This window comes from Oncorhynchus clarkii, chromosome 20 (assembly GCF_045791955.1).
Source record: "Oncorhynchus clarkii lewisi isolate Uvic-CL-2024 chromosome 20, UVic_Ocla_1.0, whole genome shotgun sequence".
NCBI lineage: Eukaryota > Metazoa > Chordata > Actinopteri > Salmoniformes > Salmonidae > Oncorhynchus > Oncorhynchus clarkii.
Genome location: NC_092166.1, coordinates 10,366,832 through 10,655,189, shown reverse-complemented (window position 1 = coordinate 10,655,189; position 288,358 = coordinate 10,366,832). Strand labels below are relative to the sequence as shown.

The window sequence follows — 288,358 nt, the reverse complement described above, 5'->3', positions numbered from 1 at the left end:
ATTTACTGTGGAAAAAAAGTGAATGAATTAACATTTAATTATTGTCATTGTTCATATAATGAACTAAGGATTGTTTAAATCTGAAATGATGTGTTTAATTATTTTGGGCCAACCACTAGTTCCAAATATTTCTTATGTTCTGTAAATGTCTCACCAAAGTTATTAGTACTTTATCATTTTGAGACTGTTTCAGATGCATCCATGTTGAGAAATGTAAATGACTGATATCATTCAAGGAGACATATTGATCTTTTGTTAACAATTTATTTGAGGAAATGTCCATGATTAAGGTCCTGTGAAAAACTATGCATCCACACACAAATAATGTGGTGTTAAGATATGAACTAATCAATGGTTGACACCTGTGTAGTGCTGATGGAGAAATTTGATTTAAAGAGATATATACAGGCTATATACAGTAGAGAGGCTTTATACAGTAGAGAGGCTATATACAGTAGTGAGGCTATATACAGTAGAGAGGCTATATACAGTAGAGAAGCTATATACAGTAGAGAGGCTATATACAGTAGTGAGGCTATATACAGTAGAGAGGCTATATACAGTAGTGAGGCTATATACAGTAGAGAAGCTATATAGAGTAGAGAGGCTATATAGAAGCAATGGTTATTGGGGCTAATTGAGGTATTATGTACATGTAGGTGTGGTTAACGTGACTGTGTATACATGGTATACAGAGAGTAGCAGCAGGGTAAACCTTCTTATATGGATTCCATATTGTCAGACTGTCTTCATTATACTATTCAAACTATTAAAACATGTTTAATAGGCATTTCTGTCTTCTGTTCTACTGAATATGCTTCTGGATAGTTAGTTGTTGGTTAGTGTCAACTGTTGATGTGTGTTGTGTTTGACACATTTGTTAGTGAATTGATTTGGTGTAAAACCAATAAAGGCATATAAAAGCACACACACACACACGTCTAATTATATCTCTTTTATAGATCCAAGCCATGACATTATCTACATGAATCCATGTCCATTGTATACTGTACATTCTATTGATTTGACTCCCATTGACTACCAGTAGTTTGCTGCTTTAAATGAATAGAGGATCAATATCAAATGTTTTGCTGATCAACTGTTTCATCAACCTTCCCATTATTATGTTCAACATGTATTTTTCATTTCTTTTGAATCATTCAGAATGACTGTCTGAATCTTGTCAGACAGCCTCCTATCCTAAGATGGTGGGCCTCCTTTCCTCTCTGCTCCCCTACTAACCCCCTGTGTTATGAAACAGATTCCATATCATGAACCAAATGTAAAAGCAAATTTATCAAACACATCATGATCTTGATTGGTGGCCAACGTGGGAAGTCCTCTCTTCCAGGGGATTTTCTGAAGCTTTGGGTTTGTTGCATTGATTCACCAGGCCTGTGAAGAAAATACACAACCTTGTTGAAGTTACATAAGAGGAGAGAGACTCACCACAACTAATGTCAGTATTTATGGGACTGGCCTCACCATTTCTTGATTCTATTCATGTATATCTGACACTGACAAAACCTCCATTGAAGTTTGCTTGAGTTTAATACCTGTGCAGAGATCCATAAACACTTACCAAATATTAGTTTAGCTGGTAACCTAAATGGGATGACATTGTAGTTAATATTTAGTCTCTTATGAGGCTTACAGTAGCATTTTCAGTAACTGGCATGTACAACTATTGTAACTTAAAGACAATATGATTTCACACTTGACAAAAAACCTGTGTAGAATGTGTTTCAGTTGATTATATTCTCTATCCTACTGTTGCATTAGACTTACAACTGCGTACGGTTAAATATCCTCCCTGACATTCAACATCTGCAACAAGACGACGACCCCTGTAATCCGTTTGTTTACAGTTCCATGTCTGACGTCCTTCCTTTACAAACATATCCTGTGTAAGATCCAGCCAATGATGATTCCATGTGTCCAGTTTGCAGCCCACTTTGTAAAAAGAGAATGAATATATAGGTGTTAATGAAGGTTTATACATTGAGTTTGTGATAATATATTTTATAGGGACTCATTTACAGTCGACTTTAAACATAATAAACTAAACTAAATTATAAACAATTGATAAACAAAGAAAACATTGTGTTAATTAAGTACTGTATATTCTGTTTCTTTGTGTTGTGTGTAGTTCATCATACATACATGTACATCTGCCAATTGCCCCTCGTCCATTCTGACATCGAACATCAGCAACAAAAGGTCGTTTCCAAGAATCAGTTACTTTACAGAGAAATGTCTGACTCTCTCCTTCCTTCACAAACATATCTTTTGTAAGATCCAGTATGTCAAAAGTCCTTTTGTCAATGGTACAGGGAGCTGGTATATAAAGAGTTGATATAAGAGTGTTAACGAAGGTTGATATATTATGAGACAAGACAATTAGGTGTGTGATGGTATCTTGCTAATTTTAGCAAGTGATTAATTGACTTACCTTTACAAATGGGGAGCTCTGACCACGTTTGATCATTATGACACATCACTTGCTCTGGGCCCACAAGTTTATAATAGTTAATGCATGTGAAGGTCAGTGCCATTCGATTTCTGTCAGAGTCACTGATAAAATCCCCATTATCAACTGTTGGCTTCTCTCCACACCTATCAACTGAACAACACATACAGCTCTTCAGGATTACAAAAATAATGCTCATATTGTTCTGAGACATTTCAGGTCATAATCCAGGCCACTTCCAGGTGAAAGGAATTGTGGTAAAAATGTACTTTAAGCATCCATGTATAATGCATTATGATGCAGCTATAATGCATTATAAGATGTGTCATTAGCATATTCGACCCCTGGATGTCCCCTGGATTTTGTGTTCTACTTGTAACCCTGGTTGTTCTAAAAATAAAATGGTAAAACACTTCACTGTGAGGTGAAATATAAGGGCTGGACATGCAGATAAATGAAAGTCAGATAAATAAAAAGCCCATTTTTGCTGGGGTCTCAGCACTGATGGGGTTAAAGTCTCGTTATAACACAATATAAAGGCTTGTTACAAATTATAAAGCATCACACTTGGAAGATTTAAGTAGGTGTTCCTGGACTAGCTTCTGTTTGGTTCACTAAATAAGATTAGAATATTAAGTCTAATGCTGAAAAGTGGAAAACAGAAAGCTTGAATTACCAGGTAAAAATGGACCACCAGGTTGTGGTCTGGCAGAGGGTCTGACATTGGGTGAGGCCTCATCACCTGTTGGAGACAGTTACAGCAGATATCTGTAAAAATGAAGCTGCTATGAGACATTAGACATTGGAAACCACAAGACATAATAAATATATTGATTCTACAGCTGTTTTTTCTGTCCTTTACTTTTCCTGCATTAGTTTTTGGATTGAGGCCATGAAACTTAGGAGTCTGATCAATCTGTATCGTGGAAATGCAGCATTACAGCCTGATGAAATTTAAAGGCAATGTTCCTGCTTTAGCGAAGACTACATTCACGGTAAACTCTGCATATGTCGACTCAATCGGAAATTACCTTTAAATTTGTAACGTGCAGCTGGCCACGAACCGATCGGCACGTTTTGCTCTTCATTGTAATCAGAGGACTGATATCAATATTATACATGCCAGTCTCTATTGGCTGAGAGTTGAGGAAAGACTGACTGCATCACTTCTTCTTTTATTAAGAAACATTAAGGTGTTGAAAATCCCTAATTGTTTCCATAGTCAACGTACACACAGCTCTAACACACACACTTATGCCACCAGGGGTATTTCACAGTCCCAAATCCAGAACAAATTCAAGAAAATTTACAGTATTATATAGAGCCCTTATTGCATGGAACCTCCTTCCTTCTCATATTGCTCAAATAAACAGCAAACCTGGTTTCAAAAAACAGATAAAGCAACACCTCGAGGCACAACTCCTATTTGACCCAGATAGTTTGTGTGTATGTATTGATATGTAGGCTACGTCTGCCTTTTTAAAACATTCATGTAGTTCTGTCCTTGAGCCGTTTTTGTCTATTGATGTTCTGTATCATGTTGTTCTGTATTATGTATCATGTTTTGTGTTGGACCCACAGGAAGAGTAGCTGCTGCTTTTGCAACAACTAATGGGGATCCTAATAAAATACCAACAAAATAATTACCAAAAACCTGTAACGTTTCAGCGATCCAGGTCTCTTACAAATAACATTGTAAATTCACACTATGTATTTAATTAATTAACCTGCTAAGACTTAGTTACAGCAGAATATTAGGCATTACGGCAAAAGGTCTAATCAATGCCAGGTTTGTTACAATATTTATGACTGGCTGAACTAAACTGAGGAAGGAATTAGGATATTTTTTTATGGAATTTCTCATTTGGATAAGATTACCGCTAGATGTGCTGTGGCCCCCTCCGCTAGATGTGCTGTGGTCCCCTCTGCTAGATGTGCTGTGGCCCCCTCCGCTAGATGTGCTGTGGCCCCCTCCGCTAGATGTGCGGTGGTCCCCTCCGCTAGATGTGCCACCATTTCCTCTGTCACTCGAAGTACTGCTGCCTCCATCACCTGTTCCACACATGACATGATTAATAACAATAATATTACATGATTAATAACAATAATATTACATGATTAATAACATTAGCTTGAAGGCTGTTCCTACAAACTATACAGTTTTGGCCTCAACTGATGTCAATGACCCAATGTTCATAGATTCATCAGTCTGGGATGTTTAAGGAATATCAGGGGGCACAATTTGTGCAATGTAAAACATCTTATAGAAATGTCACTCACAAAACAAGAAACCCGCAGGTTTGTTTAGCTCGTTTGGCCAGTTACATTGTTCAATATTGCTATTGCCAGTTTATTGCCATTTGGGTAAACAAAGCTGTTCTTGCCTAAGATACAAAATGACTGGTCACTTTTACCTGTGCTGGCCCTCTCTGTGGGGGATGGAGTTCGAACTATTGAGAGGGAGGCAGGAAACAAATATCAATGATTTATTCAGAAGAGTTCAGAAGATAAAACAACCAAGGAAACAGGAGTCACACTATAAAATGATGTCTCTAATGTCAGGACTTCACTTACTGCATTTGGGACTTATGGTCCAATCTCCAGATTGGCAAACGCTAGAGTCAGTTCCTTCATAAGTATATGAATCCCGACATTTATAATTTATCTTAGAGCCTTCTTGAAACTTCTCCTGATATTCACGAGTGATAACTGCATTGGTCACAAGAGGAGGTTGTCCACACGAGACCTCTTTTTCTGTAAAGAACCAAGACAGTGGAAACACAGACACTAATACATGTTGCTATGTACAGCGTCTTTCCCATGCGGAACACTGACACGTGCTGCTTTGACTGACAGTCACTGAATGTTTAACAACATGAAGGAGAATACAGTGACTAAATGCCACCCTCTGTGGTGAAAGATGTGGAAAAATACAGAATGTAATGTTTAATTAAATGTCATCAAAAAGTCCTCGTTATGCCATCGTTATCCTATCACATGGTAGAGTAAAACAAGGGTTTTATACAGAGACAACTCTGAGAACACACTCACCTTCACAAAGTGGTAATTTTGTCCAAGTCCCATTCTCACACTTAGCTGTGATAGGGCCCTTAATTTCATATGTTCCATCACATTCAAACCAAACTACTTTTCCATTGGGATACCATCCTTTCACCCCAGGGGTTTTCACTTTAGCATTAGGGTTATCTGGAGCAATGCAGTCGTTCTCATCTGAATAACAAAAACAAAAAACTATAAACATCTTATTGAATGAGGGAGAAAAGCTAGAGTGAGTTTTGAACCAAACAGCATGTCTGTATTTATCTTAAGGTAGACAAAGTAGATGGACTAGTCTATTATCTGTGCCATAAAGATGTATAGACCTTTTCCACTGCCAGGTTTTACCCCGGTGCTTGACCCAAAGTCTCAGGATTTAGTGTTTACAAAGCTGAAGCCTAAGGGCGGCCCAGAAGGCCATATACACTAAATCAGGGCTGCCAAAGGACAACTGGGGACTTGGGGCAGGGTTTGGATACGTATTGTGATAGCATGTGATGTAGTTGGGAGAGTCCCTTTCAGGAGAGTTCTTGATAGTACTAGTGACCTAGTGCAATTAGGCTGTTGTACAAGAAGTTCCCTACACATTATGAAAAGAAAGCTTAAACAAAGTCATCAACAGTGTTTCCATCTTCACCTGAACAGAAAACGTGTTAATAAGCAATACAAGATTGTTGGTGACTTCCCAGTACAACATGCAGGTATTAACAGTGAGCAGTACACACTGTACTCTATGAGGACAGCAGGAACTCTAAAAGTCTACCTAAATCTCTAACACCAAATGTTCTCATAATTCATTCATGATACATTTTTTTTTTTTTTTAAGAATGCTCAAATCACTTACCTATGCACTGAGGTGTGTGGGACCATTTTCTGTTCTCACACTTAACCATCGCCCACCACCCCTCAACCGCAGGTTTCCAACCTTTATCGCAGGCATAGTAAAGTTCCGTGCCGTGCCGGGACGTCTCTTCATCCGAGCCAAAATAACCTTGTTTCAGTTTTAGTTTCTGGCAGCTTTGTTTGGAATCTTGCGCTGAAATGGAGTAACCTTGGCCTAATTATCACAGGAACAGTAAAGCGGATAACAACCATTTCAGATGACTTTATTGCCGTTTGAATTGTGGTGTTGTGATGCATAAATACATCACAATCCAAAAGTGTACGACTTTTCAAAAACCTAATGCAGACGAGTTCATCAGAAAGGGACACTTTTGTATTGTGAATTGTATTTCAGTGTTTGTAAGGTGTTTTAGACATCATTTCAGAACTGTGAACTGTGAACTGTGAACTGTGCCCTATGGTGATAGTGACCAAACACAACATGACAATCGAATACCCAAGTAAGCAAAACACATATCCAAAATCTGTCTTGGGGATTCGACCACAACCAAGGTGGGAGAAAACGTTATGTTCAGTTGCATGTTGAATGAAACATCCCTTTAACAATTCCAATGCTTGTGAATGACCCTGAACATCCATCATCACCAATGAAAGGCCTTTACCCTGTAATGATCACATGTAATGGAATGGCAGTAAAGATGCCATCCACTTAGAAATGTATGAAATGTGAGGCTCACATCTGTAATAGCCCATAGACAACATGGGAGCATAAGGTCCACTTGGTTATTTTAATCAAAATTGCCAACAAAATGAAATAAACTTTTTGTAAAAGGAGAAGTGAACAATGCCATGTAACAGAAGCTCTTACCGTGTACTGTGCCGAGACACCAAATCAATAGAACAAAAACCAAACATTTTGGTTCACCCATTTCCCTACAAAATAGATAACCCCATGCGACTCTGACAAATGCTTACTGCCGAATAAAGTCAACTGGATTTCACAAATAGCTTAGGTCAGCTGTGTGCAAGTTAATCATTGCCTAGGGCAGTTCCAAACTCTAGAGTTTCCAAATAGGCTATGTACTTTTTGGTGCATCTGACTGTGTTTGTTTTGAACAGTAAGGGGTGTAACTGACTTCAATTGAACTGTCTTATAAATAATGCTTCATTATGTGTGAATAAAGATGACTGTTTAGAACTCAGAGATGTCAATAAAGCTGACTGTTTTGAACTCAGAGATGTGAAGAAAGCTGACTGTTTTGAACACAGAGATGTCAATAAAGCTGACAGTTTTGAACTCAGAGATGTGAAGAAAGCTGACTGTTTTGAATACAGAGATGTCAATAAAGCTGACTGTTTTGAACTCAGAGATGTGAAGAGAGCTGACTGTTTTGAACACAGAGATGTCAATAAAGCTGACTGTTTTGAACTCAGAGATGTGAAGAAAGCTGACTGTTTTGAACACAGAGATGTGTGTCAAACAGATGTATTCGAGCCTGTCTTATGTAAAGTGTTGGAGAAAGTCCTAGCAGAACAGATAATGTCATATCTGGATAAGCATCAGTACTTGCACCAGGAACAATTTGGATTCAGACCAAAATACTCCACTGAAACAGCAAGCTGTGTCCTACTGCAGAATATCAAGAAATCACTGGATGAGGGAAATGTGGTCGGGGCAGTCTTCCTTGACCTGAAAAAGGACTTTGACATAATGAATCACAGGGTACTGCTCTCCAAACTCCATACGTTCAATTTATCAGACAAAGCGATTAGCTGGTTTGGTTTACATCTTGGAAAACCGTGGACAATGTGTGGTCATCAATAACACTAAATCCACATTTCATGGGACACCAGAGAAAACTGCAGGGTCCCTCTATGAAAAACCTCTATAGGAGCTCCTTCTCATACAGAGGAGCACATTCATGGAACACTTTATCAGAAGAACATTAACTGCTGAAACTGGTTAATACATTCAGAAGAAACACCAAAAACCGGTTGCTATAGCAATCACAATCATGAACTGCTGCGTGTAACTCTATGTTGTAAATATTAGGGATACATACAGTATGAGATTTGATTTTGTGCATATAATTGTGATAATGTACCGATCTGTGATTTTATGTGATTTGTCATTGATTATGTATTTATTTATTTCCTTTTGTGTCAATTAGAACCCAAGGGGACAGGTGTTGAAAATGACCATGTGCTAGAAACGACTGTTTGTTCCATGTGTTAGTGTGTTTGTTTGTATTTATCCAAGTGGAGGCTGCTGGGGGGGAGGACGGCTCTTAATAATGGCTGGAATGGAGTGAATGGAATGGCATCAAACACATGTTTTCGATACCATTCTATTCAGTCTATTCCTGGACATTATTATGAACCGTCCTCCCCCCCAGCAGCCTCCACTGATCCAAATCAACCAAATAATAATGTAGGTAGATACAGTGCCTTCAGAAAGTATTCACACCCCTTGACTTTTTCCACATTTTGATTCAAATGGATTTAATTGTCTTTTTTTGTGTGTGTCAACGATCTACGCAAAATACTTTGTAATGTCAAAGTGGAAGTAAAATTTGAACAATTGTAAAACATTTCTGAAAAATAGAACACTAATATACTGTATCGTGATTAGATAAGTATTCACCCCCCTGAGTCAATACACGTTAGAAACCCCTTTGGCAGCGATTACAGCTGCGAGTCTTTCTGGGTAAGCCTCTAAAGGCATTATAGACCTGGATTGTGTAACATTTGCCCATTATTAATTTCAAAATTCTTCCATGTGTTGTATTGGATTTGCCCCAAACATAACACTTTGTATTCAGGACAAAAAGTTATTTGCTTTGTCACATTTTTTGCAATATTACTTTAGTGCCTTGTTGCAAACAGGGTGCACGTTTTGGAATATTTGTATTCTCTACAGGCTTCCTTCTTTTCACTCTGTCAATTAGGTTATTATTGTGGAGTAACTATAATGTTGTTAATCCATCCTCAACTTTCTACATTCACAGCCATTAAACTCTGTAACTGTTTTAACTGGTATCCTTCCTCTCCGGCAACTAAGTTAGGTAGGACGCCTGTATCTTTGTAGAGACTGGGTGTATTGATACACCATCCAAAGTGTAATTAATAACTTCATCACGCTCAAAGGCATATTCAATGTCTGCTTTTTTTTTACCCATCTACCAATAGGTTCCCTTCCTTGTGAGGCACTGGAAAACCTTCCTGGTCTTTGTGGTTGAATCTGTGTTTGAAATTCACTGCTCAACTGAGGGACCTTACAGATAATTGTATGTGTGGAGTACAGAGATGAGGTAGTCATTCAAAATCTTGTAAAACACAATTATTGCAGACAGAGTCAGTCCATGCAATTTATTATGTGACTTTTTTAAGCAAATTATTACTCCTGAACTTATTTAGGCTTGCCATAACAGAGGTTGAATACTTGTTGACTCAAGACATTTCAGCTTTTCCTTTTTTATTAATTTGTCAAAAGAAATGTATCCAATTAAATCCATTTTAAATGCAGGCTTAAACACACAAAAATGTGGGAAAAGTCAAGGGGTGTGAATACTTTCTGAAGGCACTGTATATATTGAAATCATCATTAATCATCATCACCAATGAACCAACGACTCCAGTGACTGCAATGTGCGCTTCAGATGTTGCGGACACTGATACCCACGCAAAGCGTCTCAAGACGTTATAGAATGATGCAATTGGACTTTGGGTGTAGTCGCACATGCACGGCCAAGGATGCTCAAAAATGGGACGATTTTGAATAATTAGCCTATAGCTGCTTCCTTGTTTTCCAAATAATGTAACATCATTTGTGTGATGTATGCAGTCTTTTCGAGCGCTTGGAGTGAGAAGACACACCTTTTGTGCACTCGGAGTACAACAATTGTTCTAAAATACAGTCATAAAAGTGTACATTTCAGATTTGGAGAACTATGGTTGATTTGGAGAGCGAAGTACCCCCTCTTCCCCCGAAGTATTCAGAGACTTACTCCTCGGGGACCAGAACTTACAAAATGATGAGAGGTAGGTTCAGTTTGTTTGACATCATGTTAACTACAATTATTTTTAAAAATGACGTGGTTAAACATTGTTGTAGCTAGTAGAAAATGTAAGGTTCGTGGAATAAAAAATTAAAAAACATTTTTACTTTTTCAATACAATAGTAGATTTTGTGTTTTTCAAAGTGCAGTTGGAGAGGGGAAGAGAATGACTATGCTAGTGGTGCACCCCTTAGAACAAATGTATCTGTGGGGGTTACATTTGTATAAAGACCTAGAGTATCATGGTGCTGGCTTAAGAAGGGAATGAGACTATGATCGGCATACAGCAGTAGTTGATAGTCCAGGGTCAAAGTTTATTTAGAGTTTGTACCTGTGGAATCTTTGCACTTGTGTAGCCCTTTCTTTTCATGTGTGGAATGTTATTCATAATTGAATCATTAATAAACATTATTTGTTTTAAACCGCTGAAAATCTGGTGTTTCTATATCAAACAGTTTTGTTATATTTCAGTCTTTTGTGATCTATATAAAGTGTAATATTGGGATGCAAACTCAAAACTGAATACATTTAAACTCTATATCTGACATGGTACATGTGTCTTATTTTTTGTAAGCCCATAACCATGTGTGTGAGGTGTATACTTTTGTTTCCAAGGTAGATTTGTTTAAGACTACCAAGAATCACTCTGTGTGACCCTGATTTAATTTAATGTTAATACTGCAGTAAAATGTTAATACTGCAGTAAAATGTTAACACTGCAGTAAAATGTTAAAACTGCAGTAAAATGTTAACACTGCAGTAAAATGTTAACACTGCAGTAAAATGTTAACACTGCAGTAAAATGTTAATACTGCAGTAAAATGTTAATACTGCAGTAAAATGTTAACACTGCAGTAAAATGTTAATACTGCAGTAAAATGTTAACACTGCAGTAAAATGTTAACACTGCAGTAAAATGTTAACACTGCAGTAAAATGTTAATACTGCAGTAAAATGTTAACACTGCAGTAAAATGTTAATACTGCAGTAAAATGTTAACACTGCAGTAAAATGTTAACACTGCAGTAAAATGTTAACACTGCAGTAAAATGTTAACACTGCAGTAAAATGTTAATACTGCAGTAAAATGTTAATACTGCAGTAAAATGTTAATACTGCAGTAAAATGTTAACACTGCAGTAAAATGTTAACACTGCAGTAAAATGTTAATACTCAGCCATGCTCCAAAACTTTGTAAATATGACATTATTCATTTTATTTACAGAAACAATTTATATCTATTGTTTCCCCAAGGGTGCAAGTAGAATTTTACGCCAAATGAAAGTACTTTCAAAGAGAGACTTAAACTGTTCTTCATCAAAAACCAAAGATCAAGTAAGTCATCTTTTTTTAAACGTGTAACGTTAGTCACAGTCGAACTACGCTATAATCTGTGCCTAAATCTTATTTGTACTTTTTTTTAAGAGGGAAAAATACACCTTTTGCATCAGTAACAAATAGCATTGGTTATAACTGTTGAACCTGTTATAACTAAGGGACCCAGATGTTCTCCTGGTCAAGTCACATGGTGAGGAAGTGCTCCTGACCCTAAGTACGACATTATAACCTCTCTGTCTCTCTGTCTCCCAGGCCTGAGAAGACGAGTGTTCGACTTCTCCATGAAGGTCCTGAGCTGTATCCTATACATGTGTCGTGTGTTGACAGACGACCCATCCATAGGACATGGCTGGTAAGGACATTCATTCCATGTGTCGTAGGTGCATTTACATACCACGTGGAGTTCAATGAATTGTCACAGAAATGTAGCTTTTTATAACTCCAATAGAAGAAAAAAGGGATAACTCGAAGAGAATGTAGAAGTATCAGTCATTAGCAGTACTAAACCATGCCACGTCAATTCTCAAAGACAATGATTCTAACACTTATATTGCCTTATATTATAACACTCTATGCCTGGAAACAGAGGTAGTGAATGCACTGAACATGTTGAAAATGTTAGAATCCACTGTCAGTCAAGGACATCATAACCATGTCTGTGTGGTGATGTGGGAAAGAAAACACTGTTGCATCTAGTGGCTGACTATGGGTGTGCTCTTGACTTTTAGTCAGTGTAGCTTTAGTTGGGTTACTTATTTAAGCTTTGTAAAAACTCTTGTGCAATAAAGTCATCTCATCTGGAAACATAAACGAATAAGAGTCGGGTCGTTGTGTACTTTAGTAAGTTGTGATAAAAGGATCATATTTGTATATACTGTCAGTTTACTCGCAGTCGTCCACCAGTCTTATTTCTATTTCTCGTGTGTTACTGTTCTACTTGACTTTTTTACATGTATTTTTTTATAGTACTACTGATATTGATTACTGCATTGTTTGGAAAGAGTGAGCAACAAAGGCATTTCACTGTACTTGTGCATGTGACAATAAAAACATGACTGTAGAATGTATTTTTATTCAAAAGTATTCTGCACAGTTAGACATTGTTGTTCATTAATTGTTTTCCTTACAGCTGGGGATGCCCCAATCAAACGTACATATTTTTAAAGATTGACTGGTTAGTGTTTAATCTACCCTCATCTAATCGATTGTTAAATAAAGCTAAAGAGAAGGTCCTCTGTAAACTCAGTTGGTAGTGCAAGGTGCTTGCAATGCCACAAAAGTGGGTTTGATTCCCGGGACCACCCATATGTAAGATTGGAGATGGGATTACAAATACAAATATAGGTCAAAACACACATCATGACCAGAGAGACACCACACTACTACATAAAGAGAGACACCACACTACTACATAAAGAGAGACACCACACTACTACATAAAGAGAGACACCACACTACTACATAAAGAGAGACACCACAACACTACATAAAGAGAGACACCACAACACTACATAAAGAGAGACACCACAACACTACATAAAGAGAGACACCACAACACTACATAAAGAGAGACACCACACTACTACATAAAGAGAGACACCACAACACTACATAAAGAGAGACACCACAACACTACATAAAGAGAGACACCACAACACTACATAAAGAGAGACACCACACTACTACATAAAGAGAGACACCACAACACTACATAAAGAGAGACACCACAACACTACATAAAGAGAGACACCACACTACTACATAAAGAGAGACACCACAACACTACATAAAGAGAGACACCACACTACTACATAAAGAGAGACACCACAATACTACATAAAGAGAGACCTAAGACAATTACATAGCATGGCAGCAACACAACATGGTAGCAACACAAAACAGGGTACATACATTATTGGACACAGACAACAGCACAAAGGGCAATAAGGCAAAGACAACAATACATCACACAAAGCAGCCACAACTGTCAGTAAGAGTGTCCATGAATGAGTCTTTGAATGAAGAGACTTTTCTAAGGTATAATGCTAGAACAATGTTGCTGTTGCTTTTCAGTGTGGTAATAGTGTCTTGTTACTCTTTGAGGTCTACTGTGGTGCCTGACACCTGTGGAAGTCTGTCTGTCTGTCCTTCTGTCAGTCTATCTATCTGTCTGTCCTTCTGTCTGTCTGTCCTTCCTGTCTGCCTTCATTCCTGTCTGCCTGTCATCCTTCCTGTAGACAGTCAGTCAATAGGCCAGATGGTAGTGAAATGAAAGGGTGGCAATTAGTCATGTTATCTAAGACACTGTTTTCTATGAATCCTATAAAGTCATACTAGTATTTGTACAGTATAAGAGATGCTGGTTCGCAGTGGCTGATAGTGAAAGCAATGCTAAAAGCTCTTCTGAGTGTGCTGTGGTCTGACTATCTCATCTGAGCTGATTGCCCTGGGGATAATGACCGCTAAGTGATCTCAGTGGAGCCATTTGCTGCCCTGCACACAATGTGTGTGTGTGTGTGTGTGTGTGTGTGAGTGTAATGTTTGTCTCTGTCCCTGTATGGTAATAAAGCAATGCTTATGGTGACACACACACACACACACACACGCACATGCACACACACACACACACACACACACACACACACACACACACACACACACACACACACACACACACACACACACACACACACACACACACACACACACACCTGGTAATCCATCAGTTTCTCAACACAATGTATCTGCTATAGATATATTAAGATGTGCTGTATATGATGCAAACAAAACCAAAACAGATTAAATTAAGTAGCAAAATTGAAGTGTGTCAGGTTGAGACACTTCTGTCTGTGTGGACAGAATATTCCTGTAAAGGTTGCTTGTTCTGGCTGGTAAACACAGGTTTACAGGAATGACAACATTGCTTCATTCCCTCCCCCCAAAAATCCATCATGTCCACAGTAGAGAGGCCAAGTCTTGCTAATACATTTCCCGGACCAGTGGGATCAAAGGTCAGGCTATATCAATACATGACTGACATTCAAACTGAAAAACACAGCAGAGGATTTTTGTCAATAAGTACGTCCTCAGATATATCCCATGCAGCATACCGTTATTAACCATGATGTATGCTTTTGATAAGATACCAGTGACTATTTACTGTATAGGGTGTTCAGTTGCAAGGCTTGTAGGTTCATGTTTCTTCTCGATTAAAAAACCTTATGGGCCGGTTTCCCGGGTCACAGATTAAGCCTAGTCCTGGTGTAAATATCTCAATGGAGAATTTCCATTGGAAGGGCTTTTTAGTCCACTTAATCTCTCTCCAGGAAACCGACCCTGTGTGTAGCGACGGAAGTTTTTCTTGACCCACTTCACACAGTATGTTTCAATGTAGACACCAGTAGACAATTTCCCGGACACAGAGTAAGTCTAGTCTCGGGGAATCTCCAACGAAAAATTAAGTCCAAGACTTAGCTTATTCTGTATCTGGGAAACAGGCTCCAAATTTTCCAGTGACACCACTCCCTTCCTAGCCCCTGTGTTAATGCTTCCTGTATCCTGGTAGCATCTGTGGCATCCAGCACCTGGAGCGGGCGGGCAAGAAGCTGACGGTGTTCGACTCCTGGTACTTCTGCGTCGTCACCTTCTCCACAGTGGGCTACGGCGACGTCATGCCCAACGTGTGGCCCTCCAAGCTGCTGGTGATCGTCATGATCTCTGTAGCCCTGGTGGTGCTGCCCATACAGGTGAGAGTGATGGCCACAAACACACACACCCACACACACAGAGCACACACACACACACACTCACACACAAACACAAGTGCAAGCACACACGCATGCACGCAAGCACAAACACACACACACACACACACACACTATTACCACACTCCCATATGTTTTCTAAAGGGAAATCAACTGGACTAATGTTAGGACATCTACTATAGGAAATGCCAAATTGATAGAATGCATAACCCATCATATTTTTGTGAGTAGGGAATCAGCTGAACTAGACAAGTATAATATTGTTAGAGGCGTTGTAGACCCATGGTCTTGGTAGACCAACAGTATCCATTCTACTGACCCATGGTCTTGGTAGACCAACAGTATCCATTCTGCTGACCCATGGTCTTGGTAGACCAACAGTATCCATTCTACTGACCCATGGTCTTGGTAGACCAACAGTATCCATTCTACTGACCCATGGTCTTGGTAGACCAACAGTATCCATTCTGCTGACCCATGGTCTTGGTAGACCAACAGTATCCATTCTACTGACCCATGGTCTTGGTAGACCAACAGTATCCATTCTGCTGACCCATGGTCTTGGTAGACCAACAGTATCCATTCTACTGACCCATGGTCTTGGTAGACCAACAGTATCCATTCTACTGACCCATGGTCTTGGTAGACCAACAATATCCATTCTACTGACCCATGGTCTTGGTAGACCAACAGCATCCATTCTGCTGACCCATGGTCTTGGTAGACCAACAGTATCCATTCTACTGACCCATGGTCTTGGTAGACCAACAGTATCCATTCTGCTGCTGTTTTACTATTATCCTTGTAAACAGATTGCCTTACTGAAGACAATAGCTGACATTTACCGTGGCCTTTTGTATGGACACATTTTCAATGTTCTGTTGAAGCTGCGTTTTTGCTAGTATAGTCCTGGAGACCCACAGCTCTGTCCCAGCTAGCAGTACTAACACACCTGACTCAACTAATCAGGGCTTGATGATTAGTTGATTATCTGAATCAGGTGTGTCTGTACTGGGATGGGGAAAATGTAGCTCTATAGTACCAGGATGTGAGAACGCAGTGATAAAAGATCAATAGTCATAAATGTGTTGGATTGGGTGAACTGTACGCATTTGGTCATATATTAAAGCCTCAGATTGTTTTGAGAATGGTTTTGCGCAGTATTAGCAGTATTGGTAATGTGTTCCTCTGCTGGGCGTTATTGGTCAGTTTGAGCAGCTGGCCTACCTGTGGATGGAGAGACAGAAGTCGGGTGGGAACTACAGCCGTCACCGCGCCCAGACGCAGAAACATGTGGTGCTGTGTGTCAGCTCCCTCAAGATAGACCTTCTGATGGACTTCCTCAACGAGGTCTACGCCCACCCCGGGCTGCAGGTCCGGGTTGGTGTGTGTGTGTGTGTGTGTGTGTGTATGTGTGTGTGTGTGTGTGTGTGTGTGTGTGTGTGTGTGTGTGTGTGTGTGTTTGCTTGGGTCTTGATAATTTGGGGAACGCAAGAAAGGTTTTAAAACACTTTGCAACATCATTTTGCATTTGCTATTGGACAAGCCCAGGTAGTCCCTTGCTGTTTCTGTCCGTTTTGCTCCATTTGGTGCCGAATGAACACGACCCAGGCTGTTCCTCTGTCTTCCTGTCTATCCAGGACTACTATGTCATCATCCTGTATCCAACAGAGATGGACCCCCAGGTGCGCCGGGTGCTCCAGATCCCCCTGTGGTCCCAGCGGGTCATCTACCTCCAGGGATCGTCCCTCAAGGACCAGGACCTCATACGAGCCAAGTGAGTCACCAACACCAAGGGCTGCGTCTCAATCCGCGAAAACAGTTTCCTCTCTTTTGGTCTTTAGTCACCTTTCCTTCAACTGCACTTATGTGGAAGAGCTGAACTGGTGAAAGCCAATACTGGATCGGAAATAGGCATCAACCTCTTCTGTTTTCAGATCAATGTGAGTAGTTATACAGTTGAAGAGGAGATAAGGAGAGGAAGCCACTGTAGAGTATTGAGATGTACCCACTCAGTATTGAATGGTTGTCCTTCTTTTCCAGAATGGACAATGCAGAGGCTTGTTTCATCCTAAGCAGTCGCTGTGAGGTGGACCGCACCGCCGCAGTACGTACATTTGTTACTATTACCACTACAGTTCTGTTAGTTAAATCAGGGGCAGACTGGGACCAAGAAACCAGCCCACTGGCCTAAAGAGGGTCCAGCCTACCAGGCATTTGGCTGAACTGACCTATGGCCTGTCCGTTTCTTTGTTAGATTGAGACTAAATGAATATTCATTAACTTGCTAATAGAAAAGGCATTTTAGCCAGTCATATTATTAAAGGTACAGCTTTTTCCTCTTCCATTCAGCCCACAGGACGTTAGTGGAACCTTATTTGGGGAGAACGGGCTCGTGGTAATGACTTTAGTGGAATCAGTAGAATGGTATCAAATATATCAAACACATGGTGTCAAGGTGTCTGGTGCCATTCCATTTGCTCCGTTCTGGCCATTATTATGAGCCGTCCTCCCCTCAGCAGCCTCCACTGAATCACCCACACCAGTAGACCTCCATCTGCCTGTCTGTTTGTCTGTTGTTCTCTCTGGCAGAGTTCTATTAGAGTTGTATTAGTTCTATTGGAGTTGTATTAGTTCTATTAGAGTTGTATTAGTTCTATTAGAGTTGTATTAGTTATATTAGAGTTGTATTAGTTCTATTAGAGTTTTACTAGTTCTATTAGAGTTTTATTAGTTATATTTAACCAGTGTTATTAGTTCTATTAGAGTTGTATTAGTTCTATTAGAGTTGTATTAGTTCTATTAGAGTTTTATTAGTTCTATTTAACCAGTGTTATTAGTTATATTAGAGTTTTATTAGCTCTATTTAACCAGTGTTATTAGTTATATTAGAGTTTTATTAGCTCTATTTAACCAGTGTTATTAGTTATATTAGAGTTTTATTAGCTCTATTTAACCAGTGCATAAAGCATTCACTCCTAAAACAGTTCAAACAAATACAAATGAACCTCTAATGTATTATTTTTGTCTTGTTTACCTTTAAGGACCATCAAACCATTTTGCGAGCTTGGGCTGTGAAGGATTTCGCTCCAAAGTGCCCCATTTACGTCCAGATTCTGAAGCCAGAGAATATATTCCATGTGAAATTTGCAGGTAAAAACAGACTAATGTCTTGTTAAGAGACATTTGTTTAGATGTTTCGGGACCTTGGCATACATCTTTCTGAATTGTGGCTTCAATAGCTGGGTAACCCCTCCTCTATGCATTTAGGTTAGTCTCAATAGCTGGGTAACCCCTCCTCTATGCATTTAGGTTAGTCTCAATAGCTGGGTAACCCCTCCTCTATGCATTTAGGTTAGTCTCAATACCTAGGTAACCCCTCCTCTATGCATTTATGTTAGTCTCAAAAGCTGGGTAACCCCTCCTCTATGCATTTAGGTTAGGATGAAAGCCTTAGAGGATGAAAGAGAAGATGTAAGCCTTAGAGGATGTAAACCTTAGAGGATGTAAACCTTAGAGGATGTAAGCCTTAGAGGATGTAAGCCTTAGAGGATGTAAGCCTTAGAGGATGTAAGCCTTAGAGGATGTAAGAGAGGATGTAAGCCTTAGAGGATGAAAGCCTTAGAGGATGTAAGAGAGGATGTAAGCCTTAGAGGATGTAAACCTTAGAGGATGTAAACCTTAGAGGATGTAAGCCTTAGAGGATGTAAACCTTAGAGGATGTAAACCTTAGAGGATGTAAACCTTAGAGGATGTAAACCTTAGAGGATGTAAGCCTTAGAGGATGTAAACCTTAGAGGATGTAAGCCTTAGAGGATGTAAGCCTTAGAGGATGTAAGCCTTAGAGGATGAAAGCCTTAGAGGATGTAAGAGAGGATGTAAACCTTAGAGGATGTAAGAGAGGATGTAAGCCTTAGAGGATGTAAGCCTTAGAGGATGTAAGCCTTAGAGGATGTAAACCTTAGAGGATGTAAGCCTTAGAGGATGTAAGCCTTAGAGGATGTAAACCTTAGAGGATGTAAGCCTTAGAGGATGTAAGAGAGGATGTAAGCCTTAGAGGATGTAAGCCTTAGAGGATGTAAACCTTAGAGGATGTAAGCCTTAGAGGATGTAAGAGAGGATGTAAGCCTTAGAGGATGTAAGCCTTAGAGGATGTAAGCCTTAGAGGATGTAAGAGAGGATGTAAACCTTAGAGGATGTAAGCCTTAGAGGATGTAAGAGAGGATGTAAGCCTTAGAGGATGTAAGCCTTAGAGGATGTAAGCCTTAGAGGATGTAAACCTTAGAGGATGTAAGCCTTAGAGGATGTAAGCCTTAGAGGATGTAAGCCTTAGAGGATGTAAACCTTAGAGGAAGTAAGCCTTAGAGGATGAAAGCCTTAGAGGATGTAAGAGAGGATGTAAGCCTTAGAGGATGTACGCCTTAGAGGATGAGAAAGCCTTAGAGGATGTAAGAGAGGATGTAAGAGAGGATGTAAGCCTTAGAGGATGTAAACCTTAGAGGATGTAAGCCTTAGAGGAAGTAAGCCTTAGAGGATGAAAGCCTTAGAGGATGTAAGTCTTAGAGGATGAAAGAGAGGATGTAAGCCTTAGAGGATGTAAACCTTAGAGGATGTAAACCTTAGAGGATGAAAGCCTTAGAGGATGTAAGTCTTAGAGGATGAAAGCCTTAGAGGATGAAAGCCTTAGAGGATGTAAGTCTTAGAGGATGAAAGAGAGGATGTAATCCTTAGAGGATGTAAGCCTTAGAGGATGTAAGCCTTAGAGGATGTAAACCTTAGAGGATGTAAGCCTTAGAGGATGAAAGAGAGGATGTAAGCCTTAGAGGATGTAAACCTTAGAGGATGTAAGCCTTAGAGGATGTAGGCCTTAGAGGATGTACCCTTAGAGGATGTAAGCCTTAGAGGATGTAAGCCTTAGAGGATGTAAACCTTAGAGGATGTAAGAGAGGATGTAAGCCTTAGAGCACATATGTCAGAGTCAAGGCCCGCGGGCCACATCCGGCCCGCAAGAAGGTTTTTTACGGCCCCTGGGATGATCTTGATTTATTATTAGAACCGGCCCGCAGCAAGCCGGCAGCCCGCAGATCTTTTACACGCACCAATACTACATTTCCCACAATGCAAAGGTGACGCACCGAGCAGTAGGCTGCTTCATTTCAATATTTATTGGCACAGCAGTCGTCAGCATCACAGTAAAATTAACTTTCAGATACCCATCAAAAATGGCAAAACGGAAGGTGGATACTGAGAACCGGGGGTTTCAAACAAGGTGGGAGTCGGAGTATATGTTCACGAAGGTAGCTGGAAAACCTGTGTGTCTTCTGTGTGGAGAAAGTGTGGCGGTACTGAAAGAGTATAATCTGAGACGACATTATGAAACGAAACACGCGGACAAAAACAAGAATATGGACATGGAACAAAGGCTACAAAAGGCAGAGGAATTAAAACGAGGCCTCAAATCTCGACAGGCTCTGTTCAAAAAAGCCAAATCACAAGGCCAGGCTGCTGTCAAGGCCAGTTTTATTTTGGCAGAAGAGATCGCTAAATCAGCCCGGCCATTTACGGAGGGGGATTTCATCAAAAACTGCATGATTAAAGTTTGTGACGAAGTTTGCCCAGAAAAAAGGCAACTCTTTTTAAATGTGAGTCTGAGCAGAAACACCATTGCCGAGAGAGTAGACCAGTTGTCCATCAATCTAAAAGAGCAGCTTGTGAAAAAGGGAAAAGATTTTATTGCATATTCCTTGGCTGTGGATGAGAGCACCGACATTTCTGACATTGCCCAGTTGTCAATTTTCATCCGCGGAGTGGACTCCAGCCTAAGCGTGACAGAGGAGTTTTTGGCTTTACGTCCTATGCATGGCACAACTACGGGGCATGATTTGTATGAAGAGGTGTCAAGATGTGTAAATGAGATGGAGCTGCCTTGGGAAAAACTTGTGGGTTTGACAACCGACGGAGCACCTGCGATGTGTGGACACAGGAGCGGACTGGTGGCGAAGATACGGGAAAAGATGCAAGAGGAAAACGCGACAGGTGAGCTGACAGCTTATCATTGTATCATACACCAGGAAGCGTTGTGCGGTAAAGCCTTGAAAATGGAGCATGTAATGAGCATCATCACGCGCACAGTTAACTTTATCAGAGCCAAAGGTTTGAATCACCGCCAGTTCAAGGCATTTCTGACGGAGTTAGAAACGGAGCATGGTGATTTGCCTTATCACACAGAGGTGCGATGGCTAAGCCAGGGAAAGGTGCTTCAAAGATGTTTCGAGCTTCGTGAGGAGATTTGTCTATTCTTGGACAGCAAAGGGAAAGACACAACACAACTCCGAGACGAAATGTTTCTGTGTGAAATGGCTTTTCTGTGTGACATTACGAGTCATCTGAATGCAATAAACTTGCAGCTGCAGGGTCGGGATCGTGTCATCTCTGATATGTACAGTACAGTGAAGGCATTTAAAACCAAACTGACTCTGTGGGAGACGCAGATGCGGAAAGAAAATTTGAGCCACTTTCCCAGCTGCCAGACCATGAAAGAGAAGCTCTCTACCAGTGCGTTCCCGAGCACACAGTTGGCTGATAAAATAGGTATGCTTACCACTGACTTTCGACGCCGATTTGCTGACTTTGAAGCACAAAAAAGCAGGTTGGAACTGCTCGGTAACCCATTTGCTGTTGACGTGGAAAGCTCACCACCAAACCTCCAAATGGAGTTGATTGACCTCCAATGCAATGATGCACTGAGGGAAAAATATGCGGCAGTGGGTGCTGCGGAGTTTGCCCGTTTCCTCCCCGGCACAATGCCCCAGCTGCGCATCCAGGCTGCTCAAACGTTGTCTATGTTTGGCAGCACATACCTGTGTGAACAACTGTTTTCTTTGATGAACCTGAACAAAACATCACACAGAAGTCGACTTACTGCTGAACACCTCCACTCAATTCTGAGGATTTCTTCAGCTCAGAGCCTTACCCCGAACATTGATGAACTTGTGGAAAAGATGGGACACCACCAAGTATCACCCTCAACCTCAAACAAGTGAACATTACTGTGCAATCACATATTTAGAGTTTTTACTCAGTTCAAGTTTAAAAGTTAAAATTTAATATTTGTTTTCACTGCATGTTACTTCTCCTTAAACAAAGTGTTGTTTTTGATTAATAGATTTTTGCACTTTATTTTTTTGTATTTCAATCCAATTATATTTTAAAAATATTTCAGTTGAGTGGATGATAGAAAATTGCTATTATTGTTTTTTCTTTGAAGTAAATTTAGCCCACTTTTGCTAAAATAGAAAATATAGTCTACTGATGGTGCCTTGAATACCGGTTTCTTTCATTTAATGTTCATGTTATGGGGATATTTATATAAAGGAAATTTGTCTTTTGTGTCTGTTGAAAATTAAAGATTACTGACAGAGCCATAAGAAAATATTGCTTTATTTATCTATATATCTATATCTATATATTTGTTAGGTTTTCAGTAGGTTCAATTAGGTTCACTAGACTATATGCGTCATTTAAAAATTTTTCAATGAACATTCGAACAGTCCGGCCCTCGTCTTGTAGCTGATTTTTTTATTTGGCCCTCCGTCCATTTGACTTTGACACCCCTGCCTTAGAGGATGTAAGAGAGGATGTAAACCTTAGAGGATGTAAACCTTAGAGGATGTAAACCTTAGAGGATGTAAACCTTAGAGGATGTAAACCTTAGAGGATGTAAGCCTTAGAGGATGTAAACCTTAGAGGATGTAAACCTTAGCGGATGAAAGCCTTAGAGGATGTAAGCCTTAGAGGATGAAAGAGAGGATGTAAGCCTTAGAGGAACAAAACCCTGGACACTGCAGCACTCCAGGACCACATTTGGAAACACCTAACTCTATCGAAATGACCATAAGGTCAGCACACTTGATTAAATTAGCCATGGTCCAGAACACAGGAGGTTGGTGGCACCTTAATTGGGGAGGATTCACTCGTGGTAATGACTGGACGGAACAGGCGAGATGGTGTCAAATACATGGAACACATGGTTCTTAATGTGTTTGATGCCATTCTATTTGCTCTGTTCCAGATATTATTACTATGAGCCGTTCTCCTCTCAGCAGCCTCCTGTGGTCCAGAATGAAGACCATGCATAGATTGAATCATGTAGGTTAGTGTTGGGCTGGAACAAAAGCTTGCCGTTTCAAAACATCCTGTTATCCCTTTTTATTCAGCTGCCCTCTTGGCTAGGTCTCCCTTTTAAAAGAAGTAGGGTTGTAAGATGCCCTTTCCCAAAAATAACAATATCTGTGCATATGGACAATAAATATCAATTACATTTAATTATACTAAATTCTATTCTGTTCTATTCTATGTTGTTGTGGTGTGTTCGTTCTGGTGTCTCTGTTTTGAATAAAATAAAAATGTTCCTTACACACTGAAGAAGGCTGTAAAGCAAAAACGTCTGTAAATGCCTGATGCAGGAAACATTTAAAACATTGAATAATGAAGTAAGCTTTATGAGACATGATGTTTTGTGCAAACCCATTTACACCTCTTTGTTTGTCTGAATTGTGGGGTTTTACACACCAGCCAAGCCTCTGGGAGAGAGCCATGGTTCTCTTCTGATTGGTGTTCTGTTGTCTCACCAGGCCTGACACACAGTTCCTGGAGGCTGTCTGTGGGTTCCCCATGGTTTACTACATGGTGGACTCCATCGATAAGTATGTGACAAACAGCATCATCACACACCTTATAACCTTATACATCATCTTCTTTAGTGCCTGTTCTGCAAGTGTATGTGGCACTCTTCCACTTCTAGTCTCCCTATCAAGAGTACATCTCAAGGAAACAGACTGAGTGAACCAAAAAAACAATTTCTCATAAGTCCTGTGTAGAAAGTCACCTTCTTGACAGCCTCCAAGATGCTATCAGTTACGATTCTCTCTCCACAGTGAATCCGTCACAGATAATCCGTCATAGCTAGCTCATATGCAGGGTGCAGAGATTTTCCTGGTCAGGGAAATGTCTAGTCCTTTATGTCAAGTGTGTGTGTGTGTGTGTGTGTTTTCCTAGCCTGGATGACCTCCTGCGTTGCGGTGTGTCCTTTGCAGCCAACATGGTGGTGGTGGACAAGGAGAGCACCATGAGTGCAGAAGAGGACTACTACATGGCTGATGCCAAGACCATCGTCAATCTGCAGACACTGTTCAGGTACCTCAACCCCTATCAATATACAGACACTGTTCAGGTACCTCAACCTCTATCAATATACAGACACTGTTCAGGTACCTCAACGTCTATCAATATACAGACACTGTTCAGGTACCTCAACCTCTATCAATGTGCAGACACTGTTCAGGTACCTCAACCTCTATCAATGTGCAGACACTGTTCAGGTACCTCAACCTCTATCAATGTACAGACACTGTTCAGGTACCTCAACCCCTATCAATATACAGACACTGTTCAGGTACCTCAACCCCTATCAATGTGCAGACACTGTTCAGGTAACTCAACCCCTATCAATGTGCAGACACTGTTCAGGTACCTCAACCCCTATCAATATACAGACACTGTTCAGGTACCTCAACCCCTATCAATGTGCAGACACTGTTCAGGTACCTCAACCCCTATCAATGTGCAGACACTGTTCAGGTACCTCAACCCCTATCAATGTGCAGACACTGTTCAGGTACCTCAACCTCTATCAATGTGCAGACACTGTTCAGGTACCTCAACCCCTATCAATGTGCAGGCACTGTTCAGGTACCTCAACCCCTATCAATGTGCAGGCACTGTTCACGGTACCTCAACCCCTGTCAATATACAGACACTGTTCAGGTACCTCAACCTCTATCAATATACAGACACTGTTCAGGTACCTCAACCTCTATCAATGTGCAGACACTGTTCAGGTACCTCAACCTCTATCAATGTACAGACACTGTTCAGGTACCTCAAACCCTATCAATATACAGACACTGTTCAGGTACCTCAACCCCTATCAATATACAGACACTGTTCAGGTACCTCAACCCCTATCAATGTGCAGACACTGTTCAAGTACCTCAACCCCTATCAATGTGCAGACACTGTTCAGGTACCTCAACCCCTATCAATGTGCAGACACTGTTCAGGTACCTCAACCCCTATCAATGTGCAGACACTGTTCAGGTACCTCAACCCCTATCAATATACAGACACTGTTCAGGTACCTCAACCCCTATCAATGTGCAGACACTGTTCAGGTACCTCAACCCCTATCAATGTGCAGACACTGTTCAGGTACCTCAACCCCTATCAATGTGCAGACACTGTTCAGGTACCTCAACCTCTATCAATGTGCAGACACTGTTCAGGTACCTCAACCCCTATCAATGTGCAGACACTGTTCAGGTACCTCAACCCCTATCAATGTGCAGACACTGTTCAGGTACCTCAACCCCTATCAATATACAGACACTGTTCAGGTACCTCAACCCCTATCAATATACAGACACTGTTCAGGTACCTCAACCCCTATCAATGTGCAGACACTGTTCAGGTACCTCAACCCCTATCAATGTGCAGACACTGTTCAGGTACCTCAACCCCTATCAATGTGCAGACACTGTTCAGGTACCTCAACCTCTATCAATGTGCAGACACTGTTCAGGTACCTCAACCCCTATCAATGTGCAGACACTGTTCAGGTACCTCAACCCCTATCAATGTGCAGACACTGTTCAGGTACCTCAACCCCTATCAATATACAGACACTGTTCAGGTACCTCAACCCCTATCAATGTGCAGACACTGTTCAGGTACCTCAACCCCTATCAATGTACAGACACTGTTCAGGTACCTCAACCCCTATCAATGTACAGACACTGTTCAGGTACCTCAACCCCTATCAATGTGCAGACACTGTTCAGGTACCTCAACCCCTCTCAATATACAGACTCTGTTCATGTACCTCAACCCCTATCAATGTGCAGACACTGTTCAGGTACCTCAACCCCTATCAATGTGCAGACACTGTTCAGGTACCTCAACCCCTATCAATGTACAGACACTGTTCAGGTACCTCAACCCCCATCAATGTACAGACACTGTTCAGGTACCTCAACCCCTATCAATGTACAGACACTGTTCAGGTACCTCAACCCCTATCAATGTACAGACACTGTTCAGGTACCTCAACACCTATCAATGTACAGACACTGTTCAGGTACCTCAACCCCTATCAATGTGCAGACACTGTTCAGGTACCTCAACCCCTATCAATATACAGACACTGTTCAGGTACCTCAACCCCTATCAATGTGCAGACACTGTTCAGGTACCTCAACCCCTATCAATGTGCAGACACTGTTCAGGTACCTCAACCCCTATCAATGTGCAGACACTGTTCAGGTACCTCAACCCCTATCAATGTACAGACACTGTTCAGGTACCTCAACCCCTATCAATGTACAGACACTGTTCAGGTACCTCAACCCCTATCAATGTGCAGACACTGTTCAGGTACCTCAACCCCTATCAATGTACAGACACTGTTCATGTACCTCAACCCCTATCAATGTTCAGACACTGTTCAGGTACCTCAACCCCTATCAATGTGCAGACACTGTTCAGGTACCTCAACCCCTATCAATGTACAGACACTGTTCAGGTACCTCAACCCCCATCAATGTACAGACACTGTTCAGGTACCTCAACCCCTATCAATGTACAGACACTGTTCAGGTACCTCAACCCCTATCAATGTACAGACACTGTTCAGGTACCTCAACCCCTATCAATGTACAGACACTGTTCAGGTACCTCAACCCCTATCAATGTGCAGACACTGTTCAGGTACCTCAACCCCTATCAGTATACAGACACTGTTCAGGTACCTCAACCCCTATCAATGTGCAGACACTGTTCAGGTACCTCAACCCCTATCAATGTGCAGACACTGTTCAGGTACCTCAACCCCTATCAATGTGCAGACACTGTTCAGGTACCTCAACCTCTATCAATGTGCAGACACTGTTCAGGTACCTCAACCCCTATCAATGTGCAGACACTGTTCAGGTACCTCAACCCCTATCAATGTGCAGACACTGTTCAGGTACCTCAACCCCTATCAATATGCAGACACTGTTCAGGTACCTCAACCCCTATCAATGTGCAGACACTGTTCAGGTACCTCAACCCCTATCAATGTACAGACACTGTTCAGGTACCTCAACCCCTATCAATGTACAGACACTGTTCAGGTACCTCAACCCCTATCAATGTACAGACACTGTTCAGGTACCTCAACCCCTATCAATGTGCAGACACTGTTCAGGTACCTCAACCCCTCTCAATATACAGACACTGTTCAGGTACCTCAACCCCTATCAATGTGCAGACACTGTTCAGGTACCTCAACCCCTATCAATGTGCAGACACTGTTCAGGTACCTCAACCCCCATCAATGTACAGACACTGTTCAGGTACCTCAACCCCCATCAATGTACAGACACTGTTCAGGTACCTCAACCCCTATCAATGTACAGACACTGTTCAGGTACCTCAACCCCTATCAATGTACAGACACTGTTCAGGTACCTCAACCCCTATCAATGTACAGACACTGTTCAGGTACCTCAACCCCTATCAATGTACAGACACTGTTCAGGTACCTCAACCCCTATCAATGTACAGACACTGTTCAGGTACCTCAACCCCTATCAATGTACAGACACTGTTCAGGTACCTCAACCCCTATCAATATAGAGACACTGTTCAGGTACCTCAACCCCTATCAATATACAGACACTGTTCAGGTACCTCAACCCCTATCAATGTGCAGACACTGTTCAGGTACCTCAACCCCTATCAATGTGCAGACACTGTTCAGGTACCTCAACCCCTATCAATGTGCAGACACTGTTCAGGTACCTCAACCCCTATCAATGTACAGACACTGTTCAGGTACCTCAACCCCTATCAATGTGCAGACACTGTTCAGGTACCTCAACCCCTCTCAAAATACAGACACTGTTCAGGTACCTCAACCCCTATCAATGTGCAGACACTGTTCAGGTACCTCAACCCCTATCAATGTGCAGACACTGTTCAGGTACCTCAACCCCTATCAATGTACAGACACTGTTCAGGTACCTCAACCCCCATCAATGTACAGACACTGTTCAGGTACCTCAACCCCTATCAATGTACAGACACTGTTCAGGTACCTCAACCCCTATCAATGTACAGACACTGTTCAGGTACCTCAACCCCTATCAATGTACAGACACTGTTCAGGTACCTCAACCCCTATCAATGTACAGACACTGTTCAGGTACCTCAACCCCTATCAATGTACAGACACTGTTCAGGTACCTCAACCCCTATCAATGTACAGACACTGTTCAGGTACCTCAACCCCTAACAAATGTACAGACACTGTTCAGGTACCTCAACCCCCATCAATGTACAGACACTGTTCAGGTACCTCAACCCCTATCAATGTACAGACACTGTTCAGGTACCTCAACCCCTATCAATGTGCAGACACTGTTCAGGTACCTCAACCTCTATCAATATACAGACACTGTTCATGTACCTCAACCTCTATCAATATACAGACACTGTTCAGGTACCTCAACCTCTATCAATATACAGACACTGTTCAGGTACCTCAACCTCTATCAATGTGCAGACACTGTTCAGGTACCTCAACCTCTATCAATGTGCAGACACTGTTCAGGTACCTCAATCTCTATCAATGTGCAGACACTGTTCAGGTACCTCAACCCCTATCAATATACAGACACTGTTCAGGTACCTCAACCCCTATCAATGTGCAGACACTGTTCAGGTACCTCAACCCCTATCAATGTGCAGACACTGTTCAGGTACCTCAACCCCTATCAATGTGCAGACACTGTTCAGGTACCTCAACCCCCATCAATGTACAGACACTGTTCAGGTACCTCAACCCCCATCAATGTACAGACACTGTTCAGGTACCTCAACCCCTATCAATGTACAGACACTGTTCAGGTACCTCAACCCCTATCAATGTACAGACACTGTTCAGGTACCTCAACCCCTATCAATGTACAGACACTGTTCAGGTACCTCAACCCCTATCAATGTACAGACACTGTTCAGGTACCTCAACCCCTATCAATGTACAGACACTGTTCAGGTACCTCAACCCCTAACAAATGTACAGACACTGTTCAGGTACCTCAACCCCCATCAATGTACAGACACTTTTCATGTACCTCAACCTCTATCAATATACAGACACTGTTCAGGTACCTCAACCTCTATCAATATACAGACACTGTTCAGGTACCTCAACCTCTATCAATGTGCAGACACTGTTCAGGTACCTCAATCTCTATCAATGTACCGACACTGTTCAGGTACCTCAACCCCTATCAATATACAGACACTGTTCAGGTACCTCAACCTCTATCAATATACAGACACTGTTCAGGTACATCAACCCCTATCAATGTGCAGACACTGTTCAGGTACCTCAACCCCTATCAATGTGCAGACACTGTTCAGGTACCTCAACCCCTATCAATGTGCAGACACTGTTCAGGTACCTCAACCCCTATCAATATACAGACACTGTTCAGGTACCTCAACCCCTATCAATGTGCAGACACTGTTCAGGTACCTCAACCCCTATCAATGTGCAGACACTGTTCAGGTACCTCAACCCCTATCAATGTACAGACACTGTTCAGGTACCTCAACCCCTATCAATGTACAGACACTGTTCAGGTACCTCAACCCCTATCAATATACAGACACGGGTACCAAAGTCACTGTCATGGTTTTAACCTTTGGTCAAACTATTGTATAATCCAGTATACTGGACCACATTTTCACACATTTTATGTTGGCATTTCTATGATATCAAAAGTGTCATACAGGCTAATATTTTACTAAATCTTTAAACACAGATTAACATTTTATAGGTGGGTTTCAAAGATGAATTATATGACAGTGATTTTTTTTCAACCGTGTAGATTAAAGTACACACTTCAGAGCTAGTTTCCTTGGCAACCTTGCCACACTGCATCAGGGAATCCATTTGTTTTCTAATTGCTTTCTTGTTGTCAGACAATTAATAAAAAATGTCAACTCACTTTCTAATTTTCACCAGACAACGTAGAAGCTTGCACAAACATTGAAACACTTTGATATGGGGTTAATGTTTCATGAATTGCTCCCACTGTTATTATATAAGCTATATTTTAAACTGGGTGGTTCGAGTCCTGAATGCTGATTGGCAGACAGTCGTGGTATATCAGACCGCATACCACGGGTATGACAAAACACTTATTTGTACTGCTCTAATTACGTTGGTATCCAGTTTATGATAGCAATAAGGCACCTCTGGGGTTTGTGGTATAATGGCCAATATACCACGGCTAAGGACTGTATCCAGCCCAAACGCAACCTTAGCTGTGGTAAATTGGCCATATACCACACCACCTCGTGCCTTATTGCTTCATTAGGTAGCTAGCATATACGGTAGTATCGGTATCAGTTGTTCACTAAATAGTGCTAATCCTGGACTGGTGTTAGTACAGTACACATTTATTAGCTAGGCTATTAATTAATAGTTATTTATCTCATCCAGTCATTAATTTAAGTGAGTATACAAAACATTAAGGACACCTGCACCTTCCATGACATAGACCAGGTGAATCCAGGTGAAAGCTATGATCCCTTATTGATGTCACTTGTTAAATTCACTTCAATCAGTGTAGATGAAGGGGAGGAGACAGGTAAAAAAAAATAATTATCATTGAGACAATTGAGCCATGGATTGTGTGCAATTCAGAGGGTGAATGGGCAAGACAACATATTGAAGTTCCTTTGAACGGGTATGGTAGTACTGTGCATTCTGAAAGTATTCAGGCCTGTTGACTTTTTCAACATTTTGTTACGTTACAGACTTATTCTACATTTGATTAAATCGTTTTCCCCCCCCTCATCAATCTACACACAATACCCCATAATGACAAAGCAAAACAGGTTTTTAGAAATAAAAAGTTTTAAAAACTCAGTACTTTGTTGAAGCACCTTTGGCAGCAATTATAGCCTCAAGTCTTCTTGGGTATGACGCTACAAGCTTGGCACACATGTATTTGGAGAGTTTCTCCCATTCTTCTCTGCAGATCCTCTCAAGCTCTGTCAGGTTGGATGGGGAGTGTTGCTGCACAGCTATTTTCAGGTCTCTCCAAAGATGTTCGATTGGGTTCATGTACAGGCTCTGGCTGGGCCACTCAAGGACATTCAGAGACTTGTCCCAAAGCAACTCTGCATTGTGCTGGCTATGTGCTTAGGGTTGTTGTCCTGTTTAAGTGCACTTTCGCCCCAGTCAGATGTCTTGAGAACTCTGGAACAGGTTTTCATCAAGGATCTCTCTCTACTTTGCTCTGTTAATCTTTCCCTCAATCCTGACTAGTCTCCCAGTCCCTTCCGTGCTGCAGATGATTGTCCTTCTGGAAAGTTCTCCCATCTCCACAGAGGAACTCTGGAGCTCTGTCAGAGTGACCATCGGGTTCTTGGTCACCTCCCTGACTAATGCCTTTCTCCCCCGATTGCTTAGTTTGGCCAGGCGGCCAGCTCTAAGAAGAGTCTTGATGGTTCCAAACATCTTCCATTTAAGAATGATGGAGGCCACTGTGTTCTTGGGGACCTTCAATGCTGGATAAATTGTTTGGTACCCTTCCCCATATCTGTGCCTCAACACAATCCTGTCTCGGAGCTTTACGGACAATTCCTTCGACTATGGGACCTTATATAGGTGTGTGCCATTCCAAATCATGTCCAATCAATTGAATTTGCCACAGGTGGACTCCAATCAAGTTGTAGAAACATCTCAAGGATGATCAATGAAAACAGGATGCACCTGAGCTCAATTTCGAGTCTCATAGCAAAGGGTCTGAATACACATACAAATAAGGTATTTCTGTTTATTATTTTTAATAAATTAGAAAAAATATTCTAAAAACCTGTTTTCTCTTTGTCATTATGGGGTATTGTGATGTCATTATGTGGTATCGTGATGTCATTATGGGGTATCGTGATGTCATTATGGGGTATCGTGATGTCATTATGGGGTATCGTGATGTCATTATGGGGTATCGTGATGTCATTATGGGGTATCGTGATGTCATTATGGGGTATCGTGATGTCATTATGGGGTATCGTGATGTCATTATGGGGTATCGTGATGTCATTATGTGGTATCGTGATGTCATTATGGGGTATCGTGATGTCTTTATGGGGTATCGTGATGTCATTATGGGGTATTGTGATGTCAGTATGGGGTATTGCTTTGTCATTATGTTGTATGTAATCCATTTAAGAATAAAGCTGTAATGTAACAAAATGTAGAAAAAGCGAAGGGGTCTGAATACTTTCCGAATGCACGTTTTTTTTTACCCTCAACAGTTTCCCATGTGTATCAAGAATGGTCCACCATCCAAAAGACATCCAGCCAACTTGATACATCTGTGGGAAACATTGGCGTCAACATGGGCCAGAATCCCTGTGGAACGCTTTCGACACCTTGTTAGATATTAGGAAGGTGTTTCTAACGTTTGGTCTACTCAGTGTATTTTGGATGTCACATTTGATTACAAAGTTGACATTTTGTTCTGCCGGTGTGATGTTCTGTTTTATTTTGTTCAGTTAACCTCAGCTATATTGTGTTTCTTCTCATCCAGGTTGTTCTCCAGTCTCAGTATCATCACCGAGCTAACCCACCCCGCCAACATGAGGTTTATGCAGTTCAGAGCTAAGGACTGGTACTCTCTGGCTCTCTCTAAACTGGAGAAGGTAAGCCGTCACTGAATGCACACCATCTGTACTTCAAGGCCGAGTTTCAGTCCAAGGCGCGTTATAGAGAAAGACACTTGACAGCTGACAATTAGCATTTTAAAAGCAATGTCCCCGGAAGATGTCAACTCAAGCGTAAGTTAAAAGGCGCCCCGGAAGATGTCAACTCAAGCGTAAGTTAAAAGGCGTGTTGTCGACTGTTCAGTACGCCGCTCTTAAATACGCCTTCCCAGCCCAGTAGATGTCTCTAGCTCTATAAATGCAAAGTTAACAACTAGTTATCCTTGTCTGCAGTAGCAAAGGCTATGGACCAGGGTTGGAGTCAATTCCAGTCAATTGAGGAAGTAGACTGAAACTCAAATGATCTTTAATGCTTTTCAATCAGAAAAATGTATAATTGGAATTTGGGTTACTTTCTGAATTGACTGGAATTGAAATGGAATTGACCCCAACCCTGGTACGAAATATACATTGAGTCGTCTCCAAAGGCTACTAACTATACATTGAGTCATCTTCAAAGCAAAGGAAGAGAAGGTTAAACAATCATTATGTGAAGACTGGACAGTACATACAGTACAAGCATAGTATTTTTCCACAGCCTCTCAAACAACACCAGACGTTGGATATTTTTTTCTAAGAGAAATGATTATTCCCATTCATAGACACATGTGACATGTAACATTTTCAGGGGTAATATGACGGGTATTATGTTATGCGTAGGCATCCTTTCCTTAATAAGATATCAATATCGTTCCCGTTGCGGTGCATCTTCCACCTCGTATCAGTATCGACCACCAGGTGGCGGTCTCTCTCTTTCAAATATCCGGTTGCGGTGCATCTTCCATCTCGTATCAGTATCGACCACCAGGTGGCGGTCTCTCTCTTTCAAATATCCTAACCTCTTCTTGAGCACCCCCATTTGATCCGTTCCAGTTGTAACACCCGAAGGACTTGACGATTAGGTGACCAGTTGAATCCGGTTATACTGTAATGCAATAGACTGGTTTATTCAAGGAAAGGTTTGCAGAACGCTGCCCTAACATCCCACTGGGCAAAAACTGGTTGAATAAAATGTATTCCACTTTATCTCGTCCAAATAATTCAATGTGATGACATTGAATCAACGTGGAGTACTGATTGGACTTTACCCAACTTTGAACCTAAATTCAATGACGGTGATTTTTGTTGTTGTTGAATTCACGTTAGATGACAACTCAACCAAAAGTAAATCACAACTAGATGTTGAACTGACGTGTGTGCCCAGTGGGATTAGTGTATTTGTGTTTCTGTCCCCCTGTTACATGTCTATGGGAGCTAAAAGAGTTTTGTGATTATTGCATGTGTTGAAAAGAGCTCTACAAATAAAATGTGTTATTATTTATTAGAAAGAGCTGGAGAAAGGCTCCAACCTGGCCTTCATGTTTAGCCTGCCGTTTGCTGCAGGGAGGGTCTTCAGTATGATCCACCTGTTTTGTACAGTATGATCCACCTGTTCTGTACAGTATGATCCACCTGTTCTGTACAGCTGGACCCACCTGTTCTGTACAGCAGGACCCACCTGTTCTGTACAGCAGGACCCACCTGTTCTGTACAGCAGGACCCACCTGTTCTATACAGCAGGACCCACCTGTTCTGTACAGCAGGACCCACCTGTTCTGTACAGCAGGACCCACCTGTTCTGTACAGCAGGACCCACCTGTTCTGTACAGCAGGACCCACCTGTTCTGTACAGCAGGACCCACCTGTTCTGTAGCAGCAGTACAGCAGGACCCACCTGTTCTGTACAGCAGGACCCACCTGTTCTGTACAGCAGGACCCACCTGTTCTGTACAGCAGGACCCACTTGTTCTGTACAGCAGGATCCACTTGTTCTGTACAGCAGGACCCACCTGTTCTGTACAGCAGGACCCACCTGTTCTGTACAGCACGACCCACCTGTTCTGTACAGCAGGATCCACCTGTTTTGTACAGCTGGACCCACCTGTTCTGTACAGCAGGACCCACCTGTTCTGTACAGTACGACCCACCTGTTCTATACAGTATGATCCACCTGTTCTGTACAGCAGGACCCACCTGTTCTGTACAGCAGGATCCACCTGTTTTGTACAGCTGGACCCACCTGTTCTGTACAGCAGGACCCACCTGTTCTATACAGCAGGACCCACCTGTTCTGTACAGCTGGACCCACCTGTTTTGTACAGCTGGACCCACCTGTTTTGTACAGCTGGACCCACCTGTTCTATACAGCAGGACCCACCTGTTCTATACAGCAGGACCCACCTGTTCTATACAGCAGCAGAGAAGATAAGAATGTTACTTACTGCTTAACTAGATACATTTTTAAGTAGAGGTTGTTCTGTACTGTATACAGAAGGTAATCTCTTTAATTAGCCTACCGAGGCTAATCTCTTTAATTATCCTTTAAAAAAAAACTTTATTTAACTAGGCAAGTCAGTTAAGAACAAATTCTTATTTTCAGTGACATCCTAGGAACAGTGGGTTAACTGCCTGTTCAGGGGCAGAACGACAGATTTGTACCTTGTCAGCTCGGAGATTCGATCTTGCAACTTTTCGGTTACTAGTCCAACGCTCTAACCACTAGGATACCTCTTTAATAATATTGTTATTTAATTGGCCTACAGAGGCTAATCTCTTTAATTAGCCTACCGAGGCTTATTTAAACAAGGTTATCTCTGTGGCACAGACTGACTTTGCTTAAGGGCATGTACTGTAGTAATTATAGTTATTTATTACACAATTTTGTACCTCCCAGATATTTTATGTTAAAACATGTAACATTATTTTTTCTGTCACAATGTGTTCATATGCATCCCAATGTCCACATAATATAATGCTAGTCGAATTGGAATGTGTTGATTTCTGGATGACCAGGAATGACCCTTCTATGTCCTGTCCTGTCCTGTCCTGTCCTGTCTGCCAGCCCAGTCGTTTGTCAAAGACTATATTATCTCCATCACCAGGCTGCTGCTGGGCCTGGACACCACCCCGGGCTCTGGATTCCTCTGCTCTGTGAGTTACTCTCTGGGTGCATCTCAATGGTCAAAAGTGGTTTCCTCTCCACGTCTCAGGCAGAAGGAGAGAGAAGACAAAGAGAGGAGGCGTCTTTAGACTACTGAGATTCACCCGTTGTACTGTACAGTAGTCCTATGTGTGACAGCACAGCAGCCTTTATTTGCCTGTCCTAATCCTTACACTGACAGGTAAAAGTGACTCCACGGTCATTTAAAATCACTGTACAGTTGTTCCTCCTGTAGAGAAATGGACTTTAAAATGACCTTTTAGATGCAGATCTCTGAGGATGACCTGTGGATCCAGACATATGGAAGGCTCTATCAGAAACTGTGTTCCACCGTCGGTGACATTCCCTATCGGCATCTACAGGACCGAGTCCCAGACAGCAGATTCCTCTGAGGAGGTGCCCTCTAGACCGCAAGGCTGTTTTAACATTGTTGACATTCATTTGTTTGGCTGTGAAATCCCAGTTTCGTTTTCTTTTATTTGTGTGTTAATTACATATTACAGCGGCATTGATTATGCTGTCATTCTGTCGTGTGTGTGTTTTTTAAATTTTCTCATTTGTTACGTATAAATGTTTAGTCTGTATGCTTTCATGGTTATTTAAGCATGTTACAACACAGTAAGCAACATTAATGTCATCTCTTTTCTTTTCATTCTCCATCATAAGCAATGCGAGCCATCCTCCCAAGTAAGTTCAGCCTTATTTGTGTGATTCCATGATTCGCGAAAAACAGTAATTTATTTTGTCAGACTGAATCAACTTTTTGTGCAGATGAGGTAGGTTTTCTTCCTCTGTAATGTGTCTTGGTTAAATTGTCAAATCAAATCAAATTTTATTTGTCACATACACATGGTTAGCAGATGTTAATGCGAGTGTAGCGAAATGCTTGTGCTTCTAGTTCCGACAATGCAGTAATAACAAGTAATCTAACTAACAATTCCAAAACTACTGTCTTGTACACAGTGTAAGGGGATAAAGAATATGTACATAAGGATATATGAATGAGTGATGGTACAGAGCAGCATAGGCAAGATACAGTAGATGGTATCGAGTACAGTATGTACAAATGAGATGAGTATGTAAACAAAGTGGCATAGTTTAAAGTGGCTAGTGATACATGTATTACATAAGGATACAGTCGATGATATAGAGTACAGTATATACGTATGCATATGAGATGAATAATGTAGGGTAAGTAACATTATATAAGGTATCATTGTTTAAAGTGGCTAGTGATATATTTACATAATTTCCCATCAATTCCCATTATTAAAGTGGCTGGAGTTGAGTCAGTGTCAATGTGTTGGCAGCAGCCACTCAGTGTTTAGTGGTGGCTGTTTAACAGTCTGATGGCCTTGAGATAGAAGCTGTTTTTCAGTCTCTCGGTCCCAGCTTTGATGCACCTGTACTGACCTCGCCTTCTGGATGATAGCGGGGTGAACAGGCAGTGGCTCGGGTGGTTGATGTCCTTGATGATCTTTATGGCCTTCCTGTGACATCGGGTGGTGTAGGTGTCCTGGAGGGCAGGTAGTTTGCCCCCGGTGATGCGTTGTGCAGACCTCACTACCCTCTGGAGAGCCTTACGGTTGAGGGCGGTGCAGTTGCCATACCAGGTGGTGATACAGCCCGCCAGGATGCTCTCGATTGTGCATCTGTAGAAGTTTGTGAGTGCTTTTGGTGACAAGCCGAATTTCTTCAGCCTCCTGAGGTTGAAGAGGCGCTGCTGCGCCTTCTTCGCGATGCTGTCTGTGTGAGTGGACCAATTCAGTTTGTCTGTGATGTGTATGCCGAGGAACTTAAAACTTTCTACCCTCTCCACTACTGTTCCATCGATGTGGATAGGGGGGTGTTCCCTCTGCTGTTTCCTGAAGTCCACAATCATCTCCTTAGTTTTGTTGACGTTGAGTGTGAGGTTATTTCCCTGACACCACACTCCGAGGGCCCTCACCTCCTCCCTGTAGGCCGTCTCGTCGTTGTTGGTAATCAAGCCTACCACTGTTGTGTCGTCCGCAAACTTGATGATTGAGTTGGAGGCGTGCGTGGCCACGCATTCGTGGGTGAAAAGGGAGTACAGGAGAGGGCTCAGAACGCACCCTTGTGGGGCCCCAGTGTTGAGGATCAGCGGGGAGGAGATGTTGTTGCCTACCCTCACCACCTGGGGGCGGCCCGTCAGGAAGTCCAGTACCCAGTTGCACAGGGCGGGGTCGAGACCCAGGGTCTCGAGCTTGATGACGAGCTTGGAGGGTACTATGGTGTTGAATGCCGAGCTGTAGTCGATGAACAGCATTCTCACATAGGTATTCCTCTTGTCCAGATGGGTTAGGGCAGTGTGCAGTGTGGTTGAGTTTGCATCGTCTGTGGACCTATTTGGGCGGTAAGCAAATTGGAGTGGGTCTAGGGTGTCAGGTAGGGTGGAGGTGATATGGTCCTTGACTAGTCTCTCAAAGCACTTCATGATGACGGATGTGAGTGCTACGGGGCGGTAGTCGTTTAGCTCAGTTACCTTAGCTTTCTTGGGAACAGGAACAATGGTGGCCCTCTTGAAGCATGTGGGAACAGCAGACTGGTATAGGGATTGATTGAATATGTCCGTAAACACACCGGCCAGCTGGTCTGCGCATGCTCTGAGGGCGCGGCTGGGGATGCCGTCTGGGCCTGCAGCCTTGCGAGGGTTAACACGTTTAAATGTCTTACTCACCTCGGCTGCAGTGAAGGAGAGACCGCATGTTTTCGTTGCAGGCCGTGTCAGTGGCACTGTATTGTCCTCAAAGCGGGCAAAAAAGTGATTTAGTCTGCCTGGGAGCAAGACATCCTGGTCCGTGACTGGGCTGGATTTCTTCCTGTAGTCCGTGATTGACTGTAGACCCTGCCACATGCCTCGTGTCTGAGCCGTTGAATTGAGATTCTACTTTGTCTCTGTACTGGCGCTTAGCTTGTTTGATAGCCTTGCGGAGGGAATAGCTGCACTGTTTGTATTCGGTCATGTTACCAGACACCTTGCCCTGATTAAAAGCAGTGGTTCGCGCTTTCAGTTTCACACGAATGCTGCCATCAATCCACGGTTTCTGGTTAGGGAATGTTTTAATCGTTGCTATGGGAACGACATCTTCAACGCACGTTCTAATGAACTCGCACACCAAATCAGCGTATTCGTCAATGTTGTTATCTGACGCAATACGAAACATCTCCCAGTCCACGTGATGGAAGCAGTCTTGGAGTGTGGAGTCAGCTTGGTCGGACCAGCGTTGGACAGACCTCAGCGTGGGAGCCTCTTGTTTTAGTTTCTGTCTGTAGGCAGGGATCAGCAAAATGGAGTCGTGGTCAGCTTTTCCGAAAGGGGGGCTGGGCAGGGCCTTATATGCGTCGCGGAAGTTAGAGTAACAATGATCCAAGGTCTTTCCACCCCTGGTTGCGCAATCGATATGCTGATAAAATTTGGGGAGTCTTGTTTTCAGATTAGCCTTGTTAAAATCCCCAGCTACAATGAATGCAGCCTCCGGATAAATCGTTTCCAGTTTGCAGAGAGTTAAATAAAGTTCGTTCAGAGCCATCAATGTGTCTGCTTGGGGGGGATATATACGGCTGTGATTATAATCGAAGAGAATTCTCTTGGTAGATAATGCGGTCTACATTTGATTGTGAGGAATTCTAAATCAGGTGAACAGAAGGATTTGAGTTCCTGTATGTTTCTTTCATCACACCATGTCACATTGGCCATGGGGCATACGCCCCCGCCCCTCTTCTTACCAGAAAGATGTTTGTTTCTGTCAGCGCAATGCGTGGAGAAACCCGTTGGCTGCACCGCTTCGGATAGAGTCTCTCCAGTGAGCCATGTTTCAGTGAAGCAAAGGACTTTACAGTCTCTGATGTCCCTCTCGAATGCTACCCTTGCTCGGATTTCATCAACCTTGTTGTCAAGAGACTGGACATTGGCAAGAAGAATGCTAGGGAGTGGTGCGCGGTGTGCCCGTCTCCGGAGTCTGACCAGAAGACCGCCTCGTTTCCCTCTCTTTCGGAGTCGTTTTTTTGGGTCGCTGCATAGGATCCACTCCGTTGTCCTGTTTGTAAGGCAGAACACAGGGTCCGCGTCGCGAAAAACATATTCTTGGTCGTACTGATGGTGAGTTGACGCTGATCTTATATTCAGTAGTTCTTCTCGACTGTATGTAATGAAACCTAAGATGACCTGGGGTACTAATGTAAGAAATAACACGTAAAAAAACAAAAAACTGCATAGTTTCCTAGGAACGCGAAGCGAGGCGGCCATCTCTTCCAGCGCCGGAAGTGTCATACACTTCCGGCGCCGTGCTTACACATGTGCTTGATAAACCACGTGGAGACTTGCCACTGGAGGTTATATCAGGAAGAAATCATTGTCAAACCAACCTATACATTCTCTGGCCTCACTGTTGATCATTCACTTTGTTCTGGGTCGTTTCATTTGACCCTATTTGACTATAGACATACCATAGACTTTATTCATGTATATGGCATTGTGTTTTGACCGTACTCAGTCACAGCTCTCGGTGTGCGTGGAGGACTTAAACGACCCCAAGGAGCAGAGAGACCGAGAACTCCCCCCTGTGGCCGGAGGGCTCCACCACACCTCCACCTCCAGCGACCAATCGGACGGGAAGGCTCCCCTGCTGAGGAGGAAGAGTGTGCAGTGGGCGCGGAAGCTGAGCCGGAGGGGGACTCGAGGGAACCAGCGGGGGGCTCAGAGGGGGGGCCAGCAGGGTCTGAGGGCCAGACGCTCGGAGAGACAGGAGCTGGACGAGCTGGTCAGCAACAGGATGAAAAGCCTTGGACTCTAGGCCACGGCTTGCGGTGAGAGACCCCACACATGGGGAGAGATGTTTTTGGGGGGATTCCGAGTTGTATTTCCAAGGCCTGGAACAAAATACGTTATGTGTTTGAAACATGACACTTAGTCTTTATGGATGGATGGACAGACAGACTAACAACGGAGATGATTGTCATGTAATATACTATGTCAGCCTTTTGACAGACCAAAACGGACAATGGTGAATGCATACAATTTTATCCGTATTCATGTGGCCAAAGCCTGAAGCTACGCATTCATCAGTGTCCATTTATGTCCGTAAAAAAGTTCATCTCTTGTCAACTATTTTCCGATCAGTTGCATACACAAATAGGCAGTACGTCTTTTGTCGGACAATCATCTCTAATGTCCATCATCTGTCAACAGACAACTTCCATTGAAAAACCATTTGCTCAATCAGACATTTTCTGACACAATCTTTTATATTGCCGTAGGCTAAATCATTGGACGTTTCAATATGATTGTATTGTTCCAATTCCAGATGACATGAGTGAGAACCAGACTACTCACTCAGACTACTCAGCCTGACACCAGGCTGGAGCTCAATGACATAGTGTAAGTATGGCAGCACATAGAAAAGTAGGGGCCTGAAGAAACGGTTGATGGGATGCAATAAAGTAGAAGCAATCAAGAAAGTTGCAAACTCCATATTACCACTCAATATTACATATTCCTACTCCATATTACTAGACTATATTACTCCATGTTATTACTCCATATAACTCCGTTACTACTCCATAGTACTCCGTATTACTACTCCGTAGTACTCCATATTACTAATTCACATTACTACTCCATATTACTCCACATTTCTATTCCACAGTACTACTCCATATTACTCCACAGTACTACTCCACAATACTACTCCATACTTACATTCACATATGATTTTGTGACTTTATACCCTATGTTTGTGCACACAGTATCTTTGTTAGGAATTGAAAAGATCAAACCATTTAGAGTCGCAGAGGCGAGTTCATCATTTCACATCAACAATAGATTGATTAAGAAGTTCTCCATCCTATCTTACAGGTATATCATCCGTTCAGATCCCCTGGGGTACGTCCCTAAAGCTGGTGGCAGCAGGGAGAGTCTGGGAAGCAGCACATGTCTTGGGGAGCACACCAAGACAGACGCCTTTCTGATCCATACTTACACACAACCTGCCTATACTGTTTCTGCTGGGGTTGGTTAAAGGGATAGTTCACTTTTTGCACTGCTAACTGATACAATCGGTTTCCACTAGCATTGCTACAATACCAAAAACACGAACTATTCCTTTAATGCCATAATTAGGTTTTACGTCCTACAGTTCACATTGCATTGTGAAAAGCATGGGGGGTGGGGGGGTAGCGATCAGTATTATTTCAGAACGCATCACCCCATACTGTACCTGCTGTTCAACTGATACGGATGTCTTAAACTCTATCTCTCTCTTTCACAATGTGGCCTTTCCAGAGGATATGCTCAATGTAGGAACTTAGGGGTTTTAAAGACACTCCATTGGGGTCTTTGTTTTCACGTTTGGGGTGTGGGGGAAATTAAACTGTTTATAGGCACGCTCTGCAAAGTCCACCTCTGTTCTTAGTATGCAGTATACTCCATATTACCATATGTACTGTCTATTTATTACTTTGTAGAATAATATGTCAATCCAATCAATCATGAATTGTTACTATACCCTTCTGTTGAATGTTTGTTGTCTTTAATATTGACTGTCGTAAATTCTGTAATGTTTACTCTCATTATCTATGCACACTTTGAAAACAAATAGGGTTGCTTTTTGAACTTGATATGGGCAAATCTTTTCTTCCTTGGCTTTATGAAGGGGAATTGCTCTCAACTTTCTTGTGGTATTTTGTTTAATTAGTCCACTGTTGATACAGTCCCAAAATGTTTTGCATGTCAGTAGTCAAGATATTTGAATTTTTAAGGAGAAAATTGTCTCCAGACATTTTGGGAATGTATCAACATTGGACTAATAAAAACAATACCAAAAGATGCTGTAGTTTTTGAGTGCAATTCCCCTTTAAGTCTATTTAGGCCAGGATGTAATGCAAGCCACGTTTAGCCCAGCACACTGTAATTTGCCATTATAACGGCATGCCCAGTGTTTACTATGATGGCGATGGTACGTCAGGGAAAATGTGAACACCGGGGAAAATGCATTTAAAACGTGCATTGTCGGCTGTATAGGGCACCGCGCAAAACTCGCTTGGCATTGAATCCCGGTCTTAGTTTATGTATATATTTGACAGTGTCGGTGCACATTAATCAACATATTATTAATGAATTATTTTTTAAATCATTTTAGGCAGTATTAATGAATTGACACGCGTCTTTTTACATTCAAAACACGCCATTCAAATTAACAATAGCAAAAAAACGACACATGGAAATAAGCTTTAAGTGTACAGGCACCATCATTTTAACTATGTCGTTATTTATGACCGTGCATGTATTGATCCGTTTGTTTCGGTTTGCAGAGCCTCTTTGATTTGATTTAATGATGTCACAACTACATTCTCATGAGGTATTGAGGTGTCATGTTTATACTAACCCATGAACCAAATATGAGCTTATTGTACTTAACCCACTTATTTCCCACTTAAACAGTAATCTGAGTACTATATCCAAGCAATATAGAATAATACGATATAGCGCTGCACAACCAAAGTGACCCTTTAGTTTAGCAGATAAAAGACTACCAACAAACAATGTAAGCATTAGACAGATTGAAACAAATTAAGAGCACTGAGTTCATGTTTCTTGAAGCTCCCTGGGACTATGATGGATTGGAATGCTTATGGTGTGAGTAGCGTTGTCAAATAGTCATGTTAAATATGATAAACTACCTCCAGGCTCTCAAGTAGTTCTGCCCCCTGTTGTGCTTGATATCCCATAATATCCAGAATATACTGAACAAAAATATAAACGCAACATGCAACAATTTCTAAGATTTTACTGAGTTACAGTTCATGTAAGAAAAATAAGTTAATTTAAATAAATTCCTAAGGCCCTAATCTATGGATTCACATGACTCAGCAGGGGCGCAGCCATGGGTGGGCCTGGGAGGGCATAGGCCCACCCACTGGGAAGCCAGCCAATCAGCCAAAGAAATACTCCTCAGTTTCATCAGCTATCTGGGTGGCTGGTCTCAGGACTGGCGTAGTTGCATGTGGTCTGCGGTTGTGAGACTGGTAGACGTACTGCCAAATTTTCTAAAACAACGCTTATGGTAGATAAATTAACATTCAATTATCTGGCAACAGCTCAACATTCCTGCAGTCATCATGCCCATTGCACCCTCCCTCAAAACTTGATACATCTGTGGCATTGTGTGGTGACAAAATTGCACATTTTAGAGTGGCCTTCTAAAACAACGCTTATGGTAGATAAATTCACATTCAATTCTCTGGCAACAGCTCTGGTGGACATTCCTGCAGTCAGCATGCCAATTGCACCCTCCCTCAAAACTTGATACATCTGTGGCATTGTGTGGTAACAAAATTGCACATTTTAGAGTGGCTTTTTATTGTCTTTAGCACAAGGTGCACCTGTGTAATGATCATGCTGTTTAATCCGGTTCTTGATATGCCACACCTGTCAAATGGATGGATTATTTTGGCAAAGGAAAATTGCTCACAGAGAGAGAGAGAGAGAGAGAATACATACAGTATATATATATATATATATATATATACACCCGTGCGGTTGTGTTTGTCTGTGCGAGCCCTTACGCTTGTCAGTGTGTGTGTGTGTGTGGTGTTAGATAAATGCTTAAGAGCTCAGAGGAAGACAGCAGAAAGTCCCTGAGGAAGGGTTCAGGTTAAGAGGAAGGGAGATGGCAGAGTGACGGCTTTACACTGCCCCTTGAGAGAGCTATCTTAAGTAGTAGACTCTCACATTTATTAGACAGAAGGTACAGCTTGATAAAATGACACCTATCCCAAACACTCTGACTGTATATGAAATAGATATTTTACCTTTTTACATTGATAGAAGGAATAGCTATTTCAATAGTTATCATTGCTTTCTAACCTCTATAAGACCAACCAGATAATGGTATGAGATAATGCTTATGAAAATCAACCTGCAGATCAAGAAACTAGGAGACAGAAGCACTCCTTGGCTTGTCTCATAGCCAAATCAAATCTTTGTATTTAATTTTTGCATCCTCCCTAGGCCTAATAGCATCCCGTGCAATTCATTATCTAGAACACAACGTAATTGTCTTGTGTTATGCTGTCTCATGATGTTCGCATGCATTACAAACCTGCCCATAGGGATTCACACAGCAACACACACCCAAACATCTTTGTGTTTTTTTTTTCTTCCCGAGGGAGATTTAGAATTGTATCGAGAACTAGACACATAGTTGTTCTTTGATCTGAAGCACTACTTCCAGCACCTACCAACTCTCTCTCCATGGTGTATCCAATCGCTGCTAGACCGTCTTAGTCTGAATTTAATCGAAGGTACGAGATCAGTGAAAATCGTCATAAATAAATATTGGGGAAAGTACTCCGATGGTCTTGGATTTGGATCCGTTCTGCTTCGCTTCGCTTCCTTCACAGCCTTTTATATGTTCTTTTAGTTAATGAATCATTTTAATCAAAACACGTCTCACCACCACTCATCTCATTCTATCACATCTTCAAAAATAAACAGCCTTGTTTAAAAAATAAATAAAGGTACAGGTCCTTATTGAAGAGCTGCTAAAATGCCTAGATGTCAGGAAACAGCAAGGGACACAAGGTAGCGGCCTAGCAGGGAGCTGACAGTCACATAAGAAAAAGCTGCTAATGTATTCTGCTGGTATCGTTCACCGCTGAGGTGTCAACGCCTCTTCAAGTGTTAGTGTCCAGAGCCACAGCAAACGATCCCTTTTAACTTCGTCTCAGTCGTTGTGGTATCATAAAGAAAAAACATAAACATTTGAATATGCAAATGAACCACTTAATTGACCTTACGTTAAGGTCCAGAATTTTGGGCAACCAATTGCAGCCCTCCAATGGATTGCAAATGTCGTCGAGTCAGACACCTCAGACAAGCTCACGTTTAAATCACATGAAAGCGATGGCAAAAAAACTGAACGTTTTCTTCAAAGAATGTATGTTTAAATGGCTAAATCATTTAACAGTGCACCAGGAGCACTTGCTACTGTGATTTGTGAAATGCAGAGCCTGTTCATGGAGTATTTTTCTAATCCTAAATTATACTTTTTGATGAATTGTTTTCAAACTGTCTCATTCACCACCAAACGTTGCTAAGACTAGCTAGCAAATTAATAATTTTTTTCTTCACAAAATGTATGTTAACTAGCTAAGTTTGCAATTTTATGAGTACAACTCCCATCGGCTGTTGACATCAGGATACGATTTGAGAGCACTAGTTTGCCCAAAAAGTGGTATAGCTTTGACTGCATGCTGACAGTAAATTCAGAGCCATTCAGTGACTAGCTAACTTACACTACAAATATAATTTTACCAGGTTCACGTGAAGCAGCAATGACCCCAAGAGTTTCATGATTAGCAGGGGGTAGTCTCTGTGTTTTATTTTCTTGTGTATTAGAAACACAGTTTGAGATCATTGTGAAGGGATTTCGCCAGTGGTTGAATAGGGAATTGGGCTTCCTGGGAAAAAGTTGTCTGAGGTTGCAACAGTAAACCAAGGGTCAGTTGTAGCTATGGGAACCTTGTTAGAGGGGAGAGAAGAAGAGGAGTTGGGTAAACAAAATATGAAATAAAGGTTCAATTAAATATTAAATAGAGGTTAAATAAAAAATGTATAAGCAAACATCAATACCTTTGTGGTGATGGTCGTTTAGATCTGAGACTTTACCTGCCATGTTGATGGAGAGAGGGAGAGAGAGAGGGAGAGAGAGAGGGGGAGAGAGAGGGAGGGGGAGAGAGAGAGAGGGGGAGAGAGAGAGAGGGGGAGAGAGAGGGGGAGAGGGAGAGAGAGAGAGAGAGAGAGAGGGAGAGAGGGAGAGAGAGAGAGAGAGAGAGAGATAGAGAACATTTAGATCTGAGAGAGAGAGAGAGAGAGAGGGAGAGAGAGAGAGAGAGCCGGAGAGAGAGGGGGAGAGCGGGAGAAAGAGAGATAGAGAACATTTAGATCTGAGACTCAAGGGCATTTATTTACCTGCAAGGGTGAGAGAGAGAGAGAGAGAGGGAGAGAGAGAGAGGGGGAGAGAGAGTGATAGGGAAGGAGAGAAGGAGAGAGAGAAAGACCATTTAGAGCTGAGACTCAAGTGCAGTTCTTTACCTGCAAATCAAATCAAAGTTTATTGGTTGCGTAAAAATCTAATGTAAATGATATAGGATGAGCCATGACTAGAATACAGTATATACACTGAGTGTACAAAACATTAAGAACACGTAGTGATACAATCTTCGGCAAAATCATTCGCAAGGAGATTCCTGCAAAAATATTATTTGAAAATGAACAGCAAAATGAAGGGGGAGAAAAAAAACAATACAAAGAAATGGCATAAGACCCGACATCAGAACAGTAACATGATATCTTACTAGCATTTGTTGCAGAGTATATGAATTATAAAAAAATAAAATAGAGAATCAAATCCCTACAATGTCGAGTACCTTATTTCCAACGCAGTCATGGGTGAACATGGAGTAAGGGCTAAGTACGCACCAGCGTGGGACCCCCCATGTTGAAGGTCAGCAAGTGAGAGAAGGAGGGGGAAAGAGGGAGGGGAGAGAATTTAACTTGGTTAAGCTTCTCTAGATGACGTACAATGGTTCCAGACACTACCCCACACATCCTGTCTCAGACCTTATCTCCCCCATGGCAGAAGGAGGGAGAGACTGGACACAGACATTGTGGATACAAGTAATTGGTTAATCACGCCATCCCTTCACATGGTTTACAGTAGGAGAAGACACATATTTACACATGAAGACAAAATTCTCTCTCCTGACCTCTTCCCTTTCTGATATTCTGCATAGCAACAGGGAAATGTGATGGACAAGCCTGACTTCTCCCCTCTCTGGGCCCCAGTGGGGCCCATATGAGGGAGGAAGTGCAACTGCAAACACCAGAGTCCGAAGGGATACATTCTAATAACAAGAGTTCAACAGTTCAATCATGTAAGCATGTTATGCAGATAAGACATCTTAAGACATCTTAATTATCTATGTCACCAAGCTAATTCTGATTCTTCCACCACATTCCCCGGAGACATCAGAACAGTAACATGATATCTTACTAGCATTTGTTGCAGAGTATATGAATTATAAAAAAATAAAATAGAGAATCAAATCCCTTCAATCGAGTCGAGTACCTTATTTCCATGTAAGATTCCTCCGTTGGGAAACTGAGTTCACAACCTTTATTCCTCAAGACATACTTACACATGTTTAATCATACAGAATAATACATTGTTGAGGAAAATACAGAAATAAGAAATGCTCCCTAAGTTACAGGAGAATCAGTGTCTAAACACAGGCCTCATCACCACAGATAGGACAGTCTCTCTGAACATGCCCACAAACATAACAGATTGTAGAATTATCTGTGCAGTCTGATTCAACATCTGGAAGAACAAGTTCCTTCCCTAGTCATGGATATAGTAGATGGGCCGCATCGCCCTCTTCTCTCTAGTCTTCACCCAAGGTGGGAGGGACTCCTGTCTCTATCATGTGACAACGTGTTAGCACTGGTAACCCAGAAGGGCCCAGCCAGAGTTTCTACACCTGATCGTATGTACGAAGTCGTTTCCACTTCCTTGATTCAGCTGGACCTACAGAGGATTGTAAGTCAGATATATAAGTAGTTGAAAAAGTTAACAGGAAGTGAAACCATCTGTAACACATCTGCTGCTTTTCTGCCAAATCAGCCACTGTGTTGCCCTTGGAGACAGGTGCAAGACAGTTAGTACGAGCCAAACATTTACATACAGCGATTTTTAGAAGGGAGAAGAATGGCTTTCAAAAGGTTATCAACAAGTTTAAATTGAGAAATTGTTTCCCCAGAGGACGTGAGGAACCCACGCTGTTTCCACGGGGTGAAATCTGACCTTGGTTTTGATACATGTCGATCAGAGGTGTGCAGTCGTGGGGTTCTTCATCCATGTTCAGCAACAGTGTCGCTGGATTGAGCCTGAGTCAACACAGGAGACATAAAAGCTTTCTTCTCACACAAACAGATGGAAAGGGTTTAGAATGTGCACAGGGCGACCGAGACGTGGAGAAGCAGTCATGAGTTGTTTCAGTTTCGTCAGGGCAGTCAGTCAGTCATTTTATTTTATGATTCATATCCATCTTGTGACCGTAAATGAGATCTGAGAGAGGCTGGACAACCTTGGCCTAGTCAGGCAACCACGCCCTACTATCATACCAGTCAGTGACATCATGTGTGGTTTGGTAACCGGCTTTGGGACAGAGATAATAGCCTGTACTCTCTCTGGACCCCAGCTGTCTGCCATTGGTGTGGTTTCATGTCCTAAAATACTCTACAGTTTTTACTTTAGTTTTTATTCATACTTTGTGGTCTCTACCAGAAAGATCAAAAGGTGCTTGAGTGTCAGTTTCACATGCCTGAAGAGTACAGTAACAAGTCATCAACGTGCAATATCAATGTGTTCCCCTGCGGGGGGAACGAAACCCTCCAAATGTTGTGCCAATGCAGCTGAAAAGATTGCAGGGGTCTCAGTGTACTTCTTTCCGAGGAACGTGAACGCAAACCAGAACTGTGACTCTGGTGCAACGGGAATGCTAAAATCAATAACAGAAAACCAATTAGCTGTGGCTGAGACTGCAGATAACGTAGTTGGATTGGGAACCACAGTGGCAAAGACAGCATTCTTAAACTGGCCTTAATCTTGAACTAAATGGCAATCCCCTGAGGCTTTCCTTACTGACAAGGCAGGGGTATCAAGGTGACTCTGGACACAGGACTAATGCTCCGTACTCTAGCAATGAAGCATGTACCGGAGTAATACCAGCAATAGCTTCTTTACTGACTGGATACTGTGCTCTGGAGGGGCGCCTGGTGTCTGTAGCAGTAACCACAAGCATTCACCAGTCCCTTCATCCAAACCCCAGTATCCGCCCACTCATCTGTCTGATTTTGCCAGTCACAAAACTCAGACATCAACATCAATTGCTCCCTCTCCACCTCATGTATAACAGTGAGCCGTGAGGGGACACACAATACATTAATGCCTAATTTGCACAAGTGGTCCCTGCCCATTAGATTGACCAGGCAGTGATTGGAGTAGAGAAATTGGCGTTGACATTTTTCCTCACAAAAGTAGACAGGCAGAGGCATAGCATGTTCTCGGAATGGGAGGCCTGAAGCCCCAACAGTTTTGACTGTTTCACTAGACATGGGAGGCTTTTTCATAGCCTTTCAATTAATGGCAGACATAGCAGCCCCAGTGTCAACAAGAAATATTATTGACTCACCATTGACACAAGACTCCACAGTTGGCTCAATTTGAGGAAGGGTATGGCTCTGGTTGTTCTACTGGTTCTGATGATTCTCCCTGTTCTTTCCCTGTCCCCTCATCATGTAAATTCTCCTCCTGCTGTTCCTGTCCTGGATTGTATAGGGTCATCTGTGCAGGCGGCCCCGACTGCCAGGCCACAGGTTGGCCTCTGCCTCGAGGGCCCCCTTGTCGACCCCACTGTTGCTGAGGGGCCCCCTGTTTGGGTGGCACTGGCCATTGGTTGGTTGGCTGCAAACATGGCTGTTGTTGAGCAGAGGGTGTCCACGCAGGCCCTCCTCTCCCCCTTCCTATAGGTTGTGACTCTTTCTTTTCCGCTTGTCTGGCTCCTCCAGCCGCACCCTTCCTCTGTGGTCTGAGAGTTGATGTCATCCCCAACACCAGCATGGCCAGTCCAGAGAGGAGTTTGTCCACTTGTGAGGTGTCTGTTTCTCAAACTAGACACTCTAATGTACTTGTCCTCTTGCTCAGTTGTGCACCGGGGCCTCCCACTATTTCTATTCTGTTTAGAGCCAGTTTGCGTGGTTCTGTGAAGGGAGTAGTACACAGCGTTGTACGGGATCTTCCGTTTCTTGCGAATTTCTCGCATATGGTAGCCTTCATTTGTCAGAACAAGAATAGACTGATTAGTTTCAGAAGAAAGTTCTTTGTTTCTGGCCATTTTGAGCCTGTAATCGAACCCACAAATGCTGATGCCCCAGATACTCAACTAGTTTAAAGGCCAGTTTTATTGCTTCTTTAATCAGACAACAGTTTTCAGCTGCACTAATTGCAAAAGGGTTTTCTAATGATCAATTAGCCTTTTAAAATTATACATTTGGATTAGCTAACACAACGTGCCATTGGAACACAAGAGTGATGGTTGCTGATAATGGGCCTCTGTAGGCCTATGTAGATATTCCATAAAACAATCTGCTGTTTCCAGCTACAATAGTCATTTACAGCATTAATAATGTTTACACTGGCTTGCGAAAGTATTCACCAGTTTTTGGAAAGCATTTTTCCAATTTTGTTGCCTTACAACTTGGAATTAAAACAGATTTTTTTGTGGGGGGGGGGGGGGGGTTGTATCATTTGATTTACACAACATGCCTACCACTTTGAAGATGCAAAATATTTTTTTTTTGTGAAACAAATATGAAATAATACCAAAAAAATGAAAACTTGAGGGTGCATAACTATTCAACCCCCTCCCAAAGTCAAAACTTTGAGTCACAATTTGCAGCAATTACAGCTACAAGTCCCTTGAGGTAATGCTCTATAAGCTTGGCACATCTATCCCCAGGGATTTTTGCCCATTCGTTAAGGCAAAACTGTTCCAGCTCCTTCAAGTTGGATGGGTTCCGCTGGTGTACAGCAATCTTTAAGTCATACCACAGATTCTCAATTGGATTGAGGTCTCGGCTTTGACTAGGCCATTCCAAAACATTAAAAGTTTCCCTTTAAACCACTCGAGTGTTGCTTTAGCAGTATACTTAGGATCATTGTCCTGCTGGAAGGTGAACCTCCTTCCCAGTCTCAAATCTCTAGAAGACTGAAACAGGTTTCCCTCAATAATTTCCCTGTATTTAGCACCATCCATCATTCCTTAAATTCTGACCAGTTTTCCAGTCCCTGCCAATGAAAAACATCCCCACAGCATGATGCTGCCACCACCATCCTTCACTGTGGGGATGGTGTTCAAGGTAACGAGAGGTGTTGGGTTTGCGCCAGACATAGCGTTTGGCCAAAATGGCCAAAAATGTCACGCGAGACTAGGTGGGTGAAGGAATCAGACGCAGAGAGTTCCACTGGGGAAAAGTGCTCTTTACTTCGGCACACAAAATGATAAGCCCAACGATACAGGGTGCGGACATACATCGTGACAACCCAAAAAACACAGGGTGCCAAGTTAAGAAAATAAATCCACCTCTACCTAAAATGCACACACGTAACATAAAGACAATCCCGCACAAAACAAGGGCAGGTCTACCTACTAAATATTGGGAAGCTCATTAAACCAAACAACAGAAACACAGGTGAAACTAATAAGACAAAACAGACAAACAAAAAAGGGATCGGTGGTGGCTAGTAGGACGGTGACGACGACCATCGAGCACCGCCCGAACAGGCAGGGGAGCCAACTTTGGCGGAAGTTGTGACAAAAAAAGCTACATTTTAGTCTCATCTGACCATATGTTTGGGGAGTCTCCCACATGCCTTTTGGGGAACACCAAATGTGTTTGCTTATTTTGTTCTGGCCAGTCTTCCATAAAGCCCAGCTCTGTGGAGTGTACGGCTTAAAGTGATCCAATGGACAGATACTCCAATCTCCGCTGTGGAGCTTTGCAGCTCCTTCAGATTTATCTTTGGTCTCTTTGTTTCCTCTCTGATTAATGCCCTCCTTGCCTGGTCCGTGAGTTTTTGTGGGCGGCCATATTCTTTCCATGTTTAAATAATGGATATATTAGGATATGTTTTTATTTAACTAGGCAAGTCAGTTAAGAACACATTTTCAATGACGGCCTAGGAACAAAGGGTTCCTTGTTCAGGGGCAGAACAACAGATTTGTACCTTGTCAGCTCGGGGGTTTGAACTTGCAACCTTCCGGTTACTAGTCCAACGCTCTAACCACTAGGCTAACCCAACTCTGATCATTACTTCTCCACAACTTTGTCCCTGACCTGTTTGTAGAGCTCCTTGGTCTTCATGGTGCCGCTTGCTTGGTGGTGTTGCAGACTCTGGGGCCTTTCAGAACAGGTGTATATATACTGAGATCATGTGACAGATCATGTGACACTTAGTTAAATAAAGCCACCTGTGTGCAATCTAATTATGTGACTTCTGAAGGTAATTGGTTGCACCAGATCTTATTCAGGAGTTTCACAGCAAAGGGGGTGAATACATATGTACGCACCACATTTCCATTTTTTATGTGTTATAAGTTTTTTAAACAAGTCATTTTTTTCCATTTCACTTCACCAATTTGGACTATTTTGTGTATGTGCATTACACGCTGTCCAAATAAAATCCATTTAAATTACAGGTTGAAATCCAACAAAATATGAAAAACACCAAGGGGAATGAATACTTTTGCAAGGCACTGTATTTCTGATCAATTTGATGTTATTTTAATGGACAAAAAAAATGTGCTTTTCTTTCAAAAACAAGGACATTTCTAAGTGACCTCAAACTTTTGAACGGTAGTGTATATCAAATCAAATCAAATTTTATTTGTCACATACACATGGTTAGCAGATGTTAATGCGAGTGTAGCGAAATGCTTGTGCTTCAGTTCCGACAATGCAGTAATCAAGTAATCTAACTAACAATTCCAAACTACTGTCTTGTACACAGTGTAAGGGGACCAAAGTGGCATAGTATAGTATAAAGTGGCTAGTGATACATGTATTACATAAGGATACCGTCGATGATATAGAGTACAGTATATACGTATGCGTATGAGATGAATAATGTAGGGTAAGTAACATTTATATAAGGTAGCAGTCTGATGGCCTTGAGATAGAAGCTGTTTTTCAGTCTCTCGGTCCCAGCTTTGATGCAACTTTGAAGTCCACAATCATCTCCTTAGTTTTGTTGACGTTGAGTGTGAGGTTGTTTTCCTGACACCACACTCCGAGGGCCCTCACCTCCTCCCTGTAGGCCGTCTCATCGTTGTTGGTAATCAAGCCTACCACTGTTGTGTCGTCCGCAAACTTGATGATTGAGTTGGAGGCGTGCGTGGCCACGCAGTCGTGGGTGAACAGGGAGTACAGGAGAGGGCTCAGAACGCAACCTTGTGGGGCCCCAGTGTTGAGGATCAGCGGGGAGGAGATGTTGTTGCCTACCCTCACCACCTGGGGGCGGCCCGTCAGGAAGTCCAGTACCCAGTTGCACAGGGCGGGGTCGAGACCCAGGGTCTCGAGCTTGATGACGAGCTTGGAGGGTACTATGGTGTTGAATGCCGAGCTGTAGTCGATGAACAGCATTCTCACATAGGTATTCCTCTTGTCCAGATGGGTTAGGGCAGTGTGCAGTGTGGTTGAGATTGCATCGTCTGTGGACCTATTTGGGCGGTAAGCAAATTGGAGTGGGTCTAGGGTGTCAGGTAGGGTGGAGGTGATATGGTCCTTGACTAGTCTCTCAAAGCACTTCATGATGACGGATGTGAGTGCTACGGGGCGGTAGTCATTTAGCTCAGTTACCTTAGCTTTCTTGGGAACAGGAACAATGGTGGCCCTCTTGAAGCATGTGGGAACAGCAGACTGGTATAGGGATTGATTGAATATGTCCGTAAACACACCGGCCAGCTGGTCTGCGCATGCTCTGAGGGCGCGGCTGGGGATGCCATCTGGGCCTGCAGCCTTGCGAGGGTTAACACGTTTAAATGTCTTACTCACCTCGGCTGCAGTGAAGGAGAGACCGCATGTTTTCGTTGCAGGCCGTGTCAGTGGCACTGTATTGTCCTCAAAGCGGGCAAAAAAGTTATTTAGTCTGCCTGGGAGCAAGACATCCTGGTCCGTGACTGGGCTGGGTTTCTTCCTGTAGTCCGTGATTGACTGTAGACCCTGCCACATGCCTCTTGTGTCTGAGCCGTTGAATTGAGAACGGTAGTGTATATATTTTGAACAATGTGCGGGATGTGGTATCCACTCGGCTCACTTCCTCTCAGATGGGTCCAATCTGCTTCGTTCATGGAGTGTGGTCTCCCTGAGATCCCAAGTTTGAGGGATCCCTCATGTACTACTTACCCAGGTCATCAGGAGCGGTCACCAAGTGAAGATTCATATCCCATCCTCGTCGCCAAATATGGTGGTTATTTCTTTATTATCAAATGACGAGAGACAGACTTATCACACAAGTCAGAGTTATACTTAAACTAAATCTTTATTCACTTATTAATAAAGAAAGCAGGTCACAATACACACACAAGTGAATGATGTGTGTGCTCTGCAATAACAAGGCTGGTCAACTCAACACTCTTACTGTTGGGTTGAGAGCCTCAACACAAAGAATACAAATATATTTTATAGCAAAGATACACCCCCTTAGTCTACATGACAAACAACAGATGTATGGAATGGGTCACAAAGTGAGACTTGATATATAAGAAAGGAGTATCCCCCAGCCAGATAGCATTTGCTATGAAGACTGCTCTTATTGTACAGAATTTGGCCCCTAAGACAAGGCTCTCATCTCATCCCTGGTATCTCACAGTACAGAAACACTAACTCATTCTATTGCATAAATCAATTGTCAGCTCCAGATAACCATATCTTAAGCAAAATCCATGTGCTTGACCACACACCTAGACTAGCTGCAGGGAGCTGGAGTAGAACCCATCCCTTTGCAAAAACACAGCCTTAGTAATGTTTTACTGTTTGTTATGTATATATAATTGTTAACTATTATTATTAAACAAATCAGGTAAATACATGATTTGCCTCTCACAGAGCTCAATGAGGGGAGTGAGCCTCTGGGCCATGCACTATCCCAGGATAGGTGCAACATCAGAGATGATGTACAATGGTTCCAGACACTACCCCACACATCCTGTCTCAGACCTTATCTCCCCCAAGGTCGAAGGAGGGAGTGACTGGAGCACAGACATTGTGGAGACAAGTAATTGGTTCCCCATTAATCACACCATCCCTTCACATGGTTTAGAATAGGTAAAGACACATTCACATATGAAGACAATTGTTCCCTCCTGTCCTCTTCTCTTTCTGATATTCTGCATAGCAAAAGGGACATGTGATGGACAAGCCTGACAGTGGGGCCCATATGAGGGAGGAAGTGCAACTGCAAACACCAGAGTCTGAAGGGATACATTCTAATAACAAGAGTTCAACAGTTCAATCACACAAGTATGTTATGCAGATAAGACATCTTAATGTTTTAATATCTATGTTACCGAGCTAATTCTGATTCTTCCGCCACACACTTGCTGACAGAGTGAGGGGTTGGAGGTAATTAGTGCTCCTCCGTATATAAGCCCTGGAGTCCAAGTCCCGAATTTCCATTGATTTCACCCCTATCTATTTTACACACAGAAATTTGTTACAATCTCATTCCTGGTCCTTTTTGATTGACGGGGAAGCTCAATTGCCTCTCCATCAATTCCTGCTTTAGCTCCTCTTCCATCGTTGTTTTCCCTCAGCTGATGATGATGCAGTACCCTCCCAAACTGGCTTGGTAATACACAAGCTGATGAAGGCTATGATTCAAACAATGGTACTGTTCCAATACTCCAGAAACACATCCGTCCTTCCTACCCAAGTAATAGGGTGGTTACCATGCTTACAGCTATCAAATCCATGTTAGACCTGTGGAAAATGTACCATCCTTAGAAATCGACAGATAAATATTATTTATTTGGTTGTCTTATATAATTTATCCTCCCATCTGATTGTTTACTGCAATCTGTTCATTTGAAATTAAAGATGTCTGTTAGATTCCCCTCCAAATGTGATCTTCCTTGCCTCCCCATATGATGTTCTCTTGAAAAGCCAGACAAAAATGAAGTGGGTTTTAGAAATGAGAGTGTATGAGCTCAGCAGACAAACAAGCATTACCTCGTAAGTAAATATGCAACGGGATGTGATTCTACGATTCAATGTTATGTTGTTCGTGATTTTGAAAAAAGGAAGAGCACAAAAGTGAATTGAAGAGAGTGACACCAGTTTTCATAATATATATTAATAAATAAAAGGCCAGGGTGTCGTACCCTGACCTTAGAGAGCCCTTTTATTTCTCTATTGGTTAGGTCGGGGTGTGATTTGGGTGGGCATTCTAGTTTTTCTATTTCTTTGTTGGCCGGGTATGGTTCCCAATCAGAGGCAGCTGTCTATCGTGGTCTCTGATTAGGGATCATACTTAGGTAGCCCTTTTTCCCACTTCAGATTGTGGGATCTTGCCCTGCTGAACTTTACGTTCGGTTTTGCATCTACACATAATAACAACAACAGATGGACTACAACTAATAACAACAACAGATGGACTACAACTAATAACAACAACAGATGGGCTACAACTAATAACAGAAGACTACAACTAATAACAACAGATGGACTACAACTAATAACAGATAAGACTACAACTAATAACAACAGATGGACTACAACTAATAACAACAGATGGGCTACAACTAATAACAACAGATGGACTACAACTAATAACAACAGATGGGCTACAACTAATAACAACAACAGATGGGCTACAACTAATAACAGGACTACAACTAATAACAACAGATAAGACAACAACTAATAACAACAGATGGACTACAACTAATAACAACAGATGGACTACAACTAATAACAACAGATAAGACAACAACTAATAACAACAGATGGACTACAACTAATAACAACAGATGGACTACAACTAATAACAACAACAGATGGGCTACAACTAATTTTTTTATTTTTATTTATTTCACCTTTATTTAACCAGGTAGGCAAGTTGAGAACAAGTTCTCATTTACAATTGCGACCTGGCCAAGATAAAGCAAAGCAGTTCGACACATACAACGACACAGAGTTACACATGGAGTAAAACAAACATACAGTCAATAATACAGTATAAAAAAGTCTATATAGGATGTGAGCAAATGACGTGAGATACGGGAGGTAAAGGCAAAAAGGCCATGGTGGCAAAGTAGATACAATATAGCAAGTAAAACACTGGAATGGTAGATTTGCAATGGGAGAATGTGCAAAGTAGAAATAAAAATAATGGGGGTGCAAAGGAGCAAAATAAATAAATAAATAAAATACAGTAGGGAAAGAGGTAGTTGTTTGGGCTAAATTATAGGTGGGCTATGTACAGGTGCAGTAATCTGTGAGCTGCTCTGACAGTTGGTGCTTAAAGCTAGTGAGGGAGATAAGTGTTTCCAGTTTCAGAGATTTTTGTAGTTCGTTCCAGTCATTGGCAGCAGAGAACTGGAAGGAGAGGCGGCCAAAGAAAGAATTGGTTTTGGGGGTGACTAGAGAGATATACCTGCTGGAGCGTGTGCTACAGGTGGGAGATGCAATGGTGACCAGCGAGCTGAGATAAGGGGGGACTTTACCTAGCAGGGTCTTGTAATAACAGATAAGACTACAACTAATAACAACAACAGATGGACTACAACTAATAACAACAACAGATGGACCACAACTAATAATGATTGCTCAGTTTTGCCAGGCGGCCAACTCTAAGAAGAGTCTTGATGGTTCCAAACTTCTTCCATTTAAGAATGATGGAGGCCACTGTGTTTTTGGGGACCGTCAATGCTGCAGAGATTTTTTGGTACCCTTCCCCAGATCTGTGCCTCGAGACAATCCTGTAAACAGGTGTGTGCCTTTCCAAATCATGTCCAATCAATTGAATTTACCACAGCTGTACTCCAATCAAATTGTAGAAACATCTCAAGGATGATCAATGGAAACAGGATGCACCTGAGCTCAATTTCGAGTCTCATAGCAAAGGGTCTGAATACTTATATAAATAAGCTATTTCTGTTTTTTTTTATTTTTTGCAAAAATTCTATAAGCTTGTTTTTACTTTGTAATTTTGAGGAATTGTGTGTAAATTGATGAGGATTTTAAAAAATGTAATCCTTCAGAGTAAGGCTGTAACGTAACAAAATGTGGAAAAAGGGAAGGGGTCTGAATACTTTCTGAATGCTCTGTATCTCACCACGGATCCAAAAGACTTCCCCACACTTTAGTCTAATGTGTTGTGTTGATTCTGACTGATGGTTGTGACGAGTGCTGTGTCTGTGACCTCCAGTGAGCCAAGCTGTGGCGTGAACGAGTTCACGGTGTATCCCCCTGGCCCTGTCTGGAGCCCCGGAGCCTGGGAACCAGAGGAGGGGCCATGGGAACATCCTATCTGCCTGAATATCTGCATTCCTACCTGGGGAAAGGACATGAACACAGCAGCACCTCCGGGACAAATACTTCCTCTGACTGAAACACTAAAGCCACGGATTTGGAGAAAGCGCATCCAATTAACCCTGAGACGGACCTGAGGATGATCCACGGAGATCGACTCGTACATGCCTATCAAAGCTGAAAGCCCATTGTGCCGTCCTCAATGGCACCCTATCTCTACATAGTGCACTACTGTGGGCCATGGTGAAAAGTAGTGCACTATATAGGGAATGGGGCTCTGCTCTAAAGTAGTGCACTACAGTGCCTTGCGAAAGTATTCGGCCCCCTTGAACTTTGCGACCTTTTGCCACATTTCAGGCTTCAAACAAAGATATAAAACTGTATTTTTTTGTGAAGAATCAACAACAAGTGGGACACAATCATGAAGTGGAACGACATTTATTGGATATTTCAAACTTTTTTAACAAATCAAAAACTGAAAAATTGGGCGTGCAAAATTATTCAGCCCCCTTAAGTTAATACTTTGTAGCGCCACCTTTTGCTGTGATTACAGCTGTAAGTCACTTGGGGTATGTCTCTATCAGTTTTGCACATCGAGAGACTGACATTTTTTCCCATTCCTCCTTGCAAAACAGCTCGAGCTCAGTGAGGTTGGATGGAGAGCATTTGTGAACAGCAGTTTTCAGTTCTTTCCACAGATTCTCGATTGGATTCAGGTCTGGACTTTGACTTGGCCATTCTAAAACCTGGATATGTTTATTTTTGAACCATTCCATTGTAGATTTTCCTTTATGTTTTGGATCATTGTCTTGTTGGAAGACAAATCTCCGTCCCAGTCTCAGGTCTTTTGCAGACTCCATCAGGTTTTCTTCCAGAATGGTCCTGTATTTGGCTCCATCCATCTTCCCATCAATTTTAACCATCTTCCCTGTCCCTGCTGAAGAAAAGCAGGCCCAAACCATGATGCTGCCACCACCATGTTTGACAGTGGGGATGGTGTGTTCAGCTGTGTTGCTTTTACGCCAAACATAACGTTTTGCATTGTTGCCAAAAAGTTCAATTTTGGTTTCATCTGACCAGAGCACCTTCTTCCACATGTTTGGTGTGTCTCCCAGGCGGCTTGTGGCAAACTTTAAACAACACTTTTTATGGATATCTTTAAGAAATGGCTTTCTTCTTGCCACTCTTCCATAAAGGCCAGATTTGTGCAATATACGACTGATTGTTGTCCTATGGACAGAGTCTCCCACCTCAGCTGTAGATCTCTGCAGTTCATCCAGAGTGATCATGGGCCTCTTGGCTGCATCTCTGATCAGTCTTCTCCTTGTATGAGCTGAAAGTTTTGAGGGACGGCCAGGTCTTGGTAGATTTGCAGTGGTCTGATACTCCTTCCATTTCAATATTATCGCTTGCACAGTGCTCCTTGGGATGTTTAAAGCTTGGGAAATCTTTTTGTATCCAAATCCGGCTTTAAACTTCTTCACAACAGTATCTCGGACCTGCCTGGTGTGTTCCTTGTTCTTCATGATGCTCTCTGCGCTTTTAACGGACCTCTGAGACTATCACAGTGCAGGTGCATTTATACGGAGACTTGATTACACACAGGTGGATTGTATTTATCATCATTAGTCATTTAGGTCAACATTGGATCATTCAGAGATCCTCACTGAACTTCTGGAGAGAGTTTGCTGCACTGAAAGTAAAGGGGCTGAATAATTTTGCACGCCCAATTTGTCAGTTTTTGATTTGTTAAAAAAGTTTGAAATATCCAATAAATGTCGTTCCACTTCATGATTGTGTCCCACTTGTTGTTGATTCTTCACAAAAAAATACAGTTTTATATCTTTATGTTTGAAGCCTGAAATGTGGCAAAAGGTCACAAAGTTCAAGGGGGCCGAATACTTTCGCAAGGCACTGTATATAGGGAATAGGGCTCTGGTCTAAAGTAGTGCACTATATAGGGAATAGGGTGCCATTTGGGATGCATGCCATTTTGAAGAATGGGGAAGGGGAGATAAAGCTTTTCACCACTCTCAAAGCCTTATTGTACAAAACTCTTCTTTCCACAGATATTTCAAAATGTAAGATACACCACAACAATTACTCTTGGAGGATTAGATTTCTGTTAGATTTCTCTGTAGACTCTGTAGAGGTGGGTGATGGGAGAGGGAATACAGAGAGATACAGAGCATTCAGACAGGGTCCCATCACCCACAGGGTCCCATCACCCACGTCTACAGTGTCCCATCACCCTCCTCTACAGAGTCCCATTCCCTCTCCCATCACCCACCTGCCTCTACGATCGTTCATGGCTCAAAGGTCAAAGCTATCTAATCAATTGTGGAGGGAGAACGGTCCTGAAACTGTCAGTCTGGTTATGTGTTTGATATTCATCATAGGTTTGATGTACCCTACAAACACAAGCGAGGAGGATTTTTCACACCAGAAGCGCACATGATCCCACTATTGAAACAAGGTGACAGTTGGAGAGGAATAGGTGAGCCATTCTTTTTTTTCCCGTAACAAAATGAATATGCAGACTATGCAGTCGAGCAAGGAACAGGAAGGATGTCCTCCTGTTGAGGAGGGAATTTGTAATACCAGCAACTGTACGATTGTGTGCGTAACCATAACTACCAACCATGTGGAATAGATGGAGCGGAGATATACTGGAGATAACGGATGGTGTGACTATAGTCAGTTAACTGTGCATAGCAAATGGGTGCCTGTTGCCATTGACAGGCATTCTCCTCTACAGTGTACCTTAATGATTCTCCCGCATTCTCAAACAAAGTTACATCAGATGTCAAATGACACGCTCAAACGTGATAAAAACCACGGCAGATTAATTTTAATACGTTCATCTGGAGAAAAAACCCAGTAAACAAGTGACATTTCCCGTGTGTCACGCATCAGGCTGAGCAGTAGGGTCTCTACCCATGAGAATAGCTGCCAATAACATGCCTACTTGAATCTTAATTCAACATGATAAGACACAGCATCAACATACAGAGTAGCATTACATGCACAATCCTTAGTTTGTTTCATGACAGAAACGACAGACCCATCACTTGGTTCGGTATAAAGCTGAGAAATTGTGCTGGGGAATTGAAACTACTCTCAAAATGTATAGATGGAGCTAATCAATGGAGTACCTTGTATTTTGGGGTATGATAGGGGAAGAAACATTTCTAAGCCCATGAGGCATTAACCTATATTCTTCAAGAAGCAATGGGTATAAATCATTAATATCCCAGATTGTGCCTTTAAAACTGTCACTCCATCCTAACTAGAAAAAAGCAATTCTCCATGGGCCAATTACAATGTGCTGCAGGAACCTTTCTGGGTCACAGCTCATAGATATCCTGTTCCTTTTCTTTAAAGGGACACCAGGCTTTAGCTTTTGTGTTTGCCCCGATCCCAGCAGCTTCATTAATTTGAGTCGTAAATCCGACTTGGAGCCCATTAAAACAGTGTCTGTGAACTAGAGGGAGAGCATACATATGTTAAACGTTAGATAAACACACCAGGGACCTCTTTAAAGGAAGCAGGCACCAGCTGGCTCCTTCTCTTGTTTTTCTGTTTTACGTTGTTGGCTTCTAACTAGAAATATACTTATTCCTGTCACTATATAAAATAACTTGTTGATGACTTATTTCACCTTTATTTAAACTAGGCAAGTCAGTTACGTTACACATATGATAACGGTTTATGTTCTGTGTCAATGAAGGTTCAATAAGGAATGCGTACGGAGAGTTACTAAGGAAGGCGAAGGGCAACAGTTAGTCTCTGGTAAGGCAGGCCAGCAGCGGAACTACGGAGGAGCGAGGAATTCAACAGTCTAGATAGTCTCTGATAAGGCAGGCCAGCTGAGGAACTAGGGAGGAGTGAGGAATTCAACAGTCTAGTTAGTCTCTGATAAGGCAGGCCAGCTGAGGAACTAGGGAGGAGTGAGGAATTCAACAGTCTAGTTAGTCTCTGATAAGACAGGCCAGCTGAGGAACTAGGGAGGAGTCTAGTTAGTCTCTGATAAGGCAGGCCAGCTGAGGAACTACGGAGGAGCGAGGAATTTGGCTTGAGGTCAAGTCAACAGTTGAAGTGAGAAGAAACCTCTGGGAGGGGGGCCAGAGGGGCCCACCCCAAAGACCCTACTACTACAGTCCTCTCACACAGAGGGACCCACCCCAAAGACCCTCCTACTACAGTCCTATCTCACACAGATTTATTATGGAATATCTACATAGGCGTATAGAGGCCCATTATCAGCAACCATCTCTCCTGTGTTCCAATTGTGTTGTGTTAGCTAATCCAAGTTTATCATTTTAAAAGGATAATTAATCATTAGAAAACCCTTTTGCAATTATGTTAGCACAGCTGAAAACTGATTTAAAGAAGCAAGAAAACTGGCCTTCTTTTGACTAGTTGAGAATCTGGAGCATCAGCGTTTGATCACAGGCTCAAAATGGCCAGAAACAAAGACCTTTGACACCATTAAAGACATGACACCATTAAAACACCCCTTTGACAGTCATGTACCTGCAGTTTTAAGGCTTACCACATGCTGGTCAAATTAACCGCCTTGAAAGCTAATCAAGTCTTGCTAATCAGTCCAGAGGGGTATTGGTATTCCTGGCCCTTCACTGTTGACATTGACAACATTAGGAAATCAGAAACTCCTGTGATGGGTCTGTTTCAGTAGACAAATAAACATACAATAAAATCATGACTAATATCCTTAAAAAGGTCAGCTCAGCTAAATTACAAGTTGATGGCTTTGGGGGCCATAAAGAAAATGGAGTTGATCATGAGGGGGCACAGTGGTCCTGGGTCTGTACCCACATCCATACCCCCCCCCGCCCCACACACACACATTTTGCCATGGGGTATATTTAGCAGTTTTATAACTAATTTCCTGCAATTCAACACATTTTGCCGTAGGGTGGAAGCAAATGTTTTTACTAGGATAACTGATGACCATGTTGGGAATTTGAGTCCCCCAACCCAACTATTTTTTTAAATATATTCATTTTGTATTATATATATATTTTTAATCAGGCCTAGAAGTTCCGGCTTCAGTTGGGACAGAGAGGAGGAGTCAGATATGAGACACCACTCAACAGTGTCATCATTGCTGTATCCGCCTCTTCCCCAGCTAAATATCAGCACAATTCCAGATCATATTTCATGCCCCGCCTACCCAAACACGTGATTTGTTGGGGAGTTTTCTGTCTGTTTTTCCTTTTTGAAATGTCCAAGAGAATCTGACATCCATTCCTCTGTCCAAGAGAATCTGACATCCATTCCTCTGTCCAAGAGAATCTGACATCCATTCCTCTGTCCAAGAGAATCTGACATCCATTCCTCTGTCCAAGAGAATCTGACATCCATTCCTCTGTCCAAGAGAATCTGACATCCATTCCTCTGTCCAAGAGAATCTGACATCCATTCCTCAGTCCAAGAGAATCTGACATCCATTCCTCTGTCCAAGAGAATCTGACATCCATTCCTCTGTCCAAGAGAATCTGACATCCATTCCTCTGTCCAAGAGAATCTGACATCCATTCCTATGTCCAAGAGAATCTGACATTCATTGCCGTAGCTCCATCATTGCTCCAAGGTGTGTTACATTTTACATGTAACATCTTGAACAATGTAATGTGGGCATTTTGCATGCCAAGTAGGGTCATCATCATCATATTGGAGGGACATATGGTGCCCAGTTAACATAAATGTCACACGCACACAAAGACACACACTAAATCAAATCGTATTGGTCACACACATATTTAGCAGATGTTATTGCGGGTGTAGAGAAACGCTTGTGTTCCTAGCTCCAACAGTGCAGTAGTATAGAACAATTCACAACAATACACACCAATCAAAAGTAAAGGAATGGAATTAAGAATATATACAGTGCCTTGCGAAAGTATTCGGCCCCCTTGAACTTTGCGACCTTTTGCCACATTTCAGGCTTCAAACATAAAGACATAAAACTGTATTTTTTTGTGAAGAATCAACAACAAGTGGGACACAATCATGAAGTGGAACGACATTTATTGGATATTTCAAACTTTTTTAACAAATCAAAAACTGAAAAATTGGGCGTGCAAAATTATTCAGCCCCTTTACTTTCAGTGCAGCAAACTCTCTCCAGACGTTCAGTGAGGATCTCTGAATGATCCAATGTTGACCTAAATGACTAATGATGATAAATACAATCCACCTGTGTGTAATCAAGTCTCCGTATAAATGCACCTGCACTGTGATAGTCTCAGAGGTCCGTTAAAATCGCAGAGAGCATCATGAAGAACAAGAAACACACCAGGCAGGTCCGAGATACTGTTGTGAAGAAGTTTAAAGCCGGATTTGGATACAAAAGATTTCCCAAGCTTTAAACATCCCAAGGGGCACTGTGCAAGCGATAATATTGAAATGGAAGGAGTATCAGACCACTGCAAATCTACCAAGACCTGGCCGTCCCTCTAAACTTTCAGCTCATACAAGGAGAAGACTGATCAGAGATGCAGCCAAGAGGCCCATGATCACTCTGGATGAACTGCAGAGATCTACAGCTGAGGTGGGAGACTCTGTCCATAGGACAACAATCAGTCGTATATTGCACAAATCTGGCCTTTATGGAAGAGTGGCAAGAAGAAAGCCATTTCTTAAAGATATCCATAAAAAGTGTTGTTTAAAGTTTGCCACCTGGGAGACACACCAAACATGTGGAAGAAGGTGCTCTGGTCAGATGAAACCAAAATTGAACTTTTTGGCAACAATGCAAGATGTTATGTTTGGCGTAAAAGCAACACAGCTCATCACCCTGAACACACCATCCCCACTGTCAAACATGGTGGTGGCAGCATCATGGTTTGGGCCTGCTTTTCTTCAGCAGGGAAAGGGAAGATGGTTAAAATTGATGGGAAGATGGATGGAGCCAAATACAGGACCATTCTGGAAGAAAACCTGATGGAGTCTGCAAAAGACCTGAGACTGGGATGGAGATTTGTCCTCCAACAAGACAATGATCCAAAACATAAAGCAAAATCTACAATGGAATGGTTCAAAAATAAACATACCCAGGTGTTAGAATGGCCAAGTCAAAGTCCAGACCTGAATCCAATCGAGAATCTGTGGAAAGAACTGAAAACTGCTGTTCACAAATGCTCTCCATCCAACCTCACTGAGCTCGAGCTGTTTTGCAAGGAGGAATGGGAAAAAATGTCAGTCTCTTGATGTGCAAAACTGATAGAGACATACCCCAAGCGACTTACAGCTGTAATCGCAGCAAAAGGTGGCGCTACAAAGTATTAACTTAAGGGGGCTGAATAATTTTGCACGTCCAATTTTTCAGTTTTTTATTTGTTAAAAAAGTTTGAAATATCCAATAAATGTCGTTCCACTTCATGATTGTGTCCCACTTGTTGTTGATTCTTCACAAAAAAATGCAGTTTTATATCTTTATGTTTGAAGCCTGAAATGTGGCAAAAGGTCGCAAAGTTCAAGGGGGCCGAATACTTTCGCAAGGCACTGTAAATATTAGGACTAGCAATGTCGGAGTGGCATTGACTAAAATACAGTAGAATAGAAAACAGTGATATATATATATATATATATGGGATGAGTAAAGCAGTATTTAAACGTTATTAAAGTGACTAGTGTTCCATTATTAAAGTGGCCAGTGATTCCATGTGTATATACAGTATATAGGGCAGCAGCCTCTAAGCTAGTGATGGCTAATTAACAGTCTGATGGCCTTGAGATAGAAGCTGTTTTTCAGTCTCTCGGGTCCCAGCTTTGATGCACCTGTACTGACCTCGCCTTCTGGACGATAATAGGGTGAACAGGCAGTGGCTCGGGCGGTTGATGTCCTTAATGATCTTTTTGGCCTTCCTGTGACATCGGGTGCTGTAAGTGTCCTGAAGGGCAGTGTGCCCAGGTGATGCGTTGGGCAGACCGCACCACCCTCTGGAGAGCCCTGTGATTGCGGGCGGTGATAGGGATGCCGTCTGGGCAATAAGGAGGAGGTATAAAAACAAGAAGGGAGAGAGAAGAGGATTTACATATGACTATGGCCACACTCAGACGCATGAACACGGATTAAATCGTGTTTGACATAAGTAAAAAGACGGACGATTGTTTGTGCGTGCTCTGTCGAACAATCATCATCCATCACCATCCATTGTCATTCATCTGGCAACGGATGACTCCCATTGAAAGGGAAGACATCCAGGGGAGTATTCACTTAGGAGTCAAATCGAAGGAAATTGCAGAAACGAGGCGGGATTAACCTCAACTTGTCCAATAAGAAATGCTTATTTTTATGGCAAAACTGTTTCCTGATAAACGGTTTGCTACGGTATGCACTAATGAATACACCCCTGCTTTAGTGGGTAGCACAGCCAACACCTTCACCTGCTCAACTCCTACAATCCAAGCACAAAGCCACAACAACAAATCCAAGCTTGATGGATGGATAGAAAAGAGCTATCCATCCAGGACCAAGACACCTACTACTACACACCTGGTACCACTGTTAGTTCTATCTAAGCCTACATCAGTTGGGTATGCACGGGTATACCCTAGCTCAAGACCAACAATGTGAAGTAGGCCACAACAAGAGAAGTAGACTCAAAGCATTCCAATCCCTTTTAGGCAGCAGTGTGCCGATTGCTTTGAATTTGATGACTGCATTTGAACTTGGTCTTGTAAACCTTGTTGTAGTCTGATAGGGGTTAATTCCTTGGGAATTGGGAGGTAGCGAGCCCTCCTTTTTGGTGACCATTCAAAGCCAAAAGCTGTTTTATTGCCATTACAAATATATGTTGTAATAGCTGTAAGCTTAATTGTTATTTTCATGTATTCATCCCAGTAGGCTAGTGTAATGTTGGTTTCATGTAGGCCTATTGGTATGAAAATAAACAACTTGCCATTTAGAGCATTTCCCACAAGTACATGTCCTGTTTTTGGCTTCAAAGACAATAACAATTGTAGGCTATAACAAATGTGCATTGTCATGCAGTGACCAAATGATAATTGAGATAATGCAAATCATTAATGATTACTTAGTTGGGCTAACCTTTTTACTTCTTGCTGTTAAAACTGTTTTGTTAATTTAAAAAAAATGTAACCTTTATTAAACTAAGCAAGTCAGTTCAAATTCTAATTTACAATGACGGCCTAGGAACAGTGGGTTAACTGCCTTGTTCAGGGGTAGAACGACAGATTTTTACCTTGCCAGCTCAGGGATTCGATCTTGCAACCTTTCAGTTACTAGTACAATGCTCTAACCACTAGGCTACCTACCAGATCTAGTGTGTTATATTCACTTTTGTCGGTCCCAAGCCCGGATAAAGGAGGAGGGTTGGAATTGTGACATAAAAAAAAAAAGAATCGACAGAAGAAAGTTCATTTGTCATTCTAAACATATTTAGGGTGTTTTTTTACTCACTTTTTGTCTCTCCTACGAAGTTATTCCTCTCTTCTTCAGCGTCCATCATGTACATTGCCAATTATGCAAATGTATAGACGTCACTTAGCGACTTTTCGGACAGGCAAAAGCTACTTTCCTTACTGAGGAGTTGGCAACACTGATCTGAATGCAGAGCAACAATTTTGGTGGGAATCACACGAGAGGACACTGTCATAGTACACTGTATGCGCCGTTCCACGAGGGTGGCTTCATACAGCCAATAGCAGGCGGTGGGCAACCTTTTCCATGTGAGTGCCAATTTACAATTTAATTTTTACATTTTTTATTTCACCTTTATTTAACCAGGTAGGTAAGTTGAGAACAAGTATTCATTTACAACTGCGACCTGGCCAAGATAAAGCAAAGCAGTTCGACACATACGACACAGAGTTACACATGGAGTAAAACATACAGTCAATAATACAGTATAAACAAGTCTATATACGATGTGAGCAAAGTTTACCATGGTGGCAAAGTAAATACAATATAGCAAGTAAAACACTGGAATGGTAGATTTGCAATGGAAGAATGTGCAAAGTAGAAATACAAATAATTGATCCTAACATCTCTAAAGATCTGCGTGCCGGTTATGACTTGCATATAAGCATTGTAGGCTACTTACTCAACCGTGCCCCAAAAATGTCTAACTGGCCACAAACTGAATAATTGTAGCTACTAGACATAGACGCTGTCCATTCAGCCACACGCCACGGAGCTCCTCTAATGTCTACCTGTACGGAGGCCGCACGCGAGGCCTTAATGTGTAGATTTTCCTTTTGTATTTTACGATTTTCTTAATTCTTTGCTCGTTTGTGTCTTCATACGTCCTTGTCAATTGTAGGCCTAAGTAACACGACATTCCACAGACATTTAAACCTAATATTGCGGTGATAATTCACGTGTGGGGTCATTTGTTTATTGCTGTTCTCCAAAATAGCGTTTTAGAGTTTGTAAAATGATGTAGGCTAGAGCTACATTAAAGCTCTGGGTGTGGTAAAGTGGGGGTGTATTTCTACACCCCCACTTTACCACACCCAGAGTTTAGCTGACTGACGTCACTGATCTGCTGCATCCGCACCACCCTTCAGGTGAGCAAGACATCTTGTCTGGCCAACTCCACTCCTGGACTTTACCTGGCCAATATTATGCGTTAATGTTGTAACTTACCTCTGTGCTGCTGGGGGTTGTTTTCGAAACTTGTTTCTAAATTATGACTCAACATTCCTACCTATTTATAAAAATGTATCATCTGACCAAAGATGGTCACAGACTGTGGCACTGCCAGTGATGAGATCAGATATTCAATTTCAACAACTCCACCCCCCCCCTCCCAGTCAATCAATCTTGATTTGGTCAGTTCACCTTCACGTCCCATAATAACATAACCACAGTGTGTGGCTGGTCATTTATTACACCAGTGTCATCTACATTCTTGCACATGGAAGCTCTTAGAATGGTGCTGCAATGTATAGCAGCCATTTTACGGGCTCCAGACCAATTCGGCAATTGTTTTTAGTTTTTTTTCTCTCAATGTTCTCTGTATTGTTGGGAAGGCCCTGTAAGTAAACATTTCACTGTTCGTCTACCTACGCCTGTTGTTTTTACCAAGCACGTGACTAACAGAATTCGAGTTGACGGAAGACTAGCGTTTCATTTTGGACAACTGCATGACGCCCCTTAAAGAGACATGGTTCTGAATTTACAGGAAGTCTGATCTGCTCGGTTCTCCTTCGTCGACACTACTACCTGGATGTGTTCCAGTATAAGTGGGCAAGGTTCCCTTTCAGGGTGCTGTACATTTTGGGGCGGCAGGTAGTCTAGTGGTTAGATCATTGGGCCAGTAACCGAAATGTTGCTAGATCGAATCCCTGAACTGACAAGGTAAAAATCTGTCATTCTGCCCCTGAACAAGGCAGTTAACCCACTGTTCCTAGGCCGTCATTGTAAATGAGAATGTCCTTAACTGACTTGCCTAGTTACAAAAAAAAAGTAGTCTGACTCATTGGGCAACAATTGGTTGACTCACCATGTCTTTTTCACACCACATTTTAGACACTGGCACAGGAGTTTTTGTTGTTCTAAAGTAGCTGATATGCCGAGGTATTTTATTTTACAAAGCTAGCTGATTACACACCCATTTTTAATAAACTTAAGACTATTCTTCAAATCCACTGTTCCATTTACCAACAGTAAATGTCAGTAAGACAGGTAATATTATAACGTTACTACTGTATTGTGTTAAGTTCAGTTTTCATAACTATATGTAGCCAGGACAAAAATGGGCCGTAGTGGGGTTCAGATCATGTGGGCAGGAAAAACCCATCTCTGCATGGTAAAGGTAGAAGTAAACAGCAACACAATCAAGACGTTCCTCTACCAGCTTTATGATCTATTTGCACTGTGAACACATAACATAACACAATGTTCGCCATCATTCCTTTCATTTGCACAGCACAAAAAAAAAAACACTTTTGAGCCAAGGCTGGAATTGACACATCAATCCCACTGAATCATAAAGATCTTTGATATGCATCAATAAGAGAATAGCTTTTTTGATTTTCTTCAAAGTCTGTTTTCGGAAAGTTTGGCTCTTATATCATATATACATTTGGATCGCATGGGACATCAGTCAGATGCTATAGGGCTGCATCATAGTGCCCCAAAAGAAGAGCCATTGAGGACCTCCACCATTTTCAAGTAGTCAACTTGGTGGAACTTCCTATGTCTTAAAGATTGCAAAATCCATCCATGTCACCAGAAGGGATCAGCAAATTAATTTAGCTGGTGAGCAAACATTCCATAACTGCAGGTGGCAGTAAATCAACCTTCGCCTTGTTCAAACATCAGACTCCAGGTGACACTGCGTACCCTTTGTTTCCCAACTCAGAAGTAGTAGATGAAGAAAATTCACGACTTCAAAAATGGAGATGTCATCAATGGCGCTGCCTGTGCACTTTGACACCATAACAACAGAAACAAAGAGAGCCCTCTATAATTCTCTATGGGCTGCCTACCTACACTTTGTCAAACTGGGTTTCTGTCACAAATGGCACCATATTCCATTCATAGTGCACTACCTTTGACTGGGGCCCTGTGTTTAGACACTGGGTAGACAAAGTAGTGTGCTGTATATGGAGTAGGGTGCCATTTGAGAGGCAGCTTGGGGCGTTCCTTTAAGAAAATAAAAACACAGGAAAATGAATCTGACAGAGGTCTCATATCCTTTATGGTTAGCAATGATTTTAATTTGCACCACCCAGATTTTCCGAAGGGCTTCTTAGCCAGCTCATGTTTCACATGGAATGTACAGGATTCATTTCACAAAGGAAATAGTAGGAGAAGAGGTTTCTTCTCTCACCTCCATCTATCCATCCCCTCTCGTCCACTCTCTCTCTCCATCTCGCTCTCTCATCAACCTCGGTCTCCACAGTAAGATGCTCTGATGTTAGAAAATAGTTTTGATATAGTTGTTTTTCATTTTTTTTACATTAGAACTTGAAAAAACATTGGAAGCTCCAACTTCCCCTCCCCATGTCCAGAGTGACATACTGCATCTGCTGCTTGTAACTATGGAGACCAGGTAGAAGGTATTTTCCTGAAGGACTATCTGAACACGGGGGCTTTATCTTGGAGCCCAAAGTGCTAGTAGGGTACCCAGTCTCTTCTAGAGGTAGTCCTGGCAGGGAGGAGGAAGGGGGGGGCTAGGTTTGCGGCAGGGGGTTTATAAATGCCTTGACGGGACCTGTGGAGGAAGGAGGCCACGGTCCAGGCTCAGAACCTCAGGTGGGACTTGTGTTTCACCATGTATCTGTAGGTGGTAACAGGACGAGAACACCTGGTCAGTAGGAGCTCATGCATTCTACAATGTCATCTTATTCAAATATACTGTACATCCCAACTGTGTCTAACACCAGAGAACATTTATAGAGATTATTTAGCTCCATGTACACGAGTGCTAACATGTACAATAACCCATCTACACAGAAACCTTCCACTTTTTCCCCTCTTAAATAATTTTCCACAGACATTTTATTGAAAATACATCCCAGATTAAAGGGAGCGGAGGGTACATGACAGAGGTGGGTTTAATATCAACCCCATTGTGTCACGAGCATACATGTGCACAAATGTGCTTTCAAGAACACACCTGTCGAGGGTCTCCCAGAACTTCAGAAACATGGGCCGGTCGAGATGGCGCTTGTGGTGGCTCAGCTCCAACACGGTGACATCCCACTTCTGAACGTTGGGATCCATCTTCTGCTCGTCATACTTCAGATGAAAGGCTCTTACTGCAGGCGACCACAACCACACACAGTCGATTAGGTAGGACCAATACTAGTTGAGACTTGGGTTGTACAGGTTAGCTTGCAAATATGCATTAACCTAAGTCCAATTCATTCAACAGGTATAACAGGTTAGGAGCCAAAGACCCGTATGAGTGGCAATTTAACTGGGTAACCATACTAATTACCAGTAGTTACCTGCAACAAGAAATTCAATTACCTTGTCAAAAATGCTACCCATGTGTATAACAGCAAGAGAAATGGGAGGAATCTCACTTTTAGCAAAAATGTCCACAGGAGATCCGTCAGGCAACAGCCAAGGCCAACCTTTGAACTGCCAGGCAGGGCCCTGCACGAACACAGCCACCACACGATCCCTGCACAACAAAGTTAATATCAACTTTCTAGCCCTGGCAGACATTCTGATTGCAGATTGCGGGTGAATTTTTCATGGGCGGTGGACAGCCAGTGACCGCAAGGTTGCAGGTTCGCAGCCCCGAGCTGACTAGGTGAAAAATCTGTCGATGGGCTCGAGCAAGGCACTTAAACCATAATTGATCCAGGGTCGTAGTTGGTAATGGCAGACCCTGGCCATGACCCAACTCTCCAAAAAGGCGACTCAGAGGGAGTTGAAATATGCAAAACAAACTAAAAACATATCCAATTCACACATGCGAAGTAACACACATTTTAAACTAAAATTAAACTGTGTGGTTTGAGTCCTGAATACTGATCGGCTGACAGCCATGGTATATCAGACCGTATACCATGGGCATGAAAAAAACATTTATTTTTACTGCTCTAATTACATTGGTATCCAGTTAATTATAGCAATAAGGCACCTCTGGGTTATATTTAATCAATAAGGCCTGGCGAGGTGTAATATATGGCCAATATACCACGGCTAAGGGCCATGTTCAGGCACTCTGCGTTGCATCGTGCATAAGAATAGCCCTTTAGCTGTGGTATATTGGCCATATACCACACCTCTTCGGGCCTTATTGCTTAATTATAAACACAAACCCAATAGACAAATAATACAACATGTCACTGTACTGAATGTGTATAGTCCAGTAAAATGGCAGTACGCATTGTAAGCCAGATTTAGATAGTCATTTGTAAACTTTTGAGGGGCTGGTTGCTAAAGTGGTGTAGCAGTATGTGGATGTAGGGTACTTTCATGTACAGCCAAGAATTACAACAATATTGTCAGGTACTGTCGATCATATAAACTCCCTTTTCAGGACCCTGTCTTTCAAAGATAATTCATAAAAATCTAATTAACTTCACAGATCTTCATTGTAAAGGGTTTAAACACTGTTTCCCATGCTTGTTCACTGAACCATAAACAATTAATGAACATGCACATGTGGAACGGTCATTAATAAGACTAACAGTTTAGACGGTAGGCAATTAAGGTCACAGTTATGAAAAAGTAGGACACTAAAGAGACCTTTCTACAGACTCTGAAAAACACCAAAAGAAAGATGCCCAAGGTCCCTGCTCATCTGTGTGAACGTGCCTTAGGCATGCTGCAAGGAGGCATGAGGACTGCAGATGTGGCCAGGGCAATAAATTGCAATGTCCGTACTATGAGACAGCTAAGACAGCAACTACAGTGAGACAGGACAGACAGCTGAACGTCCTCGCAGTGGCCGACCACACGTAACACCTGCACAGGATCGGTACATCCGAACATCACACCTGCGGGACAGGTACAGGATGGCAACCACTGCCCGAGTCACACCAGGAACGTACAATCCCTCCATCAGTGCTCAAACTGTCCGCAATAGGCTGAGAGATGTTGGACTGAGGGCTTGTTGGCCTGTTGTAAGGCAGGTCCTCACCAGACATCACCGGCTATGGGCAGAAATCCACCGTTGCTGGACCAGACAGGACTGGCAAAAAGTGCTCTTCAATGACGAGTCGCGGTTGTGTCTCACCAGGGGTGATGGTCGGATTCGCGTTTATCATCGAAGGAATGAGCGTAACACCGAGGCCTGTACTCTGGAGCGGGATCGATTTGGAAGTGGAGGGTCCGTCACGGTCTGTGGCGGTGTGTCACAGCATCATCGGACTGAGCTTGTCATTGCAGGCAATCTAAACACTGTGCATTAAAGGGAAGACATCCTCCTCCCTCATGTGGTAGCCTTCCTGCAGGCTCATCCTGACATGACCCTCCAGCATGACAATGACACCAGCCATACTGCTCGTTCTGTGCGTGATTTCCTGCAAGACAGGAATGTCAGTGTTCTGCCATGGCCAGCAAAGAGCCCAGATCAATGCCATTGAGCACGTCTGGGACCTGCTGGATCGGAGGGTGAGGGCTAGGGCCATTCCCCCCAGAAATGTCCGGGAACTTGCAGGCGCCTTGGTGGAAGAGTGGGGTAACATCTCACAGCAAGAACTGGGAAACCTGGTGCAGTCCACGAGGAGGAGATGCACTGCAGTACTTTTGATGTTTGGGGGACTAAGACAACCATGGGTCGCATTAAAATTGGCACAGGCCACATTTGGTCCAGGGGCCTTAGGCTTGAGACTCCCGGTGCACGGCTACTCAAACAAGACAGGCTGCCTTCCGCGGCTGCTTGCTTCCAGTTCCCGGACCACAAGACACCAAGCCCCTCAAGCAGCACAGCACACAGCTCGTCCATGCTGTTTATTTTCTCAGCATGCTGTCGAATTCATGCACTCAACATATTCTTCCAAAAACAAAAACGATGCTGCTTTCCACGATGCTTCTAAATATAAGTCCACATGTTCTCTATTATAGTATTAGTTTGTGCATCTTGCTCTATGCAAAACCCAGGTTAGTTAAAGGAAGCTGGTATGTGCCTAAAATAATGTTAAAATCGCTAACTAAATGCCATTTAGCTAGTGCAAAGCAAACGTTAGCTCTAATACAGGTTGGTACCAGTGGTGTAGATGAGCATGTTTATGCAACGGCAGCTCTGAATCTTTTATTCAAATGTGATTAGGGTCCCCTGGGAAACACTGACCAACACTTTGGTTCCTACCCTGACTTAACTCCTACCTGGCTTTTTCCATTTCTTGTCAACCATAGAAATATAATGATTATTCTATGACTCAAACAGTTCACAAGTCAAAAAGCAATATTTGGTAGAAAAATTGCAATTCGATTTTTTGCTCAAATCGTGCAACCCTACTAACAACCTGGTATCATTACCAGTATATGCAAACATTTGGTGGGTATGGCACAGAAAGTAAAAGTAAAATGGATACCTTCTTCAAAATATGTACTTTAAAACTAAGTATGATTCATATAGGCCCAAAGTAGGCAATATCTCAATCAACTAAAAACATGTATTTTTCTGGTGCTCCTACATTTGTGTGGTGCTCACAGATTTTATTTTTAGCCCAGTCTGAATGGTTTCCACTTGGCCGTCATGTCCTGGTGACGATACAGAGTGGAACATATATATATATATATGGAAGATGACAAATGATCATGTCTGGTGGTGGTGACTCACCAGTCCTGCGGTGCTAGTTTGAGGGGCTGGTCAATAACCCTGTAGGGCACGGTGACGCTGAGCGTTGCCCCCCCGGGCTGAATCTGGTCCTTACGTCTCTGGAGCAGCACCTCGTTGTCCCGCTGGATGCCCTGCTTCTTCTTCTCCTCTGACGTCACAAACCTGACAGACGGTGGGAGAGCAAGGAAAAAAATAAACACGTTGGTTAATATCAATTCAGTATGAGAGGACGCCAGAAAGCAGGAATCACGGATTCCTGAGAATTCTTATCACTGACGCATTACGATTATCAACGGTTCTTCAGAAAGGGGGGCAAAGCTAAAAATACGTTTTTTTGGGACGATGAAGGTGACTTATAGCTTTATGGATATATGCAAATCTCAAAGGCATTATACATCTAATAATGAGGTTGGTTTTTGGAATTTATTTTATACATATGAATAATTGGTAGTAGTGGTCCCAAGAGGACAAATGTTGACAACTTGGGTGTGATAAGATCAAGTTACTAAGTAATGAAGTCTTATTATTCATTTCCAGCACAGATTTTATTTTTTGCCCAGTCTGAATGGTTTCCACTTGGCCGTCATTTGTTCCAGCCTCTGCCTTCAAAGCCCTCCATTGTCTCCCTAGTACGCTAACTACAAAAAAACAAGTCCCATCTTCTCCCAGTCACACTAAAAAGACATCCCCCCATAGGGTTTAGTTTTTTGTCTGTTTTAAAACTTAGCAACTGCTAGCCTCTCCATACACAAAACAAGGTGTATCGTGAGGTCCCTGGCAATTTGCAGCCCTAGTAGTTAATGTATAAAAAATGTCAGTAAGTAATTTGACCAAATGGGCAGCTCCCGCTCTTTCGTTTTGTAGGACAGTATTGGAGAACCAGTTTCTTGACCTAATTATGTTTATTCTCTTTGACGATAAAGGCCAATAATAAGCACTCATTTTCTTTTACCAAAAGTAATTCCCGACCCCTATTAAAAACACCCTGTTTTTAAATGTAACCGGACACTATGACCTCAGGCAACAGGCTGGCTTAGGAGCCAACAGCTATGTGCAGCTATGGTAGCAATATTTAGAAGGAGCTGTCATGTATTCGCAGAGCAGGGGGCGTTAATAAAGAGCTGTCATGTATTCGCAGAGCAGGGGGCGTTAATAAAGAGCTGTCATGTATTCACAGAGCAGGGGGTGGGTAGTTAGACCCTGTGTTCTGCCATCAGGGCTCTCCCTGGTTATAGCTCTACCTCCATGCTGCTCATCCACACAGCCGGAGCCACCGCCATCTTATGACGTCCAGTGATTTATGACGCCAATTAAACTGCAAAATAGCAATTACTCCACTCATATGCGTCTGTGTGTGTGTGTGTGTGTGTACGCACCTTCAATGAACACGCCGGTGTATTTCACCTTCGTGAGGTGTGGAGGTGGCGAACAATGGCATTGCAGAGGGTTTTCATTGTTTAAGCCTCAGTCGTGAAGTACTGTTATTAATCAAATAAGAATGTGTATTTTTCTTGGATAAAACTAGACTTAAATGTCATGTACCTTACACTTTTACCACTTAAGACAAATGCTTGTGCACATTTCAACGGATAGGGATTTGGCTCAGTCAAACACCGGCTTCCTATTTAGCACTTTCTACTCAATGTATTTGTACAAAGCAGAAGACAATTAAAATGGTTGATAATTACCAACACCCAGCACCACAAATACAGTGGCATAAATACTGTGCGTGTATTGATGACGATGACTTACCAGGGTTGAACACCAAAAGGATTTATCAACGTTTTTTCCCCCTGTAGACACACACACACACACACACAATACTTACTTGAGGTCCTGCAGGAGGTCCTTGGCATTGAGCATGGTGATGAGGGACGTGGTGGCCGCTGGGATGATGACGATGGGAGTCCTAGAGCCTGCAATGAAACAGGACCACAATATGCATTAGTTCATATATTCCCATCAAACACACACACACACACACACACAGCAGTACTTACCCTTCTTTTGATTTGGTGGGGGTCTGGCTTGGGAAACTGCAGGGAGAAGGAGACAACATATGAAACGTGTTAAGAGGCCACAGCTCTGGCTTCTATTCAGCTTTCAACAGAAAGCCATAGACCAGGTAAAGCCAATGCACTGTTTTAGTGATCCAATTTCTAAAAGAAAATGTAAAAAAACGTAATGAGTTGGCTTACTGAAGACGCGTATTATCAAACCAACGTACTGCTGTTCCGTTTACCGATTTCAGTTTCACTTGTTCGTTCCGAGACACGACCTATAGATATTTTGTCTCCATGTGTCTAGAGGCTTGGATACAATGAGTAGCGGGCAGCTTTAGTATGCTTCCTGTATTTCACTATAGTAAAGCAGCTCTTACTATGGTTTATTTTATAGTTAAAGGGCCCGTATTCACAAAGAGTCTCAGATTATGAGTGCTGATCTAGGATCAGGTCACCACTGTTCATATAATTAAATTCATTATTCTCCGAAAAGGCAAAACTGATCCTATATAAGTGCTCCAACTCAGACTCTGAATATAGGCCCAGATCTCATCCAACAGAGCCATGTGTGTCATCGGAGGCTTCCAAAAATAGATTTTTCACTTAGGTTTTAAAAGCTTGCATCTCTTTTCCACCAAGAACAGACAAAACAGCATTGATTCTGCCCGAGATACATTTATGCTGGTTATTGCCTTGATTATTAATATATTTTGTGACAGGAGAGATGACACTGTTGCATTAATGCAAAAAAAAAAGCAAAAAAAGGGCATTGAAATGTGGGGTTCAGAAGTCAAATTAAAAGTCAAGTTGTCATTAAAAGGGACATAACACTCAAGTCAACATGTTTCCGATTGTTAGACTGTACAGTCACATTGAATACCGTCCTGTTTTCAGACCAGAAAAAGTAACGACCCTTTTAAACTAATGTGTTGTGTACTGTGTGTGGCGAGTTCCTTAAAAGCTGAATTTCAGCATTCCTTCCTCCTGGCCAGTGTTTGTGACATCTGCTACTTTATCAAACTGAGCTCATCTATTAATCTACATCAGCGGTGCAGTTGAAAATGTGTCACATTCTGGTTGTCAGGCTATCGCTCACAACGTGGACGGATGTCACACATCGAACGTGACTTTTCCTCTACACAGCCACGCTGTGTCAGAACTGGATAACAAACTTGCGATTCAAGGGCCTGAGCGGTGACGAGTCCAGCATGACATGCTGTGCAGGGTTTCATTCCAGCCCAGCACCAAAACTAACTTTCTGTACCAGGGTTGGTGGTGACCACTGATATAGGAGTTTTAAAATAACTTGTAAAGCCGTCTCTACGAAGGCCTACTTTAAACACGTCGTTTCCATTTGATCTACTTTGGTGCTGCTAGATACAGACCTGGTCTGGGGATGGGCTGCAGGGCTGGTGTCTGGGCCTTCCTGGCAGACGCTCCCTCCTGAAACACAAACACACTGGTCAAGCTGCAGCTAGGGCTGGCACAGTATAACCAACGATTACGGATGAAGACCGTCATGAAAATAAAATAAACATGAAATCTGTCCCGGTACCCCCTGTATATATCCTCGTTATGGTTATTTAATTGTGTAACAAAAACTAGAGTAAGTTTTTTTTTTGCAACATACCCAAATCTAACTACCTGTAGCTCAGGACCTGAAGCAAGGATATGCATATTATTGATACTATTTGAAAATGAAACACTGAAGTTTGTGGAAATCTGAAATTAATGTAGGAAAATATAACACAGATGTGGTAAAAGATAAAACAAAAAAACATGCATTCTTTATTTTTTATTCCATTATCTTTGAATTGCAAGAAAAAGGCCATCCTTTCAGATAGGAGTCTAGGTGTCCTATAGATTTTGGCCAACAGATGGCAGCAGTGTGTGTGCAAAGTTTCAGACTGATCCAGTGAAGAATTACATTACTGCACAATATTTTGTATCACGTCTGCCAGGAGTTTTTCCAAATGTGCCTACTTGTTCAATTGATACAATTAAGTACATAACTATGGAGAAAATACTAAAATGATATGGTAATAAAAAATGTAAGTAGACACACTCCCAGGAATGTCATACATGATGGATCATTAGTTTATACACTAATTTTCACACATCTAGAAAACTATGCTACATTTTATCTCTGGGACCCTCAGGATGACAAATCAGAGCAAAATTACTAAATGTAAGTACATTATTTACCTTCAGAGGTGAATGTATCAAATCAAATTTTATTAGTCACATGCGCCAAATACAACTGGTGTAGACCTTAGTGAAAGCCTTACTTATGAGCCCCTAACCAAAAATACAGTAAAAAATAAAATAATAATATGGACAGGAATAAGAAATAAAAGTAACAAGTAATTAAAGAGCAGCAGTAAAATAACAAAAGCGAGACTATATACATGGGGGGGGGGGGGGGGGTACCGGTACAGAGTCAGTGTGGGGCACCGGTTAGTTGAGGTAATATGCAGGTAGAGTTATTAAAGTGACTATGCATAGATAACAGAGCAGCAGTGGTGTAAAAGAGGGAGGGGGAAAGGCAAATAGTCTGGATAGCCATTTGATTAGGTGTTCAGGATTCTTATGGCTTGGGGGTAGAAGCTGTTTAGAAACCTCTTGGACATAGACTTGGTGCTCAGGTACCACTTGCCGTGCGGTAGAGAGATCAGTCTATGACTAGGGTGGCTGGAGTCTGGCAATTCTTAAGGCCTTCCTCTGACACCGCCTGGTATCGAGGTCCTGGATGGCAGGAAGCTTGGCCCCAGTGATGTACTGGGCCGTTCGCACTACCTTCTGTAGTGCCGTGCGGTCGGAAGCCGAGCAGTTGCCATACCAGGCAGTGATGCAACCAATCAAGATGCTCTCGATGGTGTAGCTGTAGAACCTTTTGAGGATCTGAGGACCCATGCCAAATCTTCAGTCTTCTGGGGAAAAGGCTTTGTCGTGCCCTCTTCAAGACTGTCTTGGTGTGCTTGGACCATGTTTGCTTGTTGGTGATGTGGACACCAAGGAATTTGAAGCTCTCAACCTGCTCCACTACAGCCCCATCAATAAGAATGGGGGCATTCTTGGTCCTTCTCCTGTAGTCCACAATCATCTCCTTTGTCTTGATCACGTTGAGGGAGAGGTTGTTGTCCTGGCACAACACGTTAAGGTTTCTGACCTCCCTATAGGCTGTCTCATCGTTGTCGGTGATCAGGCCTACCACCATTGTGTCATCTGCAAACTTAAATGGGGTTGGAGTCGTGCAGTCATGTGTGAACAGGGAGTACAAGAGGGGACTGAACACGCACCCCTGAGAGGCCTCTGTGTTGAGGATCAGCGTGGTGGATGTGTTGTTACCTACCCTTAACACCTGGGGGCAGCCCGTCAGGAAGTCCAAGATCCAGTTGCAGAGGGAGGTGTTTAGACCCAGGATCCTCAGCTTATTGATGAGCTTGGAGGGCACTATGGTGTTGAATGCTGAGCTGTACTCAATAAAATAGCATTCTCACATAGGTGTTCCTTTTGTCCAGGTGGAAAAGGGCAGTGTGGAGTACAATATAGATTGCATCTGTGGATCTGTTGGGGCGGTATGCAAATTTGAGTGGGTCTAGGATTATGGTGTTGATGTGAGCCATGCCCAGCCTTGGTAGTCATTTAGGCAGGTTACCTTAGTGCATGTGACCAAGGACACTATGTTGGTCTGCTTAAAACATGTTGGTATTATAGACTCGGACGGGTTGAAAATGTCAGACACTTGCCAACTGGTCGGCACATGCTCGCATTACACATCCTGATAATCCATCTGGCCCTGCGGCCTAGTGAATGTTGACCTGTTTAAAGGTCTTACTCACATCGGCTGCAGAGAGAGTGATCACAGTCTTCCGAAACAGCTGGTGCTCTCATGCATGTTTCAGTGTTCTTTGCCTCGAAGCGAGAATAGAAGAAGTTTAGCTTGTCTGGTAGGCTCATGTCACTGGGCAGCTCTTGGCTGTACTTCCCTTTGCAGTCTAATGGTTTGCAAGCCCTGCCACATCCGACGAGCGTCAGAGCCGGTGTAGTACAATTCGATCTTAGTGCTGTATTGACGCTTTTCCTGTTTGATGGTTCGTCGGAGGAGGGCATAGCGGGATTCCTTATAAGCTTCTGGGTTAGAGTCCCGCTCCTTGAAAGCGGCAGCTCTAGCCTTTAGCTCAGTGAGGATGTTGCCTGTAATCCATGGCTTCTGGTTGGGGTATGTACGTACAGTCACTGTGGGGACAACGTCATCAATGCACTTATTGATGAAGCCAAAAACTGATGTGGTGTACTCCTCAATGCGGTCTGAGAAATCCTGGAACATATTCAAATCTGTGCTGGCAAAACAGTCCTGCAGCTTAGCGTCTGCTTCATCTGACCACTTTCTTATTGACCCGAGTCACTGGTGCTTCCTGCTTTAATTTTTGCTTGTAAGCAGGAATCAGAAGGATAGAATTATGGTCAGATTTGCCAAATGGAGGGCGAGCTTTGTTTGCGTGGAGTAAAGGTGTTCCAGAGCCCCCCCCCCCCCCCCCTCTGGTTGCACAGGTGACATGCTGATAGAAATTTGGTAAAACAGATTTAAGTTCCCATGCATTAACCTCTGATGATCTTCAGATGGCACTCATAGGACTTCATGTTACACAATACATGTATGTTTTGTTCGAGAAAGTTCATATTTATATCCAAAAATTTCCGTTTACATTGGCGCGTTATGGTCAGTAATGCATTGTCTCAAACAAACATCCGGTGAAAGTGCAGAGAGCCACATCAAATAACAGAAATACTCATGAACGATACAAGTGTTAGCAAAAAAAAAAACAGGGAAAATGATATAAAAATCTAACTTATTAAATCACACGTAAGATACTCAATTAAAGCTACACTCGTTGTGAATCCAGCCAACATGTCAGATTTTAAAAAGGCTTTTCCGCGAAAGCATAAGAAGCTATTATCTGAAGATAACAAGTGTCAAAGAGGGTAGCATATTTCAACCCTGCAGGCGCTACACAAAAACGCAGAAATAAAATACAAAACATGCATTACCTTTGACGAGCTTCTTTTGTTGGCACTCCAATATGTCCCATAAACATCACAATTGGTCCTTTTGTTCGATTAATTCCGTCCATATATATCCAAATGTAAATGTATAAAGCGCGTTTGATCCAGAAAAAAAACAGCTTCCAAAATGCCCAACGTGACTACAAAATATTTCAAACTACTTTTGTAATACAACTTTAGGTATTTTTAAACGTTAATAATCGATCAAATTGTAGACGGGTCTATCTGTGTTCAATACAGGAAGACAACAAACCAAGCTACTTTTCACATCTTGCGCACTCTCAACAGTGTTACCCAGTTCCAAGATGGCCGTACTTCTTCATTGCACAAATTAATAACCTCAACCAAATTCCAAAGACTGTTGAAATCCAGTGGAAGTGGTAAGAACTGAAACCAGTTCCTAAGAAATATCATTTGCCAACGAGAACTCACTGAACAGACAGAGACCTAAAAAAAAACCAGACATGATTCAAACAGTTTTAGAAACTTCAGTGTTTTCTATCCAAATCTACTAATAATATGCATATCTTATATATTCTTGGCATGAGTAGCAGGAAGTTGAAATTGGGCACGCTATTTATCCAAAAGTGAAAATGCTGCCCCCTATCCCAAAGAGGTTTTAACCTCTACGGGATGGGTGTCCCTAAACCAGGATGGTTGTTGCTAACGTGCGCTAATGTCACTAGAACGGTGTTATATACAACAGCCAACTTTCCGGGACCAAGACATGTCTTATATGGGCAGAAAGCGTAAATTCTTGTTAATCTATCTGCAGTTTCCAATTAACAGTAGCTATTACAGTGGAAAAAATACCATGCAATTGTTTGATTGCACAAACTTATCACGGCAACTGGTTTGATAACAGCTCACCCAGAGGCGGCGCTCATAGTAGCCGGGGACTAACTTCACTAGGGTAGGGGGCAGTTTTCTGAATTTTGGATGAAAAGCGGGCCCAAATTAAACTGCTTGCTACTCAGGCCCAGAAGATAGGATATGCGTATAATTAGTAGATTTGGATTGAAAACACTAAAGTTTTCCAAAACTGTTAAAATAATGTCTGTGAGTATAACAGAACTGATATGGCAGGCGAAAACCTGAGGAAAATCCAACCCGGAAGAACTATTATTTTTGAAAGGCTGTTTTTCCATTGAAAGCCTATCCACCATACAAGACTTAGGACCCAGTTCACAAGCTCTGTGGCTTCCTCAACATGTGACCAGTCTTTAGGCATTGTTTCAGGCGTTTACTCTGAAAAATTAGGGAGATGCAGCACTTTCAATCAGTGGCTAGTGGAAATTTCAATTCATCAGCCATGCGCCCTGATCGTGAACGCGCCTCGTTTCTCCTTTCCTATTGACAAAGCTTTTGTCCGGTTGAAATATTGATTATTACATCAACCAGAGGATTGATTTTAAACATTGTTTGGCATGTTCCTACTGACTTATTGTACTTTTAAAAAACTTTGTCTGGAATTAGTGAAAGTGTGCTTTCGCTGTAAAACATTTTTGAAATCTGACTCAGCGGTTGCATTAAGGAGAAGTTTATCTATAATTGCATGCTTAAGGGCTTGTAAGTAAGCATTTCACATGAAGGTCTCCACCGGTTGTATTCGGGGCATGTGGCACAGGGTATGGGCGAGTCGAAAGGCATGGGTGTATGGAAAGCCAATTAGCTAATTGTGCAGATTTGCTGCCACTCAAGACCTTTGTGTGGCTGATTGGGCTGCACGACGAGTCGATAAGTCGGCGACCAGTGCACCGTTGTATCTACGTGCCTGCTGTTGGGGCATTTTCTATTAAACCTTACTAATGCTTTTGTACTAAAATATCCATCTTTAAGCCTAGTCATTGGGCTTGAGTGTGTTAAATAAACTAACTCATAAGATAGAAAAGTGTGTGTGTGCATTAATAGAGGCCTGTTCTAACTGTTGTGTGTGTAGAAAGACAACATGATGTCTTGGAGCTCAGCCAAGACTCGACAGAAACGGACCGGTCCTTCTTAAGATAACTGGAGACAGAGTAAAGGTTATATCCTGCACAACAGTGATAAAGCTGCTGTTCTGTTCGGAGCCTGTTTCTGGGAAAAAGGTTCATCCTGTGTGTGTGGGTGGGGCCAGTAGAACCATACAGCATCTGAGCCGACAATCAAAAGCACTTGTTTGACCAACTTCGGGGAACCGTTGAGCTACTGATAGAGGAAGTATGAAGTTTGCGACAGACTGAGGCAACCTTTTCTCCCCTCACACAAACATACTTAGGGTCACGTGTTTTGCAGATGCTTGCATGGGGTAGCCTGACTATATAAATTATCCTGTACTTTTTGTACAGCAGGCTCTTGCTCCACCTGCGTGCTCTCGCTCCACCTGCATAAAATATGACCAGCCTCATTGTAATAATTTTTTACAATTAAGGTAATACATTGATTGAATATTTCTCTTCATTATTAGTTAAGGTAGAATTTCCACCACACTTCCGTCCTGCTTCCTATTGGGTATCAAGGTCGTGTTGCTGGCGGTAGCTAACGTGGCAATTTTTTCCACTCCTCATATGATTTTATTTAAATTAGGACAGCAGCCTAAACAAATAAATAATATTGATAACCATCTAGATGTCACATTGATACATACAGTCTACTAGTCAATGGGAAGGGCATGAACGGCAACACCAGGACACAGTGCCCTTCGCTCCCGCTTGACAAGCACTTACTGTCCAGCAACTGCGTGGGAAGTAGCTACCTAGTAGCCAATAGTCAGTTAGTAGACGCATACGATGCATGAAGCAACAGTACACCCAATTATGTGTAAAACTAAGGCCGGACAAAGTCGAATTACGGTTTAACGGATGCCCCGCCTTAACTCCACACCCCGCAAAATAAATATAGATTTTTTAAAATATTTATGCGGTGGCAATATATGCAGAGCTTTGTTTATAATGCACTGTCCGCTCACCCTTGAGGCTTTCCCCAAGTTGATGCGCAAGAGACCAAAACAGCCTCAGTTCATGTTCCAGCCTCAGATTGGACAGTGAAACACACACGTTCACACCTGCAGGAGACGTGCAGATGTTTACATTTTTCTCCTGTGTTGTCATGGCCGAAGCCAGTGCAAATTCCTACTGTGTGTGTCCAAGTTAAACGTGGGACGTCACAAATGATAAAACACAGTCGGTTAAACTAATGTTTAATGCATAATTTTCAGATCTATTAGAAGCGATTAATAGACGAGACATCATTGAACCAATTGACTGGCCAGAGAGCAGGTCATTCATCAGCAAAGACACCGTGCAATGTGATAGTATTTTGGACAACCAAATTGAAGTCAAAATGATTGATGAAATTGAAGTGTGTCAACTGTATGGTGATTTGTGATTCATAACTTTTTTCCCAGTAATAGTAGGCCAACCGATAACACCAGGACGGAATGCATTCGAGGTGATAAGCCGCCAAGAACAGCTAGCATGTCGAGGAAAATATGTCGCCAGTGGCATGCACACACCTCCTGCAGATCAGCAGCTCCACAATGTGATCGCATGTCTCCAAGGTGGCAGCCAGGCGAGACAATCAGAGGCCGCGGTGAGCAAAATTACTGGGCTCGAAATTTAGTCAAGCTTGCGCCATAGAGTGATGCTTCTAGTTGTGCATGTTATAAACAATATTTTTTATTTTGATAGGCTACTCTACAGCTGAATTTATGTATTTTTTCCAATGCTCCATTAATTTGGCAGACCTAACGTGATTGACCCTCTTTCTACAAGGCCTAGTCTATGAGGGGCCTAATCATATTTGCATGAATATTTTGTTAACGGCTATAGAGATTTATTCCAGCTCATTAATATGCATCAACATTTTTAACTGATTACAATTATTTGTCAATCATTATTGAATTAGATTTTTCTTAGTGTTCAATTACACATCAAAATCACGAGATTTGTATTGCACTTAAAATATATATTTAAAAAAAATCAGGAATAACGAACCGGTCACAGGTTATACTTCCCACTGTGTTTCCTTTCTCATGGTTATAACACTGACATCTGCATTTTTAAGAAAACTTACAATTTCTTGAAACTCACATTAGGCCCTAGAGCATGCACAAGCACATTGTGGTAAAGTACGGTTGGTTATTCCTTATCCACTTTATGTTCATACACACACATGTGTGTTGAAGTTTACATACACCTTAACCAAATATACTTAATCTCAGTTTCAAATTCCTGACATTTAATCCTAGTAAAAATTCCCTGTTTTAGGCCAGTTAGGATCACCACTTTATTTTAAGAATGCGAAATGTCAGAATAATAGTAGACAATGATTTCAGCTTTTATTTCTTTAATCACATTCCCAGTGGGTAAGAAGTTTACTCCCACTCAATTAGTATTTGGTAGAATTGCCTTTAAATTGTTTAACTTGGGTCAAACGTTGCAGGTAGCCTTCCACAAGCTTCCCACAATAAACTGAGTGAATTTTGGCCCATTCCTCCTGACAGAGCTGGTGTAACTGAGTCAGGTTTGTAGGCCTCCTCGCTCGCACACACTTTTTCAGTTCTGCCCACAAATGTTCTATGGGATTGAGGTCAGGGCTTTGTGATGGTCACTCCAATACCTTTGACTGTGTGGTCCTTAAGCCATTTGCCACAACTTTGTAAGTATGCGTTGGGTCATTGTCCAGTTGGAAGACCCATTTGCGACCAAACTTTAACTTCCTGACTGATGTCTTGAGATGTTGCTTCAATATATCCACATTATTTTCCTTCCTTGTGATGCCATCCATTTTGTGAAGTGCACCAGTCCCTCCTGCAGCAAAGCTCACCCACAACATGATGCTGCCACTCCCGTGCTTCACAGTTGGAATGGTGTTCTTCAGCATGCTAGCCTCACCCTTTTTCCTCCAAACAGATGGTCATTATGGCCAAACAGTTCCATTTGTTTCATTAGACCAGAGGACATTTCTCCAAAAAGTACGATCTTTGTACCAATGTGCAGTTGCAAACCGTAGTCTGGCTTTATGGTGGTTTTGGAGCAGTGGCTTCTTCCTTGCCGAGTTGTGTCGATATAGGACTCGTTTTACTGTGGATATAGATACTTTTGTACCCGTTTTCTCCAGCATCTTCACAAGGTCCTTTGCTGTTGTTCTGCGATTGAGTGGCACTTTTCGCACCAAAGTGTGTTCATCTCTAGGGGAAAGAACGCGTCTCCTTCCTGAGCGGTATGACAGCTGCATGGTCCCATGGTGTTTATATTTGCATACTATTGTTTATATAGATGAATGTGGTACCTTCGGTGGTTTGGAAATTGCTCCCAAAAATGAACAAGACTTGTGGTCTATAATTAGTTTTCTGGAGGTCTTGGCTGATTTCTTTGGATTTCCCCATGATGTCAAGCAAAGAGGCACTGAGTTTGAAGGTAGGCCTTGAAATACATCCACAGGTACACCTCCAATTGACTCAAATGATGTCAATTAGCCTATCAAAAGCTTCTAAAGCCATGACATCATTTTCTGGAATTTTCCAAGCTGTTTAAAAGGCACAGTCAACATAGTGTATGTAAACTTCTGACCGACTGGAATTGTGAAACAGTGAATTATAAGTGAAATAATCTGTCTCTCAACAATTATTGGGAAAATTACTTGTCATGCACAAAGTAGATGTCCTAACTGACTTGCCAAAACTATAGTTTGTTAACCTCTTGAAACTAGGGGGCACCTTTTTAATTTTTGGAAAAATAACGTTCCCAAAGTAAACGGGCTATTTTTCAGGACCAGACAATAGAATATGCATATAATTGACAGCTTAGGATAGAAAACACTAAAGTTTCCAAAACTGTAAAAATATTGTCTGTGAGTATAACAGAACTGATATTGCAGGCGAAAGCCTGAGAAAAATTAAATCAGGAAGTGACTCTTATGTAGAAACCTCTGCGTTCCTATGCATCCCTATTGAGCAGTGAAAGGGATATCAACCAGATTCCTTTTTCTATGGCTTCCCTAATGTGTCACAAGACAGTTTCAGGCTTTTATTTTGAAAAATGAGCGTGAGCGACAACATTGCGTAAATGGTCACCTGGTGGCTCCCAGAGTGATTTGTGCGTAATAGACAAATGCGGCCATTGTTTCTCTCGCTCCTTACTAAGAAGCCAACTGACCCGGTTGATATATTATCGAATAGATATTTGAAAAACACCTTGAGGATTGATTATAAAAAACGTTTGCCATGTTTGTCGATATTATGGATCTAATTTGGAATATTTTTCGGCGTTGTCGTGACCACAATTTCTGGTCGATTTCTCAGCCAAAAATAATCTTTATGGAAAAAAGTTACATTTGCTATCTAACTGGGAGTCTCGTGAGTGAAAAGATCCGAAGCTCAAAGGTAAACAATTTAATTTGATTGCTTTTCGTGACCAAGCTGCCTGCTGCTAGCTAGGCATACTGCTATGCTATCGATAAACTTACACAAATGCTTGTCTTGCTCTGGCTGTAAAGCATAATTTCAAAATCTGAGATGACAGGGTGATTAACAAAAGGCTAAGCTGTTTCAATACATTTCACTTGTGATTTCATGAATATTTTTTAGTAATATTTTTTGTCCGTTGCGTTATGCTAATTCGTGTCAGTTGATGACAATTCTCCCGGATCCCGGAGCGGTAGTTCCAAGATTAACAAACTTGTGGAGGGGTTGAAAAACAAGTTCTAATGACTCCAACCTAAGTGTATGTATGTAAAATTACGACTTCAACTGTACATATACATAATTTTGCTCGCTTGCTTCACTTTTCTGGGGGGGAAATCCATCAAACAGTGAATCAATTTTGTCTGGCCTAACACGGTTGTGCTAGGTAGTTGAGTCAGTCTGACTGCAAAGTAATAAACGAAAGGGAAACAGCACTTGAAAACCCATCCTGTTTGCCATATTGGGCTGCAGCTATACACTTCTCCAAACAATGGCTGTCTGGTATTGTGATGCAGTAATTTCCATGGTAATATGGTTCATTCAAATGATAACAAATAAGGCTCATGCAATGAAATGTAATTTTTTGTAATGTTAGTCGAGTTGAAAATCAACTAAAAACATTGGACAGACTTCCTGCTTTGCTCCTATGGGTACAAGATCCAACTCGACATACTGGCAGAAAGTTAAGTTCCATCCAACTCATGGTCTCTAACATATTCATTAGGGATGTGCAGCTTTCCCATTCAAGAAGATTGAATTACCCATCTAGATACATGGGCTCCAATACCTTTAAATTTGAAACGATTCAGTTTGAGGAAAGAATCAATGCACTAACATTTGTTGCATAAAACCATTAATTTTCCATTCTAAATTCAAATCTGCTGCTGGGCTTCTACGAGCTGGATCTGTTTGAGCTGACGTGTGTGCTATTTTAATAGTGCTATTTTAGCCTCTCAACACCACAACCGGACCTTCCATATTCCACCCCACTAGAAGCTTCTCACATCCTTCTCGCACACAAAAAGCTGAAGGGGAAAGAATTGAGAGATAAAGCCAGGATGGCAGGGTGACATAGCATTTTGTTGTGCTCCAGCGAGAACACGCTACAGTTACACTCTGGTAAAGGGAAAAAAAGGCATTTAGCTTAAGGTTTGGAGTCCCTGCAAATGCTCTGGAGAAGATCAGCTATTGAGAGATTGACTACATTTTATGTAACTAGGCAAGTCAGTTAAGAATATATTTACGACGAGAGACACCACAACACTATAGAAAACATGCCTTGGGAGTGGAGCACTGTAACCCTCCCCTCAAATTCTTTCGTCCTCCATCGGGGTGTGAGAATTAATAGTTCAGAAACCCTCCCCCTCTTAGAGCCATGGGTAGTGTGTGAGATGTGGAGCATATTAATCACCAAGCCTGCAGCTGTCTATCAGACCGTACAGAGAAAATAGCCCTGCCCCCTCAGTACCACCCACCAGAGAGAGAGGGAAAGAGGAAGCGTGAGGGCAGGAAAGATAAGAGCAGATGCAGAGTGCCTGAGAGAACCAGAGACGTACAGAGGAAAGAACACGCAAGGGAGCGACTGGAGTGGAGTGCACGGGACAACTTTGCCCCGCTCAACAGCAGTACCGGTGATCTGCTGGATCTGTTAGCCTCAAGTTATCAGCAGCACTGAGCAGCACAAGACTGCATTGCTGGTGCGCCAACAGTGTTCCCCATGTGAGTAATATTGAACTGAAACCAAGGGAGGGACGGTTCTGCGTGTGGTGAAAACATAGCAGAGGAACGACGGCGTTCCAAACCTGAAGACCGGATCCATAGAAGCAGTGGCCGCGTGATTCAGCCAACCACCCAGTGGGAGAAGAGCAGCGATAGAAGTGTAACTGTGCGACGGAGATGAGAGCCAAGGTGTGTTGTGGGAAGGGAGAAGAGGATATACCTTTCAATCTAGGGGCAGCACTAGGCAGAGGCATGGGGAGGTTGTTTTACTCAGAGATGTGCAGAGCAATCCCTCCGTCCTCCTCCGAAACGACTTGCACTGGGAATAGGTATGTCTTCCTTTCCAGCGTGCTCAATTCCAGCACCAACACAGCTGACATATATTTTTTTACCTTTATTTAACTAGGCAAGTCAGAACAAATTCTTATTTTCAATGACGGCCTAGGAACAGTGGGGTTAACTGCCTGTTCAGGGGCAGAACGACAGACCTTGTCTATCGGGGGTTTGAACTTGCGACCTTGCGACCTTCCAGTTACTAGTCCAACGCTTTAACCACTAGGCTACCCTGCTGCCGATATACTCTCACACGTCACTCTTCAACAACATAGTTGTAGTAAAAACTGCCAAGTACACAGTTTCTGGCTTGTTTTTGTTTAGAACATATTGGTGTGTAAGTGTTTCTTTGTGTTCCTGAGGATGTGTCCATGAGGGCTTAACATTGGGCTTTTCAGCGCCTCTTGTGCACGCACAAAACAACCCTTTGTCTGGGGGGGGGGGCGCGTCTGAAGAGGGCGGCATGTAATCCAGTCGAATCGGAGAGAACCCACACCACTCCTGGGGGCTACTGGCACAAAAAGGGCAAATGGAGCATTGCTTTTACAGCAATCTAAACCAAACCTACTTAATGCCGGAGCAAAGTTTTCCTAAAAATGTCAGTCAGCTTGAGTTGTTGTGCCAAATGTGACCACTTCCCATCTCAGTATGAATTCCTCCAATTGTAGAAGAGAGAGAGAAGCTCACCATCTAGTCCACCCACACATAGGTGTTCACCTTTAAAAAAAAGTTTTTTTTAAATAAGATGTTTCACAAGGAGATACGCAAATAACCCTAAATGACACGTAAATGTATACAAAGCAATATCAAAAATGAGTCCTTTTCTCCTCATCTCCAAACAAACAAATACTTTCCCCAAGCAGCTTTATCAATGCCTCCAGTGTACATGGTATACAGCAGATCAGAATAGTCTCTAAGGAAATAGTCGTGACTCAATTGACAGATGAGTTCTTTACACGAAAGTCGTTAGTCATCTCTGACCTGACCAGAGCTCTGCTCAGAATGATAAACACGTAGCTATCTCCCCACTGCTCTTTTCTTCATCACTAAAAATTATTGATGCCAACTCGTCAGTAAGTGTCAAAAATCAGTCGTAGAGTTTCATACAATATACAATTCAACCACAGCAGGAGGTGGAAAAAAAACTGTAATGGATCTCCAACTCGGTCAAAGACCCGACAGTGTTAGCGCCACACCCAGCCCGTTTGACACTTGGCCAGTTTTACATAGTGTGAACAACATTTCCCTGCTTTCTGAGAGAGCTGTTGGTGAGACTCATTAGCCAGTCTAATCTCTAAAATGACATGCTGAAGAGCCGATTACACTTCTCACAATTAATAATTCAGTATTAGATTAATAGTGTTATGGTCGAGACGCACCAATACAAATCGCTCAGGTCACCCCACACCAAGCGTTTGATGGTTTCAGCTTGGGTGTTAACAATCAGTTACAATTATACAGCAAATAGAAATCAGAAGTAGAGGATGGCCAGGTCTAAAAACAAAATATAAACTGAAGTCAAATACATTGTGTATGTAAAATGTATATAGTATGTAAAATGTATATAGTATGTATAAGCTGGAAGTAGAAGCCTAAGTGTTATTAGTTTACTCCAATTAGGGGAGAGGTGGTAGTGTTTGCGGGAAATTATAAAAGGAAAATATATTTTTAATTAAATTAACGTACACTACCGTTCAAAAGTTTGGGGTCACTTAGAAATGTCCTTGTTTACCATGAAAAACGCATGAAATTAGTTGCAAAATGAATAGGAAATAGTCAAGATGTTGACAGGGTTACAAATAATTATTTTTTATTCAAATAAATGGGTCCTTCAAACTTGGCTTTCGGCGAAGAACCCTCCATTTGCAGCAATTATAGCTTTGTAGACCTTTAGCATTCTAGTTGTCAATTTGTTGAGGTAATCTGAAGAGATTTCACCCCATGCTTCCTGAAGCACCTCCCATAAATTGGATTGGCTTGATGGGCACTTCTTACGTACCATACGGTCAAGCTGCTCCCACAACAGCTCAATGGGGTTGAGATCCGGTGACTAATGGAGTGACCAGCACATAGACCGTATGGTAAATAGTTCTTGCATAGCTTGGAGCTGTGCTTTGGGTCATTGTACTGTTGTAGGAGGAAATTGTCTCCAATTAAGCGCCGTCCGCAGGGTACTGGATGGAGTTGCAAAATTAAGTGATAGCCTTCCTTCACCAAGATCCCTTTTACCCTGTACAAATCCCCCACTTTACCACCACCAAAGCACCCCCAGACCATCACATTGCCTCCACCATGCTTGACAGATGGCGTCAAGCACTCCTCCAGCATATTCAGTTTTTCTGCATCTCACGAATGTTCTTCTTTGTGATCCGAAGACAAACTTAGATTTATCTGTCCATAACTTTTTTTATTTTATACAATCTTCCTCTGTCCAGTGTCTGTTCTTTTGCACATCTTAATATTTTCTTTATATTGGCCGGTCAATTTGCAACTCTGCCTAGAAGGCCAGCATCCTGGAGTCGCCTCTTCACTGTTGACGTTGAGACAGGTATTTTGCAGGTACTACATAATGAAGCTGCCAGTTGAGGACTGGTTTGAGAAACAGATGCCTCACAAGACACTAAATGTACGTGTCCTCTTGCTCAGTTGTGCTGGTTAGAGCCAGTTAGCGCTGTTCTGTGAAGGGGATAGTACACAGCGTTGTACGAGATGTTCAGTTTCTCGCATGGAATAGCCTTAATTTCGCAGAACATGAATCTTCTGAAACTCGTCAGTCTAAAGTACTTTATTTCTGTCTATTTAGAGCCTGTAATCGAACCCCCAAATGCTGATGGTCCAGATACTCAACTAGTCTAAAAAGGTACGTTTTAACAGTTTTCAGCTGTTCTAACAATTGCGAAATGGGTTTCTAATGATTAATTAGCCTTTTAAAATGTATAAACTTGGATTAGCTAACAACGTACCATTGGAACACAGGAGTGATGGTTGCTCATAATGGGCCTCTTGATTTCAACTGTACAGTTTACATACACCTTAGTCAAATACATTTAAACTCAGTATCACAATTCCTGACGTTTAATCCTAGTAAAAATTCCCTGTCTTAGGTCAGTTAAGATCACCACTTTATTTTAAGAACTTAAAATGTCAGAATAGTAGAGAGAATGATTTATTTAATATTTATTTATTTCCCAGTGGGTCAGAAGTTTACATACACTCAATTAATATTTGGTAGCATTGCCTTTAAAATTGTTTAACTTGGGTCAAACGTTTTGGGTAGCTTCCCACAATAAACATGGTCCCGCAATGTTTATACTTGCTTACTATTGTTTGTACAGATGAATGTGGTACCTTCAGGTGTTTGGAAATTGCTCCCAAGGATGAACCAGACTTGTGGAGGTGTACAATTATTTTTCTGAGGTTTTGGCTGATTTCTTTTGATTTTCCCATGTCGTCAAGCAAAGAGGCACTGAGTTTGAAGGTAGGCCTTGAAATACATTCACAGGTACACCTCCAATTGTCAATGAGCCTATCAGAAGCTTCTAAAACCATGACAACGTTTTCTGGAAATTGCCAAGCTGTTTAAAGGCACAGTCAACTTAGTGTATGTAAACTTCTGACCCACTGGAATTGTGATACAGTGAATTATAAGTGAAATTATTTGTCTAAACAATTGTTGGAAAAATGACTTGTGTTATTCACAAATTAGATGTCCTAACCAACTTGCCAAAACTATAGTTTGTTAACTAGAAATATGTGGAGTGGTTGAAAAATGAGTTAATGACTCCAATCGAAGTGTATGCAAACTTCCGACTTCAACTGTAGATATACCATAAAAATAAAAAAAAGCTTTTTCCAGCTACAATAGTCATTTACAGCATTAACAACTTCTACACTATTTCTGATCAATTTGATATTTTAAAATGGACAAAAAGTGCATTTCTTTCAAAAACAAGGACATTTCTAACTGAATCCAAACTTTTGAACGGTAGTGTATGTATAAAAATATATTTATTTACCAGAAAAATATACGGGGGATTGGAAATGCAGACAATTACATTGATGAAGCTACAATCTGCAATATTAAAGCTGATCTACCTCATATACATATATATATATATAAAACTTGTTTTTCTCCTAGATAAAGCCTCAGTTGAAGACGGCACTTCGTCTCAGAGCATGAAGCTGGTTGTAACATACAGGCAGGACTGACATCTGACCAGCAATTTAAAGTGACTTGAATGGAAGTACAGCATGCACCAGCCCAGGTGTAGTTCCCTCAGGAACTCCCGACACGTCACCACTGTCATCGGCAATAAAGGTTTGTTCGCACACGACAAGCACCTGACCAGGTGTCACCGCTGCCCAAGTGAGGTGGTGCACACAGCTACCATGCAGTGGAGAAGGCGCTACTGCTGCACGCACGTCGCCAGGCTCCTGTCTCTCCTCTCCTTGCTGGTGGTCCTGGTCATCTTGCGTCATCAGGACTGGCTGCCGGGCATCAAGGGCCCAACATTGCGGAGGGAGAACTCAGTGGCTTACACCGAGGGAGGACTACACTCCATAGACAAAGGAAATCACAGCTCCTCACAGATTCAATTGAGGGATGCACCGGTTCCCCCTGCACCTCCGAAAATGAATGCCAACCTCAGTTCCCCTCAGGCGGACACCTCTCCACAGCGGGTTACGGGACTGGAGAGCTCGCTGGCGACTAATGCTAGCTTGAGCGGAGAGGTCGGGCTAGGGGGCCTGCTGACATTGGAACCCTACACTTACATCATCAACGAGCCCAACAAGTGCTGGGAGGGCGACCCAGAACCCTTACTGGTGCTGCTGATAGCCACGGAGGCCCAGCAGGTGGAGGCCAGGGAGGCCATCCGGCAAACATGGGGAAACGAGAGCGTGGTCCCAGGCCTTGTCCGGCTTTTCTTGCTGGGTGTGAAGGAGGGCGGGGTGGGCCACCTGCAGCAGAGCAGCCTGGAGGCAGAGAGCAGGAGGCACCATGACATCATCCAACAGGACTTCATGGACACGTACAACAACCTGACCATCAAAACCCTGATGGGCATGCACTGGGTGGCCGCGCACTGCCCAGGCGCCAATTACGTCATGAAGACAGACAGTGACATGTTTGTCAACACCGAGTATCTCGTCCACAAGCTGCTCCAGCCCAAAAATCAGCCAAAACGTGACTATTTCACAGGCTACCTGATGAAGGGCTATGCGCCCAACAGGAATAAGAACAGCAAGTGGTATATGTCCCATGAGCTGTATCCCAGCGAGAGGTACCCCACCTTCTGCTCAGGAACTGGTTACGTGTTCTCGGGGGACCTGGCGGGGAAGATCTACAGGGCCTCTCTAGGCATTCGCAGGCTGCATCTGGAGGACGTCTACACGGGCATCTGCCTGGCAAAGCTGCGGATCGAACCCACACCGCCACCCAATGAGTTCCTGTTCAACCACTGGCGGGTGTCCTACTCCAGCTGCAAGTACAGCCACCTTATCACCTCCCACCAGTTTCACCCCAACGAACTGCTCAAGTACTGGCACCACCTGCAGCGCAACAAGCACAACGCCTGCATCAACACATTCAACGACTAGATGGGCAGGTTTCACCAGAGGAGACTGCATGGGTACAGCCTATTTGGTGACAGAGGATCAAGGGTGATGTTAGAACATGGCCTGTGCAGAGTCACTGGCTAGATGTAACTGAGTAAAGCACGTTTTTGGACAAACTAATGGTTGAGGACAGCCATTTTTTTTACTGGCTCTCCAGTTCATATTGTTTTTGTTTAATATATTAATTGGGGGAAAAATGTATGCATCGGTAGAGAGGAAGACCTGAATTAAAGCCGCTACACAAACAGCGCAATGGAACGTCACATACAGGCCGTTCCAACATTTAAGCCACACAAAAGTACAATGAACAACGTGTGAAAATAATGCTCCATCGCTGTGTTTGCGTGAAGGGCCCAATATATTTCAACAATGGATACTGATAAATGTTAGACTGTATTGGTGGACTGTCAAGGTCTGGTATCCATTTTGCTCAACTTGGATTTAAATCATGTCCCGTTTTTTATATATTTATATATATTTTTTAAAAATGTTGGGGCAGCAGGGTAGCCTAGTGGTTAGAGCGTTGGGACTCGTAACCGGAAGGTTGCAAGTTCAAATCTGTCATTCTGCCCCTGAACAGGCAGTTAACCCCACTGTTCCTAGGCCGTCATTGAAAATAAGAATTTGTTCTTAACTGACTTGCCTAGTTAAATAAAGGTGTATAAGAAAAAGAGCCTTCAAGGTTACTTCAATTATTCACCAAAAAGATCTTTGGGCATACTTGAGCATATAAACCACTTCAAGTGCCATATAAAAAATGTGAAGAATCAAAAACCAAAAGGAACATTGAATGACAAGTAGCAGTTGACATGGAGGAAGAATGAAAGACCGGATATATGCAAGAGTAGAGAATGTGGTTGAGAGAGGAAACAGATCTGGGTGGAACACAGAGCATAAAATTAACACCTGTCAAATGAGAGTAGATTGAGGTATTGGCAGGTAAGAATGTATTTCACCAGCCACATTAGTAGGTGGTCAATTTTCTGGGCTCTACAGTGCGAGCATTACATATGCGAACAACAAGTATAAGCACATGTGCAGTATCTGTTTACAAAGTATTTCTGGTGTTTTGTTCGATAGCTACTAATAGATAATGCTACACCCCACCTCACACAGCAACATCGTCTGGCAGGGGAGCTGAGCTCACAGTGAAATACTGAAATTCATTTTTGGAGGTGCTGCGAACAGGCATTTACTTAAAATTCTACGAAGTGAGACTTTGTCCTTGTGTTTCTTCACTATTTACATTGTTTTGTTTACAAGCTTGGTTGTTTTTCCAACATTAGTTCGAGTCTCCTGCGTCAACAAATCGAAGAGCCGTTGGTCAGATCCCAAATCTAACAGAAACACGCGGCAGGAGTCGAGTGTCCCCGTTACCACGATAACCTCTGGTCTCTGATAATTTGAATTAAATTGAGCAATATACCACATTACTTCTTACTAATTCATGTATTGTTTTAGAAACATTACAGAGCATGGTCATCCATATTTTTTAAATTGTATTTATGTAATTACAGCCCCCAAATATTTACATTTTAAAAAGAGACATTATTTTATGTGGTGCTGACTAACAGAGAATAAACTATAAAAATAGAGTCACACACTCTATATAAACTCCCAGTAATGTATTGGGTAAATCACCAATGTTTCGACATCACTGTGCCTCCTTCAGGGTCACCCTTCAACGATGGGGTTGTTCGATTCATGCATGGACTAAACATCCTGAATATATGTTCAACTACAAGCCGACTAGGGTAGCAGAAGACGAAAGGATGATCTTACCGTCACAGACTTCAGGGTCATGCCGTGGTATGTTCCCATGGTGTCAATCTTGAAACCCTCCGTTTCTAAGGACACAATTAGTTAATCAATAATGCATCTTACTTTTCATTAAAAAAAAAAAAGTTTGTTTTTTGTGCATCTTCATTTGTTCATTACTGTGTAAGGAACTGAAATGGATAACACTAAAATATATATTTACTTTACAAAGTAAAGCACCATCTATGAACATACAGTGGGGCAAAAAAGTATTTAGTCAGCCACCAATTGTGCAAGTTCTCCCACTTAAAAAGATGAGGCCTGTAATTTCGATCATAGGTACACTTCAACTATGACAGACAAAATTTGAAAAAAAAAATCCAGAAAATCACATTGTAGGATTTTTTATGAATTACATTACATGCGTACGTGACTAGAGACAAACTTTCATTCAGGTCGGCTGAAACTAATGCGCACACACACACACACCAAATGTTACTATTCATGGCCATATTTACAAAGCAGCACACGTCACATGACAATATGTGCCCTGGTCCCACTCACTAGAGCTGGGAGGATATGGGCAAAAATCCATATCACGATAAATGGCCTGCATTGATGCAACAACAATAAATAGAAATTTCAATTTTATAACATTCACGTGCACCAAACTTCTCTTGAAGCGACTAACTAGTTTGATTGTAGCCATCAATTGTCCCATTAACAATCACCTATAGTAGCAAACTTATTTAATTTAAAAACATCACATTTCTCTAGTATAGGCTACTTATCATAATGAACGATAATCAGCAAAATGCCTGCGATAAGTGATAATTTTCGTTTTATCACCCCAGCTCTACCACTCACCCTCTTTTCCTTTGAATCTCTCCTGATCGTATCGGTTATAAGCAGCTGGGACAGGCTGTTTGTTCCTTATGGACTGGTCCTTGAGGGGAGATGAGGTTACACTTAAAACACAGGTCATTTCCAATTAATGATCTAAAGAGAGACGACTATAAACAGAGAGTTCAGTGGTAATACTACGCTCAACCCTGCTTCGACGGGTTAAATACTCATTGATCTTTTTCTGGAGAAACTCCCAGTTCATTTCAAGCTCCATTTCTTAAGAGAAATTAGAACAGGGAGGTATTTATTTTTATGGAACTCCTGAGCAAGAGCCTTTACTGATTATGGAAGTCATTCTCAATTATGCATGTATTACATCACAATGGCAAAAATGAAATCACACGGCTGGATTCCTAGGATGCAAAAGTGCGTATCCAAAATAAAAAAAATAAAAAAGGTACATTACATTGGTTTATATCCAAAATCAAACATAGGCTGTTCCTTACCACCTGAGTGGTGTTCTGTGCTGGTCTCTGCTCAGGGGCGCGTCCCTCCTCCCTGGCCTTCACCGACTGCAGGATGGCAAAGATGTTTTTGGAGAAGTTCTGCAAGAGCATAAGATTTATCAGCACAGTGTAAAAAAAAAAGAAAAAAGGTAGACGAGACGTCAGTGTAAAAAAGGTAGACGAGATATCTACTGTTCTGTTGAATAAGAGAACAGCAGATATCACCACCAAACCAATACATTTCCCCTTGAGGTGATGCTGCCACCTGCAGGCATTAAAAGAACACCGAAGTGTGAAAACAGAAAAGCCAAAGATTGTTGATCTGCTACGGATATGGACCATCGCCGCCACCCTTCAAGGCTAGGACTGGGGAAGCTGATCCGAACACGGTAATATCTACATGGAGTGAATACATGCGTGTTCTTCCCATGTGGCCAGGTTCCTCCTAATAATAATGTTCAGATGTCCATCTCATTACCTTAGTCCATCTCATTACCATAACCCATCAGTCTAAGCCGGGAGGAGGAGCTATATGGAATTGTTTTAAGGTCATACCAAGGATCATTTACCTATTTGATTGAAAATTTTACGGCCCCTTGAAGTATATATAAAAAATTATATGAAAAGGTATTTTTGGCCTTACTGCTATTAGCCCATACAAATGCATTGAATAACAGAGCCACTACATAGAACAGATAGTCCCCCAAAAATATCAAAAGGAAGTTTGTTCTGAAGTCTCTTCTATATAGTATATATCTAAACATGCATTTAACCCCATATTTTTTTGCATTAAAAACAGTGTATAAAAATACATGTTTTCAACCGGTACCGGGAGACCTTCAGACAAGTCTTGTGAGGCCCGTGGGTGTCCCAGAGCAAAACAGACATGTACAGTTACCAGTCAAAAGTTGACACCAACTCATTCAAGGGTTTTTCCTATATAATTTTTTTTACATTGTAGAATAATAGTGAACAGGGACGCAAACTGGTGAGGGACCAAAAAGGTGACACTAGGGGGAAATGCAGGTTAACTAATTAAACAAAGAATATGATCTACATGATCAGTCTCTGTGTGTAAAATACATTTTAAGTGGTTCATGTGAGCCTAACTCACAGCAACAACAAAAAACAAAGAAAGCAATCTAATGTTATTTGTTGCCTAGACTTTACTGCAAATGACACTCAAGTCTTGAGGAAAAAAACAATACAGTAATATTGCAGTTACCATGACAGCCTTTATAATATAATGCTTATAATAGAATGCTTGTGACAACACACATCTAACTATTGCACTCTGGGAAAACTAAATCTTAAAGTAGAAATAATGAAAAACAGGCATTCTATTTTTGCTCTATTATATAGTGGCAACTATGTTAGACATCGATCAAGTGCACAAGGCTACATGTGTGCAAAAATAACATTCACCGAGTAAAACATTAAATAATCCCCCCCCCCCCCCCCCCCACGCAAGTGTTACTGTCAAATTCAAACACAACAAAAGCAATCTCTTCGGCCTACACAGCACATTGTACACTTTCTGCCTGTTCTACAATATGCCAGCAGAGTATGATATCAATTATGCCAACCAAAGGTCTATTTCAGGCAGAGAGTACACCTGGAATATCCATTTTAATCTACTGTATTGAAAACATGAGAAAGTGTGTGGTGTTCCTTTCACCTCAATAGTGGAATCCATCTTAAACCAGGCCCAGCTCCAGCTACACTTCATTCCTGAATCCACTTGTTTAACAAGCAATGCCTCATTTTCACCTAATTCTCTCATTCTGAATATTAACCACATACTGTACATGCTGCATTCTGTTATGTGAACGACTGGCTGAGCCTTGGACACAGCCAGTATTGCTCCAAATGCCATCACTCGTTTGCATACAGCCAGTAGTCATCCAAAGCCCCACCCAAACTTTTCTCATCGGATCAACACTTAATCTATTTTGTATTAAAAACAGCGATTTTCACCGAAAGGTGACTAGTTTGAGTCGGAGTGAAAACATCAAAACTATGAAATAACACATATGGGATCATGTAGTAACCAAAAAAGTGTTAAACAAATCAAAATGCATTAGAGATTCTTCAAAGTAGCCACCATTTGCCTTGATGACAGCTTTGCAATCTTGGCATTCTCTCAACCAACTTCATGGGGTAGTCACCTGGAACGCATTTCAATTAACAGGTGTGCTTTTTGTGGAATTTATTTCCTTCTTAATGCATTTGAGCCAATTAGTTGTGACACGGTAGGGGTGGTATACAGAAGATAGCCCTATTTGGTAAAAGACCAAGTCCATATTATGGCAAGAACAGCTCAAATAAGCAAAGAGAAACAACAGTCCATCATTACTTTAAAACACTTTGAAAAAGTTTCTTCAAGTGCAGTCGCAAAATCCATCAAGCGCTATGATGAATCTGGCTCTCATGAGGACCACCACCGGAAAGGAAGGCCCAGAATTAACTATGCTGCAGAGGATAAGTTCATTAGAGTTACCAGCCTCAGAAATGGGCAATTAACTGCACCTCAGATTGCAGCCCAAATAAATGATTTAGAGTTCAAGTAACAGACATCTCAACATCAACTATTCAGAGGAGACTGTGAAGCAGACCTTCATGGTCTAATTGCTGCAAAGAAAACACTACTAAAAGGATACCAATAAGAAGAGACTTGCTTGATCCAAGAAACACAAGCAATGAACATTAGACTGGTGACAATCTGTCCTTTGGTCTGATAAGTCCACAAATCCCCTGTGTCTTTATGAGACGCAGAGTAGGTGAACGGATGATCGCCACATGTGTGGTTCCCATCGTGACTACCTCGAAGCTGGTTGAGAGAATGCCAAGAGTGTGCAAAGCCGTCATCAAGGCAAAGGGTGGCTACTTTGAAGAATCTCAAATATATTTGGATTTGTAACACTTTATTGGTTACTACACGATTTCACGTGTTATTTCATAGTTTTTGATGACTTCACTATTATTCTACAATGTAGAAAATAGTTCAAATAAAGAAAAACCCTTGAATGAGTAGGTGTCCAAACTTTGACTGGTATTGTACATGTTCGTGAGACAGTCACCATTGCACAGGGGGGTTATAGTAGAGTGTAGCTCAAACGGGGCCGACGCTATAGACAGAAGTTGGCAGATCAGTTGTACCAACTTCAGGCGAGTCTCCTGACACTTGAGATCATAGAGCCTCAGAGGGCTCAATAGTTTGTAGGCCAAACCGTTTGAACGCTACATACGATTTTGTGAAAACACCCATTTTTGGGATGTCTCATTGTCTGACAAACACTGCTCTAGTAGCGCTGTCACCTTTCAAGTTCAACATAGGCGGATGAGGTGGATTGTGACGCATCCACAGGAGCATGGAAATTAACCTTAGGGGGTTAATGACAGCATGACCCTCGCACCCCCCAGTCATAGACACTCTAGTCTAGGGGATGACCTCTGACCTTTCCAGTGCTCTGTAGGATGGTGGTCCTGGTCCTCCACACCCGCTCCCTGCTGACTATGTCCCTGGTCACGTCCACCTCGGCGTCCACAAAGCTCCTCTGCTTCAGTGTGATATCCTCATCCAGGTCTGTCTTGATGGTGGAGCGCTTCTTGGCCATAATCTTGGCTTTGATGGCGGCGATCTTCTCCACGGACATGGCCTCGGACAGTGACCTGGGGGCAGAGGTGATCTCCATTATCCCTTATTCCACCAGCTACGCTGACAGAACACATGAATAATTAGATGGGTGCCTACATTTGTCCTATTTTACACATGTACAAGTGTATATTATATGCATGTGTGAATCGGAAATGTGTTCGTTTTTTTGTTTGTTGCATTTCCCACTCCCCTGAGATGATAATTTAGTGGGGAGGGAAACAATATACAAAAAAACCTAATAAAAACTACGCTGCCTCGAGTAGAAATTAATGTTCGGGGTTGATTGAGAAGCGAATATAAATAATGCAGTGTTTAGTGAATACGGCAAGGTTCCTGGTTTGTATTTATGTCAGCCTGCTCTCATTGGGATACCTTAGCTTCTTAAAACCTGTGTAGCAACGGTGAATGGCTTCATGATAATGGCCCACATTTTGTAACATAGGACATTCAATGACAGTACCTTCATACCCATCCCAACGCTAGTCATAAGACTGCTCTGCTCAAGGCGACAGCAGATTATAAACATTACTAGGTACTTTCATCCATTGCTTAGGACCTATATTTTTGGTTTATTGTGTTTTGGTATTTTTTAACAAATCTATACTCTCAATTCAGCTTGATGCTGCCAGTTGCATTATGTGGTTGAACCGTAAAAATAAATAATAAAAGCGACTGGATGATGGAAGGGTGTAGGCACCTCATACCTGATCTGGTCAGTTTGCACTATGCCCTCTTTGTGGCCCTCCAGTCTAGCAGCCAGACGCTCCTTGTCCAGTCGCACTCGTTCCTCATCCTAGATAACAGAATGTGTTAGAATGGTAAAATGCTCCATATGATGAAAGATAATCATGTATTCAATTTCTGCAGGGATCATATTCTTAAAATGTATGAATTCACTGTACTGTAAATTGCTTTGGATAAAATTGTCTTTAACAGGCAAGTTATCTGGCATCTTGTTAAACAGCATACCTATAGAGAATTCCTTTAGAGCTGAGGAGAACGTTCTATAAAGAACTGAGGAGAACGTTCGATAAAGAACTGAGCTGAGGAGAACGTTCTAAAAAGAACGGAGCTGAGGAGTCTGAATGGCGCCGGTCAAAGATATTACGTACCTCAATCCTGGGTTTTTTGGCTTCAGATGACACCTCATCTGCTGCTCGTTTGACTGATGCAATAAAAGGATTAATTAGCCAACTTTATGCAATACCTTTCCAATTCCAATCTGCACAATATCTAAAATGACTCTCACCAAGCTGATTGCATGACAGGCCAAGGGTGAACAAATTAGTATATTAGGCCTTACAGCATGGACTGTTGATATATCCGTTTCAAGTGAACACATTTTCTAATATACATGGATTAAATCATTCAAATCAATGGAAGAGTTGTCATATTCAAAATGCTGAAACTACCTTGCGTTGGCCTTTGCAAACCAATCTCTATGGGGGCACTTCTGTCGATACTTGTTGAAGTAGCTGTGAAGAGAAATCAAAATGGAAATTGCTTTAGTACAATAATTTCAATGGAATCAACGCGTGTGCATTAATTTCACGGTGTTAAATCTGATTTGGTTTCAATTAATACTTACAACTTTCCCCATTGAGATAGGACAGCAAGCCCTTTCTATCAGGTCTTCTGACAACCGGAATGTTCTCTGTCTTAGGGGGTGATCAGAATACTTATGTAAATCACAATGAAATACAACACAATTTACCAAGGTCACAACAACGCTTCTGGCAATGACAATCAATAGACCACTGGCAACACTAAGACAGAACATCCATGACACATGGCAGCAGTATTCAACTAACTCTATTACAACTCTCACTTGCAGTGAGGACATTAAGTCTACTTACTGCAGCCCTTCGCACGTAGGATGGATGAGGGAGATGCACATTGTTGAGCAGGAACAAAATGGAGTCCAGGGTGTAGTACTCCTTGGGCTGACCCTCCTTTCCAGTTCTGAAAATCATTACATTCAGCTTTAGCGTTGCAAAATTCAACTAACTTTTCCAAGGTTTTCCAGAAATGTTTGTTAGAAGATTCACGGAATAAACATGAATTCGGAATCCTTCAACCAGGATTTCTGGAAAAGCAGGGAATGTTGGGAAAGTTAAAAGAATTTTGCAACACTAGTCAGCGTTGACCAGTAGTTTTGCCCATTGTCTACAGTTCTTTCAGTAAAATCCAGATGCCCTCTTGTGGAACTAATCTGGAATTTAGTCACACTGCATGCATTAATAGTGAAGGCTTAGATAAATAGTTTAAATCCTGTATTTTGTTAATTACGTTACACACAAATAGTGACCAGCTGTGACGACTATGTCACAGCTTTTCAATGACACGTCCAACTGGTCCAACTTGTCGGGTTAAAATGAGGTTGTCCAACTATTTCATGTCATACGGCCTGAACGACTGCTTGTTCTGCAAAAAACAGGAAATACTTAACTAGCTAGCTGACACAGAACATCAAAGTAATGTCTAGCTGTCAAGCTAAAAATGTAAAAACATGGTGACAGGTACGGTCACCTGAGGAAATCAATAATAGCTAACGTTAGTTGCAATACTGTAACTTAACTACCGCGGGTTTGCAAGCATGACAGCTGGCTTATGACAACGTTACCTGGGTAGTGGCTTTTACACAAAGCAATTAACGTTAGATAGTTAGCTAGCGTACTAGTTAAACCCCCCCAAACTAACAATAAAATGAAACTGTATTTGCTATCATTCGGTGCAAATAGTAGCTAGCACCTTTTAAACGCGGCAAGAAAAGTTTGGGCATCAACAACCTTATCTCGCTAACATTAACGTTAGCTATTAACGTTACTAGCTAGCCTAGCTACAACAGGCCGATTGAAGCGAGTAATTTACCAATTTATAAGCAAATTTAACATACCCCCAAATGACATAGTTAGTCTTGACATTTTTGGGCCAAGAGAACTCTCCAAAGATAACTTCGTCTCCTTTGGCGACGATTTCTTTTTTCTGGATGTTGTATTGGCGAAGAACACTCAACACGTCCGCCATCTTCACTTGTCTTCATGTAACTAGCGAGCGTGAGTGCAAGGCCCCCAGTCACCTATCAACAGAATGCAATGTGGTCTCACAGAATGCCTGATCCCAATTTCTAGTTGTATTTGTGTTCAGTGTGTCAATGGATAGGTCTATTCTGAACACAAATTGCAGTATATTTAAGTTTTTATTTGATTATAATCTCTGTTCTCCATATATAAAATGCATACATGTATCATGATTCATTCATGGCCATTATGACTCAAAACAATTTGAATTCCCTTCTATAGCCATAAAATACTTGCTTGCCTTCTCTGTAAAAGGTACATTTTGTAAAGTAAATACACACATAAAGAAATGTCCATGAAACACTTTATTAAGGTTTGTATTGACACTATGGCTAATGTAAATGGCATGCAACATGAACTGAAATCACCTTTCAGTTGAAAGAGAAAATGGATTAGTCATGGGACAGTAAGGCCTACATTTATAATTTATTCAGTTCAACTTTCTCTATCAATATGGACTGTGGCCATTCTATTTCCACAATGTGCCCCACTGTATTCTCAACTATTGCAACTGACTCCAAAGTATTATTACCTCAGAATGTATGCATTATTAGAGTCTAGAGCATTTTCAAATGTAGCATGTTTTGTTAACTACGTTCGAACCGATGTCCTCAAAGATGGGCTTCTATCTCAACTCATGGGGTTGGGACCAACTCGAGAACTGGTTCGGGCCTTTTAATAGACTGACATATTTTGTGCCATACTTTTATATTGGATCAGATGAAATCAACACAAAGTAAAAAGGTTTTTAGAAATCAGTTACCAGGTCTGAATTTGTTTTGTCTAAATTAGGGTTGATCTGAAATGACAGAAGACAGAAAATAACAATTCAATAAACCACAGTTAATACTTTCCACTTCCTCTATTTCAGCGTCAGCCATCATTCTCCCATTGAATTGACTGCTAAAAGGTAAAGCATCTTCAGTATTATCCCATTTTATTTATTCAATATTTGAAGAATAACGCATTTTAAATATCTACAGTGTTACACAAGTATGACAAAAAGGTACATTCAGTGGGATCTATTACAAAGGAAAAGTATCTAGTGAGTTTCTATGGAACATTAGTGAGTATTGTATAACTGACGTTCTATCATTAGTGCTTGTTTATCACAAACCTCCGACACTGGAATACTTTAAATGTGCGTCTAGCAGCTTCAGTCTTCACACTACTAAATGGCCTTGTTTTGACCTTCAACAACATGATACAGCAATAGAAAAAAGCCATTGGTAATGCATAAAATCAATAGATTCCAGGGTCGTGATCATTAGGTAACAAATAGAAAAGCAATTGAAACGTTAATTTTTAATTTTCCATTGTACAAGATTTTAAAACCTTAAAACCCAGGGAATAAACCAATTTTGCAGGTTTGCCAAAAACTGCCAGTGACAATGGCGTCAAATACTTCCTTGTTTTGACTTGTGACAAAGCAAAATAAACTAAATGGATTCGCATGTTACATGTTTAAGTGCACCAAGTCTATTCTATTATGAGTTTGACCTAATAAAAAAAACTAAAATATATATACTGCAATCAAACAAAATAAGTTGGTTAGTCTTCTATGTAGTGATTAGACCAATTGAAGAAGACAAAAGGGACAAGGGGAGGCAGGTTGCCTAGCGGTTAAGCACATTGGGCTAGTAACCAAAAAGTCACTGGTTTGAATCCCTGAACAGACTAAGAGAAATATCTGTTGATTTGCTCCTGTAAGTCACACAGGATAAGTGAGTTTGCTAAATGATGAAAAATGGACATATTATAAAAAGGGCTCCATGTTCACATCAAACTTGCTATAACATAGCAAAGGAGATTGGTGGCACCTTCATTGGGGTGGACAGGCGTGTAGTAATAACTGGAGTGTAAACAGTGAAATGGTATCAAACGGTGTTCCAGCCATTATTTTTGAGCCATCCTCCAGTGGTAGATGTGTACAGGGATTCCTTCTTACATAAACCCCCCTATTTATTTGGACGGTGAAGCTAAAACTTTGAATTTTGGCTCTATACTCCAGTATTTTGGATTTGAGCTCAAATGTTAGATATGAGGTGTGAGTATTTATTTTATTTATTTAACTAGGTAAGTAGTCAGTTAAGAACTAATTCTTATTTGCAAGGAGGGCCTACACCGGCCAAACTCTAACCCAGACGACGCTGGGACAATTGTGCACCGCCCTATGTGACTCCCAATCACAGCCGGTTGTGATGCAGCCTGGAATCTAACCAGGGTCTGTAGTGACAGCTCTAGCACGGAGAGGCTGTGCCACTCGGGAGCCTAAAAAGTACAGATGTCACTTTTTATTTGAGAGTATTTTCCTCTGTTTTACTGGTTAGAAATGAAAGCACATTATGCATCAGACCCCCAAGACATGCTAACCTCTCAACATGACCAATAGGGAGACCGTATAATTTTTTTGTGGTCATGATATTTATGATAAATTGAAGAAATCGTTATTGTAAATATCAACTTTAAAAAATAAAATAAAAATCCGCTCTCTGCGTCGTTTCAAGCCACATCCATTTCAAGGTATTTCCACCAATTCTCTCCATATTTTTCTTTCTCGTCTTTGCACTGTCCAGAATCTGTTCTCAGATCAGGTCCAGGGCTAGGTTACGGATGACCTCTATGGCTCCCAGGTCAAAGCCGCAGAGGTCCAGCATGCCCCTGTCCTCGGCGGGGTCAGCGATGGATAGGCCGTTGGAGGTCAACCCACACACCATAAGTTTGGAGAAGATACCCATTTTCTAGCAAAAACAAAACAAAACACAACCGAGACTCTTTTATATTCATATACTGTGCATACTGTCTATTCACACCATTATATATACACACAGTGCCTTTGGAAAGTATTCAGACCCCTTGACTTTTTCCACATTTTGATACGTTACAGCCTTATACTAAAATTGATTAAATTAAATATTTTCCTCAATCTACACGGCACTCCATAATGACAAAGCAAAAACAGATTTAGAAATGTATTACAAAAAAACAAACACTGTGTTTACATAAGTATTCAGACACTTTGTTATGAGACTCAAAATTGAGCTCAGGTGCATCCAGTTTCCATTGATCATCCTTGAGATGGACTCCAATCAAGTTGAAGAAACACATGTGGTAAATTCACACCTGCATATACAGTGCCTTGCAAAAGTATTCACCCCCTTGGCATTTTTCCTATTTTGTAATTTAAATGGATTTTTATTTGGATTTCATGTAATGGACATACACAAAATACCGGTGGATGAATTTCAAGGCATAGCATCAAAATAGCTGTGAAGACTTAATGCTGTAATCAGTGCCAGAGGTGCGTCAACAAAGTACTGAGTAAAGGGTCTGAATACTTACGTAAATATGATATTTAGAATAAATTAGCAAACATTCCTACAAACATGTTTTGCTTTGTCATTATGGGGTATTGTGTGTAGATTGAGGGCAAAAAAACAATTTTATCAATTTTAGATTACCGTAATTGCTGGACTATTAAGCGCACCTGAATATAAGCCGCACCCACTGAATTATTAAAAAATATGTATTTTGTACATAAATACGCCGCACATGTCTATAAGCCGCAGGTGCCTACCGGTACATTGAAACAAATGAACTTTACACAGCCTTTAAACGAAACACGGCTTGTAACAAAAATAAATAGGCTTTAACGAAACACGGCTTGTAACAAAAATTAAAACAGTAGCCTACCAAGAAAATCATTGGTCACTATCTTCCTCCTCCTGTGCACTGAAACCACTGAAGTCATCTCCTTCGGTGTCAGAGTTGAATAGCCTCAGAATTGCTTCATCCGATGTTGGATCGCTGCCCTCTTCAACACGCAGCAGTCCAGCCTTTCGAAACCCGTTGATGATAGTGGATTTTTTGACAATGCTCCACGCTGTCAGCAGCTCTATTTCCTTTTCCAACAGCCAGATCGATTGCCTTCAACTTGAAAGCTGCATCATATGCATTTCTCCGTGTCTTTGCCATGATGAGGGTGACAAAATGACTACCGTAATCAGAATGATGGGAAGTTTGAGCGATTTACGTCACAGTATGTGACGGTGCTCAGTTTTTTGGCGGCATGAATCTTGTGAAAGCAGGAAAAATCCATAAATTAGCCGCGTCATTGTATAAACCGCGAGGTTCAACGCGTGGGAAAAAAGTAGCGGCTTATAGTCCGGAAATTACGGTAAGGCTGTGACTTAACAAAATGTGGAAAAAGTCAAGGCGTCTGAATACTTCCGAATGCACTGAACCAATCAAACATTTGGACACACCTACTCATTCAAGGGTTTTTCTATATTTTTACTATTTTCGACACTGTCTAATAATATTGAACATCAAAACTATGAAATAACAAACATGGAATCGTGTAGTAACAAAAAAAAAAAAGTGTTAAACAAATCTAAACATATTGTAGATTCTTCAAAGTAGCCACTTTGACTTGATGACTTGCACACTCTTAACTAGCTTCATGAGGTCGCCACCTGGAATGCATTTAACAGGTGTGCAAGGTTAAAAGTTCATTTGTGGAATTTCTATCCTTCTTAACGCATTTGAGCCAATCAGCTGTGTTGTGACAAGGTAGGGTTGGTATACAGAAGATAGAACCTACTTGGCAAAAGAACAAGTCCTTATTATGGCAAGAACAGCTCAAATAAACTAAGATAAATGAAGGTCCATCATTACTTTAAGACATGAAGGTCAGTCAAAATGGAACATTTCAAGAACTTTGAAAGTTTCTTCAAGTGCAGTCGCAAAAACAATCAAGCGCTATGATGAAACTGGCTCTCATGAGGACCACCACAGGAAAGGAAGACCCAGAGTTACATCTGCTGCAAAGGATAAGTTCATTAGAATTTGCAGCCCAAATAAATGCTTCAGCGTTCAAGTAACAGACACATCTCAACTTCAACTGTTCAGAGGAAACTGCGTGAATCAGGCCTTCATGGTCAAATTGCAGCAAAGAAACCACTACTAAAGGACACCAATAAAAAGAAGAGACTTGCCTGGGCCAAGAAACACGAGCAATGGACATTAGATCGGTGAAAATCTGTCCTTTCGTCTGACAAGTCCAAAATTGCGATTTTTGGTTCCAACTGCAGTGTCTTTCTGAGATGCAGAGCAGGTGAACGCATGATCTCCGCATGTGTGGTTCCCACCGTGAAGCATGGAAGTGGTGGTATGATGGTGCTTTGCTGGTGACACGGTCTGATTTATTTAGAATTCAAGGCACACTTAACCAGCATGGCTACCACAGCATTCTGCAGCGATATGCCATCCCATCTGGTTTGCACTTAGTGGGACTATAATTTGTTTTTCAACAGGACAATGACGCAAAACACAACTCCAGGCTGTGTAAGAGCTATCGCACCAGAAGGAGAGTGATGGAGCGCGGCATCAGATGACCTGGCCTCCACAATCACCCGACCTCAACCCAATTGAGATGATTTGGGATGAGTTGGACTGCAGAGTGAAGGAAAAGTAGCCAACAAGTGCTCAGCATACGTGGGAACTCCTTCAAGACTGCTAGATTAGCATTCCAGGTGAAGCTGGTTGAGCGAATGCCAAGAGTGTGAAAAAGCTGTTAACAAGGCAAAGGGTGGCTACTTTGAAGAATCTAAAATATACTTAGATTTGTTTAACACTTTTTTGTTTATTTCATAGTTTGTCTTCACTATTTTTCTACAATGTAGAAAATAGTAAAAATAAAAACCCTTGAATGAGTAGGTGTCCAAACTTTTGATATATAGGTGTCCAAACTTATTTATATTCCAGACTCTGACTAGGCTTGGGCAATATACCATTCATTTTATTTTTTATTTCACCTTTTTTTAACCAGGTAGCCTAGTTGAGAACAAGTTCTCATTTACAAATGCAACCTGGCCAAGATAAAAACAAAGCAGTTCAACACACAACAACACAGAGTTACACATGGAATAAACAAACATAGTCAATAATACAATAGGAAAAGTCTATATACAGTGTGTGCAAATGAGGTATGATAAGGGAGGTAAGGCAATAAATAGGCCATGGTGGCGAAGTAATTACAATATAGCAATTAAACACTGGAATGGTAGATGTGCAGAAGATGAATGTGCAAGTAGAGTTACTGGGGTGCAAAGGAGCAAGATAAATAAATAAATATAGTATGGGGATGAGGTAGTTGGATGGGCTATGTACAGGTGCAGTGATCTGTGAGCTGCTCTGGCAGCTGGTGCTTAAAGCTAGTGAGAGAGATATGAGTCTCCAGCTTAAGTGATTTTTGCAGTTCGTTCCAGTCATTGGCAGCAGAGAACTGGAAGGAAAGGCGGCCAAAGGAAGAATTAGCTTTGGGGCTGACCAGTGAGATATACCTGCTGCTACGGGTGGGTGCTGCTATGGTGACCAGTGAGCTGAGATAAGGCGGGGCTTTACCTAGCAGAGACTTGTAGATGACTTGGAGCCAGTGGGTTTGGCGGCGAGTGTGAAGCATGGGCCAGCCAACGAGAGCGTACAGGTTGCAGTGGTGGGTAGTATATGGGGCTTTGGTGACAAAACAAATAACACTGTGATAGACTGCTTCCAATTTGCTGAGTAGTGTTGGAGGCTATGACATCGCCGAAGCCGATTCTAGATTTCATTTTGGATTGGAGATGCTTAATGTGAGTCTGGAAGGAGAGTTTACAGTCTAACCAGACACCTAGGTATTTGTAGTTGTCCACACATTCTAAGTCAGAACCGTCCAGAATAGTGATGCTGGACGGGCGGGCAGGTGCGGGCAGCGATCGGTTGAAGAGCATGCATTTAGTTTTACTTGCATTTAAGAGCAGTTGGAGGTCACGGAAGGAGAGTTGTATGGCATTGAAGCTTGTCTGGAGGTTAGTTAACACAGTGTCCAAAGAAGGGCCAGAGGTATACAGAATAGTGTTGTCTACGTAGAGGTGGATCAGAGAAGCACCAGCAGCAAGAGCAACATCATTTATGTATACAGAAAAGAGAGTCGGCCCGAGAATTGAACCCTGTGGCACCCCCATAGAGACTGCCAGAGGTCCGGACAACAGGCCCTCCAATTTGACACACTGAACTCTGTCTGAGAAGTACTTGGTGAACCAGGCGAGGCAGTCATTTGAGAAACCAAGGCTGTTGAGTCTGCCGATAAGAATGTGGTGATTGACAGAGTCGAAGCCCTTGGCCAGGTCGATGAATACGGCTGCACAGTAATGTCTCATATCGATGGCGGTTATGATATCGTTTAGGACCTTGAGAGTGGCTGAGGTGCACCCATGACCAGCTCGGAAACCAGAATGCATAGCGGAGAAGGTACGGTGGGATTCGAAATGGTCTGTAATCTGTTTGTTAAATTTGCTTTCGAAGGCCTTAGAAAGGCAGGGTAGGATAGATATAGGTCTGTAGCAGTTTGGGTCTAGAGTCTCTCCCCCTTTGAAGAGGGGGATGACCGCGGCAGCTTTTCAATCTTTGGGAATCTCAGACGATACAAAAGATAGGTTGAACAGGCTACTTAATTTGACATGATTAAGAACGATCAGAGCATACAATATTTGCGGATGTGTCATGCCATGTTCGCCACTACAGTGTTGTAGTTCCACGTAACGACATACAATATAATGATGTAATAATGAGTCTGTATATCTATGCAACCAAACAAATAAGGAGTTAAGAGGGGAGGGACAGTGGTACACTACAGAAGTGTCTTACATGTCTGTACATCCTCAGACACTCCGTTGGATTGGCCTCGCCATGCCAGCAGGCACTGTTGGTGAATATGATGAACATGTCCACAGTGATCCTCTTCTCCGAGGCCCACAGGATGGGGAGAGCGCAGTCTGTATAACCACTGGGGATCTGTGAACAGGTGGTTGACACAGGGGGTCAGCTATGAACACGACACACAGTCATTAAAATTTTACAACCTCATATTTTATCTGAGAAATTGATCATGTTCAGTAGGGCCCAGCGTAACAAAACGGAAATTAGCTTTTCATATTGCCTTTCAGTGAACTTTTAGAACTTTGGCAAGAGAATTAATTATTTTCCAAGTAAGCTTTCTGTTAAAAAAAAGTTTATCATTCAGAGGTGCTTCTTGTTTCCATACCTTGACCAGCTCGGTTGCTACTTGTCGAAGAGACATGCCTTCAGTGATGGTGCAAGGAACTATAGCTCCTTCAGAGTAGGCCATAACCTGTGTCTCTGCCTCCGTCCGCGCAAAAACCTGTAACGTAGATACAACCAACTTAGAACACAATGCTGAAATAGTCCCTCTCTAAGATGCCAGGAATTATTATCATTCAAATGTAAAAATGACAAGTCCTCATTACAAAGCACGCATGCAATGCCTGTGCTCTCTTGAGATGGGGGGGGGGAATGTGGCCGGAATCCATAGAACGTGTCAACAGACCCTTTTCCTTGACTACACCTTTCCTCCAGAGACCCGTCTTCCAATTGTTAGAGACACCGCTTTGAAACACAGCTGCAAACTACTACCATTTAGCCTTGTGTAGGAGTACCCGCTCATAGTGTGTTGACTCACCATGGTCATGGCTGCAGCCGCTACAGCTGTGCTGACGGAGGTCCCCTTAACGATGCTGCTCAGTGATGTGCTAATGTCCACCGCCACCACAAAGCGCTTCCCCGCCGGCTCCACGTTCTCAGGAAAGGAACACAAGTGAAGCAAAGTGGCAGGTTGATTAACGCTTAACAGTAACCCGGTCCAGTAACCCGAAAAAAGGTTGCTGGTTCAATCCAGAGCCGGCTAGGTGAAAAATCTGTCAATGTGCCCTTGAGCAAGGCACTTAACCCTAATTACTTCTGTAAGTCGCTCTGGATAAGAGCATCTGCTAAATGACTCAAATGTAATGAAAAAAACAAAACATGCAACAGTAAACATGTCGTCCCTCAAGAATGATGCATCCCAATTAAGATATTGTGTGTCACTAACACGTTTCAGTTAATTACTATAGCTCCCACCTTGGGCCAATCAGTGTCATTTTGAAAAACACGGATCTCTATGGCACTACGCATCGTTCACCCAAGTTTCGTAAAAATTGGGCCAGTGCCGTCAGATATCGTGAGCGACAAACATATCCATTTCATTGTGGGGGACAATTAACGTTTCGCATTTGTGAACACGACTCAGAACAGTGGGATGCTCTGTGAGTAGTGCTGTTACGGTGACCGCTTTACAGCCACACCGGCAGTGATGAGTAACGACCGCAGTCAAATTCCATGTGACCATTTAGTCACGGTAACTAAGGTTCTCCAAGCTCTGATGCTGTTAATGGTCATTAGTAGCCGACTCAGCACTCTATTGTCCCTCTAATCACTGTGACATCAATGCAAAAGTGATCGAAAATCAAACACTTCATGAGACCCCATAGCCCCATAGGCAATTGCGTGAGAAAACAGTTGATGGCCTCTATTAAAAAGAGGAGGATCCCATCAGCTTTCTATAGGCTAGGCCTACTATATTTATTTCTCAACTTTCCTAACACTAAACACATCGCTTCGCTTTACAACAAGAGTATAGCATACCTGGCTGGCATTGAAAATTAACCACGGGAAAAGCGTCCACCGTTTGCAAATTAAGTACATAGATGACACATTTTCCCCCCCCCCAGCATCTGTTACCGAGACAGGTGCATGATAACGGTCACTTCTAAAACGAAACAATTTTCACACAGAGTGCATTCGAAAGTAGTCAGACCCCTTGACTTTTTCATATTTTGTTACGTTACGGCCTTATTCTAATATTGATTAAATTGTTTACCCTCCTTAAAACTACACACAATACCCCATAATGACAAAGCAAATGTTTATTTTTTTTTCTGCAAATATATAAATGTACATACAGTTGAAGTCGAACGTTTACATACACCTTAGCCAAAGACATTTAAACTCAGTTTTTCACAATTCCTGACATTTAATCAGAGTAAAAAGTCCCTGTCTTAGGTCAGTTAGGATCACCACTTTATTTTAAGAATGTGAAATGTCAGAATAATAGTAGGGAGAATGATTTATTTCAGCTTTCATTTCTTTCATCACATTCCCAGTGGGTCAGAGTTTTACATATACTCAATTAGTATTTGGTAGAATTGCCTTTAAATTGTTTAACTTGGGTCAAACATTTTGGGTAGCCTTCCACAAGCTTCCCACAATAAGTTGGGTGAATTTTGGCCCATTCCTCCTGACAGAGCTGGTGTAACTGAGTCATGTTTGTGGGCCTCCTTGCTCTCACACGCTTTTTCAGTTCTGCCCACAAATATTCTATGGGATTGAGGTCAGGGCTTTGTGATGGCCACTCCAATACCTTGACTTTGTTGTGCTTAAGCCATTTTGCCACAACTTTGGAAGTATGCTTGGGGTCATTATCCATTTGGAAGACCCATTTGCGACCAAGCTTTAACTTCCTGACTGATGTGTTGAGATGTTGCTTCAATATATCCACATAATTCTCCTCCCTCATGATGCCATCTATTTTGTGAAGTGCATGATGCTGCCACCCCCGTGCTTCACGGTTAGGATGGTGTTCTTCGGCTTGCAAGCCTCCCCCTTTTTCCTCCAAACATAAAGATGGTCATTATGGCCAAACAGTTCCATTTCTGTTTCATCAGAACAGAGGACATTTCTCCAAAAAGTACTATCTTTGTCCCCATGTGCAGTTGCATGCCATAGTTTGGCTTTTTTAATGGCGGTTTTGGAGCAGTGGCTTCTTCCTTGCTGAGCAGCCTTTCAGGTCATGTCGAAATAGGATTCGTTTTACTGTGGATTTTAGATGCTTTTGTACCCGTTTCCTCCAGCATCTTCACACGGTCCTTTGCTGTTGTTCTGAGCTCAAATTCGAGTCTCATAGCAAAGGGTCTGAATGCTTATGTAAATAAGGTATTGTTTTTTTATTTGTAATACATTTGCAAAAATTTCTAAAAACCTGTTCTCGCTTTGTCATTATAGGGTATTGTGTGTAGATTGAGGAATTGTTTTGAAATAAATATTTGAATAAGGCTGTAATGAAACAAAATGTGGAAAAAGTCAAGGTGTCACGCAGCTGGGAATTATTATTATATTCCCACACAAGGGGGATGCCGCTGGGAATTATTATTATATTCCCACACAAGGGGGATGCAGCTGGGAATTATTATTATATTCCCACACAAGGGGGATGCAGCTGGGAATTATTATTATATTCCCACACAAGGGGGATGCAGCTGGGAATTATTATTATATTCCCACACAAGGGGGATGCCGCTGGGAATTATTATTATATTCCCACACAAGGGGGATGCAGCTGGGAATTATTATTATATTCCCACACAAGGGGGATGCAGCTGGGAATTATTATTATATTCCCACACAAGGGGGATGCAGCTGGGAATTATTATTATATTCCCACACAAGGGGGATGCCGCTGGGAATTATTATTATATTCCCACACAAGGGGGATGCAGCTGGGAATTATTATTATATTCCCACACAAGGGGGATGCAGCTGGGAATTATTATTATATTCCCACACAAGGGGGATGCCACTGGGAATTATTATTATATTCCCACACAAGGGGGATGCAGCTGGGAATTATTATTATATTCCCACACAAGGGGGATGCAGCTGGGAATTATTATTATATTCCCACACAAGGGGTATGCAGCTGGGAATTATTATTATATTCCCACACAAGGGGGATGCAGCTGGGAATTATTATTATATTCCCACACAAGGGGGATGCAGCTGGGAATTATTATTATATTCCCACACAAGGGGGATGCCGCTGGGAATTATTATTATATTCCCACACAAGGGGGATGCCGCTGGGAAATTCCAGGCACTATAAAGTCCTTGTCAAATTGTGAAAGAGAGACTGATGAAGTGTTATGCTACATATGTTTATGTTAATTAACAATTGCTTGACAATGACTGGCTGACAACATTTCATGACCGCCCATAGCCCTCCCTATCTGTGAGTATCTGTATATGCGACGCTCGACTTACTGTGAAACATTTGTAGAAAGCAGAGTCCAGCGCTTTTATGATGTCAACGTTTGGTTCCCATTTCACTTTCCCCCGGTTGCCTTGGCCCCTTTTGTAGTTTTCCGAGGCTGTCAAGACGCTGAAAGGGTGGAGTTTTGCCTAAGACAACAATAAAACAGTTAGATATATCCCTGGGAAAGCAGTATGTGAATGAATTCCAGTTGTCAGAAGGTGAGAGGTAGGTAGGTACACCTCACCTTCTTTAAAGCCGCCTCACTCTGGATCCTCTCGCACACCTCTGCCACGTCTGAGCTTCCTGGTTCCAGGACTTGGTCTGCGGTCATCTTACCCAGGGTCCTTAGCATTGACTCCATGGGCATCTCCTTTAACAATGCCTTCCATACCTGCAGTGGAGAAAAGGCATCATACATGACCAAAAAACAACCTACTAAAGTAATAAGGTTGTCTTAAGACCCTACACATGAAAAAGTGATAATTCCATTATGATAATTATATGGTGCTAATATTTCCCATTAATATGGCATTGAGACATAGAGCTGGATGTAAAAAAAAAACGCTAGGAGTGTGGCTTAGAGTAGGCTAGTGGTCTAAGAGTAGGCTAGTGGTCTAAGAGTAGGCTAGTGGTCTAAGAGTAGGCTAGTGGGCTTAGAGTAGGCCTGTGGGCTTAGAGTAGGCTAGTGGTCTAAGAGTAGGCTAGTGGTCTAAGAGTAGGCTAGTGGTCTAAGAGTAGGCTAGTGGGCTTAGAGTAGGCTAGTGGTCTAAGAGTAGGCTAGTGGGCTTAGAGTAGGCTAGTGGTCTAAGAGTAGGCTAGTGGGCTTAGAGTAGGCTAGTGGTCTTAGAGTAGGCTAGTGGGCTTAGAGTAGGCTAGTGGTCTAAGAGTAGGCTAGTGGTCTAAGAGTAGGCTAGTGTTCTAAGCCGCAGGTCCCAGCCTACATATACTCCCGCGCAATGGATTTGAATCTGTCACACTGCTATATTTCAGCACACTCTCTCCTCTATCTATCCTATCTATCACAGTTAATAAACCAAAAATGTGAGGAGTGGGACTACACTCTTTAAAATAAAAAGCTAGCAGTGGCGAGGACATCTCAACATCTGACCAACTTTAATTTGAGCGAAGCACACCTTTAAAAGAGTTGGTTAAAAACACAAGTTGGTCGCTGCTCACCACTTTGGACCTCAGGTGGTCTGTCAGAAGTTGTTCCCGCTCCAGACTATGCTCCTCTATTAGATGGCTGACCTCCATCTCATCTGCACTGTGTTTGACCTTCTCAACCGCTTCCAGGTATGAGAGGACTTTGATCACCTCCTCCGAGTTCTCCTTGTCGGCGTACGCCCCCTGGACCTCCTTCCATCCTTTCATAACGTATTTACTGATCAACACGATCGCTGCAAGCACAGCAGAGTTGTCAGAGCATAATTCAGACAGAAGAAAAAAAGCATTCAACCACGTCTCCTGATACCACCAATCACTTCTTACTTTAAAGGCTTTACTGAGATACTATTTTATTACTGATTTCATCCATGAGGATAACCCTTTTATTAAAAAAATGTCATCAACACACAAAAAAAAAACATTCTCCGTAGTCTAAATCTTGCACCATGTCCCTTGTATATTCATAATAGCGTTTGAGAGTGTGTACATTGTAAACCTCTTGCAGCTCACCTTCATTAGCAGGCTTGGCATGGGAGAGTCTGAGTAGATCCTGATGCGACCAGCCCTCTCTTGTTTTATACTTGGTCACCGCCAGAGCCAGACCCATGGCGTCCTGTTTGTTGTACCAATCCGACACCGCTTTCCTCAGGGCCCGTCCCCATATCCCGCACCGCATCCTCTCTTTCACCTCCTTCTTGTATTGGATGAAGGTGAAGAGGTGCTCGGGGGCCCGGCACACGTCACTCAGGGCTCGGAACGCCCCCTGTCTGGTATTCAGGTCCAAATGTTGGGAGCACACAGCTAAGGCGAACAGGGAAGGGTTGGCCCTGACTGGCCTGCCCTCCAGAGCTAGCCTTTTGACCTCCTCCACCACCTCGCAACCCCTGCCCTCCTGTAGCAGGGAGAGCAGAGCCAGGGCACTCTCCATGCCCAGCCGGTGCTCCTTGGTGTCATAGATGGCCATTTCTGAGCCGTAGCAGATGAAGCGGCGGAGCCTGGTCATGTCTGTTACCTCCCATGGGTGCTCACCGTCGCCAACTGAGTTTTGGCCGTGGTCGTTGGCATCCTGTCCCGATGGCTCCATGTGATAGCTCCTCTAAACTGTCAGATGAATGGACAGGTAGAGACACAGATGTTTCAGCTGAAAGTAACACACTTTTTTTGATTGAACAATTGCACTGGTTTGCTAGGGTGATCAGCAAACCAAGGTGAAGTTGATTTTATATTCACACAGACATTCGCCAAAGCCATTTAAAAATCAATAACTAATTCACCATTTGTCACAGAATCATCAACCTAGATATGATTTATTCTATAAATGTCTAGCATACTTTTACAACCTATTGTTTTGCGGACAAATTCCAGTTTTGATTTGATAGAAATAATTAAATGTGAAATATTGCATTTAAAGATGATTAAATCAGTGATTGTCACAGAACAAAAGTTAAAATATGCATTTATTTGCAAGAAATGTTCATTTCAAGTGCAATTTGTTCTATATGAAGTTACACAATGTTTACATAAAGTTGTACATTTACAATCTTCAATTGTATGCCAAATCAATGTTGCATTTTTAGTGCAACAGTTCCACATTTTAAAGTAGTTACAAGGCACAACAGTCATTTATTTACATGTCTCTAATTTAACAGCAAATAGGCCCCTTCCAATCATTTCCTATTTTGGCTTTGTTAAAGTCCTCCTTTGTCATCCCCAGACAAGCTGAATGGTACCATCTCCTGGGGTAATAGATTCAACTGTTCAACACTTACAGCCAAATGTTTAATAAACTCCAAATGGACTTATAAACTTGGAACAGTCTTATCTCCTTCCCCAGTTTCATCAACAGTTTTAAATTCACTGTGTTCCAGATGCATAGGGGGTTGTACCTAGTATTCTCAGAACACATTCTGGAAATTCTATAGATACAGTGGTCATTTTATTAGGTACAACCCCCTATGCATCTGGAACACAGCGAATTTAAAACTGTTGATGAAACTGGGGAAGGAGATAAGACTGTTCCAAGTTTATAAGTCCATTTGGAGTTTATTACAGTCAGTACAAGAAAACCAGTTTTGAAACTTTTGAGTTACAAAAGACCATCAGACTGTGCTGTCATTTTGCACATTCTAAAGTTCAACCAAACAGTAACAGAATACCTGAATACTTATCTGCAAGCTTGTGTCTAGTGTCTAGCAAGCCAAGACCACGGGACTTTATTTATTATTTATTTTCGTGAATCTGGTGGTGAACCTAATAAAGTGGCAACTAATCGTCGATATCACAAACAACTCCTTTTGAGCAGTGTCTGTCTGTTATACGTTTCATCAATGGGTATAATGGTCAATCTGATCCCCGAGGACCTCATAGGCTCACTTGGATGTATAGAGTTGGAGGTAAAGAAAAAAAATATGAAACTAGGACATTTAAAAACACTGGCAGAATTCTTTCATCCACATCCATGCACATGCAATATGTATTTTAAAGTATAAATACCACTGTCTTTCTGGACGTATTAAAAGGTTTGCAAACAGTTCTTTCTGCAAGGAATGTGAGTTGAAAGGGATATGGTAATACTTATGTAGGTGACGTAGTTTCTCCACTGGTATAATGGGTATAATGTGGGGTAGTTGCATACCTCCCTGCTGAATTATGTAGAGCTGATTTGAGTCAGTTGATATTTTTTTGTTAAAAACCACATATTCACGTAAGCTTTGTGATAGCAGTTTGAGAGAGAAAGAGACCAAATAGCCTGTTGAAGTACTAGGTTTTAATGGTTCGTGCCAGTAGATTGCAGAGGGGTTCACATACAGTTCTGAGGCAAATCATAACGTAAACATTTAGCCTAAAAACAAAACATGTACCGTCCACTTCTTACACTAGCGTTTTATATTGTTATCCACCCTCTGGTATATACATACACTACAGTTCAAAAGTTTGGGGTCACTTAGAAATGTCCATGTTTTTTTAAGAAAAGCACATCGTTGTCCATTAAAATAACATCAATGATCATTCATCAATGACTATTGTAGCTGGAAACGACTGATTTTTAATGGAATATCTACATAGGCGTACAGAGGCCCATTATCAACAACCATCCCTTGTGTTCCAATGGCACGTTGTGTTAGCTAATCCAAGTGGATCATTTTAAAAGGCTAATTGATCATTAAGAAAACTATTTTGCAATTATGTTAGCACAGCTGAAAACTGTTGTCCTGATTAAAGAAGCAATAAAACTGGCCTTCTTTAAACTTGTTGAGTATCTGGAGCATCAGCATTGGTGGGTTCGATTACAGGCTCAAAATAGCCAGAAACAAAGACCTTTCTTCTGAAACTCGTCAGTCTATTCTTGTTCTGAGAAATGAAGGCTATTGCATGCGAGAAATTGCCAAAAAACGGAAGATCTCGTACAACGCTGTGTACTACTCCCTTCACAGAACAGTGCAAACTGGCTCTAACCAGAATAGAAAGAGGAATGGGAGGCCCCGGAGCACAACTGAGCAAGAGGACAAGTACATTAGATTGTCTTCAACTGGCAGCTTCAATAAATAGTGCCCGCAAAACACCAGTCTCAACATCAACAGTGAATGGACGACTCCGGGATGCTGGCCTTCTAGGCAGAGTTGCAAAGAATAAGCCATATCTCTGTCCAGTGTCTGTTCTTTGCCCATCTTAATATTTTATTTTTTATTGGCCAGTCTGAGAAATGGCTTTTTCTTTGCAACTCTGCGTAGAAGGCCAGCATCCCGGAATCACTTCTTCACTGTTGAAAACAAGGACATTTCTAAGTGACCCCAAACTTTTGAACAGTAGTGGTGTTTGTTATGGTTCACTCTTAGTTTTCCTTATCTCCACTGTGGAATGCCCATGTTGATCCTCTTGGTTGTCTTGGTCCTCTTGATCCATCCACCTGTCTTCTTTGTTAGTCAGGCCTGACTCCTTCATCCCGTCCTTTTTCCTGTAATCTAATTTAATATGACTGAAGATGCAGAATGTTATACCAGGCCCCTTCTAATAGGGTAGAAGACTCGTTAGAACTTTGACCACAAATCAAAAACTGATTTTTTTTTACTCAAAACAAAAGGTTGTAAAAGTATGCTAGACATTTATAGAATAAATCATATCTAGGTTGATGATTCGGTGACAAATGGTGAATTAGTTATTGATAAAAAAAAATAAAAATGGCTTTTGGCGAATGTCTGTTGCACGCCATTGTTTGTTGTTACTACGCAAAAGCCTATTAGCTGACTTAGTGTAGACCTTGTATGGCTAGCCAGCTAATAACAGTCATACCGCTGTGAAACTAGCTACTGTAGACAACAACCAAATGCTATGCACGGCAGCTGCTTAATTTGGTTATGTCAGCTTATGTTGGCTAACACGTTAGTCAGTTACTACACTGTAGCCAGCCAGCTAACAATTATCACACAAACTAGCTGGCTGGCCACATTCCTAATAGATAACTACAAGCATCCAAGGGGCATGACAACGATTTAAATTATCATTACAAAACAAAAAAACATAAAAGCACTGCCGATCCAACTCGAGTCCCAGTCAGAGCGGTTCTGGATTAGTTTTGCTACTCTTCTTGTAACGCTGGTCCAGACGCTGGCCAGCAGATCCGACAACACTTTCATGTTTATATTATTAAATCACGGCAGACACCGCGCAAATTATGGCTTCGGGAAACGTACCTCAAACCAGGGGTGAGAAATGAGTTGTACTCCCCAGTTGTACCATTACTGTTAAACCAATAGGTTTAAAATAAATTCCCGTATTTTTTTTAACTTCTAGTTTTAACAGTGGAGATAACGGGACAATTCGGAGTACAACACATTTCTCATCCCTGGATGGAGGTAGTTTCCGAGCCGAGACACCGGCTCCGCGGGTCTTAACGAGCAACAGTCTGGAGGAAAACAAAATGCTCAATAACGTTTACCGGTATTTCTGGGGAAACGACAAAAAAAAGTTGTCAGCACTCCAGTAACATAGCTAGTGACTTTGGTGAGTAACGAAAAGAAAAATGTATGCCAGTCACTAAACAAAATTGGGGAAAATAGAAAGAGCAAACCGCACGTAACAACATTGACCAGAGTTAGTGATGTGGCTGCGATGATAGCTAGCTGTAGTTAGCCACACTGTTTGCACAGTATTATCTGGCCTAGCGATACGGACACATTTAGAATATTTTTTTTTCCGGTTTCTATTTTGAAGACAAAAACATCACATAGATTAGTTATTCCACTTACCACACACCCTGTGACTAGTTAATAACGTAGCTAATAGTTGATTTTCAGGTCGTATGGGCGTCACTGGGGGAACCCTACAGACCGATGAATAGTACCGTTCTCCTAGCATCAGGATGTTATGCAGGCAGCAAGGATCCCTTTTTGGGTGCGTTCGTAAATTCACTCTGGATATCTAATCCGAATTTAGAGTGCTGTCGTCTGAGTGTGACAGGGTGCCGAATAACTGATGAATTTCTGAACGCGCAACACCCGTTGAATATGATCGGTGTCAGTAAACGTCGGCAAAAAAAAAAACTATTCAATTGTTGCCAGCTGCACAGTTATAGTCACCAACACTCTATATAACAAGAACACAGCCTAAACAGGGCTGCTAGTGCGAGAACAATGGTCAGAGTGAGGTGTTCTCTCATTTATGTCTGGAAGTAGCTGGCAAGGTAGCCAACTTTAACCAGTTAACTTGGGTGCTTGACTGCCGTTGTGAGGTCAGAACGCTCGGACAAACCCTCCTCCTCGGCCAGAGCGTCCAGTGTGTGCTCTGAATTTATGAACGGACAATGAATGTACACACTCTGGCACGCCAGTGTGAATTTACGAACACACGCTTTATTTTCTCCTTCAAAATAAGAGTCCTTCTGCAAAGACACGCTAAAGTTTTGGAAAATCGATTTTTTTTCCCCACAGCATTGTAATACATGGATAATTTGACATATATTTATATAAATACTTTTAATAAAATACAAATATATGCTGTTGGAATTACTCAATTTGACAAACTTAAATGCGAGCAGCATCCCACTCTGCATCCCACTGCTGGCTTGCTTCTGAAATCTAAGCAGCGTTGGCCCTGGATGGAAGACCAGATGCTGCTTGAAGTAGTGTTGGAGGGCCAGTAGGAGGCACCCTTTGCTCTAGTCTAAAAAAATATCACAATGCCCCAGGGCATTAATTGGGAACATTGCCCTGTATAGGGTGCCGTCTTTCGGATGAGAAGTTAAATGGGTGTCCTGACTCTCTGTGGTCACTAAAAAAACCCATGGCATTTATCGTAAAAGTAGGGTTGTCAACCCTGGTGTCCTTGCTAAATTCCTAATCTGGCCTTCGTACCATCATGGCCACCTAATCATCCCCAGTTTACAATTGGCTCATTCATCCCCCTCCTCTCCCCTGTAACTATTCCCCAGATCGTTGCTGTAAATGAGAAGGTGTTCTCAGTCAACTTACCTGGTAAAATAAGGGTAAAATAAATAAATGGGTCTCGTGCTGAGCAACGGGTTGAATACAGAATACTGATGACTCCTTACTCCACACACACTATTCACTGCAATGCAAGACACTGCACATTAATGACATATTGGCTTATAGAGAAACTAACTATATTTGGTTAGTAGAGACCCTACTGAGTATTTCCCAGCCCACTTTAGCTGCGACAGGTAGAAAGGTTTTCGCTCTACAAGCCAATATGTTTCCTTCTTACAATCTATTGTATTGCATTGGGGGCTATGGAGGGGGTGAAGAACAAAGTACTGCTGGGTATGTACGACACAGTCCCCCTCCACAACTACACATATAAGGTTAGTAGAGACCCTACTGAGTATTTCCCACCCCACTTTAGCTGAGACAGGTAGAAATGTTCTCTTTACAGGCCAATATTCTTAACATATCAGTGTCAAACATTATATTTTTTCATTACTGATCTAAAAAAAAATGTTTTTAGAACCATATATTTGTTTTCATAAATTACTGTTCTGTATTTTGTTGTTGGCACCATAAAAGTGGCAATTGATTACACATGAATATTATATGAATGAGTTAGGCAATGTTTTGAAATGCAGGCTTTTATTTTTGAAGGTTTTATCATTACCATACTAATTGACGTCGTTGTCTGTGCTGCTGGCAGAATACGATTTATTCAAGGCTAGTCTCGGACTACTATTCTGCTAGCGGCACTAACGATGACGTCACCCTTTTTATGTAATGAGAAACCTTCAAAATAAAAGTCCAGATTTCAAGACATTGCAGAGTGAAGACCTTGTTCAAAAGAAATTAAATGGTAATCAATGTCGATTTTAATAGGCTCATAAGCAAATGTAATAATTAATTTATAAAAAATAAAATAAGATGAACATTATTTTGCTTGCTTCAAGGCAAGCAACACTGAGGCATGCACGAGAGCATCAGCTGTTCCGGATGACTGTGTGATCACGCTCTCCGTAGCCGACGTGAGTAAGACCTTTAAACAGGTCAACATACACAAGGCTATGGGGCCAGACGGATTACCAGGACGTGTGCTCCGGGCATGTGCTTACCAACTGGCAGGTGTCTTCACTGACATTTTCAACATGTCCCTGATTGAGTCTGTAATACCAACATGTTTCAAGCAGACCAACATAGTTCCTGTGCCCAAGAACACAAAGGCAACCTGCCTAAATGACTACAGACCCATAGCACTCATGTCCGTAGCCATTAAGTGCTTTGAAAGGTTGGTAATGGCTCACATCAACACCATTGTCCCAGAAACCCTAGACCCCGCCCAAACAGATCCACAGATGATGCAATCTCTATTGCACTCCACACTTTAACACCTGGACAAAAGGAACACTTATGTGAGAATGCTATTCATTGACTACAGCTCAGCGTTCAACACCATAATACCCTCAAAGCTCATCACTAAGCTAAGGGTCCTGGGACTAAACACCTCCCTCTGCAACTGGATCCTGGACTTCCTGATGGGCCGCCCCCAGGTGGTGAGGGTAGGTAGCAACACATCTGCCACGCTGATCCTCAACACTGGAGCTCCCTAGGGGTGCGTGCTCAGTCCCCTCCTGTACTCCCTGTTCACCCGCTACTGCATGGCCAGGCACGACTCCAACACCATCATTAAGTTTGCCGATGACACAACAGTGGTAGGCCTGAACACCGACAACAATGAGACAGCCTATAGGGAGGAGGTCAGAGACCTGACCGTGTGATGCATGGACAACAACCTCTCCCTCAACGTGATCAAAGACAAAGGAGATTATTGTGGACTACAGGAAAAGGAGGACCGAGCACGCCATGAGGTCGAAGGAATTGTCCGTAGAGCTCTGAGACAGGATAGTGTCGAGGCCAGATCTGGGGAAGGGTACTCAAAAATGTCTGCAACGTTGAAGGTCCCCAAGAACACAGTGGCCTCCATCATCCTTAAATGGAAGAAGTTTGGAACCACCAAGACTATTCCTAGAGCTGGCCGCCCGGCCAAACTGAACAATCGAGGGAGAAGATCCTCGGTCAGGGAGGTGATCAAGAACCTGATTGTCACTCTGACAGAGCTCCAGAGTTCCTCTGTGGAGATGGGAGAACCTTCCAGAAGGACAACCATCTCTGCAGCCCTCCACCAATCAATTCTTTATGGTACAATGGACTGTCGGAAGCCACTCCTCAGTAAAAGGCACATGACAGTCCGCTCCTAAAGGACTCTCAGACCATGAGAAAGAAGAATCTCTAGCCTGAAGAAACCAAGAATGAACTCTTTGGCCTGAATGCCAAGGAGGCAACCTGGCACAATCCCTACAATGAAGAATGGTGGTGGCAGCATCATAACCTTTGCGCAGTCAGTCTATGGTTTTAGCCGTTTGTTCCTGCTTAGATCCTGTTTATTGTTGTGCCTGTTTTCCTCTCCGCTACAGTTCTGTCCACTCTGACTCTATCTCCAGTCCCACGTCTCATCAGTCCTGCTACCCTGTCCTGGACCGCCCACTCTACTGCTTCCTTGGATTCCTCTCCGGACCTGCATACCCAGCCCCAACTCCCCTCGCCCCAGCCTCAGCACCTGGCTCCCTGCAACCTGCCCAAGCTTTCCCTGCCCTGCACCCCATCTTCCCCCTGTTTTTCAATAAATACCTTGGTTACCTTATCCCAGTCTCCTCGTCTGAGTCTGCTCTTGGGTTCACCCGCTCTGCGTAACAGGGTTAAATGCATGTATAATAATAAAAAATCCTGATATTTCTTACTGTATATCTCTCAGCTATAGGACAGACATTTCAGAAGAATTTCTTTTGAAAAAATTTAGGGGGACTATCTGTTCCATGTAATGAATCTGTTATTCAATGTGATTGTATCGGCTAATAGCAGTAAGCCCCCCCCCCCCCCCCCCACAAAAACCGTGTTCTTTTTTTTATACTTCAAGGGGTCTTAATATTCTAAATCAAATAGCAAAAGGATCCTTGGTTTGACCTTCTTAAAACAATTCCATATAGCTTAGTAGAACCCCTCTTATGGGTCAATTTCTCATACCACCAGAGGACAATGTTGACTAAAATATGGAAGGCAAACTGATTACCTTAACAATGTGTTGTTATCTTCAAGCTGCCATCAGGCTTATTATTCTTATAAATTGTATGTTTTAAGGAGAGTGGATTTTCCTCTCTCCTTACACAATGGGTTTTAAAGACAGAAACAGGAAGAGGACACACAGAGAGGACAGTTTTAGGACCGAAGGGGGACTATTTAGCACAGTGATCCGATTATTATCTGCTGCTTGATTTAAAATGTGTGCAATTAAAATGAATTGATACTGTAATGACTACTTAGTCAGCAAGCATGAATTGGTATTCGGTACTGCTAATACATACAAGAATAATACCATGGCATTTGCTTCATAATCAATAATCATTGTTTAAGGACCAAGAGGTTTTGTACAGTACATTTGTATGTAGCCTATGCATGAAATATACAACAATTTGCAGTCCGGTTGCAGTCTGAAATCAAATATAATTTTATTTGTCACATGCGGTGAATACATAGGGGTAGACTTTACCGTGAAATGCTTACTTACTAGCCCTTTCCCAACAATGCAGAGTTAAAAAGTAAGAACATTTGCACACAAAAAAAATAGTAACACAATAAAATAAATGTGGTATGTCCTCTTGTGATATTCCTCTATAAATTATCTTTGATCCAAAAGCATTTACATATGCCGACTGGGAAGGTTGCAATTTAGTTATCAGTAATGGTCTTATGTCACTTTTGGGTGTGATAAATCTCTGAATAAGCCATGCGTTTGTCACTTCAAGATTAGACAACTGCAACTCTCTACTCTCCAGCTACCCGGATAAAGCACTAAATAAACTTGAGCTAGTGCTAAATCCGTCTGCTAGCATCTTGACTAGAACCCAAACATTTGATCCTACTACTCCAGTGTTAGCCTTTCCATCTAGCTTCCTGTTAAGGCAAGGGCTGATTTCAAGCTTTTACTGTTAACCTACAAAGCATTACATAAACTTGCTCCTACCTATCTTTACGATTTGGTCCTGCCTTACACACCTACACGTACGCTACAGTCACAAGACGCAGGCCTTCTCATTGTCCCTATAATTTCTAAGCAAACAGCTGAAGGCAGGGCTTTCTCCTATAGAGCTCCATTTTTATGGAATGGTCTGCCGATCCATGTGAGAGACACAGACTCGCTCTCAACCTTTAAGTCTTTACTGAATACTCATCTCTTCAGTAGGTCTTATGGTTGAGTGTAGTCTGGAACAAGGGGTGTGAAGATGAACGGCAAGGCATTGGAGTGACCCCCCCCCCCCCCCCCCACACTGGGATTCTCTGCCTCTGACCCTATTACGGGGGCTGAGTCACTGGCTTGTTAGTGCTCTCTCATGTTGTCCCTAGGAGGTGTGCATCACATCTTGCAAGGCTTTTTCTCTCGCTATACTCGTCTTGAGTGGGTTGAGACACTGACGTGATCTTCCTGTCTGGTTTGGTGCCCCCTTGGGCTCGTGCAGTGGGGGAGATCTTTGTGGGCTAGGCTCCGCCTTGTCTCAGGCTAGTAAGTTGGTGAGCTGTTCAAATCAAATCAAATTGTATTGGTCACATACAAATATTTAGCAGATATTATTGCGGGTGTAGCAAAATGCTTGTGTTTCTAGCTCAAACAGTGCAGTAGTATTTAACAACTCACACCAATACACACAAATCTAAAAGTAAAATAATGGAATTAAGGAATATATACATTTTAGGATGAGCATTGTCGGAAAGTCATTGACTAAAATACAGTAGAATACAGTATATACAGTGCCTTGCGAAAGTATTTGGCCCCCTTGAACTTTGCGACCTTTTGCCACATTTCAGGCTTCAAACATAAAGATATAAAACTGTATTTTTTTGTGAAGAATCAACAACAAGTGGGACACAATCATGAAGTGGAACGACATTTATTGGATATTTCAAACTTTTTTAACAAATCAAAAACTGAAAAATTGGGCGTGCAAAATTATTCAGCCCCTTTACTTTCAGTGCAGCAAACTCTCTCCAGAAGTTCAGTGAGGATCTCTGAATGATCCAATGTTGACCTAAATGACTAATGATGATAAATACAATCCACCTGTGTGTAATCAAGTCTCCGTATAAATGCACCTGCACTGTGATAGTCTCAGAGGTCCGTTAAAAGCGCAGAGAGCATCATGAAGAACAAGAAACACACCAGGCAGGTCCGAGATACTGTTGTGAAGAAGTTTAAAGCCGGATTTGGATACAAAAAGATTTCCCAAGCTTTAAACATCCCAAGGAGCACTGTGCAAGCGATAATATTGAAATGGAAGGAGTATCAGACCACTACAAATCTACCAAGACCTGGCCGTCCCTCTAAACTTTCAGCTCATACAAGGAGAAGACTGATCAGAGATGCAGCCAAGAGGCCCATGATCACTCTGGATGAACTGCAGAGATCTACAGCTGAGGTGGGAGACTCTGTCCATAGGACAACAATCAGTCGTATATTGCACAAATCTGGCCTTTATGGAAGAGTGGCAAGAAGAAAGCCATTTCTTAAAGATATCCATAAAAAGTGTTGTTTAAAGTTTGCCACAAGCCACCTGAGGGACACACCAAACATGTGGAAGAAGGTGCTCTGGTCAGATGAAACCAAAATTGAACTTTTTGGCAACAATGCAAAACGTTATGTTTGGCGTAAAAGCAACACAGCTCATCACCCTGAACACACCATCTCCGCTGTCAAACATGGTGGCGGCAGCATTATGGTTTGGGCCTGCTTTTCTTCAGCAGGGACAGGGAAGATGGTTAAAGTTGATGGGAAGATGGATGGAGCCAAATACAGGACCATTCTGGAAGAAAACCTGATGGAGTCTGCAAAAGACCTGAGACTGGGACGGAGATTTGTCTTCCAACAAGACAATGATCCAAAACATAAAGCAAAATCTACAATGGAATGGTTCAAAAATAAACATATCCAGGTGTTAGAATGGCCAAGTCAAAGTCCAGACCTGAATCCAATCGAGAATCTGTGGAAAGAACTGAAAACTGCTGTTCACAAATGCTCTCCATCCAACCTCACTGAGCTCGAGCTGTTTTGCAAGGAGGAATGGGAAAAAATGTCAGTCTCTCGATGTGCAAAACTGATAGAGACATACCCCAAGCGACTTACAGCTGTAATCGCAGCAAAAGGTGGCGCTACAAAGTATTAACTTAAGGGGGCTGAATAATTTTGCACGCCCAATTTTTCAGTTTTTGATTTGTTAAAAAAGTTTGAAATATCCAATAAATGTCGCTCCACTTCATGATTGTGTCCCACTTGTTGTTGATTCTTCACAAAAAAATACAGTTTTATATCTTTATGTTTGAAGCCTGAAATGTGGCAAAAGGTCGCAAAGTTCAAGGGGGCCGAATACTTTCGCAAGGCACTGTATATACTGTATTCTACTGTATTTTAGTCAATGACTTTCCGACAATGCTCATCCTAAAATGTATATATTCCTTAATTCCATTATTTTACTTTTAGATTTGTGTGTATTGGTGTGAGTTGTTAAATACTACTGCACTGTTTGAGCTAGAAACACAAGCATTTTGACCAGTGATTCCATGTCTATGTACATAAGGCAACAGCCTCTAAAGTGCAGGGTTGAGTAACCGGGTGGTAGCCGGCTAGTGATGGCTAATTAACAGTCTGATGGCCCTGAGATAGAAGCTGTTTTTCAGTCTCTCCGTCCCAGCTTTGATGCACCTGTACTGACCTCGCCTTCTGGATGATAGCATGGTGAACAGGCCGTGGCTCAGGTGGTTGATGTCATTGATGATATTTTTGGCCTTCTTGTGACATTGGGTATTGTAAGTGTCCTGAAGGGCAGATAGTGTGCACCCGGTGATGTGTTGGGCAGACTGCACCACCCTTTGGAGAGCCCTGGGGTTGTGGGCAGTGTACTTGCCGTACCAGGCCCAATAGGATGCTTTTAATTGTGCATCTGTAAAAGTTTGGGGGCCAAGCCTAATTTCTTCAGCTTCCTGAGGTTGAAGAGGCTCTGTTGCGCCTTCTTCATCACACTGTGTGGGTGGACCATTTCAGATTGTCAGTGGTGTCCAAGGAAGCTTTTCACATTCTCCACTGCAGTCCCGTCGATGTGGATAGGGGCGTGCTCCCTCTGCTGTCTCCTGAAGTCCACGATCAGCAGTCTGTCCTGTTTGGTGTCATTCACCTGTCTTATCTGGCTTCCTGTGTGATCTTAAATATGCGCCCTCTAATTTTCCCATTTCTCTCTCTCTCTCTCTAGGACCATGCCTCGGGACTACCTGGCCTTACTACTCCTCGCTTTCCCCATCTCCAGTTCACCTGGTTGTGCTGCTGATCCAGTTTCTACTGTTCTGCCTGCGGCTACGGAACCCTAACCTGTTCACCGGACATGCTACCTTGTCCCGGATCTGCTGTTTCGACCTTCTCTATCCCTCTCCCTCTCTCGCTCTCTGGACTGCACCTGCTGTCTCGGCCTGTGAATGATCGGCTATGAAAAGCCAACTGACATTTACTCCTGAGGTGCTGACCTGTTTCACCCTCTATAACCACTTTGATTATTATTTGACCGTGCTGGTCATCTATGAAGGTTTGAACATCTTGAAAAACAATCTGGCCTTAATGGCCGCGTACTCTTATAATCTCCACCCAGCACAGGTTTCTTCCTAGGTTTCTGCCTTTCAAGGTAGTTTTTCCAAGCCACTTTGCTTCTGCATCGCTTGCTCTTTGGTGTTTTAGGCTGGGTTTCTGTATAAGCACTTTGACATCTGCTGATGTTAAAAGGGCTCTATAAATACATTTGATGGATTGATTGAATGAATCTCGGCTGCAATATCTGGCTATGATTGTGTTATCAGATGAGACCATGCTGCAATGTTCAGTGTAGGTGGTCGATGCCCTAACGCGTCACAGGGGGATGAAGAGGACTAAGGCCGCACCCCGATTCTCTCCTCTCCTCCAGAAGGGTACTTGTACTTACACATGGGATTGATGTAATCATTGGCTGGAGGAATTTTCACGTCGCTAAATCCATGAATATGTTTATTTTTTAATGTACAATAAATCGTTATAGCAACAAGCTGAATTACAAGTACAACTTACAATGGAATTATTAAATATGAAATATTACAAGTTTACAAATATACATCACCATCAATATATACAAATAACACAGACACTTGAAGTCAGTAGCGTTCGTCGGTTTTTTATCAGGTGAACCATTCCATGTGAGGGAGTGTTCAAGTCAAGTGCACACTTCAAGAGAAGAGCAGAGAATTGGATTGCCAGAGTACATTTTTGTGGAGTCTTGAGTCAGTCAGTCTCAAGTTATTTTATGTTTTCCTAAGCCCCTGCCACCAGCACACAGGTCCTTGTAGTAGTCAGACTGAATGAACCGAGGATACGCATCGTTCTCCATAAGGCTACAGACCTTCCTCTGGGCAACGTCAAAACAAGATGGGGTTGGCTTGTGGAGACTCTGAGCAATCGTGTCTCTTGTGTGGTAATCGACGTTGACCTGATTTGAGAAAAAAATGCAATAATCACACTCGACACAACCTTAAATAACCCTATTTATACACTAATATCATACATGTCAGTCGTTCATCTAATTTGGTTTTAGAAGTAGGTTACTTTTAAATCTATTATAGTTTTCCTTCATGTCATCCTGGAAAGTTTAAAGATTATATTCTCCCACTTTGCAGCAGGTACAGAGTTACTCATGGGGAATTTCTAAATATATATATTTTATAAAATCTGTATAACTTGCAAAGAAAGTCACTCATTTATTATCACTATAAGGAACATAAAGTGATATACATGATGGTACTGTGATAATGATAATATAATGTGTTTCTACCTCCATAGGGGAGTCACTTTGGATGAATTCTTCATAAATGCTAGTAGCTTTCCAGGCAAGCTTCTCTGGACTGGTGATGGACTTGAACTCTTCACAGGCAAGCCAAAACTCCAGGTTCTCCTCACAGAACTCAGATTTCAGGAAGACCCGAAATGCCACTTGGCCACCTAGAAGCAAAATGGAGGGAAAATATTTGGGTTGATTTAGGCGTAATCTGCAGTCTGGTAGTGTGTTTTATATATTTACAAAAATATGCTGTATATATATTTACTGTATATATATATAAAACAAAAATTACATTTATGATTGAGTAGTTTCTCTAAGGATTGTCCCCACTGTTTCGCCTCATTAACAGATTGTCTGGAAATAAAACAAAAACAAAAAGAGGTTGAAATATGGGAATAGTGTAATTGAATTGGTGTTGCAAGGTATACTGGTAGACCAGTAACATAATCAAAACGTCACGATACCAACATTTTAGAATAACATACAGTTTCATATAATACTACAAACATTTTCGGCCCTACCGATCTAAAGAACCCGCTATCGCCTGTTATGAAATGTTTACAATGTCAGTTGTTTACAAGTTCAGTAAATGTTTTAAGCAACAGCAATTATTAGTCTCTTGTATGCACCGGTCCAATAATGTCCACTTCACTTTCATGCGTTTATCATGTGTGGCAGCTGTGATCAGCAAGCCGTAATCACTGCCAGCCCGCACTCACCTGCTTCTCACTGCATATCTATTCCTCCATCAGTTTTTAAAATATAATTGAGCCTTGATGGCGAGCAGGGATGGAGACCCTGATCAATCTTCTGTTATTACATTTGTATGTTTGATACACTGGAGCAGTGCACAGAACGAGCAGAATTGATACATTGTATATAATTTAATCCCTGATATAATCAAGAGCACAGGCCAATCTGGGTATCGTCTTTGCACATTCGCTGTCACACAGCAGTGCCAGAGAGGAAAAACCGCTTCGCGACAGACATGCTTGCAGCTTTAGAGCAAAGAAAACGGATTGTAGCTCAAACGGTTTAAGAAAATATTACTCCTATAAACGGAGCTACCCTTTTATCTTCCTAATTATTGGTTTGATAACAAACAACGTTATTCAGTCATGTTACCTATCTAGCTAACAACCTGCTAACTTGACAGTAGGTCTAGGCCAGACCTACTATCTAGCTAACAACCTGCTAACTTGACAGTAGGTCTCGCCTAGACCTATCTAGCTAACAACCTGCTAACTTGACAGTAGGTCTCGCCTAGACCTATCTAGCTAACAACCTGCTAACTTGACAGTAGGTCTCGCCTAGACCTACTATCTAGCTAATAACCTGCTAACTTGACAGTAGGTCTAGGCCAGACCTACTATCTAGCTAACAACCTGCTAACTTGACAGTAGGTCTAGGCCAGACCTACTATCTAGCTAACAACCTGCTAACTTGACAGTAGGTCAAGGCCAGACCTACTGTCTAGCTAACAACCTGCTAACTTGACAGTAGGTCTAGGCCAGACCTACTATCTAGCTAACAACCTGCTAACTTGACAGTAGGTCAAGGCCAGACCTATCTAGCTAACAACCTGCTAACTTGACAGTAGGTCTCGCCTAGACCTACTATCTAGCTAACAACCTGCTAGTAGGTCTAGGCCAATTTGATTGCCACAGGGAGAAATTAGAAGGGTCTGCAACTCATGAGATGTGCTTCAAAGATAGGTTTGATTCATATATAGCGTTTTCTCCTTACTGCTACAATGACATGTATATTCCTTCCTCCCATTCCTCCAGCCAAATCATAGGTGGGCATTTGCACATTTTGGAGCGGCAGGTAGGTAGCCTCGTGGTTAGAGCGTTGGATCAAGTCCCGGAGCTGACAAGGTAAAAACCGGTCGTTCTGCCCCTGAACAAGGCAGTTAACCCACTGTTCCCCGGTTGGCCGTCATTGTAAATAAGAATTTGTTCTTAAACTGACCTGCCTAGTTAAATAAAGGTAAAATAAAATAGCCATTCTATGCAGTATTGTATTATACAGTGAACAGTGTGAAGTTAATGTGTTGTATTGAGTAAAAGTATGAATGTCTGTGACGGGTTTGTTTTGTAGCACATGCACATAACGTTTAGAAAACGGGAACAAGCGTCAGGAGGACGGGGTGAACAGGACGCTCGGCCACAGAGCCCCCCCTCACCATACTACTCGGTATCGTGATACTTGGCCTGGTATCATATATTTCGTAAAATCATGGTATAGTGACAACATATTTAAAATACATACCAGAAAAATTATATAGATATTTTTTTCAGTTTCACATACCTGTGCAGTTTTTTCCTTGAATGAGGTGAGGGACTATTGAGGAAGTTGTGGAGTCTCGATTTCCAGGGTTTATGCCTGCAGAATAAATTATAAGAACACAGAAATAATGTTCAGTGGTCTTTTTAGAAATGTATTATAGTACACTTATTTATAGGCCAGTCACATTACGATGTTTCATATGTGATGAAATTATGCAAATGTAATACAATACAAATATGGCTCATAACGCCTATAACAACTTTTATTTAAAATAATAATAATAATAATTACAAAACCAAATTACATCAACAACTTACAAAAGCCTTTTGGTCTTGTCAAGGTCTTCTGAGGCCGTCTCACAGCAAATATCCATTTTTTTGTAATTATTATTTGTGTTCAATGGCTAAATACTGTGTACATTATCACCCTCTCAACCCTGTTCTCAAGGAAGCTCGGTGGATTCTTTATGCTCTCTGACAAAGCCAAGAATACCCACGCTCCACCGGCATCTCAATCCTGATTGGCTCTTCTCCATAATCACGGGGAAATCTACACACAACAACCAGCGATGTCGAGTCACTGAGCATTGTCCCAAGCAAACAATAGCTCAACGGAGTCCCAGCCAGCACATTTGGTTCCTTTGAAATTCTGCAAATGTATAATACCAGTTAAAAGTTTGGACACACCTACTCATTCGAGGGTTTTTCTTTATTAAAAAAAACAACTATTTTCTACATTGTAGAATAATAGTGAAGACATTAAAACTATGAAAAACACATATGGAACCATGTAGTAACCAACTCTGGTTCCTTGATTGTTCTAGGAGGTTTAATTAACACTCTGAGAATGGACATTATAGGTTTATTTGGGGGTTTTCGAATAACTTCCTTAAAACTTTGACAGAATAATTGTTCAATAAGACTTCTAATAACACTGCTAGCTTATTTTGGGTAATCATTTTTGAACTCCCAAGCACCTATTGGACACATGGAAATTATTTTCCATACGCATTAATCATACAAACACATTTATTTGTTATTGTTACACAGCATCAGTTAGATTAAAACCTATAATCATATGCTCTCTAACCATGAATTTAGTCCACTGCGCCACCAGGATGGAGCTAGCATGTTATGTTTTTTTAGGCATACAAAGCTGTTAATTTTAGCCTATTTCAAAGGAAACAATCACTCATTAAGATCAGGTGTGGCCAATTAGCGGGCACGGCCAACACAATTAACAAGATAGAGGATAGAGAGAGTTTTGTTAATGCTGAAAACAGAATGTATGTTTTAAAATAACATTCTTGTAACATTCTCTGAACGTTGCTAATGTTTTCGTGTGGTTTTTATGGAAAGTTTTAATCTTGTTCCCCGAATAATTTGAGAATATTACTTTACATAGAGCCATGAGGAAACCTGTAGAAAACTTTATGCTGAATTACTGAAATTCCCACAGAAGAACGTTGTTAATTAATGTCCTTGGAACAATTTGAGAACATTTTGAGAACAAACTTTTACAGATACACAATTGAGAGCATCCTGTCAGGCTGTATCACAGCCTGGTACGGCAACTGCACCACCCTCAACCGTATGGCTCTCCAGAGGGTGGTGCAGTCTGCACAACGCATCACTGGGGGCAAACTTCCTGCCCTCCAGGACACCTACAGCACCCGATATCATCAAAATATCATCAAGGACATCAACCGCCCGAGCCACTGCATGTTCACACCACTACCATCCAGAAGGCGAGGTCAGTACAGGTGCATCAAAGCTGAGACCGAGAGACTGAAAAACAGCTTCTATCTCAAGGCCATCAAACTGCTAAACAGCCACCACTAACTCAGAGGCTGCTGCCTACATTGAGACCCAATCACTGGCCACTTTAATAAATGGATCACTAGTCAATTTATACAATACACTCTAAATAATGCCACTTTAATAATGTTTACATATCTTACATTACTCATAGCACATGTATATACTGTATTTTATACCATCTATTGCACCTTGCCTATGCCGCTCGGCCATCACTCATCCATATACTTATATGTACATATTCTCATTCACCCCTTTAGATTTGTGTGTATTAGGTAGTTGTTGGGAGTATTGTTAGATTACTTGTTAAATATTACTGCACTGTCGGAACTAGAAGCACAAGCATTTCGCTACACTCGCATTAACATCTGCTAACCATGTGTATGTGATAAATAAAATTGGGTTGGATTTTGATTTGAATTAGAACCATGAGGAAAACTGTAGGAAACGTTATGCTGAAGTACTGAAATTCCCAGAGAAGAATGTTTTTTTTTTTTTTTACATCTTTTAGAACATTCTCAATGTCAAACTTTACCAGTCCGAGAACGTTCCTAGAACATTACCAACATTGAAATTAAATGTAACTATGTTTGAACTTTTAGTAAAAGTGTTGTTAAATTAAGGAAATACTGAGAAACTATCCTGCACCATTCCCAGAAAGTTGTGGGACGGTTGTATGCAAAAATAACCATAGGACAACCATGGTCTCACCATGCTCTAAGAGACATATGGGTCTCTGTTATGTTATGGGTCAGCTGGGCGTGCTTTTATCTGACAAGCGTCACTCCAATTCCTCACATTTCCTTTCCAGGCCTTTTGTGGAATAATAGATGAGGACACATGAGAGCAACGAGATTCAGACCTCATGCTCCCCTTTATTATTGGCTAATTACAGATGTAGGATCTTAATTTGCAGAGAATTTTCCTGCACTACAGGAAATGCAAACGTGTAGTGTATTTGAGTTTTCAAAATGCTCCTAAAGTCTGTAATTACCATTTAGAAATTTCAGACTTGATTTATCCTAATACAAAATGTATCAACCCCTACATAAATGTCCATTCATTATAATCCACAAAATAATTCACATTTCCTGTTGCTGCAGGATTATTTTCCTGTTGTAGCAATCTGGCTCAAATTAAGATCCTACATCTGTACATAACAATGCATTACAAGGTATGTCTAGTTCTTGAATGGAATCACATTCTTGTCTTTAGAAGGTGTAATCATTGGATATCAGCTTACGTGCTCATCATTGATCAAACTGATCTCGAAGCGACAACACAACGCTTCATTAAAATAAAAACTGAGGTAACAGGAGGGAATGACAGGAGTTGTTGTGTTTATGTCACCATTTTATTTGTGACTTAGATCAATCCAAATGTTTTTTTTGTGTGTGTGTGACTTCATAAGAAAGATACATTGGAGAAAGATAGAATATAAGTGGATGGACATGCTTTAAAGTTGCAGATGGGGGAATTAAAATCTCCATAGCAGAGGGCAATGCATGGTCCGGTGTCGGTTTTAGACCACCATGCCAAACTCCAGCACATCCAAGGATCGTTAAAAGCACTTTAAAATACATTCTCTGTAAGAAATGTGCTACATAAAATTGATTAATTGATTGTTTAGAGAATAAGTGTGTATCTGCATGTTCCCTTTAGGATTGCAAGTGCTTTGAGTTGTCTAATTTTGTAAGCGAAATGTAGAGTTCAGGGGTCCTAATTTACAAAGCATTTGCACCTGTTTTTTTTTGTTTTTGTGAGACATAAAAAGTGTGGATAAGGGCAGAAACATTGATAGAAGTTAGGAAATATTAAAACTGTAAAATTAAGTAACAAGTAGACTAGACTGCTGCTGGTAGACTACTGCTATGTTATTAGCTGTTCAATAGGAAGAATGAAATCTATGAGTTACTTGGGTTTGTGGCCTTTACCCAAGATGTTATCTCAGGCTATTCCATCATCAGGTTGAGGATCCTGTTCAATCAGGTCAAGAATGTTCTTTAAATAGACTGAGGAGTTAAAAATACACCTCAGTGGATGAAGGTGTGGTGAGGAATGACTGGAATGTTCTCTGACAGGTGGTAGTCTATTTATAGGTTGTAGCCAACCAACAGGAAGTGTATTCAGCCCAGGAATAGTCTAACACCAGGACCCATATTCACAAAGAGTCTCAGAGTAGGAGAGCTGATTTATTTTATTTTAAAGTTTAACCTTTATTTAACTAGGCAAGTCAGTTAATTAAGAACAAATTCTTGTTTACAATGACGGCCTAGGAACAGTGGGTTAACTGCCTTGATCAGAGGCAGAACGACAGATTTTTACCTTGCCGGTTCATGGATTCAATCCAGCAACCTTTTCGATTACTGCCCCAACACTCTAACCACTAGGTTACCTGCCACCCCGTGATCTAGGATCAGGTCTTCTCTTTAATTCATTATGATTTAAAAGGCAAAACCGATCCTACTTCAACACTACTCTGAGACGCTTTGTGAATACAGGCCCAAACATAGACATACTTAATTTGTGGTCATGTTCTGAAGGGCCTAACCTTTCTTTGTTACCACAAACGTGGAACATGAAGTAGGTTACTATGCACATAGGTAGATAGGTATGTAGACAATGTTATTTTAAGAAAAAATATTTTTCATGTGACGACCCAATTGACTCCGACGCAGAGGAAGTGAGAACCTGCTGATCGAAACAATCAGTGGAAATTCTTGCAGACACCGCAGGGGTTCAAACTGTAGAACCCAGTTCCTACATTTGAATATAAAAATGTATTTTATCAAACAAAACTATGCTTCAGTTTATCTCTGGGACCCATAGGATGACAAATCAGAGCAAGTAATGTAAGTACATTATTTACCTTCAGAGGTAAATGTATCAAACCAATTGCCGTGATAAATGTTTTGCTGTTGTTGTGCACTCTCTTCAAACAATAGCATGGTATTTATTCACTGTAATAGCTACTGTAAATTGGACACTGCAGTTAGATTAAAAATTATTTAAGCTTTCTGCCCATATGAGACATGTCTATGTCCTGGAAAGTTTGCTGTTACTTACAAACGTCATGCTAATCACATTAACACACTATTACGTCCAGACCTTAGTTCCTTTGGGTTTGGGTTGGGCATTCTATGTTTTTGTTCTATGTTTTTGTATTTCTGTGTTTGGCCTGGTATGGTTCCCAATCAGAGGCAGCTTTCTATCGTTGTCTCTGATTGAGAACCATACTTAGGTAGCCTGTTCCCACCTGGTGTTTGTGGGTAGTTGTTTTCTGTCTCTGTGTCTGCACCAGACAGAACTGTTTCGGTTATTATTTTTGTCATTTTCGTGTTCAGTTACTAATAAGTATTAACATGGACACGTACCACGCTGCATTTTGGTCCGATCTTGACTACTCTTCCTCAGATGACAAGGAGAACCGTTACAGAACTACCCACCACCAAAGGACCAAGCAGCGTGGTGATGAGCAGCAGAGCTATCTGGAGAAATGGACATGGGAGGAGATACTGGAAGGCAAGGGACCCTGGGCACAGGCTGGGGTCCATCCAGGCACCTGTCCGGCGCCGCCAGAGCCCCCCGCCTGTCCGGCGCCGCCAGAGCCCCCCGCCTGTCCGGCGCCGCCAGAGCCCCCCGCCTGTCCGGCGCCGCCAGAGCTGTCCGGTGCCGCCAGAGCTGTCCGGCGCCGCCAGAGCCCCCCTCCTGTCCGGCGCCGCCAGAGCCCCCCTCCTGTCCGGCGCCGCCAGAGCCCCCCTCCTGTCCGGCGCCGCCAGAGCCTCAGTCCAGTCCGGGGCCCGCTGCGAGGGTCCCCGCTCCAGAGGCGCCACCTAAGTGGGCCAAAACTGAGGTGGAGCGGGGTCCACGTCCTGCACCCGAGCTGTTGCCGTAAGAAGGCCCACCCGACCCGACCCTTTAGTCAGGTTTTGCGGCCGGAGTCCGCACCTTTGGGGGGGGGGGTACTTGGCACCCCCTGGCTTTTTATTCTCTATTTTGGTTAGGCCAGGGTGTGACTAGGGTGGGCGTTCTATGTTCATTTTCTATGTTTTTGATTTCTGTGTTTGGCCGGGTGTGGTTCTCAATCAGGGACAGCTGTCTATCGTTGTCTCTGATTGAGAACCATACTTAGGTAGCTCTTGCCCACATGGGTTTTGTGGGTAGTTATTTTCTGTTTAGTGTGTTCTGTCCACAACTCCTCCCTCATAGGTGACTCATTACAATGATTTATTGCTGTTTCCTGCCTGTAGCTCACTAGTCCCTATGAGGTGCTTAGTGATACAGGTTATGGGTTCTATAGGCAATTGGTTTAATTCCTGGAAATTAGATTAAATTAAGAATTGCCTCTGTCTGTTACCACAGAAGGGGTGATTATTATTTTTTTTTCAGAGCTTCTTCCAGCTGGATTGTAAAGGTGCTATGGCACTGGTACCTGTGGCGGGTGTGATAACCTTCATTATAGCGTTTTTTTTCTCCCCCTGGGTCTATTTTTTAATGTGTGTGGTTCAGTGCTGAGTGCAAGCTGGTTACCAGTGCGCATCTTACCGCCTGTTGTGACAGAAGTGCCACTGCCAATCGGGGTACCATTTGTTACAGGAGCCCCCAAACCCAGAGTAGAATGAGCTATCATGCAAACCTTAGCACATAAACAGTTGTGTCGAAACAAGGTGTCAACCCAAGCAATTTGATAAAATTGACATAATAAATTGCATTGGTTTTCCATAAATGGCTACTGCGTTGGACCTGAAACCGTTCCTGAGAGTATTCCTTGGGCCAAATTATACCCAAGACGGTCTATCTTCACACATACTGTAGGTCTAAGGCAGTGTTTCCAACAGTCCTCCAGGATCCCCAACGGCAAACAGTTTTGTTGTAGCCCCGGACAGTTTTGATGTTAGTTGACAAGTGTAATCAGGTTTGCTTGTCCGGGGGTACAACAAAATTGTGTGATGTTGGCGGTCCTGGAGGACTGTTGGGAAACACTGCCTTAGGCCTACAGTATGTGTGAAGATAAACCGTCTTGGGTATAATTTAAAAGAAGGGAAGTGTGGCTTAGATGCACATGGTGTGTCTCTCTCCAGAATGCACTCTCTCCTGCCAATTTGTGTGTATTTATTGTTTCATAACTTCATTGTGTAAATTGTTTGCCCTCTGATAGTTAGCGTCTATCAATTCCCCATTACATACAATATATCACCAGTAGTACATTTACCATGAATCCCAATAATTTGTTTAGTTACGGTAATTGCTGATAATGCATTCAATATATTCTTATTACAGTCATTAGAGGGAACACGTTGTTTTCAGAGCTCACAACCTTTGCTACACTTGTGAGAAAAAAGTTATGTGTTTCTGTGCCTGATAAGCAGGATTTTCAACTTGCAGTTTTTTGTCAATGATATGTCTGTGCTATATCTCTCTCCGTCAGAACACAGCACAAAAAAAACTTCCACACATCCTGTTCTTCTGACGAGATAGAAAGTCTGCTAACCCGACCGTTCTGAGGCTTCTGACTGTCACACGACCCAGTTAAATGAGTAGAAACTGGTTACTAATACACAGTGTTGTCTAAACAAGGAAATTATGACGATTTGTCATGATGTGTTTTTCTTTGTCTCACTACCTCAATCAACAACCAAACACATCTGAAACAGAGAACTGGTACAGGAAGCGACAAACTGCCACGTAAAGTTAGATTCTCTCCCGCCAAAACCTTCTCATGGTAACACTTTACCTAAACTAAAGCATCCTGGTGTAATGCTTTATAAGTTGTTATTAGCATGTAGGCGCCTTTATGATGTCTTACAACATATTACAAGCCTTTTTATATCTTTCTATGCATTAACTGTTAAACTATCTGGCTGTTATTTTGTTCAGATGCATAATGCATAATTTACCCAAATGCTTGAAGTAAAAAGTGACCTTTTCAGTAAAATGTGTGAAGCTTCTTCAACAAAACTGGTCTTTAATAGACCTTATAATGTGCTAAGTAAATTATCAGTGTTTTGAAGGTTTGAAGCAGTAATTGTTGTGTGTGTGAATGTATGTGTTTTTATTGAATTTATATTCAGTAAGATCCTAATTTAGCAAACAAATACATTCATTACGTTGGAAATCTTTTTTTTTTTTTTTTACATAAATACAGTGCAACAACAACATGTTTACATTGTCATTCCGTCACATATTCATTCTCCAACATGTTATAATGTTTTTCAGCTTACATGCCTCATGGCGTGGTGTCAGAGTAAAAACATATCCTATTCTAAACTTGAATTGGTTTTAAAAGACACACTTAGTAGATAATCCCATCTAATGTCTCATCAAATAACTCCACTGATCAACTGCAGATACCTGCTCATGCAGTTGCTGCTCTGGCTGTTAACATGCTACATAATATGCATCCTTGAAAACATCCCCCAAGACACAGAAAGTCCCTAACTATCACATACTCTGCAAGGTAATCCCCCAGCACCCCATCTCTGTCATAGAAATACAATCTATTTCTATGTTCTATGTAATCCTTTTCTATGTATCATATGTTTAACTTACATTTGTATTAATTTAGCTGACTCTCTTATCCAGAGCGACTCACAGGAGCAATTAGGGTTAAGCACCTTGCTTAAGGGCAACGACTTTTCAGTTACTGGCGCAATGCTCTTAACCACTAGCTGCTGCTGCCCCTGTTGTGTTTATCTTTCAAGTGGAAGCACATAGACTACTAGACACAAATGTCAACAACGATTCAAAGTCGCTTCTGTACGTTCTGTTTCCCTTTGGCCTCTTATCTCTGTACCCAGTAGAATTCACATTTGGAAACATCTTCTTAGGAATCCCATTTGCAAACCCTTCTTGGCTGTCTAACATTGCGGTCCATTGTTGGAAGCCTCGGTCCAGTTTCTACCGTTGGTATTAATTTACACCTTAATGTAGTCTGATGCAGAGTCCAGTAAGGTCCTGTAGATGTTGGATCTGAGGAACCTGGGGTAGGAGTCTTTCTCCATCAATCTGTACACAATCCTCTGGGCCTCGTCGAAGCAAACTGTGGTGGGCGTCTTCACATTCCGCCTGATGAGATCTCTGGTCTTGTGGTCAATGTTGATCTGGCGAGAGAGAGAGTAAACTGATGAGACTTGGTGGATACAAGCAGATGTGTCCATATATAGTAAATAGTAAATATAGTATAGTAAATACATACATGATCAAAAATCTACATGCTTTTCGTAATGTATTATAAACTGGGTGGTTTGAGCCCTGAATGCTGATTGGCTGAAAGCCATGATATATCAGACCGTATACCACAGGTATGACAAAACATTTATGTTTACTGTTCTAATTAATTTAGTTTGTTACCAGTTTATAATAGCAATAAGGCACCTTGGGGGTTTGTGGTATATGGCCAATATACCACGGTTAATGGCTGTATCCAGGCACTCCACGTTGAATCGTTTGTAAAAACAGCCCTCTGACTTCAACACACCTCTTTTGGAGCCTCGGCTTCAATATATGTCTTGTAGATTTTCTTGGCCCTGGAGGACAGTCTGAAGGACGACTTGATCTTCTTGTAGTCTTGACAGATCAGCCAGAACTCAATGTTCTCGTCACTGAACTCCGACTTCAGGAAGGCTTGAAATGTTGTCATGCCATCTAAAGGGGGAGGGGAGGGGGGACACACACACACACACACACAGACAGACTTAGCTAGGCTGAACAACCTGCAAACCTATGAAAATGGACATATGACGATTATATCATCAACCTCCTGTTGTATGTTTAAATGTTGTTTTGAAGTACAGGAAATGCTTACATTTCGATGCGAGAAGTCTCTCCAAAGACTGGGACCACAGGATAATTTCCTCGGGGCTAAGTCTGTAAAAGTAGAGGACATTTAGTTTCAGATCAAAACCCTGGATGGAGATGTGGCTCCTGGATGTGTCCTGACAGAGTCTACCCTATTTACCGTTCAGTGTTGGGGGTTTGGGAAGATCTGCGCTGTAGTCGGGATTTCAAGTCGCTTCCCCTGAAACATGAAGTAAATAGGTGAATACATTGTAAAACACAAAAAAGTGCACATGCACAATAAACCCAAAAGATATCTGGTTCCTAAGTGCAAAGGAAACCAGCAACGTCATTCAAAACAATTAAATCTGCAAGTGCCGAATGACCAATAAACCAACTTTGAATGTAAAATGTATCAACAATACTGCAAAAACTCACCTCGTCTGATTTCTCCTCTTGTCGTCCATGTCCATGTTGTGTGAATGCAGTTCCCTTGATGGTGACGTGACTGAGATAGGCATGTTTGGGGGAACAATAGTTGGGTTCTGTGTATGTAGCACTCAGTGTTGTGGTTCTCTGTTAGTTGTCAAAGTGTATCTATTTTGACAGTCTCATCAACACCCCTCTTTATACAGAATATGGCTGCTGTGAGCGTCACGCGTTTCGTTCGTTACAAACCGCAAAAAAATAGAGGAAGTAAGGTATGACGCTCGTTTGTTCAAACCAGCTCAATGCAGTTGCTTGTCTGCACGTTCAGAAACCTGCACAGAGTAAGGCCAGGAGATGCAAATATGACAGTGGAAATTTAAACAACAGATAAGCAGATATTTACCTTTACTCTGCTGGTTGGCATAGGTATAAAAAATAAATCTAATTGTTAAAGTTTTCAAACATTTGTCAGGTGGAAGTTGTACTTTCATAAGAAGGCCTTTTGATTTCAGGTCCCATGATTCTGGAACTTCTGTTTCCAGCACTCTAAATGTGACTCTATATCTATTTATTTTTTAAAATACAGTTTACCCTCTGTTAGTTAACACATTTACAAGCATTTTGGGGTGTGCGTCAATGCCTGCTTTTTTTTTTTTACTGGACTTTCTACCAACATGAACTTTTGCCTTTTGAAGAGTATAACCTTTTGTATGAGACAGTACAGTACAATACTTTGGTGTAGGTGTCAGTAGAGTTGGTATCATGACACCTGGATGCATTATTTCCCCATTAATCATCTTATCTGGAGTTTTTGGCAGACATTATTGGTCCTATGTAGCTCAGATGGTAGAGCTTGGCGCTTACAACGGCAGGATAAGTGGGTTAGATTCCCGGGACCACCCATATGTAAAATGTATGCATGCATGACTGTAAGCATCTGCTAAATGGCATATATTACAAATGAAATAGGGTGCAGGCAGAAGGGAAAATACAGCACCTCAAAGATTTGCCTGGATTCATCACTGTAAACCCCCACTGCCCATCTTTTAGTCTCCCAGTAGTGGCCTCTGACATTTCCTTTTCTGTCACAGAGAACCAATAATATACCGTATGTTTTATACACAGATACATTGGGGCCGGATCACAATAGTTAAAATAAAAAAATAAAAAGTTAGTCTTGACTATAGGTTTAGACATCATGCTGTCAAAGACACTTAAAGTGGTTCTCCAGAGCTTTAAAAAAATATATATATTTTAGCCAGCAGTTTTGAAAGGGGTCCCCGAAAGTTGTGAACAATTGTGTACTACATCCTCCATTTCCTATGACATGTTACATCCTGTAAATTTGTACGATATGTTCCAAATTTGTAAGTGCTTTAATATCCCAGACTGCATCTTCAAGTTAAAAAGAAAGGCAGATCTTTAGCATATGACAACTGAGCTGACAAAACCAGTAGTCAGTGTTGCTTTTACATCAGTGATGCTAACAGTTAGTGCCACTGGGAAGAATCATTCAGGATAACTGTGTGATGGTCACATGGTAGCAGAGAACATAATGCTTCAGATACAGTCCTCAGGAATACATGACCGTTTCATGATGTGTCCTGTAAAGATTGTAGATCAACATAAAACAAATGATATTCAAATAGTATATTGACCACAGCATGGCAGGTTCAATGCAGCAGTATTTCTCATCACTTTGAAGCATTCCTGTCAGCTTTGTATCCGTTAATCAATCTCTCTCTCTCTCTCTCTCTCTCTCTCTCTCTCTCTCTGTCTCTGTGTCTCTCTGTGTCTCTCTGTGTCTCTCTCTCTCTCTCTCTCTGTCTCTCTGTGTCTCTCTCTGTGTGTGCGTGCATCTGAGTGTTTGTGTGCACGCCTTGTAGATTTGTACTGTACAGTAGGTCTACCACCATCAGAGGTAAATAAGAGCAGAGAAAACCCAGAGGAAGTTGTGGTGTTCACAACTCAACCCCACCCCTGCCATGTAGTTTACATAGCACCTCTGAAAATAACCTGAACATTCAAAAACCAAACAGAACAAAACGTCCCACTTTCGGTTGGCAGATCACATGTGACTGACCAAACCACCTACTTCCTCTGTCCTACGCAGCCAACTGAAATGTGTAATGTCATATGAGGACCTGAAAATAAATAAATAAAATATCCCATAAATTAAATATATGGGAGGCAGTGTATTCGACATGAGCTATAGTCAGTCCACTGACATAGAATTGTTCTATGTTCCACTGACATAGAACAATGCTATGTCATTGGTACATAGAACAATCCTATGTTCCAATGACATAGGATTGTTCTATGTTCCACTGACATAGGATTGTTCTATGTTCCACTGACATATGATTGTTCTATGTTCCAATGACATAGGATTGTTCTATGTTCCACTGACATAGGATTGTTCTATGTTCCAATGACATAGGATTGTTCTATGTTCCAATGACATAGGATTGTTCTATGTTCCAATGACATAGGATTGTTCTATGTTCCAATGACATAGGATTGTTCTATGTTCCAATGACATAGGATTGTTCTATGTTCCAATGACATAGGATTGTTCTATGTTCCAATGACATAGAATTGGCATATTGACATTAGGTACAGTGCGTTATTTTGAAACCTAACGGACTACTGAATGCACTGTGACAGTATTGTATACCTCCTAACATACGTGCTAACTGCAGCCCACACAGAGCATTCAGATTGGATTGTTTAGCATTTTGTGCATGATAACATATTTTATATATTTTTTACATTTAAAAGTAACCTTTATTTTAACTAGACAAGTCAGTTAAGAACAAATTCTTATTTACAACAACGGCCTACCCCGGCCAAACCCTAACCCAGACAAGGCTGGGCCAATTGTGCGCCGCCCTATGGGATACAGTTATATTATATATAACTAGAAAAAGGACATTTCGTGAAGAAAATGTGAGTGCTATTTTAAGAGGCCAATGTAGAATTCAAGCCCGACAGACATTGGAGACTTTCTATGAAACCACGTGTATTCTGGGAAACATGTACTGTATACCTAGGCTCACTTTGCATGCCCTCACCATGGTTACGTAAAGTATGCAAAGGGCCTCTATCAGGCCATCGCACAGCAATGCACCTTTGACCCCAGTACGCACATTAAACTCACTTTTCAGAGCATCTAAACACTGTGGTTTAAAGCTCTATTTGATCAGTCTTGAAAATCTGAAAAAGTTGTACTGTCCTTCAATGATGAGAAAGTTCCTCCAGAAATGTCCACACGTTGTCTGTAACATAATATGGTGGTGGTTCATAACGGTCGATGTGAATCTTGTGCAGCGTCTGTTTTCTGTGCTAAATGTACACACCATTCACTGTAGGAGGAAGTTTCTCCTCATCTTCTGGTGCAGGGCCAGTTTCATTTGATTAAGTTAAAGCCTCCATACTACATTAACGTAAGTTAACTTGAGAGCTTTGCTGCCATCTGGAGTTGGAAACCTCCACGCACTTCAGGGACCATATCCCTCCAAAACCCTTCTAACCATTAAAAAAATATGTCATTGTAATTTTAATTGAACCTTTATTTAACTAGGCAAGTCAGTTAAGAACAAAATCTTATTTATAATTACGTCCTACACCGGCCAAACCCGGATGACACTGGGCAAATTGTGCGCCGCCCTATGGGACTCCCATCACGGCCAGTTGTGATACAGCCTGGATTCTTGAAGTGTGTCGACTTGCTCACGCCCCCCTCATGGATTTTGAAGTATTGGATTGATGCCAGCTCGGGCAAGAGGGAGTTTGCATCATATTTGTTATTTCCATTCATATTTATCCTCGATGGGGAGTGAATGTGTGCTCTCTTCAGGGAGAAGGGAAGTTAATCGGACCACAAATCATGGTCAATCAAAACAATTGGGATGTTTTGCATCAAATTCAAAATGAAAGCGATACATTGTGAAAGAAAAGGCCTTCTCTTTGTCTCCCTGGTTGACTGGGAACTTTAAAGGCCTGAATACCAATTGCACCTATCTCTCCACACAGAAGGACAGGAGTTTGGAAACTCATTTGCATAGTTTATTTTATTTTGAATATAATGCTTGATTTATTCAGATAATTTTGAGACAGTTTCAATTTGAGACAGTATCTGATTACATAAAATTACAAAAGTGATAATACTATTGATACAAATTAAGAGCTTATTTTGTCATTTAATTTATGGTCAAAAGGGGTAACTTTTAGTCTCTAACAGCAACTTTTAGTCTCTAACAGTGAAATACAACAACATTTCACACATTATAATATATACAGTAATTCCTCTTCTATTTTAAGTGAGAATGGAATCAACCCATGAAATGTAGTCACAAGTTTAAGAAAAGCTATCTCTGAAATCAGCCTATAGCCGTGGTATATTGGCCATATACCACAAACCCCCGAGGTGCCTTATTGCTGTTATAAACTGGTTACCAACGTAATTATAGCAGTAAAAATAAATGTTTTGTCATACCCGTGCAATACGGTCTGATATATCATGGCTTTCAGCCAATCAGCATTCAGGGCTGGAACCAACCAGTTTATACTTCATGTTTTAGAGTAGTGTTTCTCAACCTCTGGACCAGTTAGATGATTTATGGTTAGATGGTTAGCTGACTGCCATTTAGTCTGTTCTCAAGTGCTAGTTTTAATGGGGCAATCTGCAGTTGCGAAATCCATTTTTGGAGGTATAGATTAATGATATGTACCCATTGAGTCTTGACAAATATAACTCACGAGTATAGTTCAACTGCCAAAACCCATCAGAACCCCAAATATTAGCTTATTTTACTCCAATGTTGTAAATGTTGTTACATTTCTTCAGGCCCATTCCTCAGCTTTTTACCAAAACAGAGGAGAGGTTTCCCACTTTGTTATTTCAATTAAGGATTGCCACGCATTAAAGGGATAGTTCACTATTTTGAATCACTATGATACAATATGTTTCCACTTGCATTGCTACATGTAGCCTTTTCCTGCAATCAATGACCAAAAGCTCCGTCTTTGGCCTCATGGGTGGAATGTTATTCATATATTTAATAATTTCATCATTAATAAAGATTATTAAAAAAGCCCAACAAAAATCTGGTATTTCAGTTTTGTTATATTTCAGTCTTCTGTGATGTATATCAAGTGTAATATTGGGATGCAAACTCAAAATGGAATTACATTTCAACTCTATATCTGACATGGTACATGTGTCTTCTTTTTTGTAAGCCCATAACCATGTGTGTGAGGTGTATACTTTTGTTTCAAAGTAGATTTGTTTAAGACTACCAAGAGTCACTCCGTGTGACCCTGATTTAGCCCACTGCCGTAAAAGGTTAAAACGTTCTAGCCAGGATATTCTGGACATCGCTAAACTACATCCCAGGTAACAAAACCCTAGGTAAATTGAAAATAAGATAACACCTCCAAAAAGTGAACTACCCCTTTAATCTAAGTGGTCCTCCATGGATGGAGGGACTATATATATCTTGCCAATCTGTGGTACATAAAAGGTTGAGAAACACTTTTAGAGTGTTTGTCGTTTGAGAGAGTCACCTTGCTCCCCTCAGCATATCCTGGTAGACGTCTGACTTGAGGAATCGTGGGTAACAATCCCTGGCCATCAGACTGTAGATCAACTTCTGTGCCGTGTCGAAAGAGGTCAGGCTCGGCTGAGAGATGTTCTTGGTGATATTTTCTCTGGTCCCACAATCAATATTGATCTTTAAACAAAACACAATGTACAGTAATATGCATTTCTTTGGTCTTTCTTTTTTCATTATATTGATTTCTAGATTTATCTAGATCTTATGTCTACTGACTACACAGCTCATACCGATTTAAATATCTCTGTAATAAATCTCTGCATATGCGCAATGAAAAGCATTACCGGGTGTAGATCCAACCAGGTCCTTTAAGGAATTTGTTAATTTTCAGAGAAGTTTGTTATATCAAATAGTGTTGAAATGTGGAGTTTTATACGGTTTTACCAGATTGTGATAACATATGTGTCAAGCATGTCAGAGTAGGAGTGCTGATCTAGGATCAGTTCTCTCATGGCCCATTTCATCTTATTCATTATGATCTAAAAGGATTAACTGATCCTAGTTCAGAATCAGCCCTGGGTAGGTTACTTTCTAAATGTAATCTGTTACAGTTACTCGTTACCTGTCCAAAATTGTAATCAGTAATGCCACTTTTGTATTATCCAAAACTCAGTAACGTAATCATATTATTTTCAGTTACTTTTGGATTACTTTCCCCTTAAGAGGCATTAGAGGAAGACATAAATGATCCATCAAAAGCATTTGGTGTGTCATCATAGTGGTCTCTGACTTGTGGTCAGACTCGCTCAAGTGGAACAAATTTAAACTTGCATATTTTTTCAACACTGAATTGAATGTCATTGAGAAAACGGAAATGTGTCATAATGTATATTTTTTCTTTGCAACATCCTTCCTAAATTTAAAAGTAATCCAAGAAGTAATCATCTAGTTTTCCAAAAGTATCTGTAATCCGATTACAATAGTTTTGCAGGTCACATGACTGATTACAGTTACAGTTTCTTTGTAATCGGATTACATGTAATCAGTTCCTCCCCAATCCTGTTCAGCACCATGATACATAGTCCCAGATGGTTACTTACCTGTCTCGGTGCTTCACATTCCACAAACTCTGAGTAGATCCTGTTTGCAGATGAGATCATCTCTGGAAGAGACGTGATGTTCTTGTACTCCTCACAGGCCAGCCAAAACAGAATATTCTCCTCACTATACTCTGATTTAAGGAATTCTCGGAAAGCCGCCTGCCCGGCTGGAAATAGGGAGGAATATGAAAAGGAAAAACGTAAGATTTATTGGAAATAGGAATTTCTCATTGTTTGTTATTGTTAGAAAGTATATGAACATGAGTTCTGATAAAGTCAGTAATACTAACTTGATACATTTTAGTTACTGGCAGTAATACTAACTTGATATATATAGTTACTGGTAACAGACAATAATAATTTCCTATATCCGATATCCTCCGTAACTCGTTTAGCAGGCTTGGTGATGCCTTTCAGACAGGCAATATAGTAAAAATATATAACTTCGTCCTCACGTTTACAACCCAGGAGTTTGTCCACAGACTCTCCCCAAGTCTCAGCCTCTTCAAGCGGGTCCTTGGGAAAGCAACAAAATCTACCCTTGAAAAGAGTGTTGAGATCCATCACTAGCGCAGTAATCAGTGGTTCTCAAAACACAATATCAAATCTACCTCACACCTGGAGAGAAAATAGATTAATATCGTTTTCATCAATTCCTTTTTTATTTTTTTTGTCCAGTCAACAGAGCATCAAAAATTCAAATGACCTGTTATCCAATACATTATATATTTATATCGACTTAAATCCCAAAATGGACATACGACACTTCACATTTCTGTAGCAAGTTGTAATTTACGTTGAAAAATGGAGTCATTCATTTACAGAATCAGACATAAAGAAACTCACTTTATTGCCATGGCTGCGTTGTCTGTCTGGGAGAGAGAAAATAGTTCCTGCCAGTGTGAAGCTGTGATTGGGATTGTTTTGAGGTGAAGGAGTTAAGTTGCATGGACTGATCTAAACAAGGCTCCCCTTGGAACACATGAAAATCAGTATGCAAAGGTGATGTTTGGAGAGAGGGTATATATATAAATATTTGGTGAGAGAGTATACACCTGTGATTCAAGGAGTGGCCCTCATGCCTTCTGTTATATCCTGTCCACCTCAATATCATTTATAGATATGAGGATGAAAGGCAGAGTACATCATCCCAATACAACCCTAATGTCAAAAGAGCGTACAATGAACCGTTTCACCACATTATTTCTCAGTGGATAAATACTGCACAGTAAAACAAAGTGCTACCAAAATCTCTTTTAGATAGTCATCCATAGGCAGTTAAAACAAGATTCATAAAATAAACATACACATGGCTATATATTATTACAGAAGAATAGTCAGCCAGTGCATGGTTCCCCAATACATACATTTTATTTCACCTTTATTTCACCTTTATTTAACCAGGTAGGCTAGTTGAGAACTGCGACCTGGCTGATGAAGCCAGTCGACGGGAGCCTGGCTGTAAACGAATAGAGCATAAAGGGAAATGGCCTGCGTCCTGTGTATTACACTGGATTTGCATATCCGTTGTGGACTATCACGTTCATCTCAAGGACACATGGACAACAATATGGTATGCTATGCACTGGGCTGCACTCTGTGCATACTGCATATGATATATGTCTGCCAAATCTAACTCTACAATACAACTAGGCTTCGTTGGCTTTCGTGCGAATCAGAGCATGTACATTGGAGTTACTAGATAATTTGTGTGCTTTTGAGTGGTGCTAAGTATTTAACATCTGGTGGAGATGCAGGGTCAAAGGTCATCAACAGTTGCAATCAGTGCAAGGTATACCCTTTCTGCCTATAGGAAACCCAAACCCCATGTGTGTCAGACACGTGATGTATTGTCTAATGGAGATAAACGATGGTGTGTCATGGTATATGACGGCAGTCTTCATGGTGTACGAGGACAGTGCTGCCTGTGTCTCTATCCTGACCCCCATATTGTCATCCAACCCAAGACCTAATGTGCTTCCAAAACAAAACCAGGAATGTAAATCTCACCAGGTGATGGAAAACACCACAGGGATCCCGATTTGCATCCGTGTGGACAAACCAAGACTAGGACATTTGATTTTCAAAAGAGGTGCCTGTCTCGCACAGTGCTTAGAAGTGTTGTCATCGGTGCACTTCAGACTCTGAGACAATGTTTATTGCTGATTTGGTTGTTATTTATTTAGGTGGGTAGATACTATGCCTCCTAACAATACATAGCTGGTTAATTCTGTGGTTGTTATTTATTTAGGTGGGTAGATACTATGCCTCTTAACAATACATAGCTGGTTAATTCTGTGGTTGTTATTTATTTAGGTGGGTAGATACTATGCCTCCTAACAATACATAGCTGGTTAATTCTGTGGTTGTTATTTATTTAGGTGGGTAGATACTATGCCTCCTAACAATACATAGCTGGTTAATTCTGTGGTTGTTATTTATTTAGGTGGGTAGATACTATGCCTCTTAACAATACATAGCTGGTTAATTCTGTGGTTGTTATTTATTTAGGTGGGTAGATACTATGCCTCCTAACAATACATAGCTGGTTAATTCTGTGGTTGTTATTTATTTAGGTGGGTAGAGACTATGCCTCCTAACAATACATAGCTGGATGTTTCTCATTGAAGTTAAGCCAAAATAGTTGGCTTTGAAAGCATCCCACACAAAAACAGAAATAGCTTCCATGTAGATATGACATTGTGAAATGTTTATTGTACCAATAATGTTCAGGTGTTACACTTATACTAGTGTCTTCCTCTTCCAACACCATATCACCTAGCTGCCATACCTAGCACCAGGAGTTTTCCCTGGTAAGCAGATCACACGGTCAGGTAAAACTCCAGGCCCTAATCATGAATCATAACAAGGGCCAAGAGTTTTTGCCCAATAAATACTCCTGTCCCACACTGTGGTTAGGGAGCCTTCTCTACTAAGCCACAGTGAGGCGCTGTGTGTCCTTGTCGGCCCCTAACCAAGTTTATTTTCCCAATGTGCTGAAACAATGCCTGCCTGTCTGTCTGTGTGAAAGAAATATGAATGTCTATTTAAAAAAAGTCAAGTAAAGGATTTGAATCCTACAGTGTCCGCCTTCATCCACTCCTGGCACTGTATCACTCCTCCACTATAAGTCAGTCGTAGTGTCACAGTCCCGAGTGGCACAGCAGTCTAAAGCACTGCATCTCAGTGCTGGAGGTGTCACTACAGTCCCTGGTTTGAATCCAGGCTGTATCACAACCGGCCGTGATTGGGAGTCCCATTGGGTGGCGCACAATTGGCCCAGCGTCGTCTGGGTTATGGTTTGGCCCGGGGTAGGCCGTCATTGTAAATAAGAATTTGTTCTTAACTGACTTGCCTAGTTAAATTAAATAAAAATAGGTTAGAATCAGTGAGGGTTAAGGAAACCTAGGCCATGGTTAGCATTCATGTATTAAATCAATGTTACTTGGATCTAAATATTTTATCATGTTTTTTTTGTCTGAGGGGCATATGTATGCCTTAGGGATGTTACCTCGTTATTTCCTAAGGCAAGTCAAGTGTTGCGCTTATTGATTTCTCTATTCGGAGGATTCAACATTGTTGTGAACTGTCTAGGAATTTTAACTAATAACAGTCCTTGATTTTTTAATGTCCAGGCAATGCAGTTTTTTAAACAGACTGACCAAACTTCCTTGATGAAGATGCCATGGAGTCGGTCCTGGACGTCATTTAACTCCTACAGGAAGGGAAACAAGTTAATCACTTTGCTGTGATGAATTTAACAACAGCATTGTATTAAAGAGATTGAACGAAATCTTAAGCGCTTACAAATTCGCAACCTATTGTGCAAATTGGAATCATATTACACGAATTGCAACGGATTTTTTATTACGTTTTTTTGCAGGACGTAACATATCATAGGAAATGGATGACGTAGTGCACACTTTTGACCAGAACCCTACGTAGTGCACACTTTTGACCAGAACCCTACGTAGTGCACACTTTTGACCAGAACCCTACGTAGTGCACACTTTTGACCAGAACCCTACGTAGTGCACACTTTTGACCAGAACCCTACGTAGTGCACACTTTTGACCAGAACCCTACGTAGTGCACACTTTTGGGGGACCTGTTTTGGCCCGTGAACGTTACTTTTAAAACTACTGGCTGAAATGATACTTTTATAACACATCTTTCACTACACATTCTATTCTATTCTATTCTTATTTTTTTCCACCATTTCAATGAATACAAGTCAGAGCATTATGCATTCCAACGCCCTTTACATGCATGCATAAAGATATTCATTTACGAGGCATTCTGGTCATGCTGGAATGACAGTAACTCAGCATGAGACGACTGTATTGCTCCAAAGGCTAAAGGAGACCCTGACATGTGTTAATGACAGAGAATAAGCCCACTAAACCCAGGGACTATGTGAATTATGCGTACGCTTCCTCCCACCTCATACACATTTGAAAGGGAAAGGTTGCGTGCCAAACGATACTCTGTTCCCTACAAAGTGCACTACTTTTGACCAAAACCCTACGTAGTGCACTATATATGAAATAGGGTGTAATTTGGAACGCTGCCATAGACTCAGTTGGATCACTGGCAAGCTTGGAATGATTACATATTTGTCTTTGGAAGGAATACTGTATGCATACCAATGACGTGAATAATTCCAATCCTAGAGTGGTTACTCACTTGCTTGGTGAGGTCTATAAATGTTTCAGTGATCTGGGTTCCTTCCAGATCCTTCTATCAACCCTTCTGGCTGTGTAATGCACTACCATTATGTTTGTCTCTTTTGACATGATTGAACCGTTTGTAAAAAAATAAATAAAAAAATTAAAAACATTTTATGTTATGTTGTTTATTCCAATAATTACTCTCCAGACAATATATACAAGTTACAACTAAAAGCCAACATAACATATTATTATAATAAATTATTGAATTAATACAAGCAGTGGCAAGACATTTAACGGTAAACAAGATGAATATTGCATATTAGTATTCTTACACGGTCTGTTCATGTTTGCTGTCTAGATGGGGAACATTTTAATTGATAGCTGTAAAGTCAAATCTCTTCAGAAAGTCTCTCATTAAAAAGGTACAGCTTTCCACAATCACACAACTAGTCAGCGACAGGCATTGCACTGCAAGGGAATTTGGAAGGGTGCGTGTGTGTGTGTGTCTGTGTGTGTCTGTGTGTGTGTGTGTGTGTCTGTGTGTGTGTGTGTGTGTGTGAGTGTGTGTGTATTGTGCTACTCTCGGCTTACGATGCTACAACCAGTCAGAGGAGTCGCTGGTGGCCTCCCCTCGCGGCTCATTGAAAACGCAGGACCGTGACCTCCGGCGGTACATGGTGGTCCCGGGGCCTTTTCTCTTGGTGAGGTGCAGGTAGATGTCTGACGTGAGGAACCTTGGGTAGCAGTCTTTTTTCATCAGGCTGTAGACTTTGCTCTGCGCCGCATCGAAGCAGGTATTCGTTGGCGAAGCCATGGTCTTCTGGATGGCCACCTTGGAGGCATAGTCGATGTTGACCTAAAAGACAAGTGACACTATTATGAGTATGTTGAGTGGATGTGGCTAATCAACCCTTAGATATGGTGATATGGTAATAGCACCACCTTTCCTTCTGATTGGCTAGGTGGAAGTTTCACTATATTGTTTAAACCAATCAAATCTACTCTGATCTCAACAAGCGCATAGGACGTCGGATCTAGTGGTACATTTTGAGATTGGGCCAGTGTGTGCCCAAAGTATGTGTCACTTTACACTCAGTTTAGTACCAAATGCATTCTATTGGCAAGTTGATCTTCTTTCAGGTCAGTCAGTGGAAGAGAGGTCAAAATGCAGTCGTGGAAGGTGAAGAGCTACAGTTTATGGCTGGCCCAAGTCTCACTGAGGCACTGTTTTGAGTTGACTTTACTCAGAGCCTCCCTGAGGCATTGGTTTGAGTTGACTTTACTCAGAGCCTCCCTGAGGCATTGTTTTGAGTTGACTTTACTCAGAGCCTCCCTGAGGCATTGGTTTGAGTTGACTTTACTCAGAGCCTCCCTGAGGCATTGTTTTGAGTTGACTTTACTCAGAGCCTCCCTGAGGCATTGTTTTGAGTTGACTTTACTCAGAGCCTCCCTGAGGCATTGGTTTGAGTTGACTTTACTCAGAGCCTCCCTGAGGCATTGGTTTGAGTTGACTTTACTCAGAGCCTCCCTGAGGCATTGGTTTGAGTTGACTTTACTCAGAGCCTCCCTGAGGCATTGGTTTGAGTTGACTTTACTCAGAGCCTCCCTCAGGCATTGGTTTGAGTTGACTTTACTCAGAGTCCTCCATATAAGTAGAATGTGGTGTCCATGTGACACTTTTCAGTCTTCACATGTCACTGTCCTTGCAGCACATTGAACACCAGACTGAAAAGGCGTGTGGTTTTGAAGTCCTGCTTGCTTATTATCTGACTGAGCGAATGTCTTGATCTCAAACTGAAAGTGCGTGGGTGTTTATATCACTGGTTCAGTTGCTGCTAGTCGCAGAGAAAGAAGACCACACGGTCACACCAGTCTTCTTCCAATGCTTCCTGTGGGTATAAAGTCTCTAAACCACATGGTTCTGCAATGGTCATGTCTGTCTCACTAGAGGATTAGAGCCATTTCTAAATCACATGGTTCTCAGGGCTCTTGTTCTGGCATCTTACTCATTGTAACTTCTGCATAGTTCCTGTGCATAGTTTATAAAGGTCACCCACCGTATGTATACCAGTGAATGCTGATGCATCTAATCAGCCATTCTTCAAACTAGATCAAGATCATAGAAGTGCAAAGAAGATCAAGTTGTATCTTTCGTTGAACAGTTTAATAAGTCCCATTGACCAAGCATCAGCTTCAGGGAATTTATATTGATAGGGCCCACAGTTTTTCCATTGCCACTGATAAAAATCCCCCAGCAAGGCCTATTTGGTTTCATTTCTCGAGCACTATATATATATATATATACCTCTTTTGGGGCCTCGGCTTCAATGAAGACAGAATACATGTGCTTGGCTTTGGAGATGAGCCGGATTTCCGAGTCGATGGTCTTGTACTCCTCACAGGCCAACCAGAACTCAATGTTCTCCTCACTGAACTCTGTCCTGAGGAACTGAGAGAACGACTCCACTCCGTCTGCATCGGGGGGAGAAGAACATCCTCTTTAATGATCTATTGGATTCAACGAGGAGGTCTGTGTGAAAGAAAATTAGCATGTACTGTTACCAGAGTAATGTCCACAAAGGGTTCTGCATTGCGCCCACTTGAGGCTAATGCTGTAGATGTGTTACTGTGTAAGCACCCCCTTGATTGAATTCCAGACTATATTCACTGAAAGACATGCCTTATATTTGTTTAGGCTACTTGTTTATTATTTATTTATTATTTGTTTATTGTTTATTCATATTCATAATATAAATTCCAATGCTCTATAGATTCCAAACCTGCTCTCAATGAAAAGTGGGAATGATAATATTAAACATTCAACCACTGATCTCTGTGGCACTCTAGACCAAAATGATTTATAGCTGTAAGAAAACACTCTTCAATAGACATATCAGGAAGTTAGACAGGTTTGAACATCTTACCAAACACTGAAAACATCTAGTCAAATTCCATTGTTCTTCTCTAACCTTTAATTTCCCAAAAGACACTGTTTCTTCCCATTAAAGTTGTGCTTTGAACAAAAATGGTTTAGACTCGCAATTTGTGAATAAATGAGATATCGCTGACTTCCATCTAACCTGAATGTCTGATCAGATCTTCAAAGGAGTCGCTCCATCTCAACGCTGCCTCTGGTGAGATGCTGAAGAAAACAGTCAGAGATATAATTTAAGTCCTCTGCTAATGATGCTGCATTCATTTGTTTATATATCTTTCGGTTTGATCCTTTTGAAAGCTGACGGTGGGCCATGTTTAGATCCTGTTGTTTCCCTCTTGTATTTGGATTGAGGAAAAGTAACTGCATATTGCACGAATTTAAAGGGATAATTCAGCTAAATTTCATATTTAGCTTCATATTCGTTTCCTTGAAGTAGTATTTGGGCGATGCTGCTTTCAAGGTAAGGTAACAATTATCTAAACATGTGAAATATACCTTTACAATTGAAAATGCTCTTCAATACAAATTGGGCATCTGGGGCAATTAAACATGTTAGGTTATTCTGCGGGGCAATCTCTTTCCATTGCTTTGCCTTTATACTTGACTGATGTCTTACTTGTTGTTGGTGGTGGCTGTCTTTTTTCCTGGACTGATGTTTTCATGGGAGCCTGACTTGGTCAGCAGAAGGCTCAGTCGGCTCTTCTTGTCTTTCAATCTGCAACCAGAAGGAATGAACACCGGTGACTCTCAGAAGACACGTACTGTAACTGGACATAATGATAGTACATTCCGGGTTATTCCACAGCTGTTGAATCATAATGCACAAAATCACTAGCCTGGTCCCAGATCTGTTTGTGCTGTCTTGCCAACTCCTACGGTTATTGTCACGCCAAACATTGTTTGAGTCGACAAGACGCCACCAACACACAGTAAATGGGAACCAGGCTACAGAATCACAACAACAGAGGAATGAACCAGACATTTTGTTACTCGTGCTGAGGACCTTTAACATGGATATTCACATGACAACTGAAAAAAATAGTCCCTGTTCTTTCTTTTCACCTTAGGTCACATGACATAAAGGTCAACAGATCATGCAGTGTTTCCCTGAAGGCAGCAGTGGCATCTCATGTATGGATTGCCCTTGAGAATACTAGCAAAGCAAGATGGCATCAGTGAGCTAACCAACATTCTGAAACTAGAAACCAACCACCAAATAATGTCCAGAAACACAGAACAAAGGCAAAAACCAAGGGGAAATGTACATCTGCACCTCAACTCAGACAGCCACAGGAAGAGCAGCACTTTCAAGAGAATTTGCATAGACAGGAATTCACGGCGACAGCCACTGTGTCGTGAAACTATCATTCACAACAACTTCTATTTCCCTGTCTCTAATTCCTTTCTAGGTTGTATTATTCAACTGTTTGAATAGTTCATAGATGGATTTAACAGTGTCACAATTTACCCCCATCGCGTAGATTCATTTCATTTGCCTCACTGTTCTACATCAAAAGTATCAACAAGAGACAGCTACAAACTGAGACAGCTACAAACGACTCATTAACGCCTACTGTAAGGCTCCAGTTGTCTTGGCAAATACTCTGACGCAAATAAAATGAACCAAGGTACATAACTCAGAACTGTTCATTCTAAGGTGTCACCTTAATGAAGAAATGTTTGTTTTCTCATCTCCAGCTATTTGAGGCCATGGAAATGGCTTTCAGGTACACATGTACAGTCTCTGTAGAAACAAGTCAAGCATAGTGCTATGGCCAACCCTTTACATCATGAAGTTGACAGCAACACTTAAAGAGTGGAAGAATAAGTCACACTTAAAGAGTGGAGGTCACAATATCAGATTGCATATTCATATTAAAGGTATACTTTGTCTGTCTTTCTCCAATTCTTGTTGCGCAATGCAAATATAGGAAGTGGCATTCTTACAAAATGTAATGAAAGAAGGACTTAGAAGCTTCATAGAATTGTTCAAAGACACAAAAATCAATTGCTGCTTTCAATAAAATAAAAAGGATCAGAAGATTTCAAGTGAGAAAAAAAAATTACCTACCTGAAATTACTAGCTTTCATTCTCGGTGCCAACAAGTCCTCAGGACAGAGCATTTTGAAATATGCTTCCTCTTTTGGGGCAAAAAAGTTCAATTGAGGAAACAGAAAAACAAGTGTTTCCATTCTAGCTTCCTTCTAACTTTAGCATATATGAAAGCAGCACACAATCAGTTCTTAGTGCTCCTTTAACCCTATGGTTTGTCCCACATCTCTTTTTAAAGCTACAACATAGCCCAAACATTTCCCCAGTACCTTCCACGCTACTTCCTGACCTAGGTAAACTACTCAGTTTACCGCATCATCAGTGACAGAGAAAATCCCCCCACGCTCAACATCCTGCTTTAAACCGAGCAACTATGAACTTCACAGAATACAATAGCTTCCTATTAGCAGATAAACCCTGTCACTGTTATGACCACCCCAGATATCTGGATAGTTGTCTGACAATGCATGATCTAACAGTGACTGATTGTGGTACTCTGATTATGTTGTCGCATAATATACTGTAGATGTCATATCAGGCCATGTGTCTGTAAACTGCTACAATGAACAGTGTTGCATCATTAAAAAAAACAACACACAACTAACATTCCAAATTAGCATTATCACCCAATGAAACCAGAGGCTTTAACACTTCACAAATGGAGAAAAAAAACACCCCCTCATATTGGGATAATACTAAGGATGCTAATACTAAGGATGGTGACTTTTCAACCTCTCAAAGTGCAAAGCACTGTCATTCCCTTAGACAGAGTAATGCTGTGATTCTGGTATATGAGATGGAATGAATAGTTAAATGGGTATGCATAGAGGAAAGGCTGGGTATAGGCCCGGCGGTTTCCAGGGCAACAGGCACCTTAATATAGATAGACAAACTCACTGTGACATGGCGGAGAGCAACAGGGAGTAGGTGCCCTAGCAGGTAAACAGAGACAAATGTGATGTCTTTGTTTAAAGGCAAAGAAGAGGAACAATAACAACCAAAGAACAGTATAGTTGTATGCAGCAAACACAGACCTCGGTCCTGGTTCATAGTACAGTATGACACCACACCAACGACCTTACGGTACTGTAACGCACCATCAGTCCTCTGCTCACAGTATACCAGATCAGTTATACTCATGCCATCTTAATAATCACAAGACAACACAAGTTGAAAATGGCAACTTGCGGTTGTTGACATTACTGGACTTCAGCATTTATTAAATGCTCATGTACTTCTTATGAATGGTATATGTATGGGTTATGAATGAGTTATATATAGGGGCACTTCAAATAAAGTTGTACCTAGAATACTAGATAGCTCACATACTTCATTGCTTGTATAAGTAGCTACTTTATTGCACTTAAGGTGTATGGGGGGTATAGCCTTTTGTTTTGTTTAAGTCTGCTGGACTGTGGCAACACTCAAGAGCGCTGTCCCATAGAGGCAAGTTAATTACTACCAGTTGAATCATTACAACCAATTAAAATGAAAGTCTATCAAATTAGTTTGTAAGCCCGGGTGTGGTTGACTCATTAAGTATTCTGGGCCGAATGACTGGAGGATCGATGGCTCTGCAGAAACGAATGAATGCCCCCAGCTGGTCACCAATGACTTGATTTGTTTCATTATTCAAAATAATATTCAGATAACCATTACAGTTTAATTACCTTGCAACCGGCTCCTGCAATTAATTCCAAAAGCAATATAGCTACACGTCGTTAGCTTGAACACTGTAGAGGAAAAGGCCGTTTTTCTGTCTTTGTGGATTTTCAAGAGGTTTTAAAATGTTGATTTACTTGGAGTGTATTTGCTGAGGTGGGTGGATGAGTAGATTCAGTGTAGCTAACACACTAGGGGAAAAGCAGGCACTATTTGGTTTAAACTGTGGGTTAAATGTAACTGACACCATACATTACCACTGTGAATGACACACAGAGAACAACACATCGGAGTCAGGGTGACAGGTGCGGTGGTTTGTGGTTGTCTCGCCTACGTTGGTTGAATGCCCTTATTGTAAATCAGTCTGGATTAGGCTGTCTGTTAAAATGACTACCAAAACTCCATCCTGGTAAAGAGTGAGTCTGGGTAAGGCCTGTAGAAAAAGGGAAATGAACGTTGAAACTGAAAAGTGCTGACTTGTGGTGCGGGGGAGCAAAGAGGGAGGTGCTTCCTGTCTGATGTTCTTCCAAATAAAGAACTGTTACCATAGTTCAGGTCGGGTCTGTTCTGGTTGGGTCTGTTCTGGTCTGGACTGGTCTGTTCTGGTCAGATCTGTTCTGTTCTGGCCTGGACTGGTCTGTTCTGGTCAAATCGGTTCTGGTCTGGTCTGGACTGGTCTGGTCTGGTTTGGTTTGGTTTGGTCTGTTCTGTTCTGTTCTGGTCAGGTCTGTTCTGTTCTGTTCTGGTCAGATCTGTTCTGGTCTGGACTGGTCTGGTCTGTTCTGGTCTGGACTGTTCTGTTCTGGTTGGGTCTGTTCTGGTCAGATCTGTTCTGGTCTGGACTGGTCTGGTCTGGTTTGGTTTTGGTTTGGTCTGTTCTGTTCTGTTCTGGTTGGGTCTGTTCTGGTCAGATCTGTTCTGGTCTGGTCTGGACTGGTCTGGTTTGGTCTGCTCTGTTCTGTTCTGGTCAGATCTGTTCTGGTTGGGTCTGTTCTGGTCAGATCTGGTCGGGTCTGTTCTGGTCAGCTCAGTTCTGGTCTGGTCTATTTTGGTCTGGTCAGGTGTAGATTTCAGATAATGTCTCTGTCTTGCCTGAGTGCCAGTATGTTTGTGCTATCATGCTAACTCCGATCGAGGACCGGCCCAGTCTTAGACATATACTTAAAACAGGGACTCTATGTTCATTTACTGGTCACAAATATCACCACGTTGTCCCAAAGGTAATGCCAATAACAAAGGTAGAACAGTATGTAGAAAGCTAGCTAGTCATCCTGATACTGCATTAAGCATCAGGCCCTAGGGCCCTCATCCTGATTGTAACGAATTTCGTTGGAATGAGACCAAAGCGCAGCGTGGAAATTATTAATATTTAATGTTCACAAAAAACACTCGATCAAAATGACAAACGGAGAAAACGAAAGTGCACAGTTCTGTCAGGGAAACAACCTAAACAGAAAAATAATCACCCACAAAACACAGGTGGGAAAAGGCTACCTAAGTATGATTCTCAATCAGAGACAACGAACGACACCTGCCTCTGATTGAGAACCATACTCTGCCAAACACATAGGAAAAATAACATAGACTACCCACCACAACTCACACCCTGACCAACCTAAAACAAAGACATAACAAAGGAACTAAGGTCAGAACGTGACACATCAGGCCCTAGGGCCCTCGTTCTCACAAAGGGGGTACAGCAGTAAAAACATTCATGCCCTAGGGCCCTCGTTCTCACAAAGGGGGTAGAGCAGTAAAAACATCAGGCCCTAGGGCCCTCGTTCTCACAAAGGGGGGTACAGCAGTAAGAACATCAGGCCCTAGGGCCCTCGTTCTCACAAAGGGGGTACAGCAGTAAGACACAGGCCCCCTGGTGGAACACCCTCTACATATGCCTTTTCATCATTCTCCCTATTGGGTATTCTGTTAACGAACAGCATGCTGCTTGGTGCTTTTGTACCAGTATAGCTTTCGTCCCTCTCCTTGCCCCTACCTGGGCTCGAACCAGGGACCCTCTACACACATCAACAACTGCCTCCCACGAAGCATCGTTACCCATCGCTCCACAAAAGCCACAAAAGAGGAACAACTACTTCAAGGTCTCAGAGCAAGTGACATCACCGATTGAAACGCTATTAGCGCGCACCACCGCTAACTAGCTAGCCATTTCACATCGGTTACACCTTCCCCAAACTGGGTTATAATCATTTAACAAGTGACATTAGCAAATATAGGGAAAATAAAAAACATTACATTTTATTAAGCTTATCAATTTCAGCAGCCTTGTCGTTAACCCTGTTACAGTATATTGATAAAGTCTTCCTAGAAAGAAGAAAATATTTTGGTTTCTGCGCTTTGACTTGATTTCCAATCATCCACCAAATACATTGGAATTTACATTTCTCGTCTGTGGGGAGCTGGTTTCAGCTGCTGTTTACATAGTATATCAACTCTGGGATCTCCCTTACTATGTTAGACCCTTACCAGAAAGCTACAGGCTTCCAGGAAGAGAAGCTCTCTCAGCTTTCAACTCGTCGGGCCTGACAGAGGCAGGCAATGACACCTGCATACCAATATCTCAAGTGACATCATTTCCTTTGAGAAACCACACGGTTAGCTCTAAACGCAGAGAGCTAACCACAGCTCAGAGACATTTGCATACTGTGTACTGTAGGTCTCAAAGCAGGGCAGCAGGAACTGCAGCCAGTGTGTGTTTACATAGATCCAGAATAGCAAATGGGGGATGTACATGGAGGAAGACTAGAAGAAGAAAACCATATATATTTTATTTACAGAACCTGGTATAATGAGCAAATGGCTGTGGAAGAGAAATGTATCAAGGTCTCTCTAGCAGTAACAGTATCTCAGTAGCTGTATCTCCGTAGCTGTATCTCAGTAGCAGAATCTCAGTAGCACTATATCTAGCAGTATCTCAGTAGCAGTATCGCTGTATCAGAATCTCTGTATCAGTATCTCGGTATCAGTATCTCGGTATCAGTATCTCAGTAGCAGTATCTCAGTAGCAGTATCTCAGTAGCAGTATCTCAGAGCAGTATCTCTGTATCAGAATCTCTGCATCAGAATCTCTGTATCAGTATCTCGGTATCAGTATCTCAGTAGCAGTATCTCTGTATCAGAATCTCTGTATCAGTATCTCGGTATCAGTATCTCAGTAGCAGTATCTCTGTATCAGAATCTCTGTATCAGTATCTCGGTATCAGTATCTCAGTAGCAGTATCTCTAGCAGTATCTCAGTAGCAGTATCTCTGTATCAGTATCTCTAGCAGTATCTCAGTAGCAGTATCTCTGTATCAGTATCTCTAGCAGTATCTCAGTATCAGTATCTCAGTATCAGTATCTCAGTAGCAGTATCTCTGTATCAGTATCTCTAGCAGTATCTCAGTATCAGTATCTCAGTATCAGTATCTCAGTATCAGTATCTCAGTAGCAGTATCTCTGTATCAGTATCTCTAGCAGTATCTCAGTAGCAGTATCTCTGTATCAGTATCTCTAGCAGTATCTCAGTATCAGTATCTCAGTATCAGTATCTCAGTAGCAGTATCTCTAGCAGTATCTCAGTAGCAGTATCTCTGTATCAGTATCTCTATCAGTATCTCAGTATCAGTATCTCAGTATCAGTATCTCAGTAGCAGTATCTCAGTAGCTGTATCACTGTATCAGTATCTCTAGCAGTATCTCTGTATCAGTATCTCAGTAGCAGTATCTCAGAAGCTGTATCAGTATCTCTAGCAGTATCTCAGTAGCAGTATCTCTGTATCAGTATCTCTGTATCAGTATCTCTAGCAGTAGCTAGTAGCTGTATCTCTCAAGTTTTTTTTTAATTTGTAAATTTTTTAAAACTTATTAATTTACCAGAAACCATGTTTCCTTATCTGATGTGCATGTTTTATCGGCAACCAAGTCTGGCTTAGTCAGGCTCCAAAAAGTCAGGCTTACCATGCCCATCAATATATTTTCAATTCAGACTCTGCAGGAGGGCTTTGTCCTTTTGTTATCCTGTTATAGTCATACCAGCACACAGACTCGATGCTGCCACCTACTGCTGTGTAAAACAATGAAGCTTTCTACCCCAAGCACAATATAGCCAGGGTATAGCCAGGGTATAGCCAGGGTATAGCCAGCCACAACTGTCATTTGTGATCTAAAGATGCAACCTTATGATCACAAGTCCATTTCCTTGACTTCATCTCAAACTCCTATCTTTATGAAAACTTTACTTTTCTTAAAAAGACATATAGTGGCTTTGTTCCCCCCCATATTGAATGACAGACATTAAAGGATTTCATTTCGGCCTTTGTAGGCCCAGGACCCAGGCTGTAGTGGCTCAATGGGGGTTAGTCTAAGTTAAGGTGACTGCGGAGAGCAGGGTGTTTTGTAGCGATGCACTGTCCCATTGTACAGACACTCTGAGTGATGCGATAGTAAAGAGGGCCGGACAGAGTTCTTTATCATAGGTCTATGAGAGTTTCAGCGTCTGTTGTAATCAGGTCCAGTAGCCAATAGAGATGAAGTCCCCACTCCCCATTGCCCAGTGCTGGACAGACAGCACGACACATATAAATAAGGATTTACATGGCAAGTCGCCTTGATCAATAAGCATATTCTCCTTAAGAGAGATTTCCGTCTTCTCTCTCAGTGTTGGAAAATCAAATAAAGGTTTCAGATTAATTGTGGTCTTAACTGGGGATTGTGAAACTCATAAATACAATGTAAGTAGCTGAGCTGTCGTAATCAATACAAAATGCTTATAACTATTCGCAGTGCATCATTTCCCCATTAACACATCAGAAAGTTTAGTCTTAGCGTTTTTTTTTTACATCAACAGAGCAGCACCACAGAGAATGATGAAATCATTATAAAGCTTGAGACCCTGGGTCTCGACCCCACCCTGTGCAACTGGGTCCTGGACTTTCTGACGGGCCGCCCCCAGGTGGTGAAGGTAGGAAAAACACCTCCAATCTGCTGATCCTCAACACTGGGGCCCCACAAGGGTGGGTTCTCAGCCCTCTCCTGTACTCCCTGTTCACCCATGACTGCATAGCCATGCACGCCTCCAAATCAATCATCAAGTTTGCAGACGACACTACAGTGGTAGGCTTGATTGCCAACAACGACGAGATGGCTACAGGGAGGAGGTGAGGGCCCTCGGAGTGTGGTGTCAGGAAAATAACCTCTCACTCAATGTAAGCAAAACAAAATAAATGATCGTGGACTTTAGGAAACAGCAGAGGGAGCACCCCCCTATCCACATTGATGGGACAGCAGTGGAGAAGGTGGAAAGTTTTAAGTTCCTCAGTGTACATATCACTGACAAACTGAAATGGTCCATGCACACTGTCATGTACTGTCATGTTGTGTCTTGTTTCTGTCCTTTCCTTTCACCCTGTCTCCCTCTGCTGGTCGTACTAGGTTACCGTTTCTGTCCCTCTTTCCCCCAGCTGTTCCTTGTCTTCTCTGACTACCTCATTCACCCCTTTTCCCACCTGTTCCCTTTTTCCCTCTGATTAGGTCCCTATATCTCTCTCTGTTTCTGCTCCTGTCTTTGTCGGATTCTTGTTTGTGTTGTTCATGCCTGAACCAGACTATCGTCATGTTTGCTGCAACCTTGTCCTGTCCTGTCGGAACCTGCCGGTCCATCTGAGCCTACGTTTTGTTTTGTTATTAAAGAAGCTCTGTTTACGTTCGTTTTTGGGTCCTCATTCACGCACCGTAACAGAAGAATCCGACCAAGAATGGACCCAGCGACTTCGGATCCTCTCCACTCAGCCGTCGAGATCCAGGGAGCGATGCTAGGCAGACACAAGCAGGAATTGTCTGCTGCTCGACATGCCGTTGAGACCCTGGCCACCCAAGTCTCCAACCTCACAGAACAGGTTCACCATCTCCGCCTCGATCCACCGGCCACTTCCAGGGCTTTCGAATCTCCGGAGCCCAGGATCAATAACCCGCCGTGTTACTCTGGGGAGCCCACTGAATGCCGCTCGTTCCTCACCCAGTGTGATATTGTGTTTTCTCTCCAGCCCAACACTTACTCCAGGAGCACTGCTCGTGTCGCCTACGTCATATCTCTCCTTACTGGACGGGCTCGTGAGTGGGGCACGGCAATCTGGGAGGCAAGGGCTGAGTGTACTAACCAGTATCAGGACTTTAAGGAGGAGATGATACGGGTTTTTGATCGATCTGTTTTTGGGGAGGAGGCTTCCAGGGCCCTGTCTTCCCTATGTCAAGGTAATCGATCCATAACAGACTACTCTATTGAGTTTCGCACTCTTGCTGCCTCCAGTGGCTGGAACGAGCCGGCTTTGCTCGCTCGTTTTCTGGAGGGTCTCCGCGCAGAGGTAAAGGATGAGATTCTCTCCCGGGAGGTTCCTTCCAGCGTGGATTCCTTGATTGAACTCGCTATTCGCATTGAGCGACGGGTTGATCTTCGTCACCGAGCTCGTGGAAAGGAGCTCGCGTTCTCCGTTGCCCCCCTCTCCGCATCACTACCATCTTCCTCTGCCGGCTCGGGTGCTGAGCCTATGCAGCTGGGAGGTATCCGCATCTCGACTAAGGAGAGGGAACGGAGAATCACCAACCGCCTCTGTCTCTATTGCGGTTCTGCTGGTCATTTTGTCACTTCATGTCCAGTAAAAGCCAGAGCTCATCAGTAAGCGGAGGGCTACTGGTGAGCGCTACTACTCCTGTCTCTCCTTCAAGATCCTGCACTACCTTGTCGGTCCATCTACGCTGGACCGGTTCGTCAGCTTCCTGCAGTGCCTTAATAGACTCTGGGGCGGAGGGCTGTTTTATGGACGAGACCTGGGCTCGGGAACATGACATTCCTCTCAGACAGTTAAGGGAGTCCACGGCCTTGTTCGCCCTGGATGGTAGTCCTCTCCCCAGGATTCAGCGTGAGACACTACCTTTAACCCTCACTGTTTCTGGTAATCATAGCGAAACCATTTCTTTTTTAATTTTTCGTTCACCTTTTACACCTGTTGTTTTGGGCCATCCCTGGCTAGTTTGTCATAATCCTTCCATTAATTGGTCTAGTAATTCTATCCTCTCCTGGAACGTCTCTTGTCATGTGAAATGTTTAATGTCTGCTATCCCTCCTGTTTCCTCTGTCTCTTCTTCACAGGAGGAGCCTGGTGATTTGACAGGGGTGCCGGAGGAATATCACGATCTGCGCACGGTGTTCAGTCGGTCCAGGGCCACCTCTCTTCCTCCACACCGGTCGTATGATTGTAGTATTGATCTCCTTCCGGGAACCACTCCCCCCCGGGGTAGACTATACTCTCTGTCGGCTCCCGAACGTAAGGCTCTCGAAGATTATTTGTCTGTAGCTCTTGCCGCCGGTACCATAGTCCCCTCCTCCTCTCCCGCCGGAGCGGGGTTTTTTTTTGTTAAGAAGAAGGACGGGTCCCTGCGCCCCTGCATAGATTATCGAGGGCTGAATGACATAACAGTGAAGAATCGTTATCCGCTTCCTCTTATGTCTTCAGCCTTCGAGATCCTGCAGGGAGCCAGGTTTTTCACTAAGTTGGACCTTCGTAACGCTTACCATCTCGTGCGCATCAGGGAGGGGGACGAGTGGAAGACGGCGTTTAACACTCCGTTAGGGCACTTTGAATACCGGGTTCTTCCTTTCGGCCTCGCTAACGCTCCAGCTGTCTTTCAGGCATTAGTCAATGATGTCCTGAGAGACATGCTGAACATCTTTGTTTTCGTTTACCTTGACGATATCCTGATTTTTTCACCGTCACTCCAGATTCATGTTCAGCACGTTCGACGTGTCCTCCAGCGCCTTTTAGAGAATTGTCTTTTTGTGAAGGCTGAGAAGTGCTCTTTTCATGCCTCCTCCGTCACATTTCTCGGTTCTGTTATTTCCGCTGAAGGCATTAAGATGGATCCCGCTAAGGTCCAAGCTGTCATTGATTGGCCCGTCCCTAAGTCACGCGTCGAGCTGCAGCGCTTTCTCGGCTTCGCGAACTTCTATCGTCGTTTCATCCGCAATTTCGGTCAGGTGGCAGCTCCTCTCACAGCCCTTACTTCTGTCAAGACGTGCTTTAAGTGGTCCGTTTCCGCCCAGGGAGCTTTTGATCTCCTCAAGAATCGTTTTACATCCGCACCTATCCTTGTTACACCTGACGTCACTAGACAGTTCGTTGTCGAGGTTGACGCGTCAGAGATGGGCGTGGGAGCCATTCTTTCTCAGCGCTCCCTCTCTGACGACAAGGTCCACCCATGCGCGTATTTTTCTCATCGCCTGTCGCCGTCGGAACGTAACTATGATGTGGGAAACCGCGAACTGCTCGCCATCCGGTTAGCCCTAGGCGAATGGCGACAGTGGTTGGAGGGGGCGACCGTTCCTTTTGTCGTTTGGACTGACCATAGGAACCTTGAGTACATCCGTTCTGCCAAACGACTTAATGCGCGTCAGGCGCGTTGGGCGCTGTTTTTCGCTCGTTTCGAGTTCGTGATTTCTTATCGCCCGGGCTCTAAGAACACCAAGCCTGATGCTTTATCTCGTCTCTTCAGTTCTTCAGTAGCCTCCACTGACCCCGAGGGGATTCTCCCTGAGGGGCGTGTTGTCGGGTTGACTGTCTGGGGAATTGAGAGGCAGGTAAAGCAAGCGCTCACTCACACTCCGTCGCCGCGCGCTTGTCCTAGGAACCTTCTTTTCGTTCCCGTTCCTACTCGTCTGGCCGTTCTTCAGTGGGCTCACTCTGCCAAGTTAGCCGGCCACCCTGGCGTTCGGGGTACGCTTGCTTCCATTCGCCAGCGTTTTTGGTGGCCCACCCGGGAGCATGACACGCGTCGTTTCGTGGCTGCTTGTTCGGTCTGCGCGCAGACTAAGTCCGGTAACTCCCCTCCTGCCGGCCGTCTCAGGCCGCTTCCCATTCCCTCTCGACCGTGGTCTCACATCGCCTTAGATTTTGTCACCGGACTGCCTTCGTCAGCGGGGAAGACTGTTATTCTTACGGTTGTCGATAGGTTCTCTAAGGCGGCTCATTTCATTCCCCTTGCTAAGCTTCCTTCTGCTAAAGAGACGGCACAAATCATCATCGAGAATGTTTTCAGAATTCATGGCCTTCCGTCAGACGTCGTTTCGGACAGAGGTCCGCAATTCACGTCTCAATTTTGGAGGGAGTTTTGCCGTTTGATTGGGGCTTCCGTCAGTCTCTCTTCCGGCTTTCACCCCCAGCAGACTATTGGTCGCATCTTACGCAGTCTTTCTTTTCGCAACCCTGCGTCTTGGTCAGAACAGCTCCCCTGGGCAGAATACGCCCACAACTCGCTTCCTTCGTCTGCGACCGGGCTATCTCCTTTTCAGAGTAGCCTCGGGTACCAGCCTCCGCTGTTCTCATCTCAGTTCGCCGAGTCCAGCGTCCCCTCCGCTCAGGCTTTTGTCCAACGTTGCGAGCGCACCTGGAAGAGGGTCAGGTCTGCACTTTGCCGTTATAGGACGCAGACTGTGAGGGCTGCTAATAAGCGTAGAACTAAGAGTCCTAGATATTGTCGCGGTCAGAGAGTTTGGCTCTCCACTCAGAACCTTCCCCTTAAGACGGCTTCTCGCAAGTTGACCCCGCGGTTCATTGGTCCGTTCCGTATTTCTCGGGTCATTAATCCTGTCGCAGTTCGACTTCTTCTTCCACGATACCTTCGTCGCGTCCACCCGGTCTTCCATGTCTCCTGTATCAAGCCCGTTCTTCGCGCCCCCGCTCGTCTTCCCCCCCCCCCCCCCCCCCATCCTTGTCGAGGGCGCACCCATCTACAGGGTCCGTAGGATTTTGGACATGCGTCCTCGGGGCCGTGGTCACCAGTACCTCGTAGATTGGGAGGGGTACGGTCCTGAGGAGAGGAGTTGGGTTCCCTCTCGGGACGTGCTGGACCGTGCGCTGATCGATGATTTCCTCCGTTGCCGCCAGGCTTCCTCCTCGAGTGCGCCAGGAGGCGCTCGGTGAGTGGGGGGGTACTGTCATGTACTGTCATGTTGTGTCTTGTTTCTGTCCTTTCCTTTCACCCTGTCTCCCTCTGCTGGTCGTACTAGGTTACCGTTTCTGTCCCTCTTTCCCCCAGCTGTTCCTTGTCTTCTCTGACTACCTCATTCACCCCTTTTCCCACCTGTTCCCTTTTTCCCTCTGATTAGGTCCCTATATCTCTCTCTGTTTCTGCTCCTGTCTTTGTCGGATTCTTGTTTGTGTTGTTCATGCCTGAACCAGACTATCGTCATGTTTGCTGCAACCTTGTCCTGTCCTGTCGGAACCTGCCGGTCCATCTGAGCCTACGTTTTGTTTTGTTATTAAAGAAGCTCTGTTTACGTTAATTCGCTTTTGGGTCCTCATTCACGCACCGTAACACACACAGACAGTGTGGTGAAGAAGGCACAACAGCACCTCTTCAACCTCAGGAGGCTGAAAAAAAAGATCATCAAGGACAATTACCACCCGAGCCACTGCCTGTTCACTCCGCTTCCATCCAGAAGGCGAGGTCAGTACAGGTGCATCAAAGATGGGACAGAGAGATTGAAAAGGCCATCAGATTGTTAAACAGCCATCACTAGCACAGAGAGGCGGCTGCCTACCTACAGACTTGATATCATTAGCCACTTTAATAAATGGAACACTAGTCACTTTAAGAATGTTTACTTATCTCACATTACTCATCTCATATGTTTATACTGTATCCTTCACTATCTATTCTTACTATCTATGGCATCTTAGCCGCTCGGTCACTGCTCATCCATATATTTTATACTTCTATATTCTCATCCCATTCCTTCACTAGATTGTGTGTATTAGGTTTGGTTGTGGAATTGTTAGATACTAACTGTTAGATATTGCTGCACTGTCAGATCTAGAATCATAAGCATTTCACTACACTCACAATAACATCTGCTGACCATGTACATGTGACCAATACAATTTGAATAACACAAAAAAATAAGATTTGTGAAGCATTTCACATCTATGCGTATTGAGCACACTATTGAAAACTCAATGCTGTTTTTTCCTCCGTCTCTTTCTCTCGCATAAGATACGAGTACAATGACAACATGTTACACGGGCACAGGTGTTGGGTCTTATCACTTAGCCTAGGTCCACCAACCATTTCACGAATCCAGGGAGAGAATCGAACACACCCCATAGTGCTGGCGGGGTCATAAAGGAGAAGTGAATGTAAGTCAATGTTTAACAAATTCATGAAGAAAAAAAAGAAAGAAATGTCAGGCCAACCACAGTGACAGGCATTCCAGCTCCAGTGACGTCTGGACAGGATGGGTGGCTTGGCAGAGGAATCGCTCGGATGATGTACCGATCACTATCATCTAAACAATACCTTTCTGTGATTCCTCCTCAGGGACAGCAGGCTTGTTTATGACGAAAAGCAATATGTACTATACTCAATTTGTACACCACTTTCTAGTAAATTATTCATCATCTATTTCAATGGTGTTGTATGCTTAGAAATACGGTGCCTTCTGAAAGCATTCATACCCCTTGACTTATTCCACATTTTGTTGTGTTACAGCCTGAATTTAAAATAGATTAAATTGATTTTTTTTTCTCTCTCACCTTTCTACACACAACACACCATAATGACAAAGTAAAAACATGTTTTTAGAATTTTTTGCAAATATATTGAAAATGAAATACAGAAATATCTCATTTACATACGTATTCACACCCCTGAGTGTCAATACATGTACACCTTTGGCAGTGATTACAGATGTGAGTCTTTCTCGGTAAGACCTTTGCACACCTGGATTGTACAATATTGCCCATTATTCTTTACAAAATGATTCAAGCTCTGTCAAATTGGTTGTTGATCATTGCTAGACAACCATTTTCATGTCTTGCCATACATTTTCAAGCAGATTTAATTCCAAACTGTAACTAGGCCACTCAGGAACATTCACTGTCTTCTTCACACCTGTATCTTGGTGACTGGGTGAATTGATACACCATCCAAAGAGTAATTAATAACTTCATCATGCTAATAGGGATATTCAATGTCAGCTTTGTTTTTTTTTTTTTTTACACATCTACCATTGGAAAACCTCCATGCAACCTCCATGCAACTTATTATATAACTTATTAATTTGTACTCTTAAACTTATTTAGGTTTGCCATAAGAAAGTGGAGGAATACTTATTGACTTGAATACTTAAAAGACACTTCAGCTTTAAATGTTTTATTAATTTGTAAACATTTCTAAAAACATAATTCCACTTTGACATTGTGACAAAAAAAAAAATCTAAATTGAGTCCATTTTGAATTACCCCTGTAACACAACAAGTGGACAAAGTCAAGGGGTGTGAATACTCTCTCAAGGCGCTGTACATCACACACTGTCAATAAAAGGCGGAATTTCAAAAGACTCAGATACATTTGCAGATAGAAAATGTGTTTCTGTGAACATTAAAAAAGTATCATACTTCCATAGTCGTTTTGTGATTCAACTGTGAGGATTATTGAAAATGGCTTGATTGAAGCTACAGGCAGTACATCTTTAAACAGAAGACATTAGGAAGAAAACGAACATTACTCGTCTGTTATGTATTTTCCTAAACATAATTGTTCCCTGATGAGGCAATACAGGGAACGTAAAGTCCTCCACGAGAGTCCATGAAGGTATCTCACATAGGAGTGTGTGGGAGCATGTTAGTGTTGTACCACACTGCGATTAAAACCCCCACTAACATTTGGTCCACTTCCGTGAGTTATACCAGTAATTGCATGTGAGATATAATTAGGTGGTGTTACCATTCAGAATGTGTATTGGATTTAGACTGGGTGTACTTTACTCTGTGTAGGAGCAAGTGAGTCATATTTAACAATGAGATACTCCATCTCAGATTTTTGGAGCTGCTGTAGTTTTAGGCATTTTCATATATTTAAAAAACACATTTTGTAGTATATACAGTAGACACACATGTAAATATATATATATATATCTATACAGTAGACACACATGTATGTATATATATATATATCTATACAGTAGACACACATGTATGTATATATATATATCTAATTGACTTTATACTATATATATATATATATATATCTAATTGACTTTATACTATATATATATATATATATATCTAATTGACTTTATACTATATATATATATATATATATATATATATATATAAATATATATATATATATACTTCAACTGTGTGTGTGTCTGTATATGTATATATATATATATATACATATACAGACACACACACAGTTGAAGTCGGAGGTTTACATACACCTTACATACAATTAAACTACGATTTTCACAATTCCTGACATTTAATCCTAGTAAAAATTATCTGTTTTAGGTCAGTTAGGATCACCACTTTTATTTTAAGAATGTGAAATGTCAGAATAATAGTAGAGAGAATGATTTCTTTCAGCTTTTATTTATTTCATCACATTCCCAGTGGGTCAGAAGTTTACATAAACATAATTAGTATTTGGTAGCATTGCCTTTAAATTGTTTAACTTGGGTCAAACGTTTCTGGTAGCCTTCCACAAGCTTCACACAATAAATTGGGTGAATTTTGGGTTATTCTTCCTGACAGAGCTGGTGTAACTGAGCCAGGTTTCTGAGCCAGGTTTCCAGTGCTTCACGGTTGGGATGGTGTTCTTTGGCTTGCAAGCATTCCCCTTTTTCAACCAAACATAATGACGGTCATTATGGCCAAACAGTTCTGTTTTTGTTTAATCAGAACAGAGGACATTTCTCCAAAAAGTATGATCTTTATACTCATTTCCAGTTGAAAACCGTAGTCTGGCTTTTATATAGCAGCCTTTCAGGTTAAGTCGATTTAGGACTCGTTTTACTGTGGATATTGATACTTTTGTACCTCTTTCCGCCAGCATCTTCACAAGGTCCTTCGCTGTTGTTTTGGGATTAATTTGCACTTTTTGCACCAAAGTACGTTCATCTCTAGGAGACAGAAAGCGTCTCCTTCCTGAGCGGTACGACAGCTGCGTGGTCCCATGGTGTTTATACTTGCATACTATTGTTTGTACAGATGAACGTGGTACCTGCAGGTGTTTGGAAATTGCTCCCAAGGATGAACCAGATTTGTGGAGGTCTACAATTTTTTTTAGAAGGTCTTGGCTGATTTCTTTTGATTTTCCCATGATGTCAAGCAAAGAGGCACTGAGTTTGAAGGTAGTCCTTGGAATACATCCCATAGGCACACCTCCAATTGACTCAAATTATGTCAATTAACCTATCAGAAGCTTCTAAAGCCATGACATCATTTTATGGAATTTTCCAAGCTGTTTAAAGGCATATTCAACTTAGTGTATATACACTTCTGACCCACTGGAATTGTGATACAGTGAATTATAAGTGAAATAATCCGCCTGTAAACAATTGTTGGAAAAATTAGATGTCCTAACCGACTTGCCAAAACTATGTGTGGAGTAGTTGAACAACTAGTTTTAATGACTCCATCCTAAGTGTATGTTAATTTCCGACTTCAACTGTATATATACACACAGTACGAGTCAAAAGTTTGGACACACCTACTCATTCAAGTTTGGACACACCTACTCATTCAAGTTGTTTTTTTTTTGTTATATATATATTTTTTACTATTTTCTATATTGTAGAATAATAGTGAGGATATCAAAACTAAGAAATAACACATATGGAATCAAGTAGTAACCACAAAAAAGTGGTTTGAAAGTGGTTAATATTTGAGATTCTTCAAATTAGCCACCCTTTCACTTCATGCTTTGTACACTTGGCATTCTCTCAACCAGCTTCATGAGGAATGCTTTTCTAACACTCTTGAAGGAATTCCTACATATGCTGAGCACACGTTGGCTGCTTTTCCTTCACTCTGCAGTCCAACTCATCCTAAACCATCTCAACCCAAACCATCAATTTGGTTATACAAAATACTGTGTCTGGTGGTGTGTTTTGGGTCATTGTCCTGTTGAAAAGTGTGCCTTGAATTCTAAATAAATCACAGTGTCACCAGCAAAGCACCCCACACCATCACACCTCTTCCATGCTTCACGGTGGGAACCACACATGCAGAGAGCATCCGTTCACCTACTCTGCGTCTCAGAAAGACACTGTGGTTGGAACCAAAAATCTTGAATTTGGACTCATCAGACCAAAGGACAGATTTCCACCGGTCTTATGTCCATAACTATAATGAACTTAACCTCTGCAGCAGAGGATACACTATTTTCGTGCTTTTATGGACCATAATGCAATTCTTCAGAAAATGGGCGTGGCTTCAGAATGTTTTCTCATTTGAATAAATGGCAGAAAATATGCAATCGAAGTCCGACAAGAGCAGATACAAATTCATTGCTTTAACTAATAATGACAAATTTAAAAAAAATGTTGAACAATGTAATAAAGTCATGACTTTTCAAATAAGTTACGTATCCTTATGAACCGCATAGCATTACAGCAGCATGTTCGCTACTTACCTCACATTAGTTGGCAACTAATACATCGAACTATCTGCTATCTACCCTAACTACCCTAACTAACCCTAACTACCCAATGTTTATTGACTTGATGTTTCACATCATACTTAGCTTCGAGGTATGGTCGTTGTGCATTTCAATGAACATGGTTCATTTCAGAGAGCTCTCGTCTTAGTCTGCCAGAGTGCAGAATAAATTACTCATTTACTTACGCTCAACAACCGTTGAATATGGCCGGTGTCAGTAAACGTAGGCAAAAAAAGCCTAATTAAATTGTTGCTTGCAGCACAGTTACAGTCACCAACGCTCCGGATAACATGACAATAGCTCAACCAGCTCTGCTAGGGCAAGTATGATTAGTGAGGTGTTCTCTCAATTTGTGTCTGGAAGTAGCTAGCCAGCGTTAGCCAATTAGCTTGGGTGCATGACTGTCGTTGAACACTTGGATCAACCCTTCTTCTCGGCCAGGGTGTCCGGTGTGCGCTCCAAGAGCGAAACACTCTAAATATATGAGAGGACAATCTGACAACGCTCTGGATTTACGGACACACAGAGTGCACTCTGGCACTCCAGATTGAATTTATGAACACACCCTAAATTGTAAAATGTCTAGCTAGTCATTAGTTACGCTAACAAGCTAGCAAGAGGTTGCATAGCAACATCATCTACTTCCAGTAGACAGGCGAAGCGCTAGTACGCTCAACTGAAACGATACCATGAACTAAAATTAACTAATAGTATATAGTATGTAGTATATACAGTGGCTTGCGAAAGTATTCACCCCCTTGGCAATTTTCCAATTTTCTTGCCTTACAACCTGGAATTAAAATGTATTTTTGGGGGTTTGTATCATTTGATTTACACAACATGCCTACCACTTTGAAGATGCAAAATTATTTTTTATTGTGAAACAAACAAGAAATAAGACAAAGAAACAGAAAACTTGAGCATGCATAACTATTCACCCCCCCCCCCCCCCCCCCCCCCCCCAAAAGTCAATACTTTGTAGAGCCACCTTTTTCTCTTGGGGTATAAGCTTGGCACATCTAGCCACTGGGATTTTTTCCCATTCTTTAAGGCAAAACTGCTCCAGCATCTTCAAGTTGGATGGGTTCGTTGATGTATGTTGGTGATTTATATATTAAAGGGTGTCACGTTGTTTGTAATAATGATCGGACCAAGGCGCAGCGTACTTTGTGTTCCACATACTTTTAATGAATAAAGTGAAACTTAAGCAAATACAAAACAAACAAGGAATAAACAAACCGTGACGACAATGCAGTGCGAACAGGCAACTAAACATAAACAATGTCCCATCACCCACAGGTGGGAAAAAAATTATACTTAAGTATGATCCCCAATTAGAGACAACGATAACCAGCTGCCTCTAATTGGGAATCATACAAATCACCAACACAGAAAATCAAACCTAGAACCCCACATAGAAAATATAAACTAGAACAAAAAACCTTAGTCATGCCAGGACCTACTCTACCATAGAAAATACAGGTTTTCTATGGTCAGGACATGACAGTACCCCCCCCCCCCCCCCAAAAGGTGTGGACTCCGACCGCAAAACCTGAAACAAAAAGGGAGGGTTGGGGGGGGGTCTAGTGTCGGTGGCGGCTCTGGTGTGGGACAAAGTACCCGCTCATCCTGCACATCCAAACATGGACCTTGAAGTTCTGGACTGTTTACAGTCGCAAGAGGTTCCGGACCGTGGACGTCTCAGGTAGTTCCGGACTGTGGACTGTCTCAGGAGGTTCCGGACCGTGGACCGTCTCAGGAGGTTACGGACCGTGGACCGTCTCAGGAGGTTCCGGACCGTGGAACTGTCCCCGGAAGCTCTGGACTTGGAACTGTCGCCGGAAGCTCTGGACTGGGAACTGTCGCCGGAAGCTCTGGACTGGGAACTGTCGCCGGAAGCTCTGGACTGGGAACTGTCGCCGGAAGCTCTGGACTGGGAACTGTCACCGGAAGCGCTGGACTGGGAACTGTCGCCGGAAGCCTGGTGCGTGGGGCCGGCACTGGTGGTACTGGGCTGGTGACACGCACCTCAGGGCGAGCGTGAGGAGCAGGCACAGGACTACTGGACTGGGGAAGCGCACTGGAGGCCTGATGCGTGGGGCCGGTACAGGTGGCACCAGACTAGTGACACGCACTTCAGGGCGAGTGCGGGGAGGAGGCACAGGACGCACCTGACTGGGAAAGCGCACTTGAGGAAGAGTGCGAGGAGCAGGCACAGGACGTACCTGACTGGGAACACACACTCCAAGGAGAGTGCGAGGAGCAGGCACAGGACGTACCTGACTGGGAAAGCGCACTTGAGGGAGAGTGCGAGAAGCAGGCACAGGACGTACTGGGCTGTGAATGCGCACTGGAGACCTGGTGCGTATAGCCGGCATCAATTGTTCCGGAAGTTTAATACACTTCTCAGGACGAGTACGGGGAGCTGACTCAGGTGGCACCAAACGGACAACACGTTCCTTAGGGAAAATACCGTGCATCCTCCACTAACTCAACAACTCTCCCATTTCTCTCTTCTCCAAATTCTCACTCTCTCCCTCTCCCTGGCTCTGGTTCACCCCCCAAAAATGTTTCTTGGGGTTTCTGTGGCCTTGGTCCCCGACTTCATTGCTATAACCAGCTGCCTCTAATTGGGAATCATACAAATCACCAACATAGAAAATCAAACCTAGAACACCACATAGAAAATATTAACTAGAACAAAAAACCCTAGTCATGCCCTGACCTACTCTACCATAGAAAATACAGGTTTTCTATGGTCAGTACAAGACAAAGGGGTAATCTGGGATTACTACATCCATTTTTGGACATTTAATTGAATGATATATAGCCATTGATTCTTAATGAATAAAGAGTTATATAAATAGTTATTGTGATTCTTAGTTTAACTCACTGCTGTTTGCAAAGTTACTTTTTAAACCTCAGTTTGTAAATCTGGCTGTTGAATCTAAAATGTGACTTTTCTGTATTAACACATAACATACAGGATACAAGGATATGTCATTTATCCCCCTCTCCTTCTGCCTGTCTCGCCCTCTCTTCTTTCTCTCTCCTCTTTTTCTCCTTCCCTCATTCCTTCCTTCTCTCTCTCTCCATTCCATCCCATTCAGTCATGAGACTCCTTCACCATCATCTTCAATCTGTTTGAACAGATCCTCTCCATCTTTGGAGGATGCAACACTCAGACTTGGCCTCTATTGGTTGTCTTGTCTAGCTATGTACTCATGATTGGATATATTGCTTTTGAAGCTCTTTGAGATTTCTTTCTGTTACGAAAAGCGCAATAGAAGTGTAATACCTTATTATTATTCTCTTCGTTCTCCCTCTTTCTCCCCTTCTCTTCTTCCTCTCTCATTCCTGACTTCTCTACTCTTTCTCTCTCCCTACAGCTTTGCTCGCTCCCTCACCCACTCTCTCTCGTCATCTTTACTCTCTCTCCATCTCTCCCTGCTCTCTCCCTCACCCTATCTCTTCTCATCTTTACTCTCTCTCTTCATCTCTCCCTGCCTTCCATCACTCCTATCGCCTTCTATTCATTCCGGCAGGTTCTGTTCAACGTCTACCGCTGGTTTCTCTCAGTGTGTGTAAATTAAAGGGAGCTGTTTGCAGTCTGGTCTTTGAAACACATTCCAGTGATTATCTGTGTGCAGTGGTGGTCTGTGCCATCTAAGATGAAGGAACACAATAAAAAATAAAAGAATGAGCATGGCCTTATTTCTATAACAGCATATTAGATGACTGTCATGTAACATCGATAGGTTTAGGCTACGACATGATACTCACATTTTCCCTTATACCCATCATGAAGTTGCTACAACCCAACCCTTGAATGACAAGGGTGGGTGCGGACAGGTCGAAAGAAAAATGTAACGCCTTGCACACTCTTGCCTGCATCTAGCTGATCTAGGGTGTAATTATTAGTTTCAAACAAGAGAGTTTCTATTGGACGAATTCAGGTATGTCTATCCCCGTTTTGTTCCGTTTGCTTCCATTTAAGAAATTTTTTTCAACAGAATCGGAGGAATGAATGCACCCCTGATCACCCGTAAACACAGTTCACTTTCATAGCAGCCACCTTGTATTCCTTCTCGCATCTATGCGCTCTCCTCCTCTCACCTTTTCCCTTCGCTTGTGGACTTCAATGCACAACACATCAGCTGTAGGAGACCAGATGAAAAAAACATTCCAAGCCAAACCATATCATAACCGCTACACACAGCCTACATCGTTGTCACCATATTAGCTAAAGTAGCATCATAGTCAACATACAGTAGCTAATAGAACTAACACGTTAGAAAACCTGCTACAATCACGCAACAACGTTACAGTGTACAGTCAGTCGCTAAGCAGTTTATCAGTTACACCGGCATGACCCGTTGGCAATAAATTAGTCAAACCAAAAGCTTACCTTGGCTTGGAAGAGTTACAGTGTTGTGTCGGATAGTCATAGTCAGCCAGCTAACATAGCATCCCTCTGTTTGAGCTGGTGTTTGAGTAGGCTAAACTAGCTAGCTGCATTTGCTAGCTAAGTAAGCGAAAATGAAAGTTTAAAGAAATTAAGAAATATCTCTCTGTTGCTTATCCATCATTTTTGAAGAAATGAATTTGTTCAAATCTGTTCAACTATTGTTTTCCTCTCTCTTTGAGTCAACTACACATTTTACGCACCGCAGTTCTAGAGAGATGTAGCTTATGCTTTCAGTACTAGATTCACTATCTGATCCTTTGATTGGTTGGACAACATGTCAGTTCATGGAACAAGAGCTCTGATGTGTTCCTTCTATGTGTCAGCATGGTCTAATAAAAAAAACTCTAAATAGTGACGTTTAACTGCAGTTACTGTGTACTGTATGTCACTTTTGTTGACATGTGCTCATTTTCTGTTGGTCTCGAGTATAACAACGGAATAGTTTATATCAAATAAAGTAATTCTGTATTGAGTATGAATAGGACCAGAAGGTTTTCCTTTCCATGCCCTGGAGTTTTCCCTGTCCTGGTCACACGGGTCAGTAAAAAAACAAAAAACACCCTGGCCCTAAACATGAATTCTGTGCCCATCAAAGAGTTGTCAATTTCCTTTCTGCCTTTCAACAATAACTGTCTGCTGACCTCTCCCATAAGGATTGCCCAACTGATTGCCTTGATAAATTACACAGTTTTTCATCACACACAGTGCAAATGTTTTCTAACATGAATTGGACCCAGCTTCCTTACACAACTTGCTAGTTATTCCCATTGATATAAGCCAACACTCGGTTTTGCCTAATTCATTAGGGTCTCATCAAAGCGCATTTATTAAATAAAGAATACACTTAATTTGCCCCATGCGGTGACCTGTGCAATAATTTCAAGCATCATTAGATACCAACTCATTAAAGAAGCACGTGAGTAAGAGATGGGTGAGCGTGACCATTTTCAGAGACACTACAAAAACATAATTAGCATTTTATGCCCTATATTCCCCACATTTCTGGTGTTTCAGCTAAAGCCACAAATTAATGATATACAGTAGGTAATTTTGTGGGTCAACTTTGTAACAAGAGTGGAGTATAGTATAGACCAGTGGAGGCTGTTAAGGGGAGGACGGCTCATAATAATGGATGGAACGAAATAAATGGAAACGTATCAAACACATTGTTTTCATGTCTTTGATAAGATTCCATCCACTCCAGCCATTATTATATATTTATACTTTAATGCAAACTTTTTAAAACCAGGCAAGTCAGCGAAGAACAAATTCTTATTTACAATGACGACCTACCCCAGCCAAACCCGGGCGACGCTGGGCCAATTGTGCGCCGCCCTATGGGACTCCCAATCACAGTCGGATGTGATACAGCCTGGATTCGAACCAGGGGCTGTAGTGAAGCATCCTGCACTGAGATCACTGCGCCACTCCTCCCATCAGCAGCATCCACTGGTGCAGACCAGGGTTTGATTTATACATTGAGTCCTAAGGGGGGCCCTAAAACTAAGAGCTGGACCATTGCTGATATGTACGAGGGTGCCCACTTTACATGAATACTTTTGTTGCTTATGAAGGTGCCCAGGTGCAGCCCCGTAATTCGATCACTGGTCCAAAAAATTCAGAAGGGCACCACAGTTATATCTCATTATTATTGATGTATAATGAGGTGTTATCAACTCCAATACTTACGAGTCACTTTTGGTTACACTTTTACAAAGGTGACTTGTTAAATGACCACTAAGTAGCCAATTACTCGTTAAGGTGTGTCTGTCAGCAGCTTATTAACAATTCAATCATTATGTACACAAATCCAATTATCAAAAATAGTCTTTCACTCACCGTGTATTTTAATATCATCAGCTGTGATTTCATTTAAAGTACAGTTTGATCTTTAATATGGGCTATATAGTCAGATGACACTAGAAAAACACCAAGTAACCTGCATCAAAATTCTAGTCAAGGAAAAGAGATGGAAAAGAGATTTCACTCCAAGTAAATTTGAGGTCATTTTTCAGGTCAAAGGAACAACAAAAAAATACATTTTGAATGTAAAATATATTTATTTAAGATGAATTATTCCAGTGCTGTGAGAGCGTGTTTGTATGACTATTTAATATAGTATTTTTCACCTAGGAAACATTGTTTTATTGATTAAATGATCATGCATAAATGTATCTACTTAACTCACAAAGTCAAATGTGTATTCCCCCGTGTTGCAGTTAACCATGTACTGCATTTCATAACATCTGGTTGTGAGTGAATAGATAACTGAATCTAGCCCCCTGTAAGTGTCAACCCACTGGGCACACACTGGTTGAATCAGCGTTGTTTCCACGTCATTTCAATGACATTACGTTGAACCAACTTGGAATAGTTGTTGAGTTGACGTCTGTGCCCAGTGGAAGTACTCAACAATCTTATTTTTACAACAGAAATCATCTACGTTTGTACAGGCAATGGCAACTGGGAAAAAAACTTGAGAGCCATTAAAGCGATTATGATTTTTGTTTTTACACTTTGTGAATCTTTGTATTATTATACCTTGTGTAGCATAAATTCTGTGCCCATCAATATAAATATGGTTTTGAGCTTCTGTTGTCTTTGGTTGTCATCTGCAGCATGTGAAACACAAGCTGGAATGGCAAGGTGAACTCTTCGCATTGATGTTTTTAAAACAACCCTAATCGAGAACTTTGGAGTGCCTCTACGAATCGTCCCCTGATAACCCAGGAAAGTCCAAACTGCACTGTTCATGTGCCAAACTAGCATCTTCCCGCGGGTGTGAGGGCTGGCATTTTGCCCCAAATTAACCCACTTAGATTGTATTGCAAGGGCGAGATTAAATGCCACCTTTCATTCTCTGCAAGCAGTCATCCTCATTTATCTCTGGGGTAGTTGTCTCCGGTTTACTTAAAGGGTAAAAAACACTTTCTGTGTGGTTTAGCAACAATACCAACTATGAATATGGAAGACAGAGATGGGCAAAGTGAACTGCAGGTGATGGCTGGTGGAGTTGCTCTACTGTAACAGTGCTGAACTCCTACTGCCACAGCTCTACATTACAGGTCCTCTTGAGACAAAAAGCATAACAGAAGCGGATATTTCACTTTATTGGTTGGCGACTGATATTTGTATGATATTTTGGGTCGAAACTCCCTTTGAATGTCTTTGAAAAGAGAAAATTGCCAACACAAAAGGAGGCAAATGAGAAAAACGGAAGCATAATTCTGCTTCAACTCTTTTTTGGTATTCACGTGAACCTTTGGATGAGTCAGTCAAGGTAACTCTCCCTCCTAATGGTTTTGGGATTAGTTCTAGGTGTGATAGCGAATACACTGCCTCTCCCCGATTTCCATTATGGCATGTAATTAAAGGGAGAGAAAACACTTTAGTTTTTCTTTCAGCCTCAAGCCTTTATCTCACTTCTATTCAAAGGCCTGATTAGCAGGGGTACTCGTCTTAAAATGTCAAGTTGTGACAAATCGTTTTTTTGGTAGAGCGTGTCAATCAGTATTTCACACGGCAGAATGCAGCCTTTATTGCACATCTGTATTTGTATTATTATGGATCCCCTTTAGTTCCTGCCAAGGCAGCAGCTACTCTTCCTGGGGTTTATTATGGATCCCCATTAGTTCCTGCCAAGGCAGCAGCTACTCTTCCAGGGGTTTATTATGGATCCCCATTAGTTCCTGTCAAGGCAGCAGCTACTCTTTCTGGGGTTTATTATGGATCCCCATTAGTTCCTGCCAAGGCAGCAGCTACTCTTCCAGGGGTTTATTATGGATCCCCATTAGTTCCTGCCAAGACAGCAGCTACTCTTCCCGGGGTTTATTATGGATCCCCATTAGTTCCTGCCAAGGCAGCAGCTACTCTTCCAGGGGTTTATTATGGATCCCAATTAGTTCCTGTCAAGGGAGCAGCTACTCTTCCTGGGGTTTATTATGGATCCCCATTAGTTCCTGTCAAGGCAGCAGCTACTCTTCCTGGGGTTTATTATGGATCCCCATTAGTTCCTGCCAAGGCAGCAGCTACTCTTCCAGGGGTTTATTATGGATCCCCATTAGTTCCTGCCAAGGCAGCAGCTACTCTTCCTGGGGTTTATTATGGATCCCCATTAGTTCCTGCCAAGGCAGCAGCTACTCTTCCTGGGGTTTATTATGGATCCCCATTAGTTCCTGCCAAGACAGCAGGTACTCTTCCAGGGGTTTATTATGGATCTCCATTAGTTCCTGCCAAGGCAGCAGGTACTCTTCCAGGGGTTTATTATGGATCTCCATTAGTTCCTGCCAAGGCAGCGGCTACTCTTCCTGGGGTGTATTATGGATCCCCATTAGTTCCTGCCAAGGCAGCAGCTACTCTTCCAGGGGTCCTGCAAAATTAAGGCAATTATACATTTTAAAACATTACAATACATTCATAACAGATTTCCCAACATATTAATTGTCCAGACTGGTTCAGTTTTCTCAGATGGTCCAAGCACTGATTTTTTGAGTTAATCAAGTATTTATTGTCTGAAAGGACAAAATAGGATATTGATTTCTATATAGTTTTCTTTCTCTTCTAGGTCCTAAGACAAAAACACCAGAAGTAGAAACACCCGCAGTCCTATGACTCAAAGCTGTACTTTAACAGTCAAGTATATGTTTTCAGGCAAGGATATGAAATAAGTGGTATCTTTTGTCAGTCTGTGACTGAATTCGTGGACCTTCTGTCAAAAATCAATGTTTCATGTGACTGATACCTGCACACTAAGTTTTCAAATGGACTACTTACTGCCAGCTCATCAACTTATTTCTGTATGATGTGGACAAATGGTAGATTCAACCACTCAAACGAACTAATGATACTCATTAACACTGGCAGAGGTGTATTGAAAATAAACGACAGAAGGGTAGTAACAGTACTTACACTAATTGAAATTGTAGTGTTGTAGCACCTAGGAGTATGTTAGCTACTTCGTTAGTCTAAATTCCTTAAGAAATAATAACAGACTGTCTTTTTAATCTATATATTCTCTTTACACGGTCATATACCATCCATTGTGTTAATAAATTATCATAATGGTTCACATTGTTGTGTTTCAGAGCTGTATAAGGATCATTACGGCATGCATGAAAAATAAATTGGTTTGCCTTAAAACACATTTGTCATTTTGAAATATTCATAAGAGTGAATGTTCAGGAAAGATCTTTCACATAGGCAAGGGAACTAATTTCGAATCTACGCTTGAATCTTCACAGCAGTATATCTCAATGGCTTTTCATGGTTCACACCACACAGCAAATATGTGAGTTGTGTTGCAGCTTCGATTGAAACCAAACCGCCATCACCAAAGACCGATAAAGCTGTGTTCAAAATTGTGACGTCCAAATGAGGAATTGTCTGCTGCTTACGCTAGCATAAGAGGCCATCTACCCGTTGACAGTTCCAGTGGTACATTTGACAACAAACACTCACATCCAAGCTCATCACATTGCAAGAAAGTGGGGGCTCGTCCAGGATAGAATTACATCTTGTAACAGCTGCCAACTACAGAACAGGGAGTTGAACAGTCATTCTCTAACTGTCCAGAATGAATCACATTTACTGTGCCTTCGGAAAGTATTCAGACCCCTTGACTTTTTCCACATTTTGTTACGTTACAGCCTTATTCTAAAATTGATTAAATGAAAATAAAAGGCACACAGTTGACAGGGCATGTCAGAGCAAAAACTAAGCCATGAGGTTGATGGAATTATAGACAGGAGACAGGATTATATCGAGGCACAGATCTGGGGAAGGGAAACAAAAAATATCTGCAGCATCGAAGGTCTCCAAGAACACAGTGGCCTCCATCATTCTTAAATGGAAGAAGTTTGCAACCACTAAGACTCTTCCTCGAGCTGGCTGCCCGGCCAAACTGAGCAATTGGAGGAGAAGGGCCTTGGTCAGGGAGGTGACCAAGAACCGGATGGCCACTCTGACAGAGCTCTCGAGTGCCTCTCTGGAGATGGATGTCCTTCTGGAAGGTTCTCCCATCTCTGCAGCACTCCACCAATTAGGCCTTCATGGTAGAGTGGTCAGATGAAAGACACTCCTCAATAAAAGGCACATGACAGCATGCTTTGAATTTGCCAAAATGCACCTAAGGACTCTCAGACCATGAGAAACAAGATTCTCTGATCTGATGAAACCAAGATTGAACTCTTTGGCCTGAATGCCAAGCGTCACATCTGGAGGAAACCTGGCACCATCCCTACGGTGAAGCATAATGGTGACAGCATCTTGCTGTTGGGATGTTTTTCAGTGGCAGGGACTGGGAGTGTAGTCAGAATCGGAGCAAAGTACAGAGAGATCCTTGATGAAAACCTGCTCTGGAGAGCTCAGGACCTCAGACTGGGATGAAGGTTTTACCTTCCAACAGGACAACGATCCTAAGCACACAGCCAAGACAGCGCATGAGTGGCTTCGGGTGTCACGACTTCTGCCAAAGTCGGTCCCTCTCCTTGTTCTGGCGGCGTTTGGCGGTCGACGTCACCGGCCTTCTAGCCATCACCGATCCACTTTTCATTTTCCATTTGTTTTGTCTGTGTCTTACACACCTGGTTTCAATTCCCCAATTGCTTGTTCATTATTTAACCCTCTGTTCCCCCATGTTTGTTTGTGAGTAATTGTTTATTGTATTGCGGTCCGTATGTGCGGCCTTGTCTTTTTCCAATGTGTATTGTTCTTATTTAAGTAAAATTGCTTTCATTACTTATTACTCGGGGCGGCAGGGTAGCCTAGTGGTTAGAGCGTGGGACTAGTAACCGGAAGTAACCGGAAGGTTGCAAGTTCAAACCCCCAAGCTGATTACAAATCTGTCGTTCTACTCCTGAACAGGCAGTTAACCCACTGTTCCTAGGCTGTCATTGAAAATAAGAATTTGTTCTTAACTGACTTGCCTAGTTAAATAAAGGTAAAATAAATATCTGCTGTCCTGCGCCTGACTCATCTCACCAGCTACACACAGGTGTGCCAAGCTTGTAGTGTCATACCCAAAACGACTCTAGGCTGTAATCGCTGCCAAAGGGAGTACTGAGTAAAGGGTCTGAATACTAATGTGATATTTCAGTTTTATTTTAATGTATATACATCTGCAAAAATGTCTATATAAACCAGTTTTTGTTTTGTCATTATGGGGTATTGTGTGTAGATTGATGAGTGGAAAACAACAATTGAATCCATTTTAGAATAAGGCCTTAATGTATCAACATTTGGAAAAGTCAAGGGGTCTGAATACTTTCCGAATGCACTGTATACGAACCAGTGGTCAAAGTCATCAAGACATAAAAAAAACTGTTAACCTTATTATATGAGGATTAATTGTGATTGCATTCAAAGCAATTGGCATAGCGGTTTACGTAGACTCCCTGCTCACCCACGACTGTGTGGCCGTGCACAACTCCAATACCATGAAGTTTCCTGATGACACGATGGTGGTAGGCCTGATCACCGACGATGATGAGACAGCCTCTAGGGAGGATTTCAGTGACCTGGGAGTGTGGTGCCAGGACAACAACCTCTCTCTCAATGTCAGCAAGACAAAGGAGCTGACTGTGGACTACAATGAAACGGAGGGCCGAGCCCCATCCACATCAACGGGGCCTTAGCGGAGCGGGTTGAGAGCTTCCTGTTCCTAGTCTATGAACCCATCTTCAGTTTCCCAGAGTCACTGGCCTCGCTCGCAAGCCATCGGTGCATCACATCAACGACTGGAGTGTTGTAGACGTTAGAGTAGAGGAATCAATTTGCACTTCTCTCAAAGGCCCCCTCATTCACGCAAAGGGCGAGTCGGCCGTTTGCCATCAAAGGACGTCAAATCTTCAAATGTTCCCAAGATACGCTTATCTCAACTCTGGATAGATATGAAAACCGTAACATAAACCATTTAAGTAAGGAGACAAGAACCCAACTTGAGCAGAAATATTCTAGCTAACTGATCCCTACATGAATTATGAATCATTTTTAGGTGGGGCTTCTTATCTTTACTTTGCCTCATTCTGCAATTTTACTTTCTAGTTTTAATGAGATATTGCTTGTATAAAGGAAATGTATCATGAAGTTTATATCATCATTTTTGACAAGGAGTACTATTGCACACTGTAACTTTTGAAAATACATCATATCAACGTAACACAACAACACAAAGTCTGTTTTTGTTAAGCTCCGTTTACATTTGTTTAAAATTTTTTTTTAAACGTTCAATGATCATTATAAGAATAATGAAAGGGAAGAACATAATAATAATAATTACTTAGCAACAGCAACACGTTTCCACATCCTGCGAGACATACGGTAAAAGTACACAAACATTTTGCACATATGGCACTACTGCCAATACTGGTACTACATTAAATAAACCAAACACTGCATCTGGAACACATCTAGTGCGCTATATGAGGGTTCAATCATGATACTATTTCTCAAATCAACACTATTACAGTGAGCCATTGTCTAAATGTAATATCCGGAAGGCATATATAAAGTGTGTGTCACTCTGCTGTCAGACCTTTATCTCCAATGGACTAATGTGGCACACGTTAATCACACACAAATCCTCCTCATTATTCATCAGTTGAGGAGCAGCGTAACCAACTGTAAAAAGGGAGGAGGTTCACCATAGTAGTAATAGATTACATTACACAGCCTTTTCCCAAATGGGAGTGATTGACTTGGAGTGATCTGATATTCAAAAGAGCTATTACGACAAGAACACTTCATGGCCGGTACGCTGCGATATTGGCCGAGAACTGATGTAATACGTCCTTTTGACAATAGCGTGTACTTTCTAAAAGCCCTATTTCGAGTTCGCAGTCATTTCCTTCAAATTAAATCACCTTGGGTTACACGTTTCAGTTAGAGAAGTTGGGGATAATATTCACAACCATATCAAAGGATGAGCCTTCTGGAGTCAAGCAGCGTACACTGTCACAAAGAAACCAGATGTCCACGAAAAGCCTCTCTTTCATTTCCCCGTTCCTTTCATCTCTCTCGCTATGTTTTTTCTTTTTCCCTCTCTCACCTTTTCAAAATGGCGGAGAAAGCTGAAGAACACAGGAGCCTGGGAGGCCTTGAAGGTACGCTTTCATCTGATTGGTCGGACATAATCATGACGGAAAGAGTCGAGTGATTCAAGCTACAATGTGAGTATCAGTAACCTATATATACTACCGTTCAAAAGTTTGGGGTCACTTAGAAAGGTCCTTGTTTTTTAAAGAAAAGCTACATTTTTTGTCCATTAAAATAATATCAAATTGATCAGAAATACACTGTAGATATTGTTAATGTTGTAAATGACTATTGTAGCTGGAAACGGCTTTTTAATGGAATATCTACATAGGCCTACAGAGGCCCATTTTTCAGCAACCATCACTTCTGTGATGCAAAACACCAGTCTCAATGTCAACAGTGAAGAGATGCTGGCCTTCTAGGCAGAGTTCCTCTGTCCAGTGTCTGTGTTCTTTTGACCATCTTAATATTTTCTTTTTATTGGCCAGTCTGAGATATGGCTTTTTCTTTGCAACTCTGCCTAGAAGGCCAGCATCCCGGAGTCGCCTCTTCACTGTTGACGTTGAGACTGGTGTTTTGCGGGTACTATTTCATGAAGCTGCCAGTTGAGGACTTGTGAGGCGTCTGTTTCTCAAACTAGACCCTCTAATGTATTTGTCTTCTTGCTCAGTTATGCACCGGGGCCTCCCACTCCTCTTTCTATTCTGTTTAGAGACAGTTTGGGATGCTCTGTGAAGGGAGTAGTACACAGCGTTGTACGAGATCTTCAGTTTCTTGGCAATTTCTCACATGGAATAGCCTTCATTTCTCAGAACAAGAATAGACGGATGAGTTTCAGAAGAAACGTCTTTGTTTCTGGCCATTTTGAGCCCGTAATCAAACCCACAAATGCTGATGCTCCAGATATTCAACTAGTCTAAAGAAGGCCAGTTTTATTGCTTCTCTAATCAGGACAACATTTTTCAGCTGTGCTAACATAATTGCAAAAGGGTTTTCTAATGATCAATTAGCCTTTAACAATGATAAACTTGGATTAGCTAACACAACGTGCCATTGGAACACAGGAGTGATGGTTGCTGATAATGGCCCTCTGTACGCCTATGTAGATATTCCATAAGAAAATCAGCCGTTTCCAGCTACAATAGTCATTTACAACATTAACAATGTCTACACTGTATTTCTGATCCATTTGATGTTATTTTAATGGACAAAATAATGTGCTTTCATTTCTAAGTGACCCCAAACTTTTAAACGGTAGTGTATATTTGGACAAAAGATTGGACAAAAAAAGGGTGTTGGCAAGTCAACACAGCGCAGGCAGAGTTCCTTCACGGTGATGGGTACTGTACAGCTTCAAGTGCCTCTGACACTAAGCATACCTACGGCCCTGTGAGTCAGCCAGACCACACAGCGCAGGCAGAGTTCCTTCATGGTGATGGGTACTGTACAGCTTCAAGTGCCTCTGACACTAAGCATACCTACGGCCCTGTGAGTCAGCCAGACCACACAGCGCAGGCAGAGTTCCTTCACGGTGATGGGTACTGTACAGCTTCAAGTGCCTCTGACACTAAGCATACCTACGGCCCTGTGAGTCAGCCAGACCACACAGCGCAGGCAGAGTTCCTTCACGGTGATGGGTACTGTACAGCTTCAAGTGCCTCTGACACTAAACATACCTACGGCCCTGTGAGTCAGCCAGACCACACAGCGCAGGCAGAGTTCCTTCACGGTGATGGGTACTGTACAGCTTCAAGTGCCTCTGACACTAAACATACCTACGGCCCTGTGAGTCAGCCAGACAGAGAGTGCCTCTGACACTAAGCATACCTACGGCCCTGTGAGTCAACCGGACAGAGAGTGCCTCTGACACTAAACATACCTACGACCCAGTGAGTCAGCCGGACAGACACTAAGCATACCTACGGCCCTGTGAGTCAACCGGACAGACAGTGCCTCTGACACTAAGCATACCTACGGCCCTGTGAGTCAACCGGACAGACAGTGCCTCTGACACTAAACATACCTACGGCCTTGTGAGTCAACCGGACAGACAGTGCCTCTGACACTAAGCATACCTACGGCCCTGTGAGTCAGCCAGACAGACAGTGCCTCTGACACTAAGCATACCTACGCCCCTGTGAGTCAGCCAGACAGACAGTAGAATGAGTGGTAGGGGAAATATAAATGCACATCTTATCATCCTCTGCTGATCTGAAATGACTTTGGAGTTCCAGAACATTATCTCCTTCCCTTCCAACGGCAACACACAGGCATTCATTATAAACCCATTTAAAGAGACGATTGGTCAGGAACACAGCCATTATCATTATTTGTTTCCCTTGTTGCCAAGCAGCAGCCATTCCTTTTGGGTTTATAAGAACAAATATCACATCTGTTTGGGGATGCTTTGGAATGCACGGTGCATTCTGAGCAGGGTGTTGAGTCTCTTGGATCGATGTATTTCATCATTGGTTGATGACAAGTGACATTGATTTCTTCTGTTTTCTCTTCCAAAAAATGCATGCATTTTAATTGTCAAAATAAGTATTTTAAGTTTTTTTTAAAAACATCAATTTTTCCAAACAAATTCAAACAAATGCATTAAAATGAATGAGAGAAAATAAAAATACAAAAGGAATATCTTTGGTTGTGACTCGTTGTGACATGCAGAGCATTTTATGATATTCTGACTCTGAATGGCCTCTTTCTTTCAGATGGAGCTAAAAGTCATTTCCATGTTGCTTCCTTCATTTCTACTTTCTCCTCACAGAGCTCTCAGGTTTTGTCCATTAAAAGTTCCTGTGTTACCGTGACAACCTCAGCTGTACTCACATTGGTTACGCACACAAAATGAAGAAAATGGAGACTCCAATGTAAGTCTGATCGAGTGAGAAATGGAACATATGTACAGTTGTATTGTTTAGGCATGGATCAGGCGCAGTCTTTTGATTTTCAATTTGACATGTTATGTTCTGGCTTTATGAGCTATTCAAAGGGGATTGCTCCCGAGCTCGAGCATGCTACCATGGGAAATAATGGGGGTTTGTCTGCGAGCATCGTGTTATTAATAATGATAGAGGTTTCCCTTTACAAAGTAAATATCTTTCTGGGTTTCCTACCGTGCGGACTTGAAATAGACAACATTCGCTAACTAAAAGTAATGGAAAATGTCTAATTTAGCTGTCATAATGCTGTGGGATAATGAACCAAGTCTAGAATTTCTTATGGAAATTACAAACTTTCGAAGGCTTTTTAAACCTCGAATACACTACAAGTTTGCATTTCCTGCTGTGCAGGACAATTCTCAGCAACAAAAGAGTGAACAAATTAAGATCCTAAATCTGTAGAGTGAATAGTTCGCTAGCACTATGCGCATCCTAAATCTGTAGAGTGAATAGTTCGCTAGCACTATGTGCATGGTCACCTGAAATGAAGTGTTGTCGGAAACTGAAGAAGCATTAAAAAACTACACAAGTCTCCAGTTGAGAATTATTCAATGCACTGAATAAAAGCAGAATATACTTGATACATAAAATCGAATACTTTGATACATCACCGATAAAGATCCCACTAACCACCGATGATGATAGAACATAACACCGCCAGTATTGACATCTCTCTCTTTCTCTCTCCTGAAGACACTGGATGTCATGATTTCATGGTGTGACTCATCTTTAACTTCTCTTTGACCTCTTCAGACACTTCACATAATAGATGGATCAGTAAGATGTGTTGTTTGTACCACTGATACCTGTGTAAAATACAGTTGAAGTCGGAAGTTTACAAAAAAATGACGTTGGAGTCATTAAAACTCGTTTCTCAACCACTCCACACATTTCTTGTTAATAAACTATAGTTTTGGCAAGTCGGTTAGGACATCTACTTTGTGCATGACACAAGTAATGTTTCCAACAATTATTTACAGACAGATTATTTCACTTATAATTCACTGTATCACAATTCCAGTGGGTCAGAAGTTTACATACACTAAGTTGACTGTGCCTTTAAACAGCATGGAAAATTCCTGAAAATGATGTTATGGCTTTAGAAGCTTCTGATAGGCTAATTGACATCATTTGAGTCAATTGGAGGTGTACCTGTTGTACCTGATGTATTTCAAGGCCTACCTTCAAACTCAGTGCCTCTTTGCTTGACATCATGGAAAAATCTAAATAAATCAGCCAAGACCTGGTTATCATTGGGAGCAATTTCCAAATGCATGAAGGTACCACGTTCATTTGTACAAACAATAGTACGCAAGCATAAACACCATGGGACCACACAGCCACCATACCGCTCTGGAAGGAGACATGTTCTGTCTCCTAGAGATGAACGTACTTTTGTGCGAAAAGTGCAAGTCAATCCCAGAACAACAGCAAAGGATCTTGTGAAGATGCTGGAGGAAACAGGTACAAAAGTATTTATATCCACAGTAAAACGAGTCCTATATCGACATAACCTGAAAGGCCGCTCAGCAAGGAAGAATCCACTGCTCCAAAACCGCCATAAAAAAGCCATCATACTTTTTTGGAGAAATGTCATCTGGTCTGATAATACAAAAATAGAACTGTTTGGCCATAATGACCATCGTTATGTTTGGAGGAATAAGGGGGAGGCTTGCAAGCCGAGGAACACCATCCCAACCATGAATCACGTTGGTGGCAGCATCATGTTGTGGGGGTGCTTTGCTGCAGGAGGGACTGGTGCACTTCACAAAATAGATGGCATCATGAGGGAAGAAAATTACTTGTATATATTGAAGCAACATCTCAAGACATCAGTCAGAAAGTTAAAGCTTGGTCACAAATGGGTCTTCCAATAGGACAATGACCCCAAGCATACAGTTACACCAGCTCTGTCGGGAGGAATGGGCCACAATTCACCCAATTTATTGTGGGAAGCTTGTGGAAGGCTACCCGAAACATTTGACCCAAGTTAAACAATTCAAAGGCAATGCTACCAAATACTAATTGAGTGTATGTAAACTTGTAACCCACTGGGAATGTGATGAAATAAATAAAACCTGAAAGAAATAATTCTCTCTACTATTATTCTGACATTTCACATTCTTAAAATAAAGTGGTGATCCAAAATGACCTAAGACAGAGAATTTTTACTAGGATTAAATGTCAGGAATTGTGAAAAACTGAGTTTAAATGTATTTGGCTAAGGTGTATGTAAACTTCCGACTTCAACTGCATATATACATGCAATTAGAAAAAAAACTGCTTCAGGAATCGGGGAATACAACACATATTTGCAGGGGAGAGGCGCCTGAGGCAAAACACTTGTTTACCTTTGCAGACTTCTTAAGCGTGCTCCCTGTAGCCCCGTAGCCCCGTACCCAGGACACGCAGGGCAACAGAAGGTGAAAGAAGCACACAGAGACAGTGGGATTGACAGCTAAGGTTAAGGGTCCTCCTCTACATAAAAGAATACCAGCTGTGCTAACATCACATCTTCTCCCGTAATATAAATCAAAACAGGGTTATTTTTCCGCGGCTCTTCCTTCTCGTCTTCGTATTGTGACTCTATACGACTACATTATGACAGTCTGAAGTTACAAATCTCCAGATGGAAGAAGACAACGGGATACGGCCACGTGACCACATCTTCTAAGGGTCCCCCAGCGGGGGGACACACAATAACACAATAACGGTGTATAAAAGAGAGTCATTTCATTTTGTCATTGAGAGAATTTGATGTGGTCTTTGAATTGTTCTTGTTCTCGTCTGCATGTCCATGCGTTTTCCCTAACTAATGCTACATTGTTCAGTTTCAAAACGGGATGAATTCAAAATCCCTGTGGGAGGACAGAAGCCTTTTCAGCTTTCCGGAGGTGCACCTCAAATTCTCTCCAATGCAGTCATTATTACAGTGAGTTCTGACTGGGCTCCACACGACACCTATTTTAAAGGTGAAGAGGGGGTGTACGAAAGTGACAAGGTAAAAACCTTTTAAAAGAACCGCAGGGAGTCTGGATACAAAAGCTCATGCATCACATGCTTTATTATGGTCAAGATATGTTTTGTACTGCAAGTTTGTAATTGATTGTCCACCATTAAGCTAATGTGGTACTTATTTCATGTACATCTAAATATACTGTATATGTTGAAATTCCATGGGTTCGTTGGGTACAAAGTAAAGAACTGGTTGGACAATTTCCTGTATGTCTCGCTGTGCAAGTGGGAAATGACACATATCCTATTAGGGAAGGTGGTAGGTTGACAGCAGAATGGCATGAAATGCTTAAAAATAGCATGTCAAGACACTTTGAATTTCAGTGCAGAATGTTCCATTTGAATACAAAATTACATGAGGGACAGTAAGTGTTGTACAACACACACACACACACACACACACACACACACACACACACACAACACACACACACACACACACACACACGCTGCAGCAAGAATAGATACAGTCTGTGTCTTGTTGGCTTTCATCATAGATTTTTAGGATGGAAAATCTGTCAGCACTTCCCACCCACAGTCACATCTTTTTAAGTAATTTATGGTAAATGCCACATTTGTCAATGTGTAATGCCGCTGCTCCTACACTATTCAATTGAACTAAAGGAAGGACAAATGAGGAGAGACTGAAATTGTATTTTTGTGTCAAATCGCCAGTTGGCAACCTATCCCTTGCGGGATTAATTGACACATAAACAAACATTACTGTAACCTGGTTCCCATCCAACTTCTTTATGCAAGTAAAGTACGTTGGATTAAAAAGTCACGACGAGCCTGATGGAAACAACAAATATGTTGGTAAACTTTCCAAATGTCGGCAAAACAAAACATGCTAGGCAAGGTGGGATCTTTTTTTAAATTAATTATGGGAGAATGGTGGTGGAAATGCAATAATAACAACCCCAGGGCAGTAAAAGAATATAAAAAATAAAAACAGATATATAAATACAAATAAATGAAACAGAAGGAGTTTAAACCCGGTATAGAACAAAGAGACGATTCAAGTGTGAGAGATATACAGTGCATTCGGAAAGTATTCAGACCCCTTGACTTTTTCCACATTTTGTTAAGTTATTAAGCCTTATTCTACAATGTATTAAACAGTTTGTTTCCTCATCAATCTACACACAGTAACCCATAATGACAAAACAGGAACAGGTTTTCAGAAATGTTTGCAAATGTAAAAAAAAGAAGGAAATATTACATGTACATAAGTATTCAGACGCTTTACTCAGTACTTTGTTGAAGCCCCTTTGGCAGCGATTACAGCCTCAAGTCTTCTTGGGTATGATGCTACTAGCTTGGCACACCTGTATTTGGGGAGTTTATCCCATTATTCTCTGCAGATCTTCTCAAGCTCTGTCAGGTTGGAAAGGGAGCGTCGCTGCACAGCTATTTTCAGGTCTCTACTGTTCGATCGGGTTCGAGTCTGGGCTCTGGCTGTCCCGAAGCCAGTCATGCATTGTCTTGGCTGTGTGCTTAGGGTCATTGTCCTGTGGAAGGTGAACGTTCGTCCCAGTCTGAGGTCCTGAGCACTCTGGAGCAGGTTTTCATCAAGGATCTCTCTGTACCTTGCTCCGTTCATATTTCCCTCAATCCTGACTAGTCTCCTAGTCCCTGCTGCTGAAAAACATACCCAAAGCATGATCCTGCCACCACCATGCTTCACCGTAGGGATGGTGCCAGGTTTCCTCCATATGTGGCACTTGGCATTCAGGCCAAAGAGTTCAGTTTTGGTTTCATAGACAAGAGAATTTTGTTTCTTATGGTTTGAGAGCCTTTAGCTGCCTATTGGCAAACGCCAAGCGGGCTGTCATGTGCCTTAACTGAGGAGTGGCTTCCGACTGGCTACTCCACCATAAAGGCCTGATTGGTAGAGTGCCGCAGAGATGGTTGTCCTTCTGGAAGGTTCTCCCATCTCCACATCTCTGGAGCTCTGTCAGAGTGACCATCAGGTTCTTGGTCATCTCCATAACCAATGCCCTTCTCCCAGATTGCTCAGTTTGGTTGGACAGCCAGCTCTAGGAAAAGTCTTGGCACTTCCAAACTTCTTCCGTTTAAGAATGATGGAGGCCACTGTGTTCTTGGGGACCTTCAATGCTGCAGAAATGTTTTGGTACCCTTCCCCAGATCTGTGCCTCGTCACAATCCTGTCTCTGAGCTTTACGGACTATTCCTTCAACCTCATAGTTTGTTTTTTGTTCTGACATGCACTGTTAACTGTGTGACCTTATATAGACAGGTGTGTGCCTTTCCAAATAATGTCCAATCAAGTGACCTGACCACAGGTGGACTCCAATCAAGTTGTAGAAACATCTCAAGGATGATCAATGGAAACAGGATGCACCTGAGCTCAATTTTGTCTCATAACGATAGCTTTCTGATTTTAGATTCTTCAAAATAGCCACCCTTTGCCTTAATGACAGCTTTACACACTCTTGGCATTCTCCCAACCAGCTTCACCTGGAATGATTTTCCAACAGTCTTGAAGACAGCCTATAGGGAGGAGGTCAGAGACCTGGCCGGGTGGTGCCAGAATAACAACCTATCCCTCAACGTAACCAAGACTAAGGAGGTGATTGAGGACTACAGGAAAAGGAGGACCTAGCCCGTTCATTGGTGTCCACATACACAACAAACTAGAATGGTCCAAACACACCAACACAGTCGTGAAGAGAGCACGACAAAGCCTACTCCCCCTCAGGAAACTAAAAAGATTGAGATCCTCAAAAGGTTCTACAACTGCAACATCGAGAGCATCGTGACTGGTTGCATCACTGCCTGGTACGGCAATTGTTCGGCCTCTAACCACAAGGCACTACAGAGGGTAGTGCGTACTGCCCAGTACATCACTGGGCTGCCTGCCATCCAGGACCTCTACACCAGGCAGTGTCAGAGGAAGGCCCTAAAAATTGTCAAAGACCCAAGCCACCCCAGTCATAGACTTTTCTCTCTACTACCGCATGGCAAGCGGTATCGGAGTGCCAAGTCTAGGACAAAAAGGCTTCTCAACAGTTTTTACCCCCAAGCCATAAGACTCTTGAACAGGTAATCAAATGGCTACCTGAAATATATTTTGATTTGTTTCACACTTTTTTGGTTACTACATGATTCCATGTGTGTTATTTCATAGTGTTGATGTCTTCACTATTATTCTGGAGTGTAGAAAATAGTAAAAATAAAGAAAAACCCTTGAATGAGTAGGTGTGTCGAAACTTTTGACTGGTACTGTAGGTGATGCTCAACCTTTCCATTACAGAAATCTGTGTACAGTCGTGGCAGAAAGTTTTGAGAATTACACAAATATTCATTTTCACAAAGTCTGCTGCCTCAGTTTGTATGATGGCAATTTGCAAATACTCCAGAATGTTACGAAGAGTGATCAGATGAATTGCAATTAATTGCAAAGTCCCTATTTGCCATGCAAGTGAACTGAATCCCCCCCAAAAAACATTTCCACTGCATTCCAGCCCTGCCACAAAAGGACCAGCTGACATCATGTCAGTGATTCTCTCGTTATCAAATCAAATCAAATCAAATCAAATCAAATTTTATTTGTCACATACACATGGTTAGCAGATGTTAATGCGAGTGTAGCGAAATGCTTGTGCTTCTAGTTCCGACAATGCAGTAATAACAAGTAATCTAACTAACAATTCCAAAACTACTGTCTTGTACACAGTGTAAGGGGATAAAGAATATGTACATAAGGATATATGAATGAGTGATGGTACAGAGCAGCATAGGCAAGATACAGTAGATGGTACAGTATGTACAAATGAGATGAGTATGTAAACAAAGTGGCATAGTATAGTATAAAGTGGCTGGTGATACATGTATTACATAAGGATACCGTCGATGATATAGAGTACAGTATATACGTATGCGTATGAGATGAATAATGTAGGGTAAGTAACATTTATATAAGGTAGCATTGTTTAAAGTGGCTAGTGATATATTTACATCATTTCCCATCAATTCCCATTATTAAAGTGGCTGGAGTTGAGTCAGTGTCAGTGTGTTGGCAGCAGCCACTCAGTGTTAGTGGTGGCTGTTTAACAGTCTGATGGCCTTGAGATAGAAGCTGTTTTTCAGTCTCTCGGTCCCAGCTTTGATGCACCTGTACTGACCTCGCCTTCTGGATGATAGCGGGGTGAACAGGCAGTGGCTCGGGTGGTTGATGTCCTTGATGATCTTTATGGCCTTCCTGTGGCATCGGGTGGTGTAGGTGTCCTGGAGGGCAGGTAGTTTGCCCCCGGTGATGCGTTGTGCAGACCTCACTACCCTCTGGAGAGCCTTACGGTTGAGGGCGGTGCAGTTGCCATACCAGGCGGTGATACAGCCCGCCAGGATGCTCTCGATTGTGCATCTGTAGAAGTTTGTGAGTGCTTTTGGTGACAAGCCGAATTTCTTCAGCCTCCTGAGGTTGAAGAGGCGCTGCTGCGCCTTCTTCACGATGCTGTCTGTGTGAGTGGACCAATTCAGTTTGTCTGTGATGTGTATGCCGAGGAACTTAAAACTTGCTACCCTCTCCACTACTGTTCCATCGATGTGGATAGGGGGGTGTTCCCTCTGCTGTTTCCTGAAGTCCACAATCATCTCCTTAGTTTTATTAACACAGGTGTGAGTGTTGACGAGGACAAGGCTGGAGATCACTCTGTCATGCTGATTGAGTTCGAATAACAGACTGGAAGCTTCAAAAGGAGGGTGGTGCTTGGAATCATTGTTCTTCCTCTGTCAGCCATGGTTACCTGCAAGGAAACACGTGCCGTCATCATTACTTTGCACAAAAAGGGCTTCACAGGCAAGGATATTTCTGCCAGTAAGATTGCACCTAAATCAACCATTTATCGGATCATCAAGAACTTAAGGGAGAGCATTTCAATTGTTATGAAGATTGCTTCAGGGCGCCCAAGAAAGAACAGCAAGCGCCAGGACCGTCTCCTAAAGTTGATTCAGCTGTGGGATCGGGGCACCACCAGTACAGAGCTTGCTCAGGAATGGTAGCAGGCAGGTGTGAGTGAATCTGCATGCACAGTGAGGCGAAAACATTTGGAGGATGGCCTGGTGTCAAGAAGTGCAGCAAAGAAGCCACTTCTCTCCAGGAAAAACATCAGGGAAAGACTGATATTCTGCAAAAGGTACAGGGATTGGACTGCTGAGGACTGGGGTAAAGTCATTTTCTCTGATGAATCCCCTTTCCGATTGTTTGGGGCATCCAGAAAAAATATTTTCCGGAGAAGATAAGGTGTACCATCAGTCCTGTGTCATGCCAACAGTAAAGCATCCTGAGACCATTCATGTGTGGTCATGCTTCTCAGCCAAAGGAGTGGGCTCACTCACAATTTTGCCTAAGAACACAGCCATGAATAAAGAATGGTACCAACACATCCAGGAACAGTTTGGTGACGAACAATGCCTTTTCCAGCAAGGCAACCTTGCCATAAGGCAAAAGTGATAACTAAGTGGCTCGGGGAACAAAACATCGATATTTTGGGTCCATGGCCAGAAAACTCCCCAGACCATTGAGAACTTGTGGTCAATCCTCAAGAGGCAGGTGGACAAACAAAAACACACAAATTCTGACAATCTCCATGCATTTATTATGCAAGAATGGGCTGCCATCAGTCAGGATGTGGCACAGAAGTTAATTGACAGCATGACAGCATTGCAGAGGTCTTGAAAAAGAAGGGTCGACACTGCAAATATTGACTCTTTGCATCAACTTCATATAAATATCAATAAAAGCCTTTGACACGTATGAAATGCTATATTTCAGTATTCTATAGTAACATCTGACAAAAATATCTAAAGACACTGAGGCAGCAGACTTTGTGAAAATTAATATTTCTGTCATTCTCAAAACCTTTGGCCTCGACTGTATATACAGTTGAAGTCGGAAGTTTACATACACCTTAGCCAAATACATTTAAACTCAGTTTTTCACAATTTCTGACATTTAATCCTAGTAAAAACTCCCTGTCTTAGGTCAGTTAGGATCACCACTTTATTTTAAGAATGTGAAATGCCAGAATAATAGTAGAGAGAATTATTTATTTCAGCTTTTATTTCTTACATCACATTCCCAGTGGATCAGAAGTTACATACACTCAATTAGTGTTTGGTAGCATTGCCTTTAAATTGTTTAACTTACGTCAAATGTTGCAGGTAGCCTTCCACAAGCTTCCCACAATAAGTTGGGTGAATTGTGGCCCATTCCTCCGGACAGAGCTGGTGTAACTGAGTCAGGTTTGTAGGCCTCCTTGCTCACACACGCTTTTTCAGTTCTGCCCACAAATGTTATATAGGATTGAGGTCAGAGTTTGTGATGGCCCCTCCAATTCCTTGACGTTGTTGTCCTTAAGCCATTTTGCCACAACTTTGAAAGTATGCTTGGTGTCTGTCATTGTCCACTTGAAAACCCATTTGATTTGCAACCAAGCTTTCTGACTGATGTCTTGAGATATTGCTTCAATATATCCACATCATTTTCCTACCTTATGATGTCATCTATTTTGTGAAGTGCACAAGCCCCTCCTGCAGCAAAGCACCCCCACATCATGATGCTGCCACCCCCGTGCTTCACAGCTGGGATGGTGTTCTTCAGCTTGCAAGCTTCCCCCTTTTCCCTCCAAACATAACGATGGTCATTATGGCCAAACAGTTCTGTTTTTGTATCATCAGACCAGATGAAAAAAGTATGATCTTTGTCCCCATGTGCATTTGCAAACCGTAGTCTGGCTTTTTATAGCGGTTTTGGAGCAGTAGCTTCTTCCTTGCTGAGCGGCCATTCAGGTTATGTCGATATAGGACTCTTTTTACTGTGGATATAGATAATTTTGTACCTGTTTCTTCCAGAATCTTCACAAGCTTCTTTGCTGTTGTTCTGGGATTGATTTTCACTTTTCGCACCGAAGAACGTTCATCTCTAGGAGACAGAACATGTCTCCTTCCTGAGCGGTATGACGGCTGCGTGGTCCCATGGTGCATACTATTGTTTGTACAGATGAACGTGGTACCTTCAGGCGTTTGGAAATTGCTCCCAAGGATGAAACAGACTTGTTGAGGTCTACAATTTATTTTCTGAGGTCTTGGCTGATTTCTTTTGATTTTCCCATGATGTCAAGCAAATAGGCCCCAGAGTTTGAAGGTAGGCCTTTAAATACATCCACAGGTACACCTCCAATTGACTCAAATGATGTCAATTAGCCTATCAAAAGTTTCTAAAGCCATGACATAATTTTCTGGAATTTTCCAAGCTGTTTAAAGGCGCAGTCAACTTAGTGTATGTAAACTTCTGACCCACTGGAATTGTGATACAGTTATTTATAAGTGAAATAATCTGTCTGTAAGCAATTGTTGGAAAAATGACTTGTGTCATGCACAAAGTAGATGTCCTACCCGACTTGCCAAAACTGTAGTTCGTTAACAAGACATTTGTGGAGTGGTTGAAAAACGAGTTTTAATGACTCCAACCTAAGTATATGTAAACTTCCGACTTCAACTGTATGTATACATGTGTGTGTGTATAACGTGTGTGTGTACCTGTTAGAAATTGGGGGCATCCTAGGATGTTCTTTTGCATGTGATTGCTGAAAGAGTGAGTTAGCTAGCCTCTGCTAATTGACATTTATTTCCATGCCGTCTACAAATCACAAATCTACAGCCATCAACATACTGTTGTCCTGAACACCTAATGTGCTTCCTATGTCTATCGTCAGAATAAACACCAATCGACTGGGATGGCTGGCTGGATAACCTTAAAAACACAACGCAAGAGAGTTACGAAGTAGCATCAAATCTGTCACACTGGTGCTGAGACCAGTCTTCTTGTCTTTGCTGGACAGCTGTTACACTGGTGCTGAGACCAGTCTTCTTGTCTTTGCTGGACAGCTGTTACACTGGTGCAGAGACCAGTCTTCTTGTCTTTGCTGGACAGCTGTTACACTGGTACCGAGACCAGTCTTCTTGTCTTTGCTGGACAGCTGTTACACTGGTACCGAGACCAGTCTTCTTGTCTTTGCTGGACAGCTGTTACATTTGTTGTGTGTGACACAAAGCTTTCCGTTTGTCAAATTGTCCCAGGCAGTCTTCTCCACACATCCACAATGTACACAACAACCTACAGCAGTTTCATGCCGGAAACTGCCCCAATTATTCTCTCAATAACATCCTGTGTTGCGTGTGGTACTCGTTAAAAAGTGACTGCATGGCGATATCGGGAAAAAAATACTTAATTATCTGTGACCAAATGTAGCCGTCTATGACAGCTCATATCACTATTATGACAGGGATATGTGCCATGAGCCTTTGCAAGTACTGTTACCAGACCACTGTTAGCAGCATTACTATGCACTGAGGATCAGTGACCTGCAGTGACAAGCAGACATTACAGTGACCTTAGTGAGGGGGGCTGCCAAGCTGAGGCACTGGCAGATCTCTCCAAGCCACGAGGTGAGTCCGCCCGATGACAGATGTCATTTCTAACAGGCCCATAAGACTGGGCACTAGACAGCCTTCCTGACATTATGGATAATAAATCAAGTGTACACTGTGGCTGAAAACACAACACTGTTTTCAACCTGTAGTCTTTACACAGCAAACAGGGGACGTCCTGAGGACATTAGGCAATGTTCCCATTAGGTCCCTTAAGGATTTCAGCGCGACCTTATCCCTCTGACATTCCGAGAACGTTCTAAGAACGTTGTGTGATGGACCCAAGGGAACGTTCTCTGGGGGACCTTTGTATAGTTCCCTGTAAGTTCCCAGAATGTCATAGAGGCCCATGTCAGGACCTTTTTAGGACGTTCTCAGGACGTACATTTGACTAATCCTAAGGACGTCGCATGATGGTCCCCAGGCAACGTTCTGAGGGACCTTTTTCTAATCCCTGGTTTGTCCCTGGGACTTCCCCGTCGATGTTCTTGGGACGTTGTGTCATGGTCTGAAGCTCTGAAGCTCCCCTGATTGTTTCAGGTGTCCCAAATCGTTATAAGTACAGTAATGAGATGGTATCAGGGTTTTAAAGGTAAGTGCTACTCTGTTCAGCCAAAATAGTGTACAAATCTTTAGTCAATGACAATATGATTACATTTGACATGACCAGTTAGTACTGAAGAATTTCAGAAGTACACTACACATGCATTACCTATATTACATCTTTGCACTTAACAAAATTGTATTTTAATTACTCGTTCACGTTAACTTTCAGAAATCTTCATTTTCAAAACGCAGACCATTTCACCTGTGATTTATATTGAAAGGCAAGTGTGTTTTTTTTCTTAAACTATAGTTTTCCCATCACATACAGTAGCTTCATTTTCATCAGAAAAGTGCAAAGCTATTTGGCTAGCAGTCACACAAGTAAACTAGCTTACATTGAAAACAAAGATCTTTTTTGCAAACAAACGATGCATGTCCACCATATTTATAATGTTTATCATAGAAATAAGGCACCCAGCTTCATTTCCAAATGTTCTGCTTGAAGTTAGCCTTACAGTTTTACTTGAGAAAAGTACACAGACAAATAATGGAGAAAAGTAGCTATACAAGTAGCTGACTGCTGATAGAATGCCATTCCTGAATGAGGGAATGACTACAAGAGCAAAGATTTCTCATCTGAGTGGAGAAGTGCAACTGAAGCACAGAATTAGTAGAGCAGAAATTACAATAAGAAGCATTTTAGATGTGCGTTAACAGACCTCTTATGAAAAAAAGATTGCAGCCAGAGTGCATTATACCTGCAGTATGCTGCAAATACTGCATCCAAAACAACACAGTTTTTTAACTGCATTAATGTTGCAGTGTAACTGCAGTTAGAGTACAGTTTAACTGCAGTACACTGCAGTAATTTTGCAATTACTGCATCCAAAATACCACAGTCGACTACAGTTACTGCACTTTTACTGCTGTTTCAAAACTGCAATCTTTTCTTATAAGGTATTTTTTGGTGTGAAAATGCAGAATTCTGCATTAACATGACCCCCTGATTTATCAGTTAACCTGACTATTCTCTCATTGATTTCATTTATCTTGTTTCAGCAATGTTAGTTTGGGTTTTTAGTTGTCTAATGTTGGTGGGGCATATTATTCTGTTTTAATATTACTCCTGAATCACTATGATAAATATAACAGTTTTTTCCTTGAGTGTATTTTTAACAGAGCTGAAATGTACTTTGAAGTGCAGAGTGTTGAAATAAGCCTTCAGGTGAAATCAGTGATTGATACAGACATGGTGGCCTAGCAGGGAGATTGGAATAAACCAAGAGGTTGTCAGTTCAAATCCCAGGTGAGGATGTTAAATAATAATGACTGTATGAATAAACATATGCAGAGCAGCTTACAGTATACAGCCAACCTGTAAATAGCACACCCAACTACCTCATCCCCACTAGTTATCTTGCTCTTTTACACCCCAGTATTTCTACTTGCGCAACATCTGCACGTCTATCACCCCAGTGTTAATGCTAAATTGTAATTATTTTGCCTCTATGGCCGATTTATTGCCTTTACCTCCCTAATCTTCTACATTTGCACACACTATACATAGATTTTTATGTTGTTATGACTGTATGTTTGTTTATGTGTAACTCTGTGTTGTTGTCACACTGCTTTGCTTTATCTTGGCCAGGTCGCAGTTGTAAATAAGAATTTGTTCTCAACTGGCCTACCTGGTTCAATAAAGAATACATTTAAAAATATTCCGTATTATTGCACCTTGACAACATAGCACAATCCCTTCCTAATGTATTAAAAGTATATTCAGACAATTCAGCAGTCTATCAAGTTATACGATTAAACTAAACCATCTCTGTTTCCACTTCAAGGAATATTCAATCTCAATATACATAGAATCAAAGATACCAATTGTGAAACATGTTAAACTTCTTGACCATACTTGAGACGCAGACGTCTCAAGTATGCACCTGGAAATGCAAATGCGCTACGCTAAATGCTAAATGTACTCGTTACAACTCAATCTTTGATCAAAATTCACAAGCAGGGTATTGAATTAAAGCTACACTCGTTGTGAACCTAGCCAGCAAGTCAGATTTTTAAAATGCTTTTCGGCGAAAGCATGAGAAGCTATTATCTGATAGCATGCACCCCCCAAAATGCCAGCACGACACGTAAACAACAGATTTTGCGGTAGCCGGCGCTACCCAAAACGCAGAAATAAAATATAAAACATTCATTACCTTTGACGAGCTTCTTTCTTGGCACTCCTATATGCCCCATAAACATCACTATTGGGTCTTTTTTTCGTTTAAATCGGTCCATATATACCCAAAATAGCTTTGTATGGAAGCTGTGTCATTCAGAAAAAAACATCGTTTTTAAACGCTGCGTAATTTTTTAAAATTAAAAAAGTCGACGATAAACTTTCACAAAACACTTCGAAATCCTTTTGTAATCCAACTTTAGGTATTAGTAAACGTTTATAATCTATCAAAATGATTACAGGGCGATGTATTTTCAATAGGTCTTCGCTTGCAAATCAATGGCTGCTAATGTCTTCTTCAACAACATCCGGGTGAAGACTGGGAAAATGGATGCCAGATAGATGGATTTTCCAACAATTAATTCAATTGAAAATGACGACAATGGCGACATCGTGTGGAATTTGTATGAATTGCAGGCAGGTCGATATTAAATTCTGTTCTCTTTTAACAACTCGTGGAAGTGACTTATGGAAATTATTTTTAGCTTTCAGAGAGCAGTTTTTCTTGCGTTTTTCAATGAAACACACAATCTGTTATAGTCACAGCCGTGATTTAACCAGTTTTATAAACTTCAGAGTGTTTTCTATCCACACATACTAATCATATGCATATACTATATTCCTGGCATGAGTAGCAGGACGCTGAAAAGTTGCGCGATTTTTAACAGAATGTTCGAAAAAGGAGGGGGTAGAAGTAAGAGGTTTTAAATAACTGGACATTGATAGTTTTCCCTCTCAGATTAAATTGCTTTCGAAGAACTACAAACAAGTCACAATTGCAATTATAGCAGACCTCGACAGATGGTTTAATCTAACATTGACTTTAGCAGGTCGAATTTCGATTGTCAAAATGTATGTCTTGCCTATACTCAATATCTTTGTAAGCATGCTTCCTTTGCCCACACCATTAAGGTATTGGGAAAATATTAAAAGGTCAGTCTTGAATTGTATATGGAAAGAGCTATGCTATGCTCAAACCCTACACCCCAACCCGAGCACTCCGTTCTGCCACCACAGGTCTCTTGGCCCTCCCGCCCATAGCTCCCGCTCAACCCAGTCCACGCTCTCCTCTGTCCTGGCACCCCAATGGTAGAACCAGCTTTCCATTGAAGTCCCTGCCCATCTCCTCCCACTTTACTGATAGCTACGTTATTGAGGAAAAAATGTACTTCCTATGCCTGTGATATGTGGTTGTCCCACCTAGCTATTTAAGATGAATGCACTAACTGTAATTCGCTCTGGATAAGAGCGTCGGCTAAATGACTAAAATGTAAACGAAACGTCCCAGAATTAAAACGACTACACTCCAGCAACCCAAAGGTTTTGGGGGTCAAGGTTACCCAACTTCAAGTTAGATGCTTTGTTGTCTCAGGTGCTCCGCCCACTTAAGAAATGGTTTGATCAAGATAAATGTTTTCTTTGGTTGGAAACGGAGGAAAATAATGTCAACATTTACAATGAAAGATGTTCTTTCCTCTGCCTTATTTCCCAAGTTTTGACATACTCAGTTTGGACCAATCATTGCCCACTCAATACAGACCTGGCAACAAATTGAAAAACTTGGTAATTGGGAAGTGCGATGGCATACCCAGATCCCCATTAGCTGTTGACAAGGCAGCAGCTACTCTTCCTGGGGTCCAAACACATGAAGACACATCACACATAAAACAGTACATCATGTAACATCGCTACACCGCTACATACATACATCAAATCAAATTTTATTGGTCACATACACATATTTAGCAGATGTTAATGCGAAATGCTTGTGTTTCTAGCTCCAACAGTGAAGTAGTATCTAAAAATTCAAACAATAGACAAATATAAAAGTAAAAGAATATATAAATATTAGGACGAGCAATGTCGGAGTGGCACAGACTAAAATGAGATGAGTAAAGCAGTATGTAAATATTATTAAAGTGACTAGTGTTCCATTATTAAAGTGGCCAGTGATTCCATGTCTATCTACAGTGCCTTGCGAAAGTATTCGGCCCCCTTGAACTTTGCGACCTTTTGCCATATTTCAGGCTTCAAACATAAAGATATAAAACTGTATTTTTTTGTGAAGAATCAACAACAAGTGGGACACAATCATGAAGTGGAACGACATTTATTGGATATTTCAAACTTTTTTAACAAATCAAAAACTGAAAAATTGGGCGTGCATATAAAGAGGTGCTCATGAGTTATTTCACAACAATTGAAGATTGTATGTGTTAAAGGTGCACTATGCAGAAATCTGGTTCCTGGTTGCTAAAATTTCTAATAGTTCGCCTAATTTCAGTTTATGTGACGAAACAAGCAAGTATAGTGTAGAGAATCATTGTACCATCTAAACCGCTGTGAAATACATATTCCATAACCATAAATATTGTGCTTTCAGCTGTTTGAAGCTGTTGTACAAAACCAAAGTAAAATACGCAAAAACAAAGCTTAAGATGGGGAAGCATAGAAATAGCGCACATAGAACAGGTCTACAGTTTCTTAGACTTGTTATCAATGAGAATGACAATTCTATAAAACACATTTCTATGTGAATTTGGTTGGGTCGCCCATAAAGTTACCAATTGCAGCTTTAACTATGTAGAGCCTGAGGTGCTGCTTCCCGCCATTTATACTGCAATGACATTCATTTCACCCAAATGTAAAATATTTTCATAATTATAAGCCTCGCCCGAACTAGAATCTATCATCTACCATCATGTATCAAACGATCAAACGCAATGTCACAAAGTTCTCCTTTGGCCCACTTTTGACAAAGTTCTTTTGAATAATGACATTCCAGTGATCAATGCAGCCATCAGTTACACTAGCATTCAAGTAGGTCATTGAGCACATATGCCCTTCATTTGTCAATTGCTCGGTGTCACCGCTTTACATTGAGCAGAGCGTCAATTCAACCCCAGTTGAAAATTTGTTTAAAAAACGATCACAATTTTGATTCGTATTGGATATTAATTATGGTGAAAAGACGTAATTGACTATGCAGTTTAAAACGAGATGAACAGAACTGCAAGCTAAGCACTTTATTGTTGACGTGATAAATGATGAATGATTGATGATAAAGGAAAGCAACCTGTGAGCCTCCTATTCCCGATTACACCTCAGAATATAAATGATGGAAGTATTGACATGATGGCAGTTACAGCCATCTACTAATGACAAGCCTAGTGTAAAGTTCAAGGTTTAAACGATCATAATACCGATACAAGCATCGCAACACAAGACAACCGATACCCAGCAAATGTAAATACTGGTTTAAGTTATATAAATGTGTGACAACATTGTTCACATACAGCAGAAGTGTTTACAATGACTGTAACATGACACCGATATCAAACACAAGATGTACAACTACTAATGAGAATTTATGTCCAATGCTAAGTGATGATTATCCCAGCAGCAATAATGTGTCGGACCCCCCCCCCCCACACACACACACACAGTGCTTTTAACATAGTGTTTTAAACTTTGTGATGGTTTCCGATCAGACAGGCAATAATACTCAAATAATACAGAAAAAAACTGTAAAATACTAAACAAAATAAAAAGCAATATTTGTCATGTCTTACCCATCTCCCTCCCCCTTCTCAGCAGGTGCGACCCATTCCTATTCCCCCCTCCTTTCCTCCCCACTACCTCCCCCCTTCCACGGCAATCCGACTGCATACATTGATGTTCGATACAGATATTCAAAAAACTATTGATAAATTCAAACATGATTACATTACATGAACTCATAATAAACTTAGACTGCTCTATTGAATGTATCTAATGTTAATGTTACTTTTCCGTGGAGTCAAATACAATCTGTGAATTAATTTGTAGTGTATTAGTTGATGATTCAAATTTCAGGAAGACATTGGGATATAGTTCCAAACTCTTTTCCAATCAGTATTTTCTTTGTAGTCTTTAAAGATCTGTGTTCCATACCGTAACTATTCCCAATGGTTTACGGAGGGCTTCTAGTAGTTTTAAAAAAATATTGATTGGGTACAAAACCTCCACTTGGGTTCTGGCTACCTAATTATAATTATTATATAATTATTCAATAGAGGATGGAATGGGAGTGGTTGACTTCAAAGAACTCAGTAAGTGTGCATAGAGGTTCTTAATTGTAAAAAAAAAAACGATATAAGGATGAACCAGGTAAATTATACATATTTGTTGAGGTCATGAAAGGATGACAAACCGCCATCGTTCAATTTGGTCCGAAACTTTATGAATTCCTTGTTCAGACCATTGTTTCATTTTGGAGGAAATTGAATGATTAAAATCAGAACATGGCAGCATGGATAGCCCTTAAATGTACATGGAGAGCAAACATTAAATAATATGCATGTCAATCTCTCTCATGGCTCAAAGTGGAGAGATTGACTTCATCACTACTTGTTTTTTGTAAGAAGTGTTGACAAGCCGAAAGCACCAAACTGTCTGTTTAAACTACTAGCACAACGCCCGGACACCCATCCATACCCCACATTACATACCACCAGAGGTCTCTTCACAATCCCCAAGTCCAGAACAGACTATGGGAGGCGCACAGTACTACATAGAGCCATGACTATATGGAACTCTATTCCGCATCAGGTAACTGATGTAAGTAGTAGAATTAGATTTAAAAAACAGATAAAAATACACCTTATGGAACAGCGGAGGCTGTGAAGAGACACAAACACAGGTACAGACACACACACACACGTACATTGTGTTATTGTTGTACGATGGCACCGACAGACATGGCAGCTCTGCTTCTAGCTCCTAAGTAACTTTGCATTATTTTGGTTTTGTTGTGTGTTATTTCTATGTGTGTTATTTCCAACCAGCATGCACAGACCAACTGGCTGGTCTGTTTACGAACATATTCAATCTCTCACTATCCCAGTCTGTTGTCCAAACTTTCTTCAAGATGTCCACCATTGTTCCTGTATCCAAGAAAGCAAAGGTGGCTGAACTAACAAAGGTAACATAGCATTCACTTCTGTCATCATGTAGTGCTTTGAGAGGCTAGTTAAGGATCATATCACATCATCAAATCAAATTTTTATTGGTCACATACACATGGTTAGCAGATGTTAATGCGAGTGTAGCGAAATGCTTGTGCTTCCAATTCTGACTATGCAATAATATCTAACAAGTAATCTAACAAATTCATAACAACTACCTTATACACACAAATGTAAGGGATGAATAAGAATATATACATATGAATATATGGATGAGCGATGGCGTGAGGCATAGGCATAGGCAAGATGCAGTAGATGGTGTAGGATATAGTATATCCTACATTATTCATCTCATATGTATATGTAAACATTAGTAAAGTGGCGTTATTTAAAGTGACTAGTGATACCTTTAGTCGATCCATTTCTTTAAGTGGCCAGAGATTTTGAGTCTGTATGTCGGCAGCAGCCTATCTATGTTAGTGGTGGCTGTTTAACAGTCTGATGGCCTTGAGAAAGAAGCTGTTTTTCAGTCTCTCAGTTCCAGCTTTGATGCACCTATACTGACCTCGCCTTCTGGATGATAGCGGGGTGAACAGGCAGTGGCTCGGGTGGTTGTTGTCCTTGATGATCTTTTTGGCCTTCCTGTGACATCGGGTGCTGTAGGTGTCCTGGAGGGCTTGTAGTTTGCCCTCGGTGATGTGTTGTGCAGAATGCACCACCCTCTGGAGAACCTTCGGTAGAGTGCGGTGCAATTGCCGTACCAGGCGGTGATACAACCCGACAGGATGCTCTCGATTGTGCATCTGTAAAAGTTTGAGTGTTTTAGATGACATGCCAAATTTCTTCAGCCTCCTGAGGTTGAAGAGGCACTGTTGTGCCTTCCTCACCACTCTGTCTGTGTGGGTGGACCATTTTAGTTTGTCCGTGATGTGTGCGCCGAGGAACTTAAAACCTTCCACCTTCCCCACTACTGTCCCGTCGATGTGGATGGGGGGGATCTCCCTCTGCTGTTTCCTGAAGTCCACGATCATCTCCTTTGTTTTGTTGATGTTGAGTGAGAGGTTATTTTCCTGACACCACACTCCGAGGGCCCTCACCTCCCCCCTGTAGGCCGTCTCGTCGTTGTTGGTAATCAGGCCTACCACTGTAGTGTCGTCTGCAAACTTGATGATTGAGTTGGAAGCGTGCATGGCCACGCAGTCATGGGTGAACAGGGAGTACAGGAGAGGGCTGAGAACGCACCCTTGTGGGGCCCCAATGTTGAGGATCAGCGGGGTGGAGATGTTGTTGTTTGTTTCCTACCTTCACCACCTGTGGCGGCCTGTCAGGAAGTCCAGGACCCAGTTGCACAGGGCGGGGTCGAGACCCAGGGTCTCGAGTTTAATGACAGGTTTGGTGGGTACTATGGGTACTATGGTGTTAAATGCTGAGCTGTAGTCAATGAACAGCATTCTTACATAGGTATTCCTCTTGTCCAGATGTGACAGGGCAGTGTGCAGTGTGATGGCGATTGCACTATTGGGGCGGTAAGCAAATTGGAGTGCGTCTAGGGTATCAGGTAGGGTGGAGGTGAAATGATCCTTGACTAGTCTCTCAAAGCACTTCATGATGACAGAAGTGAGTGCATTGGGACGATAGTCATTTAGTTCAGTTACCTTAGCTTTCTTGGGAACAGCAACAATGGTGGCCATCTTGAAGCATGTGGGGACAACAGACTGGGATAGAGATTGGATGAATATGTCTGTAAACACACCAGCCAGCTGGTCTGCGCATGCTCTGAGGACGCGGCTAGGGTTGCCGTCTGGGCCGGCAGCCTTGCGAGAGTTAACACGTTTAAATGTTTTACTCACGTTGGCCATGGAGAATGAGAGCCCACAGGCTTTGGTAGCGGGCCGTGTCAGTGGCACTGTATTGTCCTCAAAGTGAGCAAAGAAGTTGTTTAATTTGTCTGGGAGCAAGACATTGATGTCCGCGATGGGGCTGGTTTGTGCATGACACAAATCATTTTTCCAACAATTGTTTACAGACAGATTATTTAATTTATAATTCACTGTATCACAATTCCAGTGGGTCAGAAGTTTGCATACACTAAGTTGACTGTGCCTTTAAACAGCTTGGAAAATTCCAGAAAATGATGTCATGGCTTTAGAAGCTTCTGATAGGTTAATTGACATAATTTGAGTCAATTGGAGGTGTACCTATGGGATGTTTTTCAAGGCCTACCTTCAAACTCAGTGCCTCTTTGCTTGACATCATGGTAAAATCAAAAGAAATCAGCCAAGACCTCAGAAAATAAATTGTAGACCTCCACAAGTCTGGTTCATCCTTGGGAGCAATTTCCAAACGCCTGAAGGTACCACGTTCATCTGTACAAACAATAATACGCAGGTATAAACACCATGGGACCACGCAGCCGTCATACCGCTCAGTAAGGAGAAGGCGTTCTGTCTCCTAGAGATGAACGTACTTTGGTGCGAAAAGTGCAAATCAATACCAGAACAACAGCAAAGGACCTTGTGAAGATGCTGGAGTAAACAGGTACAAAAGTATCTATATCCACAGTAAAACGAGTCCTATATCGACATACCTGAAAGGCCACTCAGCAAGGAAGAAGCCACTGCTCCAAAACCGACATAAAAAAGCCAGACTACGGATTGCAACTGCGTATGGGGACAAATATCGTATTTTTTGGAGAAATGTCCTCTGGTCTGAATAAACAAAAGTAGAACTGTTTGGCCATAATGACCATCGTTATGTTTGGAGGAAAAAGGGGGAGTCTTGCAAGCCGAAGAACACCATCCCAACCGTGAAGCACGGGGGTGGTAGCATCATGTTGTGGGGGTGCTTTGCAGGAGGGACTGATGCACTTCACAAAATAGATGACATCAAGAAGAAGGAAAATGATGTGGATATATTGAAGCAACATTGAAAAGACATCAGTCAGGAAGTTAAAGCTTGGTCACAAATGGGTCTTCCAAATGGACAATGACCCCAAGCATACTTCCAAAGTTGTGGCAAAATGGCTTAAGGACAACAAAGTTAAGGTATTGGAGTAGACCTCACAAAGCCCTGACCTCAATCCCATAGAACATTTGTGGGCAGAACTGAAAAAGCGTGTGCGAGCAAGGAGGCATACAAACCTGACTCAGTTACACCAGTTCTGTCAGGAGGAATGGGCCAAAATTCACCCAACTTATTGTGGGAAGCTTGTGGAAGGCTACCAGAAACGTTTGACCCAAGTTAAACAATTTAAAGGCAATGCTACCAAATACTAATTATGTTTATGTAAATTTCTGACCCACTGGGAATGTGATGAAAGAAATAAAAGCTGAAATAAATCATTCTCTCTACTATTATTCTGACATTTCACATTCTTAAAATAAGGTGGTGATCCTAACTGACCTAAGACAGGAAATCTTTACTTGGATTAAATGTCAGGAATTGTGAAAAACTGAGTTTATATGTATTTGGCTAAGGTGTATGTAAACTTCCGACTTCAATTGTAAATTATTTTACCATCTAAAACCTAACAAATCATATGAACGCTAATGCAATACAGTGCATTATAGTTACCCGGCCTATCAGCCACTGTAATGCAGCTTTTGTTATTCGATAACTGCCATCGCAGCGGAAACACACAGAAGCAGAGTACGCCGACTGTTTAGTCACTTCAATATTAGTCATATAAAAGATGGGCAACAACAAAAAATGATGACGAGAAAAGTGTATGTAGAAGTCTACATTTAATACATGGCAGTAATTAACCCCCCCCCCCCCCCTTATGTTACTGAGCCCAACCCCCCAGTGTTTATGTTACTGAGCCCAACCCCCCAGTCTTTATGTTACTGAGCCCAACCCCCCAGTCTTTATGTTACTGAGCCCAACCCCCCAGTCTTTATGTTACTGAGCCCAACCCCCCAGTCTTTATGTTACTGAGCCCAACCCCCCAGTGTTTATGTTACTGAGCCCAACCCCCCAGTCTTTATGTTACTGAGCCCAACCCCCCAGTGTTTATGTTACTGAGCCCAACCCCCCAGTCTTTATGTTACTGAGCCCAACCCCCCAGTCTTTATGTTACTGAGCCCAACCCCCCAGTCTTTATGTTACTGAGCCCAACCCCCCAGCCCAACCCCCCAGTCTTTATGTTACTGAGCCCAACCCCCCAGTGTATATGTTACTGAGCCCAACCCCCCAGTCTTTATGTTACTGAGCCCAACCCCCCAGTCTTTATGTTACTGAGCCCAACCCCCCAGTCTTTATGTTAATGAGCCCAACCCCCCAGTGTTTATGTTACTGAGCCCAACCCCCCAGTCTTTATGTTACTGAGCCTAACTCCACACTGTGTATTTATGTTACTGAGCCCAACCCCCCAGTCTTTATGTTACTGAGCCCAACCCCCCAGTCTTTATGTTACTGAGCCCAACCCCCCAGTCTTTATGTTAATGAGCCCAACCCCCCAGTGTTTATGTTACTGAGCCCAACCCCCCAGTCTTTATGTTACTGAGCCCAACTCCACACTGTGTATTTATGTTACAGAGCCCAACCCTCCAGTCTTTATGTTACTGAGCCCAACCCCCCAGTCTTTATGTTACTGAGCCCAACCCCCCAGTGTATATGTTACTGGGCCCAACCCCCCGGTCTTTATGTTACTGAGCCCAACCCCCCAGTCTTTATGTTACTGAGCCCAACCCCTCAGTCTTTATGTTAATGAGCCCAACCCCCCAGTGTTTATGTTACTGAGCCCAACCCCCCAGTCTTTATGTTACTGAGCCCAACTCCACACTGTGTATTTATGTTACTGAGCCCAACCCTCCAGTCTTTATGTTACTGAGCCCAACCCCCCAGTCTTTATGTTACTGAGCCCAACCCCCCAGTGTATATGTTACTGGGCCCAACCCCCCAGTCTTTATGTTACTGAGCCCAACCCCCCAGTCTTTATGTTACTGAGCCCAACCCCCCAGTCTTTATGTTACTGAGCCCAACCCCCCAGTGTATATGTTACTGGGCCCAACCCCCCTGTCTTTATGTTACTGAGCCCAACCCCCCTGTCTTTATGTTACTGAGCCCAACCCCACATTGTGTATTTATGTGACTAAGTGCTGAGCCCACCAAGATGTCCAATTGAGACGATATTGCCCAGTGTTGTCAAGGAGGAGTTTCCTGAAGTCCGGCTTGCCATTGGACCTTTAGCCATTAGATGTACTGTATGTTTCATAAACAAAGTTCATTGTGTGGAAATCAAATGTCAAATTGAGAATGTACACAACCCTACCAAGCAGGTACTTGTGTGTTACCGTGTTACACTACTACACAAAAAAAAAATGTAAAGTCAATTTTGACCATAAAAAGAAGCCATGTAGCCTGAGTCGCGTGCCCAACAACCGGATGTTCCGGTTGTCAGGGGAAATGGAAAGAGAGTCTGTGACACGACTTCCGCTTTTGAACGTTAACAAGGAGACACTCCATCTTAACTCCTCCTCCACATTTATTGGATTGGTTGAACAGTGCAGAAGAGAACCTCCCCTGACAGTGTTTTCTTCTTCTTTTCAAGACCAGTATGTAGAGGATCCATTTTCAGGAGTTTATTTTACAGCTGCTACGTTAGCTTACAGGCATGGTTACCAAAAACTGCACGATGATTCGTCATTATGAGTTATTGCACACTCAAAAAATATGAAGAAATCATGAGCTCTCACTACTGAGCAACCAGTGTTGGTAAACACACTGTTACATCCGTAAAAGCCAAACACACGTTAATGATGGAAACTTTGACACCAATCACCTTAACTGTGCAATTTTCCCAACCCATATAATTACAGTCACATGGATGGTGACGTTCAGAATTATTGCAATCATAACACAATTGTCTTTTCACTGGCTGTCACACAGCCGCTATTTCTACTGTGTTATATCTGCCATGTTTATAGTTGGCCATCAAACAGATGGGATTTCACTATCAATGAATGCAGTGCAGGTTTTTAATGTCTAATCTCCACAGGCTTTAACCAGCTGCACAATAAAGCTGCAACAGATACTATACAAATCTAGTTGCTTGGCAAATCAAGTTTAATCACATCTCCAAAGACAAAGAAAGACCAAAAGCTACTGCCAGCCCTAGCTATGTAAATTCAATAAAATAAAATAATAATTTCAAATGTTCTTATTATCAGAACTCAGGATAAGACCCAGATGCAGACAGCTAGAGTCACAGATGTTTATTGACCCAAACAAGGGGGGCAGGCAAAAGACAGGTCAAAGACAGGCAGAGGTCCGTCATCCAGGACAGACTCAATAAGGTACAGAACAGCAGGCAGGCTCGGGGTCAGGACAGGCAGAAGTTCGTAAAATGGGTCAGAGTCAGGCAGGTAGAGAACGACAGGCAGGCTCTGGGTCAGGACAGGCAGAGGTCCGTCATCCAGGACAGACTCAATAAGGTACAGAACAGCAGGCAGGCTCGGGGTCAGGACAGGCACAGGTCCGTCATCAAGGGCAGAGTCAATAAGGTACAGAACAGCAGGCAGGCTCGGGGTCAGGACAGGCAGAGGTTCGTCATCCAGGGCAGAGTCAATAAGGTACAGAACAGCAGGCAGGCTCGGGGTCAGGACAGTCAGAGGTCCGTCATCCAGGACAGACTCAATAAGGTACAGAACAGCAGGCAGGCTCGGGGTCAGGACAGGCACAGGTCCGTCATCCAGGACAAACTCAATAAGGTACAGAACAGCAGGCAGACTCGGGGTCAGGACAGGCAGATGTTCGTCATCCAGGGCAGAGTCAATAAGGTACAGAACAGCAGGCAGGCTCGGGGTCAGGACAGGCACAGGTCCGTCATCCAGGACAGACTCAATAAGGTACAGAACAGCAGGCAGGCAGGCTCGGGGTCAGGACAGGCACAGGTCTGTCATCCAGGACAGACTCAATAAGGTACAGAACAGCAGGCAGGCTCGGGGTCAGGACAGGCAGAAGTTCGTAAAATGGGTCAGAGTCAGGCAGGTAGAGAACGACAGGCAGGCTCTGGGTCAGGGCATGCAGAATGTTCAGAAGCGGGGAAACTAGGGAACAGAACTTGAGAAAACAGGGAGATGGGAAAACACGCTGGTAAGACAAGATGAACTGGCAACAGACAGAGAACACAGTTACACATTTTTTATTTTTTTATTTTAGCTTTATTTAACTAGGCAAGTCAGCTAAGAACAAATTTTTATTTTCAATAACGGCCTAGGAACAGTGGGTTAACTGCCTTGTTCAGGGGCAGAACGACATATTTTTAACTTGTCAGCTCAGGGATTTGATCTTGCAACCTTTCAGGTTACTAGTCCAACGCTCTAACCACTAGGTTAAATACACTGGGGATAATGAGGAAGATGGGTAACACCTGGAGGGCACAAAGACAGGTGAAACAGATCAGTGTGTGACACTTATGACCTTTTAGATGACCTCTGCAGAAGGTTAATTTTCCGACAGTACAGTTGTCACCTGTGTCAACATCTTTGAACCTCTTTCTTCACGTCTAAACCTCTGTGGATGGCAACAACCAACTGAACTTTCCCACGGTTATCATCTGTCAACATTGTTGAACGTCTTTGAAAACGGTTTATTGTTTATGTTCGAGTCTGAGACACCTGTTTGACCAAGTCTTGACCTCAAATAAAGGAGGGGCCCACCATGATGGAACAACCAACAAGACCACGACTGTCTTGATGTTAGGCTGTAATACAGGAAAAATACCAGTTATAGCTAATTACATGAATTTGGTTTTGTGTATTGGAATATGGGTCCTACTTTTTCAATGAATGAATACCATGTAGATATGTATTGTTGGGTTGAACATTTATGAGTAATGCCTTACTTCTAAAAATTGTTAAAAATTGTCAAACAACGTGTGCGGTACTTTTAGTATCATACCTTTACCGGGATCGAGTTTCCATGATCCGATCTCGACTCCTTATTTAGTTCTCGAGCGAGCAGACAAAGGCTGTTTGGAAAAATGTCATGACAGCTGCAGTCCATGGAAATGTATAGAGGGCGCACCTCAGATTTTTGTCATTGATTGCTTCTGTGATAGAAAAGAGTGATTTCCCATCCAGTGGCAAGTGTGCCCTCTCTACACATCTCTATTTGTCTAATACCTGCGGTCTATAACCAGAACTGGCGACTCGAGAGAAAGATTTGAATGAAAAGATAGGAAATATTTACAGATGTTTGGCTGTCAGTATACAGTGCATTCGGAAAGTATTCAGACCCCTTGACTTTTCACACATTTTGTTATGTTACAGCCTTATTCTAAAATTGATTAAATGAAATGTTTTCCTAGTCAGGCTAGTCACCATGCCACATAATGGCAAAGAAAAAAATTGTTATTAGACATTTTTGCAAGTGTATTAAAAATAAAAAACTGAAATATTACATTTACATAAGTATTCAGACCCTTTACTCAGTAGGCCTTTGGCAGCGATTACAGCCTCGAGTCTTCTTGGGTATAAGATTGGTGCAACTGTATTTGGGGAGTTTCTCCCATTCTTCTCTGCATATCATCTCAAGCTCTGTCAGGTTGGATGGGGAGCATCGCTGCACAGCTATTCTCAGGTCTCTCCAGAGATGTTAGATCAGGTTCAAGTCCAGGCTCTGGCTGGGAAACTCAAGGACATTCAGAGACTGAAGTCACTTCTGTGTTGTCTTAGCTGTGTGCTTAGGGTAGTTGTCTTGTTGGAAGGTGACCCTTCACCCCAGTCTGAAGTCTTGAGCGGTATGGAGCAGGTTTTCATCAAGGTACTCTCTATACTTTGGTCCGTTCATCTTTCGCTTGATCATGACTAATCTCCCAGTTCTTGCCGCTGAAAAACATCCCCACGGCATGATGCTGCCACCACCATGCTTCACTGTAGGGCTGGTGCCAGGGTTCCTCCAGATGTTCTACGGACAATTCCTTCGACCTCATGGCTTTGTTTTTGCTCTGATGTGCACTGTCAACTGTGGGACCTTATATTTCCAAATCATGTCCAATCAATTGAATTTACCACAGGTGGACTCCAATCAAGGATGATCAATGGACACAGGATGCACCTGAGCTCAATTTCGACTCTCATAACAAAGGATCTGAATACATATGTTTTTTATTTTTAATACTTTGGGAAAATAAATCTAAATACCTGTTTTCGCTTTGTCAATATGGGGTATTGTGTGTAGGTGGATGAGACTTTTTTTTTTTGCATTTTAGAAGAAGGCTGTAATGCAACAAAATGTGGAAAAAGTCAAGGGGTCAGAATATTTTCCAAATGCACTGTACATGGCTAATTAACCAGCCCATATGATAGCGCTGCACTTAATCAAGTCCCTTGTATTAAATCGTAGTTCCAATTATTAAAGTCCCTTGTATTAAATCGTAGTTCCAATTATTAAAGTCCCTTGTATTAAATTGTAATTCCAATTATTAAAGTCCCTTGTATTAAATCGCAGTTTCAATTATGTAAGTGCCTTGTGTATATAATAGACAACAGAATGTGTGAAAGGAATCAGAGGAATTTTAATGGAGTTGTATTGGCAGGGAAAATACATTGCATTGAATTATCTCTCACAGGAGCATCTGTTTGTGCTTCTTTAATTAGCAGGGGCTGTTCAGATTGCTGCATACATCTCCAGTCACTGAATAGTCTCTTTGTCTACCAACACAATTGCTAGTCTCGCATCGATGAAGCGAAGAAGGCCTATATTGCTGATGTCATTGAGACTATTAGAATTCTTCTGCATACCTTGATATCGTAGCTCGTTCAGCACTTTGATCTTGGGACTTTTATTTAGTCTTTGACCATTTATCTGAACGATAGACCTTAGTTGTGCAGAGGGAATGACAAAGAAAGGACAGTCAGTGAAATGATGGAGAGCTGTGTTTACACGCAGCCCAAGGTTATCCACCATGTTAAACTCAGAAGGAGTACAAGGTTTAAAAAAAAAGGCAATGTGGAAGGCTTCCAATACCAGAACCTTCCGGTGTTATTGAAAATAAGTCACAAGATCAAGGCACAACTCTTGATCAGGCAAGGACCGTCTATATTTTCGATGGCGGACGAGAAGAAAATAAGCCCAATTGATGGAAATAAATATAGCGCTCCCCGACAAGTTTTGCCCAATTTCCTGAATAATTGATCTAGTGAAGGAGCTCTAAAATGCTCCGAAAGCCTAATGAGCACAGCTCGGGCTCGATCAATCTTCAGATCAGACTAAAAGTCGCAGCAGAAATTCAGCTGTCACCTCCTTCGGGCTCTTATTATTTGCTGGCGTTTTAAATGGCTCGTCGGGCTTTTTATTGATTGTGATTCTGGCTGCTGTTGAAGCACAGAGTGGCTATTAAGAACTTCTATAATGGCCCCCCCATTTTTATCCACGTACGGCGCAGAGTGTGTACAAAACCATGGAGGCTCACGTCCTAGTGTCCCTTTCATGATCTCATTTGTGCAGCACATTTAGAATGCAGACGAGGTTGCAGGACTGATATTCTAGTGCTGACTGTTAGGCTTTGTGGTAATGAGAATGGGTGAATGGTTTTCTATTGTTTTAGGATGACACGCCGACTGGAGAGGAACATACATAACTAGGAACCTATGGGAGGCTGAAAAGATTTGGCATGGGCCAGATCAGATCCTCAAAAAAGTTCTACAGCTGCCCCATCGAGAGCATCTGGACAGGCTGCGTCACTGCTTGGTAAGGCAATTGCACCGTCCTTGACCGCAAAGCGCTACAAAGTGTGGCAAGGACAGCTCAGTACATCACTGGGTCCAAGCTCCCGGCCACCCAGGACCTCTATACCAGGTAGTGCCAGAGAAAGGCCCAGAAAATTGCCAAAGACTCCGGCCACCCAAGCCATAGACTGTTCACTCTGACACCGTCCGGCAAACGGTACCGGAGCACCGGCTCTCAGACCAACAGGCTCCGAGACAGCGTCTAGCCATAAGACTGCTAAATAGCCAGACAGTTAAAAAGTCAATAATGGGCCTCAAACCATCTGCACTGACCCTACGCACACCATATACACACACTCACTAGACTATATATACACCATATACACACACTCACTAGACTATATACACACCATATACACACACTCACTAGACTATATATACACACTCACTAGACTATATACACACTATATACACACTCACTAGACTATATACACACTATATACACACTAACTAGACTATATACACACCATATACACACACTCACTAGACTATATACACACCATATACACACACTCACTAGTCTATATATACACACCATATACACGCACTCACGAGACTATATACACACCATATACACACACTCACTAGACTATATACACACCATATACACACACTCACTAGACTATATACACACCATATACACACACTCACTAGACTATATATACACACCATATACACACACTCACTAGACTATATACACACACTCACTAGACTATATACACACACTCACTAGACTATATACACACTATATACACACTCACTAGACTATATACACACTATATACACACTAACTAGACTATATACACACCATATACACACACTCACTAGACTATATATACACACCATATACACACACTCACTAGACTATATACACACACTCACTAGACTATATACACACCATATACACACACTCACTAGACTATATACACACACTCACTAGACTATATACACACACTCACTAGACTATATACACACACTCACTAGACTATATACACACACTCACTAGACTATATACACACTATATACACACTAACTAAACTATATACACACCATATACACACACTCACTAGACTATATATACACACCATATACACACACTCACTAGACTATATACACACACTCACTAGACTATATACACACACTCACTAGACTATATACACACTATATACACACTCACTAGACTATATACACACCATATACACACACTCACTAGTCTATATACACACCATATACACACACTCACTAGACTATATACACACCATATACACACACTCACTAGACTATATATACACACCATATACACACACTCACTAGACTATATATACACACCATATACACACACTCACTAGACTATATATACACACCATGTACACACACTCACGAGACTATATACACACACTCACTAGACTATATACACACACTCACTAGACTATATACACACCATATACACACACTCACTAGACTATATACACACACTCACTAGACTATATACACACACTCACTAGACTATATACACACACTCACTAGACTATATACACACACTCACTAGACTATATACACACCATATACACACACTCACTAGACTATATACACACCATATACACACACTCACTAGACTATATACACACCATATACACACACTCACTAGTCTATATACACACCATATACACACACTCACTAGACTATATACACACCATATACACACACTCACTAGACTATATACACACCATATACACACACTCACTAGACTATATACACACCATATACACACACTCACTAGTCTATATACACACCATATACACACACTCACTAGACTATATACACACCATATACACACACTCACTAGACTATATACACACCATATACACACACTCACTAGACTATATATACACACCATATACACACACTCACTAGACTATATATACACACCATATACACACACTCACTCACACACACTGTCACACATTCAAACACTACATACGCACACAAACACACACACCGACACATCTCAAACAAACACACATACACACACTCTTACACTCATCATTTGCTGTCGCTACTCTGTTCTTTATTTTACTTTTATTATTATCTATTCTTATTTGGTGATTTTACCCTGCCTTCATGTACATATCTTCCTCAAGTACCTCGTACCTCTGCACATTGATCTGGTACTGGTACTCCCTGTATATAGCTACAGGCTTGTATTAGTTACTGTTTAAATGATATATATATATTTTTTAAACTCTGCATTGTTGGGAAAGGTTTGCAAGTGAGCATTTCACTGTAAAGTCGACACCAGTTGTATTTGACACGTGATGAATAAAACATGCATTTGATTTGAATTGGGATTTCCTGATGAAGCTACACCTATACCCTTAAACACCTATACCCTTAAACACCTATACCCTTAAACACCTATACCCTTAAACTTGTTCCACACTTTTTCCACAATTTTGATTTATTTTTGTTATTCTGTCACAATACCACATAATGTCAAAGTGGAATTTGTTTTTTTTAAATGGTAAAAAAAAATATATATAATTAAATGGAAAAGCTCAAATGTCTTCAGTCAATAAGTATTCAACCCCCTTTTGTTATGGTAAGCCTAAATACTGTAATTTAACTGCAGGGAGAAGGTCTCGAACCCTCGACCTTCTAGCCCAAAGTCAAGCGCGCTGTCGACTGTGCCGCAAAAGCCTGCTCAAACGGCAGAGTTGATATCCACGCTTATAAACCCAGTCTCGTTACAATACATTCAGGAGTAAACATGCGCTTAACAAGTCACATAACAAGTTGCATGGACTCACACTGTGTGCAATAATAGTGTTTAACATGTTTGAATGACTACCTCATGTCTGTACTCCATACATACAATTATCTGTAATTTCAAACACAAAGATCAGAGACGTTTTCCAATGCCTTGCAAAGAAAGGCACCAATTGGTAGATGGGTACAAAAAAAGCAGACATTGAATATCCCTTTGACCATGGTGAAGTTATTAATTACACTTTGGATGGTGTATCACTACACCCAGTCATTACAAAGCTTCCTAACTCAGCTGCTGGAGCAATGGTGACTTTATAACAGTCGCAGAGTTTAATGGCTGTTGTCGTGTCTTTGGCTATGCCGGATTAAGTGATATGACATGCTATTCTATAAAATCCTTTCTCTGTAATTAATATTACCTGATTGAGCTAATCAGGTAAATGTAATTAACTAGAAAGTCGGGGCACCACAAAATAATATTTATAGAGCTGTTATCTTCCGAATAAACTCTTAAAGACCTAGTAATATTTTATATATATTTATATATTAATTGTCACCTCATTTCAGTCTTATCTGAAAGTTGTAAATTCTTGGTTATCTTCACGAACCCTGGCTAACAAGTTGAATCAGCAATACAAAATTCGGTTCAATTATTTATTTAATAAATACCTAACTAATCACACAGAATTACATATACACAGAATGAACCATACATTGATTACAAATTACGTCATAAAGGAAAACGTCCCTAGCGGACGGAACAGATATGACAGCTGGTAACCCAAAGAAAAGGGGGCTGGGTTTGAGGGAAAGAGCAGGAAGACTGAAGAACAAAGGGAGAAGCGATGTCTCTATTGGGCCGTAGGCAGCTACTCTATCATAAATACAGAATCTTATGCATTCTAAATTACCGCCCATTTGGAAAAGGAAAATGCAATAAATATTTGCTTTGAGCTGCGCTTCACCAGGTTGGTCGTAGATGCTGGTCGTGTTGGACAACAGAGATCTTCCTGTCCTCGGAAGAATGTCTCTGGAGGTAAATTGGATATGTTGTAGTAACGTTGTTGTGTGGTAGATGGAATACTCTGTCTGTTCTTTCCTAGCCCACGTTTGCAGCTGCTGTTGCTAACTCAACGGCTAGGAGGTATCACTTCTGTAGTGAATAAGAGTTCAAAGTTCATACCATTCGCAACCAAAGCTAATGCTGAGGTTGGCTTCGTTCTGTAGTTATTATCTGAACCCTTCTGACATCGGATTGTCATCCTAATGTACCCGGGAACAGAAAGTTATATTGTCATCAAGGCTTTATATAGGAAGGGAGAGGAGGGCGTGTTTCATAGTTTATAACCAATGTCTCTTCACGTGGGCGGGCCACTGAATCGGGCCTAATTCACCCATGAAAACCCAATTCTCACATTTTAGAAGTTAAAATCACATTTCATCCCCTCCCAAATAATTTCATATCCAAACATTTAAATTGCACAACAATTCCATGTGAATCTGATAACTATAATGTGTAGACTTTCCACTGTACCTTTTATGTCATCCTGAGAATGTCTCACATGACAACCGAACTGACATAATATTCATTATGTACCAACGCATATGTTAAACTGGTTGGATTACCAAAATATGGTTAATTTCCCCCACCTTCTGATTTCCCAGAATCTCTGTTTAACAAAAGCTATTCAAGAGTCCCTCTGTAGAGTCAAGAGAGAGGGAAGGGATAAAGGTATTTATGGGGGGGTTATGGGGGGGTAACATTGTAGTTACTCCACAATACTAACCTAAATGACAGAGTGAAAAGAAGGAAGCCTTTACAGAATAAAAATATTCCAAACCATACATCCTGTTTGCAACAAGGCACTAAAGTAATATTGCCCCATGAGTGAATGTTTGTTTGTATCCCTTGATTTAATAAGCAAACAACAAAATAAGTCTGGCTGCTGTAGATGCATATTAGTAATAATACTAAGTACATGAATACAACTGACCAAATACCTCCCCTTTGGGATAAGCAATACCCCAAGCCCCCATTATTCTACCTGGTTCTATTGGTAATAGTAATAACAAATAATATATCACTTCCAAACACCCCAGAGCATGTGTACCCTGTGAGGGTTATTGGACCTGTTCACCTCTCACATGTCCCCCTTTCCAGATTCTACATCCTGGGAGGGGGATCAATGATCCTCCCAAAACACTGTCTGACCTGTCAGAGCTTCTCACTGTTCTTCCCTCAGGCCCTCCTCAGAGTAGAATTTAAACCACAAACTGACTATGAGACGGGATGCTCTCACCGAAAATGTCTGTCTGCACTAACAAGATATTTCAGACATTTTTGGGTCTTGACACCCTTTACAGACCATTATGGGGAAGAAATAAAATGCAAGGACAGTGTTGCTGCAAAGCTATTTGACTTACACTGTCTGACTTGTGTGAGTTTGACCTCCAAGTCTGTATGACTTGAACTGGAAAGAAGTTGATTCCAAAAAATCTGTAGGTGTACCTTCAAGTTCACCCTATTGGTTCTTCCTCTTGCATATCTTAATCCGTAGTCAACTTGGCAACAACAAGTTATTGATTATGAAAGAAATAACACCCTTTAACAGTTTCTTTGTAATCAATCAGTCCCTGAGTAGATCCCTTAAATACATCTAGTTCTAAGAAAAGATTAGAGCCACTTCCAAACCCATTTTTACTCACTGACAACCCAATTGAATCTTCAGGAGGCTAAAGAGAAGAAATAGCACTCTTTAATATTTCAGACAGGGTTTTTAAATGAGTGTCCTTACCCCTGTCAGCAGAGGATGATAAATCCCTGTTACATTTCCATAGACACAGCGTTGGCATTCCCAGACCTGCGTCCGATGTAGACAGCCCTCTCAGTGGGACTCAAAAGCTGTTCAGTATTAAAAATACATTAGTTATGATAATTCACATGACCAGCCAATGCCCAATGAGCCCAGCGGGGGGCTGAGATTAAGCCTGGAAACTGTAATTTTCAAAATATAAATTAAATGCTTACTGTCTCTGTGCCATGAGTGGGTGGATGCCTGACATCTATCATGTACTATAAGATCACAGCTTTTTGCAGAGGATGGGTAGAAAGAGCAGCATGGACTAGCGGTGGTACCTGTAACAGAGTGTATGAACCTCGCATGATAAAGCCATTCTATTTAAATCTATGGAATTGAGCCAGCCCCAATTAATGTCCCACAGCAACCAAAGGAACTTCCTAATATGTAATTTCTGAGCTGAAATATAGTACTTGTCAAAGGTTCTGATCAGTGGAGGCTGATGGGAAGAGCTATAGGAGGACGGGCCTCATTGTAATGGCTGGAATGGCATAAATGGAACGGTATCAAACACATTAAACATATGGAAACCACATGTTTGACTCTGTTCCATTCAAACCATTACAATGTGCCTGTCCTCCTATAACTCCTCCCACCAGCCTCCACTGGTGCTGATGTAATCCTAAAGTATAATTATGTTGTAATAATTAACAACGTTAGTAAAACATACACAAAGGATTTTAACAACTAAATTTGAGCTGCTTGACAATTTGAGTTGCTTGACGTGTATTAAAACATACACTACCGTTCAAAAGTTTGGGGTCACTTAGAAATCCTTGTTTTTGAAAGAAAAGCTATTTTTTTGTCCATTCAAATAAGACCAAATTAATCAAAAATACAGTGTAGAGGGGTGGTAGGCCCCGGTGCACAACTGAGCAAGAGGACAAGTACATTAGAGTGTCTAGTTTAAGAAACAGACGTCTCACAAGATCTCAACTAGCAGCTTCATTAAAAAGTACCCGCAAAACACCAGTCTCAACGTCAACAGTGAAGAGGCGACTCTGGGATGCTGGCCTGGACTTGTGAGGCGTCTGTTTCTCAAACTAGACACTCTAATGTACTTGTCCTCTTGCTCAGTTGTGCACTGGGGCCTCCCATTCCTCTTTCTACTCTGTTTAGAGCCAGTTTGCGCTGTTCTGTGAAGGGAGTAGTACACAGCGTTGTATGAGATCTTCAGTTTCTTGGCAATTTCTCACGTGGAATAGCCTTCATTTCTCAGAATAAGAACAGAGCCTGTAATCAAACCCACAAATGCTGATGCTCCAGATGCTCAACTAGTCTAAAGGCCAGTTTTATTGCTTCTTTAATCAGCACAACCGTTTTCAGCTGTGCTAACATAATTGCAAAATGGTTTTCTAATGATCAATTAGCCTTTTAAAATGATAAACTTGGATTAGCTAACACAACGTGCCTTTGGAACACAGGAGTGATGGTTGCTGATAATGGGCCTCTGTACGACATTAACAATGTCTACACTGTATTTCTGACCAATTTTATGTTATTTTAATGAGCAAAAAAAATTGCTTTTCTTTCAAAAACAAGTGACCCCAAACTTTTGAACGGTAGAGTACATGCAGGATTTTAACAACTACATTTGACAGAGATGTTTGACATGTGTTAAAACATGGATGCAGGGTTCTGGTCTAGTGCTAGCAGCTAGCTGCTGCCCTCAGACCACATTTGACCCTGTAGGTAGCGGTTCAATCCCAACTTCTGCCACACACTTTCTGCACTAATCCATTCCATCTCACATTCTAATCTATATCTGTCAGTAAAACGTCAATATACCACCAACAACAGAAAACATACATACAGTGTTACAGATGGCTGGGGTTGTAATGTTGTAACGTTCCAGCCTCCTTTTGCCTCCTCATGACTCATTATCTTGAGCCGAGTGAGAGCCGAGGAACTGCTCAGGGGCCAGTAGTTGTCAAACCAACAACATTCAAGTGTCTGAAGAATGAATCGATGCAGCAGTGCATCTGCTACACAGCACAATCACAAACACGTCTCCTACCGAGACAAAGGTCTATTTAAAATGGACGCCGATGCTGGATGTTGACATTAAACACCATACCAGTGCAGAGGCTAACGAGGACCACAGGCCCCGACACAGGTCCCAGTGTCAGCCAAGGAGGTCTGTCTATCTAGTGAGCAGTGCAGAGCCCAATGACCGTAGGTGGAAAAACATCATGCTCTCAGTCAGATTCTGATTCACAAAGCGCACAGATGCTTAAATAAATTTAACAAGCCCCTCAAGGCCAAATTGAAATGACAATGTTTACAATCGCTCAGTGGGTTTTTGCTTCCCAAAAATACAAATTGGTTGAGCAATTTTCACCCATTTCAGCCTGAGAGAAAGTATTTTTTTCTTTGTAGGAAAGCAAACAAAACAAAAAAGGCTAATGACTTTGCTCAATATTCAATTAAAAACTGTAAGAGCGTGGTTTTGAATACATTAGCAAGTATCTGCTTTTTATGGAAACTGACAGGAGAGAATGATGATCGTGACAGCCAGCAGGTCAGACAGAATGGCAACTCTGGGAACGCGAAACGTAATAATCCCACACACCACACCCACAAAAGACAGTGACACTATTCACTGTTGAACATTTCATGTCACATTATATTATGCCTAACCCCAATGTTTTAAAAAATGTGTCATTAAAATTTCAATTATTTTCCACATTACACAATGCAATCAATGTCGCCTACTCATAGACATAACGTGGATTCCGCTGTCTTACTATTTAACTCTATATCTCATACATAAAACTACATGCCAGGAGCTATCTACTGTATTACCTGGATCATTACTGAACATCTCTATCAGCGCATGCTTGACCTTCCATCGATACTGTAGACATTACTGAACATGTTTATCAGCACATGCTTGACCTTCCATCGATACTGTAGACATTACTGAACATGTTTATCTGCACATACTTGACCTTCCATCGATACTGTAGACATTACTGAACATGTTTATCAGCACATACTTGACCTTCCATCGATACTGTAGACATTACTGAACATGTTTATCAGCACATACTTGACCTTCCATCGATACTGTAGACATTACTGAACATGTTTATCAGCACATACGTGACCTTCCATCAATAGATAGATTGAGGATGTAGATATCAGCATACCACTACACATAACACGCAACTAAACATTTGACACTTTGATTCGTTGATGTGTTGTCTTTTCTTGTGACAAATCAACCCATACAGTGGCATCCAGAGCTTACATACGAGTTCCTTCTAATGGCCTGGATAAGCTCTCCAGTGTTTGCATCATTTCACACTGGGGCTCATTTGAGCGTAATGAGCCTGTGGCTATGTTTACATCCCTCGGAGCAGAGACAGGAGTTCTCTAAGTCTGTCGTGTTTACTGAAGAAGTGCTGGAGACCCGAGGGTTACAGGGCAACTTTTTAATCAGCCTCTGGAACATATTTGTGAGTTAACTGTTTCGTTAACTTTTGTACATATGGCATGGCCCATGGGAATCAAGGTCAGTTAGCTGTCTAGCTAATTTCAGCATGTGTAACATGGAGGCCAGTTAGCGGTCTAGCTCATTTCAGCATGTGTAACATGGAGGCCAGTTAGCTCCAGAACGTGTGGCATAAAGTTCTGAGCATCTGTAACAATGGAGGTTAGTTAGCAATTTAGCTAACTCCAGTAGCACAGAGGTTAGTTAGCAATTTAGCTAACTCCAGTAGCACAGAGGTTAGTTAGCAATTTAGCTAACTCCAGTAGCACAGATGTTAGTTAGCAATTTAGCTAACTCCAGTAGCACAGAGGTTAGTTAGCAATTTAGCTAACTCCAGTAGCACAGAGGTTAGTTAGCAATTTAGCTAACTCCAGTAGCACAGAGGTTAGTTAGCTGTTTTTCTAACTTCAGCACAAGGTTTAAAAATGTAGCTAATTCCAGAACATGTGACATGGATGTAATTATTGTGGGCCATTCTCAGAAATACTGGATGTTCTTGAGGTATAAAATAATTTTGAAATGCATTAAAGTCCCATAGGGCAGCGCACAATTGGCGGGTTAGGGGAAAGTTTGGCAGGGGGAAGGCTATACAAGTACCCTGGTCATTGTAAATAACTGACTTGCCTAGTTAAAGACTAAATAAAAAGTCATTTTTTGTAATTTTTTTTAACTCAACCAGTTAATAGCACAGATACCTTAGCTAATAATGTCATAGTTCCCAATCTCATGACGTTTTGCTTTCCCGTGGATTTGTGCACTCTGACCCCAGGATGATTATGCGCCAGTGCTAAGCTTCACAACGTCTGCATTAAATGGAATAATCGTTAAAGCTCACAAGTATGTCAAATTTGACAATTATGAAACCGTGAGCAGCTAGGCTTACATTTCCATTAGTATGCATTTGTTAGTACCGCATACCTGACATGAATACCTACTATTCAGTCAAATATATGTACTGTATAATTTTTTTGCCTTTGTAATTCCTCAAGGTGACCTGTATACATTATCCTTTTCTCCAGTACGGCCCTGACCACCCTATGTGCTCACGTCCTCAAAATGGAGGCTAAACAGGCAGATCAATGGTCCAGCCCAGAATGGCAGCTGATGGTTCATTAACGTTGGAGTTGCAGCTAGGAGAAAATAATGGCGGGAAGAGATTTAAACAACGTAGTCCTATTGACTGTTTTTATTGATACACACGGGCATGAGGTGGCAAAAAACAAAAACAACGTGAGGAACTCGCTGGTACCTGGGATTAGGTATGTATGGATCTGTTGCAATAGACTCACTTGACGAGTTTATTCATTTCAAATCACCACCTCTGTGTGTGTGACATGTCTGATAGAAATATGTCAAATAGGATGCAAGAGGCTAATATCAAGAGGCATGAACCATTTAAAGAGACGTTATTAAAGTTCAATTCAAGTTTAAACAAGTGGTTCTGTCTTTAAATGATTAATGTCTCTCATGCTTTTGTAGGAATATAAAAGAGTAGACAAAGTTTTGGGAAGTTAGTGATTACATATTTATTTTTTATTTTTTTATAGATGCATTGTATCGTCATGGGTCCCATAAACAAAACTCCACTTTTTGATCCTAACAAAGCTGGAGCAATGACCCTTCAAGGACAAGCACTGGCCAGTGTACATTATATGTTGCTTTCTGCAGAACTGCTAAAGGGGCGATGTAAAATGAATCAATCATTTTGAATATAAAAAGCATTGTTATTTTCATGGTGTGTGGAGAGGTTGATCTTTTTGCAATACAAAATGTAGTTTTTGATTTTAAACTGAAACATTGTTTTTGACAATAACTGTGGCATAGTGTTATATAATGGATCCAGAGTAACGCAGCGGTCTAAGACACTGCATTGCAATGCTAGCGGCGTCACTACAGACCCGGGTTCGATTCCGGGCTGTATCACAACCCGGCCGTGAACGGGAGTCCCATAGGGCGGCGCACAATTGGCCCAGCGTCGTCCGGGTTAGGGGAGGGTTTGGCCGGGGTAGACCGCCATTGTAAATAAGAATTTGCTCTTAACTGACTTGTATAGTTAAATAAAAGGTTAAATAAAAGTACAAATGAAATGGCGATTCATTAAAGATCTATTCATGGATCTCCTCAACCACTAATTTGGTTTTCCGAATAGGACAATTAAAGAGATTCTCTGGTACTTTTGTATATTTTTTTGCCAGGGGTTCTGAATATCGTACTCATGAGACAAAAGTGGTCCCCAAAAATTGCATACTACGTCACGTACAGTGCCAACAGAAAGTCTACACTCCCTTGAACTCTTTTCAGATTTTTCTGCCATAAAATTACATCTAAAAAATGATTACATTTTATTTTCTTCCTATAGATCTACATCACCTAAACCATTTTCAAAGTGAAAGAAAGAAAGAAAATAAAAAATGGAAGTCTCCACCCCCCTGGGTTAACACCATTGGCAGCCATTACAGCTGTGAATCATTTTCATTAAGAGTCTACTAACTTTGCACAACTCTTAGGGCAACAAATATTCATTGTTTTTGTCAAAACTGCTAAAACTCATTACATTTGGTTGGGTATCATTGATGGGCAGTGATATTTAAACCTTTTCACATATTTTTTTTAAAGCTGATTTAAGTCAAGACTGAGACTAGACCACTCAACACCTCTTGGAAAGCCATTCCGGTGTGACTTTTGCATAACAATTTGTGTAATTGTCCCACAGAAAAATAAAACCCTATCCCTGGGTTAGGCATTCAAAAGACTGAGCTGGGTTTTCCTTGAACTTTTTACCTGGTGTAACGAGTGTGATGAGAGTTGGGAAGCAAGTACAGGGAGTGAGTGTTTTAATAAATAAACACGACACACAAACAACGCACCGACATGAAAACAGAGTCAATAACACCTGAGGAAAGAACCAAGGGGAGTGACAGATATCGGGAAGGTAATCAAGGAGGTGATGGAGTCCAGGTGAGTGTCATGAGGCGCGGGATAATCAGCAGCCTGGTGACCTAGAGGCCGGAGAGGGAGTATACGTGACACCTGGACTTTTCTCCTTTCATATTTCTTTTGATCCTAACAAACTCCCCAGTCCCTGCCGGTGATGCTGCCACCACAATACTTGAAAATAAAAATAGATCAACAACATTGCATTCACTCCATATTACTGGTCTTTATGACAAAGCAAAAAGGAAGAAGCCACTCCAAATCCATCAGCTCTGTTTGCAACAAGGCTGTTAAGTAATACTGCAAGACAACACAGCAAATAAACAACAGTACGTAACATACAGTAGCAAACTGATTTTAAAATAACGTCTGCTTTAAACTTCTTAGACGGGAAGATGCACTATGTCACATGTTGTATCCGCCAAAAACCCTCAAATTGAAATCTAATTGAAAACATGAGGGATTTTCTACATCATTTGAGAACATCCACTCGAAGAGCCTTGCCAATTATTTGCGCTGGAGAGATTTTGGCACTGGCTTTTGTCTGTGTGTATTGGGGCCAAATGGAGTTAGCACACAGTCAAGACCTGATCATCCACTCCATTTTAACCTCACTTTCAGGGCCATAGCTTGCCAACTGACATGACCCTTTCAGTGGCAAAACAATGCAAAGTCAACCTGTATAGCTTGGCTGTTGGCTGTGTTTGTGTATCAACTGCATGTAATTCATTGACAATCAGGACGTTGAACAGTAATTGCGAAGAAATCAGCATTGAAGTCGATGGGGAGATGCTTTTGTTATCACTCAAAACCAGGAGAGCTTTTTGGTGGCATCCTTGGACTCTTGAGCTAACTCTAAGAAACTATACACAGCATCTTGGTGGTGACAATGCCAAGCACAGTGTGTTTTCACAAACACGCAATTGCATGACCTATTCTCAACTGTCACTGTCTTCACATCATTGTCAATACGGCCCACTCCAAACAGATTGCCGTGACGCTGTAGGTACTGCTACCCCTCAGGTCTTATTTTGGGCTGGAGGTGGAAAAGAAAACATCTATTTGTTTTTATTTTTCCGGTGATTAGCTCGGGCACCCCGTTGGCAAATCGGGGAATTCGGTTCCAGGCGCAATCACACTGCCATGTCGAGGCGTGTTACATCAGCCTTTCAGGATGGCGAGTTGTGCCTTGGCAATTCTGAGTTTCTCCACACTCTGCCACCAAGACTGAATTCCAGGGGACGATTACTGCACAAATAATCAACATCAGCTAGCTGCATCCTGGAGCTCAGTGGGCAACGGGGGGAGGAAAGAAGAGCAGGAGGACTAGAGATAGAGACAAAGAGAAGGAGACAGAGAGGGGGAGGGAGAATGACAAAGGGATAAACAGATAGGCAAGACGAGAGATAGACAGAGAGACCAAAATAGGGGGAGAGAGAGTGGGAAGGAAAGAGAGACAGATAACTGGGGAGAGAGGAAGAGAGGTTTAGGAACTTTCAATTACCTTGTACACAGACAACAAAGGCCTAGATTTCGGCAGACTATAACAGTCTTCAGCCTCGGGGAAGCTCATTTTTGCCTTCTTCATCTCTCCTCCTCTTCACACAAATTACAGGACAGACAGAATATGTAATGCATTCCTTTTGCAGCACAAGCAATTGCAGACTTCCACATTGTTAGAAGTCACCATCAGTTGCCAGAAGAGTAAATTCACCTCACAGAAACAACATAATGTATCGTGGACTACATTATTGCAAAAAAAAAGAAGCCATTGATAAGAACCATCCTCACATCTAGCATTGGTGGTGACTCAAGTGTTTAGTGTGTATGAATATGACCCCTTATTGAATTGACCAAAGTTGAGTTTGAACGAGAATACAACGTCCTTTGACACTTTCTGTGGCCCTCGCCAAACGACATTAAAACTGAGAAATCGATGACTGCAGATTACCGATTCAGTAGCATAAAGAAATAGAGACTATCCTAATGTCCTCTGTTTGTACAAACCATTTAACACACTCTTCGTCAATCGCTCGTTGTAATTTGAATGACAAACATAACGATGACTTGCAAACACCTAAACAAAGGGCTAGCTCCTACAGCGACCAACATAAAAGGGGATAACTGACCGAACATCAAACAAGCGAGGGGTTTTACTCTGTCCACGAAAATAAGCCCAAGAAGTTAGGAATTTTTATATGAAGGTCAACGAGAGAGTCAAATTTGGTCAACAAAAACATGTCATCGCTAATTTGCTACGTGAGGCTTATTTGTTCTAATATAAGTTTTGTAATGGTTTTAGGTTGCTACGATTGCGCTGATATAAGTGGACACACAAGTGGCATTTCAGCAACTTACTCAAAAACGACTTTATGTCAGAGTTGTGCCTGTTGTCATAGAGATAGACAGAGGACTCATCATTAATATAACCTGTTTTAGCATGGAAAATGCCATTGAGGGCTTCCACCATTTTAAAGCAGTCAATTGCGTAGGGATGCCTACGAGTTGGGAGCAATCAGCCAATTGGCACAGATATAAAGACATGTCTTCTATCTATCTCTATGGCCTGTTGTTCACATGCATATCTGCCTTCTCATTGGCTAGAATAGTCCTGATCTCACGTCCTCTCTAGAATAGTCCTGATCTCACCTCCTATTTTTCCATTGTTAGAGGGGTAACTCGAATATCTTGTCAACGTGGGGCGGCAGGTATCCTAGTGGTTAGAGCGTTGGACTAGTAACCGAAAGGTTGCAAGATTGAATCCCTGATCTGACAAGGTAAAAATCTGTCGTTCTGACCCTGAACAAGGCAGTTAACCCACTGTTCCTAGGCTGTTATTGAAAATAAGAATTTGTTTTTAACTGACTTGCCTAGTTTTAAAGAATGTGACAGACAGTCTTTGCGTCAAACTACTCACGTTCAAGCATTTAGCTTTTCATTCTTTTCCTCCCTCGATGTTGAAACAGTCTAATTAGTGATCCATCACCTGCACCTGTCACTTGCCCACCTCTCCTTAAATCCTCAGTCCCAGAGGATCCACTTTCAACTACTGTCACTCCAGCTGTCATATCTTGTGAGAGGTGTCGACCGAGACCGGGCGCGTCAGCTAGCTGTGATGATGTCACGATGAGAAAATATCAAAATCATCCATCTGCTCTACACCTGTCTCCACAATCACTGACATGACATGTCGGATTGCATTATTAATGGAAGGAGTTCTGGGCAAAAACTCCTTTCAACTATGCAGTGTGGTGCCAATCAGATCCTACAACCAAGTCTGTTGTCATAGTAGTTATTGTTTTGGTAGGCTGCCTACTGTACTAGTTGGACGACATCCATAAATACCTGGCCATTTCTCATTTAACTAGTTGGACCGACATCCATAAATACCTGGCCATTTCTCATTTAACTAGTTGGACGACATCCATAAATACCTGGCCATTTCTCATTTAACTAGGTAAGTCAGTTAAGAACAAATTCTTATTTACAGCGACGGCCTAGGAACAGTGGGTTAACTGCCTTGTTCAGGGGCAGAACAACAGATTTTTACCTTGTCAGCTCAGGGATTTTATCTAGCAACCTTTCGGTTACTGGCCCAACGCTCTTACCACTAAGCTACCTGCCACCCCTCATTGATTATATGCAAGTATATTACACTAATATCTGTTGAAAAAATCTATTTGCCAAAGATTCTATAACACATTTATAACCCATCATAATTTTAGCAGCCGCTCTTATCCAGAGTGATTTACAGGAGGAATTATGGTTAAGTGCCATGCTCAAGGGAACATCAACAGATTGCTCACCTAGTCGGCTCGGGGATTTGAACCAGGGACCTTTCGGTGAGAGTCCCAACGCTCTAAACCACCCGGCTACCTTCCGCCCGTTTTCAACCCAACAGTTGCGCTGACAATCATCAAACTCGAAATGAAATACATCAACGTGCATTGTGCACACAATGTTTCATTTGTCAAAAAACGGAGCTTTACGTGTGCATAAAAAAACATCTGCTTCCCCCCTCCATTCCGTGCCAGCCCTTCTCTCATTCAAACGCACAACTAATGCTGGAACCGGGAGGCTGCAACTGCCTGAGCTGAGGAAAATGAACTCCGATAACGAACTATTAGGCTACTTGTACACCCGATGCAGTAATTGAAGGGGTTGCAAATTAAGTCAGTAAATGTTCAACTAAAATAAGGAAGTTGAATAAACGCGTGTTCAACTTGGGAATTATTGACCGTTATTTTTACGCCCAGAGTTCTTTCCGTCTGTTTTGGAGCTGAAGTTGTTGCGCGGGGTAAATGTAAGATCCACCTGCAATCTACAGAGGAGTTTTCCATATAATGTTTGGATGTCTATGCTCCAGAATGGACAGTGGTGTCCTTTCCTGTGAACAAGAAGTTTTGTGAGGAAAATAAACGTTATCATTTTTTTAATATATATATATATATTTAAGCCTTGCGCCACTTCTTACACGGACACTTTATGAATTAATTTCATATTATGACCAAAGAGCATGAAAATACATATTTTTTATTAGGGCTCGTGCAACCGCGGGATCTCACTGACGCATCAGACATAATTGGTCTTCATACTATTTTTAAAAATCAGGTAAGGATGCAGGCATAATGTTTGACTATTCAAATGTTGCATGCGCCAGTTAATATGACGTGAACATGCACAACAAATTGCATAGGAATTATAATGTTTATTTATGTAGCCTACTTATTTAATACAATCTGTTATTGACTTTTATTACAGCTATCCATTTCTATGTTGTATTTTAATATTTAAAACGTCTCAGTGTAGTATTATTACATACAGTATAGTACTTACCCAATGAGCGAAGTTGGTTAACAATACATATTTTTAACGTCTTTTCAACCAAAGAAATACGTATTTTCAACGTATTTTGCTCATGGGTAAGGTAAGCTTGTCACATTTTGCAATGAAATCAACATTCCATGATTCGCAAATTCCCCCATATGGTTTGTTACCCCTGGACACAGGCAACGTTTGGAGAGGATGAGGAGTCGTTGGGTGAAGCATGAGCTGCCAGGTTATTGGTCTTAGACGACTGTCTGTGCTGCTCCTATGGGAGGGGCTGGCTCTGAGCCTGTGCTGCTGCTGGACCGGGACTTGGGTTGTTGCTGCTGCTGCCAGACCCAGTGATGATGGTGGTACCGCTGGGCCCATGGGCTGGTTGCTGTCGGACAAAGGGCCCTTCCACCACTCTTTGGATTTCACTGAGTCGGTGGAGAGACACCAGCAGGGCTACACTACCAGATACAAGATGTTCAGGTGACCTTTTTCTCTCTTTAGTAGCCCCCCCCCCCCCCCCCCCACCACCACCACCACAATTTCAATTTAAGGGGCTTTATTGGCATGGGAAACATATGTTTAGATTGCCAAAGCAAGTGAAATAGATAATGAACAAAAATGAAATAATCAATCAAAAATTGACAGTATACATTACACTTACAAAAGTTTCAAAATAATAAAGACATTTAAAATGTAATTATGTCTATATACAGTGTTGTAATGATGTGCAAATAGATAAGTACAAAAGGGAAAATAAATAAACATAAATATAGGTTGTATTTACAATGTTGTTTGTTCTTCACTAGTTGCCCTTTTCTTGTGGCAACGTGTCACAAATCTCTCTCTCTCTCTCTCTCTCTCTCTCTATCACTCTCTCACTCTCGCTCACTCTCACACACTCTCTCACACACACACACACACACACACACACACACACACACACACACACACACACACACACACACACACACACACACACACACACACAAATATAGGGAGATAGAGAGACAGCCTCACAACTAGGGTTGCAAAGCTACCGGTAATTTCATAAAATTTACCAGAATCTTCTGTAAACGTTTTAATTAACAGGTAATCTATGGTAATTTATACTAGAATAACTTTAAATAGATTATTCCTATGGTATTACTTTGTTATATAGGTGTACATATTGTCCATTATTTTCTAGTGGTTAGACCATATGGTTCAAGAGAAAATAGCCTAATTCATGTAAAAAGCATCTAATCAACGTAGGCATTATTTTCAAATAACTCTGCAACTCTTCTAACGATTGACTTTTTTTTCGCAACTGCCACCAGTTTGGAAACATTTACAACAAAGACATGTTGACATATTAAAAAACATTTCCCCCCAAAATATATAAAGGATATTTCATGCTGAAACCCTCATAATAAAACAACCAATTGATGGTTCATATTTGGCATAATGTTTTACAGTTTTGTCATGAATATTTTATATTGTCAAATAATCTTATTTTACTTTTTGTATATATTTTAGATGTGATAAGGCCACACAGAGGACCAGAGATAATTATACCAGAGATAATTACAGACACCTGTGATAATATGAAGTTCCCATAAAGGGTTACTAGATCTTACAAAATTCCCCAAAACCTTAAAAGCTAACAAAAGTCTGGCAGTTTACTGGTAAACTTCGAAAGATTCCAATAGTATACCCTCCCTTTGCAACCCTACTTGCAAGCAAGTGAGACTATTCTGTGGCACATTACCCTCTGAACAACACTTCACTCCGACAGCGTGTCGTTATCAACTCTCGGCATATTATTATTTTGTAGCAGTGCTTTTACATACAACACTGTCATTGTGACTGTTTTTTAAAGGACACTCTTATATATGTTATAATTCAGTTCAGTCCTGATATTGCGTTCACTGACTGATGTAGGCACGGTGTCTAAATAGCATACATGCAAATTCATGAAAGCTTGTGGCGTCAACACATACGTTGTAAGTAAACATAGACTGGATGTCCACCACAATTCACATTGATGGGTATGTTGTTTTCAGAACTAGTGTGAATGGAATGTGTTACACTTTGCTTGTGACATTGGTGGAACACACGCACCCTGGTTAATGCCCTGTACCAGAGAGGATATAGACAGACTGCTTTAGAAAATGGCAGAGTATTGCCTGAAACATTGCTAAATGGTTTAGAATAAATGGAAGGTGGGAGTTCTTTTGAAAGTGAAGTGTGTTACTCAAAGTATAGGATGATGCTGGCCTTGTGCCACAATATAATGACATTCCTAAATATGGTCCTGCTGTTCCGCTATGACTCAATACTTGTTCTCCCCCTTGTGGTAAGCCAGATAAAGGAGGATTTCTACTGGCTTTGAGAACGCTGAAGTCTTCACAAAAATATGTCTCTCTGAACAGCCTCTACTGATTTGAATTCTCTCTCTAGAAGGGAGCAAAAGCAACATGGGGAATCTTTTCAACTGATATGATGCCCCCACTTTGAAACGTCCTCTGTTTGGATTGGAATATGGGTCCTAGCAACGTAACCATGTGGATTAACATCGGATCCCCTACAGTTACAAATGATTAGACTGACAAACCGCTGGTGTCCATCTTTCCTCTCGACCCGTTCTCCATGGTCCCCGGAGGACCTTCCCGTTTCTCCGTGTTTGATTGCACATGAGCCCCGGGTCTTGAACAGGAAGCTGTCAGACTATTATCCACCAGTGTAGCGTTAGCGTAGCATGCCTGCTTCCCATCCATAAGTGTTCACTGGTGAATAAGCCTGCAGGCTATTGCCAGGGTGTGATCTATAGAGGCCATCAAGTGACACCGGGAGAGGCACTGCAGTCTGTCTCTCTTTAGGATGATTGGCTGTAATTACACCCTCTACACTGGCCTGATTCCTCAATTATTTCTCTGCCGATCGTTTCTCGTGGCAGTGATTTGATTGCCTCCCATGAGAAGAGACAAGAAGGCAGTGTGTGAAATATTGGGGCAGTAGGACTCTTGACTGTAGAGACTGGAGAGAGACTAGCGTATTAGAACGCTTTAAATTGCAGGTCCCCAGATGGGACGTGACTGTGTATGCAACACTTGAGCTCGATGTGACACGTGTCAGTACACTGTGTACGAAGCGGCTAATGGTCACCACAAACAGTAGGCTAATGGTGAATCACAAGGGCTTTGTGAGATCACATTATGAATATATTTTGTTAGCTATGGACACCTCAAGTGCTTATAGTTAAAGCATTTCTATGGTTTCCTGAAAGGCTCCAAGGCAGAGGTTCTAATTTCCTGAAAGGCTCCAAAGCAGAAGTTCTCATTTTGCTCTAAATGGCTCACAGTCATAGAATGATTCATGGTCATTCAAATATGGTTCAGGATTAGCTGTGATTCATGGTTATCCATACACTCTTAGAAAAAATGGTTCCAGAAGGGTTATTCAGCTGTCCCCATATCAGAACCATTTTTGGGTCCAAATAGAATCATTTTTGGTTAGAGGGTAGAACGTTTGGTTGATCTATGTAGAACCCTCTGCGTAAAGAGTTCTACATGGTACTCAAAAGGGTTCTACCTGGAACCAAAACAACAATTTTAGGTTCTAGATTTCACTTTTTTTTTCTACTTATAGGGACATTACACTGGTTAATGGGTGATCTGGCATAGAGGGTCAGTGGTTTCATGGTCACATTGACTATTTATAATACTTATTATGCCTAGTGCTGCATTGGACCCTCTCATAAAGACTATCATGCTACAGTAGCACTATTGTACTGTGGTCACCTAACAAAGGCATTGTGAAACTGAGGTTTCCTTTCTTCAGCAAGATCAAAGCTACAATGAAACAAGGCAAAAGAGCACCAACAAAGACAATTGTAAGACAAGGTCATACAGTCTCACAGACCTGTGAACATATGTGTTGGCAGAGTGACCCACGGTTTATTAGCCAGTGGCAATGTCTGTCAGAGCAAATTCCAGCCAATATGAAGTCATTCAACACTTTCCTTTGCCCTCCCTCAAGTTGCGTGCCAACATAAGAAGGCTTTAGGAGAAAATATCTGCAGTATGCTCACAGCTCCTCCAGGGAAAATTCCGTACCGTCTGGATGTATTAGCTATATGTGAGAGTTTCTGCCTGTGTCTGTCTGTAAATGTTGTGTCTGTCTGCATTGGGGTTTGTTTGTGTTAAATGTAGGTTTTCACATTCTACAATTACATTCAAATAAATGTTCTCAACAGCCTGTTAAGTTTGTGACAATTTCACAAACTGAAAAATCTCTCCACGAACCAAGAACTCAATCAAGTAATTAATGAAGTGTGTTTTCAGGGAGTTCGGCCGATGGAAAGTCAACAGCCTGGCGGTGGAGAGGCGGGGCGGCAGCGGCCTGGCTCCGCCCCTTGACCCTGACTTCATGCGCACAGTCAGGCAGTTGGGGCGGCGGCCCACCCTCCGCAGGATCACTGAGACCATTATCAAGAAGTACGGGACTCACCTCCTGCTGTCCGCCACTCTTGGAGGTACAGTAAACAGAGGCTCCGAGCGTTGGTTCCTACTTTACCCGCATCACAGCAGGACTCCTTAGACTCCTTAGAAGTGGGTTTTTCAAGAGGGAATTTCATATAACTTTTAAAATGTAAAATATGTTACTGAAAACATTCCTAGTGTCTGAATAATACCTTACATTCAATAGCTTAGCTACAGCAGATACTTCTGCATAAGAGGTATATTTTTAGTAACATAAGTAATGTGGAAATTATACAGGTTGGAATTTATGTATTATACTGTATCTTATGTGCTTAAAAAGCTACTGTATATATATATATATATATATATATATATATATATATATATATATATATATACAGTTAAAGTCGGAAGTTTACATACACCTTAGCCAAATACATTTAAACTCAGTTTTTCACAATTCCTGACATAATCAGAGTAAAAATTCCCTGTCTTAGATCAGTTAGGATCACCACTTTATTTTAAGAATGTAAAATGTCACAATAATAGTAGAGATAATGATTTATTTCAGCTTTTATTTCTTACATCACATTCCCAGTGGGTAAGAAGTTTACATACACTCAATTAGTAGTTGGTAGGATTGCCATTAAATTGCTTAACTTGGGTCAAATGTTTTGGGTAGCCTTCCACAAGCTTCCCATAATAAGTTGGGTGAATTTTGGCCCATTCCTCCTGACAGAGCTGGTGTAACTGAGTCAGGTTTGTAGGCCTCCTTGCTTGCACACACTTTTTCAGTTCTGCCCACACATTTTCGATGGGATTGAGGTCAGGGCTTTGTTATGGCAACTCCAATACCTTAACTTTGTTGTCCTTAAGCTATTTTGCCACAACTTTGGAAGTATCCTTGGGGTCATTGTCCATTTGGAAGATCCATTTGTGACCAAGCTTTAACTTCCTGGCTGATGTCTTGAGATGTTGCTTCAGTATATCCACATAATTTTCTTCCCTCATGATGCCATCTATTTTGTGAAGTGCACCAGTCCCTCCTGCAGCAAAGCACCCCCACAACATGATGCTGCCACCCCCGTGCTTCACGTTTGGGATGGTGTTCTTTGGCTTGCAAGCCTCCCCCTTTTTCCTCCAAACATGACAATGGTCATTATGGCCAAATAGTTTTATTTTAGTGTCATCAGACCGGAGGACATTTCTCCAAAAATTACGATCTTTGTCCCCATATGCAGTTGCAATCTGTAGTCTGGCTTTTTTATGGCGGTTTTGGAGCAGTGGCTTCTTCCTTGCCAAGCGGCCTTTCAGGTTATGTCGATATAGGACTCGTTTTACTGTGGCTATAGATACTTTTGTACCCGTTTCCTCCGGCATCTTCACAAGGTCCTTTGCTGTTGTTCAGGGATTGATTTGCACTTTTCGCACCAAAGTATGTTCATCTCTAGGAGACAGAACGCTTCTCTTTCCTGAGCGGTACGACGGCTGCGTGGTCCCATGGTGTTTATACTTGTGTATAATTCTTTGTACAGATGAATGTGGTACCTTCAGGCATTTGGAAATTGCTCCCAAGGATGAAACAGACTTGGGGAGGTCTACAAGTTCTTGGCTGGTTTCTTTTGATTTTCCCATGATGTCAAGCAAAGAGGCACCGAGTTTTGACGTATGCCTTGAAATACATCCACAGGTACACCTCCAATTGACTCAAATTATGTCAATTAGCCTATCAGAAGCTTCCAAAGCCATGATATCATTTTCTGGAATTTTCCAAGCTGTTTAAAGGCACAGTCAACTTTGTGTATGTAAACTTCTGACCCACGGGAATTGTTATACAGTGAATTATAAGTGAAATAATCTGTCTGTAAAGAATTGTTGGGAAAATTACTTGTGTCATGCACAAAGAAGCAGTCCTAACCGACTTGCCCAAACTATTATTTGTTACCAAGAAATGTGTGGAGTGGTTGAAAAACGAGTTTTAAGTGTATCTAAACTTCCGACTTCAACTGTATTTAAACAGGGAACTCAGTTCAGTATGGTTGCTGTATTGGGGTGAGATTAAACATACATCACATGTTCTGCTCATTATCTTTCTTCATCACAGTCAATGAATAATTGGAACCTCTCTAAAGAAGAGAAGATGATCACCATTGATCATGAGATCACTGAGCATCTCTGGCTCAGTTAATGGTCTCCCCTTTCCTAATTTCCTGTAATCAGGGGAGGAGTCCTTGACGATATTTGTGGATAAGCGGAAGCTGAGCCGAGGCCCAGAACCAGGGGCTGGAGCTGAGGGCAGCAGCCACAACAATACGGGGGCTGGGGTGGTGACCCTGGAGGCCCTTCACCAGCTGGCTGCCTCCTACTTCACCGACAGGGAGAACACCTTGCGCCGTCTCCACCACCTCCAGATCGCCTCCACCGCCATCAGGGTAAGAGACCCCTGACTGCCCTTTGCCTCTGGGCATACAGAGGGGAAGTTAGATGCCAATATAGGTTACTATAGGAGGTCAAACTGTGTTAAACCAATGCAGCTGCTGCAAGGACTTTGCTATGTTTTCTTTAGATTTTTTTTCTGTGGGGGAGGCAAGTGGATATTCACAGTGTAGCATGTTGATGTGTTGTTTTGATTTGAGATTTTTCCTTATTGTCAGACTCTCGCTGTGCCGATTCAGTAAGTAAGCGTTGTTGCATAGTGTATCAGATATGAGTCCTTTTTATCTCAAAATGAAAATCTGCTGAGAATTAACATGTTTCAAGTCATAAGAATGACATGTGACTTACATCAGACTGTACCCATATGTGTTCCAATTATATATCAAGGGCGATGTAGACAGATGAACAGGGTTATATATACAGTGCCTTGCGAAAGTATTCGGCCCCCTTGAACTTTGCAACCTTTTGCCACATTTCAGGCTTCAAACATAAAGATATAAAACTGTATTTTTTTGTGAAGAATCAACAACAAGTGGGACACAATCATGAAGTGGAACGACATTTATTGGATATTTCAAACTTTTTTAACAAATCAAAAACTGAAAAATTGGGCGTGCAAAATTATTCAGCCCCTTTACTTTCAGTGCAGCAAACTCTCTCCAGAAGTTCAGTGAGGATCTCTGAATGATCCAATGTTGACCTAAATGACTAATGATGATAAATACAATCCACCTGTGTGTAATCAAGTCTCCGTATAAATGCACCTGCACTGTGATAGTCTCAGAGGTACGTTAAAAGCGCAGAGAGCATCATGAAGAACAAGGAACACACCAGGCAGGTCCGAGATACTGTTGTGAAGAAGTTTAAAGCCGGATTTGGATACAAAAAGATTTCCCAAGCTTTAAACATCCCAAGGAGCACTGTGCAAGCGATAATATTGAAATGGAAGGAGTATCAGACCACCACAAATAAACCTACCATTTAATTTATAGACTGATCATTTCTTTGTCAGTGGGCAAACGTACAAAATCAGCAGGGGATCAAATAGTTGTTTCCCTCACTGTGTGAGAGTGGGTTCTCGGCCCTCACTAGCATGAAAACTAAGTACAGACTGTGTGTGGAAAATTATTTAAGACTGAGACTCTCTCCAATGCAACCCTACATTGCAGAGTTATGTGCATCCTTTCAAGCACAGCCTTCTCATTAACCTGTGGTGAGTTATTTGATGAACAAATAAGGTTTTATATGTAAGATAAAGAAAAATAACAATATTATTGATTATTAGTATATTATTATTTGTGCCCTGGTCCTATAAGAGCTCTTTGTCAGCCGGGTTGTGACAAAGTCACACACATTCTTATGTTTAATAAATGTATCGTATAGTGTGTGTGATGGCTAAAAACAACATTTGAGAGTGCGCTGACCCTGGTGCTAGAGGAGGTGCAGCTGGAGATTGAATGTTTGAAAGGGAAAGGGTACGGGACTATAAAAAGCTCGGGAACCACTGCTGTAGATTGGTGCTCTCTCACCAATAGCAGGTGTTAGTATGTGATAATCAAGAGAGACGCTAGTAGTGTTGTAGTGTTGCTCCACATACTACAGTACCCCAATACTCCATTCAATCTTCTGACATGGATATTAAAATAGGTTAATTTCTCAATGTGGCAGGTGTAACAGTATAGCTTCCGTTCCTCCCCTCGCCCCAACATGGGCTCGAACCAGGGACCCTCTGCACACATCAACAACTGACACCCACGAAGCATCGTTACCCATCGCTCCACAAAAGCCGCGGCCCTTGCAGAGCAAGGGGAACCACTACTTCAAGGTCTCAAAGCGAGTGACGTCACCGATTGAAACGCTATTAGCGCGCACCACCGCTAACTAGCTAGCTCTTTCACATCGGTTACACAGGCATACCTGATATTGATGAGGAGAAGTGGCCACCTGACTGAAAGTGCCTTCCTACAGTATAGTTAATTATTCATCAAGATGATATATCGGCCCATATCTTTCTATTAATTTACGTCCAAGCTAACCACCTTTGTCAGCCATTTTGTGGAGTGAGCCGAGTGTCAATTGGTCAAGAAAAGGTTTTGAATAGGTGTTGAGGGGTGTTCAGCACTGCCAGCTGCATATAGGCCTTCATTAAAACACATATGCTGGTGATTATGGAGGAAATATGAAATAAGAACTGTTACTGAGGCATAAATCTAGAGGTTTGATTATGATTCATCTCAAGCCGTGTCGTGATTCCCTTCATCTACATTAGGGACGGGCAACACCAGTCCTCGCAGGACCCGAGTGGTGTCACCCCCCCCCCCCCCCCCCCCCCTGACAAACACGTCTGATTAAACTGATTGCATTCTAAACTGAAGATCATGATTAGTTGATTATTGGAGTCAGGTGTGTTAGTTGGGTCTAGGGGCCAAAGTGTGACACCAATCAGGCCCCCGAGGACTGGAGTTGCCCAGGCCTGCTCTACATCATGGTTTATCATGCTACAGAATGGTTGACGTAAGACACTGTAATCAGTATATGGGGGATTGGAAATTATGCAGACAATTACATTGATGGGAAGCTACAATCTATCTGTAGTATTAAGCAGATCTACTCCCTATTTTTTGTATATATATATATATATATAAAATTACGAAAAAGAAACTGTAATCAGTTGTGAGTGACCCGCATTGAGGAACACTGATTTGCATGATCACCCTGAAATATTGGTGATTGGGCAGGAATGAAAGTTAATTAATTATGAATTCTCCACCACCATTGTACAATAACTCGCCAACTAAATGTATGCTATTTCAAAATATGCTTTATTTGATTTAACTAGGCAAGGCAGTTAAGAGTAAATTCTTATTTACAATGACGGCATAACCCGGCATAACACGGATGACGCTGGGCCAATTTTCATTGTGGTTTAAATTATTCAATACCCCGAATAAGATTAATGGAGTCGATATGATTTAACATTGGAGATGATTATCTTTTTCACTCTTATCAAAGATTGATGTCCTTCCTTTATGATAGCCTACCAGAACACACAGACTATTCATTAATTTCCACAGAATATTTTCCTAGTTCATTTTCTGATGTTTGAGGCATAAAACAAAACATCAGAAAATGAATGAACTTTCAACATTAATTAGTTTCCTTACCTCCCCAGGTGACTGAAACCAGGACAGGCCCCCTTGGATGCAGTAACTATGATAACCTTGACTCTGTCAGCTCAGTACTGGTCCACAGTCCAGAAAACAAGATCCAATTACAAGGTATGCCTGAAACTAGAACTGAAGACAAAACTTCAACAGGTGTATCACTCTGAATGAACATCAAAGAGCCAGGTGTGCCTTTCATGATTAACATTAATATATGTATTCCCAGCAGTGTAGAGGGAATAGTTTACGGTAACTCACTACAGCTCAACATGGAATGCATTCTTCGGGAGGTTCAATGCAGCAAAGACACAGTAGTTCCTATCTGGAATCTAATTGGTTCTCCAGGCTAACCTGCAAAGATCTTTATCAAACCCCTGGATGACTTAGTTGTATTTGGTTTCTGAAGTAGGATCTTCAAAAGCAATTTAGCGGCAGTGTCTGTTTGTTTTGCCTTCTTATACACCCCAAAATACTCACCCACGCCTCTCTGGCCTCCCCAGGACTCCAGGTCATTCTGCCAGCGTACCTGCGGAGCCGCTTCGTCCAGGCAGCCCTCAGCTACATCGGCTGCAACTCGGAGGGCCAGTTTGTGTGCAGGGCCAGTGACTGCTGGTGCCAGTGTAGCCCGGACTTCCCACAGTGCAACTGTCCACAGACGGACCTCCAGGCCCTGGAGAACAACCTGCTCCGCCTCAGAGAGGCCTGGACACTGGCCAATGAGGAGTTTGAAGAATCAGGTGTTTACTGGGGATAGTTGAACATGCAACAGTTCAATGACCTAAGTGATGAGCAACAATTGAGCAGCCTGGGTGGCAGGATATTTCTGCTTTAGCCAGCTTGTTTTTTAACTTGCAATAATTTAGTGTAGAATTTAGAGAGTAAGGTATTCAGGCATTCAATAAGCTTCCATATGTGAGAATGATAAAAAGCATTGTTCAGAGATACGGTGGAGAAGTGTTGTGTCTTTGGCTATGCCGGATTAAGTGATATGACATTCTATTCTATAAAATCCTTTCTCTGTAATTAATATTACCTGATTGAGCTAATCAGGTAAATGTAATTAACAAGAAAGTCGGGGCACCAAAAAATAATATTTATAGAGCAGTTATCTTCCCAATAAACTCTTAAAGACCTAGTAATATTTTACATCAATAGCAGTCAATATTAATCGTCACCTTATTTCAGTCTCATCTGAAAGTTGTAAATTCTTGGTTATCTTCACGAACCCTGACTAACAAGTTGAATCAGCAATACAAAATTGGGTACAAGTATTTATTTACTAAATACCTAACTAATCACACAGAATTACATATACACAGAATGAATCATACCTTGATTACAAATTATATCATGAAGGAAAACGTCCCTAGCGGAGGGAACAGATATGACAGCTGGTTACACAAAGAAAAGGGTCTGGGTTTGAGTGAAAGAGCGGGAAGACTGAGGAACAAAGGGAGAAGCGATGTCTCTATCGTAAATACAGTATCTTATGCATTCTAAATTACCGCCCATTTGGAAAAGGAAAATGCAAGAAATATTTACTCTGAGCTGCGCTTCGGTAGGTTGGTGGTAGATGGAAGGCCGTGTTGCCCAACCGAGTCCTTTGAAGTGGTGGTAAATTGGACACGTTGTAGTAAAGTCATTGTGTGGTAGACGGGATACTCTGTCTGTTCTTTCCTAGCCCACGTTTGCAGCTGCTGTTGCTAACTCAATGGCTAGGAGGTATCACTTCTGTAGTGAATAAGAGTTCAATGTTCATACCATTCGCAACCAGAGCTCATGCTGAGGTTGGCTTCGTTTTGTAGTTATCTGAACCATTCTGACATCGGACCGTCGTCCTCACATCCTCGGAACAGATAACATGTTAGTCCTTGTAACGTATGGACTGTCGTCCTCACATCCTCGGAACCGGAGGTTACATTTTCGTCAAGGCTTTATATAGTGGAGCGAGAAGGGTGTGTTTGAAAAGTTTTATAACCCATGTCTCTTCACAGGGGCGGGCCACTGATTGAGCAGAGCCCTAACCTTAAGAAAACCCAAATCTCTAATTTGGAAGCTAAAATTACGTTTAATCTTTTCACCAATAATTTTATATTCAAACATTATAATTGAACAACAATTCCATGTGAATCCGATAACTCTGATGTGTAGACTTTCCAATGTACTTTATGTCATCCTATCATTGATGAGAATGTCTCAGATGACAATCGAACTGCCATCATATTCATCAAGTACCACCGCATATGTTCAATTGGTCGGATTACCAGAATATAGTTCATTTCTCCCCACCTTCTGATGTTCCCAGAATCTCTATGTTAACCAAAGGATTTTCAAATGTCACATCAGTAGGGTAGAGAGAGGAAAAAGGGGGGAGAGGTATTTATGACTGTCATAAACCTACCCCCAGGGCAACGTCATGACAGAAGGGAGTATACTAGATTAAAAACCTTACTGAAGTCGCATAATAAAAGTGTCTCGTGGGATTTCTCACTTCTTGAAAACACTTTTGAAATAGGGGAAACATAGTGAGTTGCAGAATGGAACCCATTCAACCCGAGTGGCGCAGGGGTCTAAGGCACTGCATCTCAGTTCTAGAGGCGTCACTACAGACCCTGGTTTGATCCTGGGCTGTATCACAACCGGCTGTGATCAGGAGTCCTATAGTGCGGTGCACAATTGGCCCAGTGTCCTCCGGGTTAGGGGTGGGTTTGGCCAGGGTAGGCCATCATTGTAAGTAAGAATTTGTTCTTAACTGACTTGCCTAGTTAAATATAATAAAAATAAACTCTGAATCAGAGAGATGCAAGGGGCTGCCTTAATCAGCGCCCGGGTTTAACTTCTGTGCTCAAGGGCAGGATTTATCCACTTGGGGATTTAAACCAGCGACGTTTCAGGTACTGGCCCAACACTCTTGATGTAATAGGTTACCATGGCAATATACATGGCCTTGCTTCGAAAGCTGGAAGTGTATATTTGCACCCACTTCAACCACCATCTCATACCATCTGATAAATGACCAATTAGTGACTAAACCATTCAATGGTGCACACTACAGACTGGTTGTTAATAAAATATGATGCCTCTTGAAATAACAGTTCTGCACTCTAGTAAGCTGAGAAGAAACAATCTGAACCAGTATCTCTGAACACGTTGTTTATTTATATTTGGGTTTGTTTACATTTCTGGGACAGACAAAAACAATGAGAACAGACACACTGTCACACATTGTAATTATTCCCCAATGGCTCACGTGGCTCCCCGCCAGAACGAAACTTGACTTATTCATGTTTATTTATTTTTTTTACTCTTGGTTTACTATTTTAGAGGAGTTCCAAAGCTTCGTCGGAAGGCTGCCAACCCAGTACGCGGTGAACAAATCTGTCGTGGAACACTTTTGGAGGACGGATGGGGGTCTGCTCCAGCGCTACAGGCAGCTGGAGACCATGAGAGGCCTGCTTCTCGACAAAGCGCGCCACACCGCTAACAAGCTCTTCAGCCTCATTAAGAGATGCCGCCATCAACCCAGAATTGTGCTGCACAGGGAGAGGTATAGACTATTGTTTCATTAACCCGAGGTTTCCCCCAAACTTCCTTTGTCTTGGAATTATGCAAATTATTTATGCACTGTGCTAGAAATAAAGACACACAAAAAGAGTAGTTTTAGGAGACAAGATGGGCTGACCGACGAAATTGAGTCTCACCTCAGAAAACCAGAGTTGAGGATAGCTGGACAACTGGCAGTTGCTAATTGCAATGCAATTAGTACTGTTTTAACTTTTGTTATCCAAAGTGTATCTAAGACCACTGGGCTCAATAAAAGATGAAGTACCTACTCACTAGGCCACAATAAGTCTTCAGATTGTGTCACACATCCACACTCAGAAACAAGTATCAATAACAAACCTTTTGGCATTCAAACGGTGAGGTCCTCTTTATCTTATGCCTCTGCTGAAGTTACCACTTTCACTCTGTTTTCATTAACAGTTAAAACTACAGTCTGAACAACAGACAGTTAGCCTGGTCCCAGATCCGTTTGTGCTGTCTTACAAGGCTGGCAAGATAGCCCGGTCCCAGATCATGTTTGTTCTATATCTTGTACTGTATCTGTACAAATACTATATATCTGTATCTATACAAATACAGTGCTGCCAAGCGCACTGTGACTACTGTGGCGCTTGGCGGAGTTCTTAACGGGTCCAACAGAACCCCTGAGTCCTGACATGAGTAGTCCTCTAGCTCCCGGTTCAGCCCTATGTAATGCAACCTGGTCTAGCTGTTATTAGTTACTCCAGTCTTCCAGAGAGGCTTTCCTTTGAACTTCCTGGTGCTGGACTCCTCTCTCCTGACCTCTCTGTTTTGATTGGAAAAAATTAACTACATTACAAAATTCTTCAGTACTACTGCCAAACACTCTGCTTCCACAATCCTCAATCCAATTACACTGCTTTATCACACCCTTCTGGTCATAAAGGGGGATTTGATGGAGGTTCCCAATTATTTAACTGGTCCATTTTTTCCGCATGTGATCCTATGAAATGTTTTATGCATAGTTTATTTGCTCTGTAATTGTACTGGGTGGTTAGTATTCAATATTCATACATTGAACAAAAAAGTGTGTGTGTGTGTGTGTGTGTGTGTGTGTGTGTGTGTGTGTGTGTGTGTGTGTGTGTGTGTGTGTGTGTGTGTGTGTGTGTGGCTCTCTCAGTCAGCACCCACCTGCCTACTCCAGGGGAAGATTTCCATTTTGGTCTGATTTAGCTTGCATTCCAGCAGCTGAGCCTACAAGTGCAAGTGCAGAGATGGGGCTTCTGCTCTGCCTATCCTACTTAATTGACAGATATTGTTGCTGTGAATGTGCAGTATGAATCCTATTGTGTCTGATGAGATGTTTTTAACATATTTCAAAGACAGAAAACAAAAAGAAAACGTTAAATGACTAACAAAGGTACGTTCACCTACAGTATGTTCTGTCCTCCGTCCTCAGACCCCTCCGCTACTGGCTGAGCTACATCCTGTCCCTCCTGTACTGCAGTGAGAACGACCACATCGGCGTGTACTCTGAGCAGACTAGGAGCTGTTCCTGCCCCTACCACCACTCTTCCTGCCAGGGCCCCGTCCCCTGCTCTGTGGGAGAAGGCCCCCGCTGTGCGTCTTGTTCCCCCGAGAACCGCACCCGCTGCTCCAGCTGCAACCCGGGCTTCTTTCTAGGCCAGGGGCTCTGCCGACCCGCCGTACCTGACCCCACGGATCCTTACCTGGGTTTGGAGAGCGACCGCGACCTTCAGGACTTGGAGCTGCGCTACCTACTCCAGCGCCACGACTCGCGCATTGCCCTGCACGCCATCTTCGTCAGCAGCGATGTGCGCCTCAATGCCTGGTTCGACCCGTCGTGGCGGAAGAGGATGCTGCTGACGCTGAAGAGCAACCGCTACAAGTCCAACCGCGTGCACATGCTCCTGGGGGTGTCGCTCCAGGTGTGCCTGACCAAGAACAGCACGCTGGAGCCTGCGCTGTCCGTGTTCGTCAACCCGTTCGGGGGCAGCCACTCGGAGAGCTGGACCATGCCGATCGGCCAGCACGGCTACCCCGACTGGGAGCGGACCAAGTTGGATATCCCCCTGGACTGCTACAACTGGACCTTGACACTGGGCAACCGGTGGAAGAGCTTTTTCGAGACCGTCCATTTCTACCTGAGGAGCCGCATTAGGGATTCGGGGCCAGGCTCGGGGTTTGGGGGACACAGAAACGCTAGTAGAGTGTACTTTGAACCACCAGAGGGCGCCGTGGAACCTGTGGAGGCGTATTCATCCCAGAACATGGGCTACATGAAGATCAACAGCATGCAGCTGTTTGGATACAGCATGCACTTTGACCCAGACGCAATCCAGGACCTAATCCTGCAGTTGGACTACCCGTACACCCAGGGATCCCAGGACTCAGCCCTGCTGCAGCTGGTAGAGGTCCGCTATAGGGTCAACCGCCTCTCCCCTCCAGGGGCTCAGCCTATGGACCTGTTCTCGTGTCTGCTCCGTCAAAGGCTGAAACTGTCCAGTTCAGAAGTGACCAGAATACTGGCTTCTCTACAGGCTTTCAGTGCCAGACAACCAAACTTTGTGGAGTACGAGGCAACCAAGCTATGTAGTTAATAATGGGCAGGTGGGCGGGGCCAATGTGATGTTTTTTGTATTAACCCAATCAGATACACTGTCAGCCCCATAGCCTATATCTGTTTGTGTTGGTGTTTGCCGTTCATGGCTTTAATTGTATATAAGTGTCATTAAATTTTGTGTTTTTATCAATACCGGTCAAAAGTTTGGACACACCTACTCATTCAAGAGTTTTTCTTTATTTTTTACTATTTTATACATTGTAGAATAATAGTGAAGACACCAAAACTTTGAAATAACACATATGGACTCATGTAGTAAACAAAAAAGTATTTGCCTTGATGACAGCTTTGCACACTCTTGGCATTCTCTCAACCAGCTTCACCTGGAATGTTTTTCCAACAGTCTTGAAGGAGTTCCCACATATGCTGAGCACTTGTTGGCAGCTTTTCCTTCACTCTGCGGACCAACTCATCCCAAACCATCTCAATTTGGTTGAGGTCGGGGGATTGTGGAGGCCAGGTCATCTGATGCAGCACTCCATCACTCTCCTTCTTGGTAAAAAAGCCATTGTCCTGTAGAAAAACAAATGATAGTCCCACTAAGTCAAACCAGATGGGGTGGAGTATCGCTGCATAAAGACATGGCGGTTGGAACCAAAAATCTCAGATTTGGACTGCAGACCAAAGGGCAAATTTCCACCGGTCTAATGTCCATTGTGTCTTGGCCCAAGTACGTCTCTTCTTCTTCTTGGTGTCCTTTAGTAGTGGTTTCTTTGCAGCAATGTGACCATGAAGGCCTGATTCACACAGTCTGCTCTGAACAGTTGATGTTGAGATGTGTCTGTTACTTATTTGGATTTGTTTAACACTTTTTTGGTTACTACATGATTCCATATGCATTTTTTCATAGTGTTGATGTCTTCACTATTATTCTACAATGTAGAATAAAGTAAAACCCTTGAATGAGTAGGTGTTCTAAAACGTTTGACCGGTAGTGTACATTGGAAAGATCTGGAAAAATGCATCCCTTTTTCCCTTTTTACAGAAAATGCTGCAATTTATTATTGGATAGAGAGGATTTGATCTGCTTTATACAGGTATCAAATCAGCATATATTCCAAATGTATATGACCACTGTGTTATTGCAGTGGATTATTGGATTGATACTAACACACACCTACTAAAAACCTATGTAAGTCATTTGCTAATGGAAGGAGAACGAGGTGCTGCAAATGTGCTGTGTTAGTACTGCCCATCTGGAGCTGCAGAACACAGTGTCTCATAATGTCTCCGTTCTGTAACAGCCTTGGCACATATTGCCAAGGGTATAGTGAGGACAGTAGCCTCCGCCCCCTGTCTCTGGCTGCCATTCACACTCACTGTGATGGATGAGAGAGGGAGGTAGAGAGACATGCACAGCATCAAACACAGGCTAGGTATCAATGGCCTTTATCGGAGATAATTAGCTCACAGAGCAAATAGGGAGTTGATTGAAGGCTCAATGACCAAGGGTGAAATTAGACCCGAACTCCCAAAAGAACTGTTGTCTCTAGACTACAGTGTCAGCTGTTTGAGTATGACTTGCATCTTAGATAGCACTTGCAGAAGTGGCTTGTCGTCGCTTAATCGAGATTCGTAAGACGTTCCCCCCTGGGGTTAAGGAGTGATGGGTGGTTATCCATCCCGTCTCTTCCCTCTAATGTAACGCTAACTTTAAGGGAAAGAGAAAGTGGGTAGAAACATAAGCAATTAACTTGAAAACACTACCAAATGACGTACTCGTTGTTCTCAAATTCGGTTATGGGCTAAATTATTTTCCTATTTATTTATTAAATGCAGTCATTTAGTTTGTAAGTAAATTGGATTTCCAAATTCGATAGACTGAATCCTTTTCAGTGAGGTAAGGTTTAGATTTCAAATATTGTAATTTTTTTAAAGGTCCTAGGAAGCATTTGCATATCTAAATGGAATGTAAAGTAATTAAAATCATGGCTGAGTAAACAAACAGCGATGTCACGCATGTGCAGCATACATCGACATCTGAAGTAAACTCCTCAGTGTGACAAGGCCCAAGTGTGCTCAAACAAACCCTTTAAAATGTCCTTGATTGTGGGGTTGCAAAAGTCCCTGATTACTAATCTTTACACTGTTTTGTGTTTCAATACGTTACTTACCAAGGATTGTTGACCACTGAGTTTTTTTTGTAATCGTGGTCTTTATTGTGTGATTGCACAACATGTAGGCCTATATCTGCTAATGTATAGGTTTTAAAACACACACACACACACACACACACACACACACACACACACACACACACACACTGAGCGATTAGCTGAGGCTTTGGGCAGGGCAGTGGGCCTCGGAGGAAACATGAGTAAGACTAATAATATAATGTGCCTGTTTTACAAGTGGACTGGCGAGGGGAGGGCGGGCTGCGGTGAAGGACAAGAGTTTATGGAGACGAGTCTCTCAGGAGAGGCATTTAAAATAATGGCTGACAATCCACAGGAAGAACACAATGAGCTGGCAGTCCATCAAGACAGTCTAAAGGGAAATCTGTGAGTGTTTGGTATTCATCATACAGCAGCCGTTCCTCTTTATGAAACAGCCCTGCTGTTGAAGCCGAGCCAAGCTCTACTGCTGTTGAAGCCGAGCCAAGCTCTACTGCTGTTGAAGCCGAGCCAAGTTCTACTGCTGTTGAAGCCGAGCCAAGCCTTACTGCTGTTGAAGCCGAGCCAAGCTCTACTGTGCTGTTGAAGCCGAGCCAAGTTCTACTGCTGTTGAAGCCGAGCCAAGTTCTACTGCTGTTGAAGCCGAGCCAAGCTCTACTGCTGTTGAAGCCGAGCCAAGCTCTACTGTGCTGTTGAAGCCGAGCCAAGCTCTACTGCTGTTGAAGCCGAGCCAAGTTCTACTGCTGTTGTAGCCGAGCCAAGCTCTACTGCTGTTGTAGCCGAGCCAAGCTCTATTGTGCTGTTGAAGCCGAGCCAAGTTCTACTGCTGTTGTAGCCGAGCCAAGCTCTACTGCTGTTGAAGCCGAGCCAAGCTCTACTGCTGTTGTAGCCGAGCCAAGCTCTACTGTGCTGTTGAAGCCGAGCCAAGCTCTACTGCTGTTGTAGCCGAGCCAAGCTCTACTGTGCTGTTGAAGCCGAGCCAAGTTCTACTGCTGTTGTAGCCGAGCCAAGCTCTACTGCTGTTGTAGCCGAGCCAAGCTCTACTGCTGTTGAAGCCGAGCCAAGCTCTACTGTGCTGTTGAAGCCGAGCCAAGCTCTACTGCTGTTGAAGCCGAGCCAAGCTCTACTGCTGTTGAAGCCGAGCCAAGCTCTACTGCTGTTGAAGCCGAGCCAAGTTCTACTGCTGTTGAAGCCGAGCCAAGCCTTACTGCTGTTGAAGCCGAGCCAAGCTCTACTGCTGTTGAAGCCGAGCCAAGCTCTACTGTGCTGTTGAAGCCGAGCCAAGCTCTACTGCTGTTGAAGCCGAGCCAAGTTCTACTGCTGTTGTAGCCGAGCCAAGCTCTACTGCTGTTGTAGCCGAGCCAAGCTCTATTGTGCTGTTGAAGCCGAGCCAAGTTCTACTGCTGTTGTAGCCGAGCCAAGCTCTACTGCTGTTGAAGCCGAGCCAAGCTCTACTGCTGTTGTAGCCGAGCCAAGCTCTACTGTGCTGTTGAAGCCGAGCCAAGCTCTACTGCTGTTGTAGCCGAGCCAAGCTCTACTGTGCTGTTGAAGCCGAGCCAAGTTCTACTGCTGTTGTAGCCGAGCCAAGCTCTACTGCTGTTGTAGCCGAGCCAAGCTCTACTGCTGTTGAGCCGAGCCAAGCTCTACTGTGCTGTTGAAGCCGAGCCAAGCTCTACTGCTGTTGAAGCCGAGCCAAGTTCTACTGTGCTGTTGAAGCCGATCCAAGCTCTACTGCTGTTGAAGCCGAGCCAAGCTCTACTGTGCTGTTGAAGCCGAGCCAAGCTCTACTGCTGCTGTAGCCGAGCCAAGCTCTACTGCTGTTGAAGCCGAGCCAAGTTCTACTGCTGTTGAAGCCGAGCCAAGCTCTACTGTGCTGTTGAAGCCGAGCCAAGCTCTACTGCTGTTGTAGCCGAGCTCAGCTCTACTGTGCTGTTGAAGCCGAGCCAAGCTCTACTGCTGTTGTAGCCGAGCTCAGCTCTACTGTGCTGTTGAAGCCGAGCCAAGCTCTACTGCTGTTGTAGCCGAGCTCAGCTCTACTGTGCTGTTGAAGCCGAGCCAAGCTCTACTGCTGTTGTAGCCGAGCTCAGCTCTACTGTGCTGTTGAAGCCGAGCCAAGCTCTACTGCTGTTGTAGCCGAGCTCAGCTCTACTGTGCTGTTGAAGCCGAGCCAAGCTCTACTGCTGTTGTAGCCGAGCTCAGCTCTACTGTGCTGGCCTAGTTAGGCATCCACCACTGGAACGTTTCTGGAAAGAAGTGACAGAGTAAAAATAAATGATCAGAGCCAGTAGGATATGTTTCACAATAGTGTGAAAATAGGAAATGTGAGCCAAATGGATCCACTTACAGGAATAGAGCAGTAACAACCTGTTTTGCCCCCAGCAAGAGTAGCTGCTGCCTTGGCAACAGCTAATGGGCAGTAGCGGTGCGTGGGTAATATCACTGAGGAAGCCAAGCCAAGCCAGTTAAAAAGCCATATTACAGCCTATGTTGTAATAATTGCGTTGTTTGCTCTATGACCCATTTGTTCATACGCCACCGTGATATACAATAACGCCCTGACAACAAAAAGACAACAGTCACGCAGTGGCAGAATAAATTCAACTACATTTGTTTCATCACAAAACCAGAGAGCAACATCTGTCCAGTGAAGTCCACAAAGCAAAAATTGCATTAACAAACAGTTACACGACTTGCAGCACGGTCAAGCAAGTTAATGTTTTCGACAGTTTGCTACACAACTCCTGATTTAGAACCACTTAGTTACCGCAAGTCAGCACAAAGACAACAGGAGCACAATTTCAACTTAAACATTTAAACATCATCAAATCAGCAAGGCTATATTTGCTTATTTTAAAACAGTGAAAAGAAATTAAAAGATACCAAAAACAATTCAGTCCAATCAACGTTCCTAAATTTAATGTGGCTGTCCATGGTACTGATTTCTCTCTCTCTCTCTGTGTGTGTGTGTGTGTGTGTGTGTGTGTGTGTGTGTGTGTGTGTGTGTGTGTGTGTGTGTGTGCGTATGCGTGCAAGTAAAAAAATATATATATACTCACCCTATTTGTAGACTAGTTGAAGGCCAATGCCATCCTCGTCTCTTTCATGTTGACAAAACGGTCCATGGCTCTGTCATACAGTACGATTTTAGTTGTTATTGTCATAGGCTACTTAGCTAAAATGCTTACTAGCCTGACTTCGTGGCATGGACAACAGTGAACCAGCTAAGTTAGATACCTAGTTAACATGAGCCTACCAGGCTACATCTAGGCTACATGGAACTTCAATCGTCTCAGGCCAGTGGCACAACATATTAATTTATGGTTAGATACAAATCTCTGTCATAATCATTGGCCTGTACAGAGAATTATTTGATTTGATTTGAGAATTAAGTCAAAACCACATGTCCAAATCCCCATCATCGTCCGTGGCTTAGGAAAAGGGCTGATTTAGCAAGCTAGGTACTGCAGCACATCAACACAAGCAGACCGACCATAAACTGACACATTTTTCTGACAATTATGACGTTTTTCTTAGGATGTGATTTGATTTGTGTGAGAGAGAACCCACAGTTGAGCTCAGTGCAACGATGATTTGCTAATTATTTTATATTTTTTCATCAAGAGAAGTAAATGCTTGCTGGCATCAATCAATCAAATGCTATGGCGGTAACATGCCATACTCTTTTGTTCCAGACAGCATCAGATACATTGGCTACACATACAGAGACAGAGGGGCGCTGTTCCCTCACTCGGATGATTTCTCCCGTGAGATTCAGCCACTTGCGAAAAGACGGAAAATTATGAAAACACAGAGAGACAAGAGACATTATTTTATCATTAAAAAAAATGGTAGTGGTCAAATATCCATGATTACACACCAGTGCTAATGGGGATCCTAATAAATATGAAATACTAAACCTAGGGTGATTGATAACTGTATTTGTTAAGGGAATATACTTTTTTTCCCCTCATCATGCACATACGAAATGATACAAGTCATAATCTATTACATTAAGTTTGTCAATAGATTCCTTCTACTTTCTCGCAATAATTTTAGAGCACTCTTTAAAACTATTTTTCAGAATTCTAAAGCTATTCTTGAGATCTACAAAAGCAGCAAGCTGTTTTCTGTGTAGCCCCATCCTCGGCTAAAAGTCTAATGAGAGCTATTACAATTATACTCAATAAAAATGAAAATGCAACATGCAACAATTTCAATTATTTTACTGAGTTACAGTTCATATAAGGAAATAAATTCATTAGGCCCTAATCTATGGATTTCACATGACTGGGCAGGGGTGCAGCCATGGGTGGGCCTGGGAGGACATAGGCCCACCAACTTGGCAGTCTGGCCCACACAAGTGGGAGCCAGACCCACCCACTGGGGAGCCATGCCCAGCCAATCAGAATGAGTTTTTCCCCACAAAAGAGCTGTGTTACAGACAGAAATACTTCTCAGTTTCATCAGCTGTCTGGGTGGCTGGTCTCAGACGATCCCGCAGGTGAAGAAGCTGGATGTGGAGGTCCTGGGCTGGCATGGTTACACGTGGTCTGCGATTGGACGCCAAATGTTCTAAAACGATGATGGAGGCGGTATATGGAAGAGAAATAAACATTACATTATCAGGTAACAGCTGCTGGACATTCCTGCATGCTCAGTCAGCATGCTTATTGCACACTCCCTCAAAACTTCAGACATCTGTGGTATTGTGTTGTGTGACAAACTGCACATTTTAGATTGGAATTGTATTGTCCCCAGCAGAAGGGGCACCTGTGTAATGATCTTGCTGTTTAATCAGCTTCATGATATGTCACACTTATCAGGTGGATGGATTATCTTGCTGAACAAGAAAAGCGCACTAACAAGGATACAAACAAATTTGAGACAAAATATTTTTGGTGTGTGTATGGAAACTTTCTGGGATGTTTTATTTCAGTTCATGACACATGGGATCAACACTTTACATGTTACGTTTATATTTTGTTCAGTATGCATAAAATATGTTAATTTAGCAAATCAATGCAACAAAAGAAGACTAAAGTGGGAGAAGAACCTGGTCCGTAGCACCTGGTTCCGTAGCACCAGATACCATAGCACCAGGTTCTGTAGCACCAGGTTCTGTAGCACCAGGTTCCGTAGCACCAGGTTCCGTAGCATCAGGTTCTGTAGCACCAGGTTCTGTAGCACCAGGCCCGTAGCACCAGGTTCTGTAGCACCAGGCCCGTAGTAGCACCAGGTTCCGTAGCACCAGGGTCCATATCACCATGGTCTGTAGCACCAGGTTCCGTAGCACCAGGCAAGCTGAATCAAGTACAACAAAAGCGTTGGTAAGAAAAACTATACTACTTGAACCCAGGTCTGGTTGCAGAAGATTAAAAACTTGCCTTGAAACAGGCTCAAACCACTAGCAACATGGCTGGTGTTTGTCTGATGAATTACTCTGTACTGACATGATGAAGCCTCTCATCTTTCCTCCCAAAGAAACCAGCTCGGCAGCTGATAGAAATACTTAGATCAATAAGATCAGAGGAGCGCTCATCGACTGGATCCCCTCATTGGCTTTGAAATATTTTCCTGTAGTATGATATTTTCACCATCTATACTTTCTCACACAGCTTAACAATGGATGTAATAAAGGTTTCCTATCGCGGGTGGCTTTGATGCCCCACGCTACGCCAGGAACACTGACAAAGGCCAGTTCAGCTATTTATCTCCGTCTCTCACTGTTAGCTACCGAGCTAATGACTTACAGCGGATGGAGATATGGCATCTGAGATGAAAGACAGAGATGCCGAGGATTTAAAGATCCACAGATCACTGATAATGCACAGCGCAAACAGAAAACACCCTCCGGTGGGGTTTCTCCTCTGTTGTTCTGCCTAGTCTTCATTAAACAGCTAGTATCAACAAACAGCTGAGCGTGTGAATAATAATGAGTCTCTAGCATCCTACATAGTGTAGTACAAAGCATGTTGGAGGCGTAAACCCATAGACAGACACCAGGGAGCCTTCACAATGCCTGTGGAACCTCTGCTTCTTCTTCTCCTTCCTCTAAGCAGTTCCGATTATTAGCATAATATGGTATTAGAATGCTAAGCTAATCAGGTGCCCGGGAGTATTCAGCCAAACCAGGGTGTGGACTTGAGGGAAACCTGAGAGTCTTTGAAGAGTACTCTTCTATGATGAGCCATGCTACTGATAAACATCAGGGGTAGACTGGCATTTAAAGCCAGAGGCGTTCGAAATGTCTATAATAATGAATTTTGTTCACGGGCTACAGTAGTCTTACAGTAAAGTACACAATGCGGGATAGATCAGGCAATTTTTTTAGGTTGCCCTAACCTTACACCTCTCACCCAGCTAACAGAATGTCATCCCTGTATTGCGTTATGTACCAAAACATCACCTCAAAATACTACCCGTTAGTAAGTGTGTTACATTCTCGATCAAGGTATTTGAAAAACAAAAACTGCGCATCGCAACACAACATTCCTTTAAAGTCATCGGCCTGTGATGCTATGGGATCAGTTTACAGTTATTATTACAGTCATGTACAGCATCTACAGTAAGTAACCGTCCCCCCCTCTGTGAGTTGAACCGATAACGTCATAGATTTTTGTGTTTTATTAATATTTCACATACTAAACAAACAATTATTTATCCTAATTTACTCAGCTGTGTCCAGTGATGCTTCAGGGGAGGCAGTTGCCTCTGGGAATCGTTTCACAACATTTTGCAACGTTTCCCCTCCACATAAATCAAACAGCCCCTGACGTCCAGAGACCTTTCGGCGATTAAGAGCACACAAATTCTTGTGAAAAGCTGTTGGGATCAGCGGTATCGTGTCTTCGGAGAGAGGATTTGCCATAGCTGGAGGACTTGTAATCTCACAGACCCATAAATACTGCAGCCAATTATTGTGTGGAAACAGGCACATCCCAGGACGACCCAGGGCACTTGAGCTGCAGAGTGGAGTGGGTATAGTAATTATGTCTCAAAATCATAGGTCATTAATCTATTTGGGAATGTTATTTACTACACCATACAATTTGCAAGTACATTGATTATATTGGTATCCTATTTGAGTGGTGATACTTGCTTTTGCAGTTGCTGTGTTTAGTGTAAAGATTGTAGAAGTACCATGGATGGGAAGGAGTCATACGACTAATGACTAACTTCACCTGGGTTTGAACTAAACAACCCACCCTCGGTGAGTGTTTTTCTGTCCACCTCGGTAAACTGTCTCTTCCATTAAAACCTCTTACTTCTACCCCCTCCTTTTTCGAACATTCTGTTAAAAATCGCGCAACTTTTCAGCGTCCTGCTACTCATGCCAGGAATATAGTATATGCATATGATTAGTATGTGTGGATAGAAAACACTCTGACGTTTCTAAAACTGGTTAAATCACGGCTGTGACTATAACAGATTGTGTGTTTCATTGAAAAACGCAAGAAAAACTGCTCTCTGAAAGCTAAAAATAATTTCCATAAGTCACTTTCATGGGTTGTTAAAAGAGGACAAAATTTAATATCGGCCTGCATGCAATTCATACAAATTCCACACGATGTCGCCATTGTCGTCATTTTCAATTGAATTTTTTGTTGGAAAATCCAACTATCTGGATTCCGTTTCTTCCAGTCTCCACCAGGATGCTGTGAATGTGGACAATGGCAGCCATTGATTTGCAGACGAGGAGCTATTGAATATACATCGCCCTGTAATCATTTTGATAGATTATAAACGTTTACTAATACCTAAAGTTGGATTACAAAAGGATTTCGAAGTGTTTTGTGAAAGTTTATCGTCGACTTTTTTAATTTTAAAAAATGACGCAGCGTTTAAAAACGATGTTTTTTTCTGAATGACACAGCTTCCATAGAAAGCTATTTTGGGTATATATGGACCGATTTAAACGAAAAAAAGACCCAATAGTGATGTTTATGGGGCATATAGGAGTGCCAAGAAAGAAGCTCGTCAAAGGTAATGAATGTTTTATATTTTATTTCTGCGTTTTGTGTTGCGCCAATTAAGCAAAGTCTTTGTTTACGTCGCATTCAGGCATTTTGAGGTGTTGCATGCTATCAGATAATAGCTTCTCATGCTTTTGCCGAAAAGCATTTTAAAAATCTGACTTGTTGGCTAGGTTCACAACGAGTGTAGCTTTAATTCAATACCCTGCTTGTGAATTTTGATCAAGGTTTGAGTTTTAACGAGTACATTTAGCATTTAGCGTAGCGCATTTGCATTTCCAGGTGCCTACTTGAGACATATGCGTCTCAAGTAGAATCAAGAAGTTAAGCTGTAATTCACTGAAGCAGTGTGCCATCGATAGAAATACCATGTGGAGCTACTTTAGAAGTGGGCGAAGGCTCAGTCCAAACAGGTGTCTAGATAGATGTTGTGCTTTCTGGACCACGAGGCAACTGACCTTTAAATCAACCCCCACTATGCAAAGGAGGCCTACCACAGCACACACAGCACAGTGTGGTGACATCACCAGGTGACATCACCAGGGTTAATGAATAAAGCAGCGATCCGGAAACTGTACTTCTCATGCTTTTAGCATATTGTGGCCCAACTCCCGACTCCAACATGTTACCTGACCTGATTCCATTCAAACCTGAAGTCCAATTCATATTAATGGCAAGAGGGGACAAGGGATTTTCATCATGACCGACCTTTCTTCAAACCATATCCCTCTGAGCGTAAGCCTAGGCTTTAGCTGGGGAAGCAAACACAAGTTTTCAGGTCTCAGGCAAGGTTAGTCATCTAAGAACAGTGGTTCACCAAACCATCTCATTGCATTGTTATCATTATCACAAACTTGCCACAATAGACATCAACATTTGGGACGATTTTAAGCCTCAGATACCTGTAAACGTTAGACGTTTTAAACGGTTTCTCATTCAATTTGGACTCCGATTGTGAGCCAGTTTAGTCCCCCAAACACAACCCAGATGCCCTTTCCCAGCCTAATGACATCATGAATCAACTGTACCACGCTTTTACTCTTCATCCGTACACAAATTCATGGGCCTTGATAACGACGGCAAGTTTCTCCATAAATAATCACCAGCCCCCCCCCCCCATCCCATTTGAATTCCGTCCCTGCCGGTGCGCTCTGCCTTTCCTCAACGCATCCCTAACTCAATTGCGGCACTATAGGACTTGACAAAAAGGTGGAAATTGAGGCGCATCCTTTGAAAGCGGAACGTCTCTTTATTCCTTTGAGGTTGATGTGTCTGCAGTGCTCTGAGCATGCCCAGTTTGCAGATGATGATGAAAGAGCGTTTCAAAGCTAGCTGAAGATTAAAGAGATGTATTTGCTTCTCTCCAGGCTCATTATTCTCAATTCAGGTGTCTTTCCGCAGAGTTCTCCTATTCTCTGCCCTCTTTCCTCCCTTTTTAACTGTCAGATCCCTCGCTCCGGTTGAATGAATGAAGTCTCCACTTGAAGGGTCTGCTAATAGGATAAGAGTGATGGCCAAATGACTTTGATAGACAAATTGAGACAAATGTACAGACATTTAATTCAAAGCACGCATAAAAAAAAGTTATTGGGATGGCAGACGTAATGCTTGGATGAGAACAGGTACAGAAATATATTTTGGAGAAAACAAAACGTACATTATGAATGCATAGAAGGTTGTTGGTTTTATCCTCGGCTCCTTGATTACCTTGGAATAATTCTCATCAGCAAGAGAGGCTGGAATGAATTAAAAGCTGCAAAATGTATTCTCACTGTAATTACGCACTAGCCTGAAACTGAGCTCCACCTGCTCACAACTGTTTGTAATTTACTTTCACCAAAACATGGCTTTAGATGTTTACTCATCTATTTCTCACCCAGATGTTAGAACCAGCTGTCTGCATGGATAGCTGCTCACTAGGAGCTGGTCGGAGGCCAGCACTTTCACGCGAGATATGGATCTTTCCAAGATTAGCTGCTCACAGATGTGAATGGCTAAGATAGTTTGTTGTCTCACAAATTGTAGACGTTTTTAGATGGAGAACATAATTCTGACAAGACGGGGTGAAAACAAAACATCTGTACACCCTATGTGACATTTGGCAACACAAAAATAAGACATTAGAGAAATCCAGCTGCATAATTATCAAACTAGCTGTGTTGCATCGATAGGCATCCAGTTGATCTAAAATGGTTGATAACCGCAGCTCTCATCTATTAGTGCAGGCTGTCCCCAAAGATGATATATTATATTGACAAGATAGTTGAGTGACCACTCTAACAATGGAAATACATGTCCTCAAACATGGAAGGCAGGAGGGAGGAGGCGAGATCAGGTGGGATCTTTCTAGCCAATGAGAGGGCAGATATGAGGGTGAATAACAGGCACAACATTTTTTCAAAGTTGCCGAAATGCCACGTGCGTCCACTTACATCAGTGCATTCATGACAACCTAACCGTTATGAAACTGCTATTTGATTCAAATTAGCCTCATGTAGCAAAATAGCAATTACATTTTTTGTTGACCATATTCGACATTCTCATTCTCATTCTTCACTTCCTGGTCTTATTTTTGTGGACAGATTTTAGGCGGAGTACAACCCTCTCGCTTCGCCTCATCTTCTCTGCTATCCCCCTCATAAACCCTGTCACATGTTGCATCTGGCAGCTCCTGACTCAAAATGGCCTCCTGTGTAACAGTAGGGGAAGGGAGAGGTGGGTAGGGTAAAGGTGCAGGCATAAAAAAACCATCTGCAGTCTCTATTTCAAGAGTCATAAAGCATCACAGCCATGTGCCCCAGCCACTAACAGGAACATACCTGTCCTCGTCACACAGCGATGCCCCAGCCACTAACAGGAACATGCCTGTCCTCGTCACACAGCGATGCCCCAGCCACTAACAGGAACATGCCTGTCCTCGTCACACAGCGATGCCCCAGCCACTAACAGGAACATGCCTGTCCTCGTCACACAGCGATGCCCCAGCCACTAACAGGAACATGCCTGTCCTCGTCACACAGCGATGCCCCAGCCACTAACAGGAACATTCCTGCCCTCGTCACACAGCGATGCCCCAGCCACTAACAGGAACATGCCTGTCCTCGTCACACAGCAATGCCCCAGCCACTAACAGGAACATTAATTTACATAAATGATTTCAGCACAGTCATAAACCTCTCAAGCGTTATCACCTTCGAGACACATTTCATGACTGACATTTTACCGGTCGTCCAAGAGGTCTGTAACCGTATGCTAATTCCGCAACCAAAAGCAAGTTAAATACACCAGGCAAGCTTAACTATATAGTAATTTTATTAGCGCTAAGGCAGATGGGTAATGACCCTAGACAATGATAAAATATTTTAATAACGTCCCAACTCTTACCCCTCAGAACCACGGGCATACACTGTAGGTTGAGACACTTGAGAGGCTTTGCGTTCGTTACATCACAGATTCCAAAATAGGCTGCTAATATTTGTCCTTGTTGAATGTGAGAAGATACGCAATGTAATTTCACCATTCCCTAAGTTACGTGTCCCTTTCTACCAATTAATTTAAACACAATCAAATTCAGTTTTTTGGACTTCACATTTTGCATTAGTCAAATGCAATCATTGCAATTTCTAGAAAAATTGCCAAATTGCCCATTACTACTAAAGCCCTAATATTCAGTATAAAAGCCTTAAACGCAGAGGCACTTTTTGTTTGATGCTGTCGCTAAAGACATTAGCATATGTTTGCAATTACTGTCTTATCAAAACTGGAATCAAAACAGTAATCAGGATGTGGTCTTGACACCAGTCTTATCTGCTCAATTAAGCAGAAAGGTGCATAGAAAATGAGGTGCGTGGTTTTTCTGACAGTGTGGGATGTACACTGTGGGATGTACACTCACTGTAGATTCACTACTCAGGGAGAAAAAGGTGTAGATTCACTACTCAGGGAGAAAAAGGTGTAGATTCACGCGCAGACCAAGGCAGATGTTTAATCCTTCTCAGAAGGCAGGAATCGTGGTCACAGGCAGGCAAAGGTCAAACACAGGTAGGTAGTCAAAAACAAACAATAGGTGAGGCCAGGTGAGAAAGGAACACAGATTGAAATCAATGAACAAAAATGAAAGTCAGGGTTACGTTCCAGAACACAAAGAAACAGGGCTATGTTCCAGAACACAAAGAAACAGGGCTTCGTTCCATAACACAAAGAAACAGGGTTATGTTCCAGAACACAAAGAAACAGGGCTTCGTTCCAGAACACAAAGAAACAGGGCTACGTTCCAGAACACAAAGAAACAGGACCACGTTCCAGAACACAAAGAAACAGGACTACATTTCAGAACCCAAAGAAACAGGGCTATGTTCCAGAACACAAAGAAACAGGGCTACGTTCCAGAACACAAAGAAACAGGGTTATGTTCCAGAACAAAAAGAAACAGGGTTATGTTCCTGAACACAAAGAAACAGGGCTACGTTCCAGAACACAAAGAAACAGGGCTACGTTCCAGAACACAAAGAAACAGGGCTACGTTCCAGAACCCAAAGAAACAGGGCTACGTTCCAGAACACAAAGAAACAGGGCTACGTTCCAGAACACAAAGAAACAGGGTTACGTTCCAGAACACAAAGAAACAGGGTTACGTTCCAGAACCCAAAGAAACAGGGCTACGTTCCAGAACACAAAGAAACAGGGCTACGTTCCAGAACACAAAGAAACAGGGCTATGTTCCAGAACACAAAGAAACAGGGCTACGTTCCAGAACACAAAGAAACAGGGTTACGTTCCAGAACACAAAGAAACAGGGCTATGTTCCAGAACACAAAGAAACAGGGCTATGTTCCAGAACACAAAGAAACAGGGCTATGTTCCAGAACACAAAGAAACAGGGTTACGTTCCAGAACACAAAGAAACAGGGCTACGTTCCAGAACACAAAGAAACAGGGCTACGTTCAAGAACACAAAGAAACAGGGCTATGTTCCAGAACACAAAGAAACAGGACTACGTTCCAGAACACAAAGAAACAGGGCTATGTTCCAGAACACAAAGAAACAGGGTTACGTTCCAGAACACAAAGAAACAGGGCTATGTTCCAGAACACAAAGAAACAGGGCTACGTTCCAGAACACAAAGAAACAGGGCTATGTTCCAGAACACAAAGAAACAGGACTACGTTCCAGAACACAAAGAAACAGGGCTACGTTCCAGAACACAAAGAAACAGGGCTACGTTCCAGAACACAAAGAAACAGGGCTACGTTCCAGAACACAAAGAAACAGGGCTACGTTCCAGAACACAAAGAAACAGGGCTATGTTCCAGAACACAAAGAAACAGGGCTACGTTCCAGAACACAAAGAAACAGGACTACGTTCCAGAACACAAAGAAACAGGGCTACGTTCCAGAACACAAAGAAACAGGGTTACGTTCCAGAACACAAAGAAACAGGGCTACGTTCCAGAACACAAAGAAACAGGGCTACGTTCCAGAACACAAAGAAAAAGAACACAAGGTTGACTAAGAAAAGAAAAGCAGAACCTTACAGTGGTATTGTCACTTGTCTTTATTAAAGCTGTTCCAAACTACAGATCACATTACTGTATCTCCCCAAATTACAACCAATCCCTAAATTAGCAACTTCATTTTCTGACTATAACATTCAAATGTTTTAATTACTCAGCTCTCAGCAAATAACTCAACTCTCAGCATTTACAACCAGCGTATAACAAGACTAGTAGTACTATTCCTTAAATTAGCTAACACAAATATGCCAATCTGTGAAAAATGCTGGCTATACGCTGAGTTATTAAATCATTTGAATGTGTTGTTTCGCAGTAATTTAAAGGGATAGTTCAAATATACCTGTTTTCTTTCCTTGTAAAACGTTTTGTTCAACTAGCCGTTGCCACCAACCGCTAACAATATCATTAATATTAATATGTTTGTAATGTGGATGAAATATCCCTTTAAAATCAACCAACATGTGTTATTTTATTCCTGTTTTTTCGATGCTAGTGGAATGTCTACTTTATTACCATAGACTTGCGTTTGGAGGTGGTCAGGTGACTTGTTGAGGTCATCTGATTAACCCCTTGTTGAAAATGAAACTGTCCTTCAAAATCTTTATGGTCTCATAAATGTGTCTGCATTACTATGAAATATGAAGGTCCATAACATGCAATGTATTTGTTTACACTACAAATCCTTTACATCTCCATTGTCTAAAAATAAACACTGGGTTTATACTAGCTGGCACAGCCACAAAGTCAAAATTATCTATATTATAAAAATGTATGAAAACAAAAAATGAGCCTTTTGGTAATTCATTTAAGGTTAGGGTTAGATATTAGGAAGATGAATTATAGAAATAGACGGGGTTTATCTCCGTCTATATGTTGTAATTTGTATGTGTATGTTTTGTGTGTATATATATGTATATATATATATATATATATATATATATTACGAGAAAACAAAATATAGGCAGGTTTATGACTTTGTGGCTGTGCCAACTAGTGACGACCAAAACCCTGGGTCCTGTTGTGGATCATTACAGGTGAACTTGAGATAACTTTCCCAGCTGTGCTCTGCTTTCCATTTCTCAATGCACATCAATATCGCAATTATCAATAATGGATCTGCCAAGATAATGTTATAGAGGAAGATGTATGACAATCAAACAAAAGGCCGGTGCTGAGATTGAGTCATTCAGAGACTGGGGAGGGAGAGACATTGACTCTCCTTTCTACTGCGGCCCTGATTTCCACCTCTCATTTCAGAAGAGAATACTTTTAAGCCATCATGTTAAGACAGGTCCACTCATCGCTCTCATCTATCCCCATTATGCTTCAACCACAGCCTCACATCGTCCCATTGGAGAAAATAGCTGTGGAGATTGAGGGCCACTTTATTTATTTAGTGTCAAAATGACATTATGGTTTCGGGAGATTTCCATCCTCAATGTGATTGAGTTACCTTTTGAGAATGAAAACAAGAGTGAACAGGGAATATTTCAGTTCATTTCATTGTCATTAGTGTTTCATGCAAGACGTGTGCTTATCAGCATGCAGGTGCTTAATTGCTGCTATGGGAGATTTGATAGAGCTGGAAAGCATGGCCAAAATATTACTCCAACATTACTCCAACATAACGCCAATATTACTCCAACACTACTCCAACATACCACCAATATTACTCCAACATTACTCCCACGCTACTCCAGCATTACTCTGCATAGCTCCAACATTACTCCAACACTACTCCAACATTACTCCAACATTACTCCAACATTACTCCGACACTACTCCAACATAGCTCCAACATTACTCCAACACTACTCCAACATTACTCCAACATTACTACGACACTACTCCGGCATAGCTCCAACATTACTCCAACACTACTCCAACATTACTCCAACATAGCTCAAACATTACTCCAACACTACTCCAACATAGCTCCAACATTAATCCAACATAACTCCAATATTACTCCAACACTACTCCAACATAGCTCCAACTAAACACCAACAATACTTCAACTTTACTCCAACATCACTAAAAACAACTCCAGCATAACACCAATATTACTCCAGAATCACTCCAACATTACTCCAACATAACGCCAATATTACTCTAGAACTATTCCAGAATTACTCCAGAATTACTCCAACATTACTCCAGCATTACTCCAACATAACTCCAACATTACTCTAGAACTATTCCAGAATTACTCAAACATTCCACCAACATTCCTCCAACATTACTTCAGCGTTACTCCAACATTACTCCAGAATTACTTCAGTACATCTGCACATTCCCTCACTGCCTTCATAAGATAATGGGAAACAGAACTGGATAGAATTTAATGTGTAGTGTGTAGTCTGTAGTGTGTAATGTGTAGTGTAATGTGTAGTGTGCTGTCTGTAGTGTGCAGAGTGTCGCGTGTCTAGTGTGTAGTGTGTAAAGTGTAGAGTGTAGTGTTCAGTGTGTAATGTGTAGTGTGTAGTGTAATGTGTAGTGTGTAGTGTGTAATGTGTGTATTGTGTAGTGTAATGTGTAGTGTGTAGTGTAATGTGTAGTGTGTAGTGTGTGTAGTGTGTAATGTGTCGGGTGTAATGTGTCGGGTGTAATGTGTAGTGTGTAGTGTGTACTTGTATTGTGTAATGTGTAGTGTGTAGTGTGTACTTGTATTGTGTAATGTGTAGTGTGTAGTGTGTCATGTGTAGTGTGTAGTGTGCCATGTGTAGTGTGTAATGTGTAGTGTGTAGTGTGTAATGTGTAGTGTGTAGTGTGTAATGTGTAGTGTGTAGTGTGTAATGTGTAGTATGTAGTCTGTAGTCTGTAAAGTGTAAAGTGTTGCGTATCATGTGTAGTGTGTAAAATGTAATGTGTAGTGTGTAATGTGTAGTGTGCAAAGTGTAGTGTGTAAAATGTAAAGTGTAGTGTGTAGTGTGTAATGTGTAGTGTGAGTCTTTCAGTAACGCTGATAAAGGTAGCTCTGTATGAACTGTATAGGAACACAATATTATATTATCCTTGCATGGTACAGTGCAACTAAAGTATGTTGTTTTAAGCCTTGGGCCAACGTGTCCGCATACCGTATATGATTTCTTACTCAATACAAACAGTTAGGACCGCATGACAAAACATTTTTTCCTCTGATAGCCTTTTGAACTCTACATTATTTCTTCCCCCAGTCATAATGTATTCATGCATCTGTTACCCAATGTACAAAGGATTCCACTGGCATTCATAGCTGGATGTTGAAAAACACAGAGCCAAGTGATTGCGTCTCTCTCAGGGAGCAGGTCAGCATTGAATGAGATCAGCATGTAATATAATTTATATGCCAGTGGTGATTCAGTACATAGTCCTTGGAAAGTACTTGGAAATGTGGATTGGTCTTATGATAATGTTGATCAAGCTTTGTATCTTTTTAAAACCTTTCTTTGAAATATGTAACTTTCACACATTAACAGGTCCAATACAGCAAATGAAAGATAAACATCTTGTTAATCTACCCATCCGATTTCAAAAATGCTTTACAGCGAAAGCACAACATATGATTATGTTAGGTCATAGCCAAGTCAAAAAAACACACAGCCATTTTTCCAGCTAAAGCAGAAATATAGATACAATTAATCACTAACCTTTGATAATCTTCATCAGATGACACTCATAGGACATCGTGTTACACAATACATGTATGTTTTGTTCGACAATGTGCATTTTTATATCCAAAAATCTCTGTTTACATTGGCGCATTACGTGCAGTAATGTTTGGATTCCAAAACATCCGGTGATTTTGCAGAAATACTCATAATAAACATTGATAAAAGATACAAGTGGTATTCACAGAATTAAAGATAGACTTCTCCTTAATGCAACCGCTGTGTCAGATTTTTTTTAAACTTTAAGGAAAAAGCATAATCTAAAAACGGCGCTCAGAGCCCAATCCACATAACATATCCTCCATGTTGGAGTCAACAGAAGTTAGAAATAACACTATAAATATTCACTTACCTTTGATGATCTTCATCAGAAGGCACTCCCAGGAATCCCAGTTCGACAATAAATTACTGATTTGTTCCATAAAGTTCCATAAAGTCCATCATTTATGTCCAAATAGCCACTTATATAGTGTGTTCAGCCCAGTAATCCAACTTCATGAGGCGTGAGCACTTCGTCCAGACAAAAACTCGAAAAGTTCCGTTACAGGTCGTAGAAACAAGTTAAACGATGTATGGAATCAATCTTTAGGATGTTTTTAACATACATCATCAATAAGGTTCCAACCGGAGAATTCCTATGTCTGAAGAAAAGCACTGGAAATAGAGGTAACTCTGTCGGGAGCGCACGTCATGAGACCAAGGCACTCTGCCAGACCACTGACTCAAACAGGTCTCATGAGCCCCTCCTTTATAGTAGAATCCTCAAACAAGTTTATAAAGATGGTTGACATCTAGTGGAAGCCGTAGGAAGTGCAACTTGACTCCATAGACACTGTGTATTCGGTAGGCCAAGCTTTGAAAAACTACAAACCTCAGATTTCCCACTTCCTTTTTGGATTTTTGTCAGGTTTTCGCCTGCCATATGAGTTCTGTTATACTCACAGACATCATTCAAACAGTTTCAGAAACTTCAGAGTGTTTTCGATCCAATACTAATAATAATATGCATATATTAGCATCTGGGACAGAGTAGGAGGCAGTTCACTCTGGGCACGCTATTCATCAAAAAGTGAAAATGCTGCCCCCTATCCCAAAAAGGATTATTAAAGACTTGACTCTCTGGCTCGGATGAAGCAAATCCGAATCAAATTACGTTCAGGATCATTTCCGACATCTTAGACCTCATAAGGAAAAGGGATTGCTACCTGGCCAAATTCAAAAAGACAAATCTACAACAAGATTAGGATTGTTATATTAACTGTAGAAACAAGCAAGATACAAAATGGATGAGGACAAATCCGAACATTACATAGACACTGTTAATGACAACTTACATCCTTACAGCCTCATAAACTGTGGAACATTTCAAAGGACATTGGCTCAAAAACTGCCAATAAGGTCAAATCCTGTAGTATTGACCTGGATATTGATTATGTTTCATGTTATGATCAGGCAAAGGTTGCAAATCATTTTTTTTTTAAATTCCAACTATAGCCTCATCTCTGGTTAAGAAGTTACCGACCTGCTCTGGACACTATGGCCTGTCTTCATTAACAACTTTTCCCATAGCAAAGGTATCACAAATTACTTGTTTGAGCTGTGCATGGTAACAGAGGACAAAGTTAACAATCTACTATGTTTAATGAGCACAAACAACTGGGTCGGACAACGGTCCTGCGCGATATCACAAAGGATTGGGTCTGTGTCTCTATGATAACGCTTATTGGAAACCTTTCTATTAGCAGTGGTCAATTCCCCAACAAGATCAAAACAGCCCAGGTGGTTCCGCTCCACAAGAAGAGCAGTAAAACAGATGTAGGAAACTACAGGCCCGTGTTGATCCTCAGCACCTTATCCAAAGTTAATGAGAGATTAATTTTTAATCAACTTGAGGAATACCTTCTCAACCACAAACTTCTTTATGAACTCCAATCTGGCTTTAGAACAGTTCCTCCCACCGATAGCGTTCTTATGCACCTTTTTGACCACATCAAGCAGGAAAGTGAGAAGGAGAACTATACAGGTATGGTCATGTTAGACTTGCAGAAAGCTTATGATACTGTGGACCATGATATTCTCCTCATGAAACTGCAATGCATTGGTCTAAATGACGTAGCAGTAAATTGGTTTAGGTCTTACCTGACTAACAGAACACAAGTATGTCATATTGGTGATATTCTGTCAGAGGCCAAAAAAATATCCCGTGGAGTACCACAGGGATTAACTTTAGGGCCACTCTAATTTCTTATATATGTTAATGATATGCCAGATACAGTAAAGTGCAAACTCCTGCTTTATGCTGATGACTCAGCCATACTGGTATCAGGGAAGGATACAGCTTACATAGAGGAGACTCTGAGTAAGGAAGTGCATTCTGTTAGAGATTGGTTGACTGACAACAAATTGTCACTACATTTGAGAAAAACTGAATCGATTTTGTTTCGAAAACGTAGATTGCTTAAGGCTGACAAGATAAAGTGAAACTGTGCAGGTAAGGAGTGAATCTAAGAGAAGTGTAATTTATCTTGGTGTGTCCATAGACCAATCTCTTTCTGGAGACCTGATTGCTGCTTAAATCCTTTTTAAAATGGTAAACAAACTGACATTTCTATATTGTAACACTAGATTTTTTAACATCAAAGTTCAGAAATTTCTTGTCTCAACCTTGATTCAGTGTCATTTTGATTATGTCTGCTCTGCCTGGTATAGTGTGCTATCAAAAAAGCTGAAAAAGAGAATGCAGGTCATGCAAAATAATGTTATCAGGTATAAGCTTAATGCCCCCCTAGGACCCACATAGGGGTACAGGAGTTCCGGGAGGTGGGCTTGTTGTCTTTGGAGACCAGAGTGGACCAACTTAAACTCAATCATAAGCCTGACATTTTAAATGATCGTGCCTCAGATTATTTGGTTTATAACCAGCACAGTTAAAACACATTGTTATGGTTTATAACCAGCACAGTTGCAATACCAGAGCTAGTGTTATGTCTTGTAAAATCCTAAGAGTAAACAATACTGCGAGGAGCACACTACACACTACACTCTACACTCTACACTCTACACTCTACACACTACACACTACACTCTACACTCTACACTCTACACTCTACACACTACACACTACACACTACACTCTACACTCTACTCTACACTCTACACTCTACACTCTACACTCTACACAGTATATTTTGATTTGTTTAACACTTTTTTGCTTACTTTATGCTTCTATGTGTGTTATTTCACAGTTCTGATGTCTTCACTATTATTCTACAATGTAGAAAAAAGTAAAAATAAAGAAAAACCCTTGAATGAGTAGATGTGTCCAAAACCTTTGACTGATACTGTAAATCTCCCCCCAAATATATGGGGGGCTGGACATGATGCAGACAATTACATTGATGGAAGCTATAATCTATCTGCAATATTACAGTTTTTGCCGATTGCTTACACACTGAAAGTGAATGCATAGACAAAAGCATCAAACCCTTAACTTTTGTAACCATGCTTTTAACAAAGGCACCAAAAGTACAAACACATGTTCTGCTTTACACTTTGTTTGCCATTCTGCAACACACTTGCAAAACACTACACACTGTTTCTTACATTAGACACTTCGTTCAAGAATGAAATCTCTTGCAATCATTGGGGAAACACTTCTATTCAAAATGCAAAAGATACCTGAAATTGGAAACACAAACACACACACACACACACACACACACACAAACACACACACACACACACTCATGAAAACACTTCTACAGTAACTGAAGATCAATTAGTCTGAGCCTTACCACTACAAATAGACCTCAAGTTAGCTCACCTCTTTTGTGAGAACTATACAAACATGGAGGCAGTGAGAGCGAGAGGAAGAGGAAGAAGAAGAGGAAGAGGAAGAGAGAGAGGACTAGGAGGAGGACGAGGACAAGGACGACAAGAACAAATAAGGGGACCAGGCAATAGACGGAGACATATTTCCGACGACATTAGGGCCACTTTGGTGGATCGTGTCATAAGTCATGGCCTGACGATGAGGGAGGCAGAGAGTCCAGCCCAACATGAGTTGCTACACAGTAGCATCCATAATACGGACATTTAGACTGGAGAACAGGTATGTCTTCAACGTTCTACACTAGACTGTACTTATGTAATTGTTGCACATCATTCTGCATCACAGTACAATACAATGTCGTCCTACAATATTAGGTCTACGCTCCTCAGTGAACAAAACAAATAGGTATAGTGCTGTGAAGTACATGTAATACAGTTGTGATGTTACTGTGTTCAGTATGACAGTACAGTATGTAAAAAATAACCTAACCAATGACATCATATTCTTGTATTTTCTAGAGAACTGCCAGACGACCTCCTGTGGGTGGAAGGCAACGTCTGTTCACCATGAGCAGGAACTGGCCGTTGTCAATCTAGTGTTGGCCAACACCACCATCCGCCTACATCAACTACGAGAGCAAATCATCGCAGATCACACAACATTCCATAATATCAACCGTGTCAGTATGTCGACACTCTGCCACATCTTGAGTCAACACCAACTTATGATGAAGCAGCTGTACAGAGTTTCATTTGAGAGGAACAGAGTTAGAGTCAAAGATATTCGCTAATACCATGTGCAAGTAATTGTCACTGTACTATACTGTAATACAGTGATGGCAGTAGATCCTTTTGTTACTGCATAGATACATTCAGACAAAGCAGATGTAATGTGAGGGGGGGGGTTGTAGCTTATAGATTTGACTGAATGAGTCTGACCCAACTCAACCCCCCCCTCCCCTTTCTTGTGTGAAAATGTAGAAATTGTAGTCCTGTGTTTTGAGTTACACCATATTCACGGTACAGTGTCTGCATTTTCTGTTACAGAGAATCCTGGACTTTGATGCAGCTGCACAGTCTCATGAGTTCATTTTCATTGATGAAGCTGGACTCAATCTAGCTAAAATCAGGCGTCGTGGCCGACATGTTATAGGACAAAAAGCCATTGTGAATGTCCCTGGGCAGCGAGGGGGAATGTTATAGGGCAAAGAGCCGTTGTGAATGTCCCTGGGCAGCGAGGGGTAATGCTATAGGACAAAGAGCCGTTGTGAATGTCCCTGGGCAGCGAGGGGGAATGTTATAGGACAAAGAGCCGTTGTGAACGTCCCTGGGCAGCGAGGGGGAATGTTATAGGACAAAGAGCCGTTGTGAATGTCCCTGGACAGCGTGGGAGAATGTTATAGGACAAAGAGCCGTTGTGTACGTCCCTGGACAGCGAGGGGGAATGTTATAGGACAAAGAGCCGTTGTGAATGTCCCTGGACAGCGAGGGGGAATGTTATAGGACAAAGAGCCGTTGTGAATGTCCCTGGACAGCGTGAGGGAATGTTATAGGACAAAGAGCCGTTGTGAATGTCCCTGGGCAGCGTGGGGGAATGTTATAGGACAAAGAGCCGTTGTGAAGGACAAAGAGCCGTTGTGAATGTCCCTGGACAGCGAGCGGGGGAATGTTAGGACAAAGAGCCGTTGTGTACGTCCCTGGGCACGAGGGGGAATGTTAAGACAAAAAGCCGTTGTGAATGTCCCTGTGTACGTTGTGAATGTCCCTGGGCAGCGAAGGGAGAATGTTATAGGACAAAGAGCCGTTGTGAATGTCCCTGGGCCGCGAGGAGGAATGTTATAGGACAAAGAGCCGTTGTGAATGTCCCTGGGCAGCGAGGGGGAATGTTATAGGACAAAGAGCCGTTGTGTACGTCCCTGGGCAGCGAGGGGGAATGTTATAGGACAAAAAGCCATTGTGAATGTCCCTAGACAGCGAGGGGGAATGTGGACAGCGAGGGGGAATGTTATAGGACAAAGAGCCGTTGTGAATGTCCCTGGGCAGCGAGGGGGAATGTTATAGGACGAAGAGCCGTTGTGAATGTCCCTGGGCAGCGAGGGGGAATGTTATAGGACAAAGAGCCGTTGTGAATGTCCCTGGGCAGCGAGGGGGAATGTTATAGGACAAAGAGCCGTTGTGAATGTCCCTGGGCAGCGAGGGGAAATGTTATAGGACAAAGAGCCGTTGTGTACGTCCCTGGGCAGCGAGGGGGAATGTTATAGGACAAAGAGCCGTTGTGAATGTCCCTGGACAGTGAGGGGGAATGTTATAGGACAAAGAGCTGTTGTGTACGCCCCTGGGCCGCGAGGAGGAATGTTATAGGACAAAGAGCCGTTGTGAATGTCCCTGGGCCGCGAGGAGGAATGTTATAGGACAAAGAGCCGTTGTGAATGTCCCTGGGCAGCGAGGGGGAATGTTATGGGACAAAGAGCCGTTGTGAATGTCCCTGGGCAGCGAGGGGGAATGTTATAGGACAAAGATCCGTTGTGAATGTCCCTGGGCAGCGAGGGAGAATGTTATGGGACAAAGAGCCGTTGTGAATGTCCCTGGGCAGCGAGGGGGAATGTTATAGGACAAAGATCCGTTGTGAATGTCCCTGGGCAGCGAGGGGGAATGTTATAGGACAAAGATCCGTTGTGAATGTCCCTGGGCAGCGTGGGGGAATGTTATAGGACAAAGAGCCGTTGTGAATGTCCCTGGACAGCGAGGGGGAATGTTATAGGACAAAGAGCCGTTGTGAATGTCCCTGGACAGCGAGGGGGAATGTTATAGGACAAAGAGCCATTGTAAATGTCCCTGGGCAGCGAGGGGGAATGTTATAGGGCAAAGAGCCGTTGTGAATGTCCCTGGGCAGCGAGGGGAAATGTTATAGGACAAAGATCCGTTGTGAATGTCCCTGGGCAGCGTGAGGGAAATATCACCTTCGTCTGCAAGGAGTTTTCCATCACCATGCAACAATCGGTCCCTACAATACTGCAACACATAATCATATTTCTGGATGCATCACCATGCCACTCTCGGTCCCTACAATACTGCACACATAATCATATTTCTGGATGCACTACATAATACAGATGTACAGGACGCACCAGAGCAGCCCATCTGGGATCATGTTAGTTTCCACCGGGCTGCTCTGGTCAGGGACTGGTTCACCAACCACAATAACTTCACAGTTGTATACTTGCCCCCTTACTCCCCATTTCTCAGTCCGATTGAGGAATTATATTTGGCTTGGCGTTGGAAAGTGTATGACCGCCAACCACATGACCGCCTGCCTCTTCTGCAAGCAATGGAAGAGGCATGCGGAGACCTTGAGGTGGGGTCAGTCCAAGGTGAATATTTTCCCCGTTGCCTAGCCAGGGTTGACATTGCTTGTGATGTGGATGAGGTGATGTGCCAGACCCTAACAGAAGGCAGGATCCATAAACCATCCACTCCATCTCTTACAATCCCTTACAATACTATTTTTTGTTTACCATTGCGATGTAATTTTACTGTAATTATTTTTGTTTCCGTGAGTTTACAATAACTTATTGTATTGATTACTGTACTGTAATTCTACTTTTCTTTGTGTTTTTTGTTGTTGTAAAAACCTGCAATGGCAAAAAAA

General features: G+C 42.0%; 9 protein-coding genes, 2 long non-coding RNA genes and 1 pseudogene across 21 annotated transcripts; 3 read left to right on the top strand and 9 right to left on the bottom strand.

Annotated features, from left to right (window-relative positions):
* Positions 1-940: 940 nt before the first annotated feature.
* Positions 941-7,499, bottom strand: LOC139375865 (complement factor H-related protein 1-like). Of its 5 annotated transcripts, none has more exons than XM_071117802.1 (12): positions 7,239-7,499; positions 6,372-6,584; positions 5,522-5,701; positions 5,045-5,224; positions 4,885-4,920; positions 4,349-4,522; positions 3,147-3,212; positions 2,453-2,623; positions 2,164-2,337; positions 1,789-1,953; positions 1,583-1,605; positions 941-1,395 (listed from the first exon to the last, which is right to left on the bottom strand). In XM_071117802.1, exons 1-11 carry the CDS (start codon positions 7,297-7,299, stop codon positions 1,589-1,591), a joined length of 1,437 nt encoding a protein of 478 aa, XP_070973903.1. In that variant the 5' UTR covers positions 7,300-7,499; the 3' UTR covers positions 941-1,395; positions 1,583-1,588. The 5 variants fall into 5 exon arrangements, with proteins under 5 accessions (XP_070973903.1, XP_070973906.1, XP_070973902.1 ...); XM_071117805.1 differs by having other exon boundaries at positions 6,372-6,563; positions 7,239-7,490; XM_071117801.1 differs by lacking the exons at positions 941-1,395; positions 1,583-1,605 and having other exon boundaries at positions 1,665-1,953; positions 7,239-7,385.
* Positions 7,500-7,910: 411 nt separating this feature from the next.
* On the top strand, positions 7,911-42,760 carry LOC139376784 (potassium channel subfamily T member 2-like; annotated as a pseudogene).
* A 3,067-nt stretch (positions 42,761-45,827) lies between these two features.
* On the bottom strand, positions 45,828-50,336 carry LOC139375864 (uncharacterized). Its single transcript, XR_011627853.1, has 3 exons — positions 47,842-50,336; positions 47,045-47,080; positions 45,828-46,933 (listed from the first exon to the last, which is right to left on the bottom strand). It is a non-coding gene; the product is annotated as an uncharacterized lncRNA (long non-coding RNA).
* Positions 50,337-64,798: 14,462 nt separating this feature from the next.
* Positions 64,799-69,195, bottom strand: LOC139375863 (uncharacterized). Its single transcript, XR_011627852.1, has 2 exons — positions 69,018-69,195; positions 64,799-67,575 (listed from the first exon to the last, which is right to left on the bottom strand). It is a non-coding gene; the product is annotated as an uncharacterized lncRNA (long non-coding RNA).
* Positions 69,139-136,477, top strand: LOC139375861 (beta-1,3-galactosyltransferase 2-like). 7 transcript variants are annotated; one of them, XM_071117797.1, is made up of 3 exons: positions 69,139-69,286; positions 95,183-95,239; positions 96,518-98,666. In XM_071117797.1, exon 3 carries the CDS (start codon positions 96,631-96,633, stop codon positions 97,975-97,977), a length of 1,347 nt encoding a protein of 448 aa, XP_070973898.1. In that variant the 5' UTR covers positions 69,139-69,286; positions 95,183-95,239; positions 96,518-96,630; the 3' UTR covers positions 97,978-98,666. The 7 variants fall into 7 exon arrangements, 6 of the variants coding, with proteins under 6 accessions (XP_070973898.1, XP_070973896.1, XP_070973894.1 ...); XM_071117795.1 differs by lacking the exon at positions 69,139-69,286 and adding an exon at positions 91,716-92,235 and having other exon boundaries at positions 96,518-99,206; XM_071117794.1 differs by lacking the exon at positions 69,139-69,286 and adding an exon at positions 91,867-92,375 and having other exon boundaries at positions 96,518-99,203.
* On the bottom strand, positions 71,403-107,827 carry LOC139375860 (parafibromin). Its single transcript, XM_071117792.1, has 17 exons — positions 107,660-107,827; positions 106,620-106,725; positions 106,352-106,421; positions 106,176-106,238; positions 105,876-105,928; positions 105,468-105,556; positions 104,564-104,777; positions 101,106-101,204; positions 100,621-100,699; positions 99,778-99,842; positions 80,201-80,258; positions 78,813-78,848; positions 78,641-78,728; positions 76,813-76,974; positions 73,598-73,698; positions 73,186-73,327; positions 71,403-72,846 (listed from the first exon to the last, which is right to left on the bottom strand). Exons 1-17 carry the CDS (start codon positions 107,788-107,790, stop codon positions 72,810-72,812), a joined length of 1,593 nt encoding a protein of 530 aa, XP_070973893.1. The 5' UTR covers positions 107,791-107,827; the 3' UTR covers positions 71,403-72,809.
* Positions 108,134-126,352, bottom strand: LOC139375859 (Ro60, Y RNA binding protein). The gene is made up of 9 exons (XM_071117791.1): positions 126,216-126,352; positions 121,480-122,070; positions 120,982-121,202; positions 120,050-120,196; positions 119,814-119,951; positions 116,362-116,478; positions 115,927-116,043; positions 115,530-115,676; positions 108,134-110,584 (listed from the first exon to the last, which is right to left on the bottom strand). The coding sequence occupies exons 2-9, from the start codon at positions 122,051-122,053 to the stop codon at positions 110,429-110,431; spliced, it is 1,617 nt and encodes a 538-aa protein (XP_070973892.1). The 5' UTR covers positions 122,054-122,070; positions 126,216-126,352; the 3' UTR covers positions 108,134-110,428.
* Positions 135,534-139,109, bottom strand: LOC139375862 (regulator of G-protein signaling 2-like). Its single transcript, XM_071117800.1, has 5 exons — positions 138,964-139,109; positions 138,668-138,742; positions 136,650-136,711; positions 136,352-136,518; positions 135,534-136,009 (listed from the first exon to the last, which is right to left on the bottom strand). Exons 1-5 carry the CDS (start codon positions 139,017-139,019, stop codon positions 135,815-135,817), a joined length of 555 nt encoding a protein of 184 aa, XP_070973901.1. The 5' UTR covers positions 139,020-139,109; the 3' UTR covers positions 135,534-135,814.
* A 7,385-nt stretch (positions 139,110-146,494) lies between these two features.
* On the bottom strand, positions 146,495-148,986 carry LOC139375858 (regulator of G-protein signaling 21-like). Its single transcript, XM_071117790.1, has 5 exons — positions 148,678-148,986; positions 148,421-148,480; positions 148,268-148,329; positions 147,941-148,107; positions 146,495-147,563 (listed from the first exon to the last, which is right to left on the bottom strand). Exons 1-5 carry the CDS (start codon positions 148,758-148,760, stop codon positions 147,378-147,380), a joined length of 558 nt encoding a protein of 185 aa, XP_070973891.1. The 5' UTR covers positions 148,761-148,986; the 3' UTR covers positions 146,495-147,377.
* A 5,070-nt stretch (positions 148,987-154,056) lies between these two features.
* On the bottom strand, positions 154,057-155,890 carry LOC139377250 (regulator of G-protein signaling 21-like). Its single transcript, XM_071120257.1, has 3 exons — positions 155,782-155,890; positions 155,327-155,493; positions 154,057-154,403 (listed from the first exon to the last, which is right to left on the bottom strand). Exons 1-3 carry the CDS (start codon positions 155,888-155,890, stop codon positions 154,233-154,235), a joined length of 447 nt encoding a protein of 148 aa, XP_070976358.1. The 3' UTR covers positions 154,057-154,232.
* Positions 155,891-160,162: 4,272 nt separating this feature from the next.
* On the bottom strand, positions 160,163-165,340 carry LOC139377249 (regulator of G-protein signaling 8-like). Its single transcript, XM_071120256.1, has 5 exons — positions 165,009-165,340; positions 163,554-163,652; positions 163,080-163,141; positions 162,305-162,471; positions 160,163-160,855 (listed from the first exon to the last, which is right to left on the bottom strand). The coding sequence occupies exons 1-5, from the start codon at positions 165,128-165,130 to the stop codon at positions 160,595-160,597; spliced, it is 711 nt and encodes a 236-aa protein (XP_070976357.1). The 5' UTR covers positions 165,131-165,340; the 3' UTR covers positions 160,163-160,594.
* An 80,284-nt stretch (positions 165,341-245,624) lies between these two features.
* On the top strand, positions 245,625-261,604 carry LOC139377248 (BMP/retinoic acid-inducible neural-specific protein 3-like). Its single transcript, XM_071120255.1, has 7 exons — positions 245,625-245,878; positions 249,721-249,911; positions 252,079-252,290; positions 255,467-255,572; positions 255,959-256,195; positions 258,783-259,005; positions 260,443-261,604. The coding sequence occupies exons 1-7, from the start codon at positions 245,625-245,627 to the stop codon at positions 261,602-261,604; spliced, it is 2,385 nt and encodes a 794-aa protein (XP_070976356.1).
* The last annotated feature ends 26,754 nt before the right edge of the window (positions 261,605-288,358 follow it).

What these genes read in the sequence shown, in the direction of transcription:
- LOC139375865 (XM_071117801.1), bottom strand. Translation starts at nt 7,299, where the DNA reads ATGGGTGAACCAAAATGTTTGGTTTTTGTTCTATTGATTTGGTGTCTC. An exon ending in AAAATTACCACTTTGTGAAG is followed by an intron (nt 5,225 to 5,521) that starts GTGAGTGTGTTC and finishes GGTTCTTTACAG; the next exon opens with AAAAAGAGGTCTCGTGTGGA. An exon ending in CACAGAGAGGGCCAGCACAG is followed by an intron (nt 4,523 to 4,884) that starts GTAAAAGTGACC and finishes TGTGTGGAACAG; the next exon opens with GTGATGGAGGCAGCAGTACT.
- LOC139375861 (XM_071117793.1), top strand. Translation starts at nt 96,631, where the DNA reads ATGCACCAGCCCAGGTGTAGTTCCCTCAGGAACTCCCGACACGTCACC.
- LOC139375860 (XM_071117792.1), bottom strand. Translation starts at nt 107,790, where the DNA reads ATGGCGGACGTGTTGAGTGTTCTTCGCCAATACAACATCCAGAAAAAA. An exon ending in TTTGCAAAGGCCAACGCAAG is followed by an intron (nt 105,929 to 106,175) that starts GTAGTTTCAGCA and finishes TTATTGCATCAG; the next exon opens with TCAAACGAGCAGCAGATGAG. An exon ending in AAACTAGCACCGCAGGACTG is followed by an intron (nt 73,699 to 76,812) that starts GTGAGTCACCAC and finishes TTTGTTGTGCAG; the next exon opens with GGATCGTGTGGTGGCTGTGT.
- LOC139375859 (XM_071117791.1), bottom strand. Translation starts at nt 122,053, where the DNA reads ATGGAGCCATCGGGACAGGATGCCAACGACCACGGCCAAAACTCAGTT. An exon ending in TGCCAAGCCTGCTAATGAAG is followed by an intron (nt 121,203 to 121,479) that starts GTGAGCTGCAAG and finishes CTGTGCTTGCAG; the next exon opens with CGATCGTGTTGATCAGTAAA. An exon ending in CGGCTGCAGCCATGACCATG is followed by an intron (nt 116,044 to 116,361) that starts GTGAGTCAACAC and finishes TCTACGTTACAG; the next exon opens with GTTTTTGCGCGGACGGAGGC.
- LOC139375862 (XM_071117800.1), bottom strand. Translation starts at nt 139,019, where the DNA reads ATGGATATTTGCTGTGAGACGGCCTCAGAAGACCTTGACAAGACCAAA. An exon ending in GACAAGACCAAAAGGCTTTT is followed by an intron (nt 138,743 to 138,963) that starts GTAAGTTGTTGA and finishes TTTATTCTGCAG; the next exon opens with GCATAAACCCTGGAAATCGA. An exon ending in TCAAGGAAAAAACTGCACAG is followed by an intron (nt 136,712 to 138,667) that starts GTATGTGAAACT and finishes TTTTATTTCCAG; the next exon opens with ACAATCTGTTAATGAGGCGA.
- LOC139375858 (XM_071117790.1), bottom strand. Translation starts at nt 148,760, where the DNA reads ATGCCTATCTCAGTCACGTCACCATCAAGGGAACTGCATTCACACAAC. An exon ending in AAGAGGAGAAATCAGACGAG is followed by an intron (nt 148,481 to 148,677) that starts GTGAGTTTTTGC and finishes TTCATGTTTCAG; the next exon opens with GGGAAGCGACTTGAAATCCC. An exon ending in AAGCCGAGGCTCCAAAAGAG is followed by an intron (nt 147,564 to 147,940) that starts GTGTGTTGAAGT and finishes CTCTCTCGCCAG; the next exon opens with ATCAACATTGACCACAAGAC.
- LOC139377250 (XM_071120257.1), bottom strand. Translation starts at nt 155,890, where the DNA reads ATGGATCTCAACACTCTTTTCAAGGGTAGATTTTGTTGCTTTCCCAAG. An exon ending in CAAACTCCTGGGTTGTAAAC is followed by an intron (nt 155,494 to 155,781) that starts GTGAGGACGAAG and finishes CCCTATTTCCAG; the next exon opens with CCGGGCAGGCGGCTTTCCGA. An exon ending in AATGTGAAGCACCGAGACAG is followed by an intron (nt 154,404 to 155,326) that starts GTAAGTAACCAT and finishes TTTTGTTTAAAG; the next exon opens with ATCAATATTGATTGTGGGAC.
- LOC139377249 (XM_071120256.1), bottom strand. Translation starts at nt 165,130, where the DNA reads ATGGAAACACTTGTTTTTCTGTTTCCTCAATTGAACTTTTTTGCCCCA. An exon ending in ATGAAAGCTAGTAATTTCAG is followed by an intron (nt 163,653 to 165,008) that starts GTAGGTAATTTT and finishes TTCTGGTTGCAG; the next exon opens with ATTGAAAGACAAGAAGAGCC. An exon ending in AGATCTGATCAGACATTCAG is followed by an intron (nt 162,472 to 163,079) that starts GTTAGATGGAAG and finishes CCCCCGATGCAG; the next exon opens with ACGGAGTGGAGTCGTTCTCT.
- LOC139377248 (XM_071120255.1), top strand. Translation starts at nt 245,625, where the DNA reads ATGAGCTGCCAGGTTATTGGTCTTAGACGACTGTCTGTGCTGCTCCTA. An exon ending in GCTGTCCGCCACTCTTGGAG is followed by an intron (nt 249,912 to 252,078) that starts GTACAGTAAACA and finishes TCCTGTAATCAG; the next exon opens with GGGAGGAGTCCTTGACGATA. An exon ending in ATTGTGCTGCACAGGGAGAG is followed by an intron (nt 259,006 to 260,442) that starts GTATAGACTATT and finishes CTCCGTCCTCAG; the next exon opens with ACCCCTCCGCTACTGGCTGA.